Genomic DNA, 288,358 nt, shown 5'->3' with positions numbered 1-288,358 from the left:
AACTGGGACATGAACTCTGTAAAACTCTCCTTTTTTGTTTGTTTTCAGTGATTTACTTACATTTAAACAAATTACTAAATTTATGTTATTAAAAACATGTCATTGTAAACATGCAGTCACATAATACATATACTTGATATTTCAATCAGTCCTTTAACTTTATGAGTACTTTTTCTGTGTGATTTTCTTTGAGATAATAGAATTTTGTTCTGCAGAGAGGATCATTTTGAAAGTTGAAAACTTGTACTCGCATAGATAGTGACTGACATTTGGATTTGACAAGAGAGAGGGAGAAAATTTTAAATAGTTACACACAGTGTTAGTAGCAGCCATATTTGAGAAACCCTTAAGCAAAGAGCCTGCTGTTACACATAATGTCTCTAACTTCTTACTGGGAAAAGAGCATATGAGTCACTTGAAGTAAGGAGATTCATATTTTCTCTCAGACATGTCTTTTCTTTGCACACTGTTTAAAAACTGAAGTGCATAAAACAGGATTGACATTATGTAATTACTTGCCTCTAACACTGTGCTAATTCAATTTGCTTTTCATTCCCAGGTATTTAAAAGACCATTATTTTCCCATCAGACTTTACTGTCTGCCAATTAAAGCTTTAGATCGATGATGTGGAGAGGGAACTTTGTTATAAAAGGTTTCAGGTAGACATATTGAAAACATCTCCTTTGAATTGCTCTTCTTTCATTTTTTTTTAATGTCTTTGATTTTTACCAGATATAAGTTTTTCTGATATTTTTTATAGTGTTTTTCCAACATTTTCTGCAAAGCAAGACATTTGTGTCTGAATGCCAGATCTGCTTAGGAGTACTTGCTAAGAGAGTAAGAGGAAAAGCTACAAAATAGTGTAAGATTTTATGTTTCTTTTGCCTTCTTGGCTCTAACAGCTAAAGATGTACTGAATAAGATGTTAACATGGGCTGCAGTTATGGTTTATGCTGCCGGCATGTGGTTTTCCCTTCACCTAGGTAAGGTAATTTTCTGTTGGACCAATATTACAGTTTTACTCACATCTCCTGAGTCACGTGAGCCAAAATCATTAAAGAATTTGTGGTAGGGCTGGTTAGTAATCAAACATAGAACCACCTGAACTGAGAAAATACTAATGCCATTTGTAGTTATTCAATATCATCTGAAGTGATAAGGGCTATGTTAGTAAGGTCTCTGTCTTATACAGTAATTTGAATCTGGATCGTTTGCTTTCTCTGTGTAGTTATGGAAATGGCTGCACTGTTGAGGTGCAGAAAATCATAGTGATTGCATTATACATGAGAACTGTGCAAAGGGATAGATGACATACACTTTTCCCCCTCAGAAAGAGCATTGGTAGAGAGAAGAAAAATGGATAAAAAGGTTATTATAAGCAGACCTGAGTTTTTGTTACCATTAAAACATTTTTAATAACAATGCCATTTCCGAAAGCTTTACGAATACAACAAACAATATCTTAGTACTTAACCTTGATAAATATGGTTGTTCAGCCATATCCTTCATTTAACATTTTAAAGCAAATTAAGTTTTCAATCTCAGCACTTAGAGTGGGAAATCTTTCAGTTAGACAAACGTATCTTGTCTAGATAAGTATTAAACAAAAAAAAATCCAAGAAACATTTTTTGTTGTATTTTTCCTACTGGATTCTTAGATTTCATCAGCCATCTTATCTCATTAGGTGATACCAAATTTGCATTTAATAATTTCAGAGTCTTCATCTTTTATTGTGTTCAAGGACTATCAAAATACATTCATGAAGAAGCATAACTTTTCATGGCTTAGAAAAGCAGAATCCACTTTCCATACATTTTTATGTTTTATGAAGGTAACTAACAATAGACCTGGTTTTGGTCCCTAATTCGGTTTATTTTGAGGGGATTTTTTGAATATAAGATGGTAAAGGTTCAGATTTCATTTCTCTAAGTTTCTCTAAATTGTCTAAATTTCTCTAAATTCATTGGCATTTCCTGGAAAGGGAATCCAGAAAAGCACACACAGTCTAATGATAGAGCAGTATGATAGTGATAAAAAAATGACAGTAACACCACCTTTCGACTGTTGGTCTCTTCTCCATACAACTTGTTCTTGTTTCTTTTAAAATGGCCACGTGAAAGGCTTCTGACAAGGATATAATATTTCACTAGTTCCGCAGGAAGCTGCACTTACAATTTTTTTCTATTTTATATTTATATTTTATTTATATTTTATATTGCTTTTTCATTTCATCTTGTAGATAGTGATAGGCTTTTTGAGTAACTGAAAAGAGTGATGGGATTTTAATGAAGGTTCTCACCTCGTCTTGTGGAAGTGTTCAAACACATTGTTCCTAGTACACCAGTCACATTTACCTAATTAATTGCATGTTTGTGAAGTTCTGTGGGGCTATAACATTTTGCATTTCTTGGTCTGCACCACTGTTTGAGACTCACTAGCTATTTTACTTTGTCTCAGATGTGGCCTCATCCCAGATACTAACTTTTAGGCATGGACTTAACAAAGAGGTTCTCCTTTACCCTGAAGCTTTAACAACACAAACAAATGAATAAAAAACCCTATCTGTTTTACACAAAACTGTATTTTGTGTAGCCTTAATGAAGTTAAAACTACGTTCATTAAAGTGGGATGCTTCGGGCAGAGGGGCAAAAACATCAGTGGTTCCTGGGATATGTGGAGGATAACTGCCTCACACAGCTGGTAAGGGAACTCACCAGGGAAGGAACCATGCTGGACCACTTGTTTGTGAACAGAGAAGGTGTTGTGCAGGATGTGGTAGTTGGAGGCTGTCTGGAGAACAGCAGCCATGAAATTACTAAGTTCTCTATTCATAGAGAAGCTAAGACGCAGGGCAGCAAAACTGACACTTTGGACATTCGAAGGGCAGACTTTGACTTGTTTAGTAGGTTACTGGATAGAAAATCTTGGGAGTCAGTTTTGAAGGGTATAGGAGTCTAGGAAGACTGGACACTTCTTAAGAAAGAAATCTTAAAGTTCCAGGAACAGGGTATCCCTGTGTGCCATAAGATGAGCTGGAGGCAAAGATGACCAGCCTGGCTGAATTAGGAGATGTGGCTTAAAATCAGGGGAATAAAGCGAGTTTATGGCCTCTGGAAGAAGGGACAGACCATTCACCATGAGTACAAGAACATTGTTAGGTTATGTAGGGAGATAATTAGGTCAAAAGCCCAACTAGAAGTCAAACTGGCTTTAGAAGTAAAGGGTAATAAGAAAAGTTTCTATAAATACATTAACAATAAAAGATAGACCAGGGAGAATCTCCATCCCCTATTAGATCCAGAGGGAAACTTGGTAATAAAAGACAAAGAGAAGGCTGAGGTGCTTCTTTACCTCAGTTTTTGGTAAAAGGAGCATTTCTAGTAGGAAAAGTCATCCCCCCAAGCCAAGAGATAGGAGCAAGGAACTAAATGTCCCCCCTACAATTCAGGAGGAGATGGTCAGGTTAGGAGATGACCTGCTGCTCCACAGTGGTGTGCACTAATCTGTGGAGCTGGATGAGGTGCATCGTGGAGTGCTCAGGGAACTGGCAGGGGTGCTCACCAAGCCACTGTCCATCATTTATTACCAGTCATGGCTGACTGGGGAGCTCACATCTGATTGGAAGTCAGCAAATACAACGCCTAGTACATGGGATGGGAGGATGATCCAGCAAATTGCAGGCCTGTTGGTTTGTCTTCAGTGCTCAGGAAGCTGATGAAGCAGGTCATCCTAAGTTATGTTATATAGCATATGCACAATAACCAGGTGATCAGGCCCATTCAGCATGGGTTTATGAAGGGCAGGTCCCATTTAACAAACCTGATCTCCTTCTGTGATAGGGTAACCCTCTTGCTGGATGAAGGAAAGGCTGTGGATGTTGTGTACTTTGACAGACATTTGGCACTGTTTCCCACAGTGTTCGCTTAGAGAAATTGGCTGTTCTTGGCTTGGATGGACATAGACTTGTCTGGGTGAAAAGAAGGGTGAAAAACTGGTTAGATGGTTGAGTCCAAAGAATCTCGGTCAATGGAATTTAATCCAGTTGGTGGCTGATCACAACTGGTGTACCCCAGGGCTTAGTACTGGGTCCAATGAGGAGATAGAGTGCACCCTCAGTAAGTTTGCAGAAGACAGCAATTTGAATGGAAATGTTGATCTGCTTGAGGGTGGGGAAGATTTACAGAGATCTAGATAGACTGAATGGCTGGGCCAAGGCCAATGCCATGAGTTTCAATAAGGCCAAGTGCCGGGTTCTGCACTTGGGCCACAACAACCCCCAGCAGGGGGAGGAGTGGTTGGAAAGCTGCCAGGCAGAGAGGGACCTGGGAGTGTTGATTGACAGCGGCTGAACATGAGCCAGCAGTGTGCCCAGGTGGCCAGGAAGGCCAATGGCATCCTGGCCTGGATCAGGAACAGTGTTGTCAGCAGGAGGGACATGATCATCTCCCTGTACTCAGTTCTGGTGAGGCTGCACCTCAAATACTGTGTCCAGTTTTGGGTCCCTCTCTATAAGAAGGACATGGAGGTGCTGGAGAGTATCAGGAGGTGGGCTACCAAGCTAGTAAAGGGTTTGGAGCACATCTCATATGAGGAACGGCTGAAGGATCTGGGGCTGTTTAGCCTGGAGAAAAGAAAGCTCAGGGGAGACCTTATTGCTCTCTACAAGTACCTGAAAGGAAGTTGTAGGAAGGTGATGGTCGGTTTGTTCTGCCTAGTAACAAGCAATAGGAAAGAGGAAATGACCTCAAGTTGCACCAGGGGACGTTCAGTCTGGATATGAGGAGGAATTTCTTTACTGAAAGGGTTGTCAGGCATTGAAACAGCCTGACCAGAGGTGATGGAGTCACCGTCCCTAGAGGTGTTTAAGAGATGGGTGGTTGATAGGGTTAATACAAAGGCTGGACTCAATGATCTTAAAGGTCTCTTCCAGATTAAATGATTCTTTGATTCTATGAAAACAGAGAGTTACTTTTAGTATATCTAATGATTACATAAGAAAAGCTAATTCACTACTTCCTCTGTATTCTCACACCACTGGTACAATTTTATTGATTAGTTGCTGTTGAGATAGGAATTAGGTAAATTTTCAAAATTGAAACCTCCCTCAATAGATTATCTCCCTTACTACTAAAGTACTTGGGTACTTTAAGATCCTTTCTTCTCCAGCTTTCACGTGTGACCATCCCACAAAGAGACAGACCTGGTGGCAAAACACTGGACTGCCTATACCTTCCAAAAGCATTTCAGCATCTCATACAGGTTTACTAATCCTTTTTTGTATCAAACTGCTTTGAAAAGACAGGTGTCTGCATCAAAGACTTAGGAGTCTCTGTTCTTCAGGGTTTTTGGATCTGGCCCTGAGGTATCTCAGTGTAGATGAATATCTTTTTCAGGTCATCAGTGAGAACAAAGCTGTCGTACTGATTGCAGTTTCTCTCCACTCCATTTCATGACTTCCTGGAGGTCTCTCAAGGACAATGCCACAAGCTTTGTCATGTATGGAGATCCTGTTGAATGCAGTAGCTGAAATAGCAGCACAGTGCATTGGGTGGTTCATGTTCACTCTCAATTAGACATACTCTGTCTGCAACAGACTTGATCTTTAGTTAGTAATTATTTTTATTATTATTATTATTATTATTTTAAATTTGTTGACCTCTGCATCTATTATTCACATGCTGCTCTTGGAAACAGAAGCCTGTGGTAATGTTTAGAAGAATTACTTAAAAGCACTTGCTCTTTTTGTCAGAAGCACAATCTGCACCTTCAGGAGTGCAAAGAAGTGCTGACAGAGGTATTAAAGCAAAGTCCTGGGCTTGTTGTTTGAGAAAGGTTTGATGTTCTGTTGTGTATTATTAATGAGCATGAGATTCAAGATTAGAAACCCAGCAGTGATGCTTTCTTTGTGGCTGACCTTATAATGTGGCAGACAGTGTTCTCATTTGTGAAAGCTTATTTGAGTTTAATGTAAAACATAAAACCCCCATTCCCACCCCCTAGCTGGATGTAGCACAAATTCATGAGAGGTTCAGGATCCCTACTGAAGTAATTCTGCTTTGTTTGTCATTTCACCCCACTGTTTCCATTTGGGCTTGGCAACTGAAGGGACGTGATACAAGCAGAAACAGCATTGCTGCCAGTCACATTTGCTGACACATTTAGTGCAGAGGTGCCGGTGAGATTTTGTTTCCTTACATTAAAGTGGAAATACGGAGGTCTCAAATGGATAGTTACACTGACCTCACTAACTTAACTGAGGGTGGTTGTGGTCATTGTCAGATAAATTATGCCATCTTGTTAGGTTCCCAACTAGACCTAAAGAACTCAGACAGTTTAAAGTGGTCTACATTATAGGAAGCAGAGTACAGTCACAGTAGTTTATGAGAGGAAAACCAAGAGGTTTCAGTTAATACTTTGCTTAAAATATTGAAGACTAAGGCCTGTATTAGATATTGGAACACTCTTGAATATTTTCCCTTTTAATATAATGTATCTGATTACCAAATTTATTTAAATCCTTCTGCTTTGTTTTTTCTTTATTCTCAAGATGTGGAGGCCACAGTTTTTAACAAATCACTTCAGTAATTACAGAAAAATATTTGGGTTGCTGATTCTTCTGGTTTGTAAAGAACTGTAGAAAGCAATGTACTCAAAGAAAAAAAACTAAACAAAATACCACCTAGATTTATCTCTGCTTTTCTTGTGAGACGTGAGCCTATGTGAACCAAGGCTTTCCTTAAGTCAGGCCAAGTTCACTGGAGGCAGTTGTTCTCTTACTCCAGAAAGATGAAATTTATTCTGGAGGCACAAAAAATTAGGCAAGAGAATAAGTGTAGGAGGGTTATGAGAGATAATCTGTAATTCTTGTCAAGTCTCAATAGCAAAGCCATAAAATATGGTAAAATTTTATTTTGCTTTCACTAGTCCCAAGTTTGTATGGCAGTTCAATTGATAACTTCCTTGTGAAGCTTTTTGTGTGTGTGTGTGTGTCACTGAGTCCACTGGTTTTTTTCTTACTCTGAGCCAAGTTGGGAGAGCCTGGACATTTCCTTTATGATATCCATCAGCCCCCAGTAACCTGAGGAAGATTGAGATCTGTCTGACATGTCAGTCTAGGAGAAGAAGAGATATGGGCAAACAGGCTTATTAGAGTCACAATGAATAGCAAAGGGATAATAGCGTATACACTTAAGCATAGAATTAGGCTTTGATGTATGGGAGGAAACCCTGTAAGGCTTTTTATGCAGCCATCATAACAGTTTCTGTAAATGGTCAAAATCTGGGACATGCAACTATTTGTCCTATGTGAGGAACTAAGTCTGTTTTTAAATTGCCAAACTGTGTAATTCTTATTTAGACTATCAAGCAAAAAGTAAATAATGTAGATGAATGGGTTCAATCTGAAAGCAGGCATCAAAGGATTCCTAATTCTCAGGTGACTCAAAATTAAGAGACCATTTGATATTTTGATCATACTGTCCAGTGTTTTGAATCTTTGAAAATGTATCTGACTATAGAGTGAGTCAGCTGCTTGAACAGAAGTGCTGCAATTTTTTATATATTGGGTATAGAGTGGGAGAAAGTGGTACATTTATATGTAATCTAATATGAATTTTGATGGTAGTTCCAATGATCTCCAGGTATTAAAAAAATTTAATAAATTGCTCTACTGCTACAAATGGCCACTCTGCTTCCAAAATAGCCTTATTAGGTACATCTTCATGGTAATGATAGTTGCAGTCACAGTAAAAAAAGTGTACAGACTTAAGGAAGTAACTACAAGCAATAGCCAATGACAGATAATTTCCTCCAGTGCTGAAATCCAAGAGCAAGGGATGGACACATGACATATGTGATACAAGAGGCATATGACACATGAGGTTTGAAATAATGGAAGCAGTGATAATTGTCCTGGCACATCAGTGTTTTTCTATAGCAAAAGGTTGGTAGTCTGATTAAGAAATGTGTAAATGTCTGGACTGTAAAAGTCTAAAATACCTGGCTTTGTCCTGAATTGATTTAACAGTAAATTTCTCCAAAGATCCCTCTTTTCTACACCATAAAGGTATAGCCTCTTTTATAATTTCTGATGTCTTTGAACTCAAAATGCACTGCACAGTGGATTAATAGACCTTTAGAGCATGCTCTCACTCATTCAAGGCTCCCCTTCACCCAGTCTGGTGGGGCTACTTTTCACCAGAAAAAAATATAGAACAAAAAAAGAACTGACATCCCTGCTACCAATTTCTCTAAAGATCCCTTCCAACCCCTACCATTCTATGATTCTCCCATATATTGTAGCAGCCCTGATTAAAGCACCTGGATTACCTATACATTTGTATTGACTTTTCTTTAAACCAGAAGGTAGCATCACTGGTTTTTGTATCTTTAGCCTACAAGTGGAATAGAACTGATTCACATTTCTGAAATGTACCCAGAGCTGCAGAGACTTGGATTTACAGATCACAAGATTTCAGGATGCAGCAAGTCTTTTCATTCTGTTTTGTATCCACACAGGAGGAAGGCCAACATCCAAAAGGACATTTGCAAGGTGGATCAGAGCTTGCGTGGGTAAACAATAGACAAGGCAAAAGAGCAAGGTTTATCTCATCACATTCCCCGCGGACAATACCTACTTCCTAAAATGAAAGAACAGAAGAATCTTTTTTGAAATTGTGCAGGGCTACAGCCTAGAAGCTGCTGCTCCATTTCCCATAGTTCTGGCAGTTAAGACCAAGAGAATGTATCATATACAGCCTTTGAGAGGAACATCATATGGTTACCTAGAGCCTCTTTAATAACGCTCTGTTCAGTTGTTGTGTAATGTAAGAATGAGAAGGGGACCTGACCTGCAGTTAGTATAATTTGACACTTCACTAAGTTCAGCAGCCCTGCACCAGTTTACACCAAATGAGGTTCTGAATCAGTAGAACTTTGCCCGCACGTGCGGGCAGTTCCTGTCTGTGGATGCATCTGTTTCCTGCTCTTAATAAGAGCAAAGTGGATGGAATTGCCTCCCTCCTAACCTCCACATTTGTTAGTCTCTAAAGCAGTGGCCAGATTGCCCTTGTTTTAGCCAAAGCATTTTTACCAGAAGTAACACCTAAAGGAGTTTGTACCTACAATAGTTGAAGGACTTCCTGAGCTTTCAGTGTGCACAGGGTAGCTCCAGCAGACCACATGCTCAAGTATTTGTAGTTGATACCAAAAAAGTGCAATGTCCAATCAGTTAATCCCATGAGTCTGTGTATTATAAAGTGCCACAAACTGCTGAGCAAATAAGAACATTAAGGAATAAGGCTATATTCCATAGACTTCACTTGTGTCATATTCCTCCCTTTCTTGTTCTTAAAAGTATTTATCATATTTTTTTAAATCTCTTATCTGTTGAAAGTTATCAGGAGAAATGAACACAGGCAACGTTTTTTCAAGAATGTTGTTCATTGAACAGGGATTGGACTAGATGACCTTTAATGATCCCTTCCAAACCAAACTATTCCATGATTCTATGATCGCTTTGTATAGAAACAGTTAAATAGAAATCTAAGTCCATGATGACCCCTTTTATTGAGGTTTTCTGTCATTTCAAGATGTTAATCCATCTCATAAGACAGCTTCCTGGTCAAAAGGCAGAATAACAATGCATGGATGTCAAAGTTTGTTTTACTCTTTGCTATATATAGATGAATGAAGTTTTAATTTTATATTGGTTTAGCTCTTGCAATGGTTGCTCAATTTTTTTTTTAAGCTTGGAGTCAGTGGGGTACATTTCTAGAAATACAAACTTAGAATAGAAAACTTTGTTGTATCATTATATTTTTGTAAGAGTTTAAATAGCACCATATTCTTCTGGAACTGAATTCTCATTACCAAACACAAACATTGTGTAAGATTTCTCCTTCCAAAGTCTGTCTGCTCTGATGTCTGTAAAGGCAAAACATAGCCAACAAGACATACAGGGTGATTTATTAGGCTGCTATTCAAGTGATAATTCTCAATTTGATAGCCAGTGCATCTGGAATCATTGCTCAGTACCAGTGTGATACTAATTCCTGCATCAGAAGGGTTTGTAATATTTGGCATCAATCTATTGATTTCTTTCTGTCTCATGGAGAACTAATTTTCAGTTACACAAATTAGAGGGAGAGAAAAGAAAAAAGGAACCCTTAAATATTGTTCATTTCTTTTGGCCATTTCTTTGATCCATGTTTTTCATCTGAGAGGAAAGTGGTGTGTCTAATAGGGAACTGTAATCTGTTATGGAACAGTGGGACTTAAAAATCTTGTTAGGCAATCACTACTTCAGCAGAATGAAATGCTGTTGCAACAGAAGGAAAATTATACACCAATTATTTATCCAGTCAAGAAAAATTATACCCCATAACATCAAAGGCTTTCGTTTATGAAATAATAGGGAGAGGGCAATTCCTATTCTTGTAGTAAGCCAGGGAATTTTTATGCATTTGAAATGCAGCAGGCTGAGTTTGGGACCTTATTTAAGATTATAATCCCACAGCATCACATGTAGCCTACGTGACTGCTTCTAGGAACAGTAATGAAAAAAGAGCTGTGCAATGTTTATGCAGATTTAAACAAGTTATTATAAGTAATTAACTCATCCTGTTTCTTATTACCCTTCAAATAATATTTTCCTAGTTATTGGAAAAATATTTTTTCAGGTTGCTTATTCCCAGATCATATATTTGTTAGTTTTCTTAATCTTCAATAATTTTCCTTATTTTCATAAACTTTGGAACTCTCTCCTAATATTTCCCCTTGCATTGTTTTCTTTGTTTGAAAATTCCTCAACTGTTTTATCTGACCAGAACAAGCACTCAATGCAAAGTGGTTGAGATGGTGCCAGTTTTGAACATCTTTTTATTTAATAGTATATAGGATTAACAGTCACCAGGCTTATTGAATCTTGAAAATGAAGTCTTCTCTGTTTTATCTTTGGCACCAATTCCAAGGGAATGAATATGCAGAGTTAGCAGGATAGAACTGTTAAAATCTGAATAATTTCTTATTCCAACAAGTACATTATGCAAAAGGTTAGGACATGAGAAAATGTCATAACAAGGAAAGGTTACTTAGAAATGAAATAACCTTGCACAACTCTTTGTTAAAAACAAAAACAAACAAACAAACAAAAAGAATTATTTCTGAGCGCAGAAAACCGTCAAAGAAAGGGAAAAGTGGGTTAGTGGGAGACACTATATTTAATGTATCGGCTGTATTTCAGAAGTACTCTCCTCTTATGTCTTGTTTGCTTTGTTTTGTTTTTGACAGACAGCCTGAGAAGCTTGCAGTGCTCTGTGTTTGTCTATATCATATTTGGTTCATGACAGCCACTGCATGCCCTTGCAAGTATAAGTTGTGAACAAGGATGCAATTCTAGGTAATGTAGGAGCTTAGGAGAAAAAAAAAATAGTAGTTCAAGACTCTGGACAACTACTTTAGAGATTCATATTGAGAGCTTACCCCTAAATAATTCCCCCTGGCTGTACAAACGGAGGACAGCTGAGTTCCAGTTGATATTCCTGTAATGTAATGGATATCCAACATGGGCAATTCATTCAAGTCTATCACAGGGACTAAAAAAACCACTGTATGCAAATGAACGTTTTAGCTCTGGATGCAAGTATGTAGAGTATCCATACCATTTTGCAATATCTGTGATAATTTGGCACTTTACATCTGCCATTCTAACCTTCCATTTCTTACATGTGTGTGAAACAAAAATGATAGTAAAGGAATGCTGAGATTTATTTTAATGATTTGCTGAAAAGAAGTATTATTTTAAAATTATTGTGCTGGAAAAAGAAGCACATTCTACATGGAAGTAGTACCAAATGAAAATGTTCTTTCATTACTTAGTTCCTCCAGCAGTCTTCCTCCCTTCCCTAATGAAATGGAACAGTCTATGCCTGTATCACTTCTTCCATTTAATCTTGTTAATGCAGTTTGTTAAGATTGCACTTTTGCAACAGCACAGGTCTAAGTGTGAATAAGTGGGGTAGCAGGAAGAATACTGCTCTGCTTCTAGGAGTCCTATTTGTTACGACCAAAATGTGCGATATTCAACCCAGAATAAAAACTGATGCAACTGGTGAGTTGAAATATTTTTATTCTTCACTTCGTTAACAATGTGAGATATTCCAATGAAGAAAAAATAGGGAAATATTAATCAGTCTGTACCAAATCTATCCTCAAGACAACTACACTTTGATTTTTACTAAAGATTAATTCTTCTTATGGTGTTAAAAGATATCACGTTAAATTTGTAAGCAGACAGTTGGGAAGTATAACATTTTTCAGATAGCAACAGATGAAAATCCAAGAATATCTCCAGCTGATTTTATTGCTTTTCAAAAGATGGGGCAAAGATGTTAAATAAAAATGTGCAAAAGTGAAAATTCATAGTGATGATCCTAAATATGAACAAATTCAAAAATATCTAAGGGAACATCAGGAGGATTTCAGAGTCATTTCAGACTGAAGGAGCTTTTATTATTTGCTTGTTGTTGCCTATACCTCCTGTCATTTTGCCTTGTAGGAGTCATAGTATGCCTCATGTATGGGGGAATGTATTGTAAGGAAAATGATCCAGAAAAGTGGATGGGAAATCTTTCCATTGACTGTGATGACAGTTACATAAAGTCCCAGACAATGCAAGGTGGATCCTCTTTTTTTTCTGTATTGATATAATTCTACTTGAGTGTCTTGAATTACTCCAAATTTGCTTAGTGCAATTCAGAACCAAAATCTGTACTAGCAGAAACACATCTCTTCTTTCCCTCAGGCAATCAACTTGATGATTTTCTGTCTTAAAAGGAAAAGGGGGGAAAAAAAAAAGGAAAGAAAAAACCTCACATTTTTAAGAAGGCTTTTGCCACTGAATCACCCTCATTAACAAAAGTAAAGACATAAACTATACTTATGCATTCTTCCTTCTTAACTTTTCCTTAAGCATAACAGTTAGCTTTTTTGGCAAGAAGCTTTAAACTGTAAAACATTTAACATTAAAAGCTGCATTAATTAGTGGTTTATCAAGAGTGCTAGTATTCAATATATTTAGCTTACTAAAATGCTTTGGATTTTCAAGTTGCATCACGCCATGTGGTCCACCAAAGCGTTGTTAATCAAAGTATAGGATTGTAATAGCCAAATCACCTAGAATTTTCCTGAAGATATCTTGTACAAGGCAATCAGAAAACAGTGTAATTAAGCATTTTTAATTGGAATGGACAAATATGGTTACAAAGATGAGAAATATTCCATGAAATAAGAGTGTTGAGGGTCAAGACGGGGGAAAAAACCCCAAGGATATGTACAAGAATTTTACTTCTTTGTGCTAAATACGTGCTCCTCTGTTATGCTATTCCCACACCTGTGTTCATAGTCTACGCTCTGTAGTGCAGTGCTTGATATTTTGCATGCAGGACTCCTGAAAGTCTTTTGTCTTTTCTGTAATTAAATGCATGTGTTCAGATGATTTAGTGTATGTACTTCTTCCCTGGTTAGTGTTGAGCTGACTTTTGTGCTTAATTTTCATTATTAAATAAAACTCTCAGAATTAAATTTCCAGAACTGTAGCTGTTGCAATATTTGCATGCCCCAGTAAGTGATGTAAAAATCCATGCTGAGGATGTAATATTTGTAGGAAATTGAGGATATGACCAATTAATGTAATTGAATGTTTAAACAATCTTGTAGGCATGTATATGCAAATAAATACTGAGAGAGGTGTCAAATAAGTCTTTCACTATTAACAGTGATGTAGTATAGGCAGTTATGCTAGTTTGACAAATAAGTTGTTGGGCTAATTGATAAAGCAAAAGAAATGTCCTTTTATACCTGATTACCTCAGGAGAATACTGTATGAAGCATATCCTTGTTACACATTGTTTTTAGATGTGAAAGTTTTTTTCTGTAGTATGTGTAGAAGAGACAAAAATTTGGAGATTATTTTCAGAGTTTGCAAAAGCAGTTAGTAACAGTGAGGTATACTTTAACACTGCCTTTAAGTAATTTTAAGTCAAGGTTTTCTAACTTGTAAAGTAAAATGTTTAAGGTAGCTGTAACAATGATTACAAAAGTCAAGCTTGTTTTTCAAAGTTGCGCACAGGTTACAAAATTATTAGACTTTTATGTATGCTGTATATAATGATTTCAGGACTTTAAAATACATTTTTGTTCCTACTAAGGGTGACATTTTAAATATGTCTTTTTCCTGCAAACTCTTAAAAATGACACTGTTGGGTTTGTATTAGGATTGGACTTTTTAAAAACTCAACCTCTATTCTTTCCTCTTCCAATATTTTGTTTATAAAAAGTGGAATATAGGGAGACCTCAGTAAAAATCAGTATGGATTTCCACAGAAATGGAAGAATATAAAACATAACTATCCAGTTACTTCAGTCATGAGCTTATTTACTTATATGAAGATGAAGTATTTTCCAAATTCAAGGTGTTACTTTGTGATTTTTTTTCTGTCATATTTTTTTATTATATTTATTTCTAGAAATTTGTAACTTATTAATTTTCAGCAATAAAGATACAGATTATTCTGTTATTTTACATGTTTCCAAAAGAAGAAAACCTTATAACTCTATTTCATAATTTCCAGATGACTTTTGCTTAGAAAAATACATATTTGAGAGGTTGGACAATAGAGACAGGTTCTGACCCTGTTATTACTTTCTCAGAAGCTCCATTCTTCATGTGTATTCATAGTTTGAACAAACCTCTGAATTTCTTAATCATTCACAGCGCACTGTAAATATAGCACTACTAACAGCCATCCCACCTGATGTTGCCAGTTCTTCTAGATGTCCCTCTCGGGTGTTGGTACAGCCTTTCGTCACTTTATCAGAGTAAGTGCTTGAGATGCAGTTAGGAAAATAAACGATTGTAAAAGAGAAGTTAAATAGGATTATACAGGGGCTGGCTTCAGGCTGTGTTTAATGACAACTGAGTCATGAATATTCAAATTGCTGAGTATCAACTGGTTATGTGTGGAGGCCTGAACTGTGAAAGGTCCTCATTTCCCCTGATGATTTTGAATGGTGTCAAATTCTGGGTTTGAGTGTTACTGAAAGTATTAGATTCGAACAAAATACAAGTTGGAGGGAGACGAGTCAGTTGCTGGGAGGTACAAGATTTGTGTGTGCTGCAGCTGCAATCCAGTAGCAAAGAGCTGGAGAAGAAGGTGCTGCCACAGACATAACCACAAATAAGCGCTACACCTTCCTTCCACTGCAAGCTGAAGCAAGTTTTAAGTTAATTTCCACCCCATTCCAGCAAACAGTAACACTTAACTGATTGTGAGGAAAGATAGGGTCATATGCTATCCCACAGCCTTGAAGACAGGTCTTCAAAGCCTCTTCCTGAAACATTCTCTTTGTGCTGCTAGGCTTTGTAACTGTACAGCAGTGATCTATGCATATCCTAGATAAAGAATTCCCACCAAGATGCTGAGTACTATAAGACAACTTCAGCCATCTCTCAGCAGGCAAAAAAGACTATAAATATTCATCATGCTCTCCAGGCAAAGTTCATCATTTATCCAAAAGAAAAAGCAAATATCCATGGATTGTTGTTTGTTGGGAAACAGAAATTCAGAAACACTTGGTACACTCTGAGTAGTTTTCTGAGTAAAGATGAGCAAAGAGGGAAAATCATTTGTCCTGCTAAATGCCTTCTATATTGTAAACCATTCAAGTGAAATATTCACAAATTATGACAAATAAGTTGACAGAGTAAATACTAAGTGTACTTCTCATAGGAAGGAACTTTGTGTACACAACATATTTTCAATGTAGGCTGCTGTTTTTTGAGCAAGTACACATTTGCAGTTTAGAGAATTGCATTGAACATGGTCATCACTACTCATATAGCCATGCTGACTAGCTTACATAAACACTAGCTAAAGCTGCTAGAGATTATTTGCAGAACATTGGACCTGATGAGCTCAAATATAAGATAGCTTGAGTGGTATAATATTTGGGATTACCATAATAATCTCTTTAGGGAAAGTGTGCAGTATCAGCAGAACCATTGCTTGAGTCTTTGAGGAGGGAAGCAGAAACTGTATAGTGGTAATTCTGCATTTATTATACACTTAAACCTTTTCCTGTGAATAAGGCAAGGTTTTGAGTTCTTTATGGGGCCCAGGATAAGGCTTTGAGAATTTAATTAAATATCTCTGACTTAAACTCACCTATGAAGCCCAAATCATCAGTTTTGCAACCTGTTTCTGTTGTATGGTAACTTGCTTTACTGTAGCACCATCCTTTGACACTACACACATAATTTCCATGCATATTAGTCACTATGGAAAAAAGTACATAGATTTATATAGAGAAGTCACCACTGAGAGGAAAGGGAGACTTCTGTACAGATTTACAGAGTGCTAGGTAAGTTGTTGAAGTTTACTGATCCTTTGACCCTTTCTGACTTCTTTGAGCACAGCATTTCAGAGGTCAAGTTTTCAGCAACAGCTTCTGACAAAGGAGCTGATTTTCATCTTTTTGGATCTGAACACTTCATCATACCTGTCTTTGTTAGCCATCATTACCTTGCTGAGGGTACAGGTAGTTATTCTCTTCTGCTGCCTTTCCTGCCTATGAACCATCTCAGAAATTTAGGACAGCCTTAAACATTTGTGCTTCTTATGCAATTCAACCACTCTGTCTTGTCCAAAAGAAAGAAATGCATTTCAACCACTGTCTTCTCCAAAAGAAATAAACAAACAATCTTCTATAAAGAAATGTTGATGTCTTTGACATCTTCCTAAGTTTTTGGTCTTTCATTGAGTATTAGACTGCTATTCTATGCAAGAGAAGTTGCACAGGGTTTTTGGAGTCCAGGAAGCAGTATCACCACCACTGTCTTATAATAACTCCATAGAAAACCAGATTTTCTGTTGATTTACAATTTTTTTGAACTCATTTAAGTCGACACTTCTGCAGGAAAAAAGGAGCACTAATGCAAAATAAGTATATATATAAGTATATATCCATTATCTCACAACAGCATGTCACTGCTCTTAAGACTTTCAGGGTTCTCTTCTTCACAACTACTTTTTCTCCATGGAGAATCATCCAAACTTGCAAATCTTTTCTAATTGATTAGCATAATGAAGTTCAATCCTTAGCAACTATCTTTAACGTGTTTTAAGCTCAAAGTCCCATGCTTCTAAAATGTGATAAAAAGCTAGGGGATCAAAACCATTTATTTTTAAAAGAAGGTATCTCTTGGTCTAATAAAAGATACTATTACATCTATCTGAAAAGCTCATGTTATCTTTATCTTTGGACCATCACAAGCATAGCAACTTTGTATTATTCATAAATTATTAAATAACTCTGCTAGATTCATTTTAGTTACACCAATGAAGACAAAGAAAGGGCATTTGAACAAAACAATTTTTTCTTATTTCTGTTCTTATTGTGGTGGAAAGTTGTTCTATCATGCTCACATTTTTCCCTATAATTTCACCTTCTCTGCTGAATGTAAAGGCAAGTAATATGTGCAGATCATTCTTCCCAGAATTGTTCCAAAATTAATATGTAACAATACGATACTAAGAGATCAGATAATATGAGTAGTTTGGAGATTACCTTTGGCTCTGGAACAGCCATTACCACTGAAACTCATATTACTTTATCTACCTGTTTCAAAGTATTTGACAGTGATTTGTAAACATCATTATGTTCATAAAACAGATACAAAGTCTTCCAAAGTCTATATCCTCCGTGCAAATGTAAACATATCTCCTTCATATGCAAAATCTGCAAAAAGGCATGTAATTTGGAAACTTTTCATCAGTCTATGCATTGTCATGCATATTTCTAAGGCTTCATCTTACCTTTTATTTAAAAAAAAAAAAAATTAATTGCACACAATAAGGATGCACAGGGTAACCACATAAAGGATATATTTTTTAAACTTTAGTTTTTAAAAGGTTCTTTTCTAATAGTCTTTAGAATATCCATGCAATAAAGAGCAGAGCTGATCTGTAAAAAGAGTTGATCTACAATTCCATACTTTTTCTTTTTTTTTTCCACTAGTAAATTATAAAATAGGAAAGGGTAAAGAAAACATGTCACAAAAAAAAAAGTTCAAGTGGCATTGATTATAAGCTTTGTCTAAGAGTATGAGACTGTGAAATATATCAGACCTGACAAGTGAGTGGATTTATGAGAAAAACAATCTTTTTGACAAAAAAGATTCACTCTTCTGGTTTGTGCAGTGATCTACCAGATTTCTCAATGTCCAACTCCCAAGACTACCACTTACCTTGAAGTTCATGACAAGTTTTACAGATCATGTACAGATCAGATCTACTGTGTATGCCCAGTGAGACAAATAGATATACAAGTTCTTCTTCCACAGCATCGGCACATTTCTGCACATGAGCTGTAGGACTGGTATACTTTGGAATCAGAGCAAACCTGATAGTCTTTGTAGCTCTGACAAAGTCAAAGGTCCAAACTCACAGTCAGGGCTGCGCAGATCATTGTATGAAAATGCCAAGATTTTGTGAAAACGTTATTTGCATCATATCTGCTTACTCTAATGGCTCATTTGAGATATGACTGACAGTAAATGTACTGTAGACACATTAATTAACATTAGCTGGCATTAATTAGCTTGCTGAGGTATTGCTTACTATGTAGCTCTCACTGCATGAGCTATGAGAGAGGTTGAAAACATAACTAGTATCCTCAGCTGTGTATTTTGAGATTGTTAAATACAAATATAAAGCACGTGAATTCTTACTGTGCAGCCACATAATATCTAATCCTATGGCAAAGGAGATACCAAGATCTAGTTCACAGCCTTACAGTGGAAACTTCCATTGATGTAACTTGCAGGGGAAAAAAAAAAAAAAAGCCTATCTTACTCACAGAGTCAGGGTTTTTAAAAAGCAGAGTCGGCAACTAGATAAAAATGCTGAATATAGTTAATTTGAAATCACTTAGGGACACAAACATGAAAGTGAACTGGACCAATGTACTAGCATTTCTCAAAGAACTGCAGCTTAAGGATAATAGGAATTATTGGAAGGTGAAGGAGGTGGTTTTTTTGCTGTCAGTTCTCTGATTAGCCTTGATGTTTCCAAGTGCAATCCCTCTGGATCAACAAATTAGAAAGGAGACTTCCTCTTCAAAGTTCATGCCCGACATGCTTTAGTACCCATTTTTGATCAAGAATTAAATTGTGAAAGCTCAAGTCTTTTTTCCTCTTGGAACTGAAGCTACAGGAGTGAGAAATCATAGTCATATATAACCTTACAAATTTAATCTTCATTTTACCAATATTTAACAACTCTTGAAACCTGGTTATTACCCTGCTTCTAGGATAATAAATTTTGTGTCCATGAGTAATTTTTTTGGTGGTAAAAGAAAAGTGAAAAAAAAAAAAAAACCAAAACATCTCAGTGTACATTTTGTACACTCTTGGGTGCAGCATTTGAGAAAATAGCTAATGCTTGGTTTGAAAGTAGTTTTAAGTATGTATTTGTTTTTATCCAGCTGTTAATTTCAAGTGTGTGAGATGTTTTATATTTCCTTCCTTAATTGAATCCCACTCTTCTTTGTTCTTCTCTTGATAGAATTAATTAGGTTACAGGTGGTAAACCCAGTATCTATGGAATATTGTTACTAGTCATGTAGAATGAATTTATTTCCATTGAGACATTCTGATTTATCAGGTGCCATATAAACTAGAGGAACTTCCCAGCCCCAAAGAACTTTATACTCAAGTATAAAATAAGACATGATTGCAGCAGAGAGGTGGGATGACCCCATGGTACTGAAAAGATACAGTTGGACATAAGGAGCAATCACAATGCATCATGTACCCCAACATTATAAACGTTTTATTAGTTATCAAGATGATGGTGGTTTTTGTAGGCTTTTGTTGAATTAGACACTGCTAGACCAGATGAAAACTGAATGTGCCTGTTGAAAAGTTGGCCAAATGTACTGTTGAGACCTGTGTTATTGCTTGTAAAGAGGCAGGAACCATTATTCTTATTTGCATTTCTAAAGTTGATGTGTAAGAAGACAAGTGGAAGGATGTTAAAAGTGGAGACAAGTAGCTTTACTCTTCTTTCCTCATGTTTACTACATTGGGAGAAAATAAGTTCTATTTCTGTGCTGCTGGAAGTTATTATTGTGGCAACTCCACTATTATTAGTTAATTCCATTTTTGCCTCAGTTTTCAGGAAGTGGTACTGAATCAATCCATTTTACACTGGTAAGGAGTTCAGAAGCAAACTGCTTGTTTAATCACAGCTCTAAAGAGAGGTAGGATATACAGGTCCCTAAATTATTTGTTGGTCTAACAGGAGATGAGAAGAGGAAAAACAACATAAAATTATAGGCAACTGAATAAAGACACAATGTGAAAAAGGTGTAGTAGCCTCTGACAATCATTAAATCTGCAAAAGAAACCTGGTACACTGGGTGTTAATTACAGTAATTCAAGAGGTTTCTGGGAATACAGTGGCTTCTTTTTCATCTAGCCCATACAATTAATGCCTCAAGTTTTCTGTTACAAATACTTAAATTGTTCTGCTGTCTTATGAACAAAAAAGAATACCGGGGAGACAGAAGCAGAGTCTACTTTTCCAAAAGTTTTCAAATGCCTTCTGTTTCCTGAAGATGCTGTCTTATCTGTGAGCTCTCTGAGGAGCCATGGTAGCTATTTCCTAGATGTCTTGTATTTACTAATTTATAGAATGGATAGTTTGGAATAAGGGTTTGAATGAACTGATGAGTCACAAGTCTGAAGTCTTTATTTCCTATTAATTGAAGCCCAGAGCCTTAGCATTTAGTGACCTGATCCACAAATGTTTACCATGAAAGTAGTGTTTATAATTTCAAGTCATGCATGGAATTATTGATTGCTCACAGTAACATGTACTTTGCAAAATGTGATGAATGTCACAGGATCAATTCTTCTGCCTCTGTTCCTATCACAGTTAGAAACTGTATATACAGGTCATATTAGAAGTATTTTAGTATTGGTTTGGGGTTTTTTTTTTTTCCTTTCCTTTTTCTTGTCTTTACCTGAAGTTCTCCTCACATTCCCACTGTAGCTCTTGCCTCTGACATTGACATGTGTCTTTGAGGCTTGTCACCGTAAAGCAGCATGTGGTCCCAGAGCTGAGCCTTGCTCCCTCCACATGACTCTCAAGCAAAGACCTGTGAGCAATTACTCAAACTATCCTCTCAATTGCCAAGGAACTGCAGATATTTTTTCTGTAAGGAATTGCCTTCTTTTTTTATGGATTTATCAGTCCAGGGTGGCTAAGGCATATTAGTTTCTTAATAAGGAAAATAAATGAACACAACCCACTTCACAAAATCAAGATGGGATACAGAAGCTAACCCCAAAACTGCAGGTAACAGGAAATTTTCATTCTAGATATGAAGTTTCTTAAGTACAAAGACAGGTAAGATCTTGTTTCTGAGTTGTTTGCATCTAGAATATATTAAAAAGCTATTATTTCCCACAATAAAGTTAATTTTATCCATCCTGAATTAGATGCAGTTTAAAAACTGGTTCACTTGCCTAAGCCTTGCCTAAAAATATGCTTAGTCAAGATAGCATCTCAGGAAATTGAGCTCACAGTGAGGAAGCAAAGTCTTTTTAGACATCCGTGAATGTTCCTGACCTCTGGTATCTTTCGGGTATGGTGTCACAAGTGAATAATTGCTTAACCTTCAAGAGAAGATGGTCTGCTGGGATTCACCTTGTGGAGTTTACCTTGTTAAGCCTCTACCCTCAGCAGAGGGCTAGCACAGTAGGGGAGACAAGGCACCTTTCATTGAGAAGTGTAGTGGCTCTGTAGGACATGGTTCTGAGTTTCAGTTGTTTAACCACATGATCATAGGAAGGTAGCTCTTAGGAAACTCTTGCCTTCTGCCAAGGATGATAAATTTTAACCACAGGTAGGAACAAGGCAAAATTTGGGCTATATCATTACATTGTCACAATGTTCACTCTGCAAGCATGCTTATGCTTAGCTTATAATGTATGGTCATTTGAAAGTATGGTTTTTTTCCCAGCATTTATAACATTTTTAGCTGCCCACAGGTTCAAAATAGGATACTCTTCTTAGGATGAGCATCTAGACAATAGTCTTGTTTCCATGTTTCCCAATGGATTTTGGAGTTTAATTTGTTCATTTAAAGTACTAAAAGTTAGTAATCCTTGTGATCAGGGTAGCTATACTACACGAAGTCTTGGCTTTGCTATGCAAGGATGTGATGAGTAACCTGTGTTGCAGACAACTGCTGCTATTGTTGCCCTAGGGAAGGAGTAAAGCCACTTGCCAGGAGTACTGATCTTTACCAAGTATGATGCTACTTCTATGTGGCATGAGAATTGCAGGGAGGCATGCATCCATATAGGAAAACAAATGAGAGGCAGAGAAAATATGTTTTCCATTCTTTCTCAAAGCACCTGCCTAGAATAAAGGCAGAATCCTTCCCGGCAAATTTCAGTGTATTCATTCTTACAGCATTGTCAACGAAGACACACACAGGATTCAAAGTAGTTGAGAGAATTAAACAGCTATGGTAGCAAAAAAAAAAATATGGAAGATAGTGAAATATGTTTTCCTACTCTGAATTTAATTACCATTATGTTTATAAAAGGATCTGAAGCATATCCATATGAAAAGCTTTTCAGATGTTACCTGCCTCTTCAAGAACACAGCCCCTGGCTACTTGGCTACTGATACTCAGTCTATGGGACTTGTCTGCCCATGATTCAGTGCTGAAACAGATAGCTTTAAGAGAAGAGGTTAAATAATCATTTGCAAACCAATAGGATTGGTATCTTTGTGTGTCTTGAAAAGGAAATCTGAAAGGTATGAAAACTTCATCACCTCTGCTGCTTTGAAAAATTCATCAAAATATAGCATGTAATTCTAGCTCAGCAAAATGAAAAGTTGTGAATATTTGAAATGTATAAGAAAGAGCAATCTAGATAATTATTTAAGATTTCTAATGACATTGACAATAATGATCATGAAGTCAACAAGTTCAGAAACACACAGTACAATACAAAGCAGTTGCAGGAAGGTGAACAAGTTGCCTACTGTCTAGCTCTAGTGTTTGAGATGTTCATTTGAGAAAGAAAGAAATTAGATGGAATTCTGTACTCAAAATATTTGTCTTTTTTTTCTTTTTCAGCACAAATTGAAGTGATACCATGCAAAATTTGTGGTGATAAGTCCTCTGGAATACACTATGGAGTCATCACATGTGAAGGCTGCAAGGTATGAGATTTTAATACAGCATAGTCATCAGCATCTGCATTAGCCTCAGGCATCTGTGTACAATAATACACTCTTACAGGTTTTCAAGCAAGTGGTGTCAAAACCTGTAAAGCCTATTGCTGATATAGATGCGTTTTATGACTAATTTTTCTAGTTGCTTTCCTTTTCGTCAAATACACTTTAGAGTTATCTCCTCATTTGAAACATGAATTAATCACATCTGATGCAGTGTAAGTGCTGATACAAAGCTGGCAATTGTAAGTCACACCTATTCTACCTTAAGTTAGCTTGAGAGACGGATTTCTTATCTTGTTACCTAAACAATCTGTGTAGCATTAAAAGTTGGCATGTCATTCAACATCTTAAAAGTTTGCAGGTGTCAGTTTGGTTCTATTTTATCCTCTTTGTATTCTCTGCAGGCCAAATTGTAACATCCAAAAGAAAAAATGCATTGTGAGTAGTGTAAAATGATCCTTTGTCTACTTCCTTATAGGCTCCATCATTGGGCAGTTGCTGGGAATTTAAGGGTATTGAAAAAAAAAAAAAGAGGGAGAAAAATTCCCCTTCCATGCTGATTAGTCATATTAAAATATTATCCAAAACATTAATTTAAATAACACAAAACAGACTCGTATCCAAGACATTGATGGCTTCAGTCTTCAACTTTAAAAGTAGCACGTGATTTTACTGTCTAAAGAATTACTTCATTACTCATGGAAAATTTCATACTACATGTTGGTATTTCAGCTTTGAATGTAAATGTGAAATTGCTAAGATGGAGATGGATTTCTTATATGTGGAAACACATAAACAGGTTCCTTTGGAAGTGATTGCATGTTTGTAGAGTGAAATGTCAAGTTTGTGTTTACTTAAAGCTTTACAAAAGTTTAGAACATCTGAAAAATCTGGACATTTGGGTTCACCCATGTCCCAGATAAAGCTTTTAATGCTAACATATTGAGAAGCAATATATTGCCAAGGATCAGATTTCTTTCAGAAATGTTAATAATTGTAAATGGAACAACCCACAGTGTGTCACTGTCTTATTGTGACACTGGACTAAAAATAAGCATCTTATGTTGATCACATGAAACAGGATTAGACTAATTGAGTTGATACTTGAAAACTGGCACAAAAGCTACAGGAGAAAAAAATGCTTTGAGCAGAAAACTAGCATTTTGTTCAGTACTTGGTACTCACAGAGCAGTTAGGGATAGAGTCTCCTATAGATGTGATTGAGGTTAATGCTGGCGCTTGTGTGTACCTCAAGAGGAGATGATACTGTTCAACTCTATGTTCAGACTGCTTATTGAGATAAAGAGATTCTCTTCCACCTACTACAGTTTTAACCCTATTGTTTTTGTGCCAGTTTTGCAGTATCAAATCAATTACTCTAATCTTGTTTTGTGAGCCAGTAGTGAAAAAATATGTCAATTTTCACATTGACTCAGTCAGAGCTCTCTTAAGGTATGCGCAGCTTATAGCAGTGTAACTCTTCTCTTCATTGCCCAGCAATTAAATAACTATTTGCTCAGCCCACCTACTAGTAACAGGTCAGTTCTGACTCCTTTTGTCTGAACTCGTTAGAAATCCGAATTAATTGATAGACATTGAGAAGAAAGAGGTGTGAAGTGTGTACACAGTTGAGCCAGGCACTGGATAGCTGCAGCATTTCAGGACACAGCATCCAAGGACTGTACTGCCAGAGGTAGTGCTTCAAACTTTAAGGAACAAGAAATGTGTTTGCTTTGTGTCCCTATATTATTATGCTGCTTCAAATGTATATTGTAAGCACTAAAGCAGCATTTTAACTGTTACTGCTGTTTCATGCATACACAGAAAAACCTCTTGGACCTATTGAAGGAAATGATGGCTCTGCCATTAGCATCTATGACTTCGTCTGAGAAGCCTTTTCTGATCTTTCATGCCTACTCCCAGAACAAAGTATTTTTGCCACTCTTTTGTAATGGTTTAGGCAGTAGTTTATGTGACTGTTTTCCTTCTCAGCCTAACCATTGAGGATGGATGAAGTGATTTGTTCAGAAAGAGTTGTCAGAGTTAGGAATACTGGAAAATCTGTCTTTAAATCTGAAGCTCCTCAGTAACAAGCTGCATCTGCCTTCTCCATATGGAATTATTGTCAGTAAATATAGCCAATGTTACAGGAAGATCTCCTAAAAATGAATTGAAGGAATTGTCTATACTCTGTAATAAAATGTTTAGGTCTTCTGCAGGAGAAAAAGAGCACAAAAGTCTGCTCAGAAACATGTCACCTGTTGTAAATTAATTTTGCTGTGTAACCCTACATTTTTTTCTTAAGAGAGGCAAAGAAGGAACAAACAAATTCCTCTGAGATGAAATCAACCTTAATGGGAAAACACAACATTACAGGATAAGGCATAGTCATGGTTGTGGGGTTTTTTTTAACATTATTTAATTTGTTCTCTCAAATCCATATTTACATAGGAAGGAGCTGCTAAAATCCAAACCTTTAAACCAGAAAATCATTTGCATGTCAAAAAAAAAATGGCTGTAAAGTTCAGCAAAAATAGAGCAGAATTATCTGCAAATAGTTTTCATCCAGCCTTAAATTAATCTCACCTCCATAGTCTCAGGAAAGTTTTGGTCAGGCAGGATCAGATAAATCCCCATCACGACATCTGTATTCTCAAAAGCACAAGTCGTAAAACTTAATTTAGTTTTCAGATGTACCATAATCACTGATAAAAACAGCACAGGCCAGATGAAGTGAGTCTATGCCTGTCCTCAGAAACTACCACTGCTGGTATCCTTGGTGAGACACCATGCATATCAGCTGTTGTCACTGACATACCATACCATCCCCTTTAGGTTCACCAGGACTTGTATGAGAAGCCACACACTACCAGTAACAGGTGATTTGAGCATAATGACACTGTTGCCTTCTTGCTTTTCCACTCTTAGTTCCCCAAAACACATGGCTACTGCAATTTCCATGACTCAGTATTACCACTTGTCAACTTGTGCAGAGGTAACACAGGTTTTGCCTGATAAATTCAGCCAGCTCTTGATTTCTGGCTCTGTTCAGAGCTGTTTGAGAACCAGCTCAGAAAGGCACAACAGCATTTGCATCACTTCTGGTGACTGGCATAACTGCAGTAATGATGCTTTCTGCCCTTTTTTCCCCTCACGACTTCCTGCAGTGGATAGGGTATCTTTCAGCTCTCACAGTGCACAACTCTGCAGCTGCCTGTGCCTGAAGTGGCCTAAGTGGTCATTGAACTTTTCTTTGTTCCTTTCTCTCTGTACCTGCTGTTCCTCCTGTCCCTTGTTTTACAGGAAAGAAAATAGTATTTAAAAAATGCCTTCTCCCTCTCTTTCTCTAATCCTCACTCCATGGTTTCATTCCTTGTTTCAATTCTGTCATGCCAGCACACTTCTACCATAACAATAAGTCTCAATGTCCATCATAGCAGCTGAGAGCCACGAGGGCCTAGGTATGGGTTAATATGTTCCTTTTAGCCAAATAACTCACAACTGGTCAGGAGGACCAATAAAAAAAAAAAAACCCACAAAACAAACAAAACAAAAAACTACAACAAATACTCCTAGGAGATAGGATCACTGCAAATTTTAACATAAATGGATAAAATGGATAAGGTTATATTCCATTGAAATGGAAAATGTCATTACTTTCTCATGGTAGTGTCTAAAGGTGTTGCTTTCTCCTTTGTGTATTGACTTTACTTGATACAGTCGTTAAACCCTAGTCCTTTTGTGATGCTTGAATTTAAATTACTTTTCACTCCTGAAGTCTATGGTCCCTCCAGATCAGATCAACATTTGCCAGCTTAAATTGAACAGCAGACTTCAGCTTCTAATGCTATGCATAGCCAGTGCCAGTTATTACCAGCCTCTTTCATTAAAGGAAGAAAATAGTCAGAACAAGTGCATTTACATCTTCTGTTTACAAATGCTGACAAACTTTTCCTCTATTAGGAGCAAGCATTAGATGATACATCATCATTATTGCAGAATAAGAATGTATTCTTTAACATTATTGCTTGCATTTTAATGAAGGAGGATTACATCCTACAGAATAAAGCATAACTGTCCTTATTGTAAGTAAATGTTCTTTAGTTTCATTATAAAGGCCAATATATCTGCAAAGCCATAGTATAAGTAGCATTTCACTGAGTAAGAGTTTATTGTAGTCATTTACATGGTTCTCTGTGTGTGTACATGCGCACATATGCACATGATAATACTCTGACTGTCTTGCTCTCTTGCCCCTAGGGATTCTTTCGGAGGAGTCAGCAGAACAATGCCTCCTACTCCTGCCCAAGGCAGAGAAACTGTTTAATTGACAGAACCAACAGAAATCGTTGCCAACACTGCCGACTGCAAAAATGTCTTGCCCTGGGAATGTCTCGAGATGGTAAGGAGTCAGATTCCTGCTTCACACCTCAACCCTTTGAAACTCTTCTTCACTGCAGACTTACTTTAACTCCCTGTAGATTTCTGGAAAAAGAAAGAGGAGAAGCTCCTTGCTTTGTAATACATGCATTGTGAGACACAGATCTTTGCCATTCAGTTAACAAAGGAGGCTATTTTCATGGGGGAGGGGGAAATCGAAAAATGGAGAGCAAGTATTAGTTTGGAATAGAAGGAGTCTATGATTCTATGAGTCAGAAGTGAAATGCATGACTCTGATCAAAAGCACAAAAATGTCACCTCTGGAAAGGTGTGTTTATATTTCAGTTTAGATTACTTCTTATATTAAACACCAACATTTGTCTTAAAATTAAATATTGATATATTAAAACATCCTTTTCTTTCAGATCTCTGAAGGTCTGAGACAGTTAAGTAGGCAGTGAAGACAAAATTTATGCCTTGATAACATTAGCTGTTTCTGTTTGCTTTGTTCCACACTTCATCACATATTTTACATTGCCAGAAAAACATTTGTTTTACTTGTATGTTGCCTAATGTCTCTTACCTGGGTCTACAGAGGAAACATTTTATACTTTACCACTGAAAATGGAAACTATACCAGAGGAAAGCTCCACGGAGTATCTGACAGCAGGATTCTTTGGTCCTTGCAGTTCTCTGTTCCACCTTCCAAGCTGTGGTGTGATCAGCAGGCTGAGAACATGCATCACACCAGAGCTGCAGGCGGTGGGGGGCTTGGGCAAGGTTGCCCACAGATGACCTGGCCCAGCCAACACTGCTCATGCAGGGGGATTTCACCTCACAGACCTGTTTTAAATGGTTAGAAAGAATGAGAAGGCAATGTTATGGTTTTGAAAGCAGATTATATTAATTTTGACTCCCTGGCAGCAGTTTTCTGGTTTAGAAAGTTTACACTAAATGTGCCATTTAAAATGAACAGTTATTGATGGAGGAGTTATTTAAAGAACAAGAAATCCAAGGATTATAAACTTACTTTAAATTTGGACTGTAACAAGTCTTTTCCTACCTCGTTGTCTCTCATGTCTCACTGAAGCAACTTGCTCACCAGTCTTACCAGTCTGGGATGGGGATTGCAGTCTAGCCTTTAATCCATGAACTCTTTTTGGTCCTAGTATGCAGTTTACTTGATGCCTTAGCTCCTGATTCTTGCTGAAGTAGATTAAAGTAGTAACATTTCAGTTATTTAGCAGCACATGCTGTCCTCCTAAAATTATCTTACAATGATTTGAGGTATCACAGGCACATCTTAATGTGACTGACAGCACTTTCTTCCCAACCTATAATTCAGGGACCACTGCATACACACAAAGGGAGTGATTCTTCTGACAGCATCGCTTTCTTCTCTCATTGTTTTTGTAAGACTGTTTATACTTAACGATATTAAATGCTCTTGCAAGTGGGCTGTATGGATTTTTCTAAAACAGATAAATTGAATATTATTTTTACCTTTCAGCCATGTAGCAGATTCATTTTTATCATGCAGAGGCAGGATGCTAATTGACAGCAGCTGGAGAATCCAATTAATGAATATATAATGAGAGTAAACAGTGGGTGTTTTTTTTTATTACTGAGGCCCTAAATTTGAAGAAAATACACAGTCGCATTTTTCAAAAGACAGTTACTGTATATTGTCCATAAGGGTGTGTGGTGCACTACAGAGTGATTACAGGGGCAGGCCGTGTTCACGTGAGGTAGCTTTCAGCCTGTGTGAAGGGCTACAAGTAAGCTGAGACTGGCAGCAAGAGAAGTAAAAAACTCCTAGTGTAAAAAAATGCAAACAAACTGAAGAGGCTTCTATATCCTTGGTGTTCTGACACTGCCTTTTCATTTTACCGTTTTTTTTCTGCTCTTTTTCCCACATGAAGATTTTCACATTCATACGCACATGTATGCTCAGTCTCTTTTCAAAGACTATAGCTGAACTATGGGGTAGAAAACATGAGATCCAAGCCCATACTGTGCTAATAAATGTGATGACTCGGAATTGATCCAAATTACAGATAGACTGGAAATACTCAGCATTGGAAAATACACCTTGTAATATGTAGAAACCAGTGTTTCTAGAGCAATGTCCTCTTATCTGTGCTCTGATAAGTTGTGCTGAATATATCTCTCGTTTGTTTTAGAGCACAATTAACAGCTACCTTTGCTATGAGATCCCAAGATCTACCCAGGTGAAAGTAGGGGGAGAGAAAATCAGCTATGACCCACAGTATAGGCACACTGTGGATTTACTCCTCCTAGTTCCATAGCAATCAGCCTGTCATTTTTGAAAGTTTCAGTCTCAGTGTAATGAACCCTGTTTCTGGGTACAGTTGTTTACACTCTGATATTTTCTTCCCTTTCTCATAGAAGGAATGCATGGATTTGTGCATGGAGATTATGTAAATTGATTGTGTAAATCTCTGAGACTTTCCTCTGTGGAAAAGATGACATTCATTTGTGCTGTTTACCTTCAAATCTGTCATTTTCCTCTAGCTTCTAACTCTAACCTGTGAGATTTTTTTTTTTAAGTGTGAAGATAACACCTCATTGAAAGGACGCGATAATAAGGCTTTAGGGCTTGTTTTCATCCCAAGTACTAATCCTGTTAGCGCACTGTTTAAAGGTTTGTGGGAAGTTAGTAAATCTCATGGGATACACATTTCCGGACTGTACATTTCATACAGCTCTGAGTTGTTCAGTGAACACAAAGATATAAGAGGATGCATGGTCTTTTTAACATTCACAGTGGGAAGTGCATTGCTTGACTGAGACACTCCTGTCAAATAGGAGTCATTGTTATCACCTTGTAAATCCAAGCATGCAATACTTTTTCCTTTGTGCATGTGGTGTAATGTTTTGAATCCTTTCTCATTTCCACAGAACATGACAAGTTTCACAGCAAAAGTAATGCTGAAAGTAAATATCAAAAGAGTGGGGGGTCAAGAGGAATCAAGAAAAAAAAGAAAGATGACAATAGTTCGTTTTGTGCTTTGCTTTCCAGCTGTGAAGTTTGGAAGAATGTCCAAAAAGCAGAGGGATAGCTTGTACGCTGAAGTGCAGAAGCACCAGCAGCGACTGCAGGAGCAACGGCAACAGCAGAGCAGTGAGGCAGAAGCCCTTGCCAGGGTTTACAGCAACAGCATCAGCAATGGCTTAAGCAACCTGAATAATGAAACTGGCACCACCTACTCAAATGGGCACGTCATGGACCTGCCAAAGTCTGAGGGTTATTATAACGTGGATTCTGCCCAGCCTTCCCCAGACCAGTCTGGGTTAGACATGACTGGAATCAAACAAATAAAGCAGGAACCTATCTATGACCTCACTTCTGTACCAAACTTGTTTACCTATAGCTCTTTCAACAATGGGCAATTAGCTCCTGGGATATCCATGACTGAAATAGGTAAGGAAAACTCCTATTCCTTTAGTGTAATGTGTATCTTTATATATATATAAAAGCTAGATTGCAATACTGTCTTTGTTAAAATATTATATAGGCATTCCATACACATATACACAATAATTCAATGTTCACATACGTGTAATATGTCCACACACATACAAAGAGTAAAGAAAAGAAAATCAGTCTGGCAACAATTGACACAAAATCAAGGCAATTCTGTTCTTACCAAAATCTGCAAATTATGCAGTTCCTTAAACTCAACAGTTCATGTTCTGTTTATGAAATAGGGGCATCAAAGCAGGTGATAAATCAATCAGAACCATGTGATAATTAGTAGCGGGGAGCTTGTTTCAAATGAACTCATTACTACCAGGGTTAAATGATCTCTTCAGCTAGCCATCCATATTCTTGTCAACACCCAGAATCCCCATGGCAGCTAATTTGAGTGTATTTATTGTCAAAAACGCACTAGCTTGCTACTTCTGGTGTGTGAATGTACATGCAGAGCATTTTTTCACTGCATTTGTGAGATGCACAAGCACTGACTGTAGTTGCATGGATACTCCTACTCCTCTGCTTGAATGCCTTGGAGAACCTGTCCCTTGATTTCTTTGAAAAGTAGAAAACAGACCTCTCTGTGAGATGAGATTGTTTGAAAGGTAGCAGCTAATAGTGATTTTTCTCTAAGGAGGATTTCTGTTCCTCTAATGCCTCTAGTCATACTTCTCCAATGCAACTGGAAGTGCTACTTCTATCATAAAGAAAGGACATGAAAGAAGATTGATGTCCTAATTAGGTTCTTCCCATCTCAACAAGTGAAGTATACAGAACCAATTGTGGTTGAGAATCTAATGAAAGGGTAATGCTTTGTTAGTGGAAGTTAAAAAGATGGAAGGAAGAAAAAAAAAGAGATAGTATTCAAGAACATCCATCATAAATTAATTACTGTTGCATCGTAAAAACTGTCCATGGTTCTGGCCTGGCCTTGCTCCCTCATAGATGTACACTGAGATGTGTAAATTTATCTGTGTACTCAGATCTACTGAGGGCCCTGTAGATGTGTCATGCATTTGATATGTATTGCAGAAAAGGTGTATGTGGTAGTTACTATTTGATTAAAAAAAATGAAGGTGCATCTAGAGTTCGTAGCACGTTTTCTACCCGTGGATGCTCACGTTCAGGAAGCTGTGTAACAAAATGTGAGTTTGAGTTACAAATTGCACAGGCCAAAGTTAATGCTTTTCTGCCTCTCTATTTAATGGGATGTGTTGTTTAACCATGTTTGGCCTCAGCTGTTCTCCAGTGAAGTCCCATACCCACAGCATAGCAGTTCAGAGGATCGATGAATAACATAGGCTCCAGCTTCCCTCTTGACTGTTGTGGCTGAATGAACATTACTCACACTGCCTTGTGCAAAAGTCCGTCCTGTAATTGTGATTCACACTACTGCAAATCAGCCAAGAAATAATTTAAACAGTCGTAAGAGCTGTTTCACTGCAGCACCCTCTACCAAAGGGAAGTGTTTCCAGAGAGAGTCAGAGGAGATATCAGAAATCTGATAATCCATGAATTAGGGTTTGATCTCGGTTATAGAAGTGAGCCCAAAGAGAGAATATGATCACAAGACTATGTCCTTAGTGGCTAAACAATCTCACTGAAATACATGAGGTCTTTTGACTTATGGAGCTCTAGAGAATAATGTAATTTTTCTCTCTTTCAGGATGACTTGGACCTAGTGCATAATTCTTAAATTTTCACCCATTCTTTTGCTCTCCTAGTCCTAAACCAGCCTGCCGTGAAGTTTTCGGCTCTTGGCCTAAAAACTAGACTCGAAGTCTGAAAACCAGGCTCGAAGCCTGAAAAATGAACCAGACTCAAAGTCTGAAAACCAGGCTCAAAGCCTGAAACCAGGCTCGAAGCCTGAAAAATAAACCAGACTCAAAGTCTGAAAAACCCAGGCTCGAAGCCTGAAAAACCAGCTCCAAGCCTACTTCATGCGGCGATCAACCCAGGGTCTGATTCTCAGCTGAGTGGGAAGAAATCAGTCCTACTCAATGTGAGTGATAGCAGAAATCTTCTTCTTTATTGAGAGCAGGCTCTAACTTATATACACAGCAGCTTCAAAGCTAGCTCAGCAACAGCAGCTAGTAGATTACATTCTTATGTTCATCTTACTTGCAGTTTCTGCTATAAGCAAGCTCCCTCACATTTTCCCATCTTGTTTTTGCACAAAGTTGTTTTCCACTTTTAGCCGAAAACAGTCCGACCTTGAGGGAACAGAAAGCGGCCTGCTGTCTACATGACAGCAACTGCTTTAACCATGGCTCTGACTCTGGTCTTGATTGTGCATTAAATCCATATAACTAGAGCTCAGGCTGCCTTGCCCCAACAGGCCTAACATTATACCCCGGGATCCATGTCCATGCTCCCTCATTTTTTCTCCACACCAGCCAGTCCTAAAACTCAGCCCACATTTCCCAGTCTTTTGTCTTCTATGTTATCTGGCCAGTCTTTCCCTTCTGGAGAACACAAAGCAGGGACAACTGCAGAACACAAGGAGCAGGACATAGAAAAGGGCCCTTCTCACAGCTAACAACAAAGTTCAGGTTCTGGGACTTACCTCGCCTCCTTTTGAAATTGGAGATGGAGCTCCTAAATTGCTAGGATTTTACCCAAGTACTGCCTTACATCATTTGTGGCACCTACAGCAGGGAGGTAAGGGTGTTAGTGAGAGACGATGTAGTGTAATGGGTCAACTGACACAACTGAAAAGATGGAAGAGATGTACCATAAAATAATGGAATTAGTGCACAGGCGAATGATATTTTCTGTGTTTAAAACAAACAGAAAATGTGTCTAAATGCTGCAATGCATTGTTGAATCATCTGTAAAGCTGCAGTCTTGGAGTCAGATCAGGAAAACTCTTAGCACTAAGATTCATTGATTAAGCACTGGATGCTTACATTTCACTGCAGCATTGTATCTTACTGTAGTGAGATTTGGGAATAAGATCAACTTAGATTAAACAGAAATTACTGCCTTAACTGTAAGATGAAATCATAGAGAAAATATAGGAGGTAGAGAAGCTATACTGCATTGATCCCTGTGCCTGATTGAAATTTATTTCTACTACCTTATCTGGTAAACCATTGCTTTAGACTTCCCAGATTATGTTAATTTTTTCCCTCACTGAAAATGTTCTACCAGATTCAAATTTCCAGTCTTAGGTTTCTTCTGATCTTTATATTCTTCAAATGCATATATTTTTTCAAGCACAACCTCATTTGCCATTTGTCTGATCTTGAGTGCAACCATCTTAAATTTTTTCCTTGTAAATAAATACAAGAGACTCCTTCCATCCTTGAGCTCATAAAAGTTACTGTAAGCTCACCAAGGGACAGACTTCTTCATAGGCAGCCAAGAATCAGAGTAGTCTTTTCAGATTCATACCAACCAATATCTGGTTCACCCACTCCTTCAATGCACTTGCTTAACTTATTTCTCACTCCTGTATAGAATAGTTTTTATTAGGATACCTCTGACCAAACATTTCTGTCGGAGAGAGCACCACCGGAGAAATGACAGACACCAGTATGGTTAGGTCATAACTCCAATTTTACTAACAAGCATCAGACTTTTATAATCAGAAGCAAAGTTAGCATGTTTACACTACTTCTAATTGGTCCATTCTGTAAAAGCCAGCTGCGTTTTTCTGCAATCAGCCTTACATACTACATACATACTACTTCAGCCTCCTCCTTGCTCGAGTTTGTTATCATGTAAGCATTCTTTCTTCTTCTTTTCTCACAGTTGAGAACTGCTGAAGGACAATCCGCACATTAGTTCTCAAAATATGGATTGTTCACTGTTCACAGGTGTCCTCTATCAGATAGAAATTCCTCCACACATTTCCAAGTTTGAATCTCATTTTCTCTCTTTTATTCTTCTAACCTTTTTAGTCCAGTAGTGTTATGTCTCAGTCCTCACTGATGCTTTGCAACTTCTTTCAATTTAGAATTCTCTCTTCATTTAATTAGCATGCTGTGAACCCTCTCAGATTATTAATGAAAATGTTAGATGCTTGTAAAACAAGTTCTAACAATAGTCCCTGCTGCACCTGACTAAACAACTTGCTGCAATTGCATAAATTGCTTTGGTGTTTGCTTTTTGCTTGCTATCCAACAGGCAAGCAAAGATTTCTCTGAGAAATCCAAATAACAAATCTTCATTTGCCTGTCAATTTGATTCAGTTATAAAAGTATTTTCTAAGATACTCTATAATTCATACATTATTTACATTCTGTTTTTCACATGTTTGTTTTCTAATTTCACCAAAAAGGAATTAAAATGGTCAGGACTACTTTAATCTTTAACACTTCTATTTTTTAACTAGAGTGTGAAAGTGCTCTTTTTCCTGCACATTGGACTTTATAGTGGAAATGAAAATTGTTCAACTTATCAATTTTAAAATTCAAAATTTTTACACAGCAAATGATCAGACACGTCATATTAGAATGGCACAGCAAGGAAAATACAGCTTATCCTGCATTTGCATGCTTACTAGTATCTCTGATTACCAGGAAAGAGGTACAGAAGAAAAAGGTGCTGACAAATTGAAGTTATATAGGGCTCCTTCACTCATATTTAGTGTTAGTATATTCGTCCAAATTAGTTGACTAGTCCAGAGAACAACTGGATATTATCTGATCACTATGAGAAGCAGGATAGGTAGTATCCTCCATGGAAGAGAGGGCTAAGTATAATAAGTAGTTTCCAATACGAGCACAAATTTCTCCTGTAACTTCCAGAACTCACAATGGAGAAAATTTGAATAAAATCAGGTAGCTTCCTATCAGGAAGTAAAAAAAAAAAAAAAAAAAAAAAAAAAACCAAACAAAAAAACACAAACCCACACCACTAAGCATGATGAAATCAGTTCAAAGCTTGTGAATAAACATACAGAGCAGAGCCTCCAATTGGTGTCAGCTGCATTTCCAGGCAAGCTCCTGTTCCTTTTAAGGGAGGTATTTTCGTCCTTAGCACAAGGCGTCTTAATGGAGACTTGATCTGAATTTATAGCCAGGTGGGCAGAGTATGAAATAGGTCAGATGCAGCTACCAGATGAGTTGGGAAGGTTCTTTCTCTACCTGTCCTTCCATCCACATGTGGCATGACTCAGAGTGTCCTGCCAGCCAGCAACACTGCCAGAGTGAAAGACATCATGCATGCTGCCAGAGACCCCATGGCACAGTCCTGTTTCTCCCTGATCTCCCACCATCTGCACATCTGTGGAGGCAGAAATTCCTTATTCTGTGGTGGGCACTCAGATTGTGGAGTGAAACCCATTCACTGTGTTGAAAGTTAGAATTTGCTCATTTGCAGAACAACTTTCTCCTTGCAGAGAGAGTGGCGGAGGTCAGCTGGTGCGTGGGAAATCCTTAAGTTGAGAAGGGAGCTCCATTTCCTGACCCTGTTAGCCTCATAGAGGAACAGCAATGCTTGCTTCTAAATGTGGTTTTAAATTAGTAGGTATTAAAGACTTATTTTTAGACTTGGTCAAATGAAAGATCATTTTGTTTAAATATATATGCATAATATTGTCTGTCCCGGAGCTGGGCATTGCATTTTCCTCACAAAATACATGGCTCAGATATTAGTCTGTAAAAAAAAAAAAATGGAAAGGTTTCCCTGGCTGGACTGCAGTTGAAATTACCAACTGAGATTTGGTTTTGAGCTTTATTCTTAAAGATAAGAAAAAATTATTAGTGAACACTTTTGTGGAGAAAATACATTGGTTCAGGGTTTACACCAGGTCAAACTGAAGAGCGCCCCATAGTCGTATTTGTTTAGGTAGTCAATAAGACACCTCCAAAGCATATAGGAGGTCATGGAGCCCAGATCCTAAAAACACAGGGGGAAAATAAAATGTTATGTATATTTACATGGCATTGCTTCAACATCACCACTATTTGAAGGTACACAATGATTTGGAGATCTTACATTTCTACCAAAATTAAAGTTAAATTACTAGGGCTTGATATTCACTTTTCCATACTCCTCTGATTCTGCTCTGCTGTGTGTATCCTAAGGTGGCAATAGCTCACTAGTGCAGGCACATGATAAGAACTGGAGGAGGCAACACCTGCCCTACTCGCTAAATCCACCACAATGCACAGCTCTTTTGACTCTGACCCATTGACTGGAAAATGACAGTAAAGTAAAACCTTCAAAAGTTTTAGAGATGGGCTTAGGATAGGTATGAAAAAAAAATTAAAAAACCTGGGTAACTGCAAATGATATGCTGTGATATATAAGCCTTAATTTAGCTGGGTTTATACATTCCTCTCAGGACCATTATTGCCATATCATTTAAGTGAGGGCTTAGCATTTGGTTTATTCACTGTTCCATCCTGGGAGTTCTTCACCTGGAAACATTCTCGGCTTCTCTGCTGAAGATATCTATGAAACTCCATCCCATACCTTTCTTCTTTGAGTAGAAATCTTCCAACTAAGGTCAGAAGAATTCAATTTATTCCTCTACACCTGTACTGTTTGTCAATATCCACAACACTGTATGTTGCATAGGCAATATACATACCAGCATCAGACTGATGTCTTTAAAGTATTCTGTGTCTTACTGTTGAGGGTTGCAAAAGCTCTTCTCCAATGCAATAAGCATTTTTAATTATTACTCTTTAACTCCCTTCTCAATATCTCCAGGATTTGTTCCCCATGCCAAATCAAGTGTTAACGGACAGTTTGCTGAACTTGTATTGGTCAGTTAGATGGTATTTGAAGGGGCACTGTAAGGACCATCACAGTCAAAATCCCACAAACCCCCTATCTAAAACTCCTACCTAAGGTGATATTAACGTCTACATTTGGTGTTCCATTTACAAGGCCTATCACACAGTGAAGCAGAAATGGCAGGTTTGTGACTGAAGTCCTATGTAATGTTTCTTCACCTCTTTTTCTAAGCCATACTTTAATATCCATCCTACCAAGGTGATAGTCAAATTTTGCAGGGCAGACGTTTGCAGCCTTACAGCTAAATTTGAGCAGGGCAATGTTGCCATCTAGTGAGCAATTAAAAACGTGCAGCAAATGCATTTCTGCAAGATACCCTTAGGGCACTCTCTTACCTTCATTACCTATTTAAAGATGACAATCGGAATAAATATTTCAGTTCTGCACCCATTTCAGTTCCTGTGACAAAACCTGGAACTTCTTCTAATTGATTTTTCCCCTTTTCATACACTCAAGAATAGAACAGAGAATGGCAAGGTCTAAAACTAACTGGACAGCATTGCTCAGTCAGGAAATGCTTCAACTTCATTAAAAGAAAGGACAGGAGTAAATTGGAGCATTATGATGCAGAAACATTCTAGCTGAAATGATGCTGAAGATTTTTTTTTTTTTTATAATAGTGGATTCTGATTTTTTCAGGCATGTATTTAGAAATTTAACCAATAAAGCCAACAAATAATCTGTCACAAATACTGGGGAAATTGTAATATTTTTGAAAGTTTGCGACATTTTCTAGGTCTGTCTTTTCCCACCTCCAGTAATCTGTCCTTATTTAAAAATTTACATAAAGGCTTTAATGATTTTATATTGCCAAACCTGGCAGTTCAAATGATCCAAATGCTCAAAAATAACTGATTGTGTCATATCTTTTTACTAAATACATACATAGTCCTTACAGATTTAAGAAGACTTAGGGAGAAGAGAGAGTTTGTATTAGAATTCTGTGTAGATTTAGAAAACAAAGACTGTTTTCTAGGAGATATTGTATTTAAGTACTATATTTTTCAGCCTGTGATTTTCAAATCACTGCTTCACAATAATGGCAGTGGACGTTTAATCAATCACATGTTGGTTCTGTCAGTCCTGCTTGACTATACTTAACACAAATTATAGCAATTCGATAAGCACAATGCACTGTGCCTTTTTACTAACTCTATTTCAAATTTATACAGTAAACCAATTAACTAAAAACTATTTAAAAGTGCAGTAGATAGCCCAAAAGCATACATCAGGCTGTGTTTTCCTGCAAATAATAAATACTTTGGATTATTTCTGAAAGCAGTTTCACTTATCTTTCAGTTAAGTCAATTCATATACCATGTGCAATGCAACTAATAACATCACAATAATTTTCCAAATGATGACCATAGGCAGCATTTCTAGCTAGGGTTTGATCACAGTGCAGACCACATACTACAGATGTTGCAGAAAGTCTCCTTTTAAATGTTACCCTTCATTGTGGGAATAAATGTTGCAAGTGGGAATACAATCAAGAGTTGTATTCACAAAGAGGTGGACTCCTGGCATATGATGCATGTTTTCAAGAAATTAAAATTTTCTACTGACTCTATTTTTCTGCAGCATACCAGAGAATGTGGTCCCATCTAAGCCGTGGTTATGAGTATTTGAGCAATATAAACAGCTGGATGAAATTAATAAAATCAGTGGCATCTTTTAACTGACAGTGAGGATGGAGAACGTTTTGAGATCTTTTGTTCTCATTTACTTACTTTTCAGAGATTGTGTTACAACTGAATTTAAAAGATGTACAAAACAGTATTAAAACCCATCTTATGTATAGCTTACCTTTCTAAAGCATGATAATATTGTTCCTTAAAGTGGGTACGTTTCTAATCCATTATAGCAAGTATGTAAAATTCCTCCATTTATCAAAAGATAGGAATATTTTCTTACATAAAAAAATGACAGAATATGTTCATTCTAGTGGGAATCCAAAAAAGCAATTAGAAAGCAAGCATTTGTAGCAGTCAAAATATGTAAAATACCATATCATACATCCCATATATTACCATATATCATAACAATTTACTCAGGAATAGCACTGTGCTGAGCATATTGTCAGATTAGAAATCACACAAAAAGATCAATGTAAAGCTAGTGGTAATAATGCATACTGCAGTGTGCTGTTGCTGCTGGTTGTAGGAGTAGTGGTCTGGCTGATTTGCTCTGAATTTGTAAGCTTCAGAGCAACAATGTCAACAGCAGAAGAAATGGCTAATGGCTTTCTGCAAGAATCCTTCAAAAAGAGGCCAGAGCAAGTGCCAGAGCATGGAGGGCCAGGGACATGTGAAGGATGCTGTCTTGCAGGGTTGTGCCTCACACACAGTCTTCAAGGAAGCAAATATAGCACTGCAGATGAGAATTGAGAGGGCAAGAAAGTGATGATTTAGGAATCACTGTAGGATATAGAAGTTGCACACTCTCAACTAAAATTGTTTTGGTTTGAATTAGTAGCAATATATTGCTTACTTCCTTATCTGAGCAATCTCTTTATCTTGGTGTCAATGCTTCCTGTCCTTAAAGTTTGTTTATGTTTTTCTGGGCAGTCAGCACCAAGAATATGCATACTTATCTTGTGCTCTCTGAGAGATTAATCTGGGTTCCATACTGTGTTTCTTTGTCATTCTCAACAACATTGTTCGATCATTCTTTAAATTCTCAGGCACAAAAGAGACAACAAAAGTTTGGGTTTACAAATTATTTTTCTTTCCCACTACACACACAGCAACCTAAGTTTGAATTCCCAAAGCCATAGGTCACTTTGCCACACTGCGTGCCTTCTGTCTGGCAGATTTCATCGCTCGCTTCATGCTTTTCCCTTCTTTCCACCATATTCTTGAGAATAATATAATTCTGCTTGTTATGCAGTTTGTGATGTTGTTCCCAGTACTATAGATAATGATTTCTTCCCTCAATCCATTCAGTTTTGATACATTTCACAAAACAGTGACAGTTATTTTATACAAGTGTGAAAAGATATGAGGAAAAAGTTGAAGTGAATCACATAAGAGAGGAACATGGATGCATTTAGTGGAAAGATACAATGCAAAAAGACACAGGGCTCAGATAAATTAACACAATTTTTTTAGTCACTTGTCTTCAGCAATGCAAGTTGTGTAAATTGCAGTAGTTAAAGCAAGATATTAAGGCATGGAACACTCTCTTATGTTCCTTTGACTCATGCGGCTTTTTTCTTGATCAGTGAAATCTCTGGCATTGCTTATGGTAACTAAATTCTTTCACTTTCTAATACTATACACTGACACAACTTTGCTCCAACCCATTTACCATGCTACAGGAAAACAGTACCATTGTACAATATTTGTCATTACTTTTTAAAGCATTTCTATACCTAGATTGCTTGAAATCTTTATTAAAAGGTAAATGTAAGCCTGTGACAGTAGAAAAAAAAAATGCTAAAATGTTTGTCTAACCTCTCCTTCCTTTACAGACTATGACAGGACAGACCTGTTCCAAGTATAATTTAAAGCTTTTAATATTGCAGTTGTTCCATAAGTATTTTTAGGTTTTAGTGAATAATGTCCAATGTTTGTTCAGCTGTAATAAATGAAAATCCATTCTTGATTTGAAACAGTCTCAATTTTACCATAAAGTTCTCTTTGTGTAAGTTATACTGGAAGAAGTTAGGAACCAGGTCATCTTAATAAAAACTGAGATAAATATACAGTGCCTGCAGAGTCTATGACCCTTAAGCTCTAGCTATTGTCTTGGTTATTGCTCTTGCTGCCAGCTAAATGACTTCTAATTGCTATAAAAAATACATTTTTTTCTAAATTGGCTGAGACCCAGGGAAAGTATTGTTAATGGAGACCTTTAAGCACTTATAAAGATCATACAAAACTTAACAGAATTCCTGGTCCATCATCTAGGTTCCTCCAGATTATGGCATTCAATTGTATTGTCATTTCTTGTAAATTATTAGCTTTTTTTTTTTTCCAAAAGGATAATGAAATACTGATTTATGTAGAAAGGGGAGAGAGAGGAAATACAGAACTGAAATACATAACATTACCTCAATGTGCAATCTGTTCCTGACAGTAAGCATTCAACAATTTGAACATGAGGGAGGGTTACTCCTGAACTAAATTCCAATGATTCTAGTTTCATATGACTGTTTTAATGTTTCTTATCATCTTCCTAGGCTGCATAATGTGTAGTGTTACTTTTTTAAAAAAAATAAATGGAGGTTATGAAACTTGCTAGTCTATCTGTAACAGTTTTTGAAAGGAAAATCATTTGTATATTACAATGTTGAGAATGCCAGACACGTGAAAAATAGGATGAGCTTTTTGCAAACACTTTTAGAAAAAAGTGTTTCTATGTCTCAAAAAAAGAAAACCAGTTCAGACTTCTCAACCAATTAATTTTTTTAATTGGGACCTATTATTCATGACAGCAACCACAAGACATGCTTTTGATTTATTCCCTGCATATTTGCTTTTACGTGTTCCCTGCCTCTAGTATTGCCTAAGAATTTCTTGAGGTAAGGTCTTTAATGAAACCAGTTTGCAAAATCTTCATTTTGCTGTCATAATACCCTTAAATTAGGGTACAGAAGAGTGTTGACCTGATACTAGCTTGGCATTATTTTGGGTCCAAGAACAGAGGTTTTATTTAGAATGTCTAGCTGGAGTTTTGATAGTTGTACAAACTGGTGTGCATGCAAACTGGTTACAGCAGCCAGCCAAAGCTATGGTGTTACTACAGCATTAATTCAAAGTGGATCCCTGTGAGAGCTCAACTTAGGATATAAGCTGAGATGTGCTCTTAGCTACTCAACTGGATCCTAAGGGTAAGTGGCAAATTAAAAATTCATTATTCATTTTAATTGAGGATGATTATCAGTGTTTTAGAAGGCACACTTCAAAGTTCTTCAGTTCCCAGTGCAAAAGAAGGGAGTGCTGAGAAAAACTAGAATCTCTCCTGAGAAAAGAGAGACAAATGAAAGAACTAAAGAGCCTGTAGGAAACAAGACACTGCTGAGTACTGTGGATAATTTCCACTTAGCAGACCAAATTCACAACTGGTGAATGTTGTATGCAGTTCATGACATTATTACACTCATCTCTGTCCGCATTGTACTTGACCCCAAGTTGGAGTTTTTCCTCAGTATTGTAGTTTGAGATCTCTGAATATTACAAGGAATTGTCTGAAAAAAGTTGGACTGACTCATCAATTGATGATAGACCCCTGCAGATCTGTGCTGATTTATATCTAGGTTGCAATGTTCAGTTTTCTGTATGTACTCAGGACTTCAGCAGCTTCCAGCTCACTGGTGAAGTATATATTTGAGCTATCATAACCTTTGGAGAGTGCTTTTTGTGAGGTGTCTACTGAAATCTAAAATAAGAAATTACAGTAGGGGGCAAAAAAAAGAAATTAAAAAAATAAAATAAAACAAATAAGAGCCCAGCAGAATAGCCAAAACTGGAAACAGAAAAGGTCATTTGCTGTTCTGGAAGTTTTGAGCTGTAGTCCCAAGACTATGTGAGAAGTGTACAGCTTGTGCTCTCTTCCTCTTCCTTTGCAATACATCCATTTGGCCTACTTTGCTGACAGAATAGTCACTGTGTGCCCAGGCCTTCTGTCAGAACTGTCCAATACTTCAGCTACTGTCCAGCTTTGCTGAAGGGAAGGTGAAATCTGAGGCACTTGGATTCCCAACAAGCTTTGGAAAAGAGGCGGTTCAGCAGATGAAGGTGACAGACAACCTCAGAGAAAGGCAGAAGCCATGACCCAGGCCGATAATCCCCTCAGAAGACAGTGGCTGCTGATCCACTGGCCTGAGCAGACTCGCACTTCATACACATTGAGGGAGCCTCTTTGCCCAGCCAGGTATGGGGGATGAGAGGTCAAAGCAGTAATGGCAAATAGTGTTTGACACGTCTGTAGTTTTCTGACACCTCTCTGTAGTTTTTCATAGGCCAGGCCAAATTTAAGTGCTATCTCTTTTGCTAAAACAGCATTGATCTCTTACGGTCTTCCTCGTCTCTATGTCCTACATTCCACATCCACACTTCAGATGCTGCAGTTCCTTGATAGCTTCATTTAACTCTGTTAGCCCCAATGAGATCCCTTTTTATGCTTCAAGACAGTTTCCATCAATATTTGCACATGCCTCTTTCAGGTATTGGCGTCAACAATCTAATTTGTAACCACTGAGCCACAAGCCCAGGAGTACATCCTGTAGATGTTTATTTGTTCTGTTACCTTGCTTCCCTGCACATTGTGCCGCCTTTATTTCACCCACAGTACACGTATATCCTTCTGTTACATTTTTGTTGCTTCATCTAGTCACAGGCATTGAGGCCATCTTGTCTGACAAGTTGCCTGTCACGAACCATAAAGTTGTGTACACTCTCACAGCATTTATTTCAAGAAATCGACTTTTTTTCTCTGAATGAAAACGAATATTTTTTGAAAGATAATCCTTTATCTTACTGACATACAGTTTTCAGCTTCTCAGTGTCTCCTAGTATGCCTTTAACTTTTTGGTTTTTTCACACTGCTGCATTGCAAAAGCCCAATTAATTCATCTCCCCATCCAGCTGGCAAATTCCAAAGCCCCACCAGCAGTACTCGAGCTGCTGCTGCAGGAGGGGCAGTGTTCCCAGCATATGCAGAGCACTGAGGCCAGCATCACTTCTAGAGCTTTTGCTCTCCAGCAGCGCCAATTGATATTCTTGTTACCCCTAAGAATGGACAAGACTTTACAGCTAGAATAGGTGGCCGTTATAGAAAAAGAGTCAGATGTTTGCAGGATGGAAATTCAATACAAGTCGTTATTCCAGGATATATCTTGTTTCTAGTTTTTCAAGACCTCATATTGGTTGCAACTGTTGACTGTTTTCTTGATTGAGTGTGTTGTTTCTATTTGATCTCTCTGAAAGCCAATATGTTTTTTGGTTTTTTAATGAAATATGACATCTGCTTTCCATGCAAAAAAGGTATTCAGGGTATTAATACTTAGAAGTCTTCAAGTTTAGAACAAAGCTATCTAACATAAATGCATCCATGTCATGCTGAAAGTCAGACACTGGAGACATGTTATTTTCTGAGGGCCACATTTCCAAGACAGAGTCAATCTGCCAAGATATTCTGTCTTTCAGATTGCCAGTGGTATCATGTAGTATCAAGTGATGATGATGCATGTTAGGACATATATCTCTAATATAATAGATCCAGTATATAAACAAAAGAAGAGTGAAGCTCCTAGCCTACATTTGTGTTTACATATTATGGCAGATAAACTTTGCAAATCCTGCAGTTTGCAGCTTTATTTATTATAATGCTGCTAGTGTACTGTTATGCAGGCCTAGTAATTCTTTCAGGAGGAATTATGAATTTTCATTTCAACAATTGCAGCAGTTGGTACCTGTAAAAGAAAATTATGCCCACTTTGATTCCCACACCTGAATGGTTAGCATCATCTCATTTGTTTTCCTTTTCATAAAGCAGACCTTGCAAACCTGCTGTGATTGCTGTGAAATGGAATCTAATATTTCAAGCAGAAATACGGTTCATATTATGGTCTCAGAAATGGAGTTGTCTTTTATAGTTCTCGCAGCCCATCCAAACAGGATTCCTAGTTGTATCCATGCAAGTTCTTAGAGTGATGGGACCCTTAAAATCTCTGGCTCAAGATTTTTGAAAACAAAGTAAAGTCAAGTCCTAAGTGACCTGATCTAGGTGAACCTGCTTCTGCATTGGAGTTGGACTAGGTGATCTCTAAAAGTCCCTTCCAACCCCTACCATTCTATGATTCTATGAAAAGTTAAGATCCGATGCATGGAGGAACTGTGGTGGTCTCATCTAACCTGGAAAACAGGGGGACATAGTTTTTCAGCATCATCCCAGCAGAGTACCTCCATAGGACTGAGACCACAGCCTCCTCATCAAGGCAACAGCCCTCTTCCCACTGTTTGAAGATGTTTACTTTCTTTCCTCATTACCTCTTTCTTTCTAGCTCAAGTAAAAGAATTAATCTGTTGGATTTAGTCGCCAACTGTTCTTCATTGCTGATAGGTGTAGTAGGAATGTATCTTATTTTGGGTACAGCACAGTATCCAAAGTTTATGTTAGATGTCAGAATGTTATTCAGAGTGGTTTAGGAAATTCTTTCTGCATGGGATTTGCCAAGATGTGCATTTATTCCAGGTACTAAAAGGTGTGAAAAGGTGTTAAAATCTGAAAATGGATGAAAAAATATTTTTGTCTTTGAAACCCTTTCAGAGTGGTGTACTTCACTCTACATTGGATCTTCTGTTGCTGGACCGTTTAAGAAGTCAAGACAAGTTTATTCTTCTTCTACTTTGTGCATTATGTCAGCTCTGCATGCCCCATGTGTGCTATATTTGCATAAAGCTCCTGCCAAGAACTCCAGCGTAGAGTGTAGGCAAGCAGCCTTCTCTGCTGCTTACGCTGAATGAGCAGTCACTTCCTCCCCTGAGACCCAGTGTACCCTTTCCATCACGCACTCAGCCTTGCCTAGCCTGCAGCACAAGAGTTTCAAGCCTGGCTTGCACCTGATTCCTCTTTGGATCTCAGCATTTGGAGCTGCTGCTTGCTGCGATTGCCCTAGGCCTTCAGACATCTAAATGGGTTTTAATGTCAGCTCAACATAAGCACAAGTACATAAGGAGAAGGTATATGGGGGCAAAACACAGTATTCCATCCCTACAAAACCCTCAAGAGCTTGTCAGCTCTTCAGTCCTACGGCAAATACATAAACGGTAGGAAAAGGAGTGGAACTGATGATCTTTGCAGTAATGTAGAGCTGCTAATCAAGAATATTTTGAGATCAGTGAAATGAAAAGATATTATTTTCAGACTGTTGACATCAGGTCACCTTATCTGATTCAAAGACTATTTACACAGTAATATTAAAGTGTTTGAGGTATTTATTATAGGCACTTTATGTCAAGAGTGTGACTAGTTCCAGTTTTTGTAATAAGTGGTGAGGCTAAGAGAGCTGTGCTAGGAACCACCAAAGGGAAAAAGACTAGCTAATGGCTGCAGTGTGCAAAATCCCTCACTGTTCAGGCTATGGAACTGTAACACAAGTTGAAATACTACTTCTTTCAGGGGTGTCTTGGATACAAGACCTAAGTGTTCCTCAGACCATGCCTCAGTTCTCTCTGATTAAATCTTTCCAGGAATCTAAGTCACAAAACCTACAGTTTGAGCTTAACTTCTGTGGTCAGATTTAATCTTACCGCAGAAGTACCTTAGCCATCTTACCATGGCTGTTTCCAGAAAGACAATGTGATTAAAACTGTAAATAGAAAAACGTGGGTGGTAAAAAGGCTGGAGTTTGGCAGAATTTATTGATTAAAGAAAAGCAAACAAATCTTTGTTAATCCTTTAAAAAAATCTGTTTCTATTCATCATTCCTTTATTCCATCATCCATTCTATATCATCCCTTTATTCTTTATCTGCTAGGTTTTTACTATAAAAAAGTAACACTTTACCATCATGGGTTAAGACTTGCTTCCAGCTTTCCATAAAAAGAATGATGGGTGGTTCCCTATACTCACTAATACACCCTTTTAGTTATCTTTATGCCTGAGTCAATTCTTCCTTTAGGAAACCTAAATATAGTATTGACCTTTAAAGGGATATCTGTAAAGATAGAATTGAGCAGGTTTTATTGATCCTTCAAAAACCTGGAACTATTTTGTATTTCTTCAGTACCATTCCACTGAGCCTCAGCTTATTACCGTGGCAGTAATGCAGGCACCTTTTCTTTAAGTGAAACTTCTATAGGAGTGATTGCAGGGAGTGTATTTTCAGCTTTTATTCTTGCTGATGTTTTTAGATTCTGTCAACATTCTGGGACTCCAAGCATCAGATCCTCTCCCTGGGCAAACTTTAGAGGATATGAATGGGTAAATGATGACATTTCTAGATCTTTCTACTTTCCATGCTCAAGTTTGGCTAAAACATTCTTTTCTGTGAAGTACCTGTTCTGCCACAAGAGCTTCAGTTCAGTTCTGTAACTTGGACTTTGCTCCATTGTTTAAAAGATTAAGCAATGTCTTCAGGCTGAAGCACTGAGCTTCATTACACATATAGGTCCCAGAGCTACAAAATAAGCAATCATCCCATGTTTTATCAAGACATTTCAACTTCTAGTGCTAATGAAATCTTGCTGGAAGATTTTGTGAAAATCTTTTTAATCCACTCAAGTGGCTTAAAGGTCAAAGATCTACTTTAAAATACCTCCCTGAGAAGTTTACTCTTAGTTTCAGTGGGATCTCAGGCTAGCACTGACTGCTCCTGCTTTCCATATTATCCAGTAGTTTCTAAGGCTACAGTTTCAAAATAAAGTAACTTAATCCTATATGCAAGACCAATTCCCTCCACTGCTTCTCCTAAAACCCAGGATACTACTTCTAGCTTTCACAGTTTGGTAGTACTAGTCTCTGTGTTCATTTTCTTCAAGCTAAATCAGAAACTGAATCAGCTGAAAACTAACTCAAGAAAAAAGATGAGACAAGTTTCCTGTTTCTCTGATACAAATCATCTCAAGGTAATTGCTTGCGATAGGTAGAAGTGATCACATAATCAGTATCTCCAAACAAAATCTATTTTAACACACAGAAAAAAAACCCAAAAATTCACTTCCAGAATGAAAAAGCCTGAATAACTTCACAAGCTTCATTGTTATTTTCACATGTACATCCACCATTTATCAAGTATGGTTTGGCTTTGGCTTGAATAGTGAAACATTTTGCAACAGTCAACTTCAGAAATAAAAAAATAAAAGGCAGCATTGGAAAGATTTTTTTTAAAATCTGTATTTTCCAACAATTTTAATGTTTTCAATATTTTGCTACTGCAAATCACTGTTCACTTTTTTCATCAAGTCTATTTATTTTCTTTCTCTTCACAGATCGAATTGCACAGAATATCATTAAATCTCACTTGGAGACGTGTCAATATACAATGGAGGAACTACACCAGCTAGCGTGGCAGACACACACATATGAAGAAATTAAAGTTTACCAGAGCAAGGTACAGTCATGTACTATTCTTTTTCTTCTGCTTTTTTTGATTTGTTAACAGCGTAATGTATTTGGCAAGGATATGCTGGTACGTTTCACACAGGTTGAAATATGCTTTTAAATGTCTTTGAGCAGCTGGTTGCTGAAAGCAAAGCACAGACACTTCATAAAAACACTCAGCAGCTTTCCAGGATGTTAGGATGCTTGCTAATGTCAAAACTTAGGTCTTGTTATGGAATCCATCTTTCCATGCTTTGTTTGATACCACAGGTCTGAATTTCATGATAAATTCAGTTGACTTGATCTAGATTAATTTGCTTTAGCAGGAGGCTTGGACTAGATGATCTCTAAAGGCCCCTTCTAACCTCTACCACTCTGTGATTCTGGGTGACTTTGATCCTCTTTTTTAAGGATTTTAAGAAAATAACCAAACTTTGTTTCCTTATCATTTAGAAGGCACATCCCCTTATTATATGGATGACAAATACCTGTCACTTATAGACAGCAGAGAATGACAGACTGAAAGTACTCCTTAAATTGAAGTTGTTCTCATTACACTTCCTTTCTTGTTCCACCTCTGTGGTTCTCAAGTCAAGTTCAGACTGTTTCCCATTGGTACCTCTTCAGATGTAGTCCAGTCAACAGAAATCTTTGCACTGGCATCAACTAGCAATGATTCTTCAGCCAGATTTCACTAAGTACGTTAGTTGGTTACACAAGAGACAGAAGAGACTCCAGCTTGTTCTTTGAAAACTAAGGAGCTACATGGTACTAGCAAGAATAAAAACATACGACCGCTTGCAGAGCTGTGGCATGTGAACCAAGAGCATCCATTTACATTTGCACATTTGTGTGTGCAAGGAAAATTATAATCTAGGAAACAAAATTTTAATGCCTAATTTTAATTATATACTACTTGAGATGTCAACCTGGTAAAAATATTCTGTTGGAGAACTTAATAACACTGGGCCCCTTCTCCCCTAAGAGTATCCTGGGATGTTTGCACTGTTCATGCTGCTGTTTGTCTGTCTTACACAAAACCAATATTAGAATCACATTTTAGCACTGGACCATTCATTCTCTCTTTGAAGACTCAATGCCAGAGTTTAGATCACTGGAGCAATGGTCTTGCGAAAACAGCCTTCTAAAGAAAAGTGTTGGATACGTTGAGAGGCAGAGATGCTGCTAGCTCTGCCTGGGGATCAGGGTGAAGCCTGAGGAATGTGCCTTTCTACAAGGCTATCTGAAGAACTGTATGTACTGATGAACCCATTTGCTCACTGCTTTGCTTTTCCATGTGTGTTTTCCTGGAAGACCAGAGAAGCTCTGTGGCAGCAATGTGCCATTCAGATCACTCATGCTATTCAGTACGTGGTGGAGTTTGCGAAGCGCATAACAGGCTTCATGGAGCTTTGCCAGAATGACCAAATTCTTCTCCTTAAGTCAGGTGGGTAAACAACAGAGGTTTGAGACTGTTTTGCACTCAGCACATTAGAAATTTACTCTGTTGTCTCATTCTGCAAATCATTTTCATTTTGGAGAAGCCCTTATTTCAGTCTGTTTCATTAGCTACGTTAACCCTCTGTGTTTTGCTACATTAATCATGTTACTGCCTTCTGATCCCCTTCCCTATACAGTCAGTTGTCATTGTTAAGTACAAGCACACACAAAATTGTCGCAGAAACTGCTGTCTCCAACCTGACATGTGGTGGAAGGACCCTGTGAATTGAGCTGGTTGAATCAGTCATCTGCCACTCTATAAAATCCCCACTTGTCATTAGCAAAATGAACGCAGGCTCACCAGGGCCTGCCTCTGTGGTCATCTCTAATCTTTTTAATGAGACTACAGAAATACCCTCCAGCCAGTGCTCAGGAGGGAAAATCCCTGCTGGTGCCAGTTGGTTTCAGAATAAATGAGAGTGGATTATGGCAGTGTGCTCCCACCGTGCTCTCTCTGCATGCCTGCATGTGTGTGCATAAGGGCAAGGGGTAAAAGGTTTTCCTTCCCTGTCATGGGACTCAGTAATTTCTGTCCTCTGGAAGAATCATGACAAGATTTATCGTGACTATGTAGTAACACCACCAAACTCAGGAGGACAAAATGGTATAACCAAGTGAACTGCAGTGAGTAATTAACTGCATTTACCCTGTCATATCAGTTTTTTGCTTTCTTCACATGTAAAAGGCAGGATGCTGTGCAAGGCAGCTCGTTAAAGCATAGGAAGTTCTTCCTATTTCAAGAGACAGCTCTTCATTAAAGCTGAAAGCCAGTGTGATTCAGGGCTCTGTACGCAAGGCTATGGCTGGGTATGGGTCTGGACTGAGACAATGAGCATGGGTGGGAAGAGAAAGGATACAGAGGCCCTGGGAATACACAGGTAATCTCCAAGAAAAACAATCATAGCATAAGAACTATTTTTTTAAAGCTCATACTAATTTCAAAATTTCTGCAGATGCCAGTGCACCCCAAGTAACTTCCTTCATTCAACTGGTAAAGCTAACACAACTGCACCTTCAGCAAGAGATATATTCGACTATACTGTCGGACATCTCTGTTTAGCTTCAGCTTGTATATTCTTCAGGCTTTATTTTCTGTTCTGCTCTTAATCCTGAGCAGAAGTTAGAAAATCAGAACTTTTCACTCAAGAGCTTGTCTGTAAAAGAATGCTCATTTTCAGAGTTGCTCTTACAGGAGATTTGGATTTAGTTAAGGGATGCTTAAAATTTTTCCCTTAATTTTCCCAAACATTATGTTTCTGCAGTTAGGAAATAATAGGGAAAGGTAAGGAGAAAAAAAAAAAACCCAAGTGTTCCTTTGGCTATTTGCCAGCCTGAAACAAATACAATGGAAGCAAAAATGACACTCAATTTATAGATGTTCTCAACATTACCGTAACTTTTCTCTCTAAAACCACTTTGAGATGCCCTCCTCCTCCAGCCAAGTGAAGTCAGGATTCATGTATACATTGAATGAAGCTGATTTTTTAATTTTTTTTTTTAAGTTTAATTATTACAAAGGAGTCTCAATAGATACTTGTGATAGTTTGAGCAAGATGGGAATCTCGTGGGTTGCGATTAAAGCAGTTTAATAAATAAGCAGCAAAGCCGCGCGCGGGAAGCAAAGCAGAAGCAGATAAAGCTGTTACTCTCTACTTCCCATCAGCAGCGATGTCCGGCCACCTCCCGAGAAGCAGGGCTGCAGTACGCGTAGCGGTTGCTTTGGGAAGGCCAGAAATGAATCTCGCCTTCCCTTCCTGCTCCTTTCCCCCAGTTTATATTACTGAGCTGACGTCATATGGTATGGAATATCTCCTTGGTCAGCCTGGGTCAGCTGTCCTGGCCATAGTCCCTCCCAAGATCATGCCCACTCACAGCTATTGGTGAAGGTAGGGGAAGGAATGCTGGAGGGACAGCCCCGATGTTGTGCAAGCGGTAGTCATAATATTGATATCAACAGTAAGCACAGCACTGCAGGAGCTGCTGTGGAAAATCACTACCGTCCCAGACCCACTACAATACTTAATTTTCAGGGTGAAATGGTTTAAACTGAAAATATTTGCTCAGGTAAAAAATTCAGATTAAATGCAGGCTATCATTTCACTGTGATAGGAGGAAAATCAACCTAAAGACTGGGTCAGAAGCTACCCCTTTCTATACTCAAAGCAGACAGAAATTTTTTTTTCTCTCATTCAGAGACATATTATCTAGATGCCTTCAAAGAATATCTATCCCTTCTGATATTTATAATGATTGATGTTTTCCTAATTATTTTCTTGAAATTTCTTGTATTCTGATGTCTTGCAGTAATGTGTGGTCTTTTTCCTTTTTTTTTTTCTATCTGATAGGCTGTTTGGAAGTGGTTTTGGTGAGAATGTGTCGTGCCTTCAACCCACTCAATAATACTGTTCTGTTTGAAGGAAAGTATGGAGGGATACAAATGTTTAAAGCCTTGGGTATGTTGGTCTTCTTCTTTTCAACCAACTACACCGAGCCACATAATGACAGATTTGTATTTCTGAAAATAGTGACCCCCAAGGAAATCTACAGTAAATGCTGAATTTTCAACCTCCAAATTTCTAGGTGGAAACTAAAAAAGATAAAGGTGACTGCACTAGCTGCTAACAGTGATAGATGTTATTCTCTAATGAAAAAAGAGCAGCATGAGAGTTTTTCAGACAGACTTCTTACTCTGCCATCTGAAGTTTTGATAAAACATGAGTTTATGTCAGGAGCCAAGCAGTTTACCTTTACAGTTCAGTTATGCTTGCTATACCAAATCACTTCCACTGCTTGTATCGTGGTGAAGGCAATGTTAGCCTCAGCAATGAGGAGACTAAAATGATGAAGTGCTACAAAACATAAAGACTTACTTAAAATGCTGTTTTACCTAAAACTTTTAAGCTTATTCAATTTTTTGTGCTGAAACAGTTGTTTCATTCTTAACATGATATTGAGTGCTAACTGTAATGTTGATAGCTAAATGGATGTCTTTTGTCCATCTACAACACTGATCATTATCAGAAATCTATTCAGGAACAAATTCAAAGAGACTTATTTCCTTCAAATGTATATTTTTATGATAGATTTATAGATTTTTATGGCAGAGGTATATATTTTTATTATGTGCATATGAGTAAATGTAACAGTGCAAGTTTAACACTACTTTACAAGTTTGAAGCATTCATATATTTGCATTAGTTGATTTATTTTGGTCTTCCACAATTCTTTTTAACAATGTTTTTACAATTTTTTAGAAATATTTGTAGTGTTAACTTATAAAATTATGTATGTGAAAATTATTGAGGACTGGCCATTCATACCTCTTATACTTAGAAGTTTAGAAATGTTTGTGCAATTTTTGTACAGATCATGCCCCTAATTCTTCATATTTTTGTGCTTCGGTGAATGTTTTAGGGATGCATTTTTTAAATAGCTGGAAGTTTCATAACTGATGAAAGGCACTTGTTTTAGAAGTACAGACAGTCACTCATAACTTATTTTGTTCACCAAAACATTCCACTTTATGGCAGGTTTAAAATTTGATATTCTGACATTGATTTTGTCCTATGTGGTCTATAGGTTCTGATGATCTGGTGAATGAAGCATTTGACTTTGCAAAGAATTTATGTTCCTTACAGCTGACTGAAGAGGAGATTGCCTTGTTTTCATCTGCTGTTCTGATATCACCAGGTAATTTTTCATTACAAACACCACAAGGGTTTTCTTTTTTCATCCTTGTCCAGCTGTATTTCTACCTACTTAAACAACTGTGTTTAAGATGCTTTAAGCAATATTAAGGAACTTATTAAGCAATGGGAGAGTACCTGAATTACTCAAATATACCTCACTCTCATTTGGTAAACTGTCAAGAAATACACTTACTGGCAATAGGTCCAAAGTGTAGGGTAACACATGGAAGAAGATTGTGTGGACAAACAGTACAGGCTCGTGTTCCTCCAGACCACATATAGAGGAGCATGGTACTTAAGGAGGCACATGTTCCTCCTAGCATTTTCAGGGAGCTCAAGCCTCTCAACCCCGAGAAGGTTATTTAGTCCCTTACTATAGTGGTCTTTTTCTGTGGGTATACAGTTATGAGCAGTAAAAATCTGTATAAGATCCTGTCTGAATTCAGCTCTAGATGAGAGGTAGCAATTCCAAGGGCAATGTGCACCTTTTCATGTATTCATATAACATAAACCTGCAGAGGCAAGCAAGCATTCAGTGAGTGCTGGCTGATCACAGAAAAGAGCTTTTGTGATTGTATTGACTCAGAAAGTAGATCTAGTAGATAAGCTCACAGTTTAATGTGGAATGTTTAAACTTTCCCCAGGGGAGGTAGACTCCTAGTTCCTACTAAGAGTAACTTCTTGAAAGGTCTTTACCAAAAAAAAAAAAACCAAAAAAAAACCCCAACATTATTAATTATTTTTCCAGCCTGTTCTGCTAAAGACTTCCTCTAGGTCACTTTGCTGTTTTGCACATCTGTGGTGCAGATTATGTTAGGCAGAATTAGGCGAGCACAGATGGTGTCAACGTGTTCATTCTCATCATTAGTGACACTTGCTGAAAGGACTCTGCTTCTTTTACTTTCCCTCTGAGCAGCTCTTGCGGTCATCTGCTCAGAGGTGAAATGGTTGAGCTGGTGTCCCTTCATGGTTTTAGGCCAGGATGTTCCAGAGAAGACCCTCCAAACAGCCACCATTTCCACCTCAGGTATCCTGCTGCATGCAAGGGGGAGAGTAGCCTGTGTGTTGTCCCCCAGATGCCTCGACTTCCTCTGGAACTGGGGACTAGCAGTGTCTTAAGAGGTCCCTGTGTGTCAGCCCTTCCCTCAATCTGAAAAGATCAAAGTTTTGACCATGACAGAGAGAGCAGCTAGTGCTTGCTCCTGGTTATCATTAGTGTCCTGTTCAGCAGTTTGACACAGTGCAAAGCTGAAGACAATCTGGACATTTATTTGGGATGTGGACTTCAGTAAGATGTGAAGAGAGACCACAAAATATGGTTTCAGTGTTTCCTGATGACTTCACATTATAAAGCCAAAGGAAACAGGAAGACAATGGTGGGATCTTTTCTAAGCCAGATCTGTATTTCTCTTTTGTAACAGCTGGAGGTTTTTTTACTCTTCAGTTTATTTTCTTAGGAACAGGAAAAGTAGGACCTAGATGAACAGGCAAAAACAATAGGACCATTTGAAAGCTGACTTCAAAGCACTTAGGATCAGATGGGGATATCTCATCTGTAGGAAGAATGAGAATTCAGTTATGTAGTTTCTAGCCAAATGGAAAAGAAGTCATATTTTTGTTTCTAAAGGTAACTTTGGAAAGGAGAATAAGTTATAGCTCTGTTCAACAAAATCTACTCACAGAAAAGTTTTACCTTCTCAAGAGTGTCATGTTCCTTAGGTCTTGGGCAGAACCTATTTAAGTAATGGAACATTTCCCATTGATTTTAATAGAATTTTGATCAAGTAATCTATTAAATGCACTCAGCTTCAGGTAGGCATTAGATGAACATCAAAATTCTGACTCAGCTCTGCAGTTCTGCATATGTCCCTTTAGTTTGCAAAGCACCAAAATCTCTTGCATTCTGCCAGCAGTTCACATTGCCTGAGTATCCACTCTGATTTATACTTCTTGCAGTAGTAATACTTGAAAGAGCTAGTAACTCAGCACTGACTTTGAACCAGTCATATTTCAAGCTTGTGTTGTAAAAGCTTCTCCATTAACTCTAGTAATGCATCTCAGTCCTGATATACATCACTCCTGATACAGCTTTTCAGAGCTGCCTGTCTCCAATTTCTGCTAAGTAGCACAGATAAGCAGTGGCAATTCCAAGGTTGCATTTTTTTCACTTTAATGAAGCTTCAGATTGAAGGTGGTGCTACCAATGAGGCATTTTAATAATCCACAATTCCCTATTTCACATCCAAGTTGGCTTTTTTCTACTTACAAGCAAGAGGAGACACGCAAAGTATCTCTATTCCTTTAACAACAACAGCAAAACCTGAAAGTGCTTGACACATGCTGACAGCTTATTTCTGTAGACTGTAAGCATGTGTATCTGTATTCATAGAAGATGCAATAAGAAAGAAATGATGGTCTATGGAAGCATGTGCAAACAATTCCCATTTCATCAGGGCTGCTAAGTTGGAGAGTGGGAAGACATGGAAGATCAGTACAGGTTGAATGGACTTTGAAATTTTTCATTTCTTTTCTTTAAAAATGGTAACAGAAAAACAATAGAGAAATAAATAACTTCTTTCACACTAGATGTTCCGGTTTCTTCATAGTAAAGTGTTTCATCTTGGGAACATATGTAAAAATTTTAAAATTAAACACTGCCTCACAGAATTGCTTGCTTCAGCCCTTCCATACTCTAATATACGTAGCTACATAGACATTCCATATGAGAAGTATTCATATTCCAGTTTCTTTTCTTCAGAAGCCACCATCCTGATAGGTAGTGCTAAATATGTGTTTCAGTAGTTTACAGGAAATAGAGCAGTTCGCCATGAGTAAGGAGAACTAAGAATCCATTTATACAATTGCTAAGGTTGCAGAGCCTAGTGTTAGATGCATCTGATTCAGAGCACAAAACCAAATTTTCCTCTTTAGTGTGGGCCTAACTCTGCTTTGAGGTGATTCTTTAACATGATTTCTGATTTCAAAGTTTAAAATACTGCAGAAGGAGTCCAACAGAGGTTGCATGGGCATCTCTACCTGCAAATATAGCAAGTCAGGTGATAAGACAGTAACCTGGTTGCCCCCTGTGTGCCAGTCTCTCTTAAGTTATGATTGGCCATGCTCCTTTTTTTTCATCTTCTTTTTTGCAAAAGCTAATCTTGTAAGTTGTCCCTCATCTTCTTAATACACTGCTCTTCAGCCCAGCCTCAAAATCCCAAAGGAAAAGTACAGAATTGAAGCACAGCTCCTTATATACTGTGTGAGTAGCCAGTGATTTCTTAACTTTTTCCTGCACGTTTGTGAATATAACTAGAGAGATCTGGGGAATTCCAGCCAAATTTGCAGATAGTTTTCAAGTGGTAGAAACCACGTATGAGGAGATGATCTTAATATCCATTTTAAATGTTTCTACTAGCTCTTGTCATGAATTTAACAACTCTTGTGTTATGTAAGTGATTAAACCTGTGTGCTTATTTGTTTCGATGCTGCATTTACTCATGGTTTATTTTGTTTCCATGGACATTCCTTACACAGGATTCAGTGACTTATTTTCTAGGAGGATCATTCTCTAAGATTTGAAAGAAGATTATTTTCTTTTCCTTATCATCTGTTAAATACCTAGAGGTTTGGGTTTGGGTTTTTTCACAGTACTTGACAGTGGACACTTTCCATACACCCCTCTCCATAGACAATCAGACAGATTACAGGATCCTGCTCCTCCTATGATGAAATACTATTCAGCTCCAGCCTCTGTGACTTGTTGTGCTCACTGAAATGGTCAACTTATATTATTTCTATGGATTATTTTAGTGACTGGGAGTGGGTGGAAGAGGTCTGAAAGTCCAAGGGATTCTCCTGCATTTTTCTCTTTGTACATGAAGATTCATGCCCTCTGATAAAATAGATTTTCTTATTTCCTTGTTGAAAAATCTCTATCCTTGTTAAAATCTATATCCAAGAATTGATTTGGATTGAGGGAGGGGAGAGGAAGAAACAAGTTTGCAGCATAGGGAAAACAGAAGGTATAATGATGCTGTAAACACACTGCATTAATGGCTTGGGGATTGTCTTGAGGTCTACTGCTTCCCTTTCTCCAGAAGCTATGACTTGTGAGGATATAGATCTTAAGGAAGATCTTCTGCACTTGGGGTTTGAGTTCAGTAGAAGCCATACAGTTTCCGAACAACTATATCTGTAACTTTTGTTCTCTCAGATGATCTTATATTTTCTGTTGTTTAAGGAGAGAACATTTTTAAATAATGAGAAATTTGCATTTCAAGACATTGCAACAACTCATAATTCTTTTGAATTATTAAAGAAATTCTTTTGAAGGAAGCCATTTTTTTTATTCAGAATATAATATTTGGTCTCAAAATGTTAGCCTAGTAAATAATGAGATATATTTTAATTTAATTTTTAAATAATTATATTCTATTATTTTCAAAGAACTGTTTTGATCAATGTTTATCATTTATGTATTAAGACACTGAGATAATATGACATGTTTTTCACCTACCCAGTATGAACTTAGGAAAACACTGATTGTACCAGCAGAGAATAATAAAGTGATTAGGCCTTTTTTTCATTTCTATTCTGATCTTCAACATCATGGTTTAAACAAAGAAATGCAGAGCCAGCAATGCATTCCTGTGAACATATATCTCCTAATTAAACTCTCAGGTGATCCTTTAATGGATTGAGACAGTTTGCCTCTGAAAACATGTCTTAATTATCATTAAGTCTTTCCTCATGGGAATTATGATTGCTGTGAATGTCTGAGACACTGTGTTCATCCATGAGCATGTCATACATCTGTGCATTCTTGACTTTAGCTCTTGCTTTCTTTTTTCTCAGATCGAGCCTGGTTAATAGAGCCAAGGAAAGTCCAGAAGCTTCAGGAAAAGATTTACTTTGCACTTCAACATGTGATCCAGAAGAACCACCTTGATGATGAGACTTTGACAAAGGTGAACTGTTAAAGAGCTGAGCACTCATTGATTGTGACTGTTTTTTTGTCAGACATTTCTCCATGTATTGCCATAATAAATTATGTAAGTTAATAGTAGCACACTATGTGCTTGCAAAGTGTAGGAGAAGTAAGGCTCATTTTACTCTTGTCCCTGGTTCCTCTTACTCCATTTTTTGTCAGTGCATTTTTAAATTAGTACTCTAGCAAGAATGAGACTGCCTTAAAAAAATACCACTGGGGGCAGTTCTTTGCTAAATGCATTTTTTGCTCTTTGCTAAAATTTCCATGGCCATTATTTTTAGTCTCTTATGGTAAGGTGAATGTGTGATCCCTTGGATATGAGATTTTGATGGAGTTCAGAATACTGCATTCAGTTACCCAGCAAGATTTTAGTTTAACATAGTTCATTTTGGAAACTGTAATTTATACTAATTTTGCTTCCTCCCTATTCCTATTCTTTTTATTTTAATGTCTCACAGTTAATAGCCAAGATACCAACCATTACTGCACTTTGCAACTTGCACGGAGAGAAACTACAGGTATTTAAGCAATCTCATCCAGATATAGTGAACACACTGTTTCCTCCATTATACAAGGAGCTTTTCAATCCGGACTCAACCACTGGCTGCAAGTGAAGGGGATAATAGAATTTTCACGTAGTCATGGAATGCATCACTGTTAAGACAAAAAGAAATGTTTTCATGAAGAACTTATTAAAAATGTCACTACTGCAACACTAGGAATGTCCTGCACTTAATAGAATTATTTTTCACCGCTACAGTTTGAAGAATGTAAATATGCAACTCTGAGTGGGGATGTCTTTTTTCTCTTTTCTTTGTTTACTTCTTATTTTTATTTTTGAAGTGACAATGAATATACAAATATAAGACACTGGGTGTTACTTTTTTTTTAATTTTATTTTATTGGGGGATGTTTTGGGAGAAAACTGTTCCTAGAATTTTATTGTAGATATACATGAGAATAGAGCAGTACTTTGCAGTATTACTCTTGCTGTTTAATGTTCAAATATAATTTAAGAAAATTCCACTTATTAGACTTGCCTATTTCTATGTTTTTAGATAGTTTAATGCATGTGGAAGTTTGTAGCTGTCTTGGAAACTATGGTGCATGTATGGAATACATATATATATATATGCTACATACTTTTATTTTTATATATATATATATATGTAGGCATTATATGCATACATGCTGTAGCTTAAAAATCCCATGCCTACTTTTAGAGAATGCTCAGCCCAGCTGTCATGCATTTCTTACTCTCCAAGTAATATATTGGATTTTCTTTCAGCAATCAGATTTTGCTTTGCCAGTCAGAGTTAAATTATCAGCTGCCGATGTGTAATGACAGGATCACTTCTGAGATATGTGTAATGTAGTGCATATGTGCAGTCTGTAAATGAAGCATCAGGAATGTATCAATGGTGCAAAAGCCTTGTCTGGATGATTTTAGTGCAGAAAGAGGGTAAGTTTTCTTTGCAATTTTCTCTCTGTTGCAGGGACAGAGCATATTTAAAAGCGAATATTGTAGGACCTGATGTCAGTAAAGTATCTGAAACATGGAGTAAAAATGTAGACAATCTCACATGTACATTTTTCTGATTCCACACAAGATTTTCTTTTATATATACTGCTTTGAAAAATAGTTGCAAGACTTGGTTTGGTTTTTGCTGAACTCAACAGAAAGACATGGAGCAAACTCAGTGAAAACCATGAGAAGCCTAAAATGTGGCTCTGAAGAGTATCAGCAGAGGGAGGAAGGGAGGGAAGGGGAAGGAAAGTCAAAGTGAGCAATGTCCATGGTTACACAGACAAATACAGCTGTCGCTGTTTCTGATATAACCATCATCTAGGTGAGACTGAGGGTTTGTATTATACACATACATATATTTATGACCTACACATGCATATGCATATGTATATGTGTGTCTGTATATCTATATACACACTTATAAGGGGTAGATTTTAGATGCACTGCAGGAGAGGTGCAAAGGATTGGGGTTTTCTTTTTGTCTGTCTCTGAATTGACTTTACGTATGTTTGCCTGCAAAACCAAAAGCAAACACAGAGACTGCCATGCGCTTAATCTTGTGGATTAATTAAGTTTAATTAACAGTCATGGTTAATGTATTTGGAGTCAGACAGAGATAAAAAACATAGACTTTTTAGCTATGGAAAAGGATTCCGTTTCTGCTACAGCCCTGCCCTTACCGCTATTTTAACCTATTCTGAGGTTTTTACTGAGAAGTCTCCTCCAGGATTGCCAGCAGAGGGAGTAGAACAGGAATAAGAAGAAACAGGCTGTGGAGAAGTGAAGACAGGATCACAAGCAGATACATTCCCTGTTTCAAATCACATAGAAATCAGTGCAATTAGAGGCGGGGCAGGGAAAGGCATAATGGCAGACGGAGGACAAAAGGCCAGCCATATACCACACTGCTTGGTAGAACACAGGGTGCTTACATGGACACAGCTGGGCCCCAGGGCGGGTACAGAAAATTGGTTTGTTGCAGTGATAACGTTGCTTCCAGCATTTCCAGCAGACTCACACAGTTCTTGTCTGAATTGTCTGTTTCCTTTTCTGCATGACCAAATAATTCACAAGCTATTCCAAGTACTTTGTGATGTTTTCCCTTGCCTTCCATCAGCCAGTTTGCAAGCTTAAAGGCGTGTCTCATATGACAGAATCCAGTCTAAACAAAATCAACATCTATTTGCTCTGTTTTAGCAATAACAGACCAGATAGAAGAGCAGTTACAGTAATAAATGTTTCTTTGTAGGTTACATCATTACAACTCAAAAAAAAAAGGAAAAAACTACATGGCAGAGTTAGTTGTGCTGAGAATTTTGATGCAAACGTGCCACATGTTTCAAAATTACTTACTCCTATAGAACAGCAATCTCTAAAATACATATTTTGCGCCAAATTTAGAGCACATTTTGTGATCTCTACTGATTGCATTAAAATGTCTTCAATTAACTAAGCATTGCTCTTGATGTTTCTTTATACCACTTAAACCTTAAGACTGGCATTCCCTTAGAAGGTGGTTTACCTATTTGCAATCCCTTTTATATAGTAAATCCATTAAAAGGACTCCAAACTCCAACTCTTTCTAATATCAAAAATCTTATTTAACCTCGTGTTTGTACAGCTTGTGTGAACTTATTGAAGGAAAGACTCAAATGCTCAGTTTTAACTAGAGGATTCATGTTTTCCTTATTTTTTCCAACCCAAGAACAAATCCTTTATAAACTTGTTTTCAGTATATCAAAAGTAATATATTTAGCCAACCCACAGAAATATAGAATATGTGAAAAATACTAATTCTTAGTTCAGAAAAATAAAGAGATTTGTCATGTTTATAAACAGTCCTTCGGAATTACCTGTTACATCTTGAAAATGTTATGTTCTTTTCAAATAAGCTAATCAGTCCTTCAGATTTTTGAGTTATGTCTTAGGCAAGATAACCAAATAGAGGTCACCAGTGAGAAAGACATTATTTAATCATTATCTGCACAGGGTTTAATCCTTAAAGCACTATTTTAAAATTACTTTGACCTCATCGCCTTTTCAATCAGTAAGGATTACTGCAACTTTTTGAAGATGCAGAAATGAAGGAAAAGAAGTTACATGACTTGCCAGAAGCCACAAAGGTAGTAGTATACAGTTCTGAAAGAAAAATGGATTATTGCATTTTGTCCTGACATGTTAGGATGCTGGTGTACAAAACCTTTGTTGCCATTGTTAGACAATAGCCTGTGCAAACTATTATAAATATTGCCAAACAAATTTTTATCTTCAGATCAGGTTAATTATCAACAGCTTGCTCTTGTTTTGTTACTACCTTTACAGAATTTGAGCAAATAACCTTCTTGTTTATTTGGAAAATAAAAAAATAATTTTCATTACATAATTTCTCTGTGGTAACCAGGACCGATAAATTTTATTTCATTTTCTGTGATTTAAGATTAGGCACATAGGTAAAGTAGGCTTTTCATATCTTTTGCTTTTCATTGACTGAGTTTAGAAAAACAAATAGCAATCGCATTGCAGGCTGAACTTTTGTTGTTGGATTTGATACATATTCATTTATACTCAAAATTTCAGATTCTTAGTATTGGTTTTCATATGGTCAAGTTATTCACAGACTTTAAAGAATAAAATAGCAAGAATTTGAGTAAATAACTGCATCATCCACTCATGAAATGCATTTCAGAAAATATTAGTGCTGCACTTTATTTCTTCTTGGCCTTCATTAGTCCACATTAGTATCTGAAGCCCTTCAATTAAATCTCTAAAACTAGGATTTGTCACATCTGTTCTCTCTAGCAATTAGTTATGTTTGTTGATTTTTTTTGTGACAAGCTTCTCAAATGGGGCACATTTTTTAATGATGTATTAACCCAGGATCTTTAACAAAAGGATATTTAAGGCGTGTATTGAATCTTGTACTTCTAGGATAGCTCTCAATTCAACCACAATGATCTAAATTGTCCTTGGCATCAGGGAAGCAGATGTAGGCTGTTCATTACACTACCACAGAGATTTAATTTTGGTGTAAATGTCACTCTTGCCAGCTCTTTGTACAAAGAATTAGTTCCAAGAGTCATATTTACTTCTAATGGAAAGATTACTTTAGTGATTACTACAAAAAAAAAAAAAAAACAAAAAACCAAAATAGGATAATAGAAGTCACTCAGTTGAGCCAACCTGTTTCTGAAAGCAATGTATATTTTTTATTGTTTTGTGATAGGTAGTATTTAGGAATTTATTCTGCAAGTTGTCAGACTCCCATTGCCCAGCCCTAACTAGAGCCACTAAAAATAGAGGCATCTCAGCCCCACATGGAAGGTGCTCAACCCCTCATAAAGTCAGAAGTTGGTGTTAGACAGTTCTCCTTTGAGCTTTGCAGGCCGTAAGTTAGACGTTACCCTCATACTTACATTTTAATGCTTTTACGTCACACTTCCTGTAGTTCATTTCAGCTGAGTTTCACAGGGATAATTTTAATCCTTCTGTTGCACATTGGGCATCAACACTGTCTCAATGCCTGTGCCAGATTACGGTGATGCAGGTGGATCAGCTACAAGATCTGCCTGTGAAGATGAACTTTACTCTGTGATTTTGTTTTTTCGTTTGCATGGTGGCCACTTACACAGATGTACATTTCTCTTAGAGATAGCTTCCATCCCCTCTAAAGCTGTGCTACAAAACACTTTTGGAAGATGTTCGGGCTCCTGCCATGCTCCTTCCTGCTGACTCTGCATTGTTTGTGCTGTTTCCAGAGGAGCCAAGGCCCAGCCTGAAAGCTAGTTCCTATTTTCAGTTACAGTCTATTGGACATCCCAGGAGCGTAGCAAAGGGCAATAATATCTGAAACACGAATGATTTTTTTGTCCAAATATATTATGTCTAAGTTTATATGAAATGAAAACCTGAGACAGAACAGTTTGCTTTTCCCTGCCAATAACAAGTAGTATATTTACTCTTACTAAGCCGTCCCAGCACTCTCTGCCTCACCTCTATCTCCTATCACTGACGTCCATTAGGAACAGTGTATTGGAGAGTCAGTCTTTTTTCTTTTTAAGTTTCACAATTTGTAAATGACAATCACTGCTTGATGCAGATGTTGCACTGTATGCCACTCAGGGATGTTTCATTACTAAAATAACTATATAAATATGATAATAAGGAAGAGAATGTTAGAGGCTTTGAAGGGCACAGGATGAGCTGCCCAATTGAACATGACCCAGACAAGGCTTTCAAGCCAGTGATTAGAAGAAACATTAGTATAAACTGAATTCACTGTCAGCATTTCCTCAGCTTGATGCAGGACTCACTTCACCCATCATTTCACAGTCCGTGAATCCCTACTGATCCATCACTCTGTGATGTCAAAGTCCTTTTGGAAACAAAATGTAAGCAAGCTTTGTATGAGTTACTGAATTTAGACAACTGACAAGAGAAAGTGGAGTTTAAAAGTACTGAGTTTTGTGAGCTGTACCGTTTAAGTCAGCTGATATTCATGTAAGAAGAAAGGTTAAAGTGTGGAATAAATGATAGTATGTCAGCAATGACAGCAACTGCTATGCTGAGCTACCACATGGAGAAATGACTATAAAGAGCAAGTAGTATGAAGTGACTAACAGCTACCCTTTTTTCTCAGGGACGCATGAAATCATAGATACCCCAGGCCTCTGTAGCAATGCTTCTCATGTGCCCAGTCCTTTTCTCACCTGAGTCAAACATTACCACATTTCATAACACACTAGTGAAAAATACTCTCATTTCCCAGAATTATGGAATGCACTTCTGCTTATTTCTAGCTTTATATCATATGTTTTCTATAGACCTATCATTACAAGAACACCCAGAGCAAGACGAATTGCAGTGGATTATATTACCAGTGATTGAGTTAATTCTAGGTCTCCAACCAGGATTTTTTCCTCAGTGCTGGGTATGATCATTGATCCTGTTCTCACAGTTAGTATTTATGGATTTTGAGTCACTCTGTCTTCTGAACTCCCTACACCTAGAAGATGGGTGGATAGCTCCAAGAGGTGGAGAGATCTACATCCCTATTCATCAAGGTTTTTATAATCATATTCTTTGTCAACTGTCTCATTGCAATTTGAATTTCAATCTTTCAGGTTGCTGAGAGTCACGTCCAAGTGACCGAAATTCTTGTTAGCATGATACCCACCCATTAAAGAGAAGAGTGTTCCAGTCAGAGGACCTTGCCTTTCTCCTTTTCCTCTTACTCTTAGCTTCTAATAAATGAGGCTTGGAGTGGTAAATGATCCATTATTGCTCTTTCTCAAAGATGACTCTTAACTGCAGCCTGCAAGGGAGACTCTAGTCAGGAGACAGGAAGCAGGCTTCCTCCTCCTGTTCCTTGCAGCCTCCATTTCCTCACTTAGCTGTATTGTCCCTGCTTGTGTTGTTCTTGCAAGAAAGGCTGTGTGATAATGAGCCCAACATCCCAGTAATTTTACCCTTCTGGAAGCCGTTTGCAAAAGATCACTTAATATAAAAGCCACTTGTGTGTGCAATCTGCAGACAAAAGCCATTGTGAAAAGAAGAGGCTTAAAATTTCTACAGTGGTAGCTCACAGGTCAGTAATCTAAAAAGGCAACCTGAATGTCCAGATGCATGTGTCAGTGTCCTAACTAATCCTTACATTTCACTTGTGCTGAGAGAATAAGGCAGTGCACTAAATTCTTTGGGAAAGGAGAGGTGTTTCCTGGGTGTTACTGCAGGCAGCGAGGATAATACTGCTCACAGTGAGTTCAGTAACAAGATGTGCTACATTTACATAATTTTGTCATCCTCATAATTCAAGCACAGCACATAGGGAGAGTGAAAGAAAACATCATTGGATATCGTAGCAATAAATTATGAGTGTTTCTTTGTAACTGTACTTGCAGAAATTGTTTGCTTTGCATGTGGTCTTCTGTACAATAACATAAAGAAAAAGTTCACCCATTGTAGATATCACAGTGTTTTTGCATATTTGTTGGATTCATTGGATGGAGCTGCTAATTTGTGACTGAAGATACTGCTGTTGAGAAAAATTATCTGCTTCAAGAAAAGGCCGAGGACCTTGCTTATGGCCATACATTAGCAGCAGTAGAGTATGTTCAGTGTAAAACTCTAGACAGAAGTTAAAACATGTCACCTAGTTTTCAATATTGAGATCACGCTGGTCCCTTATTTGGGCAACAAGAACGTAACTGCATTGAAAAACAAGCAGGGCCAGATGGTCAACCACAAAGAACAGGAAAGAACAGGCTTTACCTTGAAGACTGTTCCAGACGAAACCAGCTTATTTAAAAAAAAAATTAAAAAAATGAAAAGCACTTATACTTGTCTTGATTAGACACACAGCTTAATAAGTCAAAGTAACTACATTAGGCTGTTGACTTTGGGGATTCAGATTCAGATGCACTACATTTGTGTTTTTTTAATGTGTAACTTCAATGTCAGAATCAGGCAAAAAAGGTGTTTTGTTGCCAGTAAGAAACACTAATAATCATTTAACCCTACAGAGTGTGAACCACACATTCTCATGCAGTAGACAGGGATTTATTCGTGCACTTATTCTTAAAAGGCCACTGAGTAGCATAGCAAGTGAACTAACCGTGACAGTCCTTGCCTCTTGCGTGATTGTAGTGTGACTTCTAGTAGGCTACAGGGAGCAGCTCTGCGATTGATCTTGTGGCCACAAATAAAGCACAACAGAACTCTGAGCTGTTACCAACATCCAGCTAAATCAAATGCATGGGGTATTTTGAGATTTATGCTAATTGATGTGAGATAATTCCCATGTTAAACTAATTACTCTGGTTGTAATGAATGGAAGATATAAATAAAATAAGAATCAGAATAGCAACAAAATCCCTTCTTTTACAGCTGCACTCTCTGCCTCAACTGATTAACACTAAAGAAAGTTGCTTAAAAATTAAACAAACAAAACAAAAGAAAGAAACCTGAGTATGTATTGTAGAAATGTAGAAGACAAATAAAATATTTTTTCAAATGTAATTACTTTTAATATATGCTTGTGGAAGGTCTGATACTATGTATGCTGTCTCTGTAATTTTTGCTGTAAATAACTTGGGACAGTGGATACACTGATTTTTTCTATGTCTCTGTTTAAGCATAAGACTTTGTAACAATTTTTTTTAAAGAGGAAAAACATCAAAGAGCAAATTATGTACTTGCTTCCTGTAAGTGTAACGTACTCTTCAGTTTTTATGGAAACTGATTGTAATAGATAAAGCCTTTCGACCAGCTGTTGATGTTTAGTGTATACTTCTGTTTGTAATAGGGAAAAAAAAAGATGGGACTGTCAATGAAACATGATCCCAGTGCATTTGTACAGTGAGTATTGTATTAATACCTGCAGATAGCATTTAACTAATATAATTTAAAGAAAGGTTGCTCAAGCAAATAATGTTTCCTTACAGTATATGGCTTTTACGAATCCTTCTGTCATTAATTATATTAATAGAAACATTTCTTTCTTTCCAATAAGCAAAATATTTTTGTATGCCTTTAATTTCTTATTCAGATTTGAGATCAGGTCACTCATCAGCTGTAATCTGAAGCCATAACTGAACTTCACGAAATACACGTTTTAAAGGTTGTAATAGAAAAAGAAACTATGTCCAGTTTATCAACAGCTATAATACCACAGACAGGAGCATAAATAACACACAAAGTACTTGGATGCCTTACCAGCATCCCAATAAGACTTTAATGGCTAGTATTTTATGATTACCAATTTATAAAAAAGAAAAACATAAAATAGATATTTAGATTTAAATGAAACTTTCTAATATTTTTTAAATATCCCTGAAAATGCTTCCTTGCTTTTAGGATTATAAGAGAAAACGATTTTTCATAGAATTCCTGCTCTCAAATATCTAATGTTTTTATCCTATTTCCAGTTCATTTTGTTAGAGTGAAATGAGATGTTAAGACCCAGATCTTCAAGCCCTGAGCTATGTGGTGCTTGACTGTAGCTATATTGTTGTAAATCAATTTGATTTGAATTTTGAGGGTATGTTTTTGCTATTTGACAAACATGCTTACTGCCGTTGGTAAACAAATACTTACATTGCCTGTCAAGAGCTGTGATAAGAAACAATCAAATAAAATACGAATAACAAACAAAACTAATTACTCTCAAAAGATGAATAAAAATTCCCTTCTAAAATCAAATGCTTCATAGAGTCAACAGTGATTATTTGTTTTTAAGCTTAATTGTGTAATAATTATGATGTATCTTAACTGGCTTGTAGATGCAAAAAGCAAAACTGCAAATGAACCATGACATACTGGGTAAAAATCTGGCTCCACTAATACCAACAGCAGAACCTCTCATTGATTTCCATGGAGCCAGGAGCTCATCCAGCATTTTTACATCTGCAATTTTCTTCTGATCTTTCTCCTTTTTTTAATATAAATTATCTAATTTATGTGTATGTGAGTGAAAATACAGCCTGATTCATTTAGAAAGTGACCACTGAGGGTTTTATTTTTTATCATTAATTTCGTAGGACCAGCATCCATGTCAAATGAAAGGTTCTATATTACTTTAGAATGTAATAGATTTCTGTCTTATTTTATGTCCTGTAAATTATTAGTTCAATACTGTTAGCATTCCATAATAATGCACACATGATTTTTGAATGTTTTCTGTAAATGACAATCAATGTTGATGAAGTTCCTTTCTTTAATGCAAAATAAAAAAAAAAAAGAGAAGAAATTCTAGTGCGTGACTTTTTTTACCCTGTCCCTTTAAATTATCTGAATCTGACAGAAAAAAGTATGGTGACTGCATTTCCAGAAGAGAAATGTAAAATCAAAAATGTAAATATCAAGACTCTACTTAATTTTCAGGTTTTTTGCTAGCCTATTGAATTGATTATTGCATGTTGCTGCATCAATGCACCAAAAGTGGCTCTAAATTGCAATTTAAATTAGAGCTGCAACTTCTGAATTTATTAATTTGTTGCTCTATTATTTCTGGGAAAGCCTCAGCTAGAAGAAGATCAGAACCAGGAACACTTGCATTAAGGCAAAGTGCACAATAATGTAAAAGATTTTTTTAAAGATATTTTATTTTAAATAAATTGTAAATATATAAAATATTTTAATGTTGTGTATGCCTAATAGTAATTAATACTGAAGGATAGGAGCAGCAAATGCTAACTGTCAAAGCTGAAGGTTGAATCTTTCAAATGTAATATCAGTTCATTTTTAGGACCCTAAACTTAAAGCAGGAGTAAATACAAAAAGGCAATGAGGAGATCTCATTAATATTTACAAATATCTAAATGGTGGATGTCAGGAGGTTGGAGCATCCCTTTTTTCTATGGTATTTAGCAACAGGACAAGGGGTAATGGGATGAAGCTGGAACACAAAAAGTTCCATTTTAAACATAAGAAAAAACTATTTCACTGTGAGGGTGAGGGAACAGTGGCATAGGCTTCCCAGAGGGGTTGTGGAGTCTCCTTCCTTGGAGATCTTCAAGACCCACCTGGACATGTTCCTGTGCGGCCTGATCTAGATGGACCTGCTTCTTCAGGGGGGTTGGAATAGATGATCTCTAAAGGTCCCTTCCAACCCCTAACATTCTGTGATTCTGTGAACGGCCTCATTTTGCAAACTGACTCCTGCCAGGTTAATAGATACACTTAAAGACAGCTATAAGTTTAAATACTTCTTGCATCACAAAGCAAGCAAGCAAGTTTGGATTCTGAGATGCAGAAAGTGCAGCTTAGCATGATTAGATTTTCAAGTCCTAGATATTCAGGACTCATTTGGAGATTTCACATCCAACTGAAATAACTGCAGTCAAATGTAATAGGGAGTTCATATATAAATATTTATGTTTCACATATCATGAAGCAGAACAGTTTACTAGACATAAGAAATAAATGGGCTGTTATATTTACATGATGCAAAACCAGGAACACTGCAAACACACCGTTTTACAGAGTTTTACAGAAGACTTGAGAACTTCACTTAGCCCTAATGAAGGAATTCTGATCCTAGAAAGATTTTATTCCAACTATATTGAACAGGCTAATAAAAATATTACCTCCGCCTACAGACATGCATTAAAACTTTCCAATTGCCTTAGAAGTTAGACTTCTCAGCTACTGGGCTTGTAATTTTCTCCCCAGTTTTTTTCTTGAAGCAGTGCACTCAGGAGCACTGTGACATGAAATGAGAGGTCATGATGTTAGGAGACAGTTCATCCTACCTTCGTCTTCTTTAAAAAGCCATGCTGCCCTAATCAGCATGCCTATCTCCTCACTACAAAAGAAAGAGGTACATTAATTTTCTCTTTCCAGTTACAAAATAGTATTGTGCACAGTGCTTTGTACTAGACGTTTCTGGAGACACTCCCAGATGTGGAGAGGAATAGAAGATTCTCCCTTTTGTTCCTCAGCCTGCGTATTTGCCTGTTACAAATGCTGAACTGCATGGCTTTGCACTTCAGTCAAATTTTAAAAAGGAAGCATGTTTCAGGGGCATTCCCTTATTTCTCTCTCTTCTAAAGGTCCTTTACCACCACATTAATTTTCTTCCCTGCCTTATAACAGAGGGGAAGGTGAAGGCCATACTTTTAAGGAGTCCCTGTAGAATGAGGAGCATTAGCTTGTGCATGCTTTTTAAGATCATACCCTATCCAAAGAAATCAATACCTCCTCCATAAGCTTAAAGCTGCACATGTGCTTAAATAACCATCTGACTATCGCTCTCCAGGCAGTCTCAGGAAGTGCAAAGCATTTTACCAGACAAAAGCTTTGCAGAAAAATGCTGCTTTAAGAAATTAGTATTTTCTCTCTACAAGCAAATTCTTACTGCCATTATGTGGCTAAGAGGCCTAATGGAAAATGAGAACACCAAGTTTAAACAAAATGTTTTGAGGATGATGGCTCTGATCATTGACTACTCCTATCATTTTGTAGAAGCAGAATATTTGGCATTTGTGTATCTATATATTTACTTCTTGGCACTTTTAAGGTATAAGCACTGTCTTCATCTGTACTGTAAGGTTGCCAGATGTTACCAAATAAACTCATACTGTCTTGGCAATGACCACCTCGTCCTCTTGCTGCCATCTGGGTTACTAATGAAATCTACTCTGCCTTTCTCTGATGTGAGTTATCTTTTCAGTGTCTCAGACTGACTTGTTCTGCGCAAGTTAGTCTGAACTATAACAACATTTTCATCTTTAAGCAAAAATGCTGCAATCCTGACATAGTGCTGAAATAGTGTGCTGAAAAGCTATGGCTCTTTGCAAAACGGGATTTAAAGTTATCGCTCCTAACCTTCAATGTTTCATGCTAAAGGATATCCTGCCCTACTAAAATATGCACCTTTTACACCTTCTCCAAACACTGGTAAAGCCATGCCTTTTACACATCACTGAGAACTAAACCAATAGACTTCAAAGACTTTGTATGAAATGAGAAATCTAAATTTGATATTTTCTTTTTGATTTGAAGATATTCAGAGAGTACAATCAAAATATGCTTTGCACTTTTAAAGATATTGAAACTGCAAGCCTCCGGGTGGATATGTTATCCACCAAAACCTGTCTGAGGCATTTGTGACTGATGCTAATAAAAGCATATATGATCAAAAGAGGAATTAATACTAGATGTAGTGGTATTTCATTGAAAAACAAAATTGTTCTGTGGGCACAGTTTTTCAATTATGAATATTGCATTGAGGAGTAACAGAAAATGATATAAACCTGATTCATTTTGTCATTAAATTTAAAAGAAAAGAATACATCTTTTTATGGTATCCCATAGAAAGATTGGGAATTAGAACACACTTAAACTTCTTCAGTCATTTAATGGCAGTATACTCATTATTTTTCACCAAATGTGACCAAAAACGTGACCCCTCAAGTGCCTGCATCAAAAGCATGGAGCAGAACTCTGAGTCTCTTATTTTAAATTTACAGACTCTATCCACTTGAGCTAATGTCTGGTTAGCTGAATTTGAGGCATTAAAAGCATTTGCCAGTATCTTTTTTAGTCTGTTTCCCAAGAGCTTCTCTTTCCAATACTCTGTTGAACTTAGACCTGCGTTAAAGCTACTGTAAGACTCCTTATAATATGGAGCAGCATTGCAACACAGAGAGTCATTGACACATTGTTCTCTGTTGGAAAGGTCAACTTACGGTGAAAATATCTATTTCACCCTTTCTCCAGCAACAAGGTGGAAGCAGGAGTGTTTCACATTGGAATTTGTGTTTTTCCAGTATGAAGTATACAAAGTACCCATGCACTCATATGCTACTGTCATGTTATCTTTAAATAGTTTTTTTAAAAAATAATCGTTTATTTACTGAGATTCCCTTAGAAAGCATTCTTAAGTAAACTGCAGAAAAACAGGACCACATGAAACAAGGAATGACTGATACTTAACAAAGAACAGCAGTCCTTTTATATGAAGATTAACCCATAGGTACTCTGAAATCTGTAGCATTACTTGACAGTGATGGAACTGGGGGCAGAAAACATATCGTATAAAATTTACATGAATAAATGCATATGCATACAGAAACGACATGTAAAAACATGTAAAATAAAACGATGGCAAGCTAGAAATGTTTACAGCCACTGTCAAGCACTCAAGTTTTTCTGAATAAATTCAGTCTTCTTAAGCTAAAAAAAAAAATCCCACTGAAGTCCAGACTCCAGACATTGGCTGCACAAGCTCACAAAATGAACAGAACACCTCTGTCTTATGAAGATTGTTCAATCATTTTGTTTCTTACATGCCTTCAGCCAAATGGCTTGCAGATTGGTGCAATGCCAAGTAAACATTCAGAGAAGGCAGGAAACTTTTTCTGTTGTTGTCTTTCATCATAATATATGTTAGTGGTTTATCATTGATCTTAGGTTATTGAGAATCCTAACTTAAGCAGGAATATCCAGCCCATAGGTCAAAGCCATTTGGTGCATTGGTCTGTTATTGCCCTTGTGGTAGTCTTTTTTAGCCTTGTAAAGAGTCAACTTTGTTATAGAATCCTGTGAAGCTGTTTTAAATTCTCCATCTTATGAAATTTAGATTACATCATTAAGTAATTTTCATAGTCACCTACTTCTAACTGCAGCCCTGACAACCCACAAAGATAAGGTTGTATAGCAGCACTCACTCAAAACAAAAAGAAACATAAGATGAAATGGGCTCTCGGACACAGCTGTCTGAATACCTCCATGCACATGCTGCAGCCCCAATAGCTAGGTAGTATGGGTGAATGCCCATGGAAATATCTGGGTAACTTCCAAAATTATCTCTCTGCTTCCAGAAACCAGCAACTGAAGTGTACCATTTAACCCAGTCAGTTCCCAGCTCAGCTCATCAACACCACTGGGAAACATGGAACATTCCTAAGCAGCAACATTGTTCTTCCTTCCCTGAGTTTTTCATGTCCTTTTCAATGTAATCATAGTGCTAAACAGGATATAGTGAAATGAATTGGAGCCTGTGCTCTGTCAAAATCTCATATGTGACTGAGCTCATTTACATGCAGAGCTGTTATTTGGAGAGCTGCTCTGCTGAAATATATCTATGAGAAATAGAAGATTCAGTTAAATTACTGACTTTCTGTAACAAATGCTTGACATAGGGAGACAGTAAAGTTTAGAAGAACATGGAAGACATGAAGCAGTCTGAAGATGTAAATGGCAAATAGGAAGATGATGAACTTCAATGAGAAGATGGGGTCTGACCTCTAGTTCAGGTGCTACAGCAGTCCAAATACTTCAGAAGAGATCCCATTTACTCTTCTTGGTGAAATCTGGTTTAACTCTCCACGGTTCTTCAGTTTGAATTAGAATCTCCCTGAAAAAAATGTTCAACCTGTTTAACTCTATCAGGAGCAGAAAACCACCAGGCCTGTTATTGTGTCCTCATCATATTCCCATCCCATCTCCAACTGCCCTGAGGCTCCTTCTTTGTGAGTAATTGGGACTCACCTGAGTAGCTGCCAAGTAGACAGATAACATCTGCACAGCTCCCTCTTGTATTATAAAATGTCCTGAAAGCAAAATTACTGTTTGTTAAGAGACACTAGGTTTCTGGGAGGCACTATGTGTGTACTCCTGCAACAGACAAGAGGCCTGAGGTGTCCAAATTTTCTGTGGAAGCTTCTCTCTCCTCAACAAAAGCCACCTATGGTGCACTGACACATTACACATCTGTGCCACAGTACATCCCACTATTAGGCAGGACTCAATCAGAGCACATCACTGTGCTAGCAGAGCTACTCAGCTTCTGGACTTGCATCGAGATCACAATGGGTGCAGCATCTCTCTCCCCCTGGTAAGACTCAGGTCTCAAAAACATTCCCCAGAATTACCTGCTCTCTTAGTGGATAAGATGGACCAGGCTTTTTAGACCAACTTATCCCAAAGGGTCTTTTATTCTTAAGCTAGAATGTGAGAATCGCATCTCTGGTCCTCCCATCCTCATGAAGACAGCTGCAGTCAGTTAAGATCACCATCACATGTCATCAGCATTGACCACCCTTTTGCTGGATGTTAATGTTTGTGGGAATAGCAGCAGTTAAGACATGCTGGTCCTTAGACCATATGATTCAGACTGATGCATTAAACAAAGCCCCTGTCATCTCTCACACTGAGATTTGTTAGGAACTATCAGTCAGAATTTTTAGGTTACAATATGACAATAAACTCTCCTTCAAGAGCATATGGAGTCCCTGTAGAGGCTCCAGTAAGCACAGTAGTTCCTGCTCAACAACCTGGGCAATGTTGGACACCGGTCTCTGCTTCCTGCAAGCCAGAACAGAAGAGTACAATGGCCTATCTAACCACAAGATCTGTGGAGGAATTTGATGGCTCTGTCAAAAGCCTTCAGTCTGAGAAGGCCCAAGTTGTCCTAAAGGTGGTTAAACTGCTGTTCAGTTTTGTCTTCATCCCATCTCCCAGCTTCTTTCCAAGTCACAGTCAGAAGCAAAAGCAGATAACATGAGAGGGCACTGGAAAACAGCTAGGAAATAAACTAGGCAACATGGCATCTGGAAAGCTAAAAACTCTGTAATATGTCCTCCCTGATGTTGGAATGGAAAGTTTCACTGACCAGCTCTTATCTCTTTACCTTCCAGAGCTAAGAAAATAAAACTTGGCACCTTCATCAATGAGGAACAATTGCCTCCATATTTAATGCCACCCATAATCAATCCAAGTCATCATTCCTCTGCCTGTAGACAGGAAGGTATGAGGTTTTTAGGAGTATCTTATTGAGTCTTTAGTAGATGTCAAAGAATGTGTCAAGACACAAAAGGAACAACAGCAACAACAAAAAAGTAAGCCAATCCTTGTTCAATAATGAGCTTACAATTAAAAAAAAAAAAAAAAGCAATAAGTACATCTGGGTGCTTCCTACTGTCAAAAGCCTTGGAAGAAAATAAGCTGCATTCAAAGTGGTATTAATCATGCTCAATCTATTTCCCCTCTCACTGCAAATCAGTGCATTTTTCAGCTAACAAGAATGGGTTCCCTACTTGAGATGACAAACCCTATTCCTCCTGGTAGGAGAGGCACTCAGCATGGCATTACCATCATTACATCCCAAGGTTAAAGGCAATGAAACTCCAGGAGTGGCAAAGTAAAATCAGTTCAATTGTCTGATTGTTCATACTCATGAAGTAGTGAGGCTGGCAGGGGTCCGGCATAAAACTTAGGGCTTTCCAGAAGAGCTCCTTTAAGGTAATTCATTGCCCTCTACAGTAGCTTAAATCAGAACGGCTAGAATGGTCACAGAAAATGTGGCTCCTGACATTTCTTTAGAGTAATATTAGCAGATAGCCAGCTGCTAGGCCAGATGTCAAAGGTCCATTAAGAGCACTTGGTTTTGATCTAACCCATTTCCAAGAAGTAGAATGGATTTGCCTTTGAGCAATGCAATAAAAAAAGATTGTGATTAATGAAGCAGTACAAGTTAATAACATAAGTTGACTCCCGCTTCCTTCTCTCTGGCATTTTCCCTCTCCACAAAGCAGTTCTTTTACTTACCAGAAGGGACATGTAAAATGTTAATCATCAATCTGTGAGCTATTAAAGAAGTTGCTTTTTGTTTCTCAACTTGAAAACCAATGGGGAAAGATAATAGGTTTGGTTAACAGAGCTCTTCAGGCAATGGAGAAGCTCAAAGAAAAGATTTCATGAAGTCAGCATGGAAGCTTGATGCCTTAATCCATCACTCTTCTAATCTAAATTTGACATCTAGGTGGGGACTGGAATTCAGAACTGAGATGGAAGAGAAGGAGTCTTTCTCTTTACTGGGATGTTCCAATTCAGCATGGCCTAGAAGAGCAAGAGAACATGAAAGGATATTACTTCTTGTGCCTATTTGGGCAGAGGGCACGTTGTTAGAAATAATAAGTTAATGTCTGCATTTTTGAACTTTTCACTAGGCAACACAGTAAAATGCATGCAATTGCAAATTCAAGAGAGAAAATAGAACACAGTATCTAATAAACAGTGGATATTTATAGCAAGAAGTAAGCATAGAGAGCTCTCTCTCATTAGACTGGTGCAAAGAACATCACTTGAGCTTGAGCTGGGAAAATTGGAGTGACTGAGAATACTTAGAACAGGCTTCATGCAGATCTATAAGCCATTTTACAACTGGGAGAAGGCTATACTAGTTTTACTCTTCCAAGGAGAGGAAGGGGAGTAATTATTCCAAAGAATTACTGGGAGGCAGCTGCTAAGTTATGACAGTCAGAAAGCCCTGAAGATGCTACTAAAATCAAGAAGCCTGTCAAAACCTCAGTCCAGATGGGGCCTCAGGCTGGATTCAAGCTACAGGTCTGTCCTCACAGGGCATCTAGTTTTGCCTTAATGACTTCATCTAAATCCTCAGCTTCAGGTACGGTCTAGTATGAGATACAGGTCTGAAAAAAGAAAGAATACTTTTCATTTCACCAGATGCACTTCATAAGCTATTTATTTTGTGTATGATACATCACATTTCAGAGCCCCTTAGCTGAGCAATAACCTTCAGCTGCTCAGGTAAACATGTAGCACCATCATAAAGTTGCTGTAGTAAATTAATCAGACAATAGAAGTACCTGATTCCTTACACCGTCGGTGACTATGTCACTACTTCAGAAGACTTACCTTGGCATGCTCCTGAACGAAATAGCAGCAGGACTACAGAATAGAAGGTTTTGTGTTCAGGTGGTAGTAGTTAACTGCAAGGCTGTGCTTCCTTTGTCATAGGGCTGGAAATAAAAGATCTTTCCTTTCATCATTCCCACTCATCTTTCTTATTTTTTATATATTTTCTAAATATTTCTTTATATTTTTCTGAATTTAATAGTAAACATCCATCAAGATTTAATTTTTCTAGTGGTTTTGAGGCTTGAAGAGGGTTAGTGTTGTTGGACTTCTTGTTTGGGGGATTTTTTTTTTAGTAACACAGATGCTTGGAAAAGGAAATGGTAATTTTATAAGATCTGTCAAATTCTAATTGCAAAGCTGGCAACAGCACTGCATATAATTTCTTCCATGTTGTGGACTCTACATGTTGCAATTAAATGTCATTGCCATACCCTTGATTTCAGTTTTCTGAGGAGGAGAGGAATATCTCTGTAAGCCCATAATTCCTTTCCCACAGTTGTGCTACAACCTATAGGCCATAGATTCTCTTCTTGTGCTCAGACAATTAGGTGGACTAATTCACGAGGAAGGCATTTGTACTTAAAAGTGAATGCTGTGCGTCACTGCTTATTTATAAGAAAAGAATAAAAATCCAAATTCATTGTATTGGAGTAATTGGTTATGTAAAGAGTGTTGGGTAGATATAGTGCCCAAAAATTACTGCAAATGAGCTTTGTTATGCAGGTTTCTCATAGTTCAAATCCAATTTCACATAAGCGCAGTATTAGGAAACCAAGAACAACTGTTGTGAAAATTATGTGCCCAGCACTAAAAAATAGCATTAATGGTGTTAGCACCCAAGAAACACACACCAAATCAAAATGTTAATCATTAACAAGTAATAGCATATGTTTCTGTTTGAAAATGTGCTTTTTAGCCCTCTGTAATATTTTTACGAACAGGTGGATGTTTAGTTTGCCTACCCTTAAAGAACAGAGAGCCAACAGATGACAATTTATTCATTTTACACTATTATAAATGTCTGGGTGCAGGAATTGCCTCCCCCAGCATTAAAGTACAGTCTGTGGTGAAGAGAACATCAGATCTTCACTAGCTTTCAGCAGGAAACTACATATTACTCCTGCTTTACATGCATGGACAGCACAGCTGGGTCCCTAAATCTTATTTACCACAATTTTAGACTAAGAGAGATGACAAAGACAGAAAGATGTGATGAGGTGTGGTGAACAAGTACGTGGGACATTCATGAAAATACTGATGAATGGGTGCTCCTCTGTTTATTACTAAGTTGTTTGTTTAACTAATAAAGCAAGTTTCCAGGGAGGTGAAGGTTACTCTTGTGCCCTGGAAAGAACTGTGTGTGCAATTCCTTCCAGGTTTAAGGGGTCCAACAAAGAGAAGGTTATGTAGTCCAATTTCCATGTGGTAAGGACTCTGTTTGAGATATAATATTCCATGAAGAACACAGAGAGGATGGTTGATAACTGCCAAACTAACTCATACATTTTTTTTTTATATTTCTTTCCCACTTGGAACATTGACTGGAGTGGGATTTTTTTTTCCTATACTAAATGATTCTCTGTTTCACAGGAGCCAGTGGGTCATTTTGCTGCTGCTCCTGAGGGAGAATTGTGGTTCAGTTTGCTCAAGAAAATACTGAAGAGATTGCTTTTGCGAGCACTTACAGCACATGCTGACTGGAACATAGCAATCCCAATGAAATGGGTGAGAAAATAAATTTCAAGGGAGGGCCCAGAAGAGACAAAGGAGATCATAGTGCCTGCTAAGATTTCCATTCTCATTTTCTTTTCAATTCTGTATAACATGGTGGCCCATTCTAGCTGCCAAATCTTCCATCTAGTTTTCTAAACAGCCTGTTGAGTGAAAAACTAAACCATTATTACAACAGTAAAAAGTTTCAGCTTACTTCCCAAAAGGACCAAGAGGCTTCAAATCATGGCTAAAAAGTGCACTACTTTAGACCTCTCTGAAGGAACACTGAATAATTTTGTGTTCACACTCAAACAGATAGCTCAGAGAAGCAAACACAGTAGCAGCCTGCTCATGTATTTGTTGTTTTGAGTACATATTTCCAAGGTGAGGCAGAAATTCCCCATCATTTCTCCCTTTGTAGTTAGCCCAAAGCATCAAGACCAAGGACAAGACTGAGACATTCAGATAGGATCCAGGACTTAGTGCCCATGGCAAGGGGGTAAGGAGACAGAGAATGAAAGCTTATGGGCAGAAGTTGTGGAGTGAGACCAGAGCTGCTGGTGTAAAAAAGTGTAAGAAGTGGAGTGAGGTACAGGAAAGATTCTAGAGAGAGTTCAGTGAAGAGCTACCAAGATATCAGGGGACTGAAACATCTTTCTTATGAGGAAAGGCTGTGGATTCTGCAGTTGTTCAGCCTGGAGATAAGGAGTCTGAGGGGGGACCTCATTGACAAGTATTTAAATGTGGATGTCAAGAGGATGAGGCGGCACTTTTCTCTGTTATCTCCAGTGACAGAACAAAGGCTAATGAACATAAGCTGGAACACACTTAAACATAAGGAAAAACTTCTTTACTGTAAGAAGGGCCTCTGGCACAGGGAGGGTGCCAGGTCTCCTCTGGAGGCTTTCAAAACACACCTGGACACGTTCCTGTGTGACCTCATCGAGGTGAACTTTAGCAAGAGCTTGGACTAGATGATCTCTAGAGGTTCCTTCCAACCTCTACTGTTATATGATTCTATGATTGCTAAAATGAGGCTTTCATTTAGATCATGCTCCAAACAACCAAGACGAGAGTTCATAAAAGAGACCAGAAGGTGAGGAATGGTAGTACGGACCATGAAAAATTAAGATTGCTGGTAAGAGGAATAGATTCAAGTGAAAGAGACTAGTGTTGGGTTTGTGTGCTCCCTAAGAGAGACTATAGGATATAGTCTAATATCCCATTACCTACAAAATAATCCAAAACTAAGCTCTTTATTATGAAGGTGTCATACTCTAAGAAAACTAAACCCTGATGCCCACCTAATGGCAATCAATGGTGATAAATCAAAACCTTTTCTGTCTGTCCAGTAATTAAAATTATGCATCTCTGATGTGCTGTTTTCAAGTTCTTCCTTCTAGCAATCAGACAAAGCTGATGGAAGAAAGCATAAAACTTAAAACTCTTCTTTTGTTAGTGCCTTCGGTCCTTCCATGGATCTGGACAAACACTGTTACATTTAGAGATCACAAAATGCACAGTTTCATCCTCATTCACATAAATAATCATGTTATATTCATTAAATGGAAGCAAGAATATAGGTAGGTGGAAGTAATTATCTGAAGGTTGCTGGCACACAGAGGGTAAACAGCCAGCTGTCTGACTTCTCTCTTGGGATCCTAAGATTTCCAATTAGTGTACACATTTGTGCAGAGGAAAAAGATAGCAAATCCATTCTGTACTCATAGCCTATCCAATTTGTTTCATAATGATCTATTATGTACTTAAAGGATAGTAATATAGATGTGTCTACAGAAATTTAATTTGAACATCAGAGCTCTGTATAGCTCTCCAGAAAGTCTATTAATTTTAGATCAATATCTATTTCATACTAGAATTTCACTAAATGAAGAAAGTAATTCTGGCATACTTCCATTCAAACTCCATCACCTTCACTCTGCCCACCAGGCAAGTACCAGTCTTCTATCCCAACACTTACCAAAAATCTCTCCTCCACACTCTGCCATATACAATAGTGCACAGTAGTAGGCCTTTCTGCACAGACATATTTGCAATGAGAGCAATTTGCTCTATGCGTTATGATTGTAATATTTCTGTTGGAGTAAAGTGACTTCGTTACATGTATGAGGAAGGATAACTGTCTAAGTTGGAGAGAGGCTTATCGTTCCAGTTTTTACTTTAACATTTTTCCAGTAGCTGCACGGTCATATTTTATCAGAGTACACTTGCATCAGCTAAGAAGCATGATTGGTGTTCCATATGTTCAAAATTTATTAAAGTAAAGGAAATATTAAACATCCACGGAGGGATTAGCCAAGTGAGTAATACATATCACAGTTTCAATTTCTTAGGAGACTTGAAGGAGATACTTTTCTTTTTGTCTAGTTGAAAGTATGTTGCACAATACAAGATATCTGCAAAATATTTGTCACATTGTGGAATACAGGAGAGAAAAGTATTCCCACTTCTGATACAAAACCAATATAAGTAAGGAAGAAGCTGAGGTTGATGTTCTTTGAAATATGGTGTCACGATTTAACCCCAGCTAGCAAACAAGCACTGTGCAGCCATTTGCTAATGCCCTCCCCCCCCACAGTGGGATGGAGAGGAGAATCAAGGGGAAAAATAAAACTTATGGGTTGAGACAAGGACAGTTTACTAACTAAAATGAAAATAAAATATCATAACAACAATAATATGTTGTTATAATGTTATGTTGCTATTGTATTGTTATTATTATGTTATATCATTATGTTATTATTATGTTATGAGAGTTGGGCAGAGAGGAACCTCATGAGGTTCAACAAGGACAAGTGCAGAGTCCTGCATCTGGGAAGGAACAACCCCATGCACCAATTCAGGCTGGGGATTGACCTACTGGAGAGCAGCTCTGCAGAGAGAGACCTGGAAGTCCTGATTGATAATAAACTAACCATGAGCCAGCAATGTGCCCTTGTGGCCAAGAAGTCAAATGGCATCCTGGGATGCATCAAGAAGTGTGTGGCCAGCAGGTCAAGGGAGGTTCTTCTCCCTCTCTACCCTGCCCTGGTGAGGTCTCATCTGGAGTCCTGTGTCCAGTTTTGGGGTCCTCAGCTCAAGAGGGACAGGGAAGTGCTGGAGAGAGTCCAGAGCTGGGCCACCAAGATGATCAGGGGACTGGAACTTCCTTCATATGAGAAAAGGCTGCGGGAATTGGGGCTGTTTAGTCCAGAAAAGAAGAGACTGACGGGAGTTCTTATTAATATTTATAAATATTTAAAGGGTGGGTATCAGGAGGTTGGAGCATCCCTTTTTTCTATTGTATCTAGCAACAGAACAAGGGGTAATGGGATGAAGCTGGAACACAAAAAGTTCCATTTTAAACATAAGAAAAAACTATGTCACCATGAGAGTGACGGAGCAGTGGCACAGGCTGCCCAGAGGGGTTGTGGAGTCTCCTTCCTTGGAGGTCTTCAAGACCTGCCTGGATGTGTTCCAGTGGGACCTGATCTAGCTGAACCTGTTTCTGCAGAGGGGTTAGACTAGATGATCTCTAAAGGTCCCTTCCAACCCCTACCATTCTATGATTCAAAAGCCATTGATTTAAGTCAATCTTAGGGAAGAGGAAAACAGCAGGAGAGTATCAGAGAAAGAGTTAGATGGCTAGGTACACAGACATCTTACTTGGACACTGAAGTCCTGGCTCCACTGAAGTCAATGATGAAGCTGTGGGCTTCTTTTAGACCTGGTTTTTACCAGAATTGTGTAAAAGTGATGTCTTGAATGGGTAGTGTAGAACTATGAAGGACATTCTGAGGGTCCTCAGTTCAGAAGATTGAAATTTTGAGTTTGCAGATGCAGCGAGACACTAAAATATGACAGGAAATCTACCTGCTCATTGTCAGAGAGCCTGCTACAGAGCTGGCAGAAGACAACTTCAGGAATTTCAGCTACCTGGTACAGCTTCATATTCATGTCCTTAAAAAGTCATTTGCAGAATATATGACCTAGTCAATAGAAGTTTGAGGGTAAGCTCCAACACGTTTTGGTGCCCAGACTCTCCAGAGGTAGCTGCCAACCACTGCTTGCTGTTCACGTCATTAACTTTTAACATGTTGGCCTAATTTAAATCTTCAGATGGTGGTGGAGGGAAGGTATTAATTGAGATCATATCCACCCACTACTTCTTGTAACGGAGTCAAGTGAGGTTACTATGCAAATTACAGTTGCGTCACTGCACTGTTTTGCTACTTAAGGTGCAAGAGGGTCGTTTACTTCTCCAATTCAAAGAACTCACATGAGGTCAATTACTCAGTTAATTATTCAGGGACAATGTGAGATTAAATATTATTTTATGTCTCATATTTGGGCTTAGGAATCCTGAGAGATCAAATATTGATGGCTATGATCTGAGGTGCTTTAAAGTAACACACTGATACAGTTGTCTGCATGGCTAAAGAAAAGGGCAGATATGGTGAGATATAGTTTTTAATTTGGGATTAACAGAGATCAGTTCCTGACAGGTCTGTAAACCAAACAGTTAGCTAAGTCAAGTACCGCTGTTCTCTCTTGAACAAGGACCATGGAAATGGTCTTTTGTATGAAGTGGTTACCTGATATTGAGTGGAGCCTGGGGTTCATGTCCAGCATAGGCTCTCTCTTTCTGCTCTCCTCTTAAATACAATACACAGGGAGCTCAAATATTGCACTAATTTATCAGTCAGAGAGTCTTTCAGTTTAAGTGTTGGTTATGATTTGTTAATCAGATGTCACCAGAAGTAAATTAGACTGACACATTGTGGTCCTTGGTGGAAAGCAACTCTCCTTTTTTGCCACTCAGGGGTAGTCTGAAGTGAGGCATAGTGAGTCTGTCTTGGGTCCACAGTTTCCAGGTACATGGCCTCAGCTCACACGACTGGGGAAACAGGTAAGTTGGGATCAAGTGCTGTTAGGAATTCTGTCAAAAATTAAATAGACAACCAGTATGACTGGACAGAGTGCGCTCTTAGAAAGTTAATGTAGGACAAAAACTTGAGATGAAGCTTCAGCTCTTTGTCAGACACAGTTCTGAAAACAAGTGGGCCATCAGGAATGTTGTGAAGTATAACAAAAGCAAATGCAAAGTCCTGCACATGTTCATTAAAGAACAAAGCTAAAAGGAGTTAACAGAGTGGGGTAAAAATATTGTGTCAGGGCACCAGCAGACTCTGTGATCTCTTCCCCCCACCTGTAGTAGTTAAGCTGTATCTACTCTGACACAGTGCAGCTGTAACCCAGGATCAGAAAACTGTGAGAACTATGTGTCAAAAGGCCTTTTGGGAGACTATCTCTTCTCTTGGGAAGCTTGCTCTTTACCTTGACACTCTCCATGTCTGGCTAGACCTTGACCTGCAGCCTGTTTCACAGCTTGATGTCAGACTTGCCTCATCACTACAGCACTGCCTGGTAATCAGAGCTATCAGCAGCAAGAAACACATTAAAAGGCAGGAGTGAAACCAATAGAAAATGCAACCGTGATCTCCTAACAGCTCCACAGGAAGAGGTTTAGTGGGCACAGGTTGAAACAAAGAAACTACAATTAGATACATGCTGAGAAAAGTTAAGAAATATCACTTGTTGGAAAAACCAAAATTTACCTAGGAAAGTGCATGAGTCAATTGTAACTGCCTTGTGCAGATATTTGGACTAGATGAACTTCACAGGATACTTACAAATGGAGCTAATCTGTTTATACGAGCTGAAGTCAGTCCTGGTTGTCATTTGCTCTACAAAGATTATCTGAGGTCAATGTGAAAGGCAATTAGTTGCACAGAGGTCATTCAAGGTCAGCCAGCTCTCATTGTCTGACCAGGGGTCATCTCAGGTGAGCGTCAGAGCTGTTTATCCATGCAAGGAGTCAGGTAAGGTCAACCATGAGCCTTATTTTCTGTCTAACAAATCACTTAAAGTCAAACGTACATCCAGTGAATTTCACAGGGATAACCTAAGGTCTACTTTGGTATTAATTCAAGGTGAATACAGCCCATATTTTGTTCAGAGGTCATCTGAGGTTAACTTGAGATGCAATCAATTGACGATGGTTGGCAACCCTTGATCTAAGATCGGTAAAGACCTTGTGTGCTGCCAGGAGTCATTTGAAGTAAATCTGAGATCCATTCAGCCACCTAAAGGTAATTCCAGATGAAAAGGGTCTGCTTTTGCAACCTGCTGTCTTTTGGCATCAACATATGAGCCATTTGTCTATTTTAAGACCAGTCATCATCCCCCATTGTCTTCCTACAGGCTGTTTGAATTCAGCTTGAGATACATCTAAATGTCAGATGAGGTGAACAAGAGATCCAGGTACCTGCTCAGGACTATTTTAGATTTATCTGCTTATGATCACTGAAGTTCATGGAGCTTCTCAATAAGGTCATCTGAGCTCAGTCTATGAGCCAATTAGCCTGCCTGGGTGGGGGTCATCTGACATCATCACAAGACTTGGGTATAGGTAAGGTATTGTTTGAGGTCAACTAGGCTGTTGTTTGGAGACCAAGATCATCTAAGGTCAATTTGACTTTCAATTACCTTCACAAGGGTCCTTTAAGGTCAACACTGTTTTCATTGAGAGGAGGGGCAATCAATTTGAGATCCAATTAGGCAGCCAGAGTTCATTTGAGGTCAACCAGAGAGTCTGTTGGGTTTCATGTGAAGTCAGTGCAGCCTTTGTTCAATGACCAGAGGTCATTTAAGGTAAATCTGAGATCCAATTAATTGCTTAGTTTGTCATTTGAGGTCAACTTGGCCTTTATTTGGTGCCAAAGAGGTAATTACAGGTCAATCACGATCCTTGTTTCCTGTTTGAGGTCATTTGAGTTCAATCAGAGATGCAACTCTCACTGCAGGGTCATCTATGGTTGTGGCACAGGTCAGCTCAGGTAAACATCAATTCTAATTACTTGTGTGGGGTCACTTAAAGTCCAAATAGCCCTTAATTGAGACTCAAGTGCTAGCAAATTAGCTAAAAGTCACCTGAGGATGATAAGATATCTAATGATCTACTTAGTAGTTGTCCTGGTTTGGGCTAGGATAGAGTTAACTTTGATGAGGAAGTAGGAAGGGGCACAGCATGGGCAGCTGACCTGGGCTGGCCAACAGGTATTTGATACCATACTGACATCATGCCCAGTACCTAGAGGCAGGGAGCCAGTCGGGGGAGGGGCTTGGGGAGCACAGGCGGGGCTGCCGGTCAGAAGGGGTCGCGCCGGGTCCCTGGTGGTGAGCAGCCGCGGCACGCGCCATTCCTTTTGTATATTCCCCTCGTGTACTGTTAAAACTGTTCCTTTTTCCCTCTGAACCTGTTCATTCTTATTGTTGTTCTATTAAACCGCTCTTATTTCAACCTACGCGGGTTTTCCCCCTTTTTCTCTGGTTCCCCTTCCCACTCCACCGGGAGGGGAGGAGTGAGCGAGCACCCTCGTGGCTCTTTGTTCCCAGCTGGGCAAAACCACGACATTTTTGGCGCCCAACGTGGGGCCTCGAGTTGCTGGAGATTGGGATTTGTGATAAGGATGGTGAATTGGGAGTGGTAAAGGACAAGACAGGCGACTGGGTGAGGCTACCTTGTGTCTAGGGGTGGATTTTTATTTATGTGTATTTATTGTGCTATGTGTATATCATTTATTTTCACGGGGAAGTGTTTGATTCTGTTTGATCTTAGTTACTGTGTGTTGATTTGTGAAGGTGGTTCAGGTTCCCTTATGTTTTCTCGGATAAGTGATTCGCAGAGGCGAGGGGTGGAATGTTCTGGTTTAGCAAGGAGCAGCTTTTGGCTTAGTAACAGGGGGAGCGGGTTGCAGTGAAGACCTGGTAAAGAGTTTGCGGACTCTCCCCCAGCTCCTGGGTTCAGACCCACCTCTGGCGCGGCTGGGCCAATCTGGCGCCTCTGCCATCACTATTTAGGGGACGGGAATTCGGAATGCGAGGCAGGAGGTGTAAGAGTGATACAAGATGGAGGCGACCACGCGGACCCTTCAGCCAGAGAAGGAGGAAGGAAGGAGAAGCAATAGACCAGAGACCCCTCTGCAAGCCGTGGCGAGAATACAAGCTGTACCTCTGAAACCTATGGAGATCCGTGGCAGGACTGAGAGCCACCAGCAGCTCCATGTGAGTGAGCCCGGACGGGCGAGGGACTGTGTGGGGAGACGGCCATGGCCCAGGCCGTGCTGGAGAGCCTGCACGCCGCAGAGCAGCCCCACACGAGAGGCAGAGAGGAGCTGCAGCCTTTGGAATAAGTGCGCGTCGGAGCAGCCCGTGCAGGGCTGCCGTGTGTGTGAGTTACCCCACGGACTTGCAGGGAGGACTGGTGTGGAGTTCACCCGTCCTGAGGAGGGACAAACGGCAGAAGCTATCGGGAACAGACTAACTGAAACCCCCACTGCCTGCCCCCCGAACTGTTCAGGAGGGGACAGGGTAAAAACCCCGGGATCAGGGCTCTGAGCCCGGGAAGAGGGGAGGTGTGGCAAGAAGGTGTTCTTAAAAAGGCTGGTTGGACTCTTCATTGATGTATTACTCTGTGTTGTTTCGTTTTGGTTATGTTTTGGGTTTTTGGGGGTATGTTTTAGTTGATGTTGCATTAAATTGTTTTCTTCCCCAAGCCGAGTGGCCTGGTCTGTTTTGTCCTGAACCTTAAGCGGCAATTAAGCCCTCCCTGCCCTTGAGCAATTCTCAGCCTCTTAGGTACTAGGCTAATCGTGGCCTTTGTTCCCTGATGGGCCTAAACCACGACAGTAGTCATCTGAGGTCAATGCTGCTCTCATTTGATGCCTGAAGGTCATCTTTACACCCAGTAAATTGCACAAAGTCACCCTGGCCTTTGTTTTCATTTCATATGTTAGCTGAAGTCAAATTCAGAACTAACCTGCACAGGAGTCATCTGAAATGAACTTTAATTCCAATTAGTTACTCCAAACAATCATTTGAAGTCAATCTGACCTTCTTTGGTGCCAAGAGCTCACCTGAAGTTAATCCAGACCACATTTCCTCGGGGTGGAATGAGGCTAGCCTTAAATCCAGTTAGTAGCACAAGGATCATTCATGGCCATCTTTAACTTTCATTTACTGTTATGGGCTCTTTCAAGACTACCCTGGACCTCTTTTGCTCTCCTTGGTCAGCTGGTAAACAATGAAGATCTCTAAATTTATGTCTCCCATCCCGAGTGCTTTAATTTGATTCACAGAAGATATCTGAGGTCCATTTTGGGTCTCCTCTCATCACTATTTGGTGGCCATATTCTGCTTCCATATTCTGCTAATGATTCTCACAGGTCAACCTCAGCCCTTTTGTGCTACTCAAAGATAAAAAGTGGCCACAGTCAACTCTTCTATGCATTATGGCTATTTAATCTCAGCTACAGGCCTAATTTGAAGTGATTGCCCCAAGAGCTCAAATCTTTCCCTAGGTGGCTGCAGGTTGCCATTATCTGCGGTCATCTTCTACTTTCATTTAATCTAAGAGTCAGTTGAGCTCAGTCAGATCCAAGACTTTCACTTTGCTGCAAGTTCAGGTGAGACCAGCTCATGCTTTGATTTGGAGTACTCTATACAGCTTCAGTTTAATGTCAGCATTTATACCCTACTTACTTGTCATCTCAGGTGAAATCCATTCCCTGTATTGTGGAAGACAGCTAGCTACTAATCATCTGTGGTACTCTGCAGAGGTTGTCTGAAATTGAATGTTCTCGTTTCCTGGGTAGGATCTTACAGTTTGACCAACTTTTACTTGCCGGTGTATTGTGAAGTTAAAGCTCAGTGTTCATTTAATGGTTTGTCCTTGTTCACATGGCTTTGCTGCTCATTTTCAGAAGTCAGGTAACACTTTGAAGTTCATAGCAGGAGTCAGCTGAGAAGAAGTGTCTTTTTTCTTTGTCAAGTGAGACATTTTCCTGTTGCAACCAGGCCAGCTGAGATTCACGGTATGCACAAATGCTTCACACTTTAGTATAGTCTGCCTCATACTACAGACCACTGAAACAAGATGATATTGGCAGTATCTCCACAGGATGAGAGTTCAGTCAAAAAAGAAAACAAGGGGGAGAAAAGTTCAGAAATTAGCCTGCTCTCCAAAACTTCAACTTCCCCTGCACTTCCTCTTCTTCCTCTTCCTCCTTCATTCTGTCAGCCATGGGTATGTTGGACAGCCAGTACATTGTCAAAATCCAAATCATATTTGTTCAATGACAACATGAGAAACAGAAGGTTTTAGTCATCTACCCAAAAATCCTGATGCAAAGAACACAGCCAGACTTATTATAAATTAGGAGATCAAGTCATCTTCCAGAGTAATGCAAGATATATCAATTACAGTAAAGAAAAGCTACAAAATTAATAACACATCTTGCAAAAGGTCTAGCAACAAGGAAAGAGCTGACATCATAGTTGATGTAACAGCCTCGTTCACTCCAGGCAGAATTTTCTTTGTATAAGAGATCACTTTTTCAAACAAAAAGTGACCAGCATCAACATCCTGGAGGATAGATAAAAAAAGTAGGTAACATGACACATTTAACAATGAAGTCAATGGAACAGCAATACACCAGCGCTTTGTTTACGCTACTGGCTGTACAGGCTTTTTACACCACAGATCTAGAACTAGAGTAAAAATTAAGACTCCGATTGAAGTGATAATATTCTCTTAAAACTGCAAAAATGATTTGATTTACTAAATATCAAGTTTTCTAAGAATCAAGCTTGCATCTCAAGTCAAAAAAACTTGATAGTTTATGTAACATCTAATAAATAATTTTTTAAAATCTTTTAAGGTCTCTATTTTCTGCTTCTGTAAAATGAAAGTTTTACTTATGGGATGTGGTGTAGATATATTCTTTCTGCAAGCATGTTGACTACAAGAATAGAAATTAATGCTACTACAGCATTCAAAAAAAAAAAAAAAAGAGAGCTGGAAACAACATGATATTGAATTAATGCCTGTTTATTACTTTAAGATTAAAAATAAAAATAACAGTCATGTATATTACTTTCATCTGTTTCCCTTGTCACTTTGAAACATATTATTTCATTCTGTACCTGTTAAGAACAGAAACATTTTGAAAACATGCTTTTATTCCTTTGAAACAGTATGAAATAGATTGACAAAACCACAATAATACAAATCAATTTCTAGAAAATATAGATATCATATCCATTCTGTCTTTATTACATTAATAATAAATGAATATCCCCAGATACACCACAACTATGAATAAAAGAAATGGAAAAAAACACCTTCCTGAGAATGAGGTTTGCAATTTCTGAATATTTTTCATATGTTTAAACTACATCTCCAATGCAGAAGCTGCCAGAAACACATTTTGCTTTGAGTAATCTCAACTGAATTCCTAAGTAAGCTTCTTTTAAGCTCATATGAAAATGTGAGTTTATAAATACTTTGGTTTCAAATTTTTTTCAGAATGTTATTGACTGACCTATTTGAGCAAAACAAGCACGACTCCTTTTTTTTTTTCCTGGTCCCATCAGGACTATAAAATAAATTCCTGTATGTGCTTTTAAGCAAAAACAATCACTGAAACTATTAATCAGAAAACCCTACAGTTTGACAGGCAAGATTTCTTCTTCCACGTTCATTAGTTGTCAAGCAGCCACAGAAAGAACCCTGTCCTTCATATCATTCATTCCACAGGCACCATAGTTTCAGCATGGTTTTTACTGCTGTTCCTGTTAAACGCTGCCCAGTATTTTCGTACTTTCAGTGGGTGAAGGCTTCAATCTGAGACCAGGAGTTAGACACCAAAAGACAATTTAAAGAATGTACAGAATGTGTAGTAAGAAAGACTCCAAGGATTCCAAGGAAATTAAAATAACTCTTTCAAATTATTTTAACTCTACTGAATTATGAGGAATTTTGTATTTGTAACCAAATACTCAAATTTACAGTTTAGTGAAATGTGAATCAACCCTCCCAAAAAAATGCAAAAACAGTGGTGTGGCAAAAAATAATTAACCAGAAGAATCAATTTAGCATCTCCATGCATGGGAAAATTAATACTAGGATACAAGTATATAACCAAGCAATTTCAAATTCTTCCTCTTCTTGTTTCATCATATTAGCAGTTCACACTGAGTAAAGTTAAACATCAAACATGTTTATGTCAACTATATTCTAGCAAAGATTAGCATCTTGCAAGTATCCCCAGTTTGAGGGGAAAGTATTCGTAATTTCACAAATACCAACAAGAAGGAACAAGTTGAATCTACACTGAGGTATATTCTCACAACTATTGCTCTGAATGCAGAAGCCACTTGCTCTTGAAGGCAACAGGAAGGTTGTCAAGGAAAGGTCATATGAAGTATGATATGTGCATATGTCCAAAACTTAAAAAGAAACAAAAGGTGCTCAGGCCTAGCCTGGTGCATAGGTTAGTTTTTGTATATAATACATAAGTGTTCAGACTTTGTAAAGTGATTGAGGAAAAAAATCAGGGCACGAGTTAAATTGTCCTTAGCTTTAAAGACATATTTACATGTCGTTTAACTTAACTGAATTTAAAGGTATACTAACCATAAGAGATCCTTATGAGAAGGTTTTATCTTTAAAGTACATATGTATGCATGTAAGCACGTATCTTCCTTAAAGGAAAATATTAAGATTAAAATTTTAATCACTGGAAGTAGAACTACTACCTTACCAGCAAAAGGATCAAAATCCAGTAAAAATGCAATTAAACAATCTCTTTCACAGACAAGCTAAGCCCTCTAATACATTGAACTGCTTCCAAAAAAGCCAAAGAGAAACATGTTTTTCTACATAATGAATACTATAATCTAAACAGCAAGAAACTTGGGGGGTTTCCACTAAAATTATCTTATAAAACTATTTTTTAAAATATAAAAAGCAAGAAAAATCTCTTCAGGAGGCATCTCAGATGAAAACAGAATAGGTGATTACTTCAACTCCATCAAAGTCATAATCAATAAAAACTGGGAACATATCTGTACAAAGACAGATTCTAAATATACCAAATGAATGATAGATCACAATAAATATCCCCTTTATACATTAAAATTTACTATCAACTGCGTTGGAAATATAATTTTGTTTCTTTTTCAAGTAGAAAATTTTCTGTTGACTTAACATTTTCACATTAGGTATTTCTACTAAATACAAAAGTATCAAGTTTCTTTAATGATAAATGTGATCTGTGGCACTACACTAGTTGTATTAAAGGTATTTCTGCTGATCACTTCATTTCAATCTTTGTTCCACAACAACCATATTGCACTTAATTTCTTTTTGTGCTTTGTGAACGTCTACAACTACTGTTAAAGTCCTACATACAGACTGATATTGACAAAAAGAGGTTAAATACCAAATGGAACATACTGTCCTTGTGACTTTTAAAATTTTTGTTCGCAACTACAACTTTAAAACATTCTGAAGTTGAAAGATTACAAGCATAGACAGGTCCTGGTTGAAAGCTGAATCATGTGCAAGGCTTTTCTTTAAGCTTGTATTAAAGATTATAAATTTATCAATTTGATCAACTCAAAATTAAAAAGGTCAGTGATGCCTGTGGGTGCCATAATCTAGCTCTTCATTCTTCAACCTATGCTTAGCATATGAAAATAATTCAAAGTGAAGTTACCACAAAATTTTCTATCTACCTGCTATTGTTTAATCATACATTCTTGCTTTATCTCTGCATAAAAGTCATCAATAAAGAGAAAGTAACAATTCTGCAATCTTCTGAAGAGCCTCCTACGTCCAGAGAAAAGTGAGCATGGTTCTGAGTGGACTCTGCCTCTGAAAATGAATTATTTGTATGTATGTGTACAGTCAGTTTTTTGCTAAAGATCACAGAGAGAAACATGAAATCACTCTCCCTTTGAATATACTTGTCACGGTCAGCTATCTAAGAGAACAGAGTTTTGAACCATAACTCACATTTTAATTTTTTTTTCAATTAAAAAAATGAAATTAAAAAAAAAAAGAAGGCACTGACAGGACAGTTCATCTGGGTAAGGGGTGACCCACTCCTAGCAATTCGCTGAACTATACTTAAAAAGACCAGCACAAGGGCATGGAAATGGAGCATAAATTTTTTTATGTCTTGCCTATAGAGTCTATCAAGGGCAGACAGATGCTACACTCAGACATCTGCATTGTTTTTACTTTTAGACCTACCCATGGCAGTGATAAGGGGCAGATTGTTGAGCAGGTAAATATGTGCACTCTGCTTGCAGCTACTGCTTCACAGCCGCGTGTCATACTCCAAAGGCTCATCTGCATCTTCAGCTTCTCCGGTGCTTGTCTCCATTTCTATTTCAAAGGCTGGACTGACCCTCCCTAGCATGCAGTCACTTCTTCTCAAATCTGCAGCAAGAAAATAAATTCAGTCAGATGCAGCCAAGTAAATGTTTGAAAAGCATGTATACTACAGGCAGTGTCCAATTCAGCAACTGGAAGCAGTCTGTTAGTTGTTTCCAGGAGCAAGAAAATTTGCAGCAGCGCAAATTAGCCACAGGGATAAGAGCCCTGGGGGGTACCCAAAATGCTGTCCACTGATATGAATGACTCTTCCCTGAGTGTATTCATTTGTCTGACTTTCTCCTCTATGATCTCTAGCTGCCACAGATGACAAATAATCAAAACCAATTACACTACAGTTTCTGTTTCAGAATTAAGCACTAATTATTACTGCATGTAGGCACTGAAAGGAAAGAGCTTTTCACTAGGAAAAAAAAAAAAGTGGGTGGAAATTTATCCAGAATAGTAATCTATTTTGGCTTCGAGTCTTTTAAATCTGCCCCACATTAAACAGAAGCACATTCTGTCAAATCTACCATGAATAATAGTCAATCCAACTAATCATCACTAAGGTTCTCCAGCGTATGTGACCCTATCCCAGACCTATAAAATCTCCAGTGAATTTTCCCCTGGCTAAAGCAAATTTTTACATTGTTACTTTCTCATTCTAAAATCTGTTGCTCATGTTTTCTGTAGAGATGTTCCTGGAAAAATGAGCTACCATTTTGCAAAGTAAAGGAAACAATTCAGTGGGTAGAAATGTTCATGCTGAATGCTAACGTCAGGTTGATAGGTTTCAACCCTTACATGGTTGCTTGGAAAAAGAGTAAGGTAAAAGAGCAATACACTCATACCTGCCTTTGCACAGAGACTGTACCTGCTGTAACCTTTCAGATCAACAGAACTTCACTCTTTTATTTATAGCAAACCTAGAACTTTTTCCTCACACTTAAAAAGTTATACACAGATTAAAAGTTAATCTTTACTTTGCATACCCAGAAGTTTCAGCCTCCTGCAGCATGAGTTGCAACGATGCTTTGTGATGAAGTTTCTTATTGCCTCTTCTCCTAGGTTAGCTGGTCCAAATACCATCTTTCCAGATCTAAAATGAATATTGTTAAATATTCATTTCAATGAACTTGAAATAAAGAGATTGTAGGGGAGGTAGATGACAATGTGTTCTACTTTTTAAGAGGTAAGTTAGCTTCTTGTGCAAAGATAATAAAAGCCTAGCACACAACAGAAGCTTCTTAGCTCTGGGATGAAAATTCTGGTAAATTCTGCTAAAATTCTGGTAAAATAATAGCTTACATATGCCCCATACTACTTTTCCTTCCTGCTGAATCTCTGAGATGGTCTGAAGAGAGACAAAACAGACTCAGCATGTACTACTAAAATTCTCAAGGGATACTTGGGCACAGTGACATTTAGACAACATATGCCAGAATCCCAGTGACTCTTGCAGCTACTGCTCATTCACATCAAGCTAATGGTTTGGTTCCAGCTTTGACAGTAGGCAGCTGGGAACAAACCAGAGCTAGCAAGAGCTTACTTTTACCTTATTTAAGAACAGAAAGCCTAAAACAATCAGAGTCCTAGTCACATCAATACATGACACAGAAATACAAAACAAAACAAAAAACACCAAAAAAATCAACCAAAAAACTCACAAAAGCCACAGTACGCTGCTCACAATCAAAGCTGTAAAATTTATTAGCTTGTTCCTGTATTCATTTCCATGTGTCTGCACCCTGGCCAATTCAACAATGTTACTAGGGGATCCATTTGTGGAAGTGTATTGCATATTCTGAATGACACAACTACAAACAGAAGCAAGATATATCCACACATGTATTAGAAGTAACACATAATTATAACAGAGTCTTAATGTAAGACTCTGAAAGATCGGAGTTCATTAATTTTAATATTACTCCACCATTACCCTCAAGAATTTAATTGACATTCTAGACATCATGGAATACAGCACACAAGAAAGACTTCCAAAGAAACTTTATGAATGCTGGTATTTTATTTTAATGGTATGCAGAGTGGAAACAACACATTTTAAAATCTTCAATCAACTACAGCTCTGAGAAGCTATAGAAAAAAATTTTAAATCTCTCAAATCTATCTGCAATCTACAGTAACAAAATATATTCTCTTCAAAGAAATCAGTTTTTAAATATGCCACTCTTTCATGTAGGAAAAAAAAAAGCACTGATTAGTCAAAACTACTATAGAAAGCTTAATATTTATCTAATTTCTGGTAGACACTAAAACTGATCAGCTGAAGTCCTCATTTAATCAGCCTTCAGTGCAAATTAGTACATGAAACAAGGCAAGAAGTGAAATACTGTTTAAGTGCCAAATATATACTTTAAAAACCATGATGCTATGTAGCCTTGGTACAATCTGTTAAAATGCCAGTAAGAATAGAGCATACTTCAGTATTTGCTTGGACAGGCATAGAAAATCGAGAAGACTTCACCAATTCCAAGGCTCTGAATTATCAGAATGACTCTGATAATTTTTCTGCTCTAACTGTTATTCCATGCAAAGCACAGCAAAATAAGACAGACTGAGAAATTTCTCCTGCTACTGTGAGATTAAAGAGTATTTATAACCATATATGTTCTGCACCGCGTATGAAGCAATCTTTCCTCTCTACTCAGCACTCGCAAAGCTTCAAGAGGAATACTGCATTTAAATTTGGAAAACCATTTAAAGTAGGTGGATAAATTGCAAAAATAACAAGAATTGCCAGCAGTCTAGAAACCATGACACAAGTGAAAAGATTAGGGAGTAGTCTAAAATGAAAAACAAAACAACAAAAAAATGGAGAGGATGATGACTATCTTTCAGCTGATTGAAATCTTTTGCTCTGTGTCAACAGTAGATAGAACCAGAAAGAAATGTTTCTAGACAGAAATCAGGAAAAATCTACAGATAGCAATGACAGCAAACTGTTGGAAAAAGATAATTTGAGAAGGTTTTAAGGTCATCCTTGGAAGACCTTAGGATTTGTCTGTACAAGACCTGTAAAGCAAGGAATTACCTGCTGCAGAAGAGAAACCAGATGAACTTTTTGTGTTCTTTCTTACCCTGCAAATGTTTTATAAAAAGGTTCACTATCCTAATTATTCAGGATCTGATTTTGTCTCCTAGGAGATAAAAAATACTGATCCCAGCTTTCCCACTTCCCAAACAGGTGCATCAATGGGAGCTAATGGGCTTAGAAAAACAAAATATGTTCCTCTTTTTGTGAAGAACCTTACCCAATAGTTATGCTCCATGAATGTCTACCATATCATACCAGTCTGGTCCTGGACAGCAAGGAGGTAACAACAGACTATGCAAACACACAGAACGCTCCCTATAGTCCAGAGCTACAAACACCCAAAGAAAACAATAAGGTATTTATTTACATAAGCTATGGGAGCTTCACAGGCTAGTAGCAGCTTTCCAGGGAGGTGTCCAAGTAATTTTTTCATAATGATTTTATAGATTTAGCTTCCTATCCACCTGTTTCAGTTGTTCAAATTTCTACAGTACAGGTTCAGTTCATGGAGATGTTTTGTCTACTGGCAGAAATTCAGCTGTAAATTGTTTGTCTGGAAGTACACAGCTTGGTAAAATACAATAGATTTGTTCTTCAAAACACACTCTAATGAGTAGCTTCAGAGAACACAGTCTCCACACGTTACTAAAGCCTTTAGCCCATCGCTATCTGCTTGAAAGCTTTCAGAAGCAAGAAAGTAAGACACTTAACACCTCATGTTTGTAATGAGATTTATGATTGACGGCACTCTTTCCCCACCTCTCTCAGCAGGCCTAATGCATCAGTTCTTTCCAATTTGAAATTCAGCCCTTTATTTTCTTCACATAAACCTCTGCACCTAGTGTCTGTGAAAGCTTTACCTGCATTGACTATGCTGTAGATTTGGCAAGCAATACATACTAAAAAGACTGTATCAGAGTACTGCTTATGAGACAACTCCTCCCAGTATTTGGATGGTAACAGACATCTGCAGCAACTGCACTGTACAATGACCTTGCTGCCGTGCCTTATTTACTTCTGCTTTTAAAGGAAATCTTTTCATGAACACTATACCTGCATCATTTTATCACTTCATACATCCCATGCAGTACACAGGGCCAGATCTTCTATTGATGTTAAATATCTGTTAACTTACACCAATTTCCATTAGCTCAGGATCTGCTTGAGATGTCACAGTATCAGTCAGATTATCCAAACAGATCTGTGATTTTTCTCTTGATGCTGTATCTAAAAGCAGGACATGACACCATCACAGAGCTATTACCAAGTCCAGTTCAAGACAGCATGCAGGATGCATGAAAGAAAAGACTCCTTACATGATAATGACATAAGCCATTAAATCAACAGAATTAAAGAAGCAAAACATAAATAAACTATAAGCAGTGCTAAAGTTTGATCCAGCCTCATCAGTCAAATGCCATCTATTTTCTCCCAGGCTTTTAAGAGAAAGTGAGCTCAAAGCAACTTTTGAGGTAACTCACAGGTTTTGATTTAAGTATCTTACACAAGTGAAAACTTAACAACAGATCTTGCTATTGCCAGAACCGTTTCTTTTGTAAGCAAATGAAGGTTAGACCAAAAAAATGCCGGTCTTAACAACCAGTTTTTTACATTGTTATTGTTATTACTGTTTTAGAAAATGTTTATTTGAGTTGAGTATCTGCTAGCTGCTTACAGAACCCATCCATGGTTTCACTGCCTTATTCCTTTAGATCTCTCAATCGAAACAATGTAGTTTCCTAACTTACTGTTCTGAAGATTTCCCTGAATGTAAGAAAATCATGCTGGTTTTGATTAGTTAATCAACATTTGTTCTTTAATTAGGTCTTGGATGTTTTGCAGATAATAAAAAACCAAAACAACAAAAAGTTCTGAAAGTAAGATTTGTATGATTCAATTTTAGCAAGCATGACAAAATCTTTTAATAATAAAAATAATCCAGAAGAACACTACTAAACATACCCTTCAAGACAATGCAGATAAATTCTATTTTAAAGAGAATAAGCTGTTACCACATGAAGTACTGTGGTCAACAATTGGCCCCAGTCTTCAGTAATAACTAATACAGTTTACGCTATCATTGATAGGAAAAATCCACTTGAACGGTAGCAAACCAGACTTTTATACATCTGTATCTATACCTTAAAAGTGTTTTCTAAAATCTACGGAACAACTACACCATTGACCTCTCTGTCTCTTTGTCCTAAGCTATCTTTGTGCTTCCATCACTGACTTGTGACCTACAAAGGCTTTGACACTGTGAAGTTCTCAATATATCTTTGATGTTGCTTCCAAAATAAATACTATATGGCCAACACACCTAAATTCACGATTAAACATTCATACAAGATGAATACAGTAAATGTATTACTAATCTTATTAAGGAAATATTAATAATGGTCCTAGAACTAAGAATCTGCTTCCAAAAATTAACCTGTTCTGAGTTCTAAGTTATTCGTATAGTTAACTGCCCTTTGTACTAAATCAGACTACTCACACTTATACCTTCCTTCCAAATATGAGACACCCCTTCAATCCCATGACATAAGCTGAGCAAGAAGAAGCCAAGCTAAAGACAAGACAGTGGAAGGCAGGGGTGCCAGGGCACATCTGGAGAGATGTGTGGGTTTAGGAAGACTCCCCAGAGCAGAAGACCCTGAAGGACAGCATCAACACCACTGCTTCTCCTCTTATTACAGTAAACACCAGTAAGGAGCAAGGTCACATGATGAGAGAATGGCCACAGTTCTGACTCTGAAGTTTGATGCATCAATGCAGACTCCTACTTTTGTGTAGTCTCTCTAGTTTTTGTAACTTTCCACACATGACTTACCATCTTCATATCATGACTCTGAGATTGTAATGTGCAGCATCCAGAGGCCCTCTCCTCTCTCCATATACTCCATAAAACAGTGCCACACCAGACCAGAGCAACCAGAGTGCTATATTTAAGTTACTGGTGACCTCTTTCTGTACAAATTTGTGAAGGGATTTACAGAGTCTTCTGTCTCCCATTCCTGCACTCTTGCTTAGCCTTGGAAAATTTCTGAGCTCCCAGCATAGCCACACAGACTCTCCTCACTTTTCATACACTGGTCACCAGACACTGGGAGCTGGGACACTTACAGCTCAAGTCCATAGTCCTTCAAAGCACAGTGGAGGACATAGTCTCACCATTGTCATCATACTTTAATTTAACTCAAACACCATGTGAAAGATAATTAAATCTATCACACAAAACATCAAAAAAACAAACTAAATATACAGATTTTTGGCAGAATGTCTGAAGTAAGTGATAATTTCATCAGAAAGAAACCTACTTTTTGTCTTCAGGTTTAATCACAGATGGATCTGTAAGGTTTTCTCCCACACCTACGACAAAATGAACAATGTATGTTACAAAGACAGGCAGGGATGATTCCATAACCTGGCACTTAACAAAAATGCAATTATCCAATTTCTTTAACTATTATACATTATGATCTACAAAGTGGTCATGAGCTAAAAAGAAAATTCTACAAGTATAAAAAAAATATGTTAAGTATCAGCAAACATATAGAATTCTTACTACAGTCCTGACTTCAGCTGTTTTAAGGTTTATTTATATGTAGATGGAAGATTTATGCAAATGCGACAAATATTATGCTGAAACTCAACTAAGGACAGTATTACCAACTGTAGCACTGTCAAATTTAAGTTGGAATAAAGGTATTAATCAGAGGTGGATCTTACTGATATCAATAGATCTCAGATACAGCTTGACTTCAAGGTAACAAACAAAACAAGTAAGGATTATGGAAATAGTATATTGTGAAGGAAATATCCCCAAATTGCAACACTCTTTAATGCAGGTCAGTTCAGTTGATGTAAATTGGACAAAAAGTGGTGTCTTTAGTTTTAGTATTATATAGTAAATTGTGATGGATTATATAGAATAGATTATTCCCACCTAAACCTCAAGGGGAGTACAACTTGTACTTTTCCTAAACTTCAGATTAGAGAACTGCAAGAAAAACCATGAGGCCAAAACTAGTCCATATCTCAGTTTGACTGAAATTGAAGCTCCAGTCTTGATGAGATTTACATAGAAGTTTAAATTCTCCATTTTTGAGCCAACACAGTTGGTCTGGAACAGTTGAGAGTTGTATAATAAACCCAAGCCAACTTCAGATAAATTCTAGTATGGTGAGACACACTCTTTCTCTAGTTTTTTTTTTTTTTTTTTCCACATGCAGCTGAAACCAAATGAAGACAAGTATGGAACTATAGGTTTATTTTGCATAATAAGAATGTCTTTTTGTAATTCACAGCTTTTGGATGCTGTAAAATGTAAATATGTTAAGTCTCTGTCTACCCATATGCATTTCCCTTGACAGAAATGACAAACAATAGTGTTTATACTGTTTGATGGATGATGTTCATCTTCTGAACATTGTCAACTGTTTTATCTCTTTAAAATATGCTATGTTCCCACGTACACTGTACAGCAAAGTGATCACATACTCTTTGAAGAAGTCACTAGGCTTTGTGAATAGCATTCAGGCTTGTAGCTTATGTAAACTGCTTACAGATTTATTAATATGAAAAATAAAAAAAATACAGATAGCAGTTCACACTCTTCTGACAGATACACACATACATTAAGTGTGCATAAATACATGGGTATGCTTGAATTCTCGCATTTATATATCTTAATAAAAATACCTTAACCATGAAGGGGTTTTTTTGGAGCCAGCTGAAATGTTCCTGCACACTTTATCTAACTGCTCTTTTTTCCATTCAACTTAGACATATTTGAAGTCACATTATTTTCCCATTACACCTACATTAATCTCGAGTGCTTCTGTGGATACTCATTTATCAGCACTGCACAACAGATATCCAGGGGTTTCTTGAGCTTTGCCACATGTAAGTGAGAACAGAATTTGGCCCATTCCTCAGTGTTAAATTCTCTTTTGTGAGAACTGCTTTTCAGTGGGTTTCAAATAATGATCTCATGCTAGCAGTCACCTTGCAAATCCAGGACAAGGAGCTCCCCACGGGTATACACGTAAGTCCAGTGAGAGAAGGCCAGCATCAGCTCCTCCAGCAAGCTGCTAGGAGTAATCTCATCTCCGTTGTTGTTGTTGTATTTCCGAAACTCACCAGTCATGTACTTCTCAATGGTTAGCCACTGGTTTGCTGAATGACAGTAGATGAGGAAAACTTCCAAGAACCTGTAGATACAAATGTTCTCTATCAGGAACTGGTAGGATGATGAACATCCTCATAGTCAGCACACAGTATGATGCAAGGTAAATATATGACAAAAGGAAGACACATCTTCCTCAGCTGGAGTACTTTGAACAGCAGGAGATACCAAATGGTAGACAGCACAAAGTAATTTGATTTACTCCAGCCCACTGTAAATGAGCTATATCAAACTGTGCTATGTTCATTATATAAAAGAGAATTTTTGCTTAAGTCTTAATTCTTGCTTAAGCTAAGGAACAGCATTATGAGGAAGCTTATTTTGTCGTCACATGTAGCTACAAAGTTCAAAGTTAATCAACTATCATTAGACTAAGCAGCCACTGTTTCAACATACTACAGAAAAGGAACCTGCACTAAACTTGGAACACAGATGAAAAGAGAAACCTTTGGCACCCACTACTTAAAGACAGTCATTTTACCTCGGAGTATAGGGAATGGTATGAGGTTTCACTTGATTGAAGGTATAGATTAACTTCTGAGCAGCCCTCTGCTGTTGGATTTCCTAAAGGAAAGAACATTATAAACATCACTTTAATGAAGAAAGGTGCCATGAACTTTTTAAAACAAACATCTGACTGTATACTGTTTACAAATGGGAAATGTATCTTCCTCCAAGCCCTTTTTCTTTCCAAAGGATAACATCAAACCATGTCAACCATGCTGAAGACATTGACATGTAAACAGTACAACATTCAAGGCACACCAGGCTAGGCCAGTAACTGTGCCTTCAGGTCTGAACTTACCCTCAGACAGAGATGTAACACTGTGCCATCATGAAAGATCTTTTTCCAAGTCTGAACCACCTCTGGCAGAAAAGACTTCACAATGAATACTTGTCCCAACTTTAATACATCATTCTCAGACCAAGTACAAATGACCTTCATGGCCCTCCGCAGACCTCCATCCATCTCCTCCTGTGACAAGACTTGGATCATTGCAGCCATACCATGCTGAGACCAGGAGGACATGCTTTTATCAAGGTTCATAGGTGAACTTTCTTCTAGCCTATAGACGGTCACTTCCTCTCCAGCTTAAACAAATGAAAGTTTTGTTACCAGAAGTCACACATTGCAGAAACAGGAGAAAAATGCATTTTTATTTGGTCTCTTGAAACAATATGTCACTTTACACACCTTTGTAAGCCACACTTTAAAAAAGAGAGGTTTTATTATTACTATTCATCTGCATGAAACTTCCCCAGCGTAAACTTACATTGCTTACTACATAGATTTGCTTGAGATCTACTGTGATAACCTAAGTAGTCCAAAGAGTTTGTATTAAGCCTCTAAATAGGGATCAATCTCCTGGACACTTCCACACAAAGAAAGAATATTGATATTCTAGCCTACATCAATCAACCTCATTTGCCATAGTTTTTGAAGTACATAAACTTGCAAAGCTCAGCCATCCTTATTCCCACTGTATGAACGTCAAATAGCATGAGTCTGGCTACCTTTGTTTGTGTACTTATGTCAAATGATAATTTTCCATAACACTTGTTTTAAGTTAATCAAGATCCATGGAACACTCAGAGATTTTTCCCTCCTACTTAACAAAACCAAAAACAGATAAACAAATAAACAAGGCGAATAAACACACACAGCTTGTAATACCTATCAGCTACAAAATTAAAGAGCTAGAGACTGCCACCTTTTGACTCAAACTGGCAGCTGAGCTGTTTCAAAAGTAGTGACTTTGCTACAACGAGTCAGAGAAGTTAGATTGAAAAGGACACAACTTTCTTTGGAGAAAGAAATACTAGGAGGACAAGCTAAAGTAAATTAACAGGAAGTTTTAGAGTTTTAAGCTAAGATTTTATCTTTTTTCCCAGAAAGTCCAGTTATTTGTACAGAAAAACACCTGACACACTCTACTTCTGAAAGCAGAACAGATTTGTTGAGCTTTAACTCAGTCACATTATGTTTCCCTATACAGTTTAATAGCATTTCTCTCCTGAAGCAAAAGTGAAACATCTTTTTTTGGTATAATTTCTAAACTAACAGAAGAGTGGACTGATTTTTTTTAAACCCCACTTTCCTTCTTGCAGCTCACATTATGTTCAACGTTCATTTCTAAGAAACAATACTCCACTGGCAAGTGCCATGAGGTAACTATATTTGTCAAATGGCAAAGAACAGCAAAAGGAAGGAGAAAATGGATTCAGAATACTAGATTTCCTCCCCAGTCTACCTTCATCTACCTTCATCCCAAGCCTACCTTCATCAGTTATCAAAAACACAGATGCCATCAAACACAACAGTCTGTGTGCATTTTAATTTAAAATACAGCATCATAAAAGCCAGCATCTTACACAAAAGACAAACACTTGAAGAAAGACACTATAACTACACACATTTTTAAATCTTACATTAACTCTTTATTTTATCATCTTCTGATAATTTAATACCTAGAAAGGTGTCTCCTAGGAGCTTCAAAGATTTGAATGTTCAATATGCTCATAGCTATATTAATTATCTGTAGTAATCTGGTCCACAGAAATCCTATGATGCTGCAAGTATCCGCAATTAGTTGCTGTGAAATAAAATATTCTACCCATTGAAAAGAAGGCACCTAGATCTCTGAAGTGTCTAGAGGCAGAACTGCTGCTGCTGTAAGCCAATACTCTACACTAACTTCAGAACTCTTTCAAATGATTTATGTATTATTCCCTACCACTCTTCAGTTACAATTTTGTTGAGGTTTTTTTTGGTACACTATGAGTCTTCTGCACCAGGTACAGGAGCACTGCCCTTTCAACCCATACCTGGTTTTCTTTTTGATGGGAAAATCTATACATGTATTTATATGCGTATGTGTGTGAGAAAAAGAGAAACAGACATAGTCTTAAAAAAAATAATGTGCCAACTATTTATAAAGCAAAGAACATAATCACGAAGTTGATACTCACCAAAAAGCTGGACTGGTGTAAATGGTATGGTCTGAGCAAGTCTCATTAAGTTGTTTCTTTCAACAGCTGCAAATGACATAGATTTCACTACTATACTGAATAAATAGCAAGTTAATCAAGTTTCAAAAACACCTGGTGGTATTCTACTGTAGTGTACAAAGCCAAGGAGACTTCAGTGTGATCCAGCATCACATTTGATCACTGTTCCACCCAGCCACTAACTCTTCTTTGCATATTTATGGAATTACATGAGCATCAGCAGCTACTCTTTCCCTTTTGTTGATTACCTGTTGCCAAGAATACAGGTTATCTGGGACAAGCCACTTGCACTCAGGCTAGATCAACTGCTTCTGCTAACTCTTCATCCTCCTTCTTCCACCAAGGGAGGCTACTGCTACCTCTTCCTCTAGCATAGCAATGTTCACTTTATACCAGTGAGATTTCACTGGCCGCAGCTGCCCCCACTGCCTGTCTTGTCAGGCTCAGAAGCACCTGAGGATTTAGCAAGGCACCACAGGAAAATCCAAACTTGCCTTGTACAAAGTACTGTTCCTTCATCTGGGCATCTTGACAAACAATCATCATAAACATCAGTAACATTATTACATCTCCCTAACTGGCAGCTTATTTGTCAGGTAAATACCTTCAAAACTACAGAGCACCAACTAACGGTTTATGGATTCATCCTCACAATGATTCAGGTACCAAGAAGCAGGAGGAAGGTGTGAAGCAAGCCAAAAGGTGAGTAAGACTAGAACAATGAGGCAACTCGGGTGCTGCAGTGTTGATCACCTGATTTCCCTATTCAATAGCTGAAGGCAAAAACAGTATCCAAAGCAGAAAGTGCATCACTGCAGAGCTGTGTTTATCTGCAGAGCAACCAAAAAGCCCTGATAGCAGACTCTTCCAGAGCTTGGAATACATCTGTCCTTCTTTTTAAGATTGCTTCTCTGAGCAGAAATTAATTACAGATTATTTAGCCCGGAAAGACAGAGCAAAAGGGACCCACAACAGCCAACCCATGAATTGGAGTCCTCATTTGAGAAGATCTGCATTTCAGACTCCTTCACAGCTTGTTTAGGCCTTGAACATGCCTGAACAGACTTGGAGTATGCGTTGAAACTCAAGGTCCTTCCCTTGATGCCTTACTAGGAACATGGCCTAGTCATTAAATTAGCAAGGACGTAGCAGGGACATAGCAGGACCTTGTCTCATAGCCGGGATAAGGATGTGAACAAGGGAGCTAACACACCTTTGCTGCCTGTCAGACCCTGACAGCAGTCACTCTAGAGCCTTGAGAAGTAAAATGAAATGGGTTTGCACCCGCTGCTGAACTTGGGTCAAAACTGAAGTTCTTTTGATTGTGCAGACAGGCAGAATTGTATTCACCTGCAAAATGTGATAGGGAAAATAATGCATAAGAAGGATATGGTGGAAGATTTTAGTATCAAATTTCTGCTCTAGTTGGCTAATTTCTATTCCAGCCTTCCCAAGTGTAGTGGGTCTGGGATGGTAGTGATTTTCCACAGCAGCTCCTGCAGTGCTGTGCTTACTGTTGATATCAATATTATGACTACCGCTTGCACAGCATCAGGGCTGTCCCTCCAGCATTCCTTCCCCTACCTTCACCAATAGGTGCTGATGGGAAGTAGGGAGTAACAGCTTTATCTGCTTTTGCTTTGCTTCCCGCGCGTGCGGCTTTGCTGCTTCTTTATTAAACTGCTTTTATCTCAACCCACGAGACTTCCCATCTTATTTTCTCCCCTTCCCTGGCTTGCTGAGGAGGTGGGGGATAGAGTGGTGTGGTGGGCACCTGGCATCCAGCCAGGGTCAAACTACCACACAGAGGAAAAAAATCTCTTGAAAAGTTTGCCAACTCCTAACTGTGCACACTCCCATCTGAAAAAAAAAAAAAAAAGGTCCTACATCAAAAACACATCTGACATGAGTCAAATTAATCATTGCAACAACGCCACGATGTCAGAGGAACTACTCCTGTACCACTGATATCAAACCAGGAGGTGTTATTCCCAGTGACAACCGCAGTGTTTCTTGAGCTTCAGGAGGCTGCTAGTGCTTTACCCTCGGCTTCCCTTAGCAGGAGGCCGGGTCCTGTGGGCAGTAGAGACATCTACTGGCAAGCTCTCCGCACTCTCCACCGGGGAAAAAAAAACAACACGGAACTCAAACCTGCTGGGAGAGTTTCTGCACACTTGCCTCAGGAAAAGACAGAGCTGAAGGCAATTAGCATTCAAATGATTTATTCCCTGCCAGATTTCCACGAGTTCATAGGTATATAAACACAGTTTAAGTAGTATAGGACCAATTAACTGAAGAAACCCATTCCAGAAAGCACAAAGGAGGAGGTGGGAGGTGGGAGGGAAAGTGACAGCTATAAACAAATGAGTGCCTCTTCTGACTTCCCCCCAGGAATCAGAGCTCTATTCATTGTTTCCACTGATGATTTGAAAGTGATTATCTACCTTCTGCTCTGGATTTGCCAGAAATACCCAGAATGGAGCAATTAGCAGCACAGAAATAATTCATAATTTTCTCACTGAAGCATTAGGCATGAATTAATACAAAACCTTCTTAGCAGTGGGCAATTGTGTAACTCTTCAAAATTAAAATCATAGAGGATGACAAGGGGAGAACTAATGTTCTCTTTAATTTGTTAAATTACTCAGCTATCATTCTGGTGCCTCTTGCTTACCTGAATAGTGATGATGCAGATCTTGAGACGTTTTCAGGCAGGCTAAGATATCTGAAATGTTTAAAACACCATTATGTTAATTATTATAGTGGAGATAAATGATGGATTTTTTTTTTAATTCCTTCCATCCCAGAGTTTGTCATGAAACAGATTAATTAGAATTACTGTCTCAGCATTCTAAAGAGGAGAAATACTAATAGGCTTTAGCAGTGTTGTATTTCAGAGTATATTGGCAGATTTCAGTCATCAATGTAATACAGCCAGATGACTTATTTATTCAGGGAAATGGTGAGAAATTTGTGATATTAACCTCAAGGACATGAAGTTTTTCTAAGCCAATTACATCCCTGGGATATAAAAAGCATTCTGCTGTCCATCATGCTTCACAGCCTCCCAAAGGCATGATTTTTCCAACTCCATCCTCAGTCATTAAGCATTCCATTAACTATACTGTTACACCAAAGTTATAACAGTAATGTCTCATTAACCCACAATCTAAAATACAAATAGACAAACAATTTCTGTGGTTATGTATTTTAACAGGTACAGCTAGTTCAAACTGGGTCCAAAAATCTTTGTTTTATAAAATGTCTCTAATAAAACCAAGATTCACCAGCATGTTTCCATTAATCAGATTAAATCACTATATTCTGTCAGAAATTAAAAATTTCAGAAAATAGGAATACTGTTCTACTTTTAATTATGAAACATGAGACAATAAAATTGTATCTTCATCATATATTCTTCTTGCTCTATTTTTATTGTTTCTATTTCCTTTCTGAGTGAAAGGTACGTGGATCTACTTCTGCAGGGCGGTTCAACTAGATGATCTCTAAGGGTCCCTTCCAACCCCTACCATTCTATGATTCTATGATTCCATGATTAAATAAAAAGCACAATTATATGTTGGGTAAAGATCCAGCATTTCCATTCAGAGACCTTGGTGATTCAAAGGCCTTTTTGCTCTCTTTCTTGCTAGACCAAACTAGTTTTGTTGCATTTTATAGGTCATAAAACAACAAACATGCAAAGGGGAATGGGGGCTAAGCTGTTCCTTTTGAGGATGTGAAGACTGGATTTTAATCAAAGCCATGGTGCGCTCCAGAGAGTAGCCCCCCAACTCACAACACTTAGAGCACTGTGCCTCAGCACTGCAGCATTTTGTGCACAACCTTGACCCAGAGGTAGCAGTGCTTGAAGGGGAGATAAGTCTAAGAGTGACCCATTTCTGTGTTACAGCTAGCCTCAAAAAGAGATGGATGCCCAGCAGCTCAGTCTCTTGCAGCTTAGTGGCATGTCAAGAAAACTGGAAGACAGACCAACAGGCAACAAATAAGAGTGAAGTTAACTAGCACTCTACTTTTCTGAAACAAAGTCATTCCTCACTATAACCTTGAACTTTTTAGATGGCCATTTCATAACAAATTCAATCCTTCACTGATTTCATAATTTCAGGGAAACTACACAGAGGAATTACACAAACATACCATAAATTACAAATTTTGTAACACAGTATATCCTCAAGTACACAACCTGCTTTAACTCAAGAAGTCTCTCACAGCCCTCCTCTTCCTGCTTCTTCTTAAAAAGTGATCATGGAGGTGCCTAACTGGCTCAGCCCCAGAAGAGGGTTTGGCTCAGAGCTGGGGAGAGTTTCAGCCAATTTTTTTGACTTTTTTTGGACCTGCTTCTGCAGGGAGGTTGGCTCCTGTAAGAAGTTGCCTGAAACTCTCCCCAGCTCTGAGCCAAACCCTCTTCTGGGGCTGAGCCAGTTAGGCACCTCCATGATCACTTTTTAAGAAGAAGCAGGAAGAGGAGGGCTCTTTCTGTTCCTTCTTCTGTCCCTTCTTTTCCAGCTGGTGGTGGTGCAAGGAGTTGAGAGAGAGAGAGAAGCAACTATCTGGACTTCAAGGTCAGTGAGGGAAGAGAGGAGGAGTTGTGCTGGAGCAGAGACTCCCCTGCATCCTGCAGAGAAGCCTGCTGTAGCATAGATTTGTTTGCACTTCGTTAAAGACCTCAGATCAGGGGCAGTGACTCACTTTGTTAAAGACCCTGTGCCAGGGGCAGTGACTATGGCCAGAGGAGGCCGTGCCCATGTGAGAAACTCCATATTCACAGCAGCTGTAACTGTTGGGAAGAATCCACACCAAAGAAGTTCATTAAAACTATGCCCAGAGGAGGCCCTGTCCTGTGGGAGGGAATCGTATCTGCTGATACGGGATATCAACAGACACCACAGCTGCTGAGAAGAACCCACACCAGAGAAGTTTGTTAAGGACTGTGTCCGGGGGAGGAATCCCATATTGGAGCAGGGGAAGAATGCCAGGAGTCATCCTCATCTGAGAAGAGAAAAGCGGCAGAGCCCATCTGTGAGAGACTGACCACATCCCGCATTCCCTGCCCCCCTGAGCCGTTGAGGGGGCAGGAGGTAGAGATATCAGGAGCAGTGAGCTGGGCCTGGGAGGAAAGGAGGGATGAGGGAGGGAGATCTTGAAGTGCTGGTTGTGATTTTCTCATCATCCTACTCCCTTTTTGCTTTTGTTCTGTTCTTTCTTATAGGTAGTAGAATAAACTTTTCTACTTTCCTCTCTAAGTCGAGTACTGGAGTCTGTTTTGCCCGGAACTGTAATTGTCAGAGAGCCCTCCCTGCCCTTGTCTTAAGGGCAGGATGGGGGGCACCTAGCGAAAGACTGTCGCAGTGCTTCATTGCTGGCTGGGCAAATCACGACAACCTCCAACAATAGTAAATTAACTTCCTTTTGCATTTCGTGCTACAGAATTTTCAGAATAAGACTTGCAGAGAGAATTAAAAGGAGTGACAAGTAACCAAAAACTTACTGTCAGTTTCCTCTGAAGTTCTCAACCTGTTTAAAAGCAAACATTTCATATTTTACTGCCAAATTACTAGCATTATACTATAACTGGTATATATAAAGAGATGTGATGTATATGAAGGCAAAACTCACAAGGATTTAACCAGCAACCACAAAGCAAAATAAACCTCAATGCAACTTTGTTCATTGCAACAATCAGCAAATAATCTTCAGTTAATGAAGAGTAGCCACGTTTTTCTGCTTCTTACTTTGCTTTATTTTACAATTCTGTACTGCTGTTTCTATTGCTGACACTGCACTAACACTATCAGTTAATAACCACTTCAATTACATACTCAATTCTTCATTTTTCAATCAATGCTGAGGTGTGTATTCAGAGCTACATATGCCATTACCATTGCTTGCACAAAACTAGACATTTTAAACTGATGGTCCTTTGGATTAGCAAGGCTGCAGAAAAGACTCTGGCATCAGTATTAACAGTAAAGCAGTCTTTGTTACAAAAGACAGTGGATATGATTCACTGGTCTCACAGACCAGTGAGATTAAAGAGAACATTAAAGCATTAAAGAGAACAGACTAAATGACAAAATCAGGATACTCAATGGCCAGGTAAATCCTTCTGGTCAGTATACAGTTTGCCTACTACCTATGAATGACTAGGTAGAAAAAAAAAATACTAAGAAACAACCACAGGAAGGGTGAAAAAACATAGTATATTTTTCTTCTCCTCACAGTGAAGTCACATGTGAGGTGATAACTTTCCAGTGTCTTTTATTTATTACATCTACAGTAACCACAAGAGATATAAAAGAAATTTATGAATATAGGAAAGACAAGGAAAAGGAACATAGAGGCTGCACTGCACACGTAAAAAACACCCTCAGTATTAAGATAATGATCAATCAAGCTAGGAAAAAAACCCAATAAAATTGAAAACACTTCTGAAAAAAGCATATTTTCACTAAATATAATCAAAGCTTAATAACTATGGAAAACCCATTAATACAACCGATCTAAAAATTTTGTAAATTTGCAGACTCAGTATGAAAGAGATAATCAGAGAATGAGAGATGCTTTCAGGAGCTGCTAGCATTTTAATTATTAAAAAAGGAAACATGCAATTTGCACAGTAAAAGCAAATGCAACTTTTCATGCTCACTAGATTGGAATAATGACTAGTTAAAAATGCTACAGTAATCCTAGTGACTGAATTAGAAAATTGGATTATCGCTGGAATAAAAAAGAGGTGTCTATTCCACCTAAAATGATACACTTAATTTAAATGTGTCTTCCTTGTCTCCATTAGTAAGTCTCTGTTTAAAGAAACTTAAACACTGAATTGCTTTAACTTCTCATTTCACATAAACTTCTCATCCTAATTACACTGCAGCATTGAAGGGAAAACCTGCAGAAGTACAGAAGTCTCCTTCTAAAAGCATGTCACTAATATCTTAATATACTAAGAATACATACGAGGAGTTCCTGTTCAGATTACTTTTGTTGGTGGTTCCAAATATGCTATTATCCAAATCCTGTAAAGAAGACAGATATTTTCACTTGTAAAATCTGCACATCTGTGTCATACACACACTGTACAAATCAAAAAGGAACACTTGAAAACTTGATATGCTTATTGTTAGCATGAACAACGACACTGACAGGCAAGTGAATCATAGTGTTACCATATCTACACTGAAGTTGAACTGATTCGCTCACAGTAGTTTTCCATGTTGTTGCTGTATAGTTGAATAAAATACTCTAGTAGCCATCTATATCCTAATACACTCACAAAAGCACATGGAAGGTCTTCTAACATGGGCAGTTTTAGACAATTTTCCTTGTATTGGAAAACTTCAATTTAGGATTGGCTTTACAGTTGTTGAAAATAAAATGCATCTTAAACCTCTACAACAGAAGAAAGTAACACACTGAGCAGCTTTCCAGTGATATTTAGGTCACATATTTTCCAGGTCTTATAGTTGCAGATATACTCAAATAGTTTTTAAACTTCCAATCATACTAGAGAAAATTGGACTAAACAAGTCCTCCTAATGTGCAAGTCTGAAACAAAATTATTCTTCTGAATAGCAGTCAGGCAGATTTCAATTCTCAAAAGGAACTTCCTCTCCCAAAATATGTTCAAAGATGACAAAGTTTAAAGATAGACTAATTAAAATTCAGCTTTGAATATTACCTGAAACTTAACTCACTAGTTTTTTCCCTGTCATTAATATTTTCACCTTGTAGCTTGTTTGCAGATGAAAAAATCTTTAATAAAACCAAAACCTTTTCACACACACCCCTACTTTGCTCCCTGCTACCCATCAGGAGGGATTTCTGAAGCATTGGCATTCAATGAGTAAATCTGAGAAGCACCAATTTAGGCAAAACACAGTCCTTTAAAATATATCATAATCCAAGTGCAATAGTTATAGGCAACAACAGTGTTACATCTCAACAATATACATGAATTCTTGTAACTCAGACAGCACTTAAGGACAGGTGTAGCAACTCAGTGGGTATTAGGGGCTGTGTCTTGAAAGAATACTCTGTAGTTGGCATTCTGGAAGCAACTAGTTTTGTCCTAACTTCAGTCATGCTGTAATCAGTGGAATTTTTCTGACAACTTTAAAAATCTCATATTTGAGTTTTATCCAAGACATCTTAATGTGGGTTTTAAAGCACCAGCTTACTTGGCTGTCACTTGGCTCCTTGACACAGGTTTTCTGACTGTATCTTTACTTTGTCTGTCTGATCTTGTGTTTCACATTTCAAAGATTTACCGATTTAGACTCCAAGCTCAGGTTTTACAGAATACAAAATCAGTAAAATTGTTTCTATTTATATATATATGTATATTCTTGCATTTAATAACCTGCCATTTAAAAATTTCAATTCAAGCTTTCTTCCCTGGTATTTGGGATTCAAATTCTACAGCACTCAGAACACCAGATCCAAAACTATCCAGTGCTGTAAGTAAAGTGGGCAAGGAAGTGCACTTCCTTGGAGAAGATTATTTCACTGTTCTTTTTCCTACTTTACTCTTTGTTGATTTCCTTTCATACTTCTAAGCTACCCCTATAAGAAGATACATACTCTTCCACTAGCTACATCATTTTAAAACAGACAGAAGTTTTCAGAAAATTGTAAACTGTATTCAGAAAATATTGATTGGTCTAGCACCATCAAGTTCCATCAAGCCTGAATTGATTCACACAGGCAGAACACCCTTATATTATGGAATTGCAAATTAATTCTGATAAATTATAAGATATGATGTTTATAAGCCAGTGCTTCAGAAATCTAAGATTTACAATTACTGTCAATATTTAACTCTCAGTTTGCAAGAAATAGCTATCTCTGTATGACAGACTCAGAGCTATGTAGATAACTTTCCAAAGTTATTCTGCTACCAATTCTGCCCACAGGTTCAAGACCAAACAGTGTGCTCGTTCCTTGCCTAATGAAACATCATACACTCATGACTTTTGGCCAACTTCCTCATACTCAGAACCACATTGTGACTCAAAAATTTAATAGTCTGAATAGAGTGTTATCATATGTGAAATTATTCATTGACTTGCACACATGCACTGTGCCAGCAGACCACAAAGTTCCTCTTTTATCAAGAGGTATTTCATGACAAAGAACCTATAGGGGCAAGTTGAGGGACATCATTAGTGCTACTCTAGGCTCATCCCAGCCAAAATTATAGACTAGGATGTGTAATTGTAGGTCTTACCTCTCGAGAATGATTCAGGTAATCACAAAATGGTATGGTATGCCTTCGGATGTCTTGGCTTTTCATTTTCTGGTGCATGTAACTGAGATGTTCCAAACCTTGCCAAAAGAGCAGATGTCAGCTATTTCCAGACTGTAAACAAACAGCTTTACTGCCACAAACTAAACACCTATGCAGTGCTATAAAATAAACACCTATATGCCATATTGCCCCAGTAAACACATAATGGGCTGTAACAGAATTTCATAGGGTTAAAAGGGACTCATTCTCTGTCAGCCAATTTCAGAGGAGCACAGCCCTTCTCAGATTATGCTGTACCAAGTCATGGCATTCCCTGATGCTTCTCTCGGCAGCCTGCAGGATGAAGTCAGTAAGCCACATCACAGCAAAGCTGAAAATTAAGATGAACTCTGCAAAGAAATAGCTGGAGAATTACTAAAAGAAGACTAAGAATGCCATCCCCTTTGCATTCCAAAAGAGACAATATAGAATTAATTTCTTCCCTTCAGAGGATGTTTTTCTGAGCAACAAGTAAAGAATAAAGCATGCAGAGAATCTGCAACCAGATACAGTACTGCAGCACGGCTTGTGAGTGTAAATGCCCCAAGAAATTCACAAGAGAGTTTATTTTTGCAATTAGCCAGGATGTCATTTTAGAAGACACCTCAGGAGAGGAGACAAGGATATCATCATCCTTGCTTCCCACTAATTCCTGAGGATTAGCACTCTAATATCTCCTAAGCAAGACAGGCAGCATTCCTGGAAACTGGCCTTCCATCCAACCTATATGTCCCTTTTACCTGTGCAATGACACAGCAAATAACCAAGTTGTGTCATTCCGTAAAAAATTGTGCCATGAGGTGAAAGTGGTGGATGACACTTTGAATTTGTGAATTTGTATTTACTCCTACTTTTTAAAAGCTGTTCTGAATTTCACCATCTGCAAAATACCACATACTTAGCTGACTGAAATTAGATACAGTGAGCCAGTTCTTGCTGTGTTTCTCTTGCTCATTCCAGATATTGATCTCTGCAGGCTCTGAGCTCACTTGGGTGTTCTGGGGACAATCATCCACTCTAATCACCTGTCAAGATACAAACAAAATTTGATTTATAGGATGACTAGCACCTCTGCAGCTCCTCTGGCAGCCTATGACGTGGCCTTTCAGAGCATCACTAAAATGTCAGTGACTGAATTAGCTCTCAACTGAGAAATATTTTCCTATTTTTAGTTACAAATTGCAGAAGACATCTTGCTTTTTTTTTAGTGAATACAACTGATGAAAGATCTAGAACTACAGTTTTTTAAAACAAAATTTGAAGTCCCTCACAACAGCTTCAGAGGTATTAGGTCTCAATGTTCAGGTCTAAGAGTATCTTACGTAAAAAAAAACAGTCTTCAGCTTTAACCTCATTAAACAGAGACAATTCTTGCCAGCTGACAAAGATCCTAGGAATCTCTTTGTAACTTTATAGATTTTTTAGAGACAGACGCACAGTTGCAAAAGTTGCTTCATATGTATGACACAATCAGTATGCTGTCTGCAATGTGCTAAATGTTTGATGAATTCAGAGAAAAGACTGTGTGACTCTTGTAGGCAGGTGACAACTTTATAAGGTCTGGTTTGGTTGTTTACAGTTGTACACCAGCTGGATACAGCTCAGCCCTCCTTCAGTCTATCCCAGATCATATGAAGTGTTCCCAAGTCCCTCTGCCTTCTGCAAGGACACACTGTTTGCCTTGTAAAATCGGTAACATCCCTGGTATACTGTTTAACAATGTCCATAGACTTCAACATGTTCAAAACTGAAATCCCACACATTCAAACAAAAGGGAAACTACCAAAGCCAGGCATAGTAAAAAGATGCCCCAGTATGTGTACAGCATTTTAAATTTCAACTAAATCAAACTATAGAACTGCTCTCAATGAGTGGAAAAGACAGTTATGGGATACATGATTCTCTTGCACCTACACATACCGGCACCTGAAGGAGTTTTTGATTCTTCTTTCCACTCCCAGACTTTCTGTCTCTGTTTTGTTGTTTTGCTTTTGTTGCCTCACTGTGGTCTAGCCCACAAGATGGTAAAGACTCTGTGGGAAAGATTCAAAAAATACCATTAAACTACAGAGCTTTTGTTTACCAAGAGAAGACCTGTAAAGTATGAGAACTGGTAGATCTTCAAAGCAAGCTGAGAAAGACTTGTGACACCCAAAGGTAATACTCATGCAGTTCAGTGCAAAGATGTGCCCCATGACAAGATAAAAAATAACAAATGTTATCCATCATCTCATACTACTCATACTTGGAACTGGATTCTACTGTACTTTAGCTGTTGGTAAGTAAACTTGGAGGTGGACAGGAAGGAGTTTAAAGTGCTATAAAAATGTATTCTGCTTCATTCTCTGGGCATCCATCTGACTTATGATACTACTAATGTATCTCCTAGGGACTGTGTTGGCTCCTGAAACTCTTGCATTTCATACCCAGGGGAGCAGACTTCCCTAGAGGGAGAACAATCCCGTTGTCACTCTGGCTGTATAGTCACAGCCATCGGGATCCAGTGAAGTGGGGATAATCACAGTGGCTGACACATGCATGTGGTGCAGCTCAGATACCAGGCACACTTAGAACTCCTTACAGCAGTCAGATCCAATACAAGGAAAGTGAAGGAGTAACTCTGGGCTCTCTGTTACTAGCCTCAGCTGCAGCTAATACCTCCTGAGTGCAAAGGAAGCCTTTTTGTAATGTCTTGGGCTCTGCAGTAAAGGTACTGTACAAATGTTGTGTTCTGTAATTACCACCTATGGCCTTGCAGGTTTTCCCTCTGTTCTCTTTCTTAGGAGGCTGTAAGCTGTTGCTCCTGCAGAAACTCCAGTCCTTCCAGAGTGGGCTCATCCAGGAGGTGCTGCGTTTCAGTTTGTTCTCAGAGACAATGCTGCTGTGACGTGACCTGTCACAGTTGTAGAAGGACTTTGATTTTCTTATCTGGACATGCCTGGGAGGATAAGCCATACAATCCTTCCAGGTGGAATGTACGAACAGGGAAGCCGTCTTTGTTTCTGAGCTGAAAACTCCTTTTTCATCACCTTCAGAGAATCCCCAGTTCACATAACCACCTCCAGTTTCTTCCTTATCATTGCAGGAGGGTGCTGCACTCTCATCCAGTGATGGCTGGAGACCAAGAGGGTGACCAGCCTCAGTAACATTAGTCTTTTCTGATGGTAGATGAGTACCAAGGTCTCTCTGGCTCCATTGATAATCTTCTGTCTCTTTTCCAAACAGGCTGACACTCTGCAAGTTTTGCTGCACCACAATATTACTTTGTAGTTTATCTCTGAATGCATCACCCCTGTACTTGGCAGGAGTGCCCAAAAATGACAGATTTAAGGTGACATCCTCAGAGAAAGACCCTCCCTGATGGTCAGGGGGCACCAGTAAAAATTGTCCATATCTAGGGGCTGACTTTGTCTCAGAGGATACTCCTGAAGTGAGTGTGTCACTTTCTATTTCCATCTTTCGAGAGCTGTCTTCAACCACCTTGTTACTGTCTGTCCTCAATACGTGGTCTTTGCACTCTGATGGCCACTGACTCCTTACCAAGCTCCGTAAAAGGGAGGGTGGCATGCTGTAATAGTGATATTTCTTGTCATACAAACACTCCAGGCTGATCAAGGTCTTGGAATAGAGTGCATTGCTCCAGCTATGGGGCAGCTTCCTACAGGTTGGATGCTTTTTGTCAGCCAGTAAGGCTTCTTTCACCTGCAAGGTGTCTACAGCTGAAAGCACTTTCAGAATGTCCACTGTCAAGGCAGACAGGTCTTGCAGATGTCCTAGCTGGCTGTCCAGGGAGAGTAAAGACTCCTTGATATAAAACACCTTCTCATGCATTTCGTTAATTTGCAGAAACATCTCCTCCACTCTAGGAAGAGAGAATATATAATTAACATACCAAAACATAAATCTTTATTTTGGTTTGACAGATGCCATTAACGCATTTCAAAAAGTCAATGTTTCAAACAGCTCTATGCATTCAGGTTTTTATTGGTGACTTCTGTTCCTGTGAATATCCTTTGACAAAACTCACACAGACTTAAAATATGTCACTCAGACTGCTGGGCTGACAGCTATCTGCAATGATAAGCTACTTGCATGTAGTATGCAAAAGCTTCTCCTTTCCTTTGCCACTGAGTAATTAAAATGTGTAATATTTAACCAACAGCAGAATAAAATAAAAGGCCAGTGTTCCAAAATATGTTATTCATGTAAATTAATTTCTTGTATTAATGTTACTCAATGTTGTGAAGAGTGTTTCACCTTTGTACCCATGAAAAAAAAATCCTTTCTAGATCTATATCTATGCACTAAATTAAATCTTGCTGTTATCTACTCTGACACTTTTGAGCAAAGCTACTTGTTTAATTTCTTTTACAAGGGATATTTATTTTGCTTGTGTGTTTTGTTTCAGTATGCAGAAAACGAGATTATGAATAGGCAAAGATTAAGAGGCTATCTGTCTCCAGGCAAAACAAATTTATTAGATGAGATCAGTATTGGCATTTGGTAAGACCCTTTTACAGAGTTCACTTTCTTTACTCTTCCCATTAAACAAGGGTAGCTTTGCCACTGATTTCAACAGAAAGATAAATTAGGCCAATACTGAGAGTTTTGAAACCCTGATGACAGTTGTGTATTGACATTTTGCAAACCAAGACACTCTATTGCAGATAACACTACGATGATTATACAGCTATTTCTGTAAACTGTTTTTACACTCAATCACAAGCAAATACAACATTCCCACACTGATAAGCCTTTCAATAAAAGTACATCTTATATGTCATACTCTGGCACATTATTACGCTGCTACCTGGTCTGCAAAAGTGAAACTGAGCAACACTTTACTCTTCCCTTCTAACCACCTGCACACTGCACACATCTGAAGATGCAGTTTTGTCAGCAAGGTTTCCCAACCAGGCCTGCTATGCAGTTCAAACAGATATATTACATTTCCATCAAATTAGCAAAGTCTATGCTTTCTATTGCTCCTTCTGTTGACAGTGGCAATAACCTGTTTCAAAAGCATTAGCTTATCAGAGTCTTTTCATATGGCAACTGTATATAAAGAGCACAAAACTGCAGCAAAACATACCTTTCTGCTGTCAGACGGATTCTTTCACTGTCACTGGAAATCAGGCTTTCATTCTTCTCATGAAAATATTTTTCCACACACTGTTCCTCAAAGTCATGGAGTTTCTTTAATTCCTCTTCACTCAGGTACAGCTCTGAAAAAAGGAGACAGGAGTTGGTATGAAGCATGTTGACAAATTCAATTGTTTACAAGCATCCATGAGAAAAACAGAAAATTGTCAGAACTGGTGTCTTTCCTTGACACAAACAAATCAGACCTAACTCCATGCATTTGGGCTTATATATACTCAACATGTCAAATACACATAAACCTGTTTTTTATATTTCCTTATACAGGGAGCAAAATCACATTGACAGACATTCCAGTGCACTCCCTTTTAAAGCCTCAAAAGTACATACCCAAATGGCTGCTCATGAAGAAATATTTTCTCCCAAGCTTTATCCTGTATTTTGTTACATGTCTGACTCACAAGGCTTAGATACAGGTATGTAAGATTTACAAAGATGCCACCTTAATTTGGTCAAGGCATTCATTTAGGACTAGTCACCTATATCAGTTACAGACCTTTAAGGTACTCAGAGCTACAAAGCCTTTTTCACCTATTTGCTTCACGTGTTCATGTGTATAAAATGTTAAGCAAGATTAGTGGGCAAAAAAAAGAATACATAAAAAAGCTTAAAACTCCGCAGCTTGTTCTGCTCATAATGCTACTCCTCTAGCACACCAAGACTTCAGAGACAACAGATCAGTTGTAAGTCGGTGTGAAGAATACAATGGAAAGTTGCTTCTCTGATCCAAACTCCACACCTTCCAAACTCCACACCTTCCAAACTCATCTTTTTTCCCTGTTAGTAGTCAAGAGGGGTTCTCCTCTCCCTCTACTCTGCCCTCAGGAGACCGCATTTGGAATATTCTGTCCAGTTCTGGGCCCCTCAGCTCAAAAAGGACAGGGAGCTGCTGGATAGAGTTCAGCGTAAGACCACCAAGATGATGAAGGGAGCGGATCATCTCCCTTATGAGGGAGCTGGGGCTCTTTAGCTTGGAGAAGAGGAGACTGAGGGGTGATCTCATTAATGTTTACAAATACATAAAGGGAGAGTGTCAGGAGAATGGAGCCAGGCTCTTCTCAATGATGTCCAATGACAGGGCAAGGGGCTACAGGTACAAGCTGAAACGTAAGAGGTTTCAAAGAAACATAAGGAAAAACTTCACTGGTGACAGAGCACTGGAATAAGCTGCCCAGATAGGCTATGGAGTCTCCTTCTCTGGAAACATTCAAAACCCACCTGGACAAGTTCCCGTGTGACCTACTCTAGGTGGTCCTGCTCTGGCAGGGGGGGTGGACTAGATGATCTTTTGAAGTCCCTTCCAACCCTTAACATTCTGTGATTCGGTGACACCAGAGCCCCCACTGTACTTGCTAGGGGACTAACTACACAGCAGTGTTTGCTACAAGCATCTTATATTTGGCTGCAACACATAGGGAAGCCGTCCACAGTGCTCTAGGGTCCTCCTCTCACTCTGAATGAGACTTGATGACCTGTTAGGATCTTTTGCTCACTAACTCATCAGTGATATTGCCTCCAAAATAGTCTTCTCTGTATTTTGTTATTTTCATTGAATTTCCACAGGGTGGCACTGGATCCTCATTGCTAAAACCAGTTAATTATACCACACCAAAATTTAAGCAGAAGAAATTTAGCAAAGAAGGCATAAACATTTTGAAAAGGGACACAAAGTTAGATGAACAGGAACGAAGTCTCCTTTTGACAGAAGTGTTGACAAGGCATGAGCCCTCTTTTATCCAAGGACTTTTGCATGTAATAGCCAGTCTTTCAATTTTGTTTCTAATTCACCTAACAAGACACCGTCTATATGCTACCTCAGTGAGTTTACCACACCTGCATACAAAAGAAGCAGTCGTACTTCAAAGGTAAGCTGATGTATCCAGTCCTGATGGAGAAGCTCAGCCTGGGAGAAGCAGTAAAGAGACTCAGCATTGGTTAGTTAAGCCTATTTTTGAACTCTGTAAGCACCTGTGAGCACGCCAGATATCTTCAGGGACTCATGTTCAGCAGAGAAAAACCTAGGTGAAGCAAATTCAGGCAGGGTCTGCTCACTTCTGTTATTAGGTATCAAAGATGTACATTATCTCAAAAAGGATGAGGTTGTTTAACACTATATACCAATGTTTCCTAATTTTTTTTTTTAGATAAAGTTACAGTCACCAGCCTCTCCTCCTTCCTATTCCCTTGCCTCACCCCACCAGCCAGCAAGCCCCACTACTGAGTATTCATTCCCATCGAAACATCTTGTGGTCTTCTCCCTGCAATGTCTAGGGCTGCTCCAGGCAGAGCAAGAACTGGCAATGGGTGGACAAAGAACAGGCAACACCTTAGGGAGGTATTAAGAAACACTCTGGGATGGACAAGTCCCACCTGTGAAAGGTGAAGGGAGAGGGAATAAGGCAGAGTGATGAGACAAGTGTACACAGGGAAGGATGTAGTAAGGAGGTGGCAGGCCCCATTGCTGTCTCTCCATCTGCCACAACTGATCTCCTATGTCCTCGGGCTCTATGGCTACTTTCTCTGGACAATCAGATGCATACCCCCAATATAGTTTACTTCCTTTCAAAATAAGGCTGTTTATTCCAACAGAGCAAGTTTTCAGCTCAGAATTGTGACATATCTTGATTGATGCACAGTATGTAGCACAGTGAAAGTCAAACAAAAAGCAAATAATTCCCCTAGTCATTTTTCCTAGAAGAGTTGTCAGATACGCAGGTTAAATTCAGTTTTGTAAATAAAACCAGCCTCCTACCCAGAGAATACCTTTACTTTTTTTTTTTTGGAGGAACTGAGCTACTGATAAGAGGTTGGAAGAACATTCCTCATCAGCTGTTTCTTTTGGTATCCAGCTTAGCTCTTACTTAGTCCAACATCGCCTTCCTCTTGATCCAGCTCAGCTGGGGGCCGGCCGTGGAAGATGCAGTTTATCAGGAGTCCAATATGGCTCAGAAGGATGAAAGGAGGAGGCAGCCATGGCTTCTCATGGTAGGTCATAATATAGCGGTACCGGTTGTACTTCCAGAGCTTGTTTGATATGGATTTCAAATCAAAATAAACATTACTGTGAACACAGATACAGAGGAAAGGAGAGTAAAACACTCCTGTAAGGAATACTCCCAATACAGCACAAGATGCTTGTCTACAGATCTAATTTGACACTGAAGAAAAGTTCTATCCCTCCAGTGAGGTAAATTAGCTTAGCAACTTTCATTTAACAAAGCAGTGGCATGTGCCTGCAGCTAGCGCACTGAGAATGAGATCTTCAAAGCTGCCTAATGGATTTGGAGATCCAATTCCCACTCACATTAATGGGAACTGGGCAAAAAATATCCCTGAAGTAGTTTTGAAATCTCATCCAGATTATTTAAACTTTAATACATAGCCTAACTGAGAATTCAGTGTTGGCTGCCTCTTTGGACTGGATTACATGTAGGAGTCAGGCTAAGGAAATAGTGTTAACAAAACACTTCTCTGCACTCCCTCTAAACAAAATACATGCTGCAAGAGGCATTTATACTAGTGATTCTTCTGCAGGATACTCTTTCAAGCAATGATATTAATAAATCCGACTGTTGTTGCACTGAATAATTTCCTGCATCTACTATTATAGACCCAAGAACAGCAAAGCAACTTTGGGGTTACTGAGAAACTGTAATTTGAGTTGCACTATCATGCTACAACACTGAGCACATAATCACAGAAACATCAGCTTTGCTTCTGGGAGCGTAATTAAATATGTTGCTCATACTCATTTTTGGTCCCACTTCTGGAACAATCAAATCACTAGGCAGAAGATTTAATATATCATCATTGCTGACTGTTTAAATCTCAAAATAATTCAAATTACAATTTCACAGCTGTGCATTAAAAAAAAAAAAATGATGCTTTGCCACAATTTCAAAAAAGGGATTTCTAATTGGAAGTGGGAATAGAATGGGTTTTGATCATTTAGTTTTCTTGAATATTAATCACTACATTTCTTCATTTGAAATTTTTTTAACCTACAGATGACTTTTTCTTCCTCAGAAATAGCATAACTCTAGGCAAAAAAAGAAATAACAACTTTGGTTAAACTGCCCTCTACTAATATTTTATAGGATTCCATCCACTATATGGATTGTAAAAACCTGAAGCGTTAGAATTACTATGACACTGATTAATTACTACAGAAGTGCTATGAATTACTATAGAATCACTATAAAGAACTTTCCTGCTCTGTCAGAAGACATTAAAAAGTAGATAGTTAAAAACATTACCATTAGATTTCACTCTAGAACATATCAGATTGTATCAAAAGAGCAGGAATATTCAAATTATTTCCTAAAGGAAGAGAATGCTCCTACAAAGTCATTATCCTCTTCCCTTGAACCCTTTCTCCACTTATCTACTGATTTAAATCTTGGGATATCCTATGGTGAACATTATGTAGGCTCTCAGTACAACAAATATAATTTTTAGGACCAAAGGACAAATTACTTCAGAGCTGAATTCATGTTACTTGTTTGCCAGATGGAGTTGTCCACTATCACAGAGTCTGATTTTGTTTTAATGGCAAAACAGTACAGATATCTGCTCATCATACCGTTCCCCCTATACTTTTGTTTCCCCCATTCTTCTTTTATTCAGCAGAGCCTCATGGAAGATGAGGTTGTGACAATCATAAGCATGACCCTGCTGGGGCATTTTTTGTAAAAGGCTTTTGCAGAAGTGTTGGCAGAACACCCATTAGTTGCTTTTGCTTTTGCAGCAATATACCATGGTACCTACTTAAAGAAAGCAATAAGTAAGTTGACCATGATGATGTATTGCACAAAGAGGTAGACAGCTTGGAGGAATGGTGTGAGGAAGGAGCCAGGAGGGCAGTCTTCATTGGTTTCACAAACTAAAAACGAAGGACATAACAGAGCATGATTAGCATGGAAATCAGAGCAGAACACAGCAATGGCATGTGCTCCTCACTTGCCCCAGGAAGAAACAGAATAGTCATAGCTACTATCATGGAGAAACATTACTGAACTTTCAACTAAAAAGTCTGTCTCTGCATAAAGGAGAACTGAGACCTCTTCATGATACTACTGACCCATAGTTTCCATTGGAAGCCAGAAGCTGGACATCCCATTTCATATACACCAGTTCTTAAGCCTGTCACCCTGACTTCTTGTTAAGGAGAAAAATGATGCAGCTGAAACGTGTTTGTGAGACAGCACACAGTCAAGTAAGCTGAAGTCCAAACCTTTGATCCTTACAGCAAGTGACAAAGCTTTCACTGTCTCTAATGTAGAAAGGATACAGTACAAAGGATGCTTTATCAGTACTGGAGTGTTATTCCTTTATCAGTACTGGAGTGTAGAAAGGATACAGTACAAAGGATGCGTTATCAGTACTGGAGTGTTATTCCTTCAGTATGATCATATTAACTCGTAGGCAGAAAGGATATGTGGCTACAAATATTTGTGAGATGAAGCCGGAAATCATAGAAATTAAGGAATCTCTCTAAATGTTTTTAAATTGTCAAAATAAATACTTTTTAGCCTTTATAATTTCTAAGCAAATTTTACATCTTCGAGGAAATTTAAAAACACATTTATAAGGATGTAGTCATTAGATAAATCATAGTTTTGTTTAGGAAGCATCAAATTTATACAGTTTTGCATTGATAAGTGATTAAATAGATTAAAATGGGAAACTTTACAGTGTGCTTTCATTAAAAGAATTTTGACCTATATAACCAAAATATCTCACCATCATGTGGCTGCTTGAACAATAACAATGAATACAACATCTTGAATCGTTTTAATGTATCAGGTCTGCACCTACTTGCATACCTACTTTCCTATTTTAGGGACTGTTATACTTGTTCCCATCACTTAGCAGCATGGGAGGAACTTCTGTCTGTAATGCTGAAATATATCCTGGAGTGCCTAGTTCTCTCTTACTGAGACAAGGTCAAAGCCATAGTCAAGACAGAACTTTTTTTCCTATTTGCACTGATTAGTTCTATTTTTTTCTACATTCAGCTGGTTTATCTGTTTAAGAATGACACCAGGTAGCTCTTACTATGATGAAAAATTATTTTTCTTTCTTATTTTTCCTTTTTTTGTTTTCCCTTTTTTCTTTCTTCCTTTAAGATAACTTTCAAGTCTCTTCTACAAGAGATCAGCAGCTTTGGGTTCACCGAATTTGAAATTTATTTTACTGTCAGATTCCCTAACCATGAACCAGCTTAGTATTAGTTCTTATGTGCTTTGCTCAGAGCTATGCAATATATTTCATTTCAAAACCTAAATTTGGAGGTTTAAAAGCTTAATCTTTATTAAAAAAAACCTCACATTTATTCATGCACTACTACTTTTTAAGCACATACATATACTGGAATAAAAATTGTTTGAGAAATAGTGGACTTAATACCTAGTAAAAACTCTAGTAGCTCAAAGTGCGCATGTTTCTGTGGATAAAAATTTTAAGCAGTTAAGCTGTACTGTGAAAATCACCTACCATCTATTTCCCCAGCATAGACCTCGCCAAACATCATCCAGTAGGGCTGAAACACAATATCTCGTGCCAGAGTCCAAGAAGGAGGCTCCTCTGGTGAAAGGATTGCCTTTCGTGACACTCCAAAACTTAACAGAACTATGGCCATCATGATCACAATATAGAACATGTTTGCTGTCTGGAAAACACATTTACATGAAAAAATTAGCTGTGTTAATTATATGTAACAAAGATGTTGTGAAGCATGAATACATTTTAGGGAAGAGTATCAAACACTGCTTTTAGAAATCAGAATATAAAATACATATTTTTAGGGGTTAAAGTCATCCTGGACCAAAAAGGCCACAAGTCCTCCTTGCCTTGTCTCTTAAAATGTTAAGCAAGATCCGAAAAATGCAGAGACCCTATGGTGGTGCTTTTACTGAGTAGTATTTCTTCCAAACTGAAAGGAAGGAATAGCAGTGAAACCAATTTTGTCTTCAAACACTGGATCAGAATTACTATGCAAGACAGAATAGAAAAGTATTAATATTTCCCAATAACTGAAGGAAATTACAGTGGGAATCTGCAGATATCCCTCAAGACTAGGCAGCAGTTCAGCAGCAGTTCTTATACCAAAAGAGAAGAAAAATTAACTTTGATCTCAGAGAAATTTAGCCTGCTAGAATTGGATATAATTATTTGAATAGAAATGTAAAATAATGAGACTGTTTCCAAGAGCTCAGAGAATTATCTATAGTAGTGAGCCCAACTGCAAGAGACAGTGATTCTTCTATCTCCCATTGTCAGCTGGATCAGCAACTCAACTGAAATACAATACTTCTCTAAGGAATGAAGCAAATATGGCTTTTGTGAATAAATTCAAATACTCAATAAATCAAAGAGAACAGAAATCTGACTATGGTCAGCTAACAAACAGAAAAAACATGATATTTTCAGGTAATACATTCACTATGAATTATTAGGTGACGACTCCTTTGACCATCATTCTTTCATGTCATTCTTTTGTGTCATCTTTACAAATTCCTCAGTGGATGCTTAACTAAAAAAAACATATTGCTCCAATACATAATACTCACCATTTTCCCAATCATTGTGAGGTAAGGGCCAGCATGCTGATTCACAGCAAACAGATCAAGGAGTCGAGTATACCAAAATATTATATCCAAGCAGTAAAGTAGCCTCCCTGCAGTTCGAACAGGAGGGCTGGACCAGCGCAAGCCAAATCCAATCATAAACAGGATGATAGCTATTGAATCTGTAAAATTCCAGTATTCAGAAATCCACACCTTCACTTTTTGGTGGAATTTTCCAGGTTCTGAGATAAATACCTGAGTAGAATGTGGAAAAAAGCACCCAAGAATACTCCATTAAAATCACAAATACACTCTTTAACCTTTTATGACAGAGCTGTTTCATGCTATTTGAGATTTTTTTTTTCCTTTTTTTGTTTTCTGTTTTCTGTGGGGTTTTTTTTGTTGTTGCAAGCTTGTTTACTACACATTGCCATTCCTTGTAAAGTGAAGTTTGTACTTAATCTATAATGTTGTATTGCTCAAATGTGCCACTCCAAAAAGGATAGCTTTTCCTAAGGAAAAAAAGATTCTTGGCCTGAACCCATTCGCTAAGGAGCACATTCCTCAGCAGAAAAGGGCAGACAGTATAGAACTGTTATGCATATGTATCATTATAAATTAACAATCATTTTCTAGAGGAATGGTCATGACCTTCAACAGTCCTTTCAAAAGCCCCTAAGCCATGGAAAGTACCAATCTAATCTTGCTGATGGGAAAATAACTAATGTCTTTTATTTTAAACTGAAAATATTAAGAAAGATCCTTGTATTCTACCAAGGACATGCTAAAAAAAGGAGTGCCTGCAACTAGCAAGGCAAAGAATGAAATGTTCACTTCTTGAACTGTGAGGTGCCCCAAGGGGATTTTTAAGCTTCGCTGAGCAAATGTGTGAAGTGGAATCTTTGGAAGGCCATAAATAAAACCTTTGGACATTGCACAAGTGAGGCCAATTACGTGGTGCTATGTAAGATTACACTGATAAGTACCAAGCAAAGGAGACATTTTGAAATGTTACACCCTGATCCTGCAAGAACTTACACATATGAACACATTAACGTAAACAAGTGATTCTACTCAATTCAGCTGGACTAACTCACATGAGAAACTAGTTGCTGGATCAGAGCCTAAGGCTTTAACAATTAGTTGATATAATCTAGAGAAATATAAGTTCAAAGTTATATGTAACAGGGCCTTCAGCAGTTAAGACTGCACAGGTAAGACACAGTGTCCTACAAGGTCTTTGCCATCAGAACTAGATCAGAACCAACTCATGGACAAAGAAAAACAAGTAGAAGACAGGAATGAATGCCAGTGCTAGAAAAAAAGAGATGATATTTTCACCATTTCACCATCAACTCAACGCAACACCACAACAGAGATTTCCAAAGTGTTTCCTATTTAACGGTCATTTTTTTTATTATGATATAATCCTAGTGTGTTTTTTTTTCATCTCACATAGCCACAGAACTTATATCATTATACAAACTTCAATATATGCCCAGAATTTCTATTGTCCCTTGAAATCCTTCACTTTTCTTGTACTGATGCTGCAGTCTCCTCAGTGATCTGTTGTAACAGTATCCTTCAGTCAGAAACTGGACTGCTTTTTTGCAGTTTTATTCCTCTAAAAGTTCAGCATTTCAAATATCATATAAAAGAAAACTCACACTACCATGGTTTACTATGTATCAATTCTACAGTGAAAATATGTCTGATCAGACATTTGGGAAGTACATAGCTACTTTTGTCCCCAACTTCAGGCTGGGAGTGTGAAGTTGTGTTCAGAAGCTCAGATCAACTGCAAATAATTACAATAAATTTTGATTGCAATATCAGCTTTCTGTGCTCAGGGAATCCAGAATTAAAAATTGATTGTTATTTTTTCCAGTTTCATTAGACTTGATGAAGAATGATCAATTATTCTATGCATAACATCTATTAAGTGATAATAACATCCACACTCAAAATAAATACTTAAATACAAATTCCCATTCAGGAAACCTAAAAGTCCACTCAAAAAAAACCATTAAAAAAGAAACAGGTGCCTACATCAGGGCTTCAAATCTCAGTTCATTACAATCTCTCACACGACCTGCACGTTATCATTGGCTTTACATGGAAAACCAAAGGTTTAAGGACAAGCTTTAAGATGCATTTTTCAAAGCCCAGGTATTGGTATTCAAACAAAAGACTTCTTAGAAACAGATGTCCTTTATAATTCTTTCTTCTGCTAAATTCTCTACAAAAAGAATGCAGTATTTGGCATTCTTCAGTTTATAGTATTCGTTGGCTCATAATATATCCTGTATAAATGAGAAGTGGGAATGGAAAAGCTTACCTCACGGATCTTTTCAATAGCAGTGCTGAAAATATAAATGATAACAAGCCACTCTTGCACACTTGGCCTTGGTTCCATCTTCACTAACACAGTGTAAGTGAAGAACATGAGAAACGCCATGTATGCCATCTACAAAACACAGATTTTTAAACCCAAAATCTTTCCTCCAGTTCTCTAAAGTATTTTTATCAGAATATCCTTAAACGTAATTTGAAATTGGTTCTTTAGTGCTGAGAAAAATGGGAGAAGACAAGCTATTACAGTGCATGTTCACTTAGGCCCCAAACCCAAATATGGGACAGACTATTTTATCTACACGCTGTTATTTACATGTAAAGATAATGCTACAAGTGCTATGCTTTATCCTAACGTTCTGTAGCAGCAAGTAGCCATTCTCAAAGCTACATGAACCACTGCAGGTTAATCAGTGCCTTCCAAAACACAAGAAGAACAATATCAGGTGGAAAGTGCATAATTTAAAGATAATGTAACACACTACAGATGTGTCTGAGATAATAAGTTAATAACCTATAAAGCAGTTAACTATACCCTGTTGAAGCAATATATAGTGCTTTGATCCAATAGGCACCCTGATATTAAAACCCTTAAGTTCTACCAACATAGTTATTTACCCAAATTGATGTAATAAATGTATATACTGAAACTGGTGTAATAAATGCATATTTCTCTGTAGTAAATTGTCTCCTATAGGTTAATATTAACTCCTTCTGAAACAGTTCCTAAAGAAAGCCATACAAATACCTTTGAGGTATTTAAGGCCACCTTCAAACGTATCTCTACATGTTCAATTAACCATTGTAAAAAGCTGTGTTCACGTATTTCTTTAGTTCCTTACACTTTTTCCATTGTTCTTTTTGTTCCCTTTTTTTTTTTTAATGCAGATGCATGATTTTAGCATACAAACACTTCACTTAATTACACAAGAAATATTCAAAAGTTTTCCCAACCAACCCCACCAGTACGTGGCTGCAAACCCATGTAGGCAAAGTAAAAGCCGCAACAAGTGACATCTGAAGGATCAGAGGAGGGTTTTGGCAATCTGAGCTCTACCATAATGACCAACCGTGTGAAACCAGAACTTGACAATTGGTGCATTGTAGAACTCATAGATTTTTCTAGTGCCAGGTAGGTTTCTTTGTCCACCATCTACTTGGTTTTCATCAGACGTCTGAGCAACCTTCTCCACATCATAGTCCTTCTTTAAAAGAAAACGGCATTTTAAAAGTAAGAAATCAAGGTCCATGATTCAAAAGGTTGTGTCATACTAGATGGAAGACAGGCACAGATATTTAAGCTTTGTTCTGAATACACAAACCACTATAGTAGCTTGATTTTGTCTAGTTACAAATATCTTATCTGAAACAATTAACATACTCTCCTTTCCCCAATAAATACTCATTGGGAGTTTACTTTTAGGACTACAGGGAGTGGACTGGGCATCAGTAAGCCTGTATCCATTCCTGTTTCTGTCATGCATTTCTTTAAGCAAAGTCACTTGATTATTCTGTATCTCACTTTCCCCACCTCTGAAATACAGATAAATAACAACTCTCAAAGTGACATAACTGTGTAAGCTAGAACTCCACTGACAGCTGTGGCACATTCTGAAATAAGGGAATGAGCATCACATTTCTGCTCATGTTTACAGTTTCACAGAAAATATCAAGACAGAGAAATACTAAATCACAGAATCACATAAACTAATTGCTTTTTTTGATGTATTGTACACTGAATTAGATGATGAGGATGAAATAAGAACTCTCTACCTAAAGACATAAAAATATTAAAATAAGATCTGCCTACAGATCACCCCCAAGGTAGTTTCTTTATTATCTTCAGTAAAATAAAGACAAACACACACACATAAAAGCAAACACACTTGGTTTTATATCCAGAGTTTTACACTTGTTTGCATACCCCTCTGAAAGTACAAATATATGACTGATGCTGAAGCCTAAAAAGAGCTGCAGACACAGCAGTGGGCAACAGACAAAACCAGAAGATGTTGAAAGTTTTCAGAGATAGAGGAGGGACGCCTGGGGGAAATATTAGTAGCTAATAGCAGGGCAAGGCTGAGGGAAGCAGGTTTCTTTAAATGTTGGCCAATTTCCTTGACTAATATCAATGTTAACACTGCTACTAAATATCTGCAGCATATCACTGGTTTTAAGACATTTATTCCTATGACAGAATATTTCCTTGGGTTACCGGGAGAAAACGGATCTTTCAACACGTCAGAACCAGAACAGTGTTAAACCAGAGAATTTGATACCCAGAATCATGTCCCAATGTGTTTACATCAGATCCTCCAAGGAAAAGGAGAGAATTTGTCCCATGAAAGAGTGCAACTTCCAGTGACAGCAGGTCACTGGAACTTCTGACTGTATGAAAAATGCTCTATATAGCACACGTATACTGTTGAAATTTTCTGTACTTTTCATAGCATTTCATATCAGAAATGCTATATTCAGGAAATGCAATAACTCGACCTTTTGTCTTAAACAACATCCTGTATTAGATAAAATCAGGACTTAAGCTTATTGCTAGTGCACAAAAGCAGTCCTGTCTGAGGCAGGTAAGAAAAGTGCATATGCACACGGCATCTATTGTACATAGAAGACGTGTTGTCTTCTACCAGTCTGCAGAAGTGGTCCTACTGCAAATAATTACAATTGGCCCACCTTCTGTATCATAGCTGTTACCTAACCCCATAAAAAAAAATTTTTAACTGACTGTATCAGGCAGGCACTTGCAGGAGATAATGGCTTCAAGCATTTTTCTGGACCAGAGAGAGGAAACAGAATTGTGGCATTGACAACACTACCATGTTGCTGTGAAAGCCCTCAACAACAACCCACTCTCTTTTATTTTACACAAATTGAAAGTGAACTGAGAAGGTCTCAAGCAACCTACAATGATTTATCTGCTGTAAGATAAGCAAAGCAGAGCAAAAAAAGACTGCTACACGCCCCTCACTTGACAGTCCTATTTTATTGGTTAGTGTCTCAACATCTACCATTTTGGATGGAAATTCTCCATAACTGCCCTCTACCTCACAACAAAAACTTCTGGAAATTTTTCAGGTCAAGGAAGGCTTCGTGGAGAATGAGAAAAAGGGATGACAGGCAATTCTGTGTAGTAGAAACCTGGGGGAATTCAGATACTAAAATGCTGGAGACTCCCCACAGATAGGCCTAAGAATGACTGTGCAACCACAGGTCCATGCAGCATTTCAGGACTCAGTTCAGGTGACTAAACCAAAAGCATAATGCTTCTCTTATGTTTTACACAGTATCTCTTCTAGGCTCAAGCGGTGCAGAAGTATAGATACTCTGTTTTTCAACAAAGAGGGCAGGAGCTAGGTCTCTGGAAGAGCTATGATGTCAGGAAAAAAATCTCAAGGAGAGACTAAGAGTGAAGGGTGGCCATGGAGAGAGGGAGAAGCTGTGGCTGAGATGAGGGACAGAGGTTGCTAGCCACTCAGAATGGGAGGAAATGGTGAGTTGGAGAGGATGGAACCTGGACTGCTTGAGTTCTGCCGTTTCTCTGCTTTGGACAGCCTGACTAGGCAACCTGAATTGAATTTTATGGATGTGTTTTCATGCATTGTATGAAACCACTCTTAGATTAATTATTACACAAGATTATATAGGTACTTTTCTGCAGTTTGAACAGATTTTGTGCTCTAAAATACCTGTCTGACAGATAATTATAATCTAATTATATTTCTGTGGGGTTGGGAATGATTTTCTAATTATGAAAATTAGAAACTGGGCCCTGACACTTCCTGGTCACTTCTCCTCACTCCTCACGATTGTATCATGGTAAACAGACAGACTCTGCCACAAAAACCACTGATCAACACAGACTAACCAGAGCATCTTTACAGCTCGTTGGACTCTGATCCCCATGATACCATGTGAACTGATGAAAGTCTTGAAACTGAGGTACATGAGACATTTCTGCCTTGCTTTTAAACTCCAGCATTAAGATGGTAGGAGGCAGGAGAATACTCATAATGACCTAAAAGAGAGACATAAGATTCAGGAAATTAATTCAGCAGTGATATCTTAGACCTAAGGCCATAGTCAGACATGCACAGTGCCCACACAAGCTCACTACAATTCTGCTGGCCTGGGAAGGAGACACTGGTGCAGGGAATCTCTGTATCACAGTCCTACAGCCTCCAAAGAAGTGTGTTGCTTTTAACCTTTGTGGCTTTGAAGACTGTCATAGTATCTGGGGACACTTTAGATACTGCTCCCTAGGTCCAGTGGGCATTCCTCTCATCAGCAGCTTTGCCAGAGAACTAGCAATGCAGGCCAGTGAAAGCAGGCAGGAAGGGACTGAAGGGTGCTGAGAGAATGGAAACAGCAAAAAAAGCCTCACAAAATGTATTTGCCAAATGACATCCCACAGCTGCTTTTACAGAGAGGTAAAGTACAGGCAAGCACCATCTTCCCACCTTTCTTTTCTCTCCCAGATGTGCACATTCCAATCTATGCTTAAGCACATGTGTCTGAAAGCTGCCTTATCCCAGAATCACACACAGTCACAGAACGGTAGGGGTTGGGTGAGACTTATAGAGATCATTAGTCAAACTCCCTGATAAAGCAGGTCCACCTCAATGAGGTCACACAGGAACACATCCAGGTGGGTTTTGAAAACCTCCAGAAAGGGAGATTCCACAACCTCCACTGCTCCAGTGTTCCATCACCCTCACAGGAAAGAAGTTTCTCTTCATGTCAAAGTGGAAGTTCCTGTGTTCCACTTTGTGTTTGTTACCCTTTGTTCTATCGCTGGGCATTACAGAAAAAGGACTCACCCCATCCTGTCAACAGTCACCCTTCAAGAATTTATAAGTCTTGACAAGGTCCCCCCCTCCATCTTCTCCAGTCTAAACAGCCTCAGGTCTTGCAGCCTTTCCTCATAAGAAAGATGTTCCAGTCCCTAGATCATCTTGGTAGCCCTGCACTGGCCTCTCTCCAGTAGTCCTCTGTCTCTCTTGAGCTGGAAAACCCAGATCTGGACACAGTACCCTAAATGTGGCCCTATCAGGGCAGAGTAGTGGGGGAAGAGAACTTTCTTCAACCAGCTGGTCACACTCTTCCTGATGCACTTCAGTATGCCATTTTCTTGGCCACAAAAAAATGCTGGCCCATGTGTAGTTTGCTGTCTACCAGAACTGCAGAACTGCTCTCCAGCAGGTCAACCCTCAGGCTGTACTAGCACATGGAGTTGTTCCTCTCCGTTAGACATGTTCATAACAACAAAGACATATAAAGCTTCTGAAGAGCGTCTAAATGCTCAGCAAAAGTTAGAATGATATTACCTTAAACCAGGAGTTCTTCCGCATCTTCAGGCGCCCCATCCACATATCGGTCAGCAGCATCTGCGTGCAAGTATGGGATACAAAAGGCCGCAGCCCCACAGACACTGCTAGTTTTAAGCAAGTTGAGTTGCTCCAGTTTTTCAGTTCATAGGTCAGCAACTTCATGGCCATCTGCTCATTTTGTTTGAATGCTTTTTCCAGCAGATCTAAGGCAAGCTGCCCAAATTCCCTAGAGCAGAAAGGTTTTAACGGTTAATATAACAGGGACCAGTCAAAACTCATAACCACTGCTGCAAAGTGGTTGGTTTGAAAACAACATTAAAGTTCATCTAATGCTTTCAGTAAGTATGCTTCTCCCATTTTCCTCATTACCTTACCATTACATCTAGTGAAAAAAATAATCATGGAATAAACCTATTTAGTCCTACTCACAAGGTTTATGGTCATTCTGTTTTCTAATTTTTCATTTGTTTTGTTCCTACTCAGCGATCAAAATGAACCTTGCAAAGTTATGTGTATTTCCTTCAACAACAGATTCATCACCACTGTGTACAAGCATTGCAAGTAGTTGGAAAATCCTCTTCTACACTGGCTCTTTAAACAACTCTGTAGGGAATACTCCTCAAGGAAGATATACCTTTCTTTAGGCTTTGGAGCTGCATGCAAAACAAGATAGCACATTGTATTGAGCTCTGAATCTGAGGTATGATGTCTAAAAAGCACATAATAGGTCACTAACAAGAAAAACTACCAGAAAACAGTAACATAAAACTACAAACTTGAAGAAAATTCCTCATTTTTTGTTCACTCAGTTATTTCAGCGTACATTTTTCTTTACGTCTTAATCAGAGCAGGATTTAGACACTGATTTTGGTTTGCTCATTATCACATTACAGATTTGAAAAGTCCAACACAAATATGCCATATGGCTTTTTAACAGAAAGAATCAGAAGAGAAGCTACAAGGAAAATTTCAGTCTTCCACTTGACCACTTGTCAGACAGTGAGCCATGCATTACTCATCAATCCTTACATTTTCAAATATGCAACTACATAACATGCTAACACTTTAACTCTTGACTGGACTGCACACCAATACATAGCTCCCTTGTACATCAGCAGTGGCAGTTGAAAGCAGTTTGTTTACATTCTGTAGTCCATGTCATCACTGACCTTACAAACTTTTTGTGGATTAGGAAAATGTATAACTACCCTAAGCACTGCAGAATTTTATTAACTGAAGTGAAAGGAGAACTCATACTTTGAGTACTTCTTGAGTTCTTCTGAAGTGTCATCCACCATGTTGCTCTGCTTAGCTTCATGTGCCATCGCTCTGTAGAGTTTACAAGCCACAACAGCTTTAACCATGGCTTCTTCTCCATGTTGCCAGAAGAACATTGCCATCTTCTGCCTTTTCATTAATACTGCCCAAACCAGGAGGTCATTATAGGGGTAGGTAAAGCCAGATGACTCAGAGTTCTCTGCAAAGCTTATATCCTCTTTTGATTTCTTCTTGGACTTATGGAAAGTAGTGGATCTTTCCTATAAATTTGTTTTTCAAACAAAGAAAATCCCAATGAATGGTTAAGGTTCAGATTCACATAAATAAAACTGCACACAAATCTGAATTGCAAGTAGCAAACTATTTGATTGTTATGTACTTTTATGTCATAAACCATGGCTAGGATCACATTCAGATTACTACTGCTAAGAAGCAGGTAACATTAGTGGAGGTAAAACACCTCTTGACTTGTACCAATGCCTTTTATAGCTTCCCTTTCCATAGTGTTGGGCAGTGTCCAAATCCCATGATACCAAGATCTTACCTTCACTTTTTGTGTACTTGCATCACGACAGGAGAAAAAGCAATCAGTAGACTGAAACACACATCATCGACTTGTGATACTTAAAAAATATTTTTACCATCTGCCACATTCTTAATGTCAACTTGCTATACAGTCATGGCTGAATATTTCTCCAATAAAAACAAAGTCCTACTAGTGTAAGTGAGGTTGCCTCAGTGCTATAACAGGATCACTTTCACACAAAGACAATTTCAACAAAGACATTTAAACTCATTCTACCTCATGTTTTGTCTGTTGAATATATATAAATGTGTCAATCTTTGCTCTTTTATAATCCTTTCTTTGAAAGAAAATACTCTGTCATTGTTTTCCAGATATGAGAAGTGTATCTCTTAGCAGGCTTACTGTAGCTACTTTAACAAGCTATCATGAGAAAACATCAAGAAATCCAGAGAATTCCTACTGTTACTTCCAAATAAGAAGAGTTTTCACCCATGCTTCATGTTCAGAAATTCTGTGATACAACATTCCAGTGAACAAAAGCCCTGCTTAATAAATGGATGGAAGCTAAAAAGTATCACATGAGTCTGAGCTTGATTTCAACATTTAATTTAAGTAACATTATGACAATAGTCTCACCAACATATATCTAAAATATCTCAATAAAATTAGCTGTTTAATATGTCCTAAGCAAAATCTAAATTAAGCAATGATGTTACCTTGTATTTGTAAGGCTGTGCTGTTCTGAAGAACTGAGAATGCAAAGTACTTTCAGCAGATCCCATTTTACTACTCGTCTGAGTACTCTGATGGAAGGAATGAGATAGGCTCTGAGAAAAGCTGGAGAGCACTCTCTAGATCCAAAGGTATGCCATAAAACACAAGGAGAGAAATGCAAATTAGAGATTAAGTTTGTCTGTACTCTGATTGCAACAGTGCCTGTAGAAACTGATGTTACTCACAGATTAGTGAATCAGCAATCACTATAATTACCACTGGAGCTTATACTATCAAGAAAAAAGTAATCTTTTCCATATCTAATTTTTTTAAAAAATGTTTATGTTCCTTAATCTCTGAATTCAAAATACTGATTTCCCCAACAGCATCCACAACAAAATGTCTTGCACAAGATTGGAAGCTCAACCAGGAAGCTCTTCCAAGTGCCTACCCTTACAAAAAGTGCCAAAAGACCTTTAAAAGACAGCAAAGCATGGCATGTTTGGCATCCCTGTGCATTATGTTCAATGTTGATAGAGAGTTATCAGCTGCATGCTCTTCACTGCAGCTCCTAGTTAAATAATCACATGGTTTCATCCACCCTTTTTCAGGTGACATTTCATAACGATATAGTGAAGAGAGTTACAACTGCTCAAATATCTTTTTTGAGTATAATATTACATCAATGACACACAAGAAGCTCTGTGTGTTTCCAGTCACTCCAAGTAACAGTTTTCATTATCACTTCTCATTTTGCCTGATCACCTTGAGGTTCTTCCATTAGACATGAAAGTAGTATATAGGAATGGGAGGTTTATGTTGTTTGTTTTTTAACTTACAGAAGGACCTTAATTAAAGTCCAGCTCTACATTGAAAACCAGGGAGAACTTTTATTCTGTAAATTTGCTCCTACTGTGATGCTGGGAATGATATTTGGCTACTTTGAGACGTTTAGGCTATTTTCAAGTGACTGGTTTTGGGAAGTCATTAGGGAAAATGAAAGCGCCAGTATGTTTCCACACTGTTGTTCTGAAACAGTTTTTTTGTAGAGATGATGTTGCTCATATGTAGATGTGTAGATGCCACAGAGTAAAATATCTTGTCAAGCACTTGGAACAGGCTGCCCAGGGAAGTGGTTGAGTCCCTGAAAGGTCTTAAAAGATGTGTGTATGTGGTGCTTAGGGACCTAATTTACTGGTAGATTTGGTCATATTAGGTTAAAATCTTAGAGATCCTTTTCAACCTAAATATTTCTGTGATTCTATGATCTTAAGCATCTAGAAGGTGCAGAATGGCATGTACCAAGCACAATCTTCTGCCTATACAAGGTCACTGATCCATGGGTGCAACGTAGCACATCCAGCATGAGATTTCCCCTGTGATTAACAGTGTGTCCCAGAAAAAGCCCTGCCAGGGAAACACAGCACATTGGCCTGGGTAGAAAGATGCACCTCTAGCATTGAGCTGCTTCTAAAAGATCAGACATTTGCTCAAAACTTGGGTCAGGGATCTCTATCTGGTCCCTTCCAACCCCTACTATTCTATGACATGATTCTATGTCATCATAGTGGTTTTGCTGATATCTGCAGATATGTTTTAAGTCTAGTTCAAGGCCTATTGAGTTCAGTATTTCTGTGATGTGGTTCAAGTTTCTGTAACAAAAACACATACCTCCTTCCCAAAAGGGAAGATGTTAGTTGGTATAGCCTTTTCAACATTTATTGATGGATGACAGACAAAGAACACAACCTGACTGCTGTACACAAAGGTAAATTTACTGAACAGTTAATTTTGCTACCACCAGTGGTCTTGAGTGGCAGGGAGTAGTTTGGGGTGAATTTGTCTGTTTTATTTGCACAGTTGGCAAAGAGATTTATGTATCAGACAGTCATGGCATACATTTAAATTATGCTCTTCAGACAAATCACAAAAACAACCTGAGCTATTTTCAGGAGTCACATTTTGGCTTGTCTTGGTGACCAGTAGTAGCTCTTTTACAGAAGTTACCTTGTGTTTTCTGTAGAGATCATTGTAGAGAACTCGGAAATGCTTCCTTGTGTAGCTGCTCCGATAAGCTCCACCAAAGAGGTACTCTATCACTAGCCCAACGTCAATCAGTGATATCTTGTAATCCAAGGAAAGGGTATTCTGAAACACCAAATGTCACAAGCATTTAGTGGTACTACTATATGCAACATTTAGCCACATCAGAGCCTGGCTACTATGAAGGGAATCTGGAGGAAGGTGTAACTGAGAGCTCATGCAAATGTCAGGAATGTGTATAGCTTTACTAGGCATATGAAACTCCCCTAGCAGGGAGAACGTAGGTATATCCACAACTTCAGCCAGTCCACTGCATGCACATTGCATAGGGATGTATATTGCAGTGTTCACAAGATCAGCTACACTCAACAGTGAGGATGATACCTCTTCAGGTTAATCACCAACAGCTAGAGAGACTGGTAAAAATCTTCTTCTCATCAGAAGAGAATAACGTGGTTTCATTTGCTCATTAAACTAGTTCATTCAATAAAATCGAAGAAGTAGATGAAGCATGTATTTAATGTCACAGACTAAATCCTGGAGACTGATAATCTCTTGTAGAGGCTCAAGACTGTCATGACAACTAGGACAGCAGCTGCATGGGCTTTATCTGTATCTTCTGAGTCTCTCACAACTTCTGCTTAATGCACCACTGTTTCCCAGTTTACCTCCACTCTCCTTCCAAGACACAGATTTGCAACAATTTTTCTGATGAACAGATTACTTTCCATGCAGGTTTTAAAGATCATTGGTAAAACCTTAAACTACAACTCTTGGAAGTTAAAAATGGGCCTTAATACAGATAGGATCAGAGGTAACAGGTATTACTAGAGATATATGCCTTTCAGACAGTGAAAAGTCATTTTTCTTCATTAGACTGAGGGGTTTTTTTTTAATTAGACATCAGTGGCAAGCCTCAGTACAGCCACCCAGCCCTGGGGAACAGAAGGCACCATCGCGCTGAGCATTCTGGGCAAAAACACATTTCTCAGGATAAAGTTTGCCAGGTCTGTCATTGAGAGGCAAGTGTTTGCAGCTACTTATATCTGTAGATACTCCTGTGTACTAAAAAAGTATATTTTATGCTATCAGGTAATATCTGAGCTATTGTGTTACCACATTTAATAAGATCACAACTGAACAACCCATCCACAGAACGCTTTTGTATACTTACAGATCTCAGATGATAAAGGCTTTTCAAGTGGTTGGCAGGTCCCATGTGAGTTTAGCTTACCCCACAGCAAAGAAAGTTTAGAAACTGTGCACCCATCTTCCACCTAAATTTCAATATTGTATTTCCAAGTGCCAAAAGCTTCCCTTTAGATCACATCCTGACTTTTCCCAGAGCATCCTGAGACGTAATCAGGCCACGGGTTTTAGGAAAGGGGTCATATCAAGGAGCACATTTCTTCATTATCAGTGAGAAAGACAGATTTCTTATCCTGGAAAGGTTCAATGTATTTTCAACACTGAGATCTTCCAGATCTATCACATAACTTAGACCTCAAATGTTTCCATCAGTATGGGAAAACAAAGAAAATAGCTTGCTAGGGAGAACAGAATACCCTATGCCTATCTACAGAACAGTCGATGGGATCGACATGAAAGTCACTCACAAAAAGAAAATCATAACAGAAAGAGATCACAGAACTCTGCAAATAGCCTTATAATTTTGTTTTTTCTTAGCATTCATATCCTGGAAAGAATTAGCTAATCAAACTAGTTTTGGATCTAGGCATCTCCTGAAGTGGAGACTAGACACAGAAAGAACAGCTCATCCCTTCCTGGCTAAGCAGTGCTGTGAGATACAATAGATAATACAAACACAAAATAAATTAACTGTGTAGCTAAATAATGAGGCTGACACTAAACTTCTAATGGAGCCAATGCTCCATGCAGCAGTCATCCACTGCCATCTTCTGTTCTCCTAGGCAATGCAGCACATTAAAATAATATTACATCTTGTCACAGTATTGTTTTTTGTTACTGTTCAACAAGGAGAGACTTTTTTAGCTTTGAGGAAAAAAAACTTTAAAGTTATAAGCACAATTGCTGCACTAATTTAGTAAGTCTTTTGTACAATCATTTCACAATGTCACTTCAGTAACCTGAGAGAGTCCAATCTGCACAAATTGCTTGGATTTGAAATCAAGGAGTATTCACTATTAGTGTGCTAGTTAATTGCTTAGGGTGATCAGTGGGATGAAGATAAAACCATTTGGTAGATATAGGAGCACAGTAATGAATCCATCACTTGTATTCATACAATTCCCCTGTGTTACGTAATAGCACTGTGTCAGTAGTCACTGAAGCTCTAAGCTACCATTTTTGCTCCCCAGTCTTTCCTACACTCATTACCTGTTTCACATCTCGAACTAGGTGATGCAGAAGTAAATTTGATGGTCCTTGTTTCTGAGGTGTGAAAAGAAAAGAGATTAAATGAACACACCACCATACATTAGAAAATCAATATAATAAAGGAAAGAAGATAAAAAATCTTCAGGGTAAGTTACTGTGACTCAAACCCTCCCCATTAAAGTGCTCCTCACAAACCTCTTCAAAAAGATTTCAATGTCAATCTGCAAACCTCTGTTATCTTAAATCTTGACACACTCTAGAAAAAAGTTGGTATCATTGTTAAACAACATAACATTTTCAGCAAGATAAGGATGTATCACATACCAGATTAAAATGAAAACTTATTTCTCATGAGCTTTTCACAAAGTGAGCACTCAGTCTGGTTCATACCAATAAATCAAAAATAAAAAGTCAGGCACCAATCAAAAAATCCAACATTACAATGAAAAATGATCAAAATCTGTCAACTGTCTTTTTTTTCTTAAATACTTATAAAAATGTGGCCTAATTTCCAAATCTCTTAGGGAAAACAGTATTCTTTCTAGGCATTTTTACTGAAAATTGAACACTAGGACTTAAAATACTCACTGTATTGTAGAGTTCTTCCAAACGGGATATGGTAAGAAAACGGTGCATGTTCACTCCATGCTCTATTAACAGTTTCACAAAATCCACACGGTCCATCACTAAGGCATCCAGCATTGCCTGTTCCAAGGCACCAACCTCCAGAAGGACAGAGATGGGGGAAAAGCTTAGAAGATTATCTTATGTTGGAAGTAAATAAAATATTCCTGAGCAGCTAAGTGTCTCTTTATCACAATAGTTTTCTTTACATTTATTTAAAGTACACAGTACAGCAGAAAATATGGTGGAGGAAGCTTCTGTGTAAAAAAATCCAAGAGACAGAGGGAGTAAAACCGAGTCTCCATAAATTCAGTGTTAGTAGAGACTCTACAAGCCTAACTTTACAACCAGACATTAATAATACATTCCCTTCTCTTTAATTCACTTCAGAGGCTAATGTATGATAATGCAGGGGGTGGAGGGAAAGCTTTCCTTTTTTTACATATAACAAAAGCCATTTCAAGGTACTGTATTTCAAGAGCTCTCTATAGAACTTGAAGTTCTTTAAAGCAGACTTCTGTTCAAATATAAGAGAGAATCTGCATTAGCATAAACTCTCAAAGACACCATGAAGCAGACCTCTACCTATAACAGTGTCCAAACAGTGAAAGCACTCTACTTGTGGCACTTGCATAGAACTCAGCAGGACTTCTGCATGTGAATTAGAAAAGCAGATGGATATATGAGGTTCATATAAATCCATATGAAGAACTTCTATGAAACACGTATGCACAGAAAATGCAGTGGAGTGAGCAGCATGAGGACACTGGCACATGTGAAGCAGCAGGTGCTACTGCTAACTTGGCAGATGAAGTTAGTCCTTTCCATGTATGTATTTATGTTTGGCAGAAGTGATATTAAAAGACGACCAATAAATGTTACACAACTGTCCCATATGAAAAGAAAACTTGTGCATTTCCTCGAGCAGTCATTCCTTGCACTGTTAGCATGTCCAACGAGGTTTAGACTAGTAAAGTCTAGGCAACTACTAGAATTATACACTTTGTTGTAAAACCCATTTGAGATTGAACTGATATTTAAGCAGAAATATAGTCACAGCTGGTTAAAATTTTTACCTCCTGAACTTTTAGGACCAGAATTCTAAAAAGAAATGTCCCCAATCTGTGCATAATTGTGGACATTTCCGTAAAACACTTAAATAGAAAAGTACTAAGACTGCATGGACAATAACCTAAAAATTGCTGCTTAAATACTCAATTCAAAATTTGAATATACAACCACAATAACCATGCAAGAACTGTACTCCTTCACAGCTGCAGGTCTGCAGACCCTGACATTCACAGGAGTATTCCTCTTCTGTTAAGAAAATAATGAGGTGGATCAAGAACTGGCTGAATGACAGAGCCCAGAGGGTGGTGATCAGTGGCACAGAATCGAGTTGGAGGCCTATGGCCAGTGGAGTTCCTCAGGGATCAGCTCTGAGGCCAGTCTTGTTCAACATCATCACCAATGACCTGGATGAGGGGATAGAGTGTACCCTCAGCAAGTTTGCTGATGACACCAAACTGGGAGCACTGGCTGATTCCCCAGAAGGCTGTGCTGCCATTCAGCAGGATCTCGATCAGCTTGAGAGTTGAGCAGAGAGGAACCTCATGAGGTTCAACAAGGGCAAGTGCAGAATTCTCCACCTGGGGAGCAACAACCCCATGCACCAATACAGGCTGGGGGTCAAACTGCTGGAGAGCAGCTCTGCAGAGACCTGGGAGTCTTGGTTCAGAATAAACTGAACATGAGCCAGCGATGTGCCCTCATGGCCAAGAAAGCCAATGGCATCCTGGGATGCATCAAGAGAGTGTGTCAAGCAGGTCAAGGGAGGTTCTGCTCCCCCTCTCCTCTGCCCTGGTGAGGCAGAGTACTGTGTCCAGCTATGGGCTACCCAGCTCAAGAAGGACAAAGAACTGGAGAGAGTCCAGCGCATGGCCACCAAGATGATCAGTGGACTGGAGCTTCTTCCTTGTGAGGAAAGGCTGTGGGAACTGGAGCTGTTTAGTCTAAATAAGAGGAGACTGAGGGAGAGGGTCTCATTAATATTTACAAATATCTAAATGATGGATGTCAGGAGGTCAGGGTATTACTTTTTTCTCTTGTGTCCAGTGACAGGACAACGGGTAATAGGCAAAAGCTGAAAGACAAAAAGTTCTATTTAAATGTAAGAAAAAAGTCTTTTACTATGAGGGTGAGGGACCCCTGGCACAGGCTGCCCAGGAGGGTGTGGAGCCTCCTCTGGAGGTTTTCAAAACCCACCTGGACACGTTCCTATGTGACTTAATCTGGATGAACTTGCCTTAACAGAAGGGTTGGAGTAGATGATCTCTAAAGGTCACTTCCAAACCCTACCCTTCTGTGATTCTGTGAAACCACTAAGTCAAAGGTAAGCTTTAAAAATGTGGGTTTTTTTCTTTTTTTTTTCCTCTTCTTTACAATGCATGAATAAAAGATTACTAATGAAGACTTTTCTCCTGCTTAGTCAAATGAACTTTCAAGAATTTATGCCAGTCCAATTTTTGCTTGGAGAAGCAGCAAGAGATCTAAGGCTTGTTCATCACAAGCTCTTTACATCCTACTTGAACAGAAGAACATACTCATTACTTGACAATGCATTTTCATTCAAGATGGTGCTGATCAATTGCACTGAAATAGATATGAACGGATACGTGGATCTTTTTCAAACATATCAGAAGCAGAGGAGCAGGAGTAGGGGGACTACCAGAGACTCTGTAAGCCAGAAGATGATCAAGGTGTAAAAGAAACACACAACACAAGGAGATAAGGCTGTTGCAGAAATGGTAAATTAATTCATCACCTTACTGCTCACTACAGAACATGTTAGGAAAGGTCCTACATCAAAGCTGTTCTTTATGACAGGCAAATCTGAGGAACTGTGTCATATTGAAGTTTCAGTAGAAAAGATTATAGAAGTCTTCTGTAAAGGGGTAGGAAATCGTCAGGACCAGGTGGTATTCACCTAAGAGTTCCAGGGAACTGAAATATAGTTGAAATGAGGCCCTCCAACAGCAGAACAGAAGAGAGTAGAAAATATGCTGATAGCTAAAAAAGACAAAAGAGTGTACAGGTTGTCAAAGTATGGCATATCAATACAGTTAGAACTTTGTATGGACAAATACAATGAAATTACAAAAAGCAACAGAAACATGGGTAGAGTAAAAGAAAGCAAGGAAGCTATTTTGTAGAGTGAAAACAGAACTCTTACCAGAATTTTGACATAGATAATGAAGATAAGGCTATCCAGTTGATATAGTACATTTGCATACCCACAAAAGCTTTCAATGATGGCTTCTAAACAAATTAAGCTGTCATAAGGCAAAAGGTGCTCCAATTGCTTAATAACTGATCAAATGGTAAGGAAAAAGATTATAAATACTGGTGGGACGCCAAGAAAATCCCACATTCTGAATACTGACTAGACAATACTTGTTGATGACAAAAACACTGGTCACAGTAAAACTGATTGGGAAGAAGTACAGAAAAAATTCATAATGTGTGCTAACCACTCAAAAAAGCAGGTGGAATTCAACGTTAGTAAATGTGGAATAAAGTATATTTGGGAAACAACCTGTGCAGCAGTCTTGAAATAACTCAGAAAAAAAGTTAGTAGACATAATTTCTAAAAGCATGAATGTAAGTTGGAGACAAATTAAAATGCATACACACTATTTGGATTTATACTTTAAACAGAATAATCTATAAAATACTAGTATTTCATTAAACATTTCAGTGAAGACCTCTCTTGTCCTATCCCTGAGGACACCACCAGTGACCAGCTGCCAACTACATTTAACTCCATTCCCCACTAACATCCAGTTTTTTACCCCATGAAAACCACCCACATTCAAGCCATGAGCACCCAGTTTCTCCAAAAAGATGCTGTGAGAAATAGTATCAAAGGCTTTAATAAATAAAGGGATCTTAAACTGAGAACATTAAATTTTGGTGGCTGAAAATTACTGATATTTTCACTTGATACTTCTTTTCCTTGGTGAAAAGGAAGTTCTGGGAAGACCTTGTCACTCTCTACAATTACTAGCTGAAAGGTGGTTGTAGTAAGGTGGGAGTCAGTTTCTTCTCCCAAGTAACGTGTGATAGGACAAGAGGAAACGTCCTCAAGTTAAGCCAGGAAAGATTTCATTTGGAGATCAGAAAAAGAAATTTCCGCATTGGGACAGGCTGCTCAGGGAAGTGATTGAGTCACCGTACCTCAAGGTATTTAAAAGATGTGTAGATGTGGTACTTAGGGACATGGTTTAGCAGTGAATGTAGCATTGCTGGGTTAACAGTTCGACTCAAAGATCTTAAAAGTAATTTCCAACCTAAATTATTGATCCTATGACTTATATTAATTCATCAGTCAAAGTAAGTTTTACCTGTCACGCTTCCCATTTAAACGTAAGGGGAGTATGCAGATTCACAGCCCTTGCCAACAGTTATCTTCAATGACAAAAACGAGAAAAGCGTAATCCTATTCTATTACTCCAATAGTATAGAATTTGAATCACTAAGACGGTGTCACAGAATCACAGAATCATATAATGGTAGGGGTTGGATGGAACCTCAGAAGATCATCCAGTGCAACTCTCTGCTAAAGCAGGTCCACCTAGATCAGGTTACACAGGAACATGTCCAAGGTTTTTAAAACCTCCAGAAGAGAGTTAATACTCTCCCTGGGCAGCCTGTGCCAGGGCTCCCTCACCTGAACAGTGTCCTCCTTTCTTTAAAGTCTGACAGAGACATATTTCAATAAAGCCTATCAACAGTTCAGAGCAGGGTTGTTGAAAGGAAAAAATGAAATAAACACAAATAAAAATGTATATATGTGCGATAAAACTATAAAGGATTATGATTTCTGTATTTCTGTGTAGAGCTCCTTCAGATTTTACTCATTTGGAGAAGAGAACATGCTAAGTTACAATAAACAACCTTTGACTACCAAGGACTGTCAACGCAGGCTTGAGGACCACATATCCAGAAGGACCACAACAATAAAAAGAATTAGTACCTTCCAGTGTTGTCCATACACCAGTATGTGTTTCTTGGCAATATCTAGCTGGTTCCAGGCCAATGCCAGATCTAGCTGATCTGAAGCAGACATATTTGTACCTAGCAAACAAGTGAAGAACTTAGCAGTTTTTACACAGAGATGTTATTCCTCTGCTTTGAAAATGTAAGCCAATAGGACTGTATGTCAGATGAAAACAGGTCATTTCATTAGATAGGTACCTTTCAAGAGTGCTATCAGAATTGCCAAATCAACATCCTGGTGGTCTTCTGACTCCGCATCAAATATGGTTATCTGTTAGAATTGCAGAAGTATACTATTTGAGGTAAGGCAGAGAAGTCTGTAGTTATTTCTTTTTGATAAGGGCTGTGGTAGATTAAATCACACACATTTCAATACAAACAATGGCAAAGGCCCAGACATAATTTTCCTTTGTTTCAGAGAGAAAATGTACTACTGTGCTTTTAAATGCAATGGTATCCCAGACAAACGTGAAGCAACCTACATGAGTCTATATTCTTTTGATTAGACTTGAAAGTTGGGAAATGTAAACATGCAACCTTTTCAACTACAAAACAAATATTAGGTACTCCATTTTATCTGAGAAGTCATGGCAGACTGGTGAAGTTCCCAGTGACTGGAAAAGGGGAAACATAAGCCCCATTCTTAAAACACTAGAAAGGAAGACCTTGGAAACTACACGCCAGTCAGTTTGCACCTCTGTGCTTGGCAAGATCATGGAGCAGATCCTTCTAGAAACTATGTTAAGACACATGGAAAATAAGGAGATGATTGGTGACAGCCAACATGGCTCCACTAAGTGCAAATAGTGCCTGATAAATTCGGTGGCTTTCTATAACAGGGTTACAGCATTGGTGGATAGGGAGTCACTGATATCATCCACCTGGATTTATGCAAAGCATTTGACACTGTCCCACATGACATCCTCATCTCTAAATTGGCAAGACATGGACTTCATGGGTAGACCACTTGGTGGTTGAGGAATTGGCTGAATGGTCACACTCAGACAGTTGTGGCCAATGGCTCAATGTGCAGGTGGGAACTGGTGATAAGTGGTCTCCCTCAGAGGTCTGCATTGGAACCAGGTTTAACATCTTTGTTGGAGAGATGGACAGTGGGATTAAGTGCACCCTCAACAGGTTTGCAGATTACACCAAGCTGACTGGTGCAGTTGACATGAAGGAGGGAAGGGATGGTATCCAAGAGAGACCTTCACAAGCTTGAGGGGAGGGGAGGGGAGGGGAGGGGAGGGGAGGGGAGGGGAGGGGAGGGGAGGGGAGGGGAGGGAGAAGAGAAGGAGATGAGAGGGAGAGACACTAAACATTTCAGCACATTTCAAACGTATATTTCAAAATTCATGAGACAAGTTCTAGTATAATTCCGTTTTGAGTAAAAGAATGAATGAAAACATTTCTAAATAACAAATAAGACACTATTAGAGAAAAAAAAAGTAGGAACTATTTGATCTTTCCTGTGAAAACAAAGATGTCTGGAGTTTTACTAAACTTAGCAACCACTGAGACTTCAGAAGTTAACAAGTTCCGTGGAGCTACTGAATACATAAATTAGCAGTGAGACCTTTGTGTTGTCTCTATATAAGAGATAACACCATTACTTCTTCAGCTCCTGTGCCTCCACCAACCCAGCATAGAAAGAGCAAAAAGAGTAATAGGAAAAGAAAACATCCTAAACTCAGAGGGTGAATCCCACTCACGGACTCTCTGTGCTCCATGCATTCCATCAAAATGTGAAATAGATGACTGGACTGTTTCTGTCCCAAGCTAAATATGGTTTGAATCATCACTAAGACCTCCTCCTTCACTTGAGGGTATAGCTCCCTGGAAAACAGGTATAAAATCAAGAAAAAGTTTATTTTTTGCTTCTTCTTACCAGCTCAGTCAGTAAAAGAGAAAATTTGTGCTAGGCAGAGACACACATTGAAATCTCTTTTATTTCTACTTCTCTGTTGACTTATCTTTGCGTTCTTTCAAGAAAACAAAGGCATCCCACAGCATAAATTATTTTTCATACAAGCATTAATTCAGACTCTACAGATAAACTACTGGAAATAGAACAGACGAAAAGGTTGACAATTTTCAAAAGAGTATTTGAGAATATAGAGCTTCTTTTCCAGCTGGTGGTGGTGCAAGGAGTTGGGAGAGAGAAGAAACCATGTGGACTCCAAGGTCAGTGAATGAAGAGAGGAGTAAAAGTCAGCAAAGGATCATGGCAAGGTCATTACTAGAAGCATTAGAATTTATCTCAGCAGTTCTGAGACAGAGGAGGAGCACTATACCACTACTCACCCTGTATCATCTGTGTGTTTATGCGTAAAAGCCAAGACATCTGCAGCTCTGCCAGTGCCCTCATAGACCACCACAGGGACAGCTGGGCTGGACCTCACATACTCCCACACCATTAGGATCACACCGGGTCCTCCTTCTACCACCAAACCAACTACAGGTACACCTTGGCCCATTCCTGTTTCAAAACACACCTAACCAGTTACAAATGGGTCTCAGTCACACAAAAAATCAGAACATCTGATAAATAAACACTTAAGAATGAGTCACATACATGGTTCAATGGAGAGGAAAACATGCCTTCACCATCTCTATTTTGACTTACACTTTTTAAGGCTTTCACAGAACTTCTGCAACCAGGTAAAAAAGACCATGAAAACTTCTTGACAAAATTGTAAGCAGCCCTAGTGTTGCAAAGAAGAAACATCCTTCAGAACGCCCTTTTTGAAAGCTCTCACATACAAGGACGTTGACAGCATTTGAAATGTGGTCAATATCCATTCATTTACCCATACATATAGAAAACTAACCATGTACTTTACAGACTTTCTCAAGTTTTACAGCAGTAGGATGTGCTTTTTAGTAATCAGAAATAAAATTCAAATAAGATGCAACAAAAACAGAAAACCAATATAGTCTAACTTGCAAAAACTTGTAATAAGAAAAAGACAGGAGGCTGAGTAAAAAGTTCTAAATATATACATTAAATATTGAGTAGGTTCCTAAGTTTGTAAATACTACCATGTGAGCAGATAAAGGAAACAAGCATTCAACATCATAAGTGCTCGTGTCTTTTTAACATACTTCAAGATTTAAATCACTAGATAAGAATGAACTTCCACAAATTTATATGGTCTACATAAAAAAATATACTTGTCTATGTGATAAATATTTATTTCATTACTTTTACTGTAACTCAGTTACTGTCCAGGAAAACAATGGAATTTATATGATCTGACAAACAAGCATTGGCTGAAGGAAATCCTTTCATGGCCAATCTTTGTTTCCATATCTTAGGAGGTCACAGGCTTGCAACATAGAAGACTGTCAAGGATAAAAGTAATGAACATGGGAAGGCAGATTTTAATTCCACTGGATTTGAAATTTGTTTCACCTAGCAAAATGCTGGAAAACTGTCATTGTTTGACATGGAGGCACTTCTGGTAATGGGGAAGGGGCTGTAAAGATGGCTCCTGTAAGAAGCTGCTTTAAATTCTACCCAGCTCTGAGCCAGACTCACTTCTGGGTCTGAGCCAGTTAGGCACCTCCATGATCACTTTTTAAGAAGAAGCAGGAAGAGGAGGGTTCTCCCTGCTCCTTCTTCTTCTGTCTTTCCTTCTTTTCCAGCTGGTGGTGATGTAAGGAGTTGGGAGAGAGAGAAGTGACCGTGTGTACTCCAAGGTCAGTGAAGGAAGAGAGGAGGAGGTGTGCTGGAGCAGAGACTGCCCTGCATCCTGCAGAGGGGACTGGTGAAGCTGAGACTTGTTTCCATTTTGTTAAAAACCTGGTGTCAGGGGCAGTGACCATGGCCAGAGAAGGCTATATCCACTGTGAGGGTCCACATATTCACAGAAACTATAACTATGGGGAAGAACCCATACCAAAGAAGCTCATTAAAACTATGCCCAGAAGAGGCCATGTCCCGTGTGAGGGACCCTGTATCGGCAGAAGCCACAGCTACTGGGAAGAACCCACACCAGAGAAGTTTGTTAAGGACTGTGTCCTGGGGGAAGGATCCTGTACCAGAACAAGGGAAGAATGCCAGGAGTCATCCTCCTCTGAGAAGAGAGAAGTGGCAGAGCCCATTTGTGAGAGACTGACCACATCCCCCATTCCCTGCCCCCCTGAGCCACTGAGGAGGGAGGAGGTAGAGATATCGGGAGCAGTGAGCTGAGCCCAGGAGGAAAGGAGGGACCGGGGGAGGAAGATCTTAAAGTGAGGGTTGTAATTTTCTCATCATCCTACTCCCTTTTTGCTTTTGTTCTGTTCTGTTTCTTATAAGTAGTAGAATAAACTTTCCTACTTTCCTCTCTAAGTCAAGTACCGTAGTCTGTTTTGCCCAGAACCGTAATTGGCAGTGAGCCCTCCCTGTCGTTGTCTCAATCCACAACCTTCCTTATCTTTTTACTCCCATTTCGCTGTGGCCTCTGTCATCCTAACGAGGGTGGAAGTGAATTGGGGCACTGAGGGAGAGACTGTTGTGGTGCTTCATTGCTGGCTGGGCAAACCACAACACTATCTAGTGCTGATATAGAGACTATGCAAAACTACAAAGTGAGCAAATGTTCAATATTTACCAAATAACTTAAGTCACTTAGATGTCTCTACAACTGAGAAATCAAAATGCAGGTTAGTGTAAACGCATAAATGCTTTCCTTCTCATTTTCTTGATACTCAGAGTTCAAGACATATGCAAATAATAACTTTCAACTTCAGTGGAATCTGTAGTAAATTAAGATGTACAACATATAACTGGAAGTTCCAAGTACCTCTACAACTTTTAGGATAGGTTTTTCTGTGCTAACCACAGAAGTACTCACTTGTGTGTATTTTTTGAAGTGATATGTGCTTCTCCAAATTCTTCCTGAGCACCATCTCATTACCATACTTGCCGACTGTCCCATCATCTGCCAGCAGAAAATGAGTGTGCATGCTGTTGAGGGCACTTAGCTTGCTGAGTGGATTACCAAGAGTCTGGTACAGGCAAACTACCTAAGAAAACCAAAATAAAAAGATCTTTAAAGAAACCATCAAAATATCACTATGTTGCCACATTTGTATAATATTTCTTCATCGTACTGTAATCTTCTCAAGACTCCATCCTGATTTTTGGTGCTCTACTCAAACACAAGTTTTCATTTGATTCTTAACAGCAACAAAACCACAATTAATACCACGTTAAGCATTTCTGATAGGTTTGCAGTCCTTAGTCAGAGTCACTACCTGCCTTTCTTTGCAGCAGTTGAAACACAACAGTATCTTTTTCCTGAGTGTATTCCTATTAAAAATATGTGAGCTATCATTTATCAGGAATTATTTCATCATACTTGTCAAGTGGTTTTGACAGTTATATAGACTGTGCCCCCACACTGACAGAAAAATAAAGTTCTAGTTTATGGAGAAAAATGATTCATATTAATAGCCCATTTCTGTATACCATTAGGCTGATTGCTCATCCTGAATCCCATGTGTCTAGAAATACTTCATTTGCAATCACAAGAGAATTGCTTTGTCAATTACAATATTTCAAAAAGCAATGGTAGTGTCCTGTAAGAAGATGAATATTTAAAAACCATTTACATACAAAAACCAAAATACAGTGACTCAGCATGCCACAGAATTCTACTGCTGACCAAAATCTAAGCATTTATTACTGAGAAAAATAACAAACCAGTGAAATGAAGTAAGAGGAACATAAAGTATGGAAGAAAGCTCTAACATCCCCTGAACATGAAGGCTTTCATTACAAAATGTGTCCAACTCACATCTTTTCCAACAAGATCCTTCTGGTTCTCAATGATACCCCATGGAGGAATCCCAACAGCACAGATCTTTCTCAGATGTGGTGAGGCACGGCCTTTCAGTGCATCCCCCACATGCCTGGACACTCCTAAACAGATAATTAAATAATAAATTTTTTTCTACATTCAAAGACCTCCTATACTACACCAATGAAAGAGTATGCCATCATTTAACTTATTCTATGGTTAGGTGTTACACAGAAACAAACCACCCCACCCAATTTGTGTATCTGACGTACTGCAGGAACTGTAAGGCTCAAACACAGTGCTTTAAAGCCAACACATATTTCCAATTAATAATGCTCATAAATGTTGCTAATGTGCTTTCTACCTCCATACAACTTTATTACTTACATAAATGCACAGGATGACTCTCCTGTAAAGGTCACTGGATTGAATAAGAGCTAAACTAAAACTGTTTCAGTTCCATGGCTTACTGCAACCCTCAGTTTTTGAGAGTGGTGTAATGGATTATCCCAATTCAAAACCATCTTAATTATAAAACACAAATTTAGATTTGAAAGCTGTTTCAAAAGCATCAGTCACAGTTCTCAGAACTTAAATATTTTAATAAAGCGGATAAAATTCACTACAAATGAGTTCTGGTTATCTACTGTGAGTGTTTCTTTTTACATGTGGAATACTCTACTCTTTAATAAAAAATAATACTGGAAATATTCAGAATGTCTGTCAACAGCAGATGAACATGATGTCACTCTTTGAATTACCCATTGTTCCTTAAAAAATGGGTAATTTTGCACTAAAATATCATGAATTGTCAATTTCATTATATTTGCCCTAAACATAAAAGCTCATAAGCATCAGAAAGAACATCAACTGAAACAAGATAAAACAATCTCACTACCGCTGTTGATGCCTTCGGTAAGTATCCATGCTCCTGTAGTCTCAGCTGCCTTCACCAATCCTTTGCTGAAAACCTGTTTGATCTTAGAGGGAAGCTTGAAATTTTGAATGCCTCCATGAACAGAGATGACTAGCTTTGGCAACTCCATCTGCCATTCTTTAACCATCAGATGCAACAGCTGATCCAAATCGCTATCATAAGAGAGTCTAATATACTGGAAAAAGATAGTAATGAGTAAAATAAACATCCTTTAAACACTCCAAGAGAACAAACTGCACCTTATGAAGTTCTCAGAATTAATGTTTCAAAGATTTTATGCAGGATTAGAATTTTCACAATACTGCCAAATGACAGCACAAAAACACATTAGTGAGCAATACAGACAGCAAGATGGACTACGCTTAATCACAGTGAAGTTCAACATAAAATATATTGTGCACACACTCCACTCTGACTTACTTTTAGATTCTATTCCCTCTTAAGAAAATCTGATATTAATCCAAAAGAACTTTTGGCATTCTTATGCTGAAATTATAAAAAGAAGTCTGATTCATAAAATTACCTTGGCATGGTAAGTGTGATCTCCATCTTGAAAATTGATGGTACCATACGCGTTCGTTGGACTTGTTTTTGTGTGTTTCTGCACAGACCATTCTCCACCATCTATCTGTGGGGAAGCCTGATAAACAGGCCAGTCTACTCCTGGGTGATCTCCAATCAGCCGTCCACAGCAGCATCTCACATTAAAAATAAAGAAATATTTTCTATCAAACACACTTGCCTGCAAATCTAGGGTCTTCATCAAAATAGCTCAAATCATTTTTCTACAAAGAAGGATATTCCAGCTTTCTGACAGAATATAATAAAAATTAACTCAGATGAAAGATCTCAACAATGGCAAAGAACATTGAATTAAATCTTAAATATGTTTTTAAATCAAATCTTAAATATGTTTCACTGAACACTAATAACAGTTCAGGAGTTGGACTAGATAATTTTCAAAGGTTCATTCCTTCCAGTCCAAACCATGCTGTGATTCTGTAACAGTTTGAGAGTCCCATATAGCAATTCTGACCAGATGATGCAGCTCAGATTTCTTGGTCTCGTATGGGACATTTCATTAGGACACCAAAGTTTACTATGGTTATTACCACAGCTTACTTTAGGTAATGAAGAAAGATATAGTAGATTTCATCAACAATCCAGAGGACAGAAGCAACCTTCAGTCTAGAAAGAAGTTCAAGTTGACCTCTGTACTAACCCTTGGACAGCAGCAAAGTGAATATACAAAATAAAAAGATTGAAGCACAATATCAAGGAAAATTTAGCAGATTCTCAGTTAGCATTAAACATTTGCAACTGGATGAATAATCCAAATTCCAAATTCAGTGAGTATTGCTATCATACAGGCTTCGACAGGCTCCAATCTCTTCTACAGGATTAACTTTAATGTAATTTATAGTGACATGTGACAGTCCAGTTTTCCTTTACACATTTACAAAGTTAATTTACCCTGGGAAATAGATAAATTCTTTCACTCTTTTAAACTACCAGCAACTCAAACTCAATGACTGCCTTGGGACTCAAATATATTACTCATGAATCTAGGAACAAGCCAGATGTAAACATTTGCAAAAGCCTAAAGAGGTATATTCAGAAAGAGAGAGGTTTCCATGAAGATGATTAAGAAATAGCTATTGAAAGATAAGCAGGTTAAAAACAAAACCAAACCCCCAAAACAACCCCAAGCAAATGAAGAGAGTTGCTTTAGAAAATCAATTTTTGATACCCAGAAACCATGAAGTTATGTTTGCATTTCAGTTTTTAAACACAGGCAAATTACATTTCACTGCTTCAATGCTCTACAAAAGCAGATTTGAGAAGGAAACTTCTCACACACTTAGGGAATTAATAACTCAATTGAGTGATCTTATTAATTGGGAATTAAAGAGCTGGAGAAGGCTAGCACTGTAAAAAAGGCTCAAGCTCTACAGTCATGGGTATGACGATGGTTAGCTAGAAGTCAGAAGGCAACAGGGACTACCAAAAATGCCCAATTTTTTCTGTGCTCTAGCACACCTCCTCTTCTCCTCCCTCACTGACCTGAGAGTCCACATGGTTGCTTCTCTCTCTTTCTTCCAACTCCTTGGAACACCACCAGCCAGAAAAGAAGGAAGGACAGAACAAGAAGGAACAAGAAGAACCCTCCTATTCCAGCTTCAGTTTCTTAAAAAGTGATCATGTAGTTATCTAATTGGCTCAGAGATGGTGACAGTTTCAAGCAATTTCTTACAGCAGCCATCTTTACAGTCCCTTCCCCATTGCCAGTGTAGTGGTTTTGCCCGGGCCAGGTTTTTTGGTAGCAGGGGGGCTACAGGGGTGGCTTCTTTAAACAAAAAGAGTTGCCAGAAGCTTCCCCTGTAGCTCACAGGGTTAGGGCCAGTCAGTTCTAAGCAAATCCCTCCATCTGACCCAAGCAGGTCCTTCCATCTGACCCAGGCCTGGCCAATTAGTGATGGAAGTAACACCTCTGTAAATAATGTATTTGAGAAGAAGTTGTGGCGCAGTTGCAAAACTGCAGCAGCAAACAGGGAGGGAGAATGTGAAAACATCTCCATAGACACCAAGGTCAGTGGAGAAGGACGGGCAGGCAGGTGTTTAGGCATTGAAAAGCCTCCCCTGTGATATGTGGTGATGACCATGGTGAAGTAGATTGTCCCCCTGCAGTCCATGGAGGACCACTGGGAAGCAGAGACCCACTCACAGCCCATGGAGGACCCCACGCCGGTACCTGAAGGACTGTTCTCCCAGTGGATGACCCATGTTGGGGCAGGGTGTGAGGAGCTGCCCCTTGTGGGAGGCAGCAGTTCGTGAGGAGCTGCAGCCCATGGGAAGGACCTACGCTGGAGAAGTTTGTGAGGGACTATCTCCCATGGGAAGGGACCCCACAGTGTAGCAGTGGGAAGTGTGATGAGGTCTCCCCATGAGACGAAGCAGCAGCGAAGTCCATCTGGAATCACCTGACCGCAACCCCCATTCCTCGTCCACTGCACCACTGGAGGGGAAGGAAAGAGAGTCCCGGGAAGAGGAGGGGTGAGGGGAGGTGTTTTTAAGATGGTTTTATTTCTCATCTCCCTGCTCTTATTGTTTCTTTAATAAAGCAAACCTTTTTCTCCCTATGTTGAGTCTGTTTTGCCCATGACACTAATAGCTGAGTGATCTCTCCGTCCTTATCTCAATTCACAAGCCATTTGTTATACTTCTCTCTCTCTCCTGTCCAGTTTAGGAGAGGGAGTGATTTTATGACATCAGGCTGAACCACCACAACCAGAAATGGCTCCACATCAAACCATGACATCTCAAATGAAGGACCAGAAGAGATAGTTTTCATTTTACTATCAGTCTTCAGAGGACAAACTTCTCTACAATTGAGCTGTTAGCCTGCTTGCTCCAGTTTTTTGTGCTTGCTTTTTAGAGGGGCTCTAGAGGAGAAAAAACATAGATACCCCATTGTCCTTTGTTCCTGAAAATACCTTGTGATAACTATACTGCTCCCACAGTGGTTTCACAATAACAACATCTCTCATCCAGGAGTCATTCTGAAAGACACAGAACCAATAGCAGCCATCCAAATACTACAATACCTTACATTACTCACTTAGGTACCATATTACACAGTTTGAGTCTGACTTAGCAAATACCAGTACTTGGAAGGACAGCACTGAAAAATAACCAATCTCATCATCAATGGATTACTCAGAATTAATTTCACAGTCATCAAAATATGAGCACAGAATGACAATCTATCTCATAGTAACTAAGTTACTGTATATAGTAACCAACAACCAGAAATGGCTCCACATTACTCTTCCATACAAGGCCATATCAGCAGCTCCTTCTAGAGCAGCAAGAGCCAGAGAAAACTGCCTTTCCAAACCAGAGATCATGTGGAAAGGATTATGTGTCATCTGACAAGTCAAGTCAGTGCAATAAACTTGGAACTGAAAAGCCTAATGAACTAATGTAATTAACATCGCTTGCACGACATAACATTTAAATGAAAATCCACCCAGAGGTGAGCTGCACTTAGAATAGCTCAGCTATAATAAGCAGGCAACAGAGGAACTGCATATAGACCTGACACACTGATATGCAGGTTACGTGCAGCTGTTTTTACCTCAGAGTTTACCATAGCAAAAGGTATGATCTCAAAAGGACTGGTATTCCCCGAATGGCTTATGCCCTCCTCCTAGCTGGCATGCTCTGTCTCTCTTTAGCCCTTCATCAGAAAGGGACAAGATGCTAAGGTCTCCTGAGCTACCTGAGAGGTCAAAAGCCAAAACTAAGAGGCTCTCAGGAAGGCTGAGGAGATGAAAGCAGAACATTATATACAGCTGCAGGGGTTTTTCTTCTTGTAAATTTTTGTGCTATGTGCATACTGACAGGGCTCAAGGAGGAAAGGAACTACCAGCCAGGAACAATATCTGAGTCAGGATTGCTTGGTGGAGACAAGATGGTTCCCAACAACTGTACAAAGGCAAACGTCAAATCTGCCTTCAAAAAAAGACAAAAGCCAAGCTGAGGCACCACAGGCCGGCTGGCCTCTCATCAGTAAAATGGAGGTGACACCTGCTGGAGCCCACATTTGGGCACAGTATAGAGAAGACAGTGACAGGGAGTGTTGGCATTGTTGGATTTACTGGGGGTTAATCATGCTTCAAGCACCTGACTGCCTTCTGTGACAGAATCTTGGGGAGGAGAGGAGAGCAGCGGAGGCCACCTACCTGCACTCTAATCAGGCTTTTGGCATTGCATCACCCAGTATTCTTGTATCTGGCTGCAATCTTACAGTCTGGGAGGGAAGACGGGTTGGCAGGAGAGGACTTGGTGTGGTGGTGGTGGGCTCACAAGGTAGAGTTTGTTAGCTCAGATGCTGAGTAGAGGCTGGTATATCATATGCATTTATCAAAGCATCTTTGCATCTCACCTTCTTTGCCTCAAAGGCTTAGTAGGCTGCTAGTGAAGGAGGGAGTAATGTCAGTAACAAAAAAGCAGACTTTGGGAAAGTCACACTTTGAGCAACAAGGGGAAACATGGAGGGTCAACACTGAGGTCAAAGTAGCTGCAGTAGCCAGATCACAAAATCTGGTGCCCTAGCAAGCAACACTTCAGAAAAATATGCCAAAAAGGTCAGATATAGAGACAGATTTGTGAGACCATCTCAGATGATTAAGAATTTGGAAGTTTTGCAGCACATTCCTGAGTATTCATGCAGTGAGACCGGTTCAAGTGAAGTTTTGCAGCACATTCCTGAGTATTCATGCAGTGGGACCGGTTCAAGTGAGATTGGTTCAAGTGCCATCTGAGGTGTGCTTGTAAGCACTGCACTGAAGAATAGTTACAGAACACCAGGGAAGCACAGGCTAGGGTGCCAGCAAGTTACTCAAATTTGATTAGTAACTACTAAATGGAGTTATTCTATTTAGTGTTAGCAAATAGTTGCATAACCCACTCATAAACTGTTTGCAAACCTTGGAAGGTCTCTGCAAGTAAGAAATCATTAACAGATTTCATTTGCCTACAATACTGTGTCAAATTATAGTAAGCATCAAGTACAGTCATTTGACTTTTGGACTGCTGTGGAAAATTACGAATCACAGGAGGTCCAAAACATGTTTCACTGCTGATCTAACAAATACAATATAAACAGTTATAACATTCATGTGAAAATTATTGTTAGGAACAGAAAGATTCTCTATGCACCTTACGATACACAAGAAGACAAGAATAGCTAACATTTGGGAAAATGTACTTGAAAGATAATGGCTGACTGAAACAGCACCACACACCAACTTGCATTCTGCCTATATAGACTGACAACCAGCCCTATCAACCACTAGTTCATTTCCCTAAGTGCAACATCCACCTGTGTCTTTAACACCTCCAGGGACAGTGACTCCAGCACCCGATTGGGCAGCCCATTCCCATGCCTGGCAACCCTTTAAGTAAAGAAATGCCTCCTCATATCCAGCCTGAACCTCCCCTGGTGCAACCTGAGGCCATTTCCTCTTGTTCTATTGCTTGTTACTAGGGAGAACAGACTGACCCCTGTCTTGCTACTTCTTTTCAGCAATAGAGCATTAAAGTCTCTCCTTCTTTTCTCCAGGCTAGACAGCCACAGATCCCTCAGCCGTTCCTCATATGGGATGTGCTCCAAATCCCTTACTAGCTTGGTAGCCTGCCTCTGGATCCTCTCCAGCACCTCAGTGTCCTTGTAGAGAGGGGCCCAAAACTGGACACAGTATTCAAGGTGCAGCCTCACAAGAGTCGAATACAGAGGAATGGTCACCTCCCTCCTCCTGCTGACAACACTGTTCCTGATCCAGACCAGGATGCCATTGGTCTTCTTGGCCACCTGGGCACACTGCTGGCTCATGTTCAGGTGCTGTCAACCAGCACTCCCAGGTCCCTCTGCCTGGCAGCTTTCTAGCCACTCCTCCCCAAGCCTGTAGCGCTGCTGGGGGTTGTTGTGGCCCAAGTGCTGGACCTGGCACTTGGCCTCGTTGAAACTCATAGCATTGGCCTTGGCCCAGCCATTCAGCCTATCTAGATCTCTCCATAAAGCTTCCCCACCCTCAAGCGGATCAACACTTCCACCCAGCTTGGAGTCATCTGCAAACTTACTGAGGGTGTACTATATCCTCTCATCCAGATAATTAATAAAGATGTTAAACAGGAGTAGCCCCAGTACTGAGCCCTGGAGGACACCACTCGTAACCGTACACTAACTGTATTTAACTCCATTGACCACGACTCTTTGGACTCAACAGTCTAACCAGTTGTCATGGTTTAGCAAGGAGCTCGTTTTGCTTGGTACCCGGTTAAGAGTTTTTGGACTCTCCCCCAGCTCCTGGGTTCAGACCCACCTCTGGCCCAGCTGGGCCAATCTGTTGCCTCACTATTTAGGGATGCGAATTTGAAGTGCTGGCAGGAGGTGTAAAAGTGATACAAGATGGAGGCGACCACACAGACCCCACAGTCAGAGAAGGAGGAAGGAAGGTGGAGCACCAGACCAGAGATGCCTCTGCAACCTATGGTGAGAACACAGGCTGTACCCCTGCAACCCATGCAGGGCAGTGGCAGGACTGAGAGCCACCAGTAGCTCTATTTGAGTGAGCTTGGATGGGCGAGGGACTGTGTGGGGAGACGGCCATGGCCCAGGCCGTGTTGGAGAGCCTGCGCGCTGCAGAGCAGCCCCACATGAGAGGCAGAGAGGAGCTGCAGCCTTTGGGATAAATGCATGTCAGAGCAGCCCGTGCAGGGCTGCCGTATGTGTGTGAGGTACTCCATAGCCATGCAAGGAGGACTGCTGCAGAGCCCACCTGCCCTGAGGAGAGATAAACAGCACAAGCTGTTTGTGGGGCGGGGAGGAGATAAAGACACAGGGATCAGGGCTGGTACCACTTCCTGTTGTTTTGTGTTGGTTATGTTTTGGGGTTCTATGGTTTTGCTTTCATTGGTATTGCATTAAATTATTTTCTGTTTTCTTCCCCAAGCCAAGTAGCCTGGTCTGTTTTGTCCTGGACCTTAGGCGGCAATTAAACCCTCCCTGGCCTTTGGTACTTGAGGCTAATTGTGGTTTTTGTTCCCTGATGGGCCTAAACCACAACACGAGAGTTTCTCCTAGACAAGTGTATGCCCATCCAAACTAAGAACAGCCAACTTCCCTAAGAGAATGCTGTGAGAAACAGTGTGAAATGCCTTACTAAAGTTAAGGTAGACAATATCCACAGCCTTTCCTTCATCCAACAAGTGCGTTATCCTGTCACGGAAGATCAGGTTTGTTAAACAGGACCTGCCCTTCATAAACCTATACTGACTGGGCCTTATCACCTGGTTGTCCTGCATGTGCTGCATAATAGAACATAGGATGATCTACTCTATCAGCTTCCCAGGCACTGAAGTCAAACTTACAGGCATGTAATTTCACAGATCATCTTTCCCTCCCTTCTTATATTTGGGAGTTATATTGGCTGATTTTCAATCAGATGGGAGTTCCTCAATCTGCCAGGACAGCTGCTAAATGATGGACAGAGGCTGAGCAAGCACCCCTGCCAGTCCCCTGAGCACTCTAGGATGTACCCCATCCAGCTCCATAAATTTGTGCACATCAGTGTGGAGCAGCAGGTCACTGACCATCTCCTCCTGAACTGTAGGGACCAGAGGGGTTGAGGAGTCTCCTTCCTTGGAGGTCTTCAAGACCCGCCTGGACATGTTCCTGTGCGACCTGATCTAGGTGAACCTGCTTCTGCAGGGGGGTTGGACTAGATGAGCTCTAAAAGTCCCTTCCAACTCCTACCATTCTATGATTCTATGATTTTGCTCTTCACCCCTGTTTGGGAAGTTAAATTTTCCCACTGGAAATGCTCCTATTACTAAAGGCTGGGGTAAATAAGGTATTAAGCACTTCAGGCTTCTCTTCGTCTTTTATTACCAAGTTCCCTTCTGGATCTAATAGGAGATGGAGACTCTCCCTGGTCTTTCTTTGATTGTTAATGTATTTATAGAAACTTTTCATATTACACTTTACCTCTAAAGCCAGTTTGACTTCTAGCTGGACTCTATGAATAGAGAAATTAATTATCTTGTTGTCATTGTTCCCCAGCCAGCCTCCAACTGCCACATCCTCCACAAACTTCTCTGCTCACAAACAAGAGGTGCAGCAGGGCACCCTCCTTGGTTGGTTCACTTACCAGCTGTGTGAGAAAGTTATCCTCCACACATTCCAGGAACCTCCTGGTTTATTCCCTCTCTGTAGTGTTTTATTTCCAGCAGATAACTGGGAAGTTGAAGTCCCCAATAAAAAACAAAATTATGAATGATCACAAGATTTCTTCCAAGTGTTTATGGAATGTTTCATCTATTTCACTACTCTTATTGGGAGGTCTACAGCTGACTCCCACAGCAATATTAGCTTTATTGGTCTTACCCCTAAACCTAATCCAAACACTCTCAACCCCATCATCACTATACTAAAGTTCTGAACATTCGTAACAGTCACTAACATACAATGCCACCCCATTGTCTCTCCTTCCAGTCTATCCCTCCTGAAGACCTTGTAGCCATCGATTGTGGCACTCCAGTTGTGGGAGGAAGCCCACCATGTTTCTGTGATAGCCACTATGCCATAGCTTTCCTGCTGCATCATGGCTTCAAGCTGCCGCTGTTTATTGCTCATAGTCCTTGCATTGGTGTCGGTGCACTTCATATGAGCTAGTCGGTGCACTTCATATGAGCTAATGATTCCAACACCTGTTTGTGAGTGTTGAGGGCTGTTTCCTACCAAATGCTTCTTAGGTATTTCTCTTCCAAATAATCAACAGCCCTTGCCTCTTCATTTCTCATTATATGTCTATCCCTTGTATCCACTGAGAAGGCAGAGTCTTTACTAGCACACCATCCTAACAAGCCCTAGCATGCTTCCCTTGGGCTTATTCACAGCAGCCCCAGTTACACCCTCTTCCCCCTTTGAAACTAGTTTAAAACTATCAATGAGCCTTGCTAACTCCTGCCCCAGATCCCTTTTCCCCTCTGAGATAGGTGCATTCCATTCGCTGTCAGCAAATCAGGTATCTTGTATATCCACCCATGATCAAAAACCACAAATCGCTGCCAATAACACCAGTCCTGGAGCCATGAATTCATCTGATGGCACTTTCTGTTAATTCCCTCATTCATCCCTGCCAGTAGAGGGATAGAGGAGAACACAACCTGTGTTCCTGATACCTTAAGCAGCTGCCTCAATTTTCTAAAATCCCTCTTAATTGTTTTTGGGCTTCTAGTAGCCACTTCGTCACTACCCACTTGAAATACCAGCAGCAGATAATAATCTGAAGGCTTCACTAGGGTGGGAACTTTGTGTAACATATCCTGAACCTATCCCCCAGGGAGACTGCAGACTTTGTGAAGTGGGTCCAACACTGCAGAGATCATTTGCCCTACTTACGAGGCCAACACCATTCTGTGTGTTGGCCCTTTACAGTGATCTAATTTTGAGCAGTAATTTATTTAGATTTTAGAAAACATGACTTCTTTTTTTCATATAACTCTTAGAAGAACAATAAAATGTGAAACATAATTAAAAAGCAAATAATCACGATTATTCAGGTGATAGGTCTAGTTATCACAAGCTTGCTAGTCATTAGTTATCAGAAACTCATTGTTTTCTGTTGTTTCAGCCTTCAGAGGCCTTTAACACAAAACAAATGTCAAAGAAGGTTCCAATTTTTTTTCCCAATAACTGATAATTTATTACCGGTTTTGGAACTCCAGCTGAACAACATATGTTGGACTGAAAGTAACTAATTACTATAAGTCACAAAATACTAGCTGTCTGAAAAATCCACACAGGAGTTAAAAGCATTAAAATGGCATATTTTTTCTTCATTGCCTTCCCAAAGAAGGGACTCAGAACACCCACTTCAGAGAAAAACAAAAAAATCTTCAGGAAACCTATCATTAGACATTCCTCTATTATGCTCCTACACAGAATCACAGAATCATAGAGTGCTAGTTTTGGTTACACTGTCTTCTTCTCCCTTAGTTTTGTTCTTCCTCTTTCCATAATTCTTACTGTTCTCCACTGCTTCCATTTCACTGTCCTTCAACTCACCCAGGATTTACAGCTGGAATTGCCTCCTAATGAAAGGCACTTTTCTGCCATCCATTCCTTAGGGGAAGAGGAACGTATTTGGACAAAATGTCCTATTGAAAATAAATTTAAGGCTATCATACAATTTATTTTACCCAGATTAATGCTAAACATTCTCCAACACATCCCCAGAAATGCTGCTCTGACAATATAAGAGAAAGGATATTTTTGTAATTACTCCCTTGACTAGGAATCACTTTCACTAACTTGAGTTTATTAAAAAAATCATATATACTTAGGCAATCTTACCTAACTAAATTCTGGCACACCTGGCATCCTGCAGCACACCTGTGATAAAAGATGGATAATTAATACACAATGGCATAAAAGGAAATCTCTCTAATGGTCTCCATAAAGTATTGATTCCCCTGAGAAAAATTCTCATTGACAGCATTAAAGTCTGAGCTCTTCTGCACTCACTCCTGGAAGATATATTGGGTAACTTCAGCGATTTGTTTGCCATTTCACACCTCAGGTTGCATGTCAAATCTGCATTTCATAGATGTGGTATCTATCTTTACATTATTCATGTGTTCAAAACCATATGATCAAAATCACAAGTTTACATTTCTCAGAACATGATCTAGTCAAGTTTATTTGGGCTATACTGTCTACTTGGTACACAATCTGGAATGTCAAATTACGTTCACTTTCTCAGGTCCTGAAACACCAATTGAGTATTTGATCTTTTCCTTGCACTTTTCACACTCTACACCAGTCTGTGCAGAAACCTCTGTCTCAGAAGACTGTGATCACCAGCAGGTATTATTCTGAGGAAAGGAGAGAATGGTGGTACAGGATTAAGCATTCCTGTGCAGCAGTAACTCCATGTAACTCAACATCTCAGTTGGATGCCATACCACAGTTTTGGTTACTGGACTGAGAGCAACATATCTTCTTAGCCTAATAAGGTCAGTTGTTGCCAAGTTTTAATTCAACTGAAGAGCCTCATTTAAAACATATTCTCTCAGTATCTACAAGAACCCATAAACACCAGCAATCACCAAGTCAACCACTGCAAAACTGCAAAGAAATTCATCCAAGATACACACAATTCACATAAAAAATATTCTGATTCTTTCTAAATGTAATAGAGAAAAAGTGAAATTAATTGTTTTACCTGTGAGGATCCTTTGAACAGGGAATGATGTGTGTACATTCTCTTTTACTGAAGATCCCTTCAATCCAAGATTTGGGGAACTGAAAAAGATATTTCAAACACAATTGTATTCTTGAACTTGAGAATGTATTGCCAAAAATTATGCTATAACTTTTACACAGCTGTATACGCATAACACAGAATGATTCCCATCATGTTACCCCCATATACTAAAGCTGAAGCTACAGCTCTGAATAGTCCTAGCCCTTCACTCCCAAGTTTCACACAACTCCACAGAAAGATCACTATTACAACTTAATCTCATCTCTGACTAATGAAAATGAAAATTATTTAGAGGAAGTCAAACACATGCACAACAGAGGAAATGGTAAGAATGTATCAGAACTGGTTAAAGGACTACACTTTCCCTCTACCAGACGACTAGCTAATGACAGTCTTACTACAGCTGTGTCAAGAAAAAGTAAGATTCTCTTTTTGACCTGAAAAATATAGGTTAATTCCTTTTTTACTATTATTCTTGACAGATTTAAGAAGAGATTCATGCTGGTTACATGTTTGCTGAGCTAGGACTACAGTGAAAAATGCAAGAGCAGGGACCAAAGTACAGACCTAGCACCTAGAGTGTATGTGCACTGGCCTCATGAGACACTGTATAAACTGTCTCAGTGATGCCTGCTGCAGCCAAGTAAACCAAACAGTTTCTGCAGTACACAGATTTTTTTTTTTTTTCCAAGAATCTCACTGGGAGTCTTTGAATGTCCTTCTCTTCAGGTCTATCATGATTAAATTCCCTGTAAGGAATGACTGTTTTTGGATGTTGAACTTTGAAATCTCTGGAACTGACTTTAGGAAACACTGGAAGCAAAAGATCCATTTGGTCCTTAAAGGGAACTACCGCCACAAGAAAACATGCAATGCACAAATATTTTATCATAAAGCATAAATACCGCTATACCAACAGTTACTGTCTCATTGTTTCTCATGTTCCTCTCACTCCATGTCTATCTGATGTCTACCTCATATACAGCCAGCAGGCTCTCTAGGATAGGGCACAGTAGGGTCCTGGTTTATGATTAGGCATACAAGGCAAACAGTAAACAAATAATAAACATTGATTCGTTATTCACTTCTCATGTTTAAAAATGATTGCTCCTCTGCAAAACATCTACCCTGTAAAAATACCTATGTTAAGTATTCAAGACACACTTGTAAAATGTGTCTTTCATACAATGACTTAGAAAACAATTCATGATAATATGATTCAATTTATTAAGATTACTGCTGGAAGCATTTATGGATGGAGTTTGGCAATAATTCTTATAATAGAGAATATCTCTCTTTTATCTCTTGAATGGAATTATGAGCCTGTTTGAAGGTTTTTTTACTTCAGGTCCCTAACTGCCTCTGCATAATCTCACAGTTAGTCATGCAGGTATGGAGGGCCATGAGCTACCTAAGTGAACTATCGGCTTGTCTGCAGGAGGGAATCCAGCTTCCACCAAGACTAATGGGTGTCCTACCTGTGGTTTCAATGTAGTTTGAAACAGCCACCCCTCCCACTACCCCCCCCCCCCAACCCCAAAAGATGAAAGAGATCATTAATGCATGTGTGTATTCTGGTAGCAATTAATTCAATTATGTCTGGTAGAGCTTCAAATGAAGGAGGAACAGCATGGAAGATCCTCAGGGCTGGACAGAACACAGGCATATAAGAAAATTAATTTTCTTAGAAAGAGGCCTCCTGAAGACAAAGTGCACAACTTAAATACAAAGAAAAAACTTGTAAACACTGAAGAAAATTTCATTACCTGAAGGAAGGCACATTTGCTCTCAAAAATCTTTTAGGTAGTAGTCTCATTGGTAATCAGTATTGTTTTATGCTTCCTAAACAATTTCATTCTAGTTGTTTAAGCTACTGAGCAAAACAGTGAAATGTTTCAAATAATAATATACCCTGGTACTCTGATTTTTCTGAAACCCATTACTATTTCTAGCAATTGGTACTCAATCAGACCTAGGGAACAAAAAAAATCTTTTATGTTATGGGATGCCTTGGATAAGAATGAACCTTACTAAACTTTTTATTAACAGGAAGGTGTGACAGATAGGCCAAGAGGTTGACAAGATTTATAGCGTTTGCTGAGGCAATATGCTTAGCTTTGTGACAGAAGAACAATATCCAAATGTTGTAATTTTAATTTCATAGGAACACTACTAGTTCAAAGTAATTTTGAGCAAGCTGCTGGCACCACACAGTCCCAGGTAGCCTCCCATGAGCTACTTAGCTCCAGCAAAACATATTCTGGAAAACAAGCATTCTCTGGGTACCTTTCCAGGTGTAAAGACCAGCATGGGACACATACAGACAAGATTAACAGGGAAGCATTGCATCAGCCTAGGCGCCAACAGCAAAACACGCAGCCAGCTGAGCAAGGCTCTGACATTCAGCTAATCGTTATGTGAATATATTTAAAAACGGATGTCAAAGAAGTTTTTGCCTCCAAAGCCCAGTGTTTCTTATCATAAAGTCACACAATACAAGATAAAACAAAAATCACTAATTTTAAAGGGAGAAGAGGTCATCTGGTACACAACAGTGGTTTGATGTGATTGTTTCAAACCAAAACATAGATTACAGTCCTTAGTGATGGCAATGCACTGTGCGAGCTGAAGTTATAACATCTAATACGGGAGACAAAAAGGCTGCTTCTTTACTATCAGCTTCTTGAACACTTAAGCTGTCCACTAAAAGATACACCTTGAGGTAAAAAAATCTCTTTTGTTTAGATTTGGGAGGATAGCTAGGGGTTAAGACAAAAATACAAGCACTTAAAATTCTGGATGTTTTGCGTATCTTTTTTTAATTTGGTTTAAAAGCACCTATGTCTTTCTGCAGCTGTGGCAGTAAGAGCAGCAATCAACACACATCACAGCTGATCAGGACACCGTAGTCACAATGGCTTGGGCTCAAGGTCTAACAAAGCCAATGAGGAAAAGAGCTTCAGATCACAAAGAGTGTGGCCAGCAGGTCAAGGGAGGTTCTTCTCCCCCTTTACTCTGCCCTGGTGAGGTCTCATCTGGAGTCCTGTGTCCAGTTCTGGGCTCCTCAGCTCAAGAGGGACAGAGAACTTCTGGAGAGAGTCCAGCACAGGGCCAACAAGATGATCAGGGGACTGGAACATTTTTCATACGAGGAAAGGCTGCGGGAACTGGGGCTGTTTAGTCTGGAGAAGAGGAGATTGAGAGCATATGTTGTTAACATTTACAAATGTCTAAATGGTGGGTGTCAGGAGGTTGGGACATCCCTTTTTTCTATAGTAGCTAGCAACAGGACAAGGGGTAATGGGATGAAGCTGGAACATGAAAAGTTCCACTTAAACATAAGAAAAAACTATTTCACCGTGAGGGTGACGGAGCCCTGGCACAGGCTGCCCAGATGGGTTGTGGAGTCTCCTTCCTTGGAGGTCTTCAAGACCCCCCCGGACATGTTCCTATGCGACCTGATCTAGGTGAACCTGCTTCTGCAGGGGAGTTGGACTACATGATCTCTAAAGGTCCCTTCCAATCTCTACCATTCTATATGATTCTATGGTCACGTGCCATGAATCTAACCTTCCTAGTATTGAGGCCAGTGACATAAATCCCATTTATTTCAGATGAACAAGAACACTATGGCAGAGACTCCACCAGCCCAACACTAATATCCCTTAACTCCAGGATTCTCAATAAATAGGGCTGAAAATAACACTTCAAAATACAATTCATACAATACTGGGGGTTTTCCTCCTACCCTGTAAAGAACATAACATCATCCCATACAGATATTGGAACATTAATCTTTATTTACATAAAGAGTTTGCTGGAGTGCTGCTTATGCTGTGCTCTCTCATCTCCCTGCTTCTCATAATTTTTGCATTTAAAAAAGAAGTACTAGAATAGCATATTACCTATGTGTGATCCTGCTGAAGCCTGTAACTTTAACATTTATTTTACTCTCAAATGATAAACATGTGAATATATATTAAAAAACATATTTTGCAAAGTCCACCATTTAATTTTCTAATGAAGCTCCTGAACAGATATTCCAACCAACCATAGGAAAAAATACAAGACTGGACTGTATCATTGTATTTCATCTTGTGAAGCACAAATTTCAAAACTGAGACTCTATGATACACAACACATTTACCATTATTCTTAATTTCATGAAAGCTGAAATCTTCACTTATTATGTAAAATTTACACCATAACACTAACATTCATTTCTTGGTCTAAGGCTTTACTTAGGTTTCTAAGCTAATTGTGTGATCAAGAAAAGAGTTTTAAACTGTCATGCTTTTTATAGTCATCCATAACTTCAAGACTGGGCAACTAAAAACAAAAAGAGGAGACTTGTGAACTCCTGTTTCTTTGCTCTTCGTTCCTAGCTTTGTCAAGTACCTCAGTGACAAGTCTATCTCCCCTCATAGAACTCTGGCTAGCATTTCAAAACTGTTATCACTTCCACTTAAACAACAAATTAAATTTTTTTTTCTGTCACTGGAGTGAGGTATATATACCTCAACCAGCATCAACCTATATCCTTTCTACCATCAAACCCTAAAGCAGAAAAAAATGCACTTACATGTTCCTCTGACTTAGCAAATTTCTGTTCCAATATACAGAAGACTTGAAGCCAAGTTTACATTGTAATTTTCCTTCCAATTTTCCTTCCAGTAAGTCCTGAGACCTTTGTTTAGGAGTTTTGCCTTCAAAATTCTCTCCAGTCTGAGGATTAGGATTGCTGCTTATACTCCCCTGCCACAAAACAGGCTTTGGAGATTTCTAGATTGATTTAGTTAACATAGCGGCAAGAGTTTGGCTCTGAAATTTAAGGCACGTGAGCAATTTTTAGAAAATTGCTTTCAATCATTTTTTCAGTATCTTTAATGTCTAAGATCCTTGCATAATACTAAAGGGTATTAAGGGACATTGTCAGGTCAAATTTGGCTAAACATAAGCAATGTTCCAAAACTAAGATTTCTGGAAGTAAAGAAAGAGACCTGAGCATAACATTTAGAGAAACATCTTCAACACTAATTTCCTTCAAATCCTGGCTGACAAGGACTGATAAAACCTAAAAAGCAGAGAGGTAATATCTCCTCTTTGGATGGATGTAAGCCTTGCAGCCACCTATGCTACTGGTGCCTGCACTGATTTCACCACCCATCCATCCAGCATATCCAGGTGAATACTTCAATTTTTGTCACTACTTTCTTTCTTCCCAGCCCACCCTACCCCCTCTAAAGGGACTTGCTAGAGTCAAAGTCTTTAGATGCACCACACCAATTAAACACTGATAAGCAGAGGCTAATGTGCATTTGTTCTGCTCTGGAATTAGCTTTACTAAACCAAGATCTACAAGAAACATTCAACTCCTTCAAGACCAGACAATAAGCACTGTTCATTGGTTGAGTACGAAGCTGAGGAAAAATACGTTATGCTATCAATAGTGAAAAGAAAAATTGTAGTACTTATGTCCCCTTTGGGGTGAAAGGCATAGAAACATTCCTTTTCTAACGAAACAGCATGCTTCACTGGACCATCTGATTCCCCATAAAAGGCAATTAAAAGGCACACACCTCTGTGCCAGAATAATCCACTATTGAAACATAACCATTTGTTGGACAAAACAGCAGCAATTGCCTTTAATGACATATTGTAGATCCAGACAGGCCCAGATAATGAGAAATTATATCATGACTAACCAGTTTAAGTGACAAGTTAGTTCATTTAGGCACAATTGTTTGGGAAACCAGCCAGAACAATCAGCTTATAAGTCGCTTACTGGAACTGCAACAAATTTGCACTGATAACAGAGAGCAATAACTTCTATCTTGTGTCTTAGCCAAAACACTACTTCAAGATGGAAAGTGCTGCCAAGCACCATATCTCAGCTCTGCACACTTTGTGTTTGTAGTGAGTCCATTACACACAACCACTTTTCCATGTCACTTCTGAAGAATCTGTGTTTTCCTAATCATTGTAACTATTAGAGTCAATACGTTTGCATTGCTTAGTAGGTTTGGCAGAACCTCGGCTAAAAAAGAGAGTATATGTACTCCTCCTGTAACTCTTTTTCCAATTAAGAAATTGTTGTCCTCAAAATTATTAGATGAAAGCAAATATGTATTAAATAGCACCAGAAAATCCTGAGGATAATAGATTTGCCTCTTAGAGCTGGTATCAAGAATTAGAAATACCCAGAAGCCCCCAAACAGATTTTTGATGCCTCAGGAGGAAGATACCATTTTCAGGTGAAGGCATATCTATAAGAAGTCAGTGCAGTGTATCATGTGACCAAACCTTATTCAAATATCAGTGAGAAGGAAAAGGATTTCCTCTTATTACAGCCAGTGCAAGAATTCCACCTCTGTGTTCAGCAGAGTGTTCTAAAGTATCTTAAACCTTTTTTAAAAAACGAACTACATATTGAGCAAGTCACTTGCAAGAACATTAGACACCTGAAAGGCAGGCAGAGCTCTTATAAGCTGACACTGAAGACTATTTCACGGGAGCTCAACCTATAAACACACTGGTATCTCTTGAACCCTTACCCCTGGAAACTTCCAGAGCTATAAAAGTTAAGGAGGACTTGCAAGTGTCATGATTTTACGTATAATCAAGCAAAAAACAGGGCTTCAGCAGTATTTATGCATCCCATGGCAACTGGTAAATTACTGCCAGCATTAAAGAGATTTCCAACTTAACAGGCTATCTTGCATAAGCTTTTCCGGGAAGGAACTTTCTGCTTCAGCATCCATTGCATGCATGCTTATGATATGAAGTTGTATAACAACTGCTTGTAAGAATGGCTCTTTGGATCCATATAGGGCAGAAGTGCATTGTAAAACTCTAGGGTTATGTGCAATAAAATATGAACCTAATGTGAGGTTTTCAACAAACTCTCAGGTCTTAGAATTTCCTTTTGTTCAGGCTACCCTGTTGGAGAGCAACAAGGTGGCTTTGTAAAACAGGCACGCTGTGGTTCACCTCACCTCTGGTACTAGAGTATGCCAGTCACTAACTACCATCTCTTGCTTTTCCAGCCTTTCTCACCTACTCCTTTGCCCAAGCATTCAGAATTCTGTGCATTTGTAAAAATACTGCATTACAAGAAACTAAATGTGCAAGAAAATTTTCGTAACTACATTTCAAAAAGACTTTTAAAAATATTGTGCAATTTTAATGCTTCGCTGTTGTTCAATGGTTCACCATGCCAAATTATAAGACAACTATCAGCTTAATACCAAACTGCCTTTGCAGGCAGACTGCAGATTGAACACCACTCAGAAGTTTCTATTTTCCTCTTTTAAAGGTAACATATCATTGCAAGTCACAGATGAATTTCTGTGATTATTTCCCAGTAATTGTTTCAAACCTACCATTCACCATCTGTGAATCTACTCTCAAATCTTCACAGAACCATAACCTACACTAACAGTAGTCATCTGTGCTGGTAGGGTAAATGCAGACCTAAGTCAGAGAAGGATAACAGAACTTGGTAAAATTCTTCAGTCATGCTAAAGAGATATTTTAGGTTATTTTCCTTAGCACAAATGGAGCATCTCACCGTCTCAGAAACAGATAAATTCACTCTTCAAACAACAACGTCCTATGACGTTTTCTTTCACATTTAATTGACTGTGCTGAAAAGCTAAGTATGTATGCCTAAGTGCTCTTCTGGATTGGGGCCTTACAAAGAAAGCTTATAAAAATGTTTCCAATATTTGGATCACAAACATAGCCAATAAAAGAAAAATCCTCTTACTTTAATGGGTTGTCTAATGTGTTGCTTCTGACCTCAGACAACACAACTGGAAAACATATTTCTGAACACAAAAAGCAATGAGGTCATGACAACAAAATGTAGGAAATATCAAATACAAAGTTTTCTCCTTGTCAGAGAAGCTCCAGCTTGACTCCTGAAGCATAGAGCTAGACAACTGATGGAAAGCTTAGGCTGAAAGACTAGGCCTTTAATTAATTACTTTTTTGCTTTTTAAGGTTAACAACTAACCAATTAAGCCTTTCTGATATCCTTAAATATGTGGTGTTTTAGAAGAATGCATTAAATGGCACTGTCCCAAAAGCAAGCTGAGCTCAGGGGCTCATGGAGGGATCCCAGGTCTGCCACTGGAGGGTTCCAGCCAAGTCTCCTGTTTCACCACACAGACCATGGCACTGGAGTAGAGGGGCAAGGCCAGAGACTCTCACCATGGCATTTCTGACAACAGCCCAGGCTTTTGCCAATGAGTTGAACACAAGAAATCTCAAATCATAATTTATTTTCCTCAGACCCACCCTTGAAACAGGCCCCCAGATTCTAAAATTCTAAATTCCAAAATGCTTATATTGCCATTAGACATCTGCAAGTTACTTAAAAACTGGTTTCCTGGTCCATTTCCCAACTATCTCTGACATGAAGGCCTTCCACCTAAAATAGATCTCTTCATAACATGCTGCTCTAGAAGCCCAGTGGTTGCTAGAAAGTCTAGATCTCACTGTTCCATAACCACAGCCCATAAAGACCATGAATAAAACCTGTACTTAAAGATTATGGCAGGTACTTTTATGAAAACTGACATTACAAGTAGCATAAAAGCAGCATTTGAAATTAAAATCCTCTGTGTAATACTGTATATCACCTCCTCTGATGAAGCCAATACCACTACCATCATAAAATGCAGATTATTGAACAACCTAGTCATAACATAAAGGTACATAAAGGCATCTTCTAAAATCTCAATTAATGCAAAACAGTCCAAACTGCAGAATAAATTCAAAAAGATACGCCAAACTTGTAGCAAATAAGAGCAGGCATCAGTAATACACCAAGAAATTGAAAATTAATATAAACTGTATCTGGAAATTATACAAATCCTTAAATATGAAAATGATCTTATTTTAATGTGTCTCTTTTGGAGACAAAAGTTGCAGACAAAAGTGTTCCTTAACAAACACTCCTGCCCATCTTACTGATAGCACTTTGGAATCCAGTAGTACCATTCATATCGCAAAGAATATCAAACATATGATCTTCTTTCATTAATGTAATACAATCAAAAAATCTCACAAATTAAAGGCAAGCTATGTGTTTCTTTTGAAACGACCTTATTGCAATTAATTTTAAAGAAATGAAAATCCAGGTATCCATAGGAAAATGATGGTTCAGGTGAGTTATTCAAAGAGTCAATACAATTCTTCAAGTCTTGCTCAGATCCCCACCTTTGGATCAATGGAGGCCAATGCTGCTTCCATGTTCAGCACTTGATGTTAGCAAAGCACTAACCAACTCACTGTTCTTGAAACTGAGTCTTACCTGCCTGGCATTGAGTGAACACAGAGGTCAACCACATTGCTCCATCAAAAGACTGTACAGTACAATACTCTTCCCAGTTCAAACCAGAAGGAGGAAGAGAACTATCTGCAGGTAAATTTCAGAGCTTTCTTCTGTTTGTTTGGTATTTGCACAACACAGTACTAATGGGGATTAGTACTGGCTAGAGAGGTGACTATTTGAAGATAAGACATAGCTAAAGTGGAAGGCAAATGCCATTTGCAAAGTTCAGCTGGAGAAAGCAAGAAGTGGTGCAGCAAGTTATGGGCTTGATAGCAATGTGCATTAAACCACAATACTATCAAGTTTAAAGCATGTGAGTGACACACATGTCCCTCTGCAGCCATGACTGTTCACTGTCATTCCTGTCAGCATTGCTCTTTTTACTCCATTGCCCATCTCACACAGTACAAAATCATTGTAGGCTTGCCAGCTGCATACAGCAGCCCTCACAGACACTGCAAAATGGGTAGTCTGTCACAGGACTGTGTCATTTTCCATAAAGAGAGGGAGCCCAGCTCGCATTATTTCTGAGGAGGCTGAAGGTATGCGTCCCACAAGCTTTCCTTTGCAATGCTGTCTTGCTTTCAAATGTAAGTCACACCATTAACCTACAAACGCTAAAGACCCACAAACAGCCACCTTCACCCACTTGGAGGAAGAGCCAGCCATGGCCTGGGAGCAGCTGCTGTGGGCCATGGGGATGGAAATGTCCTCCTACTCATTTGCCAAAGAGGCCATCTGAAGACACCCTCGGGCTCTCCTCTGGGTGTCTCTGCACCTTCGGCCTCATATGCCATGACACACTCTGCGATGACAACCTCATCACCTGGTTTGTTGCACTGGAGGTGGAAGAGCAGCCGTTGGGAACCCCAAAGGCTTGAGTTTCCGCAGGGCCTGGCAGCAAGGAGCAGCTGCAGTTGCTGTCTATGCCGGTCTATCTGCACAGGATACCTGGCAGCTATTGCCACCGCCTTCACGACATCAAGCCAGGTCATGAGTTGTGGCTCCCAACACTCCAGGCTACACTTCCAGACACACTTCCCTCTAACCTAAAAGGTCTCTGCTCCATTCTACTGCCAACTCCTCTCCCATGGGCTGCAGCCCCAAAGCCCATCCACCCTCCCAGGAGCACTCCCAGCTCACCAAGCTGCCCAGCTGCATCTGTATTCGGATGGTCTCATGAGCTGCGCCAGGACGAGTGGTGAGGGAAGGGCCAGAGCAAGGGCAAGGAGGGTGATGCAAGGAGCACGATGCCAAGAGGTTTGAGGCTGCACAGCACTGCCCCTCAGCCTTTCCAAAATGACAGTGAGCCGGCAGGTGAAGGGACAGATATATTTCATCGACACTTGGGATGTACCAGCAAAGTTCCTCTACCCTTCTTTGAGGTTCAAATTGTGCCAATATAAACAAAATACAGTAATTTATAGCAGTAGGACTGTGATCAAATCTGGGATAGTCCCATCCCAGCCTGGCTGTAAAAAATTTATGTCTGCTGTCCAACCCCAATGGTGCAGCCCAATCCAGCTGACACTAGTCACAGCAGGCTACCAACCCCTTGCAGCTGTGACTCACCTCTATGTAGTACCTAGCACTACATGGCAGCTAGGAAACCACATTTTTAAAGAAAATAGGTTATTTTTTTGACACCGCAGGGCTAGCACTGAGGTGTAGACACGGCTGTTTGTTTACCAAGTTCCAGACCATTACACCCAAAACCATCAAAGGCTGGGAAGCAAGCATCTGCCCTGTCACAGTTCCTGTGAAAGATTTCATCATTACTGACAACACTGTAGAGGGCTGGACTCAATTCTCATCACTGAGACTAAATAACTGTAAAAAAATAGAAGCAGATGTTTTATTAGTAACTCAAGGACATTTGATCTGAAAGCAGTAACAACAAGATGTCAAACCATCAATGGGTTTTAAAAAACTGCTTTTTCTAACTTGCATTTATCAATGTGCAGCACACCACTGCCCAGCTTCTGTCCTGGTGAAAAGAATTGCAAGACATTGTAGAAACTGTTTTTAGATGCTTCCTGCTGTCCCTTTACGGTAGACAGAGAAAACTGGACAACACAGAACAGCACATACTAGCAACTGCACTATGGCAGAGACACAAAGCAATGCCAGCCCCAACAAAAGGGTCAAGACAAGTACTTAATAAATCCTGCCTTTCTTGAGACTTAAGCACTTTATACTTAGAGTTACGGCCCCCCCAAAGGGGCCTCTCATCTTTTAGGACAGGCAGGAGAAAGTGAGACTAGCTCTCAAAAATTGAAGTAAAATGTTAGAGATGAGAAAGTAAAGCAAAAGAACTGGTAATTCAAAGCATACAAAGTGGATCTCAAGAGTTCACCTAGTATACATGTCACAAAGAAATATGTTTACTTATTACTAGATTTGGGGAGGCTTTACACAACAGCTGACAAAGACAGTCTGTAAATAACACCAAGAGAAGATCTAAACTCACTAGACCACAGCCATTACGTCTTCCCATTGTGCTGCGGACTGCCCAAACTGTCTTAAACTCACTACTGTGATTCTCAAAAAATTGGCTTACCCAGCTGGACCTACCACCTCCCCAGACACCTGAAAGCCTACAGATTGGCTTTCTGGGAAACACGTGCAGGGGTGCACCCATCTCTTCAGCTGAGATGTAAGATCAAGCCATGAAAAGGCAGAATGAAGGAGAGACTTGTTTAGGCAAAGAAATATGAAGACTATTGCACATTAGTTTACACAGATTTTCACCCTGGGAAGGTTTCATTCAGCTTTCACAGATGTAATCAGATCAGATCCATGCCAATGGACATTGTAGATGGGATACAGCAGTCCAGCATGGTCTGTGCCATCCTATTTGTAATTTCAGTCATGTTGTGAGTTGTGCACAGCTTCTTACTGCTGCAGCATTCCTCTCACATGCTATCCTGTACCACAATCCCACTTTAAAAACAATACTATAAATGAAGGACAATTCTGGTCCCACGATCATTAAACCTGTTTTCTGTTATCTCTGGGCACCTCCCACTGCCATTATGCAGAGGCAAGCAAGAACTCCTTGAGATAACAAAGGAGTGACATGCTGCAGTTGCCTGGACTCACATTCTCCACAAAGTGGGGCCACAGTGTACATAGAGTTTCACTGGTCTCACAAGGACCTACGTTCTTGCATGCCAACATCACTTAAGAAAACTGAGACCTAGGTACATGAACCATGTAGATAGTTTTGAAAATGTTACTTGCAGTTCAGAGGGAAGTAGTGTGTGCACTGCACTGCTGTGTCTATGCATGGACAGACAGATGTTTACTGAGATTGCAATTTCCCCTAACACGCTGTAGAAATTTTAAAGCTGTCTGCTCTTCTAAAACTACTTAGGACTTTTTTCTCTGGTACAGTTTTATACAATTCTTACATTTTCTTCCTGATACTGGTTACTTCCAGAGATAGTGTACTTCAGGACATTCATTGTTGGGTAATATCAGTGCCCCTGACCTTGTAACAGCCAAGAAAAGTTTCAGTATTTTGCCCTTATCAAGTCACAAAACAATTAAGGAAACTTAGGCTCAAACATAACCTAACCTATTTGCTCCTTATCTTGTTTTTTAATACTGCTATATAAATCTGTTACTATTTCAAGTGAGGTTGTTACAGTATAATATAAACTTAGCAAAGAAATCTGTAAACTGATTTCACAACTTCAGAGCATACTTATTCTAGCCTCATAACAGTATGAGCTTATTATTACAGGTAGTGCTGCAATTCCCATGGGAGGTCCAAAATATGATAAGTCTCTGAAAACTCGCTACTCGGTTTGTGGTTTAACTTCAGGTGTTCACAACTTAAAACAGTAGCTCATTTTTTTCCTAGTGTACAAGCAGATATCACAAGTTTTGAAAACTACGCTCAGAAACAGAAATACTTACAAAGAACATTCTACCATATCAGCATTCCACTATATTCATTTCTTACATCAGCAAGTACATAAAAATGGATATGTTAGGTATGTTGCTGCAGTGTGATCTGTGTGAAATGCCATCCAGTCTTACAATTGTTATCTATGGTAGCAGATACCTGTTTTTAGAACCCCAACAACCGATTCACACACATTTCATGTTTAAATTTTAAAACAAAACACCACCAGGAAAAAACAAAAAAGGGTTCAGTCAGCATCTGAGTAAAAAGAAGTGAAAATTTACTAAGGTCTGAGGCATTTTTCATATACATAACACCTAAAGACTGTAAACCTCACAGCATTCAAAGATCACAAACGCAAAGCCACCATGTGATGTCCTGCCCGTAGCAGAGGCAATCCACCTTGCTGTAAGCCTTCCACGATTACTTGGAAATAAGCAGATGTGTGTGCATAAAATTACCAAAGCACAGGGGGACAATCAGCACCCACACCAGAAGACCAAATCACTGCCAAAACAGATCCCCGCCTGTGAGTCTTTCTCGTTGCCATCGGTCGAACAGACCTGTTCCCTCCCCAAGACACCTGGACTTCCCGGTGAGATCTGATGCCATTCACCGGGATGTTTAAACGCCGCTCGCGACACGGTGAGCATAACGTACAGTGTTGGAAAAAAGGGCTGGATGCCGCGCTGCGGCGAGCTGTCCGCCCCGCCACCCGCGCCATGCGGGAATGCCGCGCCCGCTCTGCCGCGACCAGGACGACGCGGGCCAGCCTTAACAGCGCCGGCTCCTCCGGCAGCCGTCCTCGGCGCGGGGATTCCGCAGCCGGTCTCCGGGCGGACAGCTGAGAGACTCCCGTCCCCGCGCCCGCCTGCGCCCCGTCCCCGCCTGCCCGCCCTCACCTGCGGGCCCCGAGTCTGGCGGCCGCCCCGGCGGGATGGATGCGGGGGCGTCCGCGCCGGCCCGTCCGCCGCCGCCGCGCACCGCTGGCGGGATGGGTGCCGCCAGCCTTCCCCCCGCCAGTCCGGACCACCGCGACACACGGAGCCCAGCTGCGAGAAGAGTAGATCCCGCCAGGCAGCCATGCCCGCCGGCCACCCTTGTCCCGCAGCGACGGGGCGGGCGGTGCCTCGGCGGAGGCGCGGCGGCTCCCGGGCCGCCGTCCTTTACCCCCAGCTTGCCCCGAGTCACGGCTGCAGCGAGTCTTTGGCCCGACGGATGGGGACCCGGAGAGGGTTTCCCAGGCGGGAGCCCCGGGCACCGGCTCTCCAGCCGCGCCGCTGTGCTGGGGACCCCCAAAAGCTCTGCAGCCCCCCGCGGACGGGCTCCCCCTGGGCCCAGCGGCACTTTGCTTCGGTATCTCTGTGTTCCTCATCACATTGAGAAACCTGATCACAAGTACCCCAAACTCAGCATATGCAGTTTGGATTGAGTTTGCCCCCTGGAAAACCTAAGCTTTTTTACCCCTGGTTTTTTTTTAGGATGTTGTGAAAATAAATTCATGGTATAACTCAAGGTTGCAGTGCTCATTATAAACCTAAGGGGAAGATCCAAGAGGAAACGAACATTTCCCTTTTGAATTGTGAAGACTTGAATAATATATAATCAACACTTCCTTGAAAAGCAAAAGGCAACAAGGCAACTGTATTATGATGAACTCAACCAGTGCACAAGAAAAACAGTATGTGATCCCTGCATCAATTAAAATCTTCATAAAGTTATGAAATTTGGGTATAAACCTGAACTTTTGTGTTTATCTTCCTATTCTTCCTCACATACTTGTTTTTTCCATACTGAAAAAGAACACAAGGAGGAACCTCAAGACACTGTCAGCAGTTATGACTTGTCTCCTGCAGGGCTAGAGCCATTGAATGTGCCAAGGACCATGGCCACTGGGACAAAATCAGCACCTGCAGCAATCATAGCTGGTTGTACCTCCTGCAGACTGACACAGCAGGCATACGCAATTCTCCCTTTATTCTGAATCTCATTTTGTTTCCAGTCTTCTGTACTTCCTCCAACTTGTCTCTCAAATCTCATTTTCTTTTCCATTTTTCTTTTCTTTGATCCCAAACTTACTCTCTTTCTATAATCAATACCAGCCTCCAGTTCTTTGGTTTCTCCACCCTGGACTCTCATCTGCTTTTTGCCTTTTTGCATCTTTTGTTGGTTTCAGTTGTGTCATTGTATTTAAACCATGAGCTCCAATGTAAGCCTGCCTCTGGATTTTGTCTGTTTTTCCCATCCACTTAGTCTTTCTAGATGTTTCTCCCATTTTTTGCTCTCTCCATTTCCACTTTTCCTGCCCTGCCAAGTCTCATTTTCCTCTGTGGAGACCAGCTACCCCTCCTCTTCCTTCCCCCAGGGAGAGCTCTGCCTTCAAATAATACTGTCCTAGTGCAGGAACACGGGAACAGAGTCTTCCAAGAGCACCAGGGAAAAAATACTTCCACTGTTGGGTCAAGCACCCTGGCTCTGCAGCACCCCTAAAAGCAGAGCAGAGTAGCTTGCGCAGGCTTTGAAACATTAGCTGTTAAACTTAGCAATGGTTTTGCATAAAGTATTCTTGCAAAGACAAGGAGGACATGAAAACCCCTTTCAGTCCCCTGCCAAACATAACTTACTGCTTCTTACAGTGCTTCTGTTTTGTCTTTACGCTTCTTATTTTATACTTTTTGCACGGGGGGGGTTAAAAAGCATTACAGTTTCCAATACCAGAATGCACTGCTAGAAACCTTAGCAGGTGATGAACAGCGAGTCCATTTTTTTCCTAGCTACATTTTTTAAAGATATTAAATTATTTCCATTTACATTTTCCCGAACAAGTCATGCTGAGTCAGCATAGAAGGTTTCAGGTCAATTTGCTAGTTTCACCAATGTTTGTAAATGAAATAAATGTACATTCTTTTAACAGGACATAGTTACTGTTACTGGGGCCACTCTTCATACAAATCTGAACCCTGTAAGAAACCTGAACCACACGGGTCCCAGCTCTGGTCTTTGCCTGAGATGGCTAGATGCACATACTCCTCTGCAAGCATTTTCTTAACTAGAAATTTCAGCTATTTTTTCTAAGTTGTACATCTTCTTTCAGACATGAGAAATTCCCAGTCTTTCCTGGAATCAAGACTTGTCATTTGTAAACTAATATGAAAACCTACAAATCTGCTCTGCAAAGCCATACAAACCAATTCTCACATTGCAGATTCTCACACCCAGCACTTCACTTAGATGAAAGTAGATGTGATGTGTTTTACAACAGACATTTCAGTAGTTCAAAGTCCGTATGCACTCTTTATCCTGTTATCTCTAGAAATGAGAATTGCTGAGATGTTTTTGCCTTCAGTCTCTCTGCAGAAAAATCAATCCTATTTCAACAAGCTTACCTTAAGATCAGCAGTATCTTGCTTGTTCATCCTTTATGCTTTTTTGTGAAGTCCTATATTCCCAGTGTCTAAGCTGCCTCTTCAGCAGCAGTGAGGCCAGCTCAGTTCTTGGATGCCCATTAGGAAGGACGCATCACACTTCCTGCTTTTCAAGTCCTAAGTAAGTGAAATGCAGACATGTCAAAGTATGACTGCATTAATTAATCCATAACTTTCCATCATTTTCAGAGTCCCAAAATCTCCTATCAAAAAGCGATCTTATACACTCAACAGCAAGTTTTACTAAAACAGGACTGGCTTTGTTTCTATTGTTTTCATGGGGACCCTGTAAAGGCATAAGCATCCAGATATGCACTCTGTTTGCTATGTTCTGTTAGATCATATCTCCTATTTAGCAAGTATATTAAAATGTCATCAACCATATTTAACCAAGTGGGATCTGCCAAAGGCGTGTCCAGGTTTTGGAATGAAAAAAAACCAAACCTAATCTATGTCTTATGCACTAATCTCCTTTAGAGTGAACTCCCAGTTTCATTGTTTCATCATCTCCAAACACACTGAAGACACTGAGTTTCGTAAGACTATCTACAATTTTTTACCTTTCCCTTAGTGCTCTAGCAGATCTTCAAGAACTGATCAAGCAGCAAAGAGAGGCGAGAGGAACGAAACTGGTAACAACTGGTTCTAAATTTCTCCCCCTGCCCCATATTGTCATCAACAAATCAGCCTGCCACTAGGCTTGATTGCCTTTATCTTCAAACATAACTGAAGAAGCCTAGTAAGTTAACCCTACACTGAAGGCTAGTAGCAGATATATTGAACATACACTCATCATATAACTGTTTTGGCAATTGCCTTAGCATGCTGTGGAAAGGCACTGTGGCAGATTATTTTTCTTTAGAGTGCAAAACTTATATCTTGTTTTACCAAGACTCTGGGCTATAACAGAACAGAATCTCCTGCATCAGTCTTCACCATCAACTTACCGTGTGTAGACGAAACCTCCTGGAGCATGCTTAAGTCATGCTTTATTATGTAGTGATTATTGCAGGCCTGCTTGGAGTAAATCTTCCCTCCTGCTGCTCACTGCACACCGAACTGCCAACAAATGCTTTTCTAAAATGGAGAACATAACTCATCACGAATAAAGTGGGTTTTTATTTAATTTAAGGGTGGCAGAACCTAGGCAAGCATATAAATGCCCATCAGCTACAAGTTTACCTGACAGACACACTTTAACAGGAGGCAAGAACGAGGACAATCTTGAATACTGAATTATAGTCAAGATGCCACATGCTCTTTTGGTGTTCTTTAACCAGATCATACAGTGGTTGCAACAAGCAACTACTGATATCTGACCAGGGCTCAAAATCCTTCAAGATAGTTCAGATGTATTTGCATGAAGAATTATTCAAAGAATTATTCAAAGTCAATAGGATTTTCTGCAGAATTTATTCTATGAGAAAAACTGGGCTTTACATGTTTTGTTATTAGAGTTTGTAAGTTGACAGGAATGTAGTGAGGTAGGTTTTGTCACCTTGATGGTCACAGTCACAAATATCCAACTATCAGTTCTGCTGAAATGCATTCTGTAAATATCTTTGAAGTCAGTGCAGACCCAAAGAACAAAATGTGATGGTAAAGTTTAGACTCATTTCAATCACAAATAGTTTCTGTGCTTATAGTGACAATCCCATGGAAACCAGCATGCTGGTTCGTAAGGCAGGATGTCACAGTCCATATTCAAGAAATAACATATCAGGTGATATCATTGGTCTCTATTACTCATTTTTCTTAATAGAGTGTTGTCTACATGGTTTAGGCCCATGTAGGAACAAAGGATCACAATCCACCCTAAGTACCAAGGGACTTCGAAATCTCTTAGGGACAGAGAGGGCTCACTCACCACTTATGGTCCCAAACAAAACAGAGAAGACTACTCAACTTGGGGAAGAGAACAAAACTTAATCTGCCATCAACCAAAACATAACAAACAGAAAATACTCAACCAAAACCAATACCAAGTAGGGTGAATGATTAAGAGTACAATCAGTCTCTTTAAGATCCTCTTCCCCCACTCCTCCCCTCTTCCTGGGCTCAGGTACTTGATATTAGTGCTTTTACCTCCTCCCCCCTTGAGAGGCTCAGGGGGGCAGGGAATGAGGGTTTCAGTCAGTCCTTTCCCCATGGCACCTGGCACTTGTCTTTCCTCAAGGCAGACAAGCTTCTCATTGGTCCTCCCTGCTCCAGCACAAGGTCCCTCATAGGCTGGGCAGCCCTGCAGGGGCTGCTCCAACATGGGTTCATTCAGAGGCTAGCAGTTCCTCTCTACCTCCACTGGGTCTGGTCCACAACAATCACTCAATCAGGTCACCAACACTCATCCCCTCTTGCATGGGGTCCTCTCAGAGCTGCTGGCCGTCATTAGTCCTACCATTGCCCTCTGCAGGTCACAGAGGGACAGTTACACTCTCACTGCAGGCAGAAGTCTCCAGTTGTCCTCTTCTTCCCTTCCTTCTCTGACTGTGGGGTCTGCCTGGTTGCCTCCAATGTGCCCTACTCTTCCACTGTTCCCATGCGCTACAAATTACCCTTCTTAAATAGCGATGGCAGAGGTGCTAGATTGGCCTGGCCATAATGAAGTGGGTCCAAATGTCAGAGCCAGATTGAGTTTTGGGAACTGTTTAGGACAGCAGCATTGCAGCCCTCTCTCCTTCTCACCAAGGAAAACCAGCTCCACACAAACCCATCACATAGACGTAGCAAAATAAGTGAAGGTGGCCTGAGTGGACTCAGTGTATGAGTGTGTTTATCAGCTTTAAAATGGAATAGGGTCCATATCTTGACAAGAAACCGTTCACAGTGATGGAGCAGCACAAGGTACTTGTCATGGTTTAGCAAGGAGCAGCTTTTGCTTGGTAACAGGGGGAGCGGGTTGCAGTGAAGACCTGGAAAGAGTTTTTGGACTCTCCCCCAGCTCCTGGGTTCAGACCCACCTCTGGCCTGGCTGGGCCAATCTGGCGCCTCTGCCATCACTATTTAGGGACAGGAATTTGAAATGCGAGGCGGGAGGTGTAAGAGTGATACAAGATGGAGGCGACTATGCGGACCCCACAGTCAGAGGAGGAAAGAAGGAGGAGCACTAGACCAGAGACCACTCTGCAACCTGTGGCGAGAATGCAAGCTGTGCCCCTGCAACCCATGCAGGGCCATGGCAGGACTGAGAGCCACCAGCAGCTCCATGTGAGTGAGCCCGGACGGGCGAGGGACTGTGTGGGGAGACGGCCATGGCCCAGGCCGTGCTGGAGAGCCTGCACGCCGCAGAGCAGCCCCACACGAGAGGCAGAGAGGAGCTGCAGCGTTTGGAATAAATGCACATCGGAGCAGCCCGTGCAGGGCTGCCGTGTGTGTGAGTTACCCCACGGACTTGCAGGGAGGACTGGTGCGGAGCCCACCTGTCCTTGAGGAGGGACAAATGGCAGAAGCTATTGGGAATAGACTGACTGAAAACTCAACTCCCTGCCCCCCTGAGCCGTTCAGGAGGGGAGGAGGTAAAAACACTGGGATCAGGGCTCTGAGACCGGGAAGAGGGGAGGTGTGGCAAGAAGGTGGTCTTAAAGGGCTGGTTGGACTCTTCATTGTTGTAGCACTCTGTGTTGTTTTATTTTGGTTATATTTTGGGGATTTATGGTTATTATTTAGTTGGTGGTGGATTAAATTATTTTCTCTTTTCTTCCCCAAGCTGAGTAACCTGGTCTGTTTTGTCCTGAACCTTAAGCAGCAATTAAACTCTCCCTGGCCTTTGGCAATCCTCAGGTCTTTGGTACTTGAGGCTAATTGTGGTTTTTGTTCCCTGATGGGCCTAAACCACAATAGTACTTTTGTAGGGTAACAAACCTGCAGAAGATGCAGGATCAAAAGAAAACTGTTCTATTTCTCTCCATACCTCAGACAGTATGCATAGCTAAACAGTAACACCTTAAAAATTTTCAACCTTTCTGAGAAGACTTGCTTGAGTGTTAACAAAATCCCTGCTTCTAGTAATAAGAAGTCTTAAGGGTTTTTAGAACAGTCTCAGAGAACACTGTCCTCAGTTTGCCATTCCTTGGGTCTCTCGTCTAACAGACTTTTCAAATGTGTCTCCACCTTCCAAAGTGTTCCTAGAAAATGTGAACTCGTCAGCTCCCCAGCCTGGGTCAAATGGCAGGCATATGGATTCTTCAGTGAGACTTCTTCCATATATGACCCTGGAGCTTTCAAACCCTTGTTTAAAAACATTTTCTTCCACATTTTTTTTTCATACCAGATACAATGTACCTTTCTCACAGGGACTATACAGAAGATAGTAGTATTTACTCTCAAAGACATACCGAAACAAATGCTTCAAGCCTTCCGAGGAAAGAATACAAACCTGCTGGGGACTGAATATACAGAATCTTATCCACATGACCTCTTTAACTAACCTAAAACTATTTACCTAAAATTAAGGGTTAAACAGCAATGAATGTACAGGGAGTGCTTTGCAAAGGAAGTCTGTCCTTGAGTGACCCACAGCTGGAAGCAAGAGGAAAAACCTGTAGATGCTTATTCAGGTGTCAGTCAAGTACACTGAGCATACATGGGCAAAGAGTGGAATACATCTGTGCAGAGGACTTAAAGCAAAGGACTTAAATCAACAGCACAGGATCCTATGTAAGAAGATGGGCTGATTCACAGAGTAGTATTGTTCCAGGCTGGTCTTCGAAAGGCTGGGGGCAGCTGAAGGAACATCTCTGTTGATGTGACACTGTGCCTTTAAGATAAAACTGCTGACTCCTTGGCAGGCAAGTCAAAACACTTGGCTGTTGGGTTTCACAGACTGTGCTACCAGTTGTGGGGTTTGGCCAAGGGCTCCCCGTCATGCACAGCCCAATAGCAAGGCCACGCCACAACAGGCAAGTGACCGTTCTGAATCACACTATGAGCTGAATCTGGTCTGCAGGGCTTTGAGCACTCACCACTGATTGCAGCTGGCTGTCAACTCTCACAAAAAACCTGAGATGTTAGTGTCAGCTAGGCAGGCTGCTGCTATGATTACCATTGCCTTGAGGTTGTGCTTTGAATCACGTATTACATGATATAAATACACAGTATCATGAACTGTCGAACTAACTTGGCTGTTTGTTGCTGGCTTAAGTTTCATGTTTGAGTACCTAGATTTCTATGAAGAAAGAAAATTTAAGTTTACCTTTATTCACCAAATTCAGAACTTTGTTTTGTATTTATTCTCTATGCCAGTCCTCCCTTTCTAAAACTACATTCTTCTGCTACGACACAGTGTCTTAAGCCTTTATATAATTTCTAGACCAATGTGTTTGCCAATTGCTATATTATGGTTTTCTGTGGTAGTTTTTAACATTAATCAGTTCTGGCAACTGAAATAATTCTCTTAAATACTTAACCTCATACAAGAACACCTTGATGTATTTTTCCTTTCTGACGAAAAACTGACTAGCCTAGGAAAGGACTTCAGTTGAATCCTTGGTTCAAAGTGGTGTGACCGATCATTTTAAAAAAAAATATTACAGGATCTTCTGGGGCATTAGCACTCTGCATTTAGAAAACTGAGTCAAAATACTACATGTCAAAAAAATCAAATTCTCCAACTCTAATCTGCAGTAAAACAGTGCTACTGAAATGCAGGGGCACTAAAAATCATACCTTGAAAAGGCAAGTGTTTCCAAATTTCCTTACTGAAAAAGAAAATCTAGTAATGCACTTTTATGACTCTTTAAAGTCAATGGCAGACACTAATAATTGCTGTGCAATGTGGTCTGAGGAATCTAAGTGCTGCTGAACTTACTGAAATGACTGGTCTTTACAAATTAGCAATTCTGGTCTCATAGTAACTCAAGGCCATCCAAACAGATATAAAACAGAAATCCCAGAACAATTTGAGATTGCAGTAGTTAGCACTGAAAAATACAGAATATTCACAGATAAGGTGCACAACATAAATAGGGAAGAAAGGAATTAATTGAAATGTGGGTACTGCAACCTGTCTCACTGCTTGAAAAAATGAGAAAACAAGACAATAGGGATCCCATTCCACCTTCTATGCTATTTGCTGGCATAAAAACAAGTATGCACGTAAGCACTTTGAGTACTCCCTTGTTGGAATCAAAGGAACTCCACTGGCTAAGCTGTATCCTTACTTTGGGACTACACGCATTGTATGTATGGGCTCTAAATAAAAAAATTACAGATTGTATGATGGATTGCAATTTCTCCCCAAAGCCTTGCCATGTCACACAAATTAAGGCATTTTGATATTTACACACCAAGACTGATCTTACTGTTATTGTCCAAAGTATGGACATTTTCTGCTTTTTAGCCATATCCTTCCCTCTCACATCATACTGTACTTCATAATCATACAATTATTTGTATGGGTTCAATTTAAACAATGAAAAGCTGTCTCTGTATTTACACAATACACATTTGGAAATTACAGAGGTTTGCCTGAAATAGATTCTCCTATTTGCAGTCACAGGTTTCTCCAATTCCTAACAGGTAAAAGTAGAAAAACTATTATGGGATACACACATGCAACATTTTGTGATTAAAAAAGACCTCAAATATTGCCTTTTATAACTGACAATCACAAAACTATACAATTTTGGTAGCTTACTTTATGCCACAGTTCTTACCTAATAATTGCTTTTTGTGCAACCAGAAGCAAAATTAGGGGTTTTTAAATGCCACAAAATTCAAGAAATTGAAAGCAAATTTCATATTCTACAAGCTGAAGCATCAAAAGGAAATACCCATTATTCAACATCAGGCTTCAGACACATGACATTTTACATTTAAGAGTAGGTTCACTGGAACTAATTATTGCATGTTCCAATTTAATTAGAAGAGCACTGTGCACTGTTCAAAATGAGGGACGCTATAAAATTCACCTGTACAAAAGCACAGTGACTAGATGTGGCTTATTTCCATCCATTGCTCTGCATGAAAGAACTTTCCTCTGGTTTAGACTTCATTGAAGATAGTACAACACTGTTTTTGTTTACTTTTCTCAATCTCATACTTGGTAAGCCATTTATTTCATCATATTCCAATCCAAACATGAATCCCGGGTATTCATACAAGAAAAGTGGAAAAAATGTAATGTTTAGCCACGCCACATCCCTTTTCTCAAAAACCGACTATCATAAAAGAGGACAAAACAAAACCAGGAAAACTACTGCCATCCACTATAATCATTCTTAAAAGCAAAATAAAATTCCAACAAAAAATTTACTTTGCCTCCATCTTCCTTTCACAATTTTTTCCCCTGGGAATGGTAACAAATCAGCAATAACAAAACTTTTTTTTCCTTCAGTAGTGAGGAAGTTATGAGCTGTATGTCTTTAAGACAGAAGTCCTTAGAAGTCACTAAGACAGGAATGCTCTTTTTTTGACCAAGAGCATCCAAACATATTTATTGATAACTAATGAGTTCACTTACAAAGGAAATACCAGTAATTAAAATATACTGTCTGCTGCATCAACATCAAATGACTTAATACAAAGTTTGAAACAGTAATGTTAAATAAGCACTTTTAAAATGACTGCTTGAAAAATCCTACCAGAAATGCCATCATCCATTTCAAATTAATTGTTATCTATACACCAACATTTAAACACTACTTCGAGAGTTAGTTTCTTATGAATTAGCACTTACCTTTTTCTTCCTTATATTTAATGAGTACGTTTAAAGCAGCCTTCAGCCACCAACCAAGGTTTCCATCCAACACACAATAAGATAAAGCTTGTTTTCAAGTTCTAACTATTGGAAACAGCACTAAGCAGTGACGATAAATTCCCATGTGTTAAACTGACAGCTCCTTTTCTTTCCCCCTCTGAGGGGAAGGTGGCGAATCGAGAGAGAAACAAGAGATGAGTTGAAAATTCTTAACAAAATACCTTGAATCCAGTTATGCTGAAGACCTTGTGTCACCTTATAATCAGGAACTTGTGACTTGATTTGCCTTTATTTATGTATAATGGTAAGGAAATGATTAACATTAATGATGTCACTGCTTGAATTTTCAGTAGAAGTTCAGAATAAAAATATACCCAAAACATTTTCCAGAGTCACTGGAGTTTACTTTGTAAGTGTATATTGCCACCTAGAGAGTCGAGGTTGTAACTGTAGGCATGGAAATAATTAAGCTGGAACAAGTACGCTAGCTATTTTGAAATGCTTCTTTGAACAATGGAGACACCAGACACTGGGCAGTGACACATCTTGATCACACCTTTTGACAGTGCAAATGCAAAGTTTATGTAATCTGTCCTCACTTCCCCTTCCTCTGCCCAGTCTTCTTTATATCCCAAATTCTCAGACTAATTCCAAAAAAGTTTCCCAAAGCTTTGCAATTTGTCTTTATTTGCAAACAGATGAACAAAAAAAAAACCAAACCCAATCTCAGCAAATGGTCTGAAAGCAGCTGTAATATTCCAGCCCATACCCAGAGTCCACGCCTGGAACAAGCTAAGTGCTTATCTGCAGTATAATTGCGTATAAACTTATGGCCTAAAACACAGTGCTAGCTTACTTTGTTTTAAAGGGCTTATTTATTTTGTCATGGAATAGTTCAAATATATATTTTGAAGACATGGATAAATCCTCTTCTGCCCTGTGAATGTAGTGGGGAGGACTGATAGATTTGAATGCTAGAGTGCAGCAGTCTACCGCTAAAACATAACTACTGTGTATGAAGCTCCAAGCAGATTTTAAGTGACTGAAGTATGTCTACAAAGATTCTAGCTAATAGTGCAAAGTACTGAATTCTGAGAGTACTGAATGGTGTGAAATATAATAAACCTCACAAATATAGGGTTAAAAAACCCAACAAAATGAAACCCAACACCTCAACAAATTAATAAATCTACTTCCTCACTAGTTTATTTTGATTACAGTGAACATGAAATAGTAGTTGGGTTCTTGGGAGGTTGTTTTTAAAAACATTTTTTAACTACCTCCAAAAATGAGTTGATGTATTTGGACTTAAATAAAATTAGAAAAGTATGAGAGTAAATATTGTTTAGATATGTATCCAGCTAATCTGACTGCAGGTAGAGGTATACCCAAAAAAGCACTATGACATACCCCAGTCACTGAGCTACCCCCTTCTGTGAGTACTAAGAGATGCTAACAACTTAAACAAATAAGCAGTGAAAAAATACAGGCACCTTACGGCACAAATAGTGAAAAAAAGTTTCCAAATGCCTATCAGGCAGACAAGCTAACTATTTTAAGCAAAAAGGCTTAACAGAATGAGAAAGTTATAAAAGCAACAATCTTAAGAAATGAAATCAGAAACTTTACACGGTAACAGTTCCAAAGTTTTCAAGTACACACAGGCAAAACTTTAGCGTCCTTTAGAAAGTAAGATAGTTTTCAAAAAAATAAAATCACAAGTTAAAATAACATTTGCAAAGTCTGACAGTCTTCCCATATGTCAGCCTATTATTAAAGTCTTTCTAATTGTACTTCATCTTGTAAATAAATTAAAAGAGAAAAGCATTAACTTCATATTTAACATCAAGAAACAAATTCAGCTAACTTCTGTAAAAATTTCTTCCAAGATCCATAGTCTTTGCAAAAAACTACACCACAGTCAGTTAAGACTGAAAAAGTGTATGTAACCTCATATTGCATTAACTTTTACTGACACATCTGCACACATCTGTCATTTTGATGTTATTGATGGGTTCAGAGGAAACATCACAAAGAATAACAAAAGCATCAATTTCAACATGGACCAAAACCCAAAAAGCTGGTAGCCTCACTGCTTTATTGTGGCAAGAGGAAGGCAAACAGACTTTTTCACGCAGAGGATGTAAAAAACTTTTAGAACACTGGCAGCTTACAGGAAAAAAGATCCCCTTTTCCTTCTCCTTCCCTGACATTTGTTTTTGGTTTGCATAGAAAAGGGAATGCCTTGTCTGGTTTTGGTAGGTTATTATTTTTTGGTTTAGCTATTACACACAAAAAACCCAAAACCAAACAAAAAGTTACAAATCACTATAGTTTATGTGCTTTAGGGTAAATTCACAGGATAACTATTTCGCTTTCAGGTACCACAATTCCATTTTTTTATTCAGGACAGGCGAAATTTTTCTTTTCAACAGATAACACATCCATCTGTTTCTTTTAATTGCATCCCAAAGTTCTAGTTTTCTGTAGTCAAAGCTTCCTTCCATGTTTTCAAGCATTCTTGCTAGACATCACAGCCTCCTGCACACTGCACATCTCCAGTGACATTGCTATTAAGTACCTAACAGTTATTATCCCATCCATCTAGAAAACTCAATACTTGCTTTTGCTGACATAACATTGCTTCTTCAAGAAGGCAGAAGCATGCTTATTTTCCTCCCAAGGAGAAAACTCTGAATCCAAACAGAAGCAAGTTTCCTGCAAGTAGGTGTACAAGTATGAAGCAACTGATCAGGTCTCCATTTCAGTCTCCATGGTGTCAGTTCGTGAAGGAGTTTTAACTTCTGGGGGAGGAGTTTCTCCATCTAGGTTCTGAATATCAGACAAATCAATACCAGGCAACGGTGCTCTCCAATACAGGAATGAGTTATACTGCCAGAATTCTTCTTGCTTTGAAAAGAGACAAATAAAGAAAAAGGCAACAAAACATTAATGTCTATCACAGTAGTATGAAATAGTAAAAAGAAACTTTTTTAAGAGAAACTGAAACACGGAAGAGTTACTCAACTGTTTTACATTAGAAGTTTTTATGCTTTGATACACAAACCTCCTGAGCTATTTCTAAGGAAAATACCACAGGAAATCTCAACCAAATAATATTTTTTTGTCTTTTACTTTTGTTCTTTTGCAAATAATTACTGTACAGACTCTGGGAAATACTTCAGTAACTTCACCAATTTCTTCAAATTGCAATCTTTGAACAAAATGATACTGTAAAACTTGTGCAATTATTGTACTTTCCACATAGAAACTGTTCACCACATTTTCTTCTCACAATGGGAGACAAATTTCATGCACATTTAGAAGCTGGTATTCTGTAGAAGGTATTTAGTTACTTTACATCAACTCAGGGGGTGACGTTTGCAGTAAAAGTAGAGCATTAAGTAGCATTCCTAATACTTTCTGCTGCTTCTTTTCTTTATCTACATTTTGTATTCAAGTATACATGAGAAAAATTAAGATCTCTTCTAGGGGCAGAGAAGGGAAAGTTTAATAACTGGTAAACAGTACCAGAAAAACCTCTGGCATCACAATGTATTTTAAAAAAAAATCTCTATTAGGAAATATCCTGTTTGCTTACAACCAAATGTTGTAGCTATAAACAGTGGTAATTCTGTGCATGTTTCTATGGCCACCATACACATAAGAAGGGAAATTCTCTAGTAACTCTTTACATGTTGAGCATGTACTTTCTTCTGCTATATAAAAACACTGAATGTTGACACAAACCTAAAATGCATTTCTGTATAATATCGGTTTGTATTTTTCCTAAGGTACAATCGGGATTTTAAAATATTTTACTTTAATGTTTCAGCTGTAAACAGGTGCTGAACTGAGACATGTTTAACAAATAAACTGGTACAACTGTTTCCGTATGGCTCCTGAAAAGTTACGTTTATCTGCTGGCTCTGCAACAGAACAAAAAAAAGGAATGTTCAAGAAATCGCAGTATCATTCCTAGGCCCCCTCAGATACAGGAAAAATGCTTTACCCCACTCCTCAAAAGAGAGCATGTAAATTCACCATATTTTCCATTTACGGAATACATTGTTCTATTTGTTAATACTGAAACTGTTCAAGAACTACCACTTGCTTTACTAGGTAACCTGTTTTTTCCTACAAACACTGTACTATTCAAGATCTGTAATAAATGAGGTATGAAATGTGTAGACACTTCATTGCAGCAAAATGGCTACATAGACTCATAGAATGGTAGGGGTTGGAAGGGATCTTTAGAGATCATCTAGTCCAACCCCCTAGGAAATAAAATGTCTTCAAGGAAAATTAAAGAACCAAAGATTGCATTAACAGGAATTGAGAGCAAAACCAATTAAATTATACAGTGCCACAGGAACAGAAGGATTGACTATATGGAGAGAGTAAGAAAGTCAAACCGTAAGTAGCTGCACACATTTGCATAAACATTCTTGTAAATGGAAATTTTTGTGCTGCATGTCATTAACAACTAGCAACAAAGTGCAAAAGGGGAAGATTTTCCAGTCCTGTATTCTGACCTAGACAGTGTCACTCACCCAGAACTGCCCAGGGACGGTGGGAAAAAGTTCTTTGGAAAAAAAAAAAAAAAAGCAATGGAGTTTCAGAAGCTGTCAGCTATCCTTACAAATTCTCCCTTAACTCTAACTTTTAATAGCCTACTGCTCACATCATGAGAGCTAAGTACATAAACCCAGAACATCCCTATGCTGGGTGCTTTATACACACAAAATAAATGACAGTATTCTTGTTTCAAAAAGATTACAATGCAAAACTTCATAACCACAAAATATGCCTTCTTTTGATTTTGGACTCAGGCTGCACACAAGATTAACCTCAAGATTCTCAACCTCAGTTCCAACAAAGTTGTTTCATTTTCAAGGAGCTAATTTTCCAACTCTAATTGCAACTAAACCTCAAACAAAATTTCTTCTCTGGACAGCTGTAATGTAATTGTAATTGCTTTTAACCTTAACAAAACATCATGCTTATGTAGTGGTTTTGCCTGGGCCAGGTTTTTTGGTAGTGGGGGGCTACAGGGGTGGCTTCTTTAAACAAAAAGAGTTGCCAGAAGCTTCCCCTGTACCTCACAGGGTCAGGGCCAGTCAATGTTAAGCAGGACCCTGCAGCTGACCCAGGCCTGGCCAATTAGTGACGGAGGTAACACCTCTGTGAATAATGTATTTGAGAAGGAGAAAAAGTTGATGCACAGTTGCCAAACTGCAGCAGCAACAGGGAGGGAGAATGTGAAAACATTTCCACAGACATCAAGGTCAGTGGAAGAGGGGGAGGAGGGTGCTTAGGCACTAAAAAGGCTCCCCTGTGGTATGTGGTGAGGACCATGGTGAGGCAGCTGTGCCCCTGCAGTCCATGGAAGACCACCAGTGAGCAGAGATCCACTCGCAGCCCATGGATGTGGAGAAAAAATGAGGGAGCATGGACATGGATCCCGGGGTATAATGTTAGGCCTGATGGGGCAAGGCAGCCTGAGCTCTAGTTATATGGATTTAATGCACAATCAAGACCAGAGTCAGAGCCATGGTTAAAGTAGTTGCTGTCATGTAGACAGCAGGCCACTTTCTGCTCCTTCAAGGTCGGGCTGTTTTCAGCTAACGAGCTAACAGCTCAAGGTGGAAAACAACTTTGTGCAAAAACAAGATGGGAAAATGTGAGGGAGCTTGCTTATCGCAGAAACCGCAAGTAGGATGAACAAGAAAATGTAATCTATTAGCTGCTGTTGCTGAGCTAGCTTTGAAGCTGCTGTGTATATAAGTTAGAGCCTGCTCTCAATAAAGATTTCTGCTATCACTCACATTGAGTAGGACTGATTTCTTCCCACCCAGCTGAGAATCGGACCCTGGGTTGATCGCCGCATGAAGTAGGCTTGGAGCTGGTTTTTCAGGCTTCGAGCCTGGTTCATTTTTCAGGCTTTGAGCTTGGTTTCAGGCTTCGAGCCTGGTTTTCAGCCTTCGAGTCTGGGTTTTTCAGGCCAAGAGCCGAAAACTTCGCAGCACATGGAGGACCCCATGCCAGAGCAGGTGAATGCCTGAAGTGCCTGAAGGAGACTGTGACTCCGTAAGAAGTTCATCTTGGAGCAAGTTCCTGGCAGAACCTAGGAGTCTGTGGGTGAGATGCCCATGCCAGAGCAGGTTTGCTGTCAGGACTTGTGACCCTGTGAGGGACTCAGGCTGGAGCAGTCGGTACCTGAAGAACTGTTCTCCCAGTAGGTGACGCACGCTAGATCAGGGTTTGAGGAGCTGCCCCCATGGGAGGCCCCATGTTGGAGCAGTTTGTGAGGAGCTGCAGCCCATGGGAAGGACCCATGCTGGAGAAGTTTGTAAGGGACTGTCTCCCATGGGAGGGACCCCACAGTGCAGCAGTGAGAAGTGTGATGAGGCCTCCCCTGAGAAGAAGCAGCAGCAAAGTCCATCTGGAGTGAACTGACCACAACTCCCATCCCCCATACCACTGGGAGTCCCAGGAAGAGGAGGGGAGGGGGAGGTGTTTTTAAGATGGTTTTATTTCTCATCTCCCTGCTCTTATTGTTTCTTTAATAAATCAAATATTTTTCTCCCTACGTTGAGTCTGTTTTGTTGTGACGCTAATTGCCGAGTGATCTCTCTGCCCTTAACTCACATGCTGTTTGTTATATTTCTCTCTCTCTCCTGTCCAGTTTAAGAGGGGGAGTGATTTTATGACTTGGTGGATATCAGGCTAAACCACCACAGCTTATTACTTTAGTGAACTACACAGGCCACAGAACAGTGAAGCATATTCCCAACCTATGCTGTGTTTTCAGAAAGCTGTGAAAATCATCAGAACTATCTTTATGAAAGGTTTGAAACATACAGGGAGGACACATCAGATGGAAGAAACATCTCTTCCCTGACATTAACCAAGCTTTATTTCAAAGCAAAGTTACTTTTATACAATAGTGGATTTCAGGACTAACAACCTGTTTAAAAATAGAGTTCTACAAAAAATCTTTAATATAAACATTCTCTACTGTGGAAAAATCCAATGGGCTTATTGCCTTCCTGACACTGCTAAAGCTTAAAATCACATGCCTGATAACCCTAAAGATAAGTAAAAATTCAGCATTATATTTGTGATGGAGAAGAATTTTTCTGTACAGGTTTGCTCAGTTTGTTCATAGAATCACAGGGTTGGAAGGGACCTTTAGAGATCATCTAGTCCAACACCCCTGCAGAAGAAGGTTCACCTAGATCAAGTCGCATAGGAACATGTCCAGGTGGGTCTTGAAGACCTCCAAGGAAGGAGACTCCACAACCCCTCTGGGCAGCCTGTGCCAGGGCTCCCTCACCTCCACGTTGAAACAGTTTTTTCTTATGTTTAAGTGGAACCTTTTGTGTTCCAGCTTCATCCCATTACCCCTTGTCCTGTTACTAGCTACTATAGAAAAAAGGGATGTCCCAACCTCCTGACACCCATCCTTCAGATATTTATACATGTTAATAAGATCAGTCTCAATCTCGTCTTCTCCAGACTAAACAGCCCCAGTTCCTGCAGCCTTTCCTCATATGAAAGATGTTCCAGTCCCCTGGTCATCTTGGTGGCCCTGCACTGGACTCTCTCCAGCACTTCCCTGTCTCTCTTGAGCTGAGGACCCCAGAACTGGACACAGGACTCCAGATGAGGCCTCACCAGGGCAGAGTAGAAGGGGAGAAGAACCTCCCTTGACCTGCTGGCCACACTCTTCTTGATGCATCCCAGGATGCCATTGGCCTTCTTGGCCACGAGGGTATATTGCTGGCTCATGCTTAGTTTATTATGAATCGGGACTCCCAGGTCTCTCTCTGCAGAGCTGCTCTTCAGCAGTTCAACCCCCAGCCTATATTGGTGCATGGGGTTGTTCCCTTCCGAGATGCGGGACTCTGTACTTGTCCTTGTTGAACCTCATGAGGTTCCTCTCTGCCCAGCTCTCAAGCTGGTTGAGATCCCGCTGAATGGCAGCACAGCCTTCTGGGGAATCAGCCAGTCCTCCCAGCTTGGTGTCATCAGCAAACTTGCTGAGGGTACACTCTGTCCCCTCATCCAGGTTGATGATGAAGATGTTGAACAAGACTGGCCCCAGAATAGATCCCTGTGGAATTCCACTGGCCACAGGCCTCCAACTCGACTCTGTGCCCTCTGGGCTCTGTCATTCAGCCAGCTCTCGATCCACCTCACTGTCCACTCATCCAAGCCACGCTGCTTGAGCTTTCTGATGAGGATGTTATGGGAGACAGTGTCAAAAGTCTTGCTGAAGTTAAGGTAGATGACATCCGCTTCAATTCACTTTAGAAGACACTTGATCTCTCTTCAAGAATAAAAGATATGCTTGTGTTTAAAAGGCACACTCTAAAAAGAATTTGTAATTTTCACAGCAAACAGAATTTTTTACTTCATTTCTTGGTGCCTCAATTCTACCATTTGTCACTAAAAAAAACGCCAACTAATCAAACAAGAAAACACCAAATGGCACAGCCTGAGAAAGAAAAGCCATAATTGTTTTACTTATCAGAAACAGGCATTATACTATCCAAGGCCTCAACTTTTCAAAAACGGAGTCTAATAGTGGAGTACGAAGTCCACTCAACTTGATTAGACCTTCTGCCACTTATCACTGCATCAAGTACTTGGATCTTACTGAAAAGCTCCAGGTGGGAAGAAGAGTGAACACACATCAAACTTCTAAACAGGTGTGAAATTTTACCTAGCATTGTGTTTTTTAAAAACTAAAATGTTCTTAATACTCTATTTTGTCTTGTGGGTAAAATGTTCTCACAGCCAGTAAGAATTTTTTTCAAAACTAACCAGAAGCACAAGAAGTCAACTGTGTGTTTCAAGAGATCTTCATCATTTAACAATCACTGCCTTCACTATATGGTTTGGTTGAAAGATAGCTCTGCTATCTCTACTAAATGGCCACTCCCAAAAAAAAAAAGCAAAGTCAGACCTTGGTAATATCCCAGTATGCCTGACCTGCAACCTCCAACAAGAGGGATGTTTTCAAAATAAACTCTTCAAGTTTCCACGATACTTTTGGATGGAAATTTGGCTGAATGACAGATTTAGTTAAGGTGAACTCCAAACATGCTGTTTCCCGTCAGTTTTCCTACAGGGAGGGGAGTGAAGGGGCAAGGGACGGACGGTAAAAACCTTATTTCTTTCGCTCTGGGAGAAGAACAATTAAAAAAAACATTAAAAAAGAAAGAAAAAGCTGTAAGAGACGCCAGTCGATTAACAGTTGGAGGCATGGAAGGTGCAGCAGAGCACTGAGCACTGTGCTGTGCCTGGCTAAGGCTGGGGAACTCTGTAATAAACACTGGCACTGACCGTCCAGAGAAGTGGTTGAATCAGCATCCCTGGAGATCATAGAATCACAGAATGGTAGGGGTTGGAAGGGACCTTTAGAGATCATCTAGTCCAACCCCCCTGCAGAAGCAGGTTCACCTAGATCAGGCCGCACAGCACATGTCCAGGCGGGTCTTGAAGACCTCCAAGGAAGGAGACTCCACAACCCCTCTGGGCAGCCTGTGCCACTGCTCCCTCACCCTCACAGTAAAACAGTTTTTTCATATTTAAGTGGAACTTTTTGTGTTCCAGCTTCATCCCAAATATATCTACAAGACCTGCAGATTAAATACTGAGGGGCATGGATTAGCGGTGGGCTTAGCAGTGTTAGGTTAGTGGCTGGACTCGGATGATCTTACAGGTGTTTTCCAATCGAAACGATTCTAAGACTCCACAAGTCCCCCGCAGGGCCCGCCAGCCCCGCCGCACAGCACCCACGCCCCAGAGCCGAGGTGCCCGCCAGATCGCAGCGCTCCGACTGCAACCAGCACCGCCCACGCTTTGCTCTCCCCGGAGGCCAGCAGCCCGGGCCCGCCCACGGGAAGCCTCTCCCCGCCCCAGCCCCGCGCCGTTACCTCGCCAGCGGCGGCGGCCCAGTCTTTGCCCCGGCCACCGTCGCGTCCCTCTGCCGTCCTCTCGTCCTGCGGCGGCCCGGACCTGCCGCGCCGCCGCCGCCTGTCCCCCGCGTCCCCCTGTTCCCCGCGGGGGCTGCTCCCCCGCAGCCTGGGTCGCTTGTCCTGCGGCGCCTCCACGTCCGCCGCCTCTAGCTTCCGCTTCGGAGCGACGGGGTCGGCGCCCGCCACTTCGCCCCGCGACCGCCGCTCGGGCACGGCCCCGCGGGGGTGCGGCGGCGGCTCGCGCAGTAGCCGTTTGACGGGCATGTGACACACTAAAGACTCCGCGCACCGCTTGGCCATGGAAGGTGCCGGAGACGGAGGGGGCGGAGTGCTGGCCCCAGAGCCGGCGGCTCAGCGCCGGCAGCGAACGCACGGCTGCCGAGCGGCCCGGGCGCATGCGCGGTCCCGCGCGAGGCGGGGGCAGGAGGGCGGAGCTGCCCGCGGCGAGCGGCAAATGCAGCGCCGAGGAAGCCGGAAGAGGAAGAGCAGGCAGAGCCGACGTAACCTGAGGGTGAAGGGAGACGGCCGGGCATGGGGCGGGTCACATCGCGCGGCAATCTTTAATTTCCAAAAACAGCCGCGTCCCTCGCACACACGGAAAAGAGGGAGAAGTTCACGCAGTGCCATGAAACTTCTCCTTCCCACCTTCATTACCGGTTTTAGAGCATTGCACAGATAAAAACAGAGCACATTTAGCAAGCTTGCTCCAGATAAGTAAGTATTACACTGAAGACGGTTTCAGCTAATAAACACCTTAAGCACCGCTCCATGCCTATGCAATTGGCTACAACTTGATCACATTCAATAATACACAATTATCCCTGCGCATAAAGATACAAGTGATGAATTTCAACTCATAAATTACACTGTAGGCAAAACAGTGCTCACTCACACGGCTTATTCACAAGATTGTTCTACTTCCAATGCTTAATGCAACTTACAACTTAAAGGGAGAACATCAGGCAAAACTGGCATCTTCTTGATTAGAAACAAGCACATCACTATATAGCTGACACAAATAAAACATATCTTTCAAAAACAACACAAAAAATGGCACCTGTGACAACATGGCATTGTAAAAGCCTAAACCAGCAGAAGAAAGGATCCCAATATTCAATTAAAAAGTTCAATTGCCTACTTGTGAAAAAAGGAGATCATCACATTCCAAATGTGAACTTGGAAGACAAAGGTCAGGAACTACAGACTGGGTAGGAGGCAGAAATCTTGCAACATTACAGATATGACATAATCAACATCCACCTACCCTTGTCTTATTTCAAGAACCTTGAAAATCAAGTAAAATACAAATAATATTCTACCTAAAGGAAAACAGAAAGAAATCATAGCAAAAGCAAAGAATCACAAAGTCTCAGAAAAAAGAAATAGTACCATAAGGAAATGAAAGGTTTGGGGTTTTTTTTTTGACAGTTCATTTATGGAACTAAATCTTGGTGGCACACTTTGAGGAAGAACAGAAAATCCAAATAAGACTAGATTAAACAAAACTAACTAAAAGTTTCCATAGAACAGAAGCGTTTATTTTCAGTAAGGAATAGGAACAATAAAGGGCACAGTATTGAAACAGACCCAGGTATATGCTCTCTTATGCAATGGTCAAACTACAAAAAAAGTTTTGCTTTCAGTTTAGGAACAAAGGCACACATTTTGAGCCTTAATAGGAGAAATCCAAAAGCCCATAACAGATCTATTAGAGGTGCAATTAGGACATTACCATGACAAAAGGGACTGGAAATAATGGGAAAAAAAGCAATCTATTGTCCAGTGCCATTATCACCAAATATGGAAAAAAATCCTGATTCCTTATCATAATGGTTTTCACAGAATCAAAGGGTTAGAAAAGACCTCTGAAGATCATCTAGTCCAGAGCACGACCACCTAGAGTAGGTCACACAGGAACTCCTCCAGGTGGGTTTTGAATGTCCCAAGAGAAGGAGACTCATCAACTCATCTGGGCAGCCTGTTCCAGTGCTCCATCATCCTCACAGTGAAGAAATTCTTCCTTGCATTTCTTTGGAACCTCTTCTGTTCCAGCTTATACCCATTGCCCCTTGTCCTAATTTTGGACTTCACTGAACAGAGCCTGGCTCCACTGTCCTGACACCCGCCCTTTACATATTTGTAAACATTAATGAGGTCATCTCTCAGTCTCCTCCAAGCTAAAGAGCCCCAGCTCCCTCAGCCTTTCATTATGAGGGAGATGCTCTACTCCTTTTATCACCTTTGTGGCCCTATGCTGAACTCTCTCCAGCAGCTCCTTCTTGTCCTTTTTGAACCGAGTGGCCCAGAACTGGACACTATTCCCGATGTGGTCTCATGAGGGCAGAGTAGAGGGGAAAGAGAATCTCTCTTGACCTGCTAACCACTCGCCTTCTACACCCCAGGATGCCATTGGCATTCTTGGCCACAAGGGCACGTTGCTGGCACTTGCTCATTCTGCTGTCCACCAAGACCCCCAGGTCCCTTTCCCCTACATTACTCTCTAACAGTTCATTCCCCAGCCTGTGCTGGTACACGGGGTTATTCTTTCCCAGATGCAAGACTCTACACTTGTCCTTGTTGAAGGTCATTAGATTTCTCCCTGTCCAACTCTCCAGGTTGTCCAGGTCTCGTGGAATGGCAGCACAGCCTTCTGGTGTGTCAGCCACTCCCCTGCTTAGTATCATCAGCAAGCTTGCTGGCAGTGCCCTCATCAAGGTAATGAATGAATATATTGAACAGTACTGGTCCCAGCACCGACACCTGAGGGACTGCGCTAGATACAGGCCTCCAACTAGACCCTGTCCCACTGATGACAACTCTCTGCCTTCTTCCCTTCAACCAGTTCACAATTCACCTCACTGCCTGATCATCCAGCCCACACTTTCTCAGTTTTGCTGTGAGGGTGCTGTGGGAGATGGTGTCAAATGCTTTACTGAAATCCAGATAAAACACATCCACTGCACTACCACCATCCACCATTTTAAGTGCCTTTTTTTTTTTTAGTAATGGTGGAAAAAGTACTTAAGGTAACCAATATGTTAAGAAAATGAAATGGCTAATATACACCTCCTCTCAGCACAGTAACTATTAACATTTTCTCATGTACATAACTTCTCTTGTACTGTATCACAATTTGGAGATGAAACATTCACTTAAGCCACATCTGCCAGGAAAAAAAACAACTCCCACAAAATTAGGATAAGGAACCAAGAATTTATTGACAAGGGTAAAGTGCCTGAAGTTACAAGATAATTGTCTACCACTTGGCTTGCATATGCTGACTCAGGTAGAGGTGATTATGTCACAACGCTTGCTATTTACATTTAACTTTTTTTTCCCCTCCTTCCAAAACTGTGATTTTTATGTTGTACTAACTACTCATGGCATGGATAACTCAGCTATGTTACCAACTTCTCTGTTTTTTTAAGAGCTCAAGACATAACATGACTCTGTTACTTATGTTTTATCAAAAAATACTACTTCACCCTTTTTGGCTTGAGCAGGTGATTCAAAATCAATGTATCTTAAGATGGTAGATAATCTACTTCAGTTTCAATACCAAGGGATTAATCAAAATTGAGGTTAACATGCTGCTTCTCTGACACGTTGCATTTTCTTCACTCAGTGCTCTGTTTTCACTCAGTATGTGAAATTGCGTACAGGTTCTGTGTTTTGATTAAATTGGTAACAGCGGAACAGTCAAAGATTAACATTTGCAAAATATTATACTTCCTTTCAGTTCCACAGAAAATGTTCTAACAGCTCTCATGGCTACTTTACCTATTAAGAACAATTTAATAACTCTCCAGCTACTAGACATTTTGTAATTTAAGTATATGTTTAGAAACATTTGTCTAAGTGTGAAATGGCTAATACAATAAGGACCTCTATCCTATGCATTCCTAACATCAGAAAATATTTTCAAAAACTTTATAAATCTATGAAAAATGAGGCAGCATATGCAGAAAATTAGTCTAGATACGGCAAACATTAAATTTTATTCCCAAAAAACCACTTTTGCTTTTATTTTAATGTGTTCCAAAGCACAAAGACAGTGTACATGAACATCTCCATTTTCACAAGTATATTACAAATATGCATGGCATAGTACATGACTGGATAGCAACAAAGAGATTAAGAAAATAGACACTATCTAAATCCTATTAGGAATAAGAAGGCACCACTGATTTGAGGTTATGTCCAGACATCACTCGGTCCATTTTATTCTTATTTCTAGTTTTCAAGACAACGTTTTTTTCTGATAAACCTACTCAGATCACTTCTGTTCTGGTTTTCTCACCACAAACAACACACATTCGTAGTAGTACTTCATCATGGAGAGTTCATTCACAGTGTAAGTTGACAGTACAGATTCTTTCTCCACCTGAAAAAAAGCATCAGTTTTCAAAACATCTTCTCTACAAGAACTACAGAAGTTTGTCTCAGTAAGACAGACACTGCTGCGTATTAACTAGATTTCAAGTGCCATCTATATATTTTTAAAAATGAGGAAAAGAAATATATTGCAACACCCAAACACTTAAATTTCCTAGAAGTTATATGTCATTACGTTGAACTAAATTTAACATAAATGTTTATTTTTTTCTTTAATACTTTTAATTGATGTTACATTATGTTACTTAACATAGAGGTTTATTTCAAAGCAGTTTGTGTGGCTGATATGAATTCTACTCATTCCAGACTGCAGCATCTTCTTACCTCTATATGGAATCCATATTTCAGTATAACATTTTTTATATCCTCATAGCTTAATTCTATAGAAAGTTCATTTCCCAAATTTTCAAAGTGGTAAAGGAGAGGACCTACAGTACAAAGACACAATAGAAATGGCTATCAAAGAGACAAAAACGTTCTAAAAATAAAAAGGACATATTGAAAGTGCAAAGAATGCTTATATCCAAACTCAGATATTCAAATACAGACAACAGAACATACTCCTTTTTAATTTCAGAATCAATGCAAAATGGAAAGAAATTAGTTTAGCTGCTTATTCAACAATGAAGTCTCATTTCCTACCAGATTTTGTTTTCTATCTTAAAATTTCTTCAGGCTAGCATCACTGCCATCTCTATGGAACAGAAAGGAAAAGTGTCCTTGGGAGCTCTCCTCTTGCTGTATGACTGACCAGTTTCTACTACACAAAATATTTAAATCCCAAGTCTTGTCTGCTGTTCCTTCATCATGGAGTACTTAAATCTCTTTTCTTTTGACAAGAGGCTCCCATACATCTCATTCCCAAAGCCTCTGCTTAGAAACATGGGTGGTTAGCAGATTAAAAAAAACGTGAGGATTTATTTAGACAGAAAAAGTTCCATTCTCTTACAAGCACAGCAAAAAAGGATACAACATACTACATTTCTCAACAAATGTTTGAAGTATCTTTCATACGAGGAAAGGCTGTGGGAACTGGGGCTGTTTAGTCTAAAGAAGAGGAGACTGAAGGGAGATCTTATTAACATTTACAAATATCTAAAGGGTGGTTGTCAGAAGGCTGGGACATCCCTTTTTTCTATAGCAGCTAGCAACAAATAGGATGAAGCTGGAACACAAAAGGTTCCACTTAAATATGAGAAAAAACTACTTCACTGTGAGGGTGAGGGAGCAGTGGCACAGGCTGCCAAGAAGGGTTGTGGAGGTGAACCTGCTTCTGCAGGGGGGTTGGACTAGATGATCTCTAAAGGTCCCTTCCAACCCCTACCATTCTATGATTAATGCAAAACCTGTTGCTGGGACGATTTAATTCTCTATACTTCTATATACTCCTCTATCCCTTTAGTTATGGGCAGGGATGAGGAAAGCATATGGAAGGCGAAACAGATTAATAATACCTGGTGTCACTGATGAAATTTTGGGGTTTTTTTTGAGCACAGGGAACTGGGCATAATTCAAAGGGATGTGACATATTTATCATAAAGAAGGAAAAAGCAACTGAGACAAGAGTTAGTGGAGCTCACTGGAAAGGTTTTAAGCTAGATTCAAAGGCGGAAAGGGGTAATACCAGGCTTGACAGAAATAAGCCAAAGCAGCACGCAAGCATCTGAGGGATGGTCTGCTCCCAACACCCTTGGGTCTACCACCTCAGTGGAGGCTGGAAATGGAGCTCTTTGTGGTAGCAAGAAAACAAGAGTTATTGTGCTAGAGAACATGGGCACATCTGTAAACAGTCCTAAGGACGTTAGGATTTCTTCCCCCTGAAAGGTAGCTGGATTAGTAACCCACCTGAAGTGCATGTACACCAATGCACGCAGCAGGGACAACAAACAGGAGAAGCTGGCAGCTGTTGTGCACCACGGGAAGTGTGACATTGTCACCATTATGGAAATGTAGTGGGATGAGTCCCATGACTAGAGTGCTGCACTGGATGGCTGCATACTCTGTAGAAGGGACAGGGAGGGCAGGAGAGGCAGATTCATAGCCCTCTATATTAGGGAGTGTCCCCAGTGTTTAGAGGTCAATGATGGTGAGGATAGGGTTGACTGTCTATGAGCAAGAATCAATGGAAAGGACAAAAAGGGGATGTCATGGCACGAGTTTGTTACAGACTACCTCGCCAGGATGAGAAGGTAGACGACAGGTTCTTTAGGCAGCTGGAAATTACTTTCGGGATCCTTGGCTCTTGTTCTGATGAGGAACTTCAACCCAGCTAATGTCTGCTGGGAATACAACACAGCAGGGAGGAGACAGTCCACAAGGCTCCCAGAGTGTGTGGATGGTAACTGCCTCATGCAGCTGTTAAGAGCTGATGAAGGAAGGTAGCTTGCTGGATCTGGTGTTCACAAAGAAAGGTCTGGTGGGGGATGTGATGGTTGCAGGTCACATAGAATATAGTAATTGTGAAATGACTGAGTCCACAACCCTAAGAGAAGGAAGGGGGATCAGCAGAACTGCCACCTTAGATTTCCAGAGGGCAGACCTGGAATTGTTTAGGAAGTTTGTAGTCAGTGTCCCTTGTGAGGCAGTCTTGAAGGGCAAAGTCGTCCAGGAAAGCTAGACATTCTTCAAGAAGGAAATCTTAAAGGTGCAGGATCAAGCTGTTCCCATGTACAAGAAGATGAGCTGGCAGGGCAGAAGACAGTCCTAGTTGAAGAGGGACCTTCTGATGGAGCTCAGAAGAAAATCTACGATCTCCGGAAGAAAGGTCAGGCAGCCCCGAAGAACTACAAGGCTCTGGTGAGGTCACGTAGGGAGAAAATTACGAAGGCTAAAGCTCAACTACAACTTATGCTGGCCACCACTCTAAAAGACAATAAGAAAAGGTTCTACAAATACATTACCATCAAAAGGAAGTCTAAGGGGTATCTTTCCCCTTTAATAGATGAATGGAGAAACCGAGTGTCATGGTTTAGTGAGGAACTGCTTTTCCTTGGTAACAGGGAGATGGGATTGCAGTGAAGACCCAGAAAGAGTTCTCAGACTTTCCCCCCAGTTCTTGGGTTCAGACCCACCTCTGCCATCACTATTTAAGGATGGGAATTTGAAGTGCTTGAGCGGAGGTACAAGACAGAGGCAATCATGCAGACCCCACAGGTAGAGGAGGAAGGAAGAGCACCAGAGCAGAGACCCCTCTGCAACCTGTGGTAAGAACGTAGGCTGTACCCCTGCAACCAATGGAGGGCCATGGCAGGACTGAGAGCCACCAGCAGCTCCATGTGAGTGAGCCCGGACGGGCGAGGGACTGTGTGGGGAGACGGCCATGGCCCAGGCCGTGCTGGAGAGCCTGCACGCTGCAGAGCAGCCCCACACGAGAGGCAGAGAGGAGCTGCAGCCTTTGGAATAAATGCACATCGGAGCAGCCCGTGCAGGGCTGCCATGCGTGTGAGTTACCCCACGGACTTGCAGGGAGGACTGGTGCGGAGCCCACCTGTCCTTGAGGAGGGACAAATGGCAGAAGCTATTGGGAATAGACTGACTGAAAACTCAACTCCCTGCCCCCCTGAGCCGTTCAGGAGAGGAGGAGGTAAAAACACTGGGATCAGGGCTCCGAGCCCGGGAAGAGGGGAGGTGTGGCAAGAAGGTGGTCTTAAAGGGCTGGTTGGACTCTTCATTGTTGTAGCACTCTGTGTTGTTTTATTTTGGTTATATTTTGGGGATTTATGGTTATTATTTAGTTGGTGGTGGATTAAATTATTTTCCATTTTCTTCCCTAAGCTGAGTAGCCTGGCCTGTTTTGTCTGGGACCATAAGTAGCAATTAAGCCCTCCCTGCCCTTTGGCAATTCTCAAGTCTGTGGTCTAATTGTGTTCTTTTGTCCCTTGATGGGCCTAAACCATGATACCTAGTGAGCAAGGAAGAGGAAAAGGCAGCTCTACTTAATGTCTTCTTTGCCTCAGTCTTCAATACTGAAACCAGCTATTCTCTGGGCACCTGTCCTCCTGAGCCAGAAAATAGACACAAGGGACAGAAGGGGAAAGAAAAGGTGTGTAACCTGCTGCTCCATCTTGACACACACAAGTCCATGGGGCCAGATGGAATCCACCTGAAGGTGCTGAAGGAGCTGGCAGAAGGGCTTGCCCAGCCACTCTCCATCATCTACCAGCAGTCCTGGATCCTAGAAAGGTCTCAGCAGAGTGGAGGATGGCAAATGGGACACTCATCAGCAAAAAGAGCCAGAAGGAGGATCCTGGGCACTACAAGACTGTCAGCCTGATCTTGGTGCCAGGGAAGGTTATGGAACAGATTTTCCTGAGCACCATTCTGAGACACATACAGAATAACCAAGGGTTCAGGCCAAGCCAATATGGCTTTATGATGGGCAGGTCCTGTTTGACCAATCTCATCTCTACAAAAAATACGATCCACTTAACGGATGAGGGAAAGGCTGTCGATGTGATTTTCCTGGACTCCAGCAAGGCCTTTGACACAGTCTCCCACAGCATCCTCTCCTGGATGCTGTTTGCCCATAGCTTGGATAGACCTACTCTGCATTAGGTGGAAAACTGGTTGGATGGCTAGGCCCAGAGGGTGGAGGAATGGCGTTGGTCACTAGTGGTGTTCCCCAAGGCTCAGTGCTGGGACCCGTTCTGTTTAATATTTTTACTGATTATCTGGATGAGAAGATTGAGTGTACCCTCAGTAAATTCACAGATGACACCAAGCAAGCGTGTTGATTTGCTTGAGGGCAGGAAAGGTCTTCAGAGGGAGCTGGATATGCTGGAGCAATGGGCTGAGGCCAACTGGATGAGGTTCAACAAGGTGAAGTGCTGGGTCCTGTACTTAGGCCACAACAACCCACAGCAGTGCTACAAGCTTGGGGCATAGTGGCTGGAAAGCTGTCAGGCACAAAAGGACCTGGGGGTGTTAATCGACAGCCAGTTGAGCATGAGCCAGCAGTGTGCCCAGGTGGCCAAGAAGGCTAATGGCATCCTTGCCTGTATCAGAAATTGTATGGCCAGCAGGACCAAGGAAGTGATTGTCCCCTTGTACTTGGAGCTGGTGAGGCCGCATGATCACTCTCTACAACTTCCTGAAAGGGAGTTGTAGTGAGGTGGGGGTTGATCTCTCCAGTAACGAATAACAGAACATGATAAAATGGTCTCAAGTTGTACCAGGCGAGGTTTAGACTGGACATTAGGAAGAACTTTTTCACCAAGAGGGTTATTAAGAATTGGAACAGGCTGCCCAGGGAGGTGGTGGATTCACAGTCCCTAGAGATATTCAGAAGACACGCAGATGAAGCAGTCAGGGATATGGTTTAGTGACAGACTTAGCACCGTGAGGTTAGTGATTTGACTTGATGATCTTAAAGGTCTATTCCAACCAACCTATGATTCTATAATTATCTCATCATGTTGACTTGATTCTAACTAGCAAACATCTGAACACATTTTGAACACAGAGAGAATTTCCATGCTCTAGCTAGATTCTTCTAGCTGTACCAAGTTTCCAGCAGAAAAACATTAATTCTCACAATTCTTTTCAAGTACTAGATGCATGTTATGTGATCAAATGTAGCAGAAAGAGGCTCGTCACACTTGCCTACATTTATCCATATTCCTCCAGGCTTTAGTATTTTCCATATAGTGTCAATGTAATCAATAACATTATGTGCTGTGTCTATGAAAAAGCAAGTTGCTATGCAGTCCCATGTATCTGCATAAAAAGAAAAGTATACAGAGATTAGTTTCAATGTTGCAATCTGTATAAAAGTTCATTACCTAAACCCAGTATTTTTTTTATAGATTCAGCATTACCTTTTATTTACAAGTAAAATATTTTGGTTTACATAAATATTTTTGTGTTAATCTGATCTATAATGTGTGTATATACACACATATACACTCTGAAATATTTGTTATTTCTGCCTTTTAGAAAATTGTTCACACATTACATAAATTATATAATATTTACTATATACTGTAAATCTTCATAGCATAAAATTTTATATAAATGATGGCCCAAGTCTGCTATTGCTCACTCATCCTATAAACTTCATGCCCACAACTACTAAAAATACAACTTCAAAAATACTCAGTAATTTTGGGCCTCTCCAGTTAATATCTAGAACAGCACAAGCCTGTACACTAAAGTGTGACTTCACAAATCATATAGCTTTGAAACATTTTATTCAGTATCTGAGTATTTCTCCAGTTGGTTTTTACTAATTAATTTAACAAGCAGGATCTTTCAAAGTCTACCTTTTAAAGGTTGTATATCCCTGTTTTTTCTGAAAATGTATCCTTGAAATTGCTAACATTTTAAGTTCTGTAATTAAAAATTAAAAACCAGTATCAGATGTTCTAATGTAATAGAACCTTCAGAAAATTAAGCAACTATAAGGAAAGCTCCTGCAAGAAAATATTTGGAAGTCTACCTGCACAATAGAAGATAAATCAATAGGCATATATAATCCTGGTGAAAAATGGATATAGGAACAGAAAGGTTGGAGTGGAAAATACACATCTGAGGTGGTAATCCAATACCACACAAGTTAAAAATAGTGACTTCTAAATAGGTATATATTAGAATATTTGACTACATTAAAAAAACCCCTCAAGCGCTACCCTTGATCAAATTCTAAATATGTAGTTGGCAGAGTAGGTCTTCTTGTTCAGCCTAATTCAACATTAGGCTAGTCATAAAACATTACTTCCCAATTGTAATGAGGACAGCACAACTAACCTGGTATCATAAGAAGAAAATAAGATTATTTGTACCCAGAGAAGTCCAGAGAAGTCTCCATCTTTGTTAATTATCATACTTATAACTTGGGTCTGTAATACTATTGATGGTAAGTATATATTTTTTCATTTGTTATTTATTACTACTGAAACAGTTTGCTTTGCTTTTACATTAATAAATGGATCTACAGAAAGTCTTTTTTTTTTTTCTAGAAGTGCCTAGCTACATCATTCCCTTTGTAGTATCACAAATGATAATTTGGAATAAGAAAATCTTACAGTTAGTACTTTTTGCTTAATGCTTGTAGATACATTTCCCTTTAATTTGTAATCATTAACTGTCCTGTAACAAACGCTGTGTTTACTCACTGCACTCCGAATAAATTTCTTGAAAATCCCCTGCTGTCATAGAGAAGTTTGAACCAGAGGGAAGACTGTGAGGATCAACATCAGGAAAGTAAATTGGACGTATCTGATCAGCAGACCTTCTGTTATTGCTAAACTGATGAATCCAGGGATAAAGCTTACATGAATTAATTTGAGAGCATCTGCAAAATATAGAAATGAGCATAATTTAGCTTCACCCAATTCAGAGAGTCACAGAATGTTAAGGATTGGAAGGGACCTTGAAAGATTGCTTTTCTATTATCTAGAAGTGTAGGAGTCTTTCACCAACATCCATTATTGTGTTGATAAAGTTTTTGCAAAAGCCATACTTTTTTTAAGGACTTTCACCTAGTTCGTAACACTTCAGGCTGCCTATAAATTTATCAACAGAACAAAAGGCAACTTGACACAAATTATCACTAGGAAAATTTTTAAGTTACAGGCAGTTACTTAGTTTCCCACTTTTCTCAACTTATTTCTCCATGGAAAAGAAATTGCACAAGATTCTTTTGTAAGATTAACGAAGTTTATGATATAGTATATTCAGAAAAGATAAGTCTTTGTGGATCATATTTTTATTTATTAAAAAAAACAGGGTAACATTAGTTCCTTGGGTTTTACCAGAAACATTTCATTCTAGCGTTTTCTGTCTTTTCAAAATCCTACTCATTGGAGTTCTGAAGCACAGCTGAACAAAAGCAGTTTTCAGATGCTAACTGAAAGAATGGTTTTAGATTTGTAAAATAAGTAAATAAATAAATCTCATTTTGCAAAATGTAGCAGTTTTGCATTAGATGTCATTTTCAGTTAGTAACTTTTTTAGCAATAAGGTTGCAAACAAAGTTTGCATTGACACAATTAAAGTCAACTCATTTTAAAAAGTGACAAAGCATTGAAGTATAAAAAGCAGCTTTTCCTGCAAAATCATTTTTTAAATTAAAAAATTAAGCCATTTTATTTCAGAGACAACATGAGACATCTGACCCATAAAACACAAACGCTTCATAAACCACAAGCAACCTACAAGGTTATAAAAAGTGCACTCTTCGCTAGTGGCTAGAAAATATCTGTAGGAAAGTCTCCAAAATAATGTTTTTTAACTTTCTTCATATCATACTTAATATTTATTGAATTAAAAAAATCTGATATATGCAGTCATTTAAAGGGAAAAGGCAGGAAAAAAGCCCCGATAACAAGGCATGTCATTACTTTCATGAGAGGCATTTCTATCTTGGTTAAACAAATGCTACCACATCCTCCCCCCCACTCCCCCAAAACCCCCCAACCAAGCAAAATAGAAAAAAAGATTCAAAACCCACACACAAAAACTCAAATCACTTACACTGGAGACCAATAGTGTTAACTATTCTAACATCTCTCTAGCATTTTCCCTGTCAATTGTATTACCCTCAGAACATTTTTCTTTAACAATGAAAATCTCCCCCAAAGCAAGGTAAATTTAACACAACATACAAGTAGATTAGAAAGGATTTTTTTTTTTCCTAGAGATATAGGAGAACACACACCTCCTTGCAAGTTGTTTTTCCCCCAACACAAAGTGTATTAACATAGACTTTTCAACAGTTCCAAAAGGAACTCCCAATTTTACGTTACAGATCAATCCTTTGTCAAGCTTGAAAACCACCCTTTCCAGCTTCAGTAACTTATACTTCAGCAGTAACACAGTCCTTTAAAATTCCATCTTTCCAATAAAATAGATATGACATGTTATAAAAATCTAGTATCTTTCAGTGTGATGCACTTCACTGTTTTTCACAAGGGTAGAGCATTTACTGTTCAACATTGAGGCAAAAATACAGTTCTAGAAGAGCCACATAGGGCACATTGAGCAGCCTTCACAAAGCGTAAAGATTTATCTAAAATTAGATTATTTCCAGAAAGACTAGCCAGTTATTATCCTGAATTCTACAGTATCAGTTAAAGCTTTTTTAAACTAACCCTACTGTGACTTGGGTACAAAGTGATTTTATGTTACTTCAACTGAACTTTCTCAAACATTTTAAGTGGGACTACTGCTACTTGAAGGGCCTGTTGGACCAAGGCTACTGACTCCATGCTCTAAATCTCCATCTGCAGAAAACAGCAAGTCGGGTCCTCTACAGATACCACCCTAGTGGTGTTTTCCTTCCTGTCAGGGGTCACAGGGAAGTAACATTTTCCCATGCCTTTGACTGCCTGAAAATTTTGGTATGCTTTGCAGGGGCAGGAAAACAGATTATGCTTTTCACATACAAAACATTTAAGAAATTAAGTGGGTCCGTACATCACCAGTGATCATCTCTGGATATAGTGACAGATGGCAGAACTTGAGAAAGCACCAGAAAAAACACACCAGCAGTAAGAACCTTACCCATACAAGGAAAATCAGGCTCCTACACAAGGACTGTCACCACCTGCAGGAGTCATTGTGGCTTAACTACTCCAGGGTCACCTAATTTTCAAGTTATACCTTCCTCAACAGAATAACGTACTCCAGTGTCAGAAACTTAACAGTAATCATAGCTACACTTTCTATATACAACTCTCTAAATGACTTCATCTACAATACAAAGGTCACAATTTGAGAGAATTAAGTTATTTGACATATGTAAAAATCAGTATATACCACCATTCAGAAGACTTAAGACACTGAAGCACAACTAGGAGCACAGTGTAGTAGATGGCTTGACACACAAGACAGTACTTTGTCTACCTAAAAATAAACCAATGTCAGAGAAAAAGTATATCCAAACTGTAGGTATGTTAATAAAGTTTTCATACTTTTATCAACTGGAAACAAAAACTAAGACTGTAGTTACAAAAATAATTTGCAAACTCCTCCTTTCTAACTGCTTTTCCTTCACTGGTATTTTCAGCTTATATTGAACGTTGCTGTTTCTTCCAGTTCCAGGAAGGCAAAGATGTCTATTTCAGAGGGCTAAATGGGAACAGCTGCTTAAAACTAAAATGAAAGATCCCTACAGTCCCTAAAACATTCTTAATAGACATCCCAAACCTAAAAACAGATCTGGCAGAAAGGAATGCTTGACTGAAATTCAGAGTCAGGTTAGCAGTATTTTCTTCCATGCCAACAAGGAAACTTGAAACTTGTAAGTTTCACAGCAAAGATCATGATTATAGCCGCTGAGCAACACTCAATTTTGTTGTCTAAAATTGTTAGCAAGTGTAATGCATATATACCTCTTTGCTGAGTATTGTATATAAATAGCAAATATCATATCAGCATTAGATACTAAGAATGATTACTATAATAAGCTAAGCATGGATCTTCATGAGAATTCCACATATAGGCCAAAGGCTCGTTATTTAAGGAAGACAAAAAAACCCATGTCAGAGGTAGGTAAAGATGAAGCTAACTTTCAGATTTGAACCCCTACAACAGCTGATCAGTACTCATAAAGACAGCAAATGATTACTTTTATGCTGCTTTGAAAAATCCCCAAAATTCCAAAGAGCGTAAGAGCCAGCAGGGCTGTACAGCTGACAAGAAGGTGACCTCCCTTCAGTAGCTGTAAGGCATTAGACCAGCTCAATTGGAATATGCCATATTGCCACCAGATGCATTAAGAACAAAGAAACCTCTAGCAAATACCTATTTTCATTACGTTGACTCCTATTGTTTTAAGTAGATATGCAGGAGCCATAATAAAGTGTTCTCCCCTCAGTTTTGAACAATAACATATGACAGATTTAAGATCATCACTGTCTGCTGTGGACAGTCTACAAACATGGCTCCAAAACCACCATGATAATACAGAATACAGGCCAACAATTTAGGCATTTTCAGTAAAGGTGTACCATTTCAGATTGAAGAATGAATTGGCAAACTCTGCCTCCCCAGACTTGGTACCAACTACTCCAAAAACACAAAACCCACCTCCAACCTCCTTCATACTTGCCCACCCGTAGTCTTCCCATTCTCTTTCTTAAAATAAAAGTTGCATTTGCTGCCTTCCCTCCTAGGAAGTTCAGTATGAAATCAGTAATTTCCAGTAGAAGTGATGAATACCAAATTCAGAAATGCCACTCTAAGTTAAATCTATACAGGAAAATTTACTACATTCAAATCTAGTGCCTGAGCTTAACTGCAGAACTATTAACTACATTATTTTAGCCACTTGCTTAGGGAGTTCAGCATGCTTTGGTGTTTGGCTGTTTTTTTATGTTGAAACAGTGACTAAAATACAGAATACAACACTTATAACAAGTTTTGTTTTTCACTAAATCACCACCAAGTACCATGCACATATTAACTTGTCGATATTTGAAACCAGTGAGATAAGTATGCATTTTAGAGAATCAGATGTGAAATAAACCTAGACATCTACTCAAGATTATACAGAAAATGTGTGGTACAATATAGGTACTTTAAGCATTATAGCTTAAAAGCCTGCTTCAATTTTAATTACTCAGGTATAATGCTTCACTCCCACACTTATCCCATTTCTTTCACTAAAAGCATTCGAAAACATGGCTATGTGTGTCCTGTGTTAGGAATTAATCTATTCTTCTCAGTTTTATTTATTCAAGTTTTTCTCATTTATAATTTTGCCTCCCTAAGTTTCAATCAGCAAGTAAAACATAAGCTATGTACCTGTTGAGTACAAAGTTAGAGGAAAAGAGCATAAAGAGGCTCCATTCATTTCCTTGGCAAGCATAACCGAGCATAGCTATTTCCCACGCCAATCTACCTAGCCCAGCACCAGGTACCAGGATATTAACTTTGGAGAAATCCCTGCAACAGAACAAAAATAATAGTTAAGTCTTTATTTGATACCTCTTAACAAAACTTGCAGAGATCGAGTCAAACATTCCCCCCGCATATACTTAAGATATTATGTATTTCCTGTATGACTTTACTTTTTAAACGCAAAATGAGCCAGTTCTGATAAAATTGGTTATTTGTACAGCCAAAAATAATTCACAGAAATTACTCTAAAGAAGACATACAAATCTTATTCAGAATACAGAGTATAATTACAAAACATTTTTCTTGAAAACTTATTAGAGGTAAAAATCGCTTAAGTCAATTGAAGAAAGAATATTATCATATAGCAGAATAAATCATGCTATGAGGCTCACTAATAAACAGTAAATCTAAAAATCTTCTTGGTTACATAGCACCAAAAATAAATGAGCATTTTGACATCAGACCACAAAGTGAAACTTCTGTAAGCTGATGAGTACTTCAGACTGTAAAAACCTTAGTTATCTTCTAAGCAACTGTGGGTTTTATAAATGCTGTTCAGCAACTTCTCTGAAGCACATGAAGTGACATATCATTTCTTAAATCAAACTACACTGCAGTTCTAACCCTTCACTTCCCTTAGACATCAATTTGAAGACAACCAGAAGATATCCATAAGCATCTGCTTATTGAAATATCTAGAAAAACCTCTCCTATTTTCTAAGTTCAGCTACTAATAAACAGAAGAACTAAGAATCTCAAGGTTTTCTCCTCTTTCAGGGTGAAAAGGCAATAAATACATATTCAGTTTCATTATAGTTCCATCACAATGCAATCAATCAAACATTCGCTCCCAGAACAAAAACAGTCCCAGAACAAACTGAACAGGTATCTAATCTTCAAAGTATGTTTTCAGTTTCCACAAGACTTCATAATTTCATATAACAAAAACCCAATGTGTCAGACTACCACCTCTTTCTCACGTCACCTTCAGAGACAAAACATATATATATTTATATAAATTTATATGTAAATAAATGAAGCCAAAATCAGCACTTCCAAACATATGAAAGAAAGCAAAATGCAAATTCTTTGAATACAAACACATTCAGGATGCCGAAAGGGTTCAAATGAGTTGGCATGCTGTATGAGTATGAACGAGTTATGTAAATTCTAAAAAGCAGTACATTCCTGAAGACTATTACCCTAACCAAAAAGAAAGCATTATTCTTTTCTGAAGGCCACATTAATAGAGTAGTTTTAACAATGCCTTTTGTTTTGTGGCTTAATGATCTACTTAGTCAAGATTTCCAAATGGAATATCATAGTTCTTCTCATTCCTGATTTGTCTTTCAGCTTTTACTATTCATAGTGGTACAGTGTTACTCCAAATGTATTTCTAACCTATTTCTTCATTTTCTTACCATTTAACTTTATTCATTAAATATTTAGACAAGCTCTACATAGATTTTTTGATACCTTCATGTGGGTGTTTCTACAATGAGAAGCCTCAAGTCACTTCCAAGATTATCATACATTGACTAGAAAAGACATTTCCTTAAAACAACCTAGTAACCGATAGCTACGTTGGTGTAATCATATTTCAGAATCTGAGCTCTTATATATCCTAAAACAAGATAATGCCTCATAACGCCTCTAATAGTCAAGTGAGATGATTTTAAATTGCTGGTAATTGTCTTGTATCTCTTGATTCACATAAAGCTTTCCGATCTCTGAACTAATTTTCTCAATTCTCTTAGGAAACAGCTGATTTTCACTGCACTTTTTTGGGTACCTTTATTAAGGTGTAAGTCTGGAAACTTGTTAGTAATTTGTTTTCTGTCTATACTTTTCCTATCAGTTGCCATGATCTGGTGCTGTCGACCTACTCAATTTTGGCACACACAGCACAGCTGTTCTGTTCATGCAACACAATATAATCTACTCAGAGCCCACTAACATTGACATCAGCCTTCCAAAATGGTTCAAGAAGGTTTTTTTAGAATCTACAATCAGAGAAATTAGGTATGTGACAAATGTACTGCATAATGACTGTTCATAGTGCCCTGCTATCAAAAAATCACCTTTTGCTTTCCAAGACTTGAAATTATTTGGTAGTGACAAGTTGTTGATGATTTTAAAAGAGAATTAAGGTATGAAACCAGCGATGCTGGGAGTATTCCTATGTGCTGTATAATGTTAATTTTTAATCATTAGGACAGTAAAAAAAGTTTTAATTGCACAGAAACTGCTTTTTTAATTACTAGAGTCACAAGGTAATTTAGGAGGCTAGAAAAACCTGGGGTTTTTTTGGCAGATATCTAATTGCAGCAGTAGCAAAGAATTCAGAAAAATAAAAAACTGTAATAACTGGTAATAACACAAGGTTATCCATGGTGAAACTACTATTAAATGATCCAGTAGTAGGAGGATTTCTATGACATATATCCATCATTGGCTAGGAATATGAATGGGTATCCCAACAAGTATCCATTAAAAAACAGTTAGCAATAGGGAAGAAATACTGCCCTATCAACCTGGCAGGTGAGGAGAGCAGGCTGGCTGAAGAGGAAAAAGGGCTGCATGGTACTGTTTGGCTCAACCATTGAAACTGCAGTAGTCTCCTAAAATGATAGTGGAGGCATATGAAGAACAACTCAAATCTGACATGTCCTTATTGTACTGCAGTTTGCATTGTGATGTTTTCAGCTTTTAAAAGTTTAAAGCTATTAATGGAGATTTTAACCTGGTGCCCTTTTTTAAAGGAAAAAATTATACTGGATAAAAATAAAGGCTCCTTAATTTATGCCTGTTGTGCTTTAACAACAAAATGTTGATGATTAAGGTGCAAACTGAAGTTCAGCCAAAGAAAAATTACTGTGTGATCCAACATAAACCTCATTTTCATTAACTAAACACTACAATTCTATGTTGTCTAATGATAACATCCTCAGAAATACACAGCTCATAATTAGATCAGTGGAAATATCAATACAGAATCACACTGTGGGACTAATTTTCTGATGTCTTACCTCTGCAGTGTTTGTAAACCTAGTCAGTAAATAGACCCAATTCTCAGTACAGTATTTTTCATTAATTCATTGTCAAAATATTTTCAGGGATTTTTTTTCCAATAAACAATGAAGGTAGCTAAAAAGCACAATCATTTGAAGAGAAATTCTGCACCAAACTTAGAAGATGAGGTTTATATATTTCTGTGTAAAGACTTGCTAAGTCTTCACCAGACTGCAGCAACACTGAAGATAGTTTGCTCTTAAAACTAATTTTTAAAGTAAAGTTTAGGTGAAGTACAATTTTTTATGAGATTAAAAACTCTGCAAAAACAGATGCAGTTATATAAATAAAATTAGTATAAAGCAGAAGTTTTATCATCACTATAAATGACATAATCCATGCAAGAACTATAGCCAAGCTCAAGCACTAATAAACTATGTATTTCAAATAAAAAGGAAAGTAAGTACCGGTGATTTATGTTGGGCTGTCCTGTCAGCATCTTGGAAAATTCAATCAAATGCCGGGCAGCATGATAAATTGACATTTCAAGTTACAGGTGCTTCCAGATACAAAGTTAATAAATAAAAGAAAATTTTGGAGAAAATACCATTCTTGGACATGGAATGATAATTACCTAAAAGGCTAATTATTTCTTTGTTTCCTTTAGGACAAGAAGGTGACGATCTTTACATCCTTTCATTTAAGTAGGAAAAGTAACAGTAGAAGTGAAAGGAAAATGAAGATGGCAAAAAGACAAAGGGAATTAGGAAAAAAACCTCACATGCTTATTTAGATTTTCAACATGTTTCCCCATAGAAATGCTGTAACAAATATTCCATCATTAAATAAAAAGATTTAACTACTTTCTCCCTCAGAAAAGCAGGGATTGCAGTTCACTCAGACCCCGGAAATTCAAGAAACTTAAATGGCTTCATCAAAAAGAATTGTTATAGAGACCCTGAGAACTGAAACAAACAACATTAATGGATGCAGAAAGCCTGTTCTTCAGAAACAGCTTCTCATGGGACTTCGCTTAAAACTTCTTTATTGATCCTACTAACAGATTGCATGTTAAGATGCAAAGCAGAAAAAAAGGAATTATTTCTGAGGTGGAATGGGAGGCAGAAACAGCTTTTGTCTTTTTATTTTACAGATGACAGTCTTGTCAGAAGACTGGACTGAAACACAAGATAACAGTAGCACCTACTCACAAGACTGTTCTAATTTACAGCTGCCTCAGCCACTGCTTGTATGTCTTCTGCTTCTCGGAAGAGCAATCACATAAAGCACTTACCTTTCCTGCTTGCTCTTTTACATACCAACAGAATGAAATCTATCTACCAATAGCTGTTTTCATCACCTTATGCCAACAATATGCTTTCTCTAGCACTTTCACTTCATTATCTCAGAGGAGACTTGAGCACTCTATGCTACAAAAGGGAACCTAAAGGAATACAAAGCTGCACTCTGAGATTCCATCTACAGGCTGTTCTCCTGTGTTAAAGTCCACAGCCAGTCCTCTCTGGAGAAAAGAGACTTTGCACAGTAAGAGCCACAATAACTTCACTAAGGTTGGTTCAGTCCCCCTCCATCCCTTCAAATCAAAACAACTGCTCTTCTCCAAACCTGTGAAAAAGGAACCAGACTGATCAGCTATGATACTGCCAAGGGGAAGCTCCTTCTCATAATCAAGTGAGGTGTCACTGCCAGTTAAGAGAACAAGACCTTCTAACAACTCTGCTTCTCACTTAAAAAGGTTAAGTACACCTAAGCACGAGAGCTGGTGGTCACTAGGAAAAAGAGCAAGCTGGCAACAGTAAGTATGTGTACAACGTTTTATGTAAGTGGTAGAACAGCTCTATCATGAACTTTTAAATAGCTATTTAAGTAATATACATTTTATAAATAGAAAGATGTTTCACTTGACAAACTCAAATCTGTAGTAGAGGTGTTTGATTTATACAGTGATGTTTCACGATTTCTGTAGAGCCAAAAACCCAACTGGTATTTCAGAGCTATCACAAGAGAGACAGAAGCACCACTACATTAGTTGTGTTTGATAGCAACAAACAGCATACATGGTTAAGAAGCACAATGCTACTAACCTCAGATTTACTCAATCTGGTTCCACATGTGTCCCAATACTAGCTGGAAGTTTTGAAATGGAGTTCACTGATGATATACATAAAAGCCAATACTTTCCAGCCTCAGTTACTTTTAAGAGTTGAGGTTCTCTCCCATAACCAAAATGCTTCAACAGCTAGCATAGAGACAAAGGTGAACTGCTACCACGAAAACAGAACAATGACTCTCGAAACAAGCGACAACTCTTCCTACAGATCTGCACATCTGAGGTACATCCAGTAGTCCACAGTATTTAATTCACTTTTACCTTACTCAGGACACTATTAGTATTAAAAAGACTGCAAAAAGCTCACTTTCAGATAAAATATTTTTAGTAGTGTATCCACCTCGAGATAAATTAGCCTAAGACAAAAAAGAAACCAAGCAATCATGTCCATTCTATGTTCTGCCACTTCTAACATTCTTTACTAATGAAAGATATTTTCAAACTGATACAAGTGCATTATCAGCAATTACTGAGAAAGGAAACCCACAGTAACACCAAGCTGTATCAAACTTAAGTTCCGACATTTATGAGTACAAAATTCAAAAATTTACCTGTTACAAGTTTCAATTGAGACGTACATCCCATCATAAGATGATTGGGATGACCAAATGGTAGAGCCATTAAAAACTGTATCTCCTGAGATTCTACCAGCATACTTACAGTTACTCAAAAAATACTGCACTGATGTCTACTTTGGAGGTGTTAATAAGACAGTGCAGTTAAAACTACCCTCCCACATGCAGCAAAAGCTTAAGACCTTGTAAAACCTTTCTGAAAGCAAGGTTAGAATTAAGTATTTGCAGGGTAAACTCTTACTTCAGTAAAACCGCACTAGAGGTTAACAGTCTTCTCTTCTTCCACCATGAAGGGCAATACTCATAACTGCTGCTGTCACAAGGTTCCTTCATCAGGAGCATACACACTCTTGAGAATCTGGGCATCTGCAAATTTTACCTCACCAAGCACAATGGAGTTAACTTCACAATCTCCTGAAGTCTATTACTTGAAAAGTTAACAACTGTCCCGTTACATCAACCTCCAGAATGAAAAAGAAATTTTTTTTTCTCGTTTACCTGGTATTCCTTTGTGACTTTTATGATTATGCTCTTTTCCTACCCCGTGTATTAGAAAAAAAACCACTTTCTTGGAAAAAAAAAAAAATCTAAATTTTTTAATCCAAGGTGTTCACTATTCTATACAGACTGTTAGATTCATGCAACGGTGTATGCCCACATAAAAATAAGTCTTAAAAGACTATTACCATTTTTCTTTGGGAAAGTTCTTTACAATTTCACTAATGATTGGCTGGTAGCAGGAATCTCTCTCAGGCTTTCCCTCTTCACTCCAGTCTCTCACAAATTGTTTCAAAGTGGATTTTAATTTATCCATGTCAAATGTGGAAGCTGGCGTAATCTTCCCTCTTCCCTGATTAAAGTGAGAGGGAGAGAAAAAAGTTAGTGGAAAACGTACTGAGTATCTTTAGTCTCAGGGGTAAAAGAAAAAAAAAGGCAAGTTATATAAACAGACAAAAGCCATGCTATAGTGGCTACTGGGACTTTTAGCTGACAAAGAACTCCCCTTTCACTCCTGAGACTATTGCTCAAATTCAACCTAGAATTCTAAACAAATTTAGTTGTCCAGTCTCAGTTCAGCACCCAAGAGATTAGGTTCAGCACAGAAAAAACATGTGTAGTATGGCACAGCAGATCACAACTGGTAGTCCTTATTCAGGAAAAGACCAGGTCTTCAGTTTCTCTCTTTTTTCCCCTGTTAAATCTGAGTGCATTTTTTTTTTTTTAATAGAGATGTCATGCTGAAAAAGAAGTACATCGTGAAAAAGTTTTTACAGACAAGAACATTAAAAATACTTGGTCTATCTGAAATTGTAACTGATTTAGAATGCTTCAACATATAGTAACTTACAGTAAGCATGCCATTTATGTTCCACATATTTAAATGAAAAAATAACTTCAAAATGTAACCAGAGCAGAGTTAGAGTTTTGGAGTGTTCTAGAGTCTTAAAAAAAAAGACTGCTTTTTTGCAGTAAGTCATTACTGCCATTTTCCAGATTTCCAAGTAGTTCTCATAAGTGCAACTGAAAAGGACTAATGACAAATGGATTTATTAAATATCAGCTCTAGGAGATATGAAAGATAAGAGCAAGAAAATGTAAAAAAATATGAAGTAAGAAAAAAGAAAATAAAGGTGGCAACAGAAAGGATGCCTAAAGGTGTGAAAAATAAAAGCAGAAAACCACAAAGCACACAGAATTTAATTCTGAAGTATGAAAAAGTCCATTTTAACATACATCTTCTCCATATTCTTTATTTTCAAACATATGAATGCAGTCATTCACAATGGTCTGTAGTATCTCTTGATTATGATCAATGCACTTCCGAATCTTGTCAAGGTGAGGAAGGAATTGAGGAAGAAGACTCTGTTGGTTAGGTGGGAGAGATTTAAACTGCCTCTCTGTTCTGTTCACTCGTTCATGCATGTTTGTTCTAAAAAGCAAAAATTTAATGTCTTTAGACATTTAGAAGCAACACACATACTGAATATAAATAATTCACTCTAAACCACCTTAACTACAGTTATTAATTTCTTTAGACACAGAAAGTGATCAGACTATTTCAATTCTTAGAATTGAACAAGCTTTCAAGATACTTTTTTGTTTGCAAAATGTTTCCTTTAAGCTCTCATTGTGCCTTACTGCTCCTCTTAACATGTTTCAGCTTAAAAGGACCTTTGTTTTCCTCTCACAGTTTCATAATCAGCTACTCATTTACAGCCCAACTGATCACTAACTTAAAACATGGATCTACAAAATTTAATGAACAACCAGTTCCTAAACACATCAAGACCAAACAGATTGTTCCACAAATCTAAATTAAATTGAATGAACAGCTGCATGATGTGGTGAACTTTGGCTACAGAAAAACAAGATGCAGAATGGGAACAGGGAACCTCAATATCAATTGCTTCTGAAAGAATTGCAGAAGTCACAGCTGAACTATACCAGAGTTCTGTCAGCCACACTAGCATACTAAACTACCTTCTTTTAACAGTATATTCTACTTGAGTACCACTAATTTGATCATGTAACTGATCCAAGCTAAAAATAACTCTTCTACTTCCACAAAATAAAAATTCCATGAGTATGGTGAATCTACAGCAAAGAGAAAGAGGTCTGTTTTTTTTTCCTGTCTAATTTCTTATCCTCACCCAGAGCAGTTATCTTCTCCACCTTGTCTGAGCACTCACCAGGCCTGCCACAATGCAGGCTGACCCTGAAAAGATCTGTATAGATTCAACTAGATTTTATTTTTCTCAGTTTAGCAATCCAGTTAGTTAAGTATAGTCATATGACTGGAAAGACAGATCACAAAGCCAGGACAAGGGATACTGCTCTTTTGGCAGCAGTGAATCATTTTATCAGCTCAAGACATACTGCAGTGTCTCAAACTCTTGTGTCAGCATACAGTTGCAGAGTTGAAAAGTAGCCATTAGAGAGAGATGTAATTGCTGCAATTTTTGTTGCAATCTCAGTCTGGAAATTCACCCAGTTACTATATTCCATAATGCATATGCACTACTGAGAAGGGTGTATTCACTGCAATAGCCAAGACTGGTTTCAGATGATGTTTAACAACAAAAGCAGTGAAGAAACAATAAGAAAAATACACTGATCGTCTATATGAAGCACACCAGCTCCACTTACCTTCTTGAAAATTTTGTCAGAAAAACTCTTTGAACTACAATACTCTGCTCTTTCACGTTGAATTAGAACCTTCTAACAGAATAATTCACTACAATCATACAAAATATACACAAATAATAAGATAAGATCGTATGTCTCCAGAAGACAAGAACTTTAATAGGGACTCATCTGAAAGCGTGTTGTTGTCTCACTCATACGGAAGCTTCCAACTAAATTATTAACTAATAAGACATGTAATTTCACTTAATTTAGTTGTTTCCTTGAGGCAGAGGTAATTTAATATAGCTTCTGAAAATTCAAGTCATATTCTTCTGTTACGTGATTAGAAGTACCTAAACACAACACAGAGTCACAGTTGCACATGAGGTTAAGACATTCAGTTTATAAGGCTCAAGAATACATCACTGTCTGCTATGCCATGGTAAAAACTAATATAAAGCCTTTGGTATGGCCAAACTGAATTAGAGAACTAGTTTTGGAACAGACATCAAAGCATCATCTAGATAAACCTCCCACTCAAATACTAGTTCTGGAAAACAAAACAAAACAATCCCATGATGTAAAAACAATAAACAGAAGGTAACTCACTTCTTCTAAGAACCCCACCATCACATAAAAATTATACTTGTATAACACTGACAAAAAAGTCTGACATATAGTCCGCATGTTGCCATTTTGTCAACTGAAATACTAAAGTGTAGCCACCTCCCAAATCTGCTTCCCAAACCTACAGTAACAGAAAACAACTTACCAAATATGGCAGACTGGACTTTTTCAGCTACTCTCCCCACCACTCAAGTGTCTTTTCTACCTCCTTCATTCAATGGATTCAAACATAAAGTCATTCTCCCATACACTTTATCTCATTCCTGGGGGAATCAGGCCCTTTTCTGAATGAACAAATGTTTAGAAAACTATTTATGAAAAATCAGAATTCACTAGCCCTACTAACGGGGCTTATCTCTTGCATAAACTAGCAAGTCGTTCAAAAGTTTCCCCAATAACCGCAATTCTGCTTGCAGCTCTTTGCCAGCATGAGCTACTACTAAGTGTTCTGCAGCACCTCAAGGCCTTTTATCTTATCAAGGACTACCTTCCATATCTGCTCTGGTGCACTGCCCCTTGAGGTGGTTTGGGTCTGGTTTTTTTCATGTTCTGTTAAGAACATGACGGCGACTCTGGGGGTAATCTGAAACTAAAGGCGAGCAGAGGTCCTTTCCTAAGGCGAGGTTCCGCGCCCCGCCACGGGCCAGGCAGTCGCCGGGGAGCACAAGCCGGGGAGGGCGGCCCCATGACGCGTGCCGAAGAGGGAAGGGGTCCGGGAGCCGGGCTCCCGGGGAGCAGCCCGCTAAGGCGGGAGCTCCCAGGCCCTGCACGGTCAGGTAAGCGAGGGCTGGCGGCGGCGGGAGGAGGCGGGCCCCAAAGGCCCCACACGCCAGGCGACAGGTCGGTTACCCGTAGTATCGGAAGGCGTTGATAATCCTCCGGAAATGCTCCCGCTCCAGCCGCTCCTCCTCCACCTCCTCCTCCACCCTGGCTGCCGCCGACAGCGCCTTCGGATCCTGCGGTGGCTGCCGCCGCCGCCGCCGGTCCTCGCTCGGCGAGGCCGCCTGGTGCCCCTCGGGCTCGCTGCCTCCAGCACCTGCACTCTCTCCCGGCCATGGCAGCTGTTCCCGCTCCTCTTCGTGAGCCCGCCTCAGCCCTCTGCGCATCGCTTTTGCCGGCGGATCCCGCTCACCCGGGGTGGGCGACGGTAGCGGCGGCTGCGCTTTATGGGACACGGCGCACGTGGCTGACATCCCGTTAGCGGTCGCGCCCGGCACGCACGCGCTTTCGCTTACGTCCGGTCCGGGGCGGGGCGGGGCGACACAGTATCGCGAGGAGGCGCGGGCCGGCAGGCGCACGCGCGTTGCGGCCGGCAGCGTGCAGCGGGGCCCCGCGCCGGGCCGGGGCTGAGCGCTAGGGTGAGGTGGCTGGCGCTTGAAGGCCACGGAGCCGTTTTGGGATACTAACGCTGTTTCTGCGGAAACAGCGGCGTCTGCCTACAGACACAAACGCTCACTTTTTGTGTTTTCCAGCGTTCTTTACTGTCACGCTGCTCTCGCTGTCTTGCATCAGGAGAGTTATGACTACAAAGGTGTCACCTCTCGTTGGGAGGATAAGAGTGTTGTGCCCAAGGGTGCGTTAAATGGTTTCGTAAAGTAGGAAATATCGTGTCAGTCACAAAACCAACATCTGAATCAACAATACACGTGTAAGCTGAAATTCAACAGGAGCTCTGCGGAAAAAAATGGTTGTTCCCGAATCTCTGCGACTAGTGTCATGTCATTTTGACGTGAGGACTCTGCGATCTTGATGTCAAATTAACCCTCTGCTTCTCTGAGGACATTGAAAGCCCACCTGGATGAGCTCCTGTGTGACCTCTGGCAGGGTGTTGGACTATATGATCTTTCGAGGTCCTTTCCAACCCTTAAGATTCTGTGATAGACAAGCGATTAGTGTTCTGTAAAACAACACTTCTATTACCAGCCTGTGTGCAACAGACTTGGCAAAGCTTTCCTTCAGCTGTGACAAACCTGAAGTCACAGCCAACAGAAGGTGACACCACTGAAAAAAACCCAAAACTATCTTGTGATTCTCCCCAGCTTCTTTTTACAGATAGCACAGCCCTGGCAGTCAAAAGGCATCTCCTGGAGACACCTGACAGGGGCTTTACCACCTTGAAAGCAAAAACATTTACCAACATGGCAAGGGAGTTCTGTAAACTTTTAGAATGGCACCTGAAACACTGTATCGTCCAAAGAAGCACAGAAAATTCATTATATTTTCCCACAAAGGTGAGGTACTGTAGCAACTGGCAAGAGGATATGCAATTCAGGCACCACAGGTGAGCATGTCTAGTTTCTACAGTCTATCCATAGTATAGCACTGCCTACTTCTTTTACTGCTTCCTATGGATGTGGTGTCAATGAATCCTCTCAACACCTTCTGAACTTGTTGGTACTGTTCTGACTCTTATAGCATTCAGTCTTAGCAGCTCACTGTCTGCTGAGTGAAATATCACCTTCATAGGTATGAAATTTCACCTTAATGGCACTGTTCAATCTGTTTCAAGGGGAGGAGTGCACCCTAGTGTTTGTACAATTTCGTGAATACTAGTTCTGCATTAATTTGACTCAAACTTTTCAAGATTGTGTAAACCTTGACCTTTTTTTCCCCTCAGTCTTCTATCCAGAGTGAAGAGTCCTAGCATTTTTAGTCTCTCCTCACAAAGTGGCTGCTCCATTTCCTTGATCACATTTGTTGCCCTTCTTTAAACTCCACTGTGGTCTCTCTCCAGATATGAAAATTCAAACTGCCCAATACTGAACATGTGAGTCTATCGGTTTTACCCAGGAGCAAGGCAGCACCACGTATTTTGTTTGCAATACCCTTTCATAAGATGCAGATGCCTGCTGAGGTGATAGTTTCAGGTCTCTGCCTTGAGCAACTTGTAACTACAAGTTGCTGTACTACAATCTGATAAATTATTTACACCACAAGTGCGTAAGTCTGTAGTGTAGCTCATATACCCCTTGTGCCCATGAAAGAATCTTGCAAAACTGAGCTTCTTACTGCAGGAACAATGTTGGACTACTTACTGTTTTCTGTAAACTTGAGTAATTTTATTGCTCATTCCTTCCTCTTTATCATGGCTGAAGAAAATATCTTCTGGGATTGCAAATACTGAAATCTTTCCTCCCACTGTGAGAAGCCTATTAAGTCTAAACCCTTCACTTCCTATCTTTCTCAATTCATAAAGAGGCGCCTCATGTTCCTCAGGAAGCAACATAACATTTTAAGTTGCACTTAGGCACTTCTCCACATAAGAAAATACTTCAAAAGTTTACTGAAGGGGCACCATAAGCCTGCAGATTCCTCTGACCCTGTGAGGGATCCATGCTCGAACAGTCTGTACCTGAAGGACAGGGTCATGTGGAAAGGACCCACACTGAAGCAATTTGTGAAGAAGTGCATGCACCCTAGTTAAAGAACCCATGGTGGAGAAGTTTACGAAGGACTGTCACCCATAACAGGGGGACATGCTGGAGCAGGGAAGAGTGAGGGGATGAAGCAGTGGCAGAGAATGTGCAATGAGCAGACCACAACCCTCGTTCCCATCCCCCTGCTCCGCTTGGGACTCAGAGGTAAAGAAATCATGAGTGAAACTGGAAGGAGGGAAGGGTGGTGGCAAAGTGTTCGAAGATTTAGTTTTTATTTCTTAGTATCCTACTCTGATTTGATTGTCAATAAAATACATTAATTTATGCAAGAGAAATCTGTTTTACCTGTGACTGTAATTGATGAGTGATCTCTCTGTCCCTATCTTGACTCATGAGCCCTTTGTCATATGTTCTTTTTCCCCCATACAGCAGAGGAAGGGGCATGATAGGGCAGGCTGCTAGGTACCTGGTGGCTAGCTAAAATCAACCCACCGCAGCCACTGCAGTATTAGCTAACTTCTCACAGTTCATCCCTTCGAAAGTGAAATAAAAAGTACAGTTTAAAGTCAGACAGTCCAACACTGCATTTTAGCAAATGTAACTATTTTTGGTACAAAATAATAAAAAATAGTATTTAGCAGCATTTTGTCCTAAACACAGCTTTACACAGCACTAATCTGCATAAGACCTATTTCTTATACACTAGTTTCAGACTCTTAATACTGCTAACAACAAGGCATTACATTTCAATCACTGTGATCTCTTTAGCTGAGACATTATAAGTAGTTACTCACCCCTCTGCTTTTCATATCTGTAGCTTGATTTTTATTCTGAGAAAAATGCAAGATTGTATACAAAATGGAAGAGTTAATACATTACTCATTCTATCAAATACAATTCAACTTCATAGTTTCCTGGTTTATTGAAATTTACATACACAAATCCCACAACAAACTTAACATACATTTAGCATACCTATTTTCTGAAGACTTTCATTACTTTCAATCTGAACTATTAATGACGATTTCTTCCTTCCTCCTCCATTTATTGCCTAGAAGTCTGTGCCATCCAAATCTTCAATCTCTGCACTATACATGTACTTAGTCTTGTCAGCAATGCATGTGCAATCTTTCCAACTTATTATTCCCTCTTTTTCCCTGCTCCAACCAATACACAACAAAAAAGTTATTTGACAAACACAACACAGGTATTAACCAAGCCTAAGTAAGTTCAGCTGTGGTGTATTCAATAACAGCTTCAGTTACAGAATAAGCAGCATAACGGCTTATACAATCTTTAACTTACTATTGCTACAGCATATAGCTAGTTCCTCTAATCATCTTTATCAGTGATTAGGAGCTCAAAAAAATATTAGAGGCAATTGTGGTCATTCCTATATATATACTTCACATGGCATTCATCCATGCTAAAATATGTTTATTAATCCAATAGAACTGCATCTTTAGTTTTGTACACAAAAATATTTTCTGTAAAATGTACACTCAAATTTAAAGATCAGCCCAAGCTGATCTTCTGATTAAAGGAATTTTAAAGGACAATGCACTGTTGACACTACTCAACACCACCTGAGGCTTACAGAGTTAACAGTCACTACAAATGTACTTGTGTTGCACGAACTACTGTTACGGATGTATACGTAGGATGTGCTCAGTTTGTTGGCTTGCCAAGTATGACTCTTAAGGTTTTCAATTCCCATCAAATGGAGGCCAGGCTTCCTACATAATCATTCTGTGACCTTCTGATCTAAAATAAAAAGTACACATTTAACCTGTAGCTTTAAGGAACCTGTTGTGGAATGGGATAATCAGGTTCAATTTCCAGTAACATTACTTACTTGCTTCCTTCAGCTTCTTTAACTCCTCTTTTATATCACTATACACATAGGACAAAAGCTCCTCTTGGGATTTTGTTCCATCCAAATAAACTAAGAAAGACAAATGGAAAAGTTTCCATGAGTTCCAGGCCAGTGATCTGTAACAGCAATTGGCAAAGTTTTCAGTATTCCTATGGGTGCCAAAACAAGAAATGAAAAAAATAAACCCCACAAACAGCAACTCCCTTTTTTCTTTCCCAAATCATTTTACATGATAAAAAAATGTAATAGAAAAATACTCTAGTTAAAAATTAATTTGCAAGGTTTTTGTGGTATAAAAGTCTCCATAAAGATAGTAGTAATAACGTTAGGACAGCAGAACAATGTAATAATTCAGCAGAAAGGTTCCTATGCAGGGGAAGATCCCAGGCTCATCCTCAGAATGAGGGTTTGAGCAAGCCAAAGAAGGGCACGTGGTTTGCATTCTCTCTGCACAGGGAGAAGTGGTGTGCTGATGAAGCAGCCATCTGACTTGTGTTTCCTCTGGCCTCCACTCCAGAAGCAGGCAACCCAAGAGCTGTAGAAGTGTGAAGATTACACAAGCTCATGGCAGTGTTCCACCAGCTGGCCCAGCTTTAACGCTTCTTATGCAAGACTGGTGACTGCAGTGTCTGCAGTCAGCACCTAGGAAGTATCTTCAACTTATTATAGGACTTAACCAGGATTCTGAAGAATCTTGCCTGTGCATCAGCTATTGTCTCAGAAGTTTCCTATTTAGCCATCCACCACATATATGCACACACAAACTGGCTTATTAAATGGACTTAATTAGTGGTCAGAACACTGTATGTTAAAAAATTTATACTTTCCTTATTAAAAAAAAAAAAAAAATGAAAGCCCTACAGATTTGAAAAATAAATCAACAAAATGTCCAAGTGCCACAAAAACATTTGAAGAAAACCTCGTCCCACTGAAAAAAAACCCACAACCCAAAAAAAACTGCAAAAGTCTCACATTTAAGCATTTTATAAGTTTTAAATTAAGCATACCATACCAACACTACTTGCATTCTCTTCCAATTCACTTCTATATTTCAGATACATAGGCCACACGTGTCCATCGAAGTACCCTGGCGTATCGGCTGGCTGATAGACTCTGGTGCTACACAAAAATATATTTGCTTTCCCATATATAAGTTTTACATTTTCCCCTAGTGTCATCTGGTTTAACAAGAACATCTATCCAAAACTTAAAAAAAAACCCCAACATTTCAAGAGTCAAACCTGGCTGGCTGCATAACTGTTGTAGTAAAGGAGGCACCTTTGTTTTAATATAATATGCAGTATGAACTCTTGACAACATTCCTATTCTGACAATCAAGTTATATTTAAGATAAAGTAAAAGGGATGTTTTTGTTTGTTTCTTTTTGTTGTTTTGTTTTTTCCTGGTAAAACCATATTACATATAAATTACTCTGTACTGGAAATGATACCGAAATAAATTACTACTTTTTTTTTTTTTATTTGTTGGATAAATCTCTCAAGTTTTAAACAACTAGCAGTTTCATCTAGTCACTTCCAATCTGCACACTAAAATCCTTTGAAGGTGGCTCTAGCAAGAAACCAAGAAAGCGAATCAAGAATCAAAGCCAGCTGAAGAAAGGATTTCTTCACTCAACCAGCAGATTCTGACTTTGTGCACATATATTGCTCCAAACACAGAGTATTGCTCCAAATTTGGAGGCAAATCAGACACTGGCTCAATAATCTAAATCAGATATATGGGACAACTAATGTACAGTCTAAACAAAGTATACACTATAACCACACATGAATATTGCTACAATAATCACAGTTTAACAATAATCACCAGGTATCCCTATTCAACCAAGTATAAGACTACTTAGTATTTTTTTAATGGTTTCACCTTTTGAACATGGTTTAACTCCAATATATAGTCAGAAATCTAAATCATTTATCTGGACAAGAAATTCCCTTTTAATTGTTTCTAAAGCATCTAACACCAAGATCCTTGTGCTCTAAAATGCCCCCTGCCCCTGACTCAGCAACAGAAAAAAATAACTCAACCCACATCTCCACATGGTTGTGTTAACATTGGTTAAATACCCACACAATCTTCCCTAGAGATCACAGAGGACAGAGGATCTTAACAGATTACATGTGGCAAGCACCAAAGAAAAGTGAGTGCAAAGAACCACTTCAGGTCAGGAGGTACAGTGACCCCCTAATGAGCAGTAGCTCGATAATCTTACCTCCTTCTCCTTTTGCACTCTTCATAAGGAAGCGTCAAAAAATATCTTCTGTCCCATAATTCATTAAGTGGCCTAAGATAATAACATATTTAGCCTCCTCTGCCTTTTTAGGGAAACTTTTAATATAGCAGACTACATATTACTGCTTACTCATAATTGTACAACAGAAAGCCTTCAACAATCAAAACATGCACATCTGTATTTTTCAGATTGTCACATGTATTCTGCAGCCCTTCTGTCACAACGCCTGAGCTTGCAGGGTTTTTCATCCAATTGTGAATAGTTTTCACCATTTCATCCATATAGAGGGCATCAAGTACTAGATGAAAACAGAAAGGTAGGCACTCCTTAAAAACAGGGAACAAATTAAAAAAAACCCACCAAACCTTAAGTACCCCTAGATTAATTAGTAAGAATCAAATAATCTACACACAAGTCTAAATGAAGAGAAACAGATTACTCGCCAAATTCTCTCACGTGTTACATAGTTCCATGTTTGCAACTGATGATATGTTGAAACTATAGTTTTCCTCAGGATTGTGTGCTTCTTGTGGGTTCTTTCAACTCTGCGGCACGAAGAAGCATGTGAACTCACTTCACTGCTTTTCCCTTGATGATGGAAACTGTAGGGACTGTTCTCCTATTCCACACAACTTGTGAAAACTCACTTACTCTGAGACCTCTGCCCTTCTGTCAGTTATCAATGACACAGATGAGGGAAGCAGGCACGCAAATTTTTCTGCTTTGTATTTGTATTGGGTTGAGGTATTTGGTGGGTAGGGATGCATGTATTGAAAGGAGGATGGCACACAAAGCAAACCAGCACAATGTAGCTGGTTTTGTCTGTAGCCATGTAAGAACATACTTAGTAACTACTGAATAGTAGAGAAGGAAGCTTTCAGATAACATAAGAGCAAACAAATTTTATAGAAGCTTTTAAAGGCAGCATTAAACTCATATTTGACTCAGAATGTCTGACATCCCTCTAGTTTCACTTTCCAGTTCCAGGAAGTCTAGAAGTTCAGCCAAAGACAGCATGGCTGATAAGTGTTGGTTTTCAGATACAACTTAAGGTTCTGGTCAGTGTTCTGAGTGATACATTTTGTGATCAACAAGTATTAACAGACATTAGCTAATAAGTGATTATTCACAACTAGATATGATCTGAACCAAAGCACTGGCCTAAAGCGGATCTGGATCTCATAGTTTATAGTAATGAAAGCACTAGCCATGAACTTCAAAACATTTGGTCTCTATGTGAGATCTACCCTGAAATAAAGGGGTCAGGATCAGAACCAAGTTTTGACTGATTTGTGACAATCAAAGACACTTAATGGTGATATCCCATGAGTTCATTATCGAAGTGAAAAAAAAAAAAAAGGAAATCCATCATTTCATACAAAGGGATGAGGTTAAGCTTATGCCACTGCTGCAAGACAGAACTTTTAACTGAACGGTACCATTTGCTACTGTACTAGATGCACCTCTAGAAACAGAGGAAAAGACTGAGAAAAGGAAAAGTCAAGCACTAGCTTGAGCTATTTACTGGTTCAGCAAAGTTTTCTTCTTTATCTCAGTAAGCAGAAAGACACTGAGCAAAGGACTGCTCTAAACAGCAATTTCTTTACTGCCTTGCTCTGAAGAGAAAAGGAGCAAGGAGTGAAGGCAAAGCTGTGCTGAAGCCCAGCACAACATAGTTTCAGTTCAACGTTCAAAAGCAATGCATCAAAGTTACTGACCATCGTATAGCTTAAATCCACGTTCATCTGTTTCCACTTCGGACTCTGGCTGAAAGGAAAAAAATCGAATATTTTCAAGACTGCTTTTATGACCACTGTCACAGATATATACTCTTCATTTTACAAACATAACGGCTAAAAATGTTTCTATTCCAATTGATTATGTTTCTTTCCAAAATTAAACTGCTGTATATAACAGTTAAAATACGATACAAACACTTTATTTATAATATAGAACAACATACTCTCCCAGTCATACCTCTTACATTCATTAGAGTTTTATTTCAGAAATAACAGCTTCTTCACCCTCCCTTCCTCTGTTTTGACTTGGGAGACAAAGAATTACCTACTGTTGTATGGGTGTAGCGTTAATATAATTAATTTCATTAGCACAATGTATCTAGAAAAATGCATCTAATGTACAACTGTTCCTTACTTTAAAAGTGTATCAAAGAAGAACGTAAACTTTTTACTTGGTGTACTCAGTCATTTTGGACACTGAAAGTTCAATTACCCCAGTGCTAATTTTATTTCTTTTTCTCATTAAGTTAACACTATTTTAAGCAGCATGAATTGTAAAAGTTTATCAATGGGAGAACTGAAAAGAGAAGAAATTATACTAAAATCTACTTCAGCCTACTTTTACCTATCAGGTCCTTCCATCAATACTGTTACCTTAAAGAAGTCATCTTGAGAGATTATATCACAGTTGGGAAGCATTTTCTTAAGCTTCTCTGCCAGTGTTGTTTTCCCCCCATTCGTTACACTGAGTCAGAAAACATAATAAAAACTGTATCAATACAAAAATCAGTATTTTAAATGTGTACAAGGTCATGCACACAATTCCATATAATTAGACATAAAGACACAATTCAACCCCCACCCCAAGTTTATTCACATTAAATACTCTCTGCCTCTAGGAATTTTCTGGCAGGTTCCAACAGCTGTCAGTAAACCTAGCCATGCTAAGAAAGAGGTTAGAGAGAGGTGGTACCTGAATTCTCCAACAGAGACAGAATAATTCCTTAAGAGTTACATGCCATAAAATAAGACAATTATATGTGGTATTTGTAATCTATTTTCAAAAAATACTCATTCAGAAATAGAAATGACATCACTTCATTTTGAAAGGAAGACCAGTCTTGAGCTGTAAACGAATTGCCAATACTTACCCTCCAAGGCCAATAACCAAAACTTTCATAGTTTGTTTTCTCTTCAGTTCTTCCTTTTCACTATCAAAAACAGTAGTCAGTGAAAACTCTTAATTCAGCAACAAGGAAAGCAGTTATTGTATTAAGAAATACCAATTATAGACAAGAGTTATTTTCTGTCTTCTTGGTTTGTTTGTTTTCTTTTTGCAAAGCTACTACAACTGCTTGTTCTAATGATAACACAAAACCTGCAACATACATGCCACATGACAGATTTCAATACATTTTACCTTAGCCAGTATTTTAATAGAGACTCAGCTCTATGAATACTAATACCACAGAAGTCCCTAAAGAAAAGCATAGTCACTAGCACAAACATTAATGGTATTAAAAAGGTAAGGTAAACAGAAGATGTGGTGGTGAAACAATAAAAAAATCTTTAAAAAGAAACAAGTGAGATGCTGAGGAGAAACGTGTTCTAAAAATTTCATTAAGGGTTATAATGAAGAGTATGTTCAAAGACTCTTTTATAAACCTTGTCTCAGCAGAGTAAGAATTCACCAGTCCTTTGCTTTAAGAGTTAATACACAGACCTCACAAGTCCTCCTGCTCTGTTCCATCACAGAATAATTTGGAGTAATCAAAACCACTGTTAAGGCAGTGTAAGCTTACTTCAGTGCTGAGGACTAGGTAGCACTTTATCTTCTCCAGAAAAGACCAAAGATTGAAATTCTGAAAAAGGTTACATTTGTCCACCCCTATCTCTTTTGCTGCCAAGAAACCAATCCTGAGGCCCCAGCTGGCTGAACACCAGTCAGAGCTGCCAGGAAACACAATCCTGTCTTTCCCTGACTGTTTTCCCAGAACTTTCTTCTGGAGCAGATGTTTGCAGAGGCCATAGTAACTATACTGGAAAACCAGTCCAGCTGAAAAACAGTTCTGCAAAGGAGGAAGGAGAGGAAGAATGCTAGTTTTCAGCTAAGCATATTCCCTCCAGTTTACCATCCAGATACCTGTGCCTGCAACAAGATCAGGTAATAAAGAGGCTGCTTCATTTGCCAGCAGCACTAGCCTACACAGTCCAGCAAAACAGTTTAAAATTTGTCAATTGCTGCTTTCCATGAGAAAACACCAATTTATAACTATTTAATGACACACAAAGACATTGTTTTCCACCTGCTCTGTCCTCCTAGGTCACACTTAAGGAGGTAAGACATATGGCACCTAAGACCTGAAAGGACTGAGCAGGTAACACCATCTCTTCTCCCCAACAAACAGGTATCTATACTATACTACAAAAAAGATCGCTACAGGGCATCAGTATGAAAGCAAAAATCACACTATTTCTATAAAAGTAAGTTGTAGACATTCAGAAAGACCCTGAAATAATAATATTCTTTTGCATGGGATGCAGTGATTGGAATTTCAACCGTTTCAAAGGTCTGTGATGTGATCTTTGCATACCTACACTGGAAAGTTTTCTATATCAGCATGCGAAGTTTTTGTATGAGTATTGTATTTCTCAATTTCAATGATGCATCACATGTTTATGTTACTGGCTATCTATTCAAAGAGTTCCCTGGAAGAGGTGATACTCAGTCCTCTGGAAAAAAAAAAAAGAAAAAAAAAGTCTAAAGATTGTCAATATGGTTTGTGTTCCTCAGGATTAGTCTTTGTCCTACAAAAAATGCTGTGTAACAAACTAAACAACGTCCAGACACACATACTGAGCTTTGGACTCTAATTTACGTCATTTTCCATATGAAAGTTAATCCCAGTTTAAGGCAAAAAACCACTAGTTTGAAAAAAACCACTTACTTTTCCTCCCCCCAGCCTAGTGTATAACAAACTGCACAGGCAAGTTTGTCACCGATGTCACAATGTAGAAAACCAAAACTACTCTACCTGGTCTCAGCTTAGTAACTTTAAACATGATAACCCTAACTTTCACTTATTATTACCCTATAACGATAATCCCAACACAGAATTATTATCATCCTATTTTTCAGAGCACGGCATGGCAGATGTCCAGCGCACGGTACGAGCCGAAGCACGCTTCCTCCTGGGCCCTACCAGACACGGGTTGGAAGCGTTCTCTCCCGCGCACCAAACCCACGCACCTGGGCTGGCTGAAGGGCCATGGGGAGCACACATCGACCACCACAGAGCCTAACACCTCTCCCCACACTTCAGCGTCTCCAGGGTTAACGTTTCAACGTTAACCAGTGCTAAAAGTCACTGGGAGTGTACTTAGAAGAACCCGTCCCAGCCGAAGAGCCGGGGCCCCTACCTCTTACATCCAGACCACGGTGTGCCTTCCACCGATCCGAGGCGCAAGTTCCTGTCATACGCCCGGGAGTAACCCACTGCTGCCGCCGGCACGGCACGGCACGGCACGGCACGGCACGGCACGGCACGGCACGGCACGGCACGGCACGGCACGGCACGGCACGGCACACAGGTCCCACCCACACAGTCCTCGGGCACCAACAGCACCGCCGCCGCAGCCCCGCGGCCGCGAGCCCCACCGCTTCACGCTCCCTGCCGTTGCCCCGCCCCAGCCGCGCAGCCCCATTGGCTGCCACCCCCAGCCGCTTTCCGAGGGGATCGCTGTCGTACCCGCTGTCATACCCGCGGATGGGGGGAGAAAGAGGGGAGGGGAGGGGAGGGGAGGGGAGGGGAGGGGAGGGGAGGGGAGGGGAGGGGAGGGGAGGGGAGGGGAGGGGAGGGGAGGGGAGGGGAGGGGAGGGGAGGGGAGGGGAGGGGAGGGGGCGGAGCTCCGGCGCGCCTGTCTGGATTGTCTGGTACTCGCAAGCCGCCGCTGGGGTGCGCTGGTTGTAGCGCCCGCTCTTCCGTCCCGCCTCCTGTTGCCCGCTGCCGCCCGGGAGCCCCGTGAGGGCTTGCGCCGCCGCCCGCCCCGCTGTGCGCCGCCTCGCCCCACCCGGCACCGCGGGCCCCTCACGAGCAGACGATCGCCGCCCCGCTTCTTCCCTGCTAGCGCTCGGGCCGGCCCTAGCCATGTCGAAGCCGCCACCTAAACCGGCCAAGCCAGGTAAGGGGGGACCTAGCGATGCGACCCGCCGTCCGCCGTCCGCTTCACCGGGCTACGCCGCGTCGGTGCGCAGGGCAGCCCGCTGCCTGCTGACACGTGGGCGGTTTGGGAGTCGGATCTCGGTTGTCAGAGCAAGGAGCCCGGCCGTGGGGTGAGCGGGCCGGGCCGCCTACTGCTTCCTTTCCCCGCCCCGCCGCCATTAACCTCCGCTCCGCTTGCTCGGTGCTTGCCGCGGAGGCAGATCCACTCCCTGGCCCGAGTGTCAGCGGCCCCGCTGGAATGGGTCATGCAGCTCCTCTCAGCACGTAGGCGTCGTGTCCAGGCGGGATCCCGCGCCTGCTTTGTCTCCGGAGAAGCTTCGAGCGTACCCCGGGGCAGATCCGTCGCTCGGGAGCGGGCGCCTTCGTGTCGCGGGTTCTCACAGAGTCCCCTCGCCTCGCCGTCGTACCGCAGAGAGCCCCAGTGCTCAGGGCGCTCGGCGGCCGCCGTCGAGGGGAAGATTGTGTGGTCTAAAAGGCACAGGAAACCTTTTAACCCACTAAGAAACAGGCGTTGAAGTACTCGTGTGGTTTGCCCCGTGATTACCAGTATAGTGGTGCATAAAAGTAGTTTCATTGCCTTGTCCCATTTTACATTCATTTTATTCCGTGGCTTTCACTTGTAGGATTCCCACCAGCCAAACTCTCAAATGTTTGTCAAGTCTTTGACATTCTGGTGCAAATTTGCATATCGCTCTTTCTAGTGCATATTGTCATTGATGCATGATTTTTTGCTCCTGCAGGCCTTTCAGGTAAATCTGCTGCAAAGTTTATTTCAAAAAATTGATAGCAATCACAGGTCTTTATTAAGAAAGCTTGAGAAAACAGTGGAAGTTACAGAGTTTTAAACCTGGGAATAGAAATTGCATCTTTCAGTTAAACACATTATTCTGTCAAAATTTAGGCTAATAGGTTTAGAGTTTTAGCGTTTTTTTTTAAGAAGGAATTGATCAGGAAAATGTAGTTACTGTTCATCCTCATTTCATTGCTTACAATCTCTCAATATGAGGACTTAAGTTAGTACTTTTAAAGCTAAAAGTTCATTGTGAATATAATTAAATAAATTAGGCTGGCTGATTTATCAAAAATGTGAATATCTAATCCCTAAATACACTGAAATGTCAATGTTTTTTTCATTTAGAATAGTATTTGAAATACATAACCTAATTAACTATTTTATAGTATTAGCTACTCTCAGAAGCAAAATATGTTAAAGATCTCTGAATGTAGATTTTTGTCCTTGAAAGAATTTCCTCTGCCATGCAGTTTGCTTGAAAACAGCTTACTTGAAATGAAAAAGACAATAATAGAAACATTGCTGGAAGACATACTGGAAACCCATACAGAGGAAATCTGTGGACTTCTAATAGGGTGTAGTGTTGCTCTTAACATCAAATACATTAGAAAAGTAGATTTTTCCAGTGAAGTTGATAATCCAGTTTGCTATTTCACAAAAAGATAGGTTAAATTTAACCCAAGATTATTAAGGAGTTAAATGCTCTAGTCCTACCTACAAGAGCTATCAGACTAACCCAGATGTGTTACATCTAATGCTAAATGTCTCTCCTAAGTTTGCTGGTGTGCAGTTTTGTGGTATGAATGATCTGGTAAAATAAAGACTGCCATCTAAAGGACAAGTCCCTACCGGCTCCACCCTCTGCCATCCCTTTTCAATTCCATTTAGTGACATGACAGGCTGGATCAGTGCTCTGACTTTTTATATTAGTTTATTTTTATGTCGAACTTGCTGAGCTGGTTTACCACATGAGTGCTTGACACAGCAAAAGGAAATGGGTAGGAATAAATGGCTGAAGGAGGAAGAGAGTAAGACTCTTGGTAGTGGCTTTCAGAGTTGATTAACAGTAATATAATTATTTTTGCCAAATCACTAATTCTTTTTAAGAGAGAGGTATTTTGGAGTCTTTTGTGTTAAAGTTTTTCCAAGGTGTTCTCAGGAACAGACTGTCTTCTAGCATACTCCCAAAGATTTCTGTAGTCTTATGTCTGGCTTAGTTCTGTCTGTAGTACCAATAATGCCTATGGTGCTGTCATTGAATCTCTCAGGGTTGTAGAGTTTCCAACGTGTTAATTAAAGATAGATAAATATGGAAACTGCACATGCAGCTGTGTAATGCTGTCTCTTTTGGTGGCTTTTAAACTTCAGTTGATGGCATATGATAGTGCAGAAGCTGTGTTAGTTTTTCTTCACTGGCTATTATCAGGTATGCAGTGAATAAACTGAGCTATAGCCTGTGTCAGGGAACCACAAACTTACTTGCATTACTGCCAAGTTATTACTGTTTGAAGACAGAGGAGAAAACCAGACATTTGAGTTCAGGAAAAAAAAAAAAGCAGCAGGCTAGATAGAGATGGAAGGACATATAGCAGATGGCACGGAAGTAAAAATATTTAGTGAAATAAATGTTCTTCCTTTCTAAAGCAGTAAGTGTTCACTGTTCATTACAGGTGTGTTGGGCATTAGAGCTGAATGGCTAGACCATGCTTTGAAAATGTGGGAGTGAAAAAAAAGAAGGTGCGAAGTGAGATAAGCTAACTAGCTATGGCATTAAGTGTGGTTTTCTTCAGTACGGAAGAGAGCATTTTATCAGACAGAAGACTCATATTCATCCTGTGGCATGTACAGCACATTAGAAGTTCAGTTACAGAGAGGTTGTTTTGACATCAGTATGTTTTAGACAATCATCTGATATGTTAGTCATCGCGAGCAATTTTTTTTGAGTGTAGTTACCCCCTGAGTAAGAGGTCGTGATTGTTTTTTAGAGGCTTTAAGAAGGCATTTAATTTCTAGCATTTTGAGATTTTTTTTTTTTTTAACAAGTATCTAACTTTGCCTTTTGGATATCTGTATTGTTCTTTTTTCTAGCTGTATTTTCTATTTAGACTTGCTGTTGAAGATATAAAGGAGTGTAGTGGGAGTTACAGCAACTTTCTTCTCTGTCAGCATTATGCAAGAGTAGGGTTTCCCCTCTATCTTTCAAAAATTCTTTTGATGCCTCAAACTACATTATTCTTTGCAGAATTCATAAACATCCTAAAGATTCTGTGTCTTCTGTTAATCGTATTTACAAAAGTTGTTTCTTAAGCGGTTTGAATTTGACAAGCTATATCGGCTTCTACTAGGTGTCTCTCTGCAGTGCTGTCTGTCTGATAGCCTTACAACAACAGCTTTTGGAGAGATGGAAGTGATATATTAATATTATAAAGAACCCTTACTTACTTTAATATTTTCCAGATAGAGTAAGATTTGTTATTTCTGTCCTAGAGTTCATACGACACTTATATTTTATGGAGAAAGACCAGTCTTTGTCCAAAGGAAATTATAAATTATTTCAGTTGAGAGGAGGGGAGGTAGGAGGACACATAACATATGCTATTTAAAGGGTTACTGTCTTGAAGTAGGTCTGTTGATTTTGCAGCGGATAGTAGCAGTCACAGATGAAACATAAGTATTTAGTTTGAGTCACAGTTAAGTTCACTGCGCTGTAATTCTTAGGTAAAGTAGGAGCTATGACAGTTAGCATTCACAGGAGCAGAAGACTTGCACTGGGTCAGGTGCCTAAGGTGTTGGCAGTAGGCTTAAATTTGGCTTAGGTGGTGGTCATTTGGATTACTTCTGTAGTCAAAGGTTTCTGCTCACTAGGAAGAATGTACGATCATGGGAGTGATCTGCAGTGATCAATCAGCTCTAAGGGGAGAAAAATATCAGAGGTGCAATTAAATAGTTTAATGTCTGATTTCAACATTAATTTTAAACTTTAATTTTTGACCCAAAGCTCTCTTCTTGCAATGTGCTGATAGGCCCACAAATAAGCTTCCTGCATGTGAAGACATTCTGTGTATTTGCAGAAGTAAAACTAGCAGGAAGTAGAATATTTCAGCGTCCAACAATGACAGTCAAAATGTATTTGCAAAATTCTGTTCACATACTTCTTTGTTAAGAATATTCTAAATTCCTGTTTTCTGTAAACAAGGGCTATTTGTTCCTTCCATTCCGGACACTGACTGCTGCAGTCCATGATTGTTCCTGATCTACCCCAGTTTGTCATCTACACGGGCAGCAGTCTATCCTTTGCATTCTTTCTAAAATGTCCCTAAGCAGATTCCAAGGCTTTTTTGTTTGTTTGTTTAATACAGCCCCCCCCTTTGTCATCTTTGAATTGTGTGCTCTATGTTCACTTCCACTTTTTAAAAAGTGCTACCTAGAAGTGGAAGATAGTTCTCTAAACAGTGCAGACTCCATTTTTTGTCTGTCTCAGTTGTGGCAATCCTTAAATGCTCTGCTATACCCTGTTATGTCTCTAAGCAAGATCCTCTGAGCAGAATGCCAAAATACAAGCTGTAGACCTCTACAACATATTTCCACTACTTCCTGTTTGAAGGTCTGGGGATAAAGCACCTGTTTTTCCAGTTCGTGAGCAGCCGGGAAAAAATGGTTCAATCTGGCCATTATATCCTTCTAGTAAAATTGCATGTCTCTAAAGAGATGTGCAGGTTATAACATAACTACAAAGCATATCACAAATTATCCTGGTCTGCAGCCTACCATAGATACTGTCAGTCAAACAAAAGACTGTGACTTTGAACTGCTGTCATACCCTGGCAGGTTGTATAATTCTTTTGCAGGCACTTGGACTCCAAAACCAGCACAGGCTCTTGTAGGAGCAAGGAGGAGGAGAATGGCTGATGACAGTGTGAGATTGGTTTGAACCCTTTCAGGAGTTGATAGGCTTTAAATTTTCTAACTGAAAGATCAGCATGGCCAATTCTGATTTTCTAGAGCAGAGAGATTATTCCATTCTCTGTATTAGAGGCACTGGTAGTGTCCCGTGACGCTCAGTGAGTATTTACCTAAAGTAAGTTATTATTCTGTTTTTTATGGTCGTCTAAATGCCTCTAAATATAAGTAATGAAAAGATGCTGCAACATAATCAATATCTAAATTGTAGAACCTTTTTTGCATTATTGTGTCTGTCAATAGCATGTGAAGCAGGATGTGCTAACAGAAGCCCCTTCTCAGCCTGCTGGTACCAAGTTTTACTAAGCCCCTGTGAATGCTGGCTTACTGCCATAATTGTTTTCTTAACTAAAATTAATGGCTTTTGCACCAAGTTTTGGTGAGTTTTTTTGGTGGAGGAAGTAATATAAATTGACAGCTAATGAAATTGCTTTCCCTCTCTTTGTGTGCTGGAAGCTCAATTTAACTCAGATAATCTAAATAAATAATGTTCTGCAGAGATGGGTCTTTTTTGTTTATTTGTTGGTTTGGGGTTCTTTTGTTTGTTGGAAGGGGGTTTTTTTCCCCTGTAATGGGTTATGGCAAATCAGGGAAAAGTGGAGAATGCTTTGGTGTCAAGTTGAGTAAAAAACAGGATTTTAATGCTAGTGTCTCTAGTGATGGGGACAAACTGGGGTAAAAGAACAGAAAGGAAGTAGAAAACAAAAAGCATCACTGTGAGAGAAACAGTAATTCCTTGTTGCAAAAACACTTAGCACTTTAGGAAACAGTCTTCTGTTAATGATACTGCAGTTAATTAAAAATAAAGCTGAAAATTGATAGGAAGAAACAAAAAGCTTCTAATCTTTTCTGGAAAATGGTCTTTTTAATTACTTTCTATTTCCAAGCACAGCATTGATCTTGTTTTAGTTAAGTACACAATTGGAAGCTGCCTTTTAAAGCTGTTATTAATTTAGCACCTGAGTTTCTTCACTTTTTATGCACTTAGCTTGGAAAAGGTCATATTAGAAATCTGAATTGTCTGTTGCCTTTTCTTGTAAAAGCAGAAGTTCACAGAAGAAGTTGTCCAAAACAATTCTGAGTACGTGAGCCCAACCTGACAAACCCTTTTGTTTGACGTAACTAGTTAGAGAGAATTGACTGTTTTATTCCTTTACCCTGTTGCGTTGCTGGAGGAATGTTTGGCAAAACGTGTTTTGGAGAGTTTGTATGCTAAGAATATTTGTATGTCTTTAGTACTGTAGTACTCTGTTGTCAGATACTCGTTTTGCAGATGTCTAAAGGAAATTCCATGAGAAAAGACAGCCGTATGACTGAAGTATGGGATTGAAAAGAACCACCATGGCAATTTGTTCCTACACTTAGAAAAAGATTTATTGTGGGGCCCTGCCTCCGTTTCCTTTTTTTTTAAAAGGGATATTTTCCTCTTTAGTCATGCTGACAATAAAGTCATTAATGTTTATCTAGTGCCTTGAAATCTTTAAAAGGTACATGGGTCTTCTCCATTCTATTTCTTTTGTTCTCTAGAAGTACATGTGGGGAAATGCAGTCAGTCAACTTTGATAAGTTCAAATCAGCTCTAATCAGGTCTCCGTACCACATGAACCATGTAGTAGAGGCGTGATAGAAAGGAGGAGGACAGGAGGTCCTTGGGCACTTTCTAACATTTTGTTATTCCAAAGGACACACTCCAATGCAAGCTCTAAGCCTGTCTGTGTGCTTAGGGATGGGCATTGCTAGGTTCAAATACTCAAGTGATTACAAGTAGTCATGTGTTGGAATTTGCAGAACAGGGATTCAAGCTTAATGTGCCCCTTACATCTTTACATTTTGTTATTTTAAATCTTCTAGACCTTTTTTTTTTTTCATTAAAATTTGGTACAAATAATTACCAAGTGTTAAAGTTCCTTTTTTCTTTGCTCTTAAATGCAGCCACACAGCTAGGCTTAATGTTTGTTTATCAAGAAATATTTGAAAGACTGGTGCCAGTAGTATTTAGCTAATATATAAGGTGCTGTACAATTAACATCAACCAGACCTGTAGTTCTGTAGATGAAAATCTGTACTTTGTATTTCATCATAGGAAAATGTTTTCAAATGTGTTGTGTTGTGTGCGACACTACAGCTTGACATTTAGGGAAGTAACTCTCTGTTTCGGTTATGTAGAATTTAAAAAGAAGCAAAACCAAATACAAAAACACCCAAAGCCCCAACCATGAATTGCCCTTTGTTTAAACATGTCAGCAATACTTTTATCAGCACCCATGTTTCCATTCTTCTTTTCCTACCATTAGCATGTGTTAGCTTTGGAAAACCGATTGACATAGCATGGCATTATTACAGGAAACACATACAACATGCAAAAAATCTGTATTTCTTGCTTTTCCTTGTCTTATGCCATCTTCTCATTTCCCCTTTTAATAGCTCTTATTCTTCTCTTTTGTTGTGTGTTTCCTCCTTTTACTTAGATAAAACCTAAAAAATTGGTGAGTGATGGTTAAAGTAGCCAGGGTTGTCAGTGTGCAATTCTATCTTGCATTTTTCTGTCAGCTATGTGAGAAAGCCAAGGATAGTACTCTGTCACCCGTCCTGTTTTGTAATATTTTCCTTTTCCTCCCCAGCTGCAGTTCAGACTGTCTTCTGTCCATCTGTTCTATATGAGTAACAAATGGAGCAGAGATTTCATCCTTTTAGCTGTTGCCATTTTGTGGATATTTAGTTTCTGAGGCAAAGGTGTGAGAAGTGTTGGACTTTTTATATCTAGGAAGTGGCTCCTGTGTAAGAGAGAACCAGTAAAACCAATCTGAAATTCTATGGTGTTATTGAAAAATTAGATCTGGGAGGACCATGGGATATAGGTACAAATTGGAAGAAAAATTATATATACACTTTCTACATGCATTTGGCAATCTAGAAAGTTTACATGGATGAATTTTATGGTTATGCTTTTACACATAGTTAGTGCCCAAAAAGGCTGAGACAGAAGACTACTGAAATGTTTTGCTTAGTAGTTCGGCCTTGATTAGTACCACTTCATAAATATGTGTATGGTGTGACATAGAGAATATACAGAGGTATTTGAAAACATCTTTTAAGAGTGAATACTGAGGTGTATGCTTACACAGTTACATACCAGCCTCCTTTCTCAAGCCTATCAGTATATATACGTTTAGACTGATGTTTCTAGAGCCTTTACGTTAATGTTCTAAAATGGTCATTATTGTGGGTAGGCTTTTAGATACTGATGTAACAAAGACTACATCTAGTGAAGAATAGGCAAAAAAAAATTCTTGAGACGTCAGGAAACCCACTCTCATTACTCAGTTCTTTCCTCATATTATGCAAATTTTTTGTGTATGTACACTTCATTGTACAGCACTAACCTTTGGCAATAAGTTAATCAGTTTATCTGAGTGTGGAAAACAGTATGGACTAAGTGTGGTCTAAATAATACATTATCCTGGTGGATCAAATACTGCTTCAATTATGAGTTAACCTATATGAACATGTGAATTGTAACTTAAGAACCTGAAATGCAGTTACATACTTAAGGTAGTTAAAAGTAAACAAAAAAGTATGTAAGTTAAACAAACTTGCATACTAAAGACTTAGGTATTTAAAAGTAAACAATACAGAAGAGTCTGCATAATATATTTCTTCATTGAGTTTAGTGGACTTCAACAGTTTAGCTAATAAAATTATATAAGATATATGTTTCGTCTCCTGCAGTCATCTTATGCTTTCTGCTTAGTGCTCTCAAAATGTGCCTTTATTGATTTTATTTTTTTTTTACGTTTATGGGGATGCTTCTTCTGCAGTTTAAGCATTTAAATTCATGCTCCTCTGCATTAAGTTTATTTTTCCTTAGCCTGGATGCTGCTGACAGTCTCTTCAAAACTGCTCTATTGGAATAAATATTGCCCACTTAGAGGAGCTGTAAACACTGTAGCTTATTTTAAACATCTGAAGAGAACACTCTGTCAGTTGTACATTCCATGAATAGGACTTGGTGATCATTTGTTGCTTTTCTTAAGTAAAATTATTTCTGTGCTACTACATTATTTTCCTAATTAGTAATGATTACAAGTATGAGAACACATTACAGACGTAGATCATTGTTTTGTTTCTTTATACTTCCCTTAATTCTATGTATTTTGACAAGTATGATGTTATTAATACAATGTATATACAACATGTATATGTGTGTGTGGATGTCTACAACTTGAAACTATACTTTGCCTCAGAACTTGATGACAACACTTTAGTTGCCTTGCATGGTGAGCTATGAAGACCATTTTAAGTGTGCACAAGAAGCAAATTACATTTAGCTGGCAACCGGTCTGTTTCCTTCTGCTAGGTTGGGTCTTTTCACCATGATTTTCTTTCACTAGAGGCATAGTGCAAAGTCATTCAGCTAGCAGCTTTAAGGGATAAGGGAAGGAATTTATTTGAGTTTAAGGGCTGTATGTGTGTACTATGTTCAGAAGGCATAACACTGATACTGTTTTGGGTTTTTTCTTTTTTAGGACAGGTTAAAGTGTTCAGGGCCCTGTATACATTTGAGCCCAGAACGGTAAGTATGTCACTGCTCTATTTATTGTAGAATCATAGTATGGTAGGGTTGGAAGGGAAATCCAGAGATTATCATTCTTCTGGTTTAAGTCCATCTGTTTTTAAAAGCAGCATGCTTTCATTTCTAGTGTCAGTTACTTGCAATCTAAGAACAGCAATCTGATTTTTTTTTTCTTTTCTTTTCCTCCAAAGGCAACAAAGGTAATTGAGAACTAAGAGATTTGATGAATTTGGAGCAGACAAAAAAGGAATGAAGTTATAAATGAGAGACATATTTCATTGCTTTTGTTACATGGATCTGTCTTGGAAAGGCCGCAGTCATTTCCTTTAGTTGTCAGAAGAGTGACAGATCCAAAAAGTTAGCTGTAGGCAAGTCAAACTGTGATATGAAAGACTGTCAGGCTGTTGTCTAGTTGCTAGAGAATTTGAGTTGCTGTTCTTTTGAAGGAAGAGCTGAATGTAGTCTTCTCTATCTGGGTATTTGTTTTACCTAATTACAGACATTCAGATTTTTACTTACTCTTCCTTTTTTAATTTTTGTTTCTAAAAGCCAGATGAACTGTACTTTGAAGAAGGAGATATCATTTACATCTCAGACATGGTGAGTTTAAGACATCGTATACAGACTAATTGCTTCTGAGATACAGCATATTCTTTCTAAATATTTTCCCTTTTCTCTGCAGAGTGACACAAATTGGTGGAAAGGAACTTGCAAAGGGAGAACTGGACTAATTCCAAGCAACTATGGTAATGTCTAGAATATTTTCATTTGGTAAGATCATTCCTCGTCAAAGGAAAACGTTAAATAAAAATAGTTTATAAACTTATTTTCAAACACTGATCACAGTATTGACATTTAACAGTGGGCTGCCACAGTATTTTGGATTATGTCTGCACTACCAGTCACATGGAGTCGTAGAATGGTAGGGGTTGAAAGGGACCTTTAGAGATCATCTAACCCAATCCTTCTGCTAAAGCAGGTCCACTTAGATTAGGTCGCACAAGAACACGTCCAGGTGGGTTTTGAAAACCTCCAGAGAAGGATACTCCACACCCTCCCTTGGCAGCCTGTGCCAGGGCTCCATCACCCTCACAGTGAAATCATTTTTCCTTGTGTTTAAATAGAGGGTTTTGTGTTCCAGCTTCATCCCATTACCCCTTGTCCTGTTGCTAGGTACAATAGACAAAAAATGATGTGCCAGCCCCCTGCCATCCACCATTCATATACTCATAAATAGTAATGAGATCTCCCCTCAGTCTCCTCTTCTCTATACTAAACAGCCCCAGATCCTGCAGCCATTCCTCATAAGAAAGTCACAACTGTACATCAACAGTGGACAGATTGACTTAGGTTTTTATAACCTAGAGACAGCTTGAGTTTGTCAAACTGTTAATGTTTTAGCTATGTGAGTAACAGCAATAGATGTTCTTACTTTTAAGGAGAAGAACACTTGGATGTAAAGGATGTTTTTACAGATGGTGTGTGAAACCTTGTATTCATGATACCCTCAATGAACATACTGCAGTTTTTAAGATCTTCTCATTAACAGCATCTCGGCTATATTCCTTTTGATCTTTATGTTGCTTTTTTTTTTTTGTCTCAGTAGACCTAATGAAGGACAGCTGCAGCCTTCAGTAGCTTTGAGATCAAGAAGTCTGGCACAGCATTGAGTGGCTACTTACAGAGATAGAACAATACTAGAATTGTTAAGTATGGACAGGAGGCTAAAACAGATTGTGAGCAATTCTGTAGATTTTTGATTGGGATTTTTTTCCCCCATTTAAGAAATAGGACTGTTTTGTTTGCCATTTGTTGCTTTTTAATTAATCTATTGAGCCACAGAAAATTATACCACATTAAATGCCCCATAGCAGTTGCTTTTTCAGATTCAACTAAAACCACTTTGAAAAGCTGTGAGAACAGACAACATAGAGCAATTCTTACAAGTCCTCCCAGGAAATATAAGCAGAGTAGCAGTGTCACATGACAGATTGTGTCAAAACTACTAATACATTAGTAACTGTGGTTGCTTCATGTTATCCTTTCTTCACTAGAAGACATGGTAGCAATGCTACAATTCCCTGACGTGACTAGTAATTAGTAGAAATACATGACTAGAAGACTGTGATGCAGTTATTCAGCATATGGCATCAAATTTCACATCAGTCTGAGACTTCCAGACCTATTCTACTCTTACTATCTGCCAAAAGTGGTCACTGCTATGTGCAAGAATAATAGTTTACATGTGCTTGCCTACACTCAAATTTTTTTTGAACATTGAAGTGTGTTATATTTAAAATAAAACCTTCTCATTCAGTTTGTGTTCCTATTGAGATTATTTGGAAAAGCTGCTTCGAGAACACTTTACTGAAAAGTTACCTGAGGAACAGTTTATCTTCCGTTTTAGGCTGGACAGGGAGGTGTAGAGTTGTTGTGTCTTTGCACATTTGCAAAAATTTCATGTTTAGGCAGAACAGAAGCCCCTGCAGGCTCTAAGAGTGAACAGGTCCTCTGGTTTAGACAAAATGCAAAACCCCAAATGGCCTGCTTCCACTGGTTGCAACCATTACAGCTGCTCAGGTTCAGTGTTAAACACTTAAACACTGTCATCGCCTGCTCCTGTGCATTTCTACAACATTTATGCAAAAGGTGGAGACAGAGCTTAAACTATCAAGTCTCTGGAAGGGTCTCATGCTCCATCTACTGAGCTTGAAGGAATATATATGAAAAGACTGAGTGGAGAAGCTGATGGGGATGGAGTCAGTGTTACCTGCATTAAGAGTACTTACTACTGAATTTCTGACGAGCTTTCTAAAGACAAAGTTATTTTTAGGCTTTTGAGACAGTGTTGTTAGCATTAATGCATTCTGCTGTGCCCAGCAAGCACTGCTCAATATGACTAGCATGTTCTGCTGGTGTAATGACTATCTCCTCTGGGACTGTCTTCTCCCACTCTGCTTTAGGGTTCTGTTTGCTGCACAGTTGTTTTTTTAACTGGAATATTGGAATCTAGCATTTGCATTTCATTTTACTCACAGCTAGAGAGGAGGGCATGTGAAATTTTGCTGCTGTAAGCATTATGGGAGGAATACACACCAAAGTAAGAAAAGATCTGGATATGCTACAGCAGTCTTGAGACTTTTTATCTGGTAACTGACTTGCATGATGTTTGCCTGCATTGCATCTAATTACAGTTTGATCTGAGGAACACCCATTCACATTCTCCTCACCTCCTGTAACAAACTGTAGTGCAAAGGCTTAGAGAGCCTTCTCATCTCAGGTTGTACACTTATTACTTGCCTGTACCATCAGGTAAGTAAAACCATTTAGGTTTTCCACCTAAAAAAGAAGTTTAAGAAAAAAAAGAGTTTCGAAATCATGGTCCTGCTTTCAAGTATTTCACTATGTTGTTCAGTTTCTTTTTGCTGTTGCAACAGCAGTGACCAGGAACTTTTTGCTGCTTCTCTCTAGTAAATCCTAAAGCTTGTGAGATGAAGAAAATGTCTACAGAACCCTGAACTCTAATCTGCCCATGACTACATTCTTGGTTTAAGCAGTTTTGATTTATGAGCCTCCTGCAAGTTTTCCAGGGAAAATAATAGAAAAATCTCTGTAAAACAAATAGGAAAGCTATTGACAGTCAACATTTTTAGTTACCGTTCACACACCCTTCAGAAATAATTCACTCATAACTACAGATGGTAAGCTGTAGGTTGAAAGCCTAGCTACGTACAACTGCTCAAAATCATCTGATGTGTGTAGAAAGGGAAGTAACAACTGAGGTGAAGTATTGCTAGATTCACAGTAGCTTGCAACCACTGATCAGTTTGATACTGTTCTTTGGCACTTTCACAAGCTTTTCTTGGAATTGCTTTCCCATATATGGGAAATAGCAGCCCATCCAACTAGTGCATCATTCACAAATTCCCTTTCATGTTAAAATCAAATGCATGTTACTGGGTCTTCTGGAATAAATCAAAGTTTTATTTCCACACAGATATGAAATAGCTGTTTACATTCAAAAGTTATTAGAATTTACTCTGTTTCATTTCAGTGGCAGAACAAGCTGAGTCTATTGATAATCCACTGCACGAAGCTGCCAAACGTGGTAAGTATGATTTGGGTTTTAGCTGTGCAATGATAATGGATGGTTGGTTTGTTTTCTACCAAAATAATATATTTAGAATTAAGATGTACTGTCTGTTTTAGTTGTCAGGTAAATTTTGCAGCTCTCAATGCTGAGCTGGTTTACAGCCTCAAAGAATTGTAACTCTCTGATTTAATACACAGATAAAGAATTTGTTACCATCTATTTGGTAATGTCCACTCTATAAGGATCTAAAAATTCTGTATACGTTGAAGAAAAGATGTTTGGTAAGGCTCAGACTGGTTGTCTGAGTTCTAAATGCTACTGCTAATCACTTTTTCTCCTCAAATTTGGAGGAAAACTGATACCCTTCAGAAAGAAGTATGTACCTTTAATAGTAACTTTTAAAAGGAAAAAAAACCACATCAAAACTGATTTATCTTTCAGGCAACCTAAGCTGGTTGAGAGAATGTTTGGATAATCGAGTTGGAGTCAATGGCTTAGACAAAGCTGGAAACACAGCTCTGTACTGGGCATGCCATGGAGGCCACAAAGGTATCGGAGAATTAATTTGAAATGTCTGTTCTCTGGGGTTTTTTTGTTTGCTTGTTAAACTGGTTTCCAAAATTGCAGTACTAAATAATAAAGCCAGGATTTTTATAATGGCATTCTAGGTTTTTTTTAAAAGAAAAGTTAAAGCTAGGAGAGAGAGTCAGCTCCATCAAATGCTGTGTTTTGTTGCTACTGTTGAAGCAGACATACAAGTCAGTGTAACTGTTAAAAGCAGCATAGGAAGAAATACAGACCAAAAAGAAGTGTTGTTGTTTTGGGTATTTTATGCAGTAGCATTTCTTTGTGTTTGGTAGTTGTTTGCTCAATGTGATCTGACCATTACAGGTTTTCAGTAGCTGATTAGATTGCACTTTCATTGAATCTTAATGAAAATTTATGCTATGAACGCAAAAAAGCCCATTTTGTTTCCACATAATTTTTTTATTCATTTCCTCCCCTTCCTTTTTTCTGCAGATATAGTGGATGTTTTGTTTACCCAGGCAAACCTAGAGCTAAACCAACAGGTAGGTTAAACCAACAGACTTACAGTAGAGGTGTGGTGTTATTCATCCTTGGTACAAACTGAAAGGTTTTTTGCTGTGTTTTAATCCTGTTGCTTTTCCCTCTAACTCCACAGAACAAATTGGGAGACACAGCTTTGCATGCTGCTGCATGGAAAGGTTATGCTGATATTGTAGAGGTGCTGCTGGCAAAGGGTAAAGATCTTCACCAAGGTTTCAACAATGTGTGTGGCAGACTAGATTCCCGAATGTTTTTTAATCTGTATTTTTTAAAGTGTTCCCTGTAACCCAGGTCCAGTCCTTAGCAAGCTTACCTGCCTGACTTTATAAGCCTTGCAGAAAGTTCTGGCAGCTGTTTGGAAAGTAGACATCTCACCTGCTCGACATAAAATTCATCCTGCTTTGCAGAGAAAATTAGGCACTTAAACCCAGAACAGCAGTGACATCTACTTCCTGGAAAGGGAAGGCAGCCAGCAAGTTCCTTGGCTACCTGTAGCTTATAGAAGAACGTCCATAGCTCTTAATCTGCTTCAGAGCAGTCCACAGATGAGATTTCCTTGTCCATTGTTGTTCTACCCATACAACTCACTGCTCAATAAATATCTGGGACAATAATTCATGATGAATATTTTCTATTATAAAGGGGCAAGAACAGATCTGAAGAACAATGAAAAGAAACTGGCTTTAGATATGGCAACAAATGCAGCTTGTGCTTCTCTGCTCAAGAAGAAACAGAGTGCAGGTATTCCTGATTTTGATACTCTGATACATTTCTCCTTTTCTGGATAACAGAATACTTTGACCAAATATCAATATGTTGATAACCATGAAAAACACTTGGGATCAAACACAAGGTTTGTATTTGGATGAGTTCACTTGAGAGGGTCAGTTCAGAAGAACTGTGATAGAGATCTGTGGCTTGTCACATTCAGTGTTGCCGACTCAATGCAAAATGCTATCTTATGTCAGCAGGGGGCAAAAGAGTTCGATAGATGTGGAAATAGTAAGGGAAGGGATGGAAATGGAAGATAGGCCCACCACAAGGGGCAGGGTATGAGAGTAGAATGATGCAATATGTTCCCCCTTACCCTGCCTTCCTGCAAACTAAGCCAAGCAAGCACCAAAGGAAACTTATGCTTTATTTTTGTAGCGCTAGTTTAAAAAAAAAAAAAATCTTGTGTCTGATTGACTCTCTAATAGGGAAATAAAAAAAGAATGCTTTCAGGTATTTATGAAAATAGTCTCACTGTCTCCTGCTTGCATTCAGCTATCCTAATAGCACAGTGTCCATGTACAAAAGAGTTAAGAGTTACAAGGATGATTTAAAAAGCTGAACAAAGACTCAATTGTTCAGTATCACAGAATTGATGCTACCTGTAGCTTTCAAGAGGCTGAAGTTAGACTGGAAACACTGGGAAATTTCCAGTTAGACTGGAAACTGGAAATGAGAAATTACTTAAAAACACAAACAGTTACAGCTGGTATCAGTGGGACATACAGTCTAGTAACTGTGCTGTCTCAGGGTTAGGGACAATAGCGGGAATGCTAATGTGGATGGTTAGACTGCAGCTTTAGAAGGCCAAGAAGAGTACTTACAGAAAAGCGTTTTGATGGAGATGACATCACAGTTTTTAAGAAAACATCGACAAATTATTTTCATCAGTTTTGACTCTAAAGCAATCAGTTGTAACAAAGGTCACAATTTCTTCTGCTATGCCTGAAGTTAGTTAATCTGTGTTAAAAACACTTATTTAATCTTTGACTGTCAGTCATAGGCACCTGGTACAAGAGTATTCTCTGTTCTAATGTCCATAATAATTGTATAATGTTTCATTTTCTGATACTAGGTAACTTAGGTTTTACAGTGCATTTGCTTTGCTCCCTCTAAATTAATTTTGTTTCATGGTTGACTGATTTTTCATTCTTAGTCACTCATCTATCACTGCTTTCTGGTACTCTTGCACATTATCTTGTTTACCTTGATATAAGAGTCTAACTGTAGTTTCAATATTGGCTTCCTTATTTGTTCTTCAGCATTCATTTGGCCTTCTGTATTCTCTGTGACACCACCAATCTGTACACTTTACTTGTATTTTGTATTTTCTTGGTTATTTTTATGAATTTAATTATCCTGGGTCTGATGATTCTACCTTTCAGTATTTCCAATGTCTATGAGTGAAACAATTTTTCTTTTTCAGAGATTCAATCCTATATGAGTAGTCTTCCAGTCTCCAATTTCAAATCTGCTCTTATTTACATATGACTTCTATCATGGTCTGTCTATAAAAAACCTTTGGATTATCCCAGGAAGCTTACTTTGCCTCCACTTAAATGTTCAGTTTTGTGGTTTATGTGTATGAGTACACATTCAGATGACATGATTGCTGAAATATATTCTAAGAAATTAAAGGTACTAAAATCCTGTTGTGGAAGTACATAGTGTGTTGTTTGTGCTCCTGAAAAACGGAACAATTGTTAAAACTGAAGAAATGGGATTTGTCCTTTTTTTAAAGGATAAATTGCCCCTTGAGCACATGGCTCTACAATTTCTTTCCTTCATTTATTTGCTGCTTAGCCTACTCAAAATAGGAAAAATAATACTTTTTTCTCTTAGATTACTTTTATCAAAAGAATTGATCAGGTCAGTTTTAATTTTTCTTCTTCCAGAAGTCTAGGATAGCATGGTCATCACTTCTGTCAATCACTGTTATGTCTGCACCTGATAATTTTAATACTTGTTTTAATATGTTATTGCAAAGCTATGACTTACTAGGATCCTATAGTTCCTGGTTCTCAGTAGTGTGATACAGTATACATCATATGTAATCCATATTCCTATTCACATATATTTGAAAATCTGTAGGTAAATAATCTATCACAAAAAGCCCGTTCTATTTGTCTTTGTACAGTCCTAAAGGTAGATGTAGTTCTCCAAGCTCTGTGACATATCTGCTGAGTATACTTCAGTACTCCTGTTTTCTGCCTACTGTTCTTCAAAAGTGAAAGCTCATAAGTAGATGGAAGAAATATTTATTTGGGAGAAAACCTAAGTGAGAAGGAAGGGAGAGGGGACAACAGATGGAATATGTTTGATTTTTAAGCAGGGAATGGCAGCCAGTTAGGCACTCAGAATAAAACCATAGAGGCTCTTCCACCAACTCACCCATCTTTTCCTATGCGATTTTAAAGGTCATATATACAGAAAATAGAATTAAAAAGTTCCAGCACTGCTGTACACATTCCAAGGAGCCAGAAGATGGCTCTCGAAGGTCACAGACTAAATCTCAAATGTAGGAAGTGTGATTACTGGCTTAGCCTTACCTTTAAGATCCACATCTACAACCCCACTTGTGTAGCCCTAACATGTCAAAATGACAGAGAAATCAGATTTCTCAGATGCTAGTTTGTAAGTGTTGCAAATGTGTGTCTTTTTATTATTTTGCCCTGGACTAAGAGAGCTTTGTTTCTTTCCAGGTACAGTCCGAACATTAAGTAACGCAGAGGAATACCTCGATGATGAAGACTCTGATTAGCTTTTTTCATTCAGCTTAAGGAACTTTAACATGTGCTGCCTATGTCATTCCCAAAACATATCTTTACAACTGTAAAAATATCTTGCTTAGAGTGTTGCAGGCTTTCAATATACCTTATAAGTGAGAGGGTGGAATCATGCTTTCCAAAGGAATAATCTTCATGCATACTAGAGGATGCCACATTTAAAATCAGACTTCCTTCAGAATTAACTCACAGAAAGTGTGGCATATCCTTACTGTTGAACAGATAGAGGACCACCTTCTAAACTCACAGGTTTCATCTCAGGCCTTACCAGCAAGTGCCTTGTGTCTCTGGAACATACTCCTCAAACTGAAAGGTCCCTCTGGGACAGCAGAACAACATTGCTAATGTTTCCCCAACTCCCTGGGTATAGGTTCCTATGTGCAGATAATACTGGCAAACACAGTATTGGCGGACAGGCATGAATGGAGATGCTGCTATAAAGAGTAACTGTCTTTTGCCCACATCGAGCCAACAAGATACAGTTTAGATTTCAGTTTTGGGTGGTTTTTTTTAATCCTGCTATACCTTCCTGTACCCCTCTTAAGTAAGAATGACATGGGAAAATCTGACCCTGGATGCTTTATCTTCTCTATTGCTATGGGCCCAATCCCTGAAATGTAAACTCAGGTGAAATGCTTGCTTAAGTCACTTTTGCTTGAGATATACAGTTAATTCTGGATTTAGTGACCTGACTATTTTGCTTTTTGAAGTCCATTATGCTGAAACTATTTGTAGTGAAAGGATGACAGAATATTTTTCTATTTAACCTGCCTATTTTTTTTTTTACTGATCTCTTGCTTTTATTTTTCAAAAGTGTTCTTATATTTTGTCCTCAATTACCTCAAAGATGAAGTGTGTTTGAAGGAATGAAGGAAGATGTATATCAAGTATACCACAGGTATCTTTAGAAGGGATATCTGAAGCTGAATAAACAGTTGAAAAATGTATTGCTTCTTCCTGTGAATTAAAGAGAACTAAAAAATAAATTGAGCCACTTTTAAGCTTCCCTGCAGAGTTAAAAAGTAAGTACTTCAGATTGTTCAAACAGCTGCAGCAAATATATCCTAGTGAGGGATACCTCTTAAATGTAATGGTAAGAAAATGTTACAAGTATTTGAGGTGCAATCTTATTTTCAGTTTTTGTTGCTAACTTCCCTGTTAGCAACTGGACAGATTAGTCCAACTCAGCAATTTGCAATATTTAAAAAAAAAAAAAGGCAAAAAAAAAAAGCTTTTGAAAAGACTGGGGATAAATGAAAAGCTCTTGTGAAAGACTGGGGATAAATTAAAAGCTCTTGCAAAAGACTGGGGATAAATGAAAATCACACTAAGTGTTTTAGAAATTAAAGAAGTCCAGAGCACACTTAACATCCCACTTCTAAAATTATATTGAAGCAGATTTTTAGATTTTTATTATCCTGGAAAGAACTAGATACAAATAAAGCTTGTTAAATGAGCACTTACCAAAGAAGTCACTGTTTAATTAACCAAAACTATAAGATGGAGGCATTGCACAAATAGTCATCTGCAGTTACAATTCTAAACTTTTGATAAGTGTTAAAACCATAGAAAAATGTTTTGGCCTTATGAAATACAGTGGTCAACTGAACGGTGATGTTTTATTTTGTGAACTTGAAGATCTTAGAGAAGAAATACAGACCAAAGCCACATTTTTTTTTCTCTAGCTTTCATTAGAACAATTATTGAATGTGACTTGGGAGAGACAGACAATGTCCTGCTTTGTATTTTATCAGCCAGCTATTTTTACTAGCTCTAATTTTTACCACAGTCAAGCTATATATTATGCCGCATGCTGTTGATTAATGTGATGCAATTTCACTTTGCAAACAAAAAGGGACCTGTGATAAGAGGCCAGAGAAACAGGAAGGTTCATGTGTCTGTTACATGAATCTTTTTTTGTGTATAAATGAAGCTCATAAAGATTTTCAGTCTCACAGGGCATGGAGAGAACATCTCTTCCCAGGTCACTATTTTTGCTATCAAGCTTTGGAAGCAGAGTTTATATTCATAACATCATGTGTTCTGCTACCATGGGTTCAACATCATACAAGTTAATTGCAGCACTTAATTAAAAAAAATAATGTTATACCCACATCTGTGGACTTAGCTGCTGCCAGAAGACCCTGTGTTCTTCTGGAGACAGATCCAGGTGCTGCATAGGGAAGAATGATGACAGGTACAAGTTTGGCCCAAACATTGCCTGTAAAATCCTTAGTAGAGTGTCCTGGAGGAGAGATGTTTACATCCGAAGGCAGCTGGCTAGTGCTGTAATTTGTTTCTGGGACCAAAATTACTGCCTCCTCTCCACCCGCCCCAACTTTGCTGGTCTTCATGCAACTGCAACTCATTTGAAATACAGATTACTGTGAAAACTTTCAGGTGATAAATTACTTTGGATGTAATTCTAGCAGTTAATTTTTGATTTTACCCCCCCTCCCCCCAACAGCAAAAGTCTTACAGCTAGAAGGAATACAGCTGGAGTAAGATGATGCAGTTTCATTGTAGTTACACAAACATACTTATTCCCCTTTTCTTCAATGTGTTTGCCACTATGGGCTCTTGGATAAATTTGAGACTCTTTCCAAGAACAGCTACTTTTAGGTTTGTAACAATAAAAAAATATTTTTTTTAAGAACAGCAAAACAAAAGTTGTCAAACTCATCGTGTCTCCTAACTGAACATTAAAGGATATTCTGTCTAGTGTGCTTCTGGTTGAATTACCTGTGTGCCTTTCTGTTGAAAATCAGCAGTGCTCCAGTTAGAAGTGCTGTGCTGTTAGGGCATAGAAATGGTTCTGCTTTCTTTGAGCTGTTTTCAAATTAAACCAGTAAATTTTTTGTCAGCTTCATCAAAAATGCATTGTTCCTGTTTTCTAGAAGATAAAATAGAACATTTCTGAACTATCTTTAGTATAGTTCTTAGATGGTCCATGTGGATAATCATCAAGTTATTTTGCTGAGACAAAACCCCCTTACTGAACTTGGCTCTTACATGTCTCATCAACTGAAATGTAATTTGCTTAAAACAGTTAAGGTCACATTATGTGTTTGAAGTCACTGGCCTATTATCTCTTACACTGTGCTGCTTAGAACCCTCCCTGCCTCTCAAAGCCTAATTTCTAAAGACAGCATCATGTTTCTTGTGTTTGAGTTCCAAAGATTAATGAAAGTAAGTTAGCCTGACCTTGTGATTAAGTTATGTGCTACAAAGTCAAGTGTTTAACCATGCAGCATACATAACTGATTGAAAGGTTTGGTTCTGGCTCTTGCAGCCTTCTAAGGAAGCTATTGAAGTGAAACACAAAGCAGAGAAAAAAAATAAAGGGGCAATCAATCTGCTGTTTCCTGAAACTAGCCTCAACTGAAGTTAAAGTGTTTAAGGACAATGTTAGTCCCAATGTGCTTTCTTAGAACCATTTTGAGTGGAAAAGACCTGTAAAACCATCAAGTCCAACCACTAACCTCACACTCGTCAAGCCCATTACTAAACCATGTTCCTCAGCTCCTCAGCCTATTGGCTTTTAAATATCTTCAGGCATGCCAACTCCACCAGCTCTCTGGGCAGCCTGTGCCAGTGTTTTAACAACACTCTCAGTGAAAAAGTTATTCATATCCAATTTAAACTTCCCCTAGTGCAATTAGAGTCCATTTCCTCTTGTCCTGTCATTCATTACTTGGAAGAAGAGAGCAGCAGCCCTTACTTCACTACAGCCTCCTCTCAGGCAGTTGTAGAGAGTGATAATGTCTCTCCTCAGCCACCTCCTGTTTGGACTAAACAACCACCTTCTTAGCTGCTCTTTACAAGACCTGTTTTCTAGACCCTTTACCAGCTTTGCTGCCCATCTCTGGAAACACTCGAGCACCAAAATGTCCTTCTTGTAGTGAGGGGCCCAGAAATGGACACAGTATTCAAGGTGCAGCCTCACCAGTGCCAAGTACAGGGGGACAATCACTTCCTTGGTCCTGCTGGCCACCCTAATTCTGATAAAGACCAGGATGCCATTGGCCACCTGGGTACACTACTGGCTCATGTGCAGCCAACTGATTAATAACCCCCAGTCCTTTTCCCCCAGGCAGCTTTCCAGACACTCTGTCTCAAGCCTATAGTGCTGCATGAGCTTGTGGCCCAAGTGCAGGACTTGGCCTTGTTAAAGCTCATACAGCTGGCCTTGGCACATCCAGCCTGTCCAGGTCCCTCTGAAAAGCCTTCCTGTCCTCAAGCAGATCTGCACTCACAACCATTGTGGTGACCTTTGCAAACTTACTGAGAGTGCACTTGATCCTGTCATCCAGATCACCGGTAAAGTTGGGGGAACACCACTGGTGACTGGCTGTCAACAGGATTTAACTCCACCACCACTCGCTGGGCCCAGCCATTCAGGGAGTTTTCCACACAAAGTGGGTCCATCCAGGGCAGCCAGTTTCTCCAGGAGGATGCTGTGGGAGTCTGTGTTGAAGGCCTTAGTAAAGTCCAGGAAGACCAAATTTACAACATTTCCCTCATCTACTAGGTGGATCAGTCAAGCAGGACCTGCCTTCCATACAGCCATATTGACTGTGCCTAAAGAAACTCCAATCCACTGGGACCTCCCCAGTGAGACAGGACTACTGGTAGATGATGGAGAGTGGTTTGGCAAGTGCTTCCACCATCTCCCTCAGCACCCACGGGTGGATCCGTTTCATCTCCATGGACTTGTGTTTGTCAAGATGGAACAGCACATTACACACCATTTCACCTTGGGTTGTGGGGCCTTCATTGTGTCCCCTGTCCTTGTCTTCTGACTGAGGGGGCCAGGTACCAGGAGAACAACTGGCCTTACCATTAAAGACTGAGCCAAAGAAGGCATTAAGTACCTCAGCCTTATCCTTAGCCACTAAGCTTCCTCCTGTGTCCATTAAAGGATGAAGATTCTCCTTAGCCTCTCTTTTGTTGTTATTTATAGAAACTTTTCCTATTGGCTTTTACAGCAGTGGCAATTTTAAGTTCTAATTGTTCCTTGGCCTTTGTAATTTTCTCCCTGTATAACCTCAGAACTTCATGTAGTCTTCTTGAGTTGCTTGACCCTTCTTCCAAGGATCATAAATTCTCTTTTTATTCTTGAGCTTTTATCATATCAGGGTACAGAAACAAGCAGAAGTGGTTTTGAAGAACTTGAAACAGGATTCTTCAAAATAAATTAATTTGATATCAAATTAATTTGATACAAAATTAGTGTCTTAATTTGGTAAACAGATGAAAAGGCAATATCTGGAGTTTGGTTTGGTTTAGCTTTTTTTAAGCTAAACAGTTGAAAAATAGTGGAGGAGCTAAAAGTAAGACAGTAGTAGAAAAGCAGCTCAAAAAATGTAACTTTACATCACAAGTTCTGAGGCAGAATGTGGAATTGCTTGTGTCTGCCTGTGGCAGGGAAAAAACTACCAGGTACCCATTTACCTGATGCCTGCTCTTTCCCAGCTGATAATTGATGCTGAAGATGATGTGTCCAGTCTGCAGCCTCTCCTAGAAAGCTGCATCACTGCTTTGTCCCTCTTCCACACTTAGTGTTCTTTGGATTCTGTAATGCAGATCTACAGCAGAACAGAGAACTATACTGGACGAAATACTTCTGTAATACAATCTTCAGTGGGTCTGTGAGCAACATGACTGGAAAAATTAATCTGATCCAGCTAATGCTCACTCTCTCAGGTACAGAACCAGGGTCAATTTTCTGTGGTTGTGTGCAGCTCTCAAGGTCAGAGGTTGAGGGAGCCTGTTGCAAAGATAACGGTAATTTAGATGGGCTTTTTAGTACCTTGGCAGTGTACCAACACTCAGCTGTTCTTCATGCATTAAGTTCTTGAAGCCAGGAAAGGCACCATAATTTACCCTGTTCCTTTGAGATTTAGAGCTTTCCCTGCAATCCTGAAGCACACATCAGAGCATCTATATCACCGTCACTTGGGAGCTTTTTCTTGTGGAGATGGATTATTTGGAGAACATGCTATTTCCTATCATGAAAATCCATATTTCTTCTTCCTCTTCTCTGAGCTTCAAGGACTTCAGTGAGATTTAATGTAAAACAGGTGTTAAAATAGGTGTGAAATCACAGCAAATTAGACACTTAAAAGTTTATTATAATCATGTTTCTGGTTTGAAGGTCTCAAGGAAGTCCCTGGAAATCAGTGAAGATACATCAGAAATGGAAGACCTGTGTCTTTAAGCTCAGCACAAACCAATTTTTGTTCCTATATTTGTGTTGCTTAATACACTATATTTTTGCTCACAGCTTTACTGCAGTCACACATCCAGCTGACTTCATGTCAGCAAGGACATACTGAAATTAATCCTTAACTCTTTTCAGAGATGTTCAACATAAAATTACAATGAAATCCTCAAAATTTGCATCCAGTTTTAATTTATCTTTACTGTCAAGCAGACTTCCATAACACAAGTAGTTCCAGAGAGTTAGCAATTTACCTCAGGGTTTTTCAATTTAAGATTTTATCTTCTCATACAGTTTTCCTAATGTAAGTAAAGTTATGGCACATTTCACATAATCTAACATTCATGGAAGAGTAGTATGTTTCCTTCTCAGTTTATCAATTTTTCTTCTCTGCAAAAGGTAGCTTATACTTTTCCCTAAGATTTCTATTTAAGCTATTGGGCTAGAAACTCCCACAGAGGTCTGACATCGTGCTGCCTAACTATGAGTTTAAAACAAAAGGAGAACAAGGAAACAAAAAATGTGTCTGTACTACATGCAGTTATACTGAAAGCAAGAGCAGTAAACATTTTAGTAATGAAAAAGGGATACAAGAGACAGCTTAAGTATCAGGCATTGTGCTTAAGAGAAGTTTACATAGGTTGATTAAGGCTCTGAGCTGGCATTTGCTTTGGTTTTAACAAATCCATCTAATCAGCAAAGGTGGCCAAATCAGTTACAATCCAGTGAATGCTTTTCTAAAAAATAGTTTCCACGTGCAGTTACAGCAGTGAAAAGTCATGGAATAATCAAAATTCTTCCAAATTTAATCCTGCTAAAATACTATAGAGTGGTCTCTACTCAGACAAGCATAATTCTAAAGGACAAACCACTGTAAATAGTTTCTCATCAGTAGGAAGATCCCTGAATATGAGCAGTTGACATATGCTTCTTCCAAATAGTGCTGAAAATGTTTTAATTACTTCCGTAGGTGTGACAAGGTTGTTCAAATTAAATAAGCCTGAAATGAAAAGATGTTCTTATGCAGGAGAAAGAGTCTGCTAATACTTATCATAGAATCATAGAATGGTAGGTGTTGGAAGGGACCTTTAGAGACCATCTTGTCCAACCCCCCTGCAGAAGCAGGTTCACCTAGATCAGGTCACATAGGAACATGTCCAGGCGGGTATTTATACGAGTATATAATTATACTTAACAAAAAGTAATTTCCATTGTCTTACTGTTGTGGTTTAGGCTCATCAGGGAACAAAAGACTACGATTAGTCTCAAGTACCAAAGTCTTGAGAATTGTCAAAGGGCAGGGAGGGCTTAATTGCCGCTTATGGTACAGGACAAAACAGACCAGGCAACTTGGCTTGGGGAAGGAAATAGAAAATAATTTAATGCAACACCAATTAAAGCATAACCATAAAACCCCAAAACACAACCAACATAAAACAAAACAGAGTGGTACAACGATGAAGAGTCGAACCAGCCCTTTAGCATCATCTTCTCCCCACCCCTTCCCTCTTCCCAGGCTCAGAGCCCTGATCCCAGTGTCTTTATCTCCTCTCCAGCTGAACAGCTCAGGGGGGCAGGGAATGGGGGTTTCAGTCAGTCTATCCCTGATAGCTTCTGCCATTTGTCCCTCCTCAGGGCAGATGGGCTCCTTGCCAGTCCTCCTGGCTCCTCCACAGGGTACCTCACACACACATGGCAGCCCTGCATGGGCTGCTCTGATGTGCATTCATTCCAAAGGCTCCAGCTCCTCTCTGCCTCTCTTGTGGGTCTGCTCTGCGGCCCACAGGCTCTTCAGCATGGCCTGCACCATGGCTGCCTCCTTATACAGTCTCTTGCCCGTCCAGGTGCGCTCACACAGAGCTGTTGGTGGCTCTCAGTCCTGCCATTGCCCTCCATGGGTTGCAAAGGTACAGCTGCATTCTCACCATGGGTTGCAGAGTGGTCTCTGGTCTGGTGCTCTTTCGTTCCTTCCTCTGTCTTTGACTGTGGGTCTGCGTGGTCACCTCCATCTTGTACCACCCTTACACCTCCCCTCAAGCACTTCAAATTCCTATCCTTAAATAGTGATGGCAGAGGTGCCAGATTCGCCCAGCCGGGCCGGAGGTGGGTCCAGGGGAGAGTCCAAAAACTCTTTACTGGGTCTTCACTGCAACCAGCTCCTCCTGTTAATAAGCAAGAACAGCTCCTTGCTAAACCATGGCACTCAAATCCAGGCTACACCAGACACAGCTTCATCAATTTTCTTGCCCCTTAAAGATTCTAGTTTTACTCATTATTTTAGATTAGTATTGCATTGCCTTTTTAAGGACCATTAGCTGTTAATTAGCTGACCTCTGGCTTTGTAGGCTTTCTAATGAAACCAGTTACGTGCAGCCTACATACTGTTACTCTTTGCATTTCACTCTAGTACTCAAAAAGTTTAAATGAAATTTGTTATTCTTGTGCTAGTCTTAGTTTTTCAGTTTTCCATCAAACTGGATTATTGACTGATGGGCATTGTAGCCCTCACTGTACTTTGGTGACTAGATTTACTTCAGCAATTAAAAGTACCTTGAAAATGATAAAAAAGTTTAAAAAATAAATTAAGAACTAAATCTAGCACATGGACTTCATTAATCTAGTTGTTTTTGATCCATGTGTTAGTGAAAACTCATGTGTTCTCAGATGTGAAAAGGCAAGAGTTTGTGCAGTGTGGCATCTCTTTGCATACACAGTAGAAAGACCAGGTATTGAAGTACCTGCACACCAACATAAGCATTATTTCTGGAATTACTATTACCTGATTGTACAACTAAAGTGTGCATATAACTATGACTTGATTTGGAGCTCTCTTAAAAGTAAATGATCATTTGTCAAAACTCAGTTTCTGGTTTCCAGGAAGTGCTTGCTTTGGCCTTAATTCAGAAGGGGGAATTTCAGTGTCACCGAAAGTTCTCCTGAAAGAAGTTGAAAATATTTTCACCTGTTGGTATTTTCACATACCTGTAGCTTAATGCTCTGAGACATGAGTTAAAAAAAGAAATCTACTTAATATTTCATATACTAACATACAAGTTGAAAAGTAATGAAAAGCTGCTGAACAATGATTGATTCTAAAGTACTGAAAGTTTGACCCAGACTGTGGTATGTTAAAGTATTACTGATTTTTGTGCCCACATATCAAAGCTTTATTATTTGACCAATACTTTTTATTTTAAATAAAACTATGTAAACTAGTGATTTCCTGCATATTGTGTGTGCTCTGAAAATTGATCACCACATGTCTTGGTGGACTCAAATGCATTGCTTTCATTACCTTATCAAGTGGACTTTGCTAGTGAGCTAAAGAGTAAAGCTGGATTCTTCTGCTTTATATATCAGAAGTATCAGATCTGTAGGTCTCATTACATCCCCTGTCCAATTCTGTGTTCTGTGTTGACCAGATCCTAATCATTATGCTGTACAAACAAACTCACTGTCTGCACAGGTGATCACACAGACAAAATGCAGATGTGTTTGCTGTCACGCAAATTGAAGCTAAACAACTCTGCCTACTCTCTTGGTTTCTACTTATTAAATGCAGCATAAGGTGGTACAAGAATATTACTTGCTCACTATAAACTGAGTTAATTTCTTGAATTTATTTTTTTGTAACTGTCATCTGAAAAAATGGAAGCTATATTTATAGGCTGGAGAGCAAAGCCTGATTTGTAGAATAATGTTCTGAGGGGTTCTCCTGATAGAAATACATGGGCACTTTTCCTATATTGAACAATTCATTAAACATAAACATCTCTGTTTACACTGATTCTTAACCTGTGGTTTCAGGGAAACCTGTTGATTTGGATCAAAAAACTGTGGCACTTTCCAAAAATTGCTTAATCGGTCCTTCAGAGATTTACTTTGGTTTCACTTTCATTCCATTGAATAGTATTCTTGTGAACTAAACTTGTATTGGATGCAGAGCAAGATGTGTAGCTAAGTGTGTTAATACTCATGAGACTTAAGGCTCAAAATAGAAGGCTGGACGTGATCTGAAGTCAATCAGAGTGTCTCTACCATTCCTCTGAAATAGCTGTTTTCAACTGTTTTGCAATGAGGAAGACTCTTGATACGGCCTTCATGGAACTACATCCAAAACTGGGATTAGGCCAGTCTGGGACTGTACAGATCATCAAAAGGAAAATTACCTGAAATAGCATAAAATACATATATTTTTACTTAAAGAGAAAGGACACATGGATGACATTTATGCAGACAACTCTGGTTTTAGGATGGTTTAGCCGTTTAAGTATTTATGTGTGAATTCTACTGTAAACTTCTTATCCTTGCAGCATAGAATCATAGAGTCGTAAAAGAGTAGGAACTGAAAGAGAACTTTACAGGTCATTTAGTTCAACTCCCCTGCTAAAGCAGGTTTACTTTAATCAGGTCACACAAAAACAGGTCCAGGTGGGTTTTGAAAATCTCCAGAGAAGGAGACTCCACACCCTCCTTGGACAGCCAAGGCTCCCTCACCTTCACAGTAAAGAAGGTTTTCCTTATGTTTGAGCGGAACTTTCCATGTTCCAGCTGTTGTGGTTTTTGCCCAGCCAGCAAAGAAGCACCACAACAATCTCTTGCTCAGTGCTCTCCATCAACCCCCACCCTCGTTAGAATGGCAGAAGCTCCAGCAAAATGGGTGGAAAAAATAACCAAGGTTGTTGTGGATTGAGACAAGGGCAGGGAGGGCTCAGTGCCAATTATGGTTATGGCAAAATAGACTCCAGTACTTGACTTAGAGAGAAAAGTAGGAAAGTTTATTCTACCTACAAGAAACAGAAAAAAAAGTAAAAAGGAAGTAGGGTGATGAGGAGATTACAGCCAGCACTTTAAGATCTCCCTCCCCCATCCCTTCTTACCTGCTGAGCTCAGCTCACTACTCCCCATACCATGTCAAACCATGGCACCACCTTATATCCATTACATGTCCGTAGCTTATGTCCTGTCATTGGAGACAACAGAAAAAAATGCCGATCAATCCTCTTGACATACATCTTTTAAATACTTGTGTTAATGAGATTCCCCACTTAGTTTTCTGTTCTCCAGACTGAATCCCAGGTTCCACAGCCCTTCCTCACAGGAGAAATGCATCCTCTGACCACCTTGGCAGCCCTTCATTGATCTGTTGCCAGCATTTCCATGTCTTTCTTGAGCTGAGGAGCCCAGAACTGGACACAGGACTCCAGATGAGGCCTCAATAGGGCAGAGTAGAGGGGAAGCAGAACCTCCCTTGACTTGCTGGCCACACTTTTCTTGATGAACCCCAGGATACGATTGGTCTTCTTGGCCATGAGGGCACATTGCTGGCTCATGCTTAGTTTATTATCAACCAAGACTCCCAGGTCTCTCTCTGCGGAGCTGCTCTCCAGCAGGTCAATCCCCAGCCTTCAGGGGAATCAGCCAGTCCTCTCAGTTTGGTGTCATCAGCCAACTTGCTGAGGGTACACTCTGCCCCCTCATCTAGGTCATTGATGAAGATGTTGAACAAGACTAGGCCCAGTCGAACCCCACTGATCACAGGCCTCCAAGCTGAATCTGCTCCATTGATCACTAACTACCCTCTGGGTTCTGTCATTCAATCAGCTCTTGATCCACCTCACTGTCCACTTATCCAAGCCACATTGCCTGAGCTTTCCTGTGATGGTTTTATGAGACACTGTCAAAAGCCTTGCTTGTCAAAAGCCTTGTATTCTCATTCAGAGGCCTTTCAAGACAGACAGGAGACTGAGCAGCATGAGTTGCTCTAAGGAACCACATCAAAGTTTGCCATCTTAGTGTAAGCACAGCACAATGCTGCAGGAAAACCAAGAGAGTTAATGAAGGAAGAATGATACTGTGACTATTACAATTTATTAATGTTGTCATCCATTAATATCTCTCAAGATGAAATATTTTACATTTCATTAGTATGAAAGACTATTGACAGTGTTGAGGATGAGAATATAAAACTCGAACAGAACCCTGAGCACTAGAAAATTCCAGGCAGACAGGAGAAAACCAATATGCTCATACACAGGAGGCAAAAGTAGCACAGATGGAGTAAGCCTTCAGAAATTTGATATGATGGAGTTTGTCAGTAAAGGCTAACAGTGTAAAACCAATGGAGCATTAGCTTGAATGTCTCATCAAACCTGATCATACTGCTTGTGAAGTTCAGCATTTTTCTGAAACTGCTATTTTCATACAATATGTCACTTAATGCTATATGATATTCTCATTCGAATAGCAAGGTAGGTCTAACAACTATCTCACATGTCAGAAAACAATCTGTTTTGGCAAAGATTTGAAATGGTTAAATGCTGAAAATGACATAACACATACCAATTATATAAAAATTCACCATCTGTTGACCAGGTCTGTAGATGTAATAGCAAACTTGTGAAACAGTAAGTAACAATGCAGTTTATTATTTATAAGAGTCTATTCAAATGAAATGTTTGCACCTATGTCCTGGTTTGGGTTAGGATAGAGTTAACTTTGATGAGGAAGTAGGAAGGGGCACAGGATGGGCAGCTGACCCAGGCTGGCCACAGGTATTCCACACCATACTGACATCATACCCAGTACATATAGGCAGGGAGCTAGGAGGGGGTGGGGCTTCGGGAGGGGAGGCTGGGCTGCCAGTTGGGAGCGGTTGTGTTGGGTCCCAAAGGGTGAGCAGGTGCGGGACGCACCATTCCTTTTGTATATCCCCTCATTTACTGTTAAAACTGATTTTTTCTGAACTTGTTTCTTCTTATTATTGCTCTATTAAATCGTTCTTATTTCAACCTACGCAGGTCTTTCCCCTTTTTCTCTGGTTCCCCTCCCCAGTCCGCCGGGACGGGGAAGAGTGAGCACCCTCGTGGCTCTTTGTTCCCGGCTGGGCAAAACCACGACATTATTTGGCACCCAACATGGGGCCCGCAGGGTTGAAATAAGACACAGTGGGCTGAAACAATTTTCTTGTGTACATTTCTGATATTATTTTTAAAAAAAAGCTGCTGGTCACATGTTGATTTGTATGCTTAAATGGTGTTGGCCAATAATTTCTCATACGCACTATGTATTCTCTGTCATAGTGTTTATGGCCTTTGGAAAAGGGACGAAAGCACTTGTTCTGATATACTGGCTATTATTGGCTTATGATATGGTTATATCACTGAGTATGGAGCTAGGCCAATACTTGTACATGACTTGGTTGGCATTTCTGCAACTTGGACATTTATTTTCAGAATGTAGTGACAGCAATGACACTCAGTTCATGGGAAAAATGAAGGGACGTAATTTTTCCATTTTTTCCATCCTCCCTTACTTATTCAAGTTAATTGCAATAGCTTTTGACAATTCAGAATGCACTTGGGATGTCCCAGCCATTGTGGTTTTATTGCTCTGTCCTCTAGGTAGGGTGTTTTTCTCAGGTAGAGTTGCAAAATTTGTTTTTCAGACTGTTATGAGGTTGGGCAGCTATGGAGGGATTGACTTACAGAAGAATATGAACAGATATTGGAAGAATTTTTTACTTGTACAGATTAGGAACATCACCCTAGCAAAAAGGAAACACAAACTTTCCAAGGTGTTGTGGGTTTTTGGGGACTGCACATTCCAAATTACCATATGATTGTGAGCCCTCTCTACCACGTGACACAGAAGAAAAATGATTTTGAATGAGGTCCTGAACAGCAACAAAGTTTTGAACAAATGAAACAGGAGATTGTTCATGCGATGGCACTTGGGCCAGTCTGGACAGGATCAGATGTTAAAAACGTGCTCTACACCGCAGCTGGGGAGAATGGCCCTACTTGGAGTCTTTGGCAGAGAGCACCTGGGGAGACTCAAGGCCGGCTCCTTGGGTTCTGGAGTTGGGGATACAGAGGATCCGAGGCCCGATACACTCCAACCGAGAAGGAGATACTGGCAGCATATGAAGGGGTTCAAGCTACATCAGAAGTGATCGGCACAGAAACACAACTTCTCCTAGCACCCTAACTGCCAGTGCTGGGCTGGATGTTCAAAGGGAGGGCCTCCTCCACACATCTTGTAACTGATGCTGCATGGAGTAAGTGAATCACACTGATCACACAGCGAGCTTGTGTAGGAAATTCTAGTTGCCCTGGAATTCTGGAATTGATCATGAACTGGCCAGAGTGTGAAGACAGTGAAATATCACCAGAAAAGGAGGCAACACATGCTGAAGAGGCCACATCATACGAGGAACTTCCAGAAGATAAGAAGTGGTATGCCCTGTTCACTGATGGGTCCTATTGTCTTGTGGGGAAGCATCGGAGGTGGGAGGCAGCTGTGTGGAGCCCCCTACGCAAAGTTTCAGAAGCTGCAGAAAGAGAGGGTGAATCGAGCCAGTTTGCAGAGGTAAAAGCCATCCAGTTGGCTTTAGACATTGCTGAATGAGAAAACTGGCCAAGGCTTTATCTCTACACTGACTCGTGGATGGTGGCAAATACTGTGTGGGGTTGGTTACAGCAATAGAGACAAAATAACTGGCAACGACAGGGCAAACCCATCTGGGCTGCCCCAGTATGGCAAGACATTGCTGCTCAGCTGGAAAAGCTAGTTGTGAGGTGCAGCATGTAGATGCCCATATACCTAAGAACAGGGCCACAGAAGAACATCTGCATAACCAGTACGTGGACAAGGCTGCAAAGGTTGGAGCAGCTCAGATAGATTTGGACTGGCAACACAAGAGGGAGTTATTTTTAGCTCAATGGGCCCATGACACCTCAGGTCATCAAGGCAGAGATGCCACTTATAAATGGGCCCGTGATGGAGGCGTGGATTTAACCTTGGATGCCATTGCACAGGTTGTCCATGAATGTGAGACGTGCTACAATCAAACAAGCCAAACGGTGGAAGCCCACATGGTATGGAGGATGATGGCAGCAATATAAATACGGAGAGGCCTGGCAGATTGATTACATCACACTGCCACAGACTCGCCAAGGCAAACGCCATGTGCTCACAATGGTGGAGGTGACCGCTGGCTGGTTGGAAACGTATCCTGTGGCTCATGCCACTGCCTGGAGCACCATCCAGGGCCTTGAAAAGAAAATCCTCTGGCCACATGGCATCTCAGAAAGTATTGAATCGGAACACACTTCTGGAACAACCTCATAGATGCCTGGGCCAAAGAGCATGGCATTGAATGGGTTTATCACATCCCCTATCATGCACCAGCCTCGGGAAAAATGGAACGACACAATAGACTATTGAAGACCACACTGAGAGCAATGGGGGGTGGGACATTCAAACAATGGGATACAAATTTAGAAAAGGCCACCTGGCTAGTCAGCTCCAGAGGATCTGTGAACAGAGCTGGCCCTGCCCAATCAGAACTTTTACATAATGTAGAAGGGGATAAAGTCGCTGTAGTGCATGTAAAAGATCTATTAGGGAAAGCAGTCTCGGTGAGTCCTACCTTGGGTAAAGGCAAACCAATTCATGGGATTGTTTTTGCTCAGGGACCTGGGTACACTTGGTAAATGATGTGCAAGGATGGGGAAACCCAGTGTGTACCTCACGGAAATTTGATTCTGGGTGAGAACAGCCTGCGAATTCCATGAATCGAATTGTACTATATTAGTTGTTAAATAACTTTGCTGTTCTATGTCACCATTACCATAGTTGCTCTATGCCATATCACTAACACTACAGTAAGAAGCACCCAGATCACTGAAAGATGGACCTGGACAAGTAAGATACAGAATGGCAGAATATGAATTGGCGCCCAGTGACGTCCTCAAGATCAGTGCCTTCAACTTACAGATTAGACACACCGAATAGACCAGCTGCAAACTCCTGATACTGAATGCAGTGACGTATCTCACACACACACCCCATCTGCCCCGCTGCAAAAGATTTTTGACAAATAAGACCTGAAGTTATGGACTAAATGGACTCAACAGAAATGTTAGGGGGATGGCCTATAAACTGAGGGAATGATGTACTTCTCTGTGTGTGCCCATATTTTTTCAGGGAGAGGAAATGTGGTGCTCAGATGTTGTATATTGCGAAACTAGGCATGATGTAGATGATATAGAATAAGGGGTGGAATGTCCTGGTTTGGGCTAGGGTAGAGTTAACTTTGATGAGGAAGTAGGAAGGGGCACAGCATGGGCAGCTGACCCAGGCTGGCCAACAGGTATTCCATATCATAGTGACATCATGCCCAGTACATATAGGCAGAGAGCTAGGAGGGGGCGGCACTGCGGGAGCGCGGGCTGGGCTGCCGGTCAGGAGTGGTCCTGTCGGGTCCTGAGGGGTGAGCAGCTGCAGCACTTACCATTCCTTTTGTATATCCCCTCATTTACTGTTAAAACAGGTTTTTTCCTGAACTTTCTTCTTATTGTTGCTCTATTAAACCGTTCTCTGCCCTTTTCAATTTTCATGCCAGTCCTTGCCATATTCAAATGGATGTGTCAGTCATTCCAGCTACCTTTTGACAAATTTCTTGTGGGTTTGGGTATTTTTGATGTTTTGGGGTTTGAGGTTTCTTGTGGTGTTGGTTTTTGGTTTTTTTTAGAAATGTGAATGAGATTTTATTCTTTTTTCCCTAAATTATATTGTCATTTGTAGATGAAAGGAGTTAGTAATACCACTACAAAGCCAAAACTATAAGCCCGCTTTATACGGTGCTTCTCTACAAATGCTGGAGAACCTGTTACAACCCAAGAAATTAGATTTTATGACAGAATTTGGTTGATCTACTGTGAAAGAATTCAGAAGTGAAATGAGAAAAGCATAGATGTCTTTGGTGGTAAAATAAAATAAAATAAAATTTAAAATAAACCAACCAAACAAAAACACCCAAAAACTTTCTTTATCTCATTTTCTGGCATGTAAAGCTGCAAGACCAAGTAGCTTTTAGTCATACTTGATAAGAGGCATTCTTATACCTAATTGTATTTTACCAGTTCAAAGAAACTGTAAAAATAAATCCTTAAGGGCAAAACTCCTCTGTTTTCAATGACCATTTTACTATGAGATGGCCTTTTTCCATGGTGATGTATTACCCTGCTTTTCAAATCCACTCTTCTGCTAATTTTGAGCAAGTTACGTTTTTCTACTTTCTTCTAGATTAATAGTTTGCAGCACTACTCTGGTGCATATTTCCACTGTGGTAATTTTTTTTTAAAGCTGAAGGAGGTTCCAAGCTAAGAGCTTTCTAAGGCAGAAAAGGCAATTTAAGTATGATTTAGTAGTTTTCTTTGTCCTTTTTTTTCCCCCTTCTTGATTGCCTTTTTTCTTGATAAAAACATGAAAGCTTCTATTCTCTTGGAAAAAATCAGATCAATTTTTCCACTTCCTCATCAATTACCCTAGAGACATCATCCTCAAGAAAGCTAGTGCACACCTGGAGGTTAGTAATTGAGGTAATTTTTTATGTTTCATCACACAGAAACTTCTAAGTGACTCAGGCAACTCTTTCAGTAACCCTCTAATGTAATGCCATCACCCAAGGATGCTGCCTGTTTTGAGTCTGAGAGGTAGATCCCTGGAGCAATTGGATTTGAGCGCAGTTGCCCTCAATAGCTCTTTCATGAAAATCTGGAAAAAAAAAGAGAGATATTTTATATAATTTATTAAGTGTTTGAGTCACTCAACCTGAATTTCCCAGAATCTTGAGTCAAACATCTTGATTCCATTTTAGGATGATACTTGTAGCTACCCTACAGAGTATTATATGGCTCAGTAACTTCCAGTATGAACTCCAGGTTTATCTGTTGGGTTTATTCACTTTGGAGCGCAGCTACTCTGTGCTGCTTTTTAGAAAGCACATGCTAATCAGCATCCACCATGAGATTGGTAATATCAACCCTTCCTACCTTGGCAAAAATGTCCAGAGTAAGACACTTGAATGAAGTTCTGATACCAGTTGCATCCTTTATGTCTGCTGCACTGTGCACATGTTCTAATCTGGTAGACACTCCATCTTCTAAGTGTGATCCAGGGATTATAGTCAATACTATCTTCCAGTCTTTTCTTTCAATGGTACTTTCAACAACTGTACCTAAAAAGATGTTTTTCCATTTACCTGACAGGTCAACATAACAACTCACTGACCTGATGTGCCTGCCATTGTAAATGTTACTTACCATTTTGTGAAAGGTGACAGTAACCATGGTGCCTTGCCTCACATGTTGCCAGGCTCATTTCTCCTCTGAGTACCATAATTTAGCTCATATCTAGATTATCCGTGGTGAGAAATGTCTGCAGGCTCTCTTCTCTTCTCTTCTCTTCTCTTCTCTTCTCTTCTCTTCTCTTCTCTTCTCTTCTCTTCTCTTCTCTTCTCTTCTCTTCTCTTCTCTTCTCTTCTCTTCTCTTCTCTTCTCTTCTCTTCTCTTCTCTTCTCTTCTCTTTCTCTTCTCTTCTCTTCTCTTCTCTTCTCTTCTCTTCTCTTCTCTTCTCTTCTCTCCTCTCGTCTCTTCTCTTCTCTTCTCTTCTCTTCTCTTCTCTTCTCTTCTCTTCTCTTCTCTTCTCTTCTCTTCTCTTCTCTTCTCTTCTCTTCTCTTCTCTTCTCTTCTCTTCTCTTCTCTTCTCTTCTCTTCTCTTCTCTTCTCTTCTTTATAGTCCATCCATAATACCAGAAAATGTGAAGTTTGGTCATCTCAAGTTTTCTTAGTCATAGCTAATGTATCATGAAGCTATTGTGTATATGTAAGTGGAAAAAATCTCAATGAAGTCTGGAGGATTTATAAAATGTTAATGAAAGATAAAACAATAACTTATTTGTGTGCTGGAGATCTGCCTGTGAATACTTTGTGTAGCATTCCTCTGAGAGACTGATTCATTTGCTATACCAGTCTGTATGTCTGAGGATGTTAAAAGGTCATTTGAATAGCCTCAATTTCTTCAAATTTAATAAAATTCCTCTAGCATAAACATTTGGAAGTCTGTTTGTGACCTACTACTCTGTCTTTTGGGATATAAACAGTTGTCATTGTTTTGCCCAGCCAGCAATGAAGCACCGTGACTGTCTCTTGCTCACTGCCCCCCCATCAATGCTCACCCTCCTTAGGATAGTGGAGGCCACAGTGAGATGAGAGGGGAAAAAAAAGATACAACCAAGTACCCTGTGGATTGAGACAAGGGTAGGGAGGGCTCACTGTCAATTACGATTCTGGTAAAATATACTCCACTACTAAACTTAGAGAGCAAAATAACAGTTTCGTCTACTTACAAGAAACAGAACAGAACAAAAAGCTTCTTCCCAGCAGCTACGGCTTCTGCAAAAACAGAGTCCCTCATGTGGGACATAGTCCTTCAAAAACTTTTCAGGCATGGATTCTTCTGAATAGTTATAGCTTCTGCAAATATGGGGTCCTTTATGAACTTCTCTCTTTCTCTTCCAACTCCTTGCACCACCACCAGCCAGAAAAGAAGGAAGAACAGGACAAGAGGGACAGGAAAAACAAAAATGTTTAAGCAGTTCTCCTGTGATTCCTTTGGCAGTGGCACTGTGTAAAAGAGCTGTCCCCAGAAAACAGATCAGATGTCAGAGATACCTACTGTATGCTTACTTCCATAGTCCCTTCTGGCAGACCGATGATTCCACTCCTTAAAAATCACATACACATAGCAGGCATGAGAGTGCCTAGGCCCTTGCTCTGGGACCTATCCCTAGACAAAGCTCCAAGCTTTGAAATCTCAGAATCAATCAGGGGGTTTTGCATGTTTTTCAGCTTCATGATGCTCACAATGGCTTTTGAATGTTCTAATTTTCTCAGATTTTTCAGATCTGTGGGAGTCCTGATTGATAATAAACTAAATACGAGCCAGCAATGTGCCCTCGTGGCCAAGAAGGCAAATGGCATCCTTGGATACATCAAGAAGAGTGTGGCCAGCAGGTCAAGGGACGTTCTTCTCACCCTCACTCTGCCCTGATGAGACCTCATCTGGAATCCTGTGTCCAGTTCTGGGCTCCTCAGCTCAAGAGGGACAGGGAAGTGCTGGAGAGAGTCCAGCACAGGGCTACCAAGATTATCAGGGGAATGGAACATCTTTCATACCAGGAAAGGTTGTGGGAACTGGGACTGTTTAGTCTGGAGAAGAGGAGACTGAAGGCAGATCTTATTTATAAATATCTAAATGATGGATGTCAGGAGGTTGAGACATCCCTTTTTTCTGTTGTAGCTAGCAACAGGACAAGGGGTAATGGGATGAAGCTGGAACACAAAAAGTTCCATTTAAATATAAGGAAAAACTATTTCACCGTGAGGGTGAGCAAGCAGTGGAACAGGCTGCCCAGAGGGGTTGTGGAATCTCCTTCCTTGGAGGTCTTCAAGACCTGCCTTCACATGTTCCTATGTGACCTGATCTAGGTGAACCTGCTTCTGCAGGGGAGTTGGACTAGATGATCTCTAAAGGTCCTTTCCGACCCCTACCATTCTATGATTCTATGATCTTGTTCACACCTCGACACCACTCCAAAGCCTTGGGATCTGGTTCAAGGTCTCTGCAGCAGAACAGGAATATAGAGGAAACCTATGTTTATGAAGTAGTGTGGAAAGCATGCACTCCTGGGAAGGAGCATATTGAGAGGACAGTTTCTACTAGACAACTGTAATCTTACTTACACTAACAGCCCTAAAATTCTGTATGCTTAACCGATACTCTAAAAGTGATAGGAGGACCTCAATGGTTTCTTTTCCAAACATTCTGAGATCTGCAGAAGTGCTCACATACTTACAGTTTGTTGCACACATATCTATCTACTGACAATGCCAACAGTTCATGGATGACAGTTCATAAATCACTGTATGGGACACATCAGAGATACATGGTGGAGAGGAATGTGACACCTCCTTGTATGAACAAGGAGCACTGTTCTGCATGTTTTGTGTCCACTATCCTCTATCATTCTAGCTTGTTTAGCTGTATTACAGCCACAAAACCATTGCAAAAAGATGGCTTAGATGTGCCCAGAGGTTGCCAGGTGAAAAGCAGGGCAACAGAAACTTAAATGCCTTGTATTTCCTGTGCTACTGCAGTAAGCCATGTTCTGCGTGACACCTGTGGGTAAGAGGAACTAGAGGGGACCCAGGACATGCTTGATTTGCAGATGAGTTTGCAGTAGACAGCAGCAGTCTCAGCAGCATGAAGGCCAACACTATAACAGTTGGCTGCACAGAAGTGGAACAATAAGTTAAAACAAACCATCCTATGCTTTTCTGTTTTTTTTTTTTTTACTTCAATGTAGTGCAAGGAAATAGAGCCATTTCTTCCTTTTTAATCCCAGTTCTTCATTTGATCCCAGTACCCCTACTTTGTGACAAACCCTTTTCTCACAATCTACCAGAGGTTTCTGAGAGCTTCTCCATACTCGATACAGCAGTTACTGCTCACATTATTCCTTGGGTTGACCAGAAAACACAGTCAATAAACTCAGTCATGCTGATACTAATGCCTGGGCATCTGGCACTGGGAGCAGCTCCCAAGACTTCTCTCAAGATATCTTCTGAATAAGCCTTTGCTTCCTTCTCCAATCTGCTCATTTCTTATCTACTCACTGGGTAGTGATTGATTAGAGTAGGTCAGTGGGATGTAAGCAGAAGGTCCAGACTCCTAAGCAGCATGGACTTGTCAGACTTGTGAATGTTGTTCTTAATTTTTTCATGCAGGCATTTCACACGCTTGATACACTCCCTACCCTAGATATCTTAAAACATGGAGCTCTGTCGCTGCCAGCTTCTGGCACACGTCCAAGAAATCTTGAGGTTTGTGGTATTTGCCTCAAATAAAATCATGTGGTTTCTCAGGTATTTTGTACATAAACTGGGGCAGGCTTTATGGAGAAAGCCTTTTAACATCTGTGGTTTGAAATTAATGTTGCCAAAAACTACTAGCATGCAGGAGGGAGTGACTGAGATGTTAGTAGGTAGAAAATCCATTGTAAGAGAAGTCTCTGGGAGAGTGAAAATCTAATAATTTAGCAGGATATAAAGCCATCTCCCATATAACTTAAATTTTTCCTCAGACAAGGCTTAGGAGAGATTCAACATACATGCAAGTTGACAATTCATATACTGGAGGATGGGATTGAAAGTGGGAAAGAGCACATGCAGAGCACAGATGAGACACTTGCAATGCAGACTTACCAGCAGTCTCCATTCCTGGCTGAAGTAAAATATTCTCCACGGCACAACAAAGTCTGAGTCACAAGAAATCACCTCTAGAAACAGTTCTTAGGTTCCACAGCCTCGGTCTTCTGCCTCTGCCCTTCCTATCTTGTACTTTGAGGAGCTAGGTATCACTGACAGCATCAGCTGAAACTAGCTGCACCGAAACTACCCCTCTTAACACTGCAACAAGCCATGCACAGGTCCACAACAAATACCAGGCAGCCTTCCTGACAATCTTCTGCTGACTAGAGGAAGGCATGTGCTGTTTATTTGTAAAATACAACTGCCTAGCCAGCAGCAATCAAAGCCTTTTCAGCACAAGGATGTCATATTGATTTCAGTGAAAACTAACTGGAAAATAGAAGTTTTGCTTTACTAAAGCTTTGGGTATTTCATCTTTTTCCTCTCCTTGAAAAATCTGTCTCATTTTCAGGAAACAGAACCATGTCAGCATGTCTGTGAGTGAAAACCCTAGCCTAGGACTTTTCCTCTTCAACTGAGGAAGAGCAAAAGTTGGTTTGGTTTCTTTTTCTCTTTTTTTTTTTTTAAGTTCCCAAAGTACTTGGATATCAAGTATGAGAAATTTTATATTCAATTCTCATTTCTGTGAGGTGTGGCTCTCATCACTCAGCAAAATTTTGCCAAGCACAGGCTAACAGACACACTCTTATGGGCCTATTGCCCTCTGCAAGAACCTGTTGAAACCTATTTTTCTCCAATAAATAGTCTGGTTTGCATATAGGATTGTCTTCTGGCAACATTTTAATTTTCAAGCTCTAATATATATTAAAACATCAACAGGAGTGCTTCCATTATTTCATATAAGACAAATTATTCAAAAACTGTTAGGTAAAAATACTTACCATGATTCAAGCACTAAACCATCACAGAAACAAGTTCACAAGTGTCCTAGAAATGAAATTATGGTGAACTGATTTGATTCACTGGGATTTTAACGTAACCTTTGATTTGTCATTTCTCTTATTATAACACTAGTTGTACAACAACATACCACAGTATGCTGGGAGACCAGTAGGAGGTCGCGTTTTAACAAAGTGCTAGGAATGAAACATGTAGAAGTGAGATAAATTTTTGGATGGAAAAATATAAACAGAGAGAAAATGAGAAATAAATCAACAAACATAATTCTGCTCTCCAGCTTTATACTGGATAGACAACAAGGTACCCCTGCTCCAAAGAAAATGCACCACACAGCAGCAAGCAGATGTCAGCAGTCTCCCCTGCCACTCCCAGGTAGTGCTTGTAAGCATGTCGCCTGGTAGCTAACAGGGTTTTCATGCAAGAGCAAAGTTTAAGAGGAATAAAGCTAAAAGAAGCTTGCAGAAAGACAACGGTGCGCCCTACTACACAGCTTTTCATTTACAGAGACAGGTACCACTTATTTTGTCAGGATTTCAACTGCTTGGCAACTGTGCCAAGCAACGTGTCACAGTGTTTGAGACACCACACATTTTAAGCTTCACTCAGAAGCAGCCCTGGGCAGTAGACGTGTCTTGATGTCCACAAGCATTTCCCAGATCAAGTCGTCGATGTGTCTACATTCAGTTTGATGAGCTCTCTGGAAAAACAGTGGAGCTTTTAGATATTTTCTGCAAATTAGAGGTTGATTCACTGACCCTCCTATGTAACTGCAAGTCCTAACCGTTGTTGCTCTCAGCTTTATTTCTACTGCAACTGCTGGCTTGAAGCAAAGCTTGTCTACTCAAACAGACCTATTATCATTCAAAAATGTATTAAAGGTGTTTTGATGTATATCTTGGTACATTCTTGGTTATGTCAATTCTACTGCTTCTTGTAAACTAACTTTGCTGTATCTGGCCCATAAACAACTTGAGTCAGTAATTGATCTTTTGTGACTGGATGGTTATAATGAAATGTAGGAAGTGATAATTGAACTTACAATGTCTGTTGCACTTCCAGTGTCTAAGCACTGGAAATTTACAGGCCTGAAGTTTAAGAAAAAAAAAAAAAAAAAAACCAACCAAAAACTGGAAGAGAAACCTTAAAAGATTCCAGGTTTTGGAAACAGGAGAATTTATAGACTGTACAAAGTAATAAAAGGTACATTTGGTCAAACATGAAGCTTATTCAATGACTATCAGAACTCTTAATTTTGATGACTATTCCCAGAACTCCTAGGATGGCATTAGGCTACATTCTTTTACAAAAAATATTTAAAATATGAAGAAAAGCAAGATCAATGGTCACCCAAACGTATCCAACTACACAGTAAGGAAAAAATACCTTTTTGACTTACTGTTCACCAAGGTTGCATCCCATCTCTTTTTGAGGAAATAAACTCTGATACACTGAGAACAGAAAACCAATTCACCTTACCAGCAGCCAACTATACTGAACTTATAGTTACACTACTGTATTCTTTTCAGACATGATGAATACATTTTGTTATTATATACTATTTTCACCTGAACTGATGGAAAAAGAAGCCCAGAGGATTGCTGCCCTTCAGACAATATGGTGGGCACTGTGGGAAGCTCTTTTTTTGACCAAAAGGACCCATTCAGACAAGGCAAATGTAATTTCCCATCTGGTAAATCTGAGTATGAACTTTATTACCTGAAACCAGAAGACATAGAAAACCAAACTCTCCTCAGGTTTGCTTATAGTTGAGGTGAAGGTCCTTGGTTTGACCCAACATTGAAGTTGTCAAGGGTGACAAGTAGGACTGGTGTCAATATATTTGTCATAGCGATAAATACATGTGCAACCAATTGACTGAGAAAGCATTTCCAATGTATTAATGGCAACCTGGGATGGAGTAGCTAAAGTAATGTTTTTTACCCAAATTTACAAATTTTTTATTTGCTATGTTTTATTCCTGTTTGCAGGCTTTTGTTATCTGCTGTGGCATGAAAAGAAAACTCATCAAAACTGTTTTGTTGTGTGTTACTCAAGACAGTGCACACTTGATGAAGTAATATAGAAAAAAAGACAAGGAATACTTCACTATCTGGAACACCAACTGTGTCTGAAAACTGGGAATTTCAGAGCCATTACATCAGGGCACATTAATGATGCCTTACGGTACATTTCCCTCTGGTAAAGAGGGCATTTTTAGCTGTTGCTCTTCTAGTAGCCACACATGTTAATGACCCATCCATCAGGTGCTCTTATTGTCTGGTCTGCCTAAGAACATATGCCGCAAGTGTGCTGTCCACACATTCATCTTTCTAAGAGGACTCAAGTGGCTGCTGCTATATTGTAATTACTATTAACACATTTGCAGGAAAGTATGACCTTATGCAACTCTGGTTATGCTCATAGAAAACAGCTTAAGGTGCAGTGAAACTTTTGTTAGAACATCTAATTTTCTCTGCTCTAATGTTGAAAAGCTTCTGCCAAGAAATACAGCCAAATGATCTGTCCATTTGACAAACCTCTGGCATATACAATTTATTAACTTTACATTGTGCCAGTAATTTCAATTTTACTCTTCTTTTCTAGTTGAAACTGAGCTTTACCTATTGAGAATCGAAACCTTCTCCATGTGCTCTCATTGCTTGGCGGTGAGAAAGAAAAAGGCAATTTCTCTCCTGTTTTCCTGAGTCTTTGTATTCTCTTCACCTGCTGGAAATGCAACAAAGGCAGTATTACTTTCAGAAGCTTCCTGCTTTCCCTGTGCTTAAGTCTGTTTGGCTCAAGTTGCCTCTTTCATTGTAACTGTGATGAGCAGGCTTCATTCCTGCCTCCCTGTTTCACTCTCCACCATTTAACATCTGTCTTTCTTAACCTGAAAATGAAGATGTTTCCTGCCTTCACTGAAAGATTTTAATTCTTTCACTCATGATCTTTTGTTGTTGTTGTTGTTTCAGTTGTTCCTGTTCCCAGCACTTAATGTTACAGCACAAATCTTTAGGGCAGGTTTTCACTCCTAGGAAAGGCTGAGTGTATTGTTTCTGTGTGTGCTCAAGGCTTCCATGCTATCTGCTGTCCCAAGTGTTAGGAAGTCAGTCCTTACAGGGTCAGAAAAGGCTTACAAATATATTCAGTTGCAAATATATTCAGAAGCAGACAAGACTTAGAAGGCAAGACTTGTACGAAATTCCAGCAGCGATACAGCAGTAGAAATAAGTATCTTGACATCCTTTAGTTTTCCTAGAATTAGTGCCCACATTCATTGAATTGCTGACACCTGTGAGGGCCATCCTCATTTTTTTCTAGAAGTTATCCCCTGACCAGGTATTGCTAACTTCCTTAGGAAAAAAACATGGTGGAACAGGCTTAACTTGCATAGATAGAAAAAAACCCCTATGATTCATTTGATAGCAGTCATCATTTTGATACTAACTTTTCAATCTATTTAAACAGCAACAGTCATTGTTGAACATCATCTTGGGAAGAGACTTGAAATATATTTACTAATATTTTATTTGAAATCTACAGAACACTGACTTTTGTTACTTTACTTTTTAGTTCTCATAACATTGCAATTCCAAACATTTACAAAAATTAAGTTTTCCTGTGATACATTGTTTGAGATGTGTTAACTTTAAAAATAAACAATAAAAATGCCTTAGCAACAAAAATAATAAACTTCCCAGCATTATAGTGAGAGGTTCAAACGTTCAAGCAGTTAGAGGAACTAATTTGAAACAAAGATAGTGCAGAGAGGAAAAAAAAAGATCAATTCATGCCTTACTGTGGCAGCTGTTGTGCTTTTGAAAACTTGACGATGTACAATCCGGAAGCCAAGACAAGTGTTCTTTCAGAGCCATGTAGCCTCCTGGATGCCCCCATAAGATTAAAGCACACTGCCTGCACCACTTTAAAGTAGCTTAGAATTATTTTCCAAACATTTGAAGAGCATTCAGTGCTGCAACAGAGGATATTCTTTTGTAATCTCAGACATATATTTTTAATGGCTGTAGATTTTCTGCCACCTCTTAAAATTGTGCTTAGAGAGACTCATGCAATTTTAACTTGACACTAAGTTACTGTGACCGTTCATCACTTTTGTTAAAGAACATCTGTCTTATATTCCTCTGGTCACACGAGTGAGAAAGCAGGAGCAATAAACTCTTTGCAATGCCACACCAAACAGCGTAGGTTTTGATAAAATTTTGCTCTTGATCTAAAAACTTTTCTCAAAAAAACTCCCTATGTTTTAACAAATACCATGCATAAAGCTGTAATAGTAGGTTTTTTTTAATCTTGTTTTGTAGTCCTAAAATGGAAAAGAATGGCAATAAAAACAAAAAAAATCTCCATAAAATCTAGACTGCACCATTATGTTTAAGTTTTCCCCTGTTCAGATAAAATACTTTGTTATTTACCCTTGCAACCGAGGTGAAGAAGTTGAATTACACACATTGACACTTTTGAAAAGCTTCTTTAAGTGCTACTAGAAATAGTTTGGCAAAGGCTGGCCTAACATGGGCACTGGCATAATTTTATTGCAAAGACGTGGCAAGTACTGTTTGACAGGTTCTAATTTGAAACATGGCTTTAAAATTCCCAAGTAAGTTTCCATACTTGCTTCCAGGAGACCTCTGGCCATTGGATGGTTTTTCTTTCCTAGGATGTCTGGTATCTCAGTGTCAGGAAGACTAAAGGAGTGACATGAAGTCAACGGAAAAAGAAATAGATTAGTTTTGGAACTTGACCTGGACAAGTAAAAGTCCTCTCATGTTGCTCCGAGTCACACAGTTCTTTCTAACTTTCCCTCCTGTACTTGCCTCATCTCCTGATGTGAAAATACTGAGCCAGCAGAAGCTGTTCACTGGTTTTGTGACTTCGGTCACTTTCTTACCTGAGTGTATTCTTGTTTTCCCTGATAGCTGATCATTTCAGTTTATTTTTATGCTGCTCCTTAACCTGCAAAGGTCAATTTATAGATTTCAAAGACACTGATTTTTTTTTAATTAAGGAGAAATTAAAAAGAAAATCTGAAAGTTTCTGTCTGTCTAAGTACATTTCAAGTCTAGACCAGTTCAAGTGTAACTAAAGGCGATGCGTAAAGAATAGGGCTCTGTGAGCTTAATTGTCTGCTGTCTTTGCATATATGAGGTCCATCCTCATATATAAGAAGGGACCATGACACTGATTGTGGAGAAAACTTGCCATCCCAACAGAAAACACACTCCTGAAGTGATGACTTTATTTTAGCAAGCAATCATGGCAGTAGTTGTTATTGAATTTGCTGTATCTAATGCAAAAGAATTTCCTCAGAAACTTGTTGTGACACGTGAGATAGAGAAAAACTTACTAAACAGACACATTTCTACTGTGATGTCTTAGACCATCTTTCCTGAAACCATTTAAAGAAATTTGAAAACACAGCAAAGCACAAGGTGACTGCTTTGAAGAGTTACAGAAGAATGCCACTGAATTTTTTAAAAGCCTGAACATGGATGAAAGGTTGAAAGTTGGAGGACTAGGTATGAAAGAGTCGTTATAGAGTGTAAATGCTTCACGTGCCTTGTGTTAGGAAACAGTCCAATGTTACAAAAATTCGAGAAAATAGAGATTTATGGAGAAAATGTGTTGGAAATATCACATTATTCAGAAGAAGAAATAACATTTCCCTTCTGTAAACCAGACCTAAACAGAGCATGGAAATCTGTTGGTCTCATATGGAAACTTAAGAAGAAAGCAAGTGTAGCAAATAGCTTTTATAGTATCATTACTGTAGAAGGTAATAATTACACAAAAAGTCTTAGTAACTGGTTGCCTGGTGAAGAGCAGTAGAAATGCAGACTTAGAAGGAAACCAAAAGTATAGGCTAAGTGGAGAAGAAACTCCCTGTAGGGCTCTCTGAAGCAAAATCTTCCCATTCCTTCATTTGCATTAGATTGTTCTTGTTATTAAAACAGCTTTATCTGAGCATATTTCACCACAAGTTTGTCTTTACAGACATTGACTGCACATTATTATCTCCTCCTCACCCTACAATAACTTATTACACCCTTTTTATTGAATCTAAGGATGCATTGTTTGAAGATTTGACATTTTGAACAAACTCCTAGTCCTACCTATTCTTCACACTCCACTAGTCATCAAAAATTTTATTGCTATAAAAGAATTTCAGGAAAGTGCTACTAACTCTGTTCAAAGATGCAGAAAAGAAAGCAACAGAGAGATTTATCAACTACCTGATCAGTTTCAGTGTAAAAGCCAGAAGGAAAACCCATTTCTCAAAGGCACCAACTAATCTTTAAATAATCTCATTAGAACAGATTTAATTTTTTAATGCCAAAATGTAGGTGGTATTTGTCACTTGTGCTTGGTGAAGACTCAACAATGAAATCCTCAATCACTTTTTTTACTGTTCCTTGCAAATAAGTCTTGCAAAATCCACAAGTGCAAGTATGAATGGTGCAATGAGCTTGATAAATTATAAACTATTGTGTTGTTATACTCAATTTATCTCTATATATGTTTGCTAAGCAAGTCACATCTGGATGCATTTTCTGTGCTTGGCTTCTGCTTCTGCATCATCCACCTTTTAGCACTGCTCCACAGTCTGAAGTAACTCTTCAGAGCTCTTTGAAATTGTTAAGAAAGCTATAGTGTTCCCTCTACCTTCATTCCTTTCCTTCTCACAGCTCTTTTTATCCCCAACATGGAAGCATCACAACTTGTCCCAGAAACATACCTTCACTGAGCAGCAAGTTCTCTGAGGCAGGCATTTTGCATAGGACATAGTAACTGTACATACAATGATGCAAAGTTGATCACTAATAATAATTTGCTCACTTAGAACAAAAATCACCAATTTGTATGACTTCTTCAAAACAAGATTGTAAAATTATTTGTACTATACATTTCTTTTTTTACATTTATTATACAAATTCACATTCCTGAGTGAAACACAGATTTGCTTTCTATAGGTTTCTGGATCACCTGCACGGATTAAAAGCAGCTTTCCTCTAATGAAATAGCCCTGACCCTGTAAACAATTTTAAAATATCCCCACTAAATGCTCTTCATTTCAAATGATATGCAATGCTAACTATACTTATGCTGTCACAAGCCACAAACCTGTTATTAATACATGGTCCTAGTTCATGCTGTACAAAGTAATCCTGTTTTATGAAATTACCTCAAACTTATCGTGTACAGATTAACAGTTCACTTTTGCACTGTTTATGTTTAGATCTTCCCCTCAACTAAAAGAAAGCACTGAGATCCTTTTGATACTAATCTTATATTCCATGTTTTTCCACCTTTTTTGCTTTTTCACTGTGTGATTTGGACAAGTACATTTGAGTATACTAATGCTCTTTCAGCTTACACAGCCTCATACATGCAATTGCATTAAAACGACAGATAAACCATAATGAATGGGAAAAGTATTTTGAATGCTTAGATATGGACCAGATCTAAAATTTCAGGTAAAGTGAAATGCTTCTCCAGCTGTTT

General features: G+C 39.3%; 5 protein-coding genes across 20 annotated transcripts; 2 read left to right on the top strand and 3 right to left on the bottom strand.

The window, feature by feature from the left end:
* The first annotated feature begins 2,729 nt into the window (after positions 1-2,729).
* RORB (RAR related orphan receptor B) lies at positions 2,730-59,794 on the top strand. The gene is made up of 10 exons (XM_010200906.2): positions 2,730-2,904; positions 23,220-23,305; positions 27,581-27,722; positions 30,744-31,145; positions 48,890-49,011; positions 50,316-50,448; positions 52,847-52,954; positions 54,081-54,191; positions 59,045-59,157; positions 59,639-59,794. Exons 1-10 carry the CDS (start codon positions 2,730-2,732, stop codon positions 59,792-59,794), a joined length of 1,548 nt encoding a protein of 515 aa, XP_010199208.1.
* Positions 59,795-90,574: 30,780 nt separating this feature from the next.
* TRPM6 (transient receptor potential cation channel subfamily M member 6) lies at positions 90,575-200,755 on the bottom strand. Of its 8 annotated transcripts, none has more exons than XM_062017315.1 (39): positions 200,338-200,755; positions 165,978-166,057; positions 165,107-165,145; positions 154,709-154,883; positions 154,147-154,360; positions 153,246-153,370; positions 152,301-152,472; positions 149,764-149,938; positions 149,172-149,295; positions 147,658-147,730; positions 147,437-147,537; positions 142,366-142,500; positions 141,778-141,831; positions 139,384-139,524; positions 137,379-137,513; positions 136,116-136,396; positions 134,856-135,084; positions 133,397-133,546; positions 130,587-130,721; positions 129,503-129,631; positions 127,168-127,419; positions 126,092-126,266; positions 124,364-124,478; positions 122,458-122,657; positions 119,529-119,661; positions 117,178-118,298; positions 116,357-116,469; positions 115,335-115,461; positions 114,377-114,474; positions 112,108-112,166; positions 110,636-110,661; positions 107,798-107,848; positions 105,085-105,150; positions 102,920-103,206; positions 102,596-102,678; positions 101,934-102,139; positions 100,244-100,295; positions 94,861-94,967; positions 90,575-93,931 (listed from the first exon to the last, which is right to left on the bottom strand). In XM_062017315.1, exons 1-39 carry the CDS (start codon positions 200,677-200,679, stop codon positions 93,810-93,812), a joined length of 6,402 nt encoding a protein of 2,133 aa, XP_061873299.1. In that variant the 5' UTR covers positions 200,680-200,755; the 3' UTR covers positions 90,575-93,809. The 8 variants fall into 8 exon arrangements, with proteins under 8 accessions (XP_061873299.1, XP_061873300.1, XP_061873301.1 ...); XM_062017316.1 differs by having other exon boundaries at positions 117,181-118,298; XM_062017317.1 differs by having other exon boundaries at positions 130,587-130,718.
* Positions 200,756-203,572: 2,817 nt separating this feature from the next.
* CARNMT1 (carnosine N-methyltransferase 1) lies at positions 203,573-227,289 on the bottom strand. 3 transcript variants are annotated; one of them, XM_062017325.1, is made up of 9 exons: positions 226,936-226,985; positions 226,232-226,370; positions 224,068-224,263; positions 223,020-223,183; positions 216,520-216,660; positions 211,887-212,065; positions 210,376-210,489; positions 205,099-205,202; positions 203,573-204,763 (listed from the first exon to the last, which is right to left on the bottom strand). In XM_062017325.1, the coding sequence occupies exons 3-9, from the start codon at positions 224,254-224,256 to the stop codon at positions 204,656-204,658; spliced, it is 999 nt and encodes a 332-aa protein (XP_061873309.1). In that variant the 5' UTR covers positions 224,257-224,263; positions 226,232-226,370; positions 226,936-226,985; the 3' UTR covers positions 203,573-204,655. The 3 variants fall into 3 exon arrangements, 2 of the variants coding, with proteins under 2 accessions (XP_061873309.1, XP_061873308.1); XM_062017324.1 differs by lacking the exon at positions 226,232-226,370 and having other exon boundaries at positions 226,936-227,289; XR_009820802.1 differs by lacking the exon at positions 226,232-226,370 and having other exon boundaries at positions 204,674-204,763; positions 210,380-210,489; positions 226,936-227,289.
* Positions 227,290-230,112: 2,823 nt separating this feature from the next.
* On the bottom strand, positions 230,113-239,772 carry NMRK1 (nicotinamide riboside kinase 1). 7 transcript variants are annotated; one of them, XM_062017328.1, is made up of 10 exons: positions 239,716-239,772; positions 237,924-238,062; positions 236,481-236,540; positions 235,984-236,074; positions 235,309-235,357; positions 233,720-233,888; positions 233,570-233,641; positions 232,352-232,458; positions 231,319-231,408; positions 230,113-231,227 (listed from the first exon to the last, which is right to left on the bottom strand). In XM_062017328.1, exons 3-10 carry the CDS (start codon positions 236,507-236,509, stop codon positions 231,208-231,210), a joined length of 627 nt encoding a protein of 208 aa, XP_061873312.1. In that variant the 5' UTR covers positions 236,510-236,540; positions 237,924-238,062; positions 239,716-239,772; the 3' UTR covers positions 230,113-231,207. The 7 variants fall into 7 exon arrangements, with proteins under 7 accessions (XP_061873312.1, XP_061873311.1, XP_061873318.1 ...); XM_062017327.1 differs by lacking the exon at positions 239,716-239,772 and adding an exon at positions 238,750-238,837; XM_062017334.1 differs by lacking the exons at positions 237,924-238,062; positions 239,716-239,772 and adding an exon at positions 238,750-238,984.
* On the top strand, positions 239,276-258,541 carry OSTF1 (osteoclast stimulating factor 1). The gene is made up of 10 exons (XM_062017326.1): positions 239,276-239,511; positions 248,832-248,878; positions 249,428-249,478; positions 249,561-249,624; positions 252,933-252,986; positions 253,413-253,520; positions 253,992-254,041; positions 254,155-254,233; positions 254,682-254,780; positions 257,513-258,541. The coding sequence occupies exons 1-10, from the start codon at positions 239,478-239,480 to the stop codon at positions 257,569-257,571; spliced, it is 645 nt and encodes a 214-aa protein (XP_061873310.1). The 5' UTR covers positions 239,276-239,477; the 3' UTR covers positions 257,572-258,541.
* Positions 258,542-288,358: the final 29,817 nt, after the last annotated feature.

The sequence above is a fragment of the Colius striatus genome, chromosome Z (genome assembly GCF_028858725.1).
Source record: "Colius striatus isolate bColStr4 chromosome Z, bColStr4.1.hap1, whole genome shotgun sequence".
Taxonomy (NCBI): domain Eukaryota; kingdom Metazoa; phylum Chordata; class Aves; order Coliiformes; family Coliidae; genus Colius; species Colius striatus.
Note: the sequence above shows the minus strand (reverse complement) of the source record. Positions and strands in the feature narration are given on the sequence as shown.

Coding starts and splice junctions, on each gene's coding strand:
- RORB (XM_010200906.2), top strand. CDS start 2,730: ATGCTGGACCACTTGTTTGTGAACAGAGAAGGTGTTGTGCAGGATGTG. Junction 31,146..48,889: donor GATATCCATGACTGAAATAG/GTAAGGAAAACT, acceptor TTCTCTTCACAG/ATCGAATTGCACAGAATATC. Junction 54,192..59,044: donor TGCTGTTCTGATATCACCAG/GTAATTTTTCAT, acceptor CTTTTTTCTCAG/ATCGAGCCTGGTTAATAGAG.
- TRPM6 (XM_062017315.1), bottom strand. CDS start 200,679: ATGGCCAAGCGGTGCGCGGAGTCTTTAGTGTGTCACATGCCCGTCAAA. Junction 129,632..130,586: donor TCAAGTTCTGGTTTCACACG/GTTGGTCATTAT, acceptor TGTGTTTTGTAG/ATGGCATACATGGCGTTTCT. Junction 126,267..127,167: donor TCACAATGATTGGGAAAATG/GTGAGTATTATG, acceptor TGTGTTTTCCAG/ACAGCAAACATGTTCTATAT.
- CARNMT1 (XM_062017324.1), bottom strand. CDS start 227,279: ATGTCAGCCACGTGCGCCGTGTCCCATAAAGCGCAGCCGCCGCTACCG. Junction 224,264..226,935: donor AACGCCTTCCGATACTACGG/GTAACCGACCTG, acceptor TTTGCTTTTTAG/AACAAACATGCATGAACGAG. Junction 216,661..223,019: donor AACTTTCCCAAAGAAAAATG/GTAATAGTCTTT, acceptor GTTCTGTTGCAG/GGATTTCTCCAAAGTTAATA.
- NMRK1 (XM_062017328.1), bottom strand. CDS start 236,509: ATGAAAGTTTTGGTTATTGGCCTTGGAGG. Junction 236,075..236,480: donor TTGGTTATTGGCCTTGGAGG/GTAAGTATTGGC, acceptor TTTCTGACTCAG/TGTAACGAATGGGGGGAAAA. Junction 231,409..232,351: donor AGAGAATGCAAGTAGTGTTG/GTATGGTATGCT, acceptor TGTCTTTCTTAG/TTTATTTGGATGGAACAAAA.
- OSTF1 (XM_062017326.1), top strand. CDS start 239,478: ATGTCGAAGCCGCCACCTAAACCGGCCAAGCCAG. Junction 254,042..254,154: donor ACCTAGAGCTAAACCAACAG/GTAGGTTAAACC, acceptor CTAACTCCACAG/AACAAATTGGGAGACACAGC. Junction 254,234..254,681: donor AGAGGTGCTGCTGGCAAAGG/GTAAAGATCTTC, acceptor TCTATTATAAAG/GGGCAAGAACAGATCTGAAG.